Source organism: Leiobunum rupestre, chromosome 3 (genome assembly GCF_980474605.1).
Source record: "Leiobunum rupestre chromosome 3, qqLeiRupe1.1.hap1, whole genome shotgun sequence".
NCBI classification, from domain to species: domain Eukaryota; kingdom Metazoa; phylum Arthropoda; class Arachnida; order Opiliones; family Sclerosomatidae; genus Leiobunum; species Leiobunum rupestre.
In genome coordinates, this window is record NC_143386.1 from 9812192 (window position 1) to 10100549 (window position 288358).

A 288358-nucleotide genomic window follows, 5' to 3' on the forward strand; every position below is an offset into this window, starting at 1 on the left:
ACTCCGCCCAAAAAACCACGTGCGGCACGCGCTAAAGGTTAAAACCGTTTCTAGTTCAAGCGCGCGCTGCACGCGGATTTTAGGGCGGAGTTATTCTGAAACCGATTGAATCATGACCCAAGCTATGCCTTTTGTTCAACGTTCTTATACATATATACGTTCTTGGTATTACGTATAAGCTGAATGGTTTGATTTTCTCTCAAAATATAGGCTGTGTTCGAATTGTAATCACTTCACAAAACAGTGTGCAGAATTGGTTATATGCCTTTACAGTGTATTCTGGTTGTATAGGTTTCATAAAAGAAGCATTTGTTAGACATAAATATACAGTTTTATTATACAGTAACGTTAGAAGTTAATTTCTGGTAACGTAGCGATAATTTATTACTTCCATAGCTTCTATCACAATAACGAGTATAGCAATTTGGATAAATCTCTATTAAAATACCGGCTCTATTGACATACAAGGCCTACTTGGGAATGGTGTACTGAGACAGGGATTTCAGAAGGAAATGACACTGATAAGACTGGAGCGGCGACTCCCGAGTTGAAGGTCATTGGGAACGAAGGTCAAATTATCGTAACCGACCGTGGCCCAACTGGACACGCTACCGCAACGGCTAGTCTTGAGTCCTCCGCTGGATTCCTGGCTAATCTCTATCGAGCCTTTTAAGCTGCGGCTGTCGCAACCGCTTCCGGTGTCCAAGATTCTGATCGACTCGTCGCGAGAGATTTGATTGGTGGTGGACGGGGAGGGACTGGTGGCGCCATCGTCCGAGTGACTGCGGTTTCCAAACCCGTCGGAGCCGGAAGAGGCCCAGGAGGAACTCGATCTACTTCGGAAGAAGGAACGCAAGCTAATCAAGGAGGTTGAGACGGACCATCGCGTTCCGTGACTACTGGTCGCTTCCTTTTCCGCTTCTACTTCCGGTAGGATTTCGGACATTCGTCTGACCGCTTCTTCCAGTATACGCGTAGATCTATCAACCTGCAATGATATCAAAGCCTTCTTTATTACCCCAGGGTTCACCAAGTTTGGCGATCTTAAAGATCACCTTTTTGAAGGTCAAGATGACCATTCTCAAGGTCATATAAAAACGTGAAAGCCCATAATTTTGTGGTTTGCATAAAATTAACACCATATAAAATAACTACGTGCGAGACTGAAAAACATGCTCTTTAGAACGTCTACATTATCGGAAACATAAATTGAAAAATGAAAATAAAAACAAGATACTGTCACATACAACAAGTTTCTCGAACCTCCTCGTTGTCGCGGCTGCAGTGGCTGGGATGGTCGAAGTCCTCCTGGGCCAACTGCAAAACGGTAATTTCCGGCGTCTTGTCTTCGTCTTCGGGTTTCACTTCCGGATATGGCCGGAAGTCGAGAGTTCCGTTTTTAAATTCGCCGTCATTCCGCTGCCTGTTTACCGCTTCCGATTCCGAAGCGGCCCGCCCCGCCTTCATCGACACGCCCAGCCTGCATGCACCGACTTCCGGTTTGCGGCGCGTCATTCCACCCGGAAGTGGACCTTCGTAAGGAACGGAAGCCGATCGACCCAGCAACTTGGCGCATTGTGAATCTTGAGGCACCACCTAAATTAAACAGAGATATCAAGAAATATGAAGGTTTACCAACAAACAAAACGAGACTAGGCCACGAAACCTTTTGACCTACAATGTCATCTTCCATCTACAAAAGGCTTCGTCAAGAATGTATTTACTTATGCTTAGGAATAATGATGCTAGGTGGTTTCTTTTCGTTTGATAAAATTAGCGAATTAGTAGATTAGTCCATTATAAAAAGGGATAAAAAAGCTAAACCCTAAACAAATTTGAAGAAAATTTAAAAACTTTCATAACTCGTATAATGGAAACTTTACACTTTTAGGGTATGTAAAAAGTGTTTCCTTTTAACTAGGTTACATAGTAACGCTTAGCAAAAACATGACGTACTATTTGCAGGTGTAAAGTGTCCATTATAAGATGTCGTGGAATAAATAACAAGTACCAGATTTGAAAATGAGGCCAGTTCGTGGTCACTGACTACTAAAACCAATGCTGGCACCTCCGATTTATATGAGAAATGTTTATAGAAAATTTCCAAATATACTTTATATAACATCTAATTTTTTCTTTCAGTTCTACTTTTTATAATTTCATAATTTTCATCCCCCATTTCCCTCTTCCACGGGTCAGTGATCCTTACGAAAAATAGACAAATATTTGCAAGTACCTCCACCTAACAGCCCTGTTTTAAATTTGAATGTGCCCTTTCAAAATTCTCTCTGTAAAACAGCTCAACGTTTCGCACTAAAAACATTTAAATCTGCTACTTCTGAAGAATATTTATTTAAGAATGGCTGCATTCAACAACCAAAAATCTTAAAATACTTCTGATTGCGTTACCGTTCCAATTTCTTATCGTGACGTAAGAGGTTGTTGATCGCCAGAATGTTTAAATATAATTAATCAAAATGGCGGCTAACCAAAATTATCTACGTCTCAAAAACCATACGTTTATATAGGTTAATTTGATACCCTTCCAATACCTATCGTGACTTAACAACTGATAGAAGCAAAAATCGTTGAATAACCACAAAGGTTTTTCTGGTACGTAATCGGACGTAAAGCAAAGGATTCTTGAACGTACAACCACGGCCAACTTTGATCACGCGCTGTTCGCGCTACAGCGGCCAGCCCATTCGTTGAAGTTTCTATGTTAATCTATGAGCAAAATATATTTGTATCGTTTGAGCACCCCTAGCGGAATATTATTTTTAGAATAGTTTTTGCATTGAAGCCAATATAAAAACGAGCGTGGCGCTGAACTCCTACAGGTTATAGTACAGTTTATAGGGGGGAAATCCTCGCTCACGGAATTTCGACGAATGGGTTAGCCGCTGTAGCGCGAGAGATCAAAGTTGGCAGTGGTACAACTAAAGCCAATTACATCCAAAAGTCGTCTCATTTATTTCTCAGGTGTTCAAACAGATGGTGCTATTTGTTCTATATCTCAAAGCGAGTGTTGCCAGAAGTTTATAATTTATCTCTAACGAGAGAAGTATCCATTTAGGCCATAAAAATGGAACATGTACCTTCGGCCTAAGCCGGCTCGAGGCAGATTCCGTTGGGAGTGAATTTCCCATCAAACCATGTATACACTGCATCTTAAGTCACTATTTATCACATACGTATTACACTTTTCCTAGGTAAAAGGTCCAAATAACAGGAATATCTACTAAGTAATAAATTAGCCTAGCTGATTATTATTATTATTATTATTTAGTTTCCACGGTATCCTTTTAATAGCGCAAGTACTATAAGAATTTTCGAATTTTTGGGTACACACTTACGAGTGATTAAGTTACGTATGGTATTAGCATTTAGTTTGAACATGGATATAATAAACCACAATATATAAGTGCACTGGTGGCGGAATAAGGGAGTACAGGGGTTCATTGTAGCCTCCTAGATTTCAGAGGGGGTACAATCAATGTATTTGAACCTCCCCAAATTGTTGATTTTATAAAATGTCTTTACGCTTGCTCAACTTGTTCAAATGTTGCCCTGGAATAGTTCAGCCAATGCCTAAGAATGAGTTCATAAACTCTTTAGTGGGAGAGAAAACGGATCCACAGCTGAAGCGGGGAGGCAACATTTCAACAATATGGCCAAGGTTATTTTATAAAAAGATCTATTGCGTTTCCAAAAATTTAATAAAACACATTTTGGACTATAATTTTCCAAATCCTCAGAAATAATAATTATACTATACGTAATATAATTATATAAATTTAGAAAGTGATTTAATTAAATACTGATTTAGACAAATTTAGAAAAACTGTTTGTCAGACCGGTGCTCCAAGTAGAGCTTAGGGCCGATTTTCTTGCTCGCTGGTAGCGGATAAAAATCATAAAAATTCGCATCCGCCACTCGCAAGCGTGAAAATAAAGCTAAAATATCTGTTTGAAACAGATCGACGCGGAAAGTGAACAAGTGTGTAGCGGAGGCGGATTTTGTCGATTTTTACCCGCTACCAGCGAGCATGAAAATGGGGCTTTAAAGCCCAAGATTTTTGCTTTGGTAGCCCAGCAAATATTTCTCATTCGCCGCCACTGTACAAGTGGGAACTCGACTGTAGCGAGCTCAAAAAATCCTTCGATATATTAGTGAAAGGGAGATGATAATATTATGCGCAGACATCGCGGAAACGGAAATGTTCCTGATGCTGCAACAGAAACATACACACCAAAAGATTCTTTCGCAGATTAAACTCCCACGCCAAAATCCCCGAGCTCGCGACTCCTATAAAATAGGTTTCCCCGCCTTGCTCGGAAGATCGATCAGAAAGAGAGACTTCTCGCTGAGAGGGTGGAAGGGTTCTTTCCGACGTTTCTCCACCTTTTTGGGGAAGAAGAACGCTGTCCCCCGTTGAAAATAAAAAGTAAGCTGAGAGCTAGAAAAGAATCTGATAGCTTCACCACAAGGAGAACGCAGCTAGCCTTTAAACACGCTAACGAAGGGTTGTGTACGAATTTCATTGGACGAGCGTCACGAGCCTTTACGCTGAACGTTTTACGGGCGGGGGGAAGACAATTTCCGAATTTTCCCCTTCCGACGGCAGCTGGCGCTAAAGCGTCTAGCCAATGAAAAACGTACGCGAGAAAATCCACGACTTTTGACGGGTTGCGTTCTCCTTGCGTGGGGTGCTGTGTTTGTTGCTCCTAGCTTCAGCTACTTCCCTTTTAATCTAAAAGTCAAGATGCCCCGACTTCGGTCTTATCTAAATTTCCTTCTTGGGGAAAATCATCTTTTTCGAGGAGGTACGATTGTTGGCGGAGATTTGAAGGTCATTATAAAGAGGCTCTTGGGATGTCAGGGGAAGATCTTACTACAAAGCAATCTCTGCGTAGACGCTTTCGAGCCAACCAACAAGACAATTGAAATAAATATTCGTAACATCATAAATAAATAATATACTCTTACGAAATAAGTATTCTTTGCACTTTTATTGGTAACTAGCTGGGGTGCCTGGTATTTCCCGGGAATAGAGGTCGGCGTTTGTTTAAAAATTTACCGTTTATTTGGATAATATCCATAAACAAAAATTTTCCAACAAATAATCAGTTATTTTTGGATAAACGGTTAACCGCAATTTTTATGATTAATTGAAATTTTTCCAGTTAATTTATCTGTTACGCCGATCTCTACCCGGGAAAGTACACTTATTCGTATAACCAAGGAAACAGCGCCAGTGACGAAACTCCGAAAATAGAACGCTGCGATAACTCTCTCCACGCATGGCACCGTACCCAATATAACCAACTGGTTAATGACAATATTAACCAATTATACGTGGACTACATAATAATTTGCCTAGTGTCTATAGAAGAGACTTTGAAAAAAAATTGCAATAATTTAAGATTTTTTTCGTGTGCATGCCTAATGAACTAAGAAACTCGATCTTTTGGCTAAGATCAAAGTGTAGTATCTTGTATGATATACCAAATTTTTAAATAAATTCAATTAATTAAAGTTGTTTTGCCAACCGAAACCGTCGAAAACCACAGTCAGGGGCTACGTTCAGCAGCAGTCAACGAAAAAAAACCCAATGGATTTGATATTTTCCACTGATGAGCTTTTTCGTCATAATGACGTCGTAAGTTGCTGAACGCTTTTATTCAGTCATCGGTGTTTTTTAAAATGCCGTAGCTTTTATAATAGTTTTACGTCAGTAATGACGTCAGTCATCAGAAAAACCGACTCTTGCAGCCGATGACTTCGGTGAGTAACCGATGACTATCGTGACGTCAAAACCGGAAACGCGACAAAGCGTACAGTAGGAAACCGATGTCACCGATTAGTAATCGGAGAGTCCGATGACAGCTGCTGAACGTACCCAGGGTACCATGAGATAGTATACCAAATGTGGTCGACCTAAGTTGAAAACTGTAGATTCCTATAGCGGACAACATTTATACAAACACTCATTTTTATATATTAGATGTTGTTGATTTGAAATATTTACCTCCCCAAGTTCGCATTATTTATTTCAAAATATGTCTCGGAAGAAATACATTATTTAGATTTTACATTGATAAAATATGGGGTACAAATAAGTGGTGTAACTTTCACATTTTACACCTTTGGAGTAAATAAAATAATCTTTATGTACTTCGCGTAATCTGAGCATACTAAGCGTAATCTTCCGTAATCTTGCTGTAATCTTGGAGTACTTCGGGTAAAACCTGAAGTACTCCCTGATTTTGCAATCGGTGTACAGACAAACCCTTAATGATGCTACGTACGCTTCCGCAGTTTGAAAACTGCCTTAAAGGGAAATTGTCACCAAAACCAAAATTTACGAGGTTTTTTAACAGAATGATTGAAAATATATTAATAATTATGTCCCTGAAATTTTATAGTTATTGGAAAAGTATTTAAAAAATTACGCTACTTTTTCCGCAACCTACATCAAACGGCTCCAAAAATTTCAAAAATCGCGGTTGAAGTAGAACCGTTGAACCTACGTGCAGCGCCAAAAGAATGAAGCGGCAAAAATTAGAGAAAGTGCGGCGTGTAAGGTATTTTAAAAACACGATAAACTACAATCTACGAGTATAACTCGGTTGAAAAGCCAAGGCGAATGTCGTAGCAGACAACAGTTTCGACCGAAAAACGATAAAGCCCGGGCAAATAATATTTCGTTCACGAGATTGCGCTGCAGGTAGGTTCAACCAAGCGGTTCTGAGATTCTCGAGTAGGGGAGATAAAACACAAAATTTGGTTGCTAATAATAAATAAAATACTGGAAATATTAACATTTAAAGGTGGGGTGGCGGAGTGGCTAGCACTTTCGCCTCGCAGCAAGAGCAGCCGGGTTCGATCCCAGCTTGTGGCACTGGGTGAAAACTTGGAATAACTCTTTCTGCGTTGAGTTTGCAAGTTCTCTCCCCACTGGTTTAAGGGGTTTGCCCCCGAGATCTTCGGTTTCCCCTTCCATAAAAACTTGTTAAGGTTAACGGTAATAGTTAGTGTAGGGAGCTGTTGGCATGCAGGGCTTGCCACTACCCTCCTACGCGTTGTAACTCGACCACCTAAATTAAAGGCTTTAAAAGTCGCCCGATGACTTAGGCCTAAGGCGGTGCCTTGGGTATTAGCCTAGCTGATTACTATTCTTATTAAACATGAAATTTATGTACTTCTGACAACAGTTATTTTTTCCATATATCTGAAGAATTTCTAATAAAAGAACCACTAGCGCCATCTATCAAGTACGCGCAATTTCGCGACTCAACTCGAAATCTGGTAGAGCACGAATAACAAGATGTGTATTTACCTGCATGATAGTCCTTATAAGTTTAGGAGTGCTTGGTCTTCTGTCGCTGCAGATGACGGGTTGGACGTGGATGGAGCTCTTCTTGACCTTGGAAGCGTCCGCTCTGGCTTTGTTGTTCAGAATCAGAGCCCTGCGAATGAAACCAACAGAAGCGGCGTGGTAAGCCATTGTTTCGAAAGATGAAATATGATGACGCTCGAAACTATTCGTATGTCTCGCTGCAGCTACGGGCCAATTTCGATCGCTATTCAAGAAGTTGGCAGTATCTTCTGAAGGCGAATGGGTTTAAAAAAGTCGTAACTTCAAAAATCAAGTTTCCGGAAAATTATCTTTTAAATATTTAAAAGCGGTAATAAACAATTTCCAATCACTTTAAAAAATAATATTATAATAGGAAAAGGTCGAATTACTCATTTTTAAATTTAAAAAAACATTATCGCAATTTGGCATACATGTTTATTAAATTAACTTACTTTTTCCAATCAAATAATAGCGTAACGGCCAATAACTATAAAATTAATCTACTTTTAATATCGTAACTTGAAATCACTATAAACTTAATCTACTTTTAATATCTAACTTGAAATCACTATAAACTTAATCTACTTTTAATATCGTAACTTGAAATCACTATAAAATTAATCTACTTTTAATATCGTAACTTGAAATCACTATACAATTAACCAATTTTTAATATCGAAAATGGAAATTACTATTCAATTATTCTACTATTAATATCGTAACTTAAAATTTCAATAAAGTTAATCTACTTTTCGTAACTTGAAATTTCTATAAAGTTAATCTACTTTTAATATCGTAACTTGAAATTTCTATAAAGTTAATCTACTTTTAATATCGTAACTTGAAATTACTATACAGTTAATCTACTATGAATATCATAACTTGAAATTACTATAAAATCAGCTTTTTCAAACATCTTTAAAGAAAATATAAGTAACGATAATTTTAAAACCGAAATATTTTCTAAAAAAACCCAATTACAATATTTTTGTTCCTATACATCGCAAAATCAATTGTCCGCATGATAAAATAAAATGAATTACTAGAAAAATAATGGGATCATCGTAAATACGAATATAATAAAACCAATCGACGTTCAAATCAAATAAAATTTATTAAAAAAATAAATTAAAAATATAGTGAGCTTTTGACCAACAGATTTTTAACTATGTATTTAAAATAAATAAATTTTATTTTGCATTTTATACTAGAAAGGACGCCCCTTCTTTTGACAGAGTAACGGTTCAAGATAGAGTTACGACGTTTTCAAACTCAGGTATACCAATGTATAAACGGTACATCAGCTGCAGCTCCGCAAAACGTTTCTAAATATAACCTTTTGTTCAACAGATTAATTTTAGCTCTCCGTGCAATATTTCCTCGTTCCGCGTACTTCAGACGTCTCTTACTTATAACTATATCCAGACCGTTTTTTCGGGGCTATATTAATGGAGAAACGGCCCTGTTTTGTCGGAACAAAATAAATTGAGGTGGAAAAATGAAGTCGACGCCGTTTTCTTAAACTTATACGGTGAATAATGTAGTTCGATTTGTGAATAATATGACTTTTTCGATGCTAAAAGAGTCTGGAAAAAAAAAGATGGCCAGTGAAAAGTCCATTTATAACAATATATTTACAATGAATAAAAGCATAGACCGTATTTTTTGTAGAGTTCAAGTTTATTATCTTATAAGTCAGTTGGCTCGTGCGCAGGACACCTGCGCGAAGCGTGAAGCGTAGAGAAATGAAACGAAATGGGATGTTTTTGATCTACAAATTCTTACAAATTTATCATACCAAGATTGTATTCGTGTGAGCAGATAATATGTGGGCAAAATCAAGAAAACCACGCCCCTCTGCAGTATCTTGCGTAATATTTCCCACTTTCTCCCGGTACGGAGGGAAGACACTCTGTGGTGATTCCCCTGAAGAAAAACCACGCCCCTCTGCAGTATCTTGCGTAATATTTCCCACTTTCTTACGGTAAGGAGGGAAGACACTCTGTGGTGATTCCCCTGAAGAAAAACCACGCCCCTCTGCAGTATCTTGCGTAATATTTCCCACTTTCTCCCGGTAAGGAGGGAAGACACTCTGTGGTGATTCCCCTGAAGAAAAACCACGCCCCTCTGCAGTATCTTGCGTAATATTTCCCACTTTCTCCCGGTACGGAGGGAAGACACTCTGTGGTGATTCCCCTGAAGAAAAACCACGCCCCTCTGCAGTATCTTGCGTAATATTTCCCACTTTCTCCCGGTACGGAGGGAAGACACTCTGTGGTGATTCCCCTGAAGAAAAACCACGCCCCTCTGCAGTATCTTGCGTAATATTTCCCACTTTCTCCCGGTACGGAGGGAAGACACTCTGTGGTGATTCCCCTGAAGAAAAACCACGCCCCTCTGCAGTATCTTGCGTAATATTTCCCACTTTCTCCCGGTAAGGAGGGAAGACACTCTGTGGTGATTCCCCTGAAGAAAAACCACGCCCCTCTGCAGTATCTTGCGTAATATTTCCCACTTTCTCCCGGTAAGGAGGGAAGACACTCTGTGGTGATTCCCCTGAAGAAAAACCACGCCCCTCTGCAGTATCTTGCGTAATATTTCCCACTTTCTCCCGGTACGGAGGGAAGACACTCTGTGGTGATTCCCCTGAAGAAAAACCACGCCCCTCTGCAGTATCTTGCGTAATATTTCCCACTTTCTCCCGGTACGGAGGGAAGACACTCTGTGGTGATTCCCCTGAAGAAAAACCACGCCCCTCTGCAGTATCTTGCGTAATATTTCCCACTTTCTCCCGGTAAGGAGGGAAGACACTCTGTGGTGATTCCCCTGAAAAAAAACCACGCCCCTCTGCAGTATCTTGCGTAATATTTCCCACTTTCTCCCGGTACGGAGGGAAGACACTCTGTGGTGATTCCCCTGAAGAAAAACCACGCCCCTCTGCAGTATCTTGCGTAATATTTCCCACTTTCTCCCGGTACGGAGGGAAGACACTCTGTGGTGATTCCCCTGAAGAAAAACCACGCCCCTCTGCAGTATCTTGCGTAATATTTCCCACTTTCTCCCGGTAAGGAGGGAAGACACTCTGTGGTGATTCCCCTGAAGAAAAACCACGCCCCTCTGCAGTATCTTGCGTAATATTTCCCACTTTCTCCCGGTAAGGAGGGAAGACACTCTGTGGTGATTCCCCTGAAGAAAAACCACGCCCCTCTGCAGTACCTTGCGTAATATTTCCCACTTTCTCCCGGTACGGAGGGAAGACACTCTGTGGTGATTCCCCTGAAGAAAAACCACGCCCCTCTGCAGTATCTTGCGTAATATTTCCCACTTTCTCCCGGTACGGAGGGAAGACACTCTGTGGTGATTCCCCTGAAGAAAAACCACGCCCCTCTGCAGTATCTTGCGTAATATTTCCCACTTTCTCCCGGTAAGGAGGGAAGACACTCTGTGGTGATTCCCCTGAAGAAAAACCACGCCCCTCTGCAGTATCTTGCGTAATATTTCCCACTTTCTCCCGGTACGGAGGGAAGACACTCTGTGGTGATTCCCCTGAAGAAAAACCACGCCCCTCTGCAGTATCTTGCGTAATATTTCCCACTTTCTCCCGGTACGGAGGGAAGACACTCTGTGGTGATTCCCTGAAGAAAAACCACGCCCCTCTGTCTTCCTTCGTGTAAATTTTTTTGGTAAGAGGGATGACCCCAGTACGTTCACTGGATCTCTCTCTCTGCGTGTAGGCGGATAATATCTTTCGGGTATCATGATAACAGATGCTATAGCTGCATACACACATTCTCTATTAGCCAATATACATTCTTGATCTCATATTTTCGAGGCCATAAAAGATCCAGAGTACCGAATTGGTTTATTTATCGACGTTCAAATCAGCGAAATTAACAAAAAAAAGAAGGCAGTAAACAATATTTCGTGGAGAAGTAGCAACTATACGCTGCTCAACTTTAATCCAAAGTACCCTGATAATTTGTCTTCGGCCGCCATTTCTTCCTTAACTGGCGCCGGGCCAAATGGCTGCCATTAACGAAAGGGCACGAGGGAGAGCGGTCGGGTTGGCGCTCGTCAAAAACACTTAATCAAAAGGCGCTGACGATCATTACGGGGGCTTTAGCCCCTAACACTCTGATAACCCCCTTCCCCCGAGGAGAGGGGCAGCCGTGGAAGGAGTACAGTCTGCGCGTGGGAAGCGCGATTGGAACCACTGCCTGCAGCGAGAGCGTATCGCGAATGAAGAAAATAAGCCCAACACCTATTAGCGAGTGCTACAGTTTCTGCGCGTTGGTTTCTTTCGGTTCAGTCTGTTAATTTGAGGTTTGATGTCCAACTTGGGATATACCGGCGTAATTGAGAGGTTAAGCAGACGACGCTATCTAAACGGGAACGTCTAGAGGTGGTTCTTTCGCTCGAAATTGTACTATTCGCTTGTTCTGGAACAAAAGATGTACACCATTTACACTAAATGAAACTATTCGCTTGTTCTGGAACAAAAGGTGTACACCTTTTACACTAAATGGTACTTTTCGCTTGTTCTGAACAAAAGGTGAACATCTTTTATACTAAATTAAACTATTCGCTTGTTCTGAACACAAGGTTTTCATATATTACACTAAATGACACTATTCGCTTGTTCTGGAACAAAAGATGTACTCCATTTACACTAAATGAAACTATTCGCTTGTTCTGGAACAAAAGGTGTACACCTTTTACACGAAATGGTACTTTTCGCTTGTTCTGAACAAAAGGTGAACATCTTTTATACTAAATTAAACTATTCGCTTGTTCTGAACACAAGGTTTTCATATATTACACTAAATGACACTATTCGCTTGTTCTGGAACAAAAGATGTACACCATTTACACTAAATGAAACTATTCGCTTGTTCTGGAACAAAATGTGTACACCTTTTACACTAAATGGTACTTTTCGCTTGTTCTGAACAAAAGGTGAACATCTTTTATACTAAATTAAACTATTCGCTTGTTTTGAGCAAAAGGTGTAGATGTTTTACACTAAATTAAACTATTCACTTGTTCTGAGCAAAAGGCGTACATCTTTTACACTAAATTAAACTATTCGCTTGTTCTGAGCAAAAGGTGTACATCTTTTACACTAAATTAAACTATTCGCTTGTTCTGAGCAAAAGGCGTACATCTTTTACACTAAATTAAACTATTCGCTTGTTCTGAGCAAAAGGTGTACATCTTTTACACTAAATTAAACTATTCGCTTGTTCTGGAACAAAAGGTGTACATCTTTTACACTAAATTAAACTATTCGCTTGTTCTGAGCAAAAGGCGTACATCTTTTACACTAAATTAAACTATTCGCTTGTTCTGAGCAAAAGGTGTACATCTTTTACACTAAATTAAACTATTCGCTTGTTCTGGAACAAAAGGTGTACACCTTTTACACTAAATGGTACTATTCGCTTGTTCTGAGCAAAAGGCGTACATCTTTTACACTAAATTAAACTATTCGCTTGTTCTGAGCAAAAGGTGTACATCTTTTACACTAAATTAAACTATTCGCTTGTTCTGGAACAAAAGGTGTACACCTTTTACACTAAATGGTACTATTCGCTTGTTCTGAGCAAAAGGCGTACATCTTTTACACTAAATTAAACTATTCGCTTGTTCTGAGCAAAAGGTGTACATCTTTTACACTAAATTAAACTATGTGCTTGTTTTGATGGTGATAATTACTCTACACCGTGAACTATTCGTCACGGTGACGCTTTTTACTCTTGAAAATCTGAAGTAAAGAGAGTAAACTGATAATATCGTCTGGTTATCAAGAATTATTTACTTAAATGGCCACAGCAGCCATTTATGGAACACGTTTTTTCCCCGACCTTAAAATTGTTTCCAACACAGAATCGAAGTAAAATCACGTCATAGGGTTACTCTTCTTTACCCTACTCTGAAATACCAGAATGTAGCGAATAGTATCCACTTTAGGATACCACCGGGAACTCTAAACGTTTCGCTCGGAACTCTCAATTTCGCGGTAATGCGTTCCCTTAACCTCGCAAATTACCCACTCCGAAAAGTCTAAGACTAAGTGATCTACGGAATTAATAAATTTAAACACATGTTTAGTTAAAGTAAAACTGACTACAAAGACCGTGATAAATGCGTTTTTAATTTATTTATATTAACGAGCGGAACTTCGACCCAAAGTAGAAAAGCTTATTCAGGTCGTTATTTTCAGACCGGGTAATCTTTTAAATTCCCGTCACCCAGCAATCTGTTTTCAAACTGTATCTGATACATTATTCCAAGTTACCGATTTGAACTGATCAAAAATCTGGGGAAAGCCAATTAAAATAATCGGTAATTATAATATTGAAAGTAATTGAATCGGGAGATATGTAAAATCAGCTCACCTTTTCGTGGGCTCACAATGAATTCAAATTAGTTTCGAGCTTAAACTATCTGCCATTTTGATCCGTATCAACTGATCTGATAATATTTCAACGTAAATGCAGATTATCTGATATCTGAACTATTTTCATTACTACGTCATTCAGAATGGGTTGTATTATATCCATAAATTTTGCTATATTTTTATCTTTATATTCCACTCGTACAGGTGAAAAATATGTTTAAATAATGCCTCTGAATCTATAATGTTTTAAATGATATCCAATTGTGTAATTGAAACATAACGAAATACTCTAACTTGGTGAAAATTATATTTTATGTATATCCAAAAACACTGATGATTTCGGTTTTTTGTTGTTCTAAATTTCATGTTTGCTAGTGATTTTCACGACCAAAGAGCGTTGTTTAGCAAAAAGCAAGTCTAATTCAATATTTAATAAAGTAACTTTCTTAATTTGTATAATTATATGAATATATTATTTTATTATGTATAATCAAGAATGTATTTATTTATATTTAGGAAGAATGATTATGTTGCGACAATCGACGGGCACGTTGAACGCCTTTCCCCCGTTTCGCGCGGGGGGAAAGACAAAACGTCACCGGCGTTTGATTACCATCGCGTTAGGTGACGTAAATTTTAAGCAGCCAATGAAATTCCGGGACTATTCGTTTTATTTTAAGCGGAGGAGCGTACTGGGGGGACCAACGGGTGGATTGAGAGAAAGGCTAAAAACCGTCTCGACATAGACATTCTCCCTAGGTATAAATAAATACATTCTTGGTATAATGTAATTATTTTTTCTGAGGGTTTAGAAAATAATTATAGGGCAATTTGGGGGGTATAAATACATTGATTGTACCCCCGCCTGAAATCTAGGAGGGTACAATGTACACTCTGTTAAATAAGTCTTCGGCCGTTGGGATTTTATCACTTATTTGCGATTATCTCAAAAACTATGAATGATAGCAAGTTGAAACCAATTTTATTTTTAATATTTTACTAATATCTTTCATACCTATGTTTTGATTCAGGTTTAGCATTTCCATATCCGCCGGAAACGACAAATATCGTTTTTGACAACTTTTTTAATAATGATGTTACGCCCCCCCTGAAACCTGCATTTTGGGATTCAGAAGGGTCGATTCATATTTAGAAAGTGCCATTGTTATCCGGCTACGTCAAACGACTGCTAAGATATGGCCTATTGAAAATTCTAAAATGCTCGAGGTGACCGAGAAATAATATCTTATTGTTGAGCAGGGTTGGCAAGTTTTAAACAAAATGTTTAAAACAAGTGTTTAAAACACGTTTAAAACAAATATTTTAAACAAACACCAATTTGTTTTAAACGTTTTAAACTATCTATTTTAAACATGTTTTTTGTAAGGTAAATTTTCATGGTTTTTTTTTTGTAAGATTTTGGTTATTCAATAGAAAAAACCATTCCAAGGCTCTAAGAAAGGTAAATTGTATTGATAACGGGTAGTTTGATTTTAAGATTCTCTGAAAAGAGCGACTGAAAGGGCTCGATATGATTTCATAAATTTCCTACCAGTGCAAAAATCCTACGAACACATGGAATTTTGTCTTTTTGTTTCAATAGAATGTATATAGCTGCCCCCTAAAAGTAGGGTTGCTGTTTAGTCGGGCTGTGCCGGTACAAGAAACACGGCCGGTCTGGACAGATCGGGTTAAAACCGACTAGGCGGCACTCCTAGATAATAATTAAGGGATTTCGGTCGATTTTTTTGAAATTTTATTATGTGATGGAAGTTTTAAGATTATAGAGGTATCTAAGTTCTTATTTTTTATAACATTGTTTATTTGTGATGATTTATGACTGCAGACGTGCACATTTCAATAAACCAAAACTAAAAACAAAGTGTGGATAACTAGCTATTTTCCCTTTTCTTAGTACTATGCGACCGAAAATTCCAGGATGATAGCTATTAAAAACCCTACTACAGGTGAGTTTATTAATAATACCATAAGTGGCATAATTACCCTAAGTGTGCCAATATGCGCCTTTCCCACAGAAAATCTTCAATTACAGCTTGTTCTAAACAGACGAAAGAAACGTAGGACTCGCGAATTCCGTTCAATACCCTATATGGTATTTTTAATGCTTGCGCCAGACATCGCTTCGCAAACACATTACGTAAATTTCGTCACTGGAAAAAATGACGTCATTTACGTCACTTTCGTTAAACAAGGTATCATTGAAAAATTCATCTTATTGACACACTTAGGTTAATTATGCCACTTATGATAATACGTTTAATGATACGTAATATTTCTTTAAATGAGTTTACTCGTGAGTCTGATTCATAAGTATAATGAATAGTTTAAAACGTGTTTTAAACATAGTTTTTTATTGTTCATTATTGTGTTTTTTATTGTTTGATTTAAAAACAGTTAAAAACAATGAATCTTGTTTAAAACAATAAAAAACATTGTTTTTGTTCTTTTTGAAAAAAACAAGGATTTTGCCAACCCTGTTGTTGAGGAAAACACCACTTTCGTCGTTTCATTGCGGGTAACACAATAAGCAAATATATATATTTTTAACGTGTTGTTGGAACGCTGTGGTTATATGCCGGATTAATAATATTGATTAATGAGGCATTTTAGAATTTTCCGAATCGACCCTTCTGAATCCAAAAATGCAGGTTTCAGGGGCGTAACATCATTATTAAAAAAGTTGTCAAAAACGATATTTCGCGTTTCCGGCGGATATGGAAATGCTACACATGAATCAAGAAAGAAAGATATTAGTAAAATATTAAAAATAAAATTGGTTTCAACTTGCTATCATTCATAGTTTTTGAGATAATCGCAAATAAGTGCCAAAATCCCAACGGCCGAAGACTTATTTAACAGAGTGTACACCTGTACCCCCTATTCCGCCGCCACTGAATCGTGCCCTTTTAAACGATAACCCTTTTGTACGAAGTTGGAGAACACTCAATCCTAAATAAAACGCCAGATAGAAAAATATAAAGTATAACTGTAGATGGCGCTGCTTCGCCGAATAAAACGAAATGCGCGAAAGAGAGTTTTAGCTTCGCTCCGACGATGGCGCCCCTAAAATGATTAATTCCCGCGTAGAGCCAGTCTCCTCTATCTCGACAGACTCTTCTCACCCCATCTACCGGCGGAGCGCTAAGGAGAAGATGCACTTCGGGGGCGCAAGTAAAAAGAGGGAAATGATATTCTTTGGACACGGATCGCTGCGAGAAGCATCGAAAATAGTGCCGCCCAGACTCGACGGCGCCAACACCTCAAACCTCCCATTCGCAGACCCCTATTACCCCCCCCCCTTCTCTATTCTGGCTCAACAAGTTCGGCTAGTCGCTATAGAGACAATCGTGTCCTTGTCAAGAAGCCATAAACTTCAGCTACTGAGGACAAACTAGTAGTTTCAGAGTCGTACCGACCCGGGTTCAGGGGCTACATTTTGAATCGGGCGCCAGGCTGTCTTTCATGTAGGGGGGGGGGGGGCAGGAACACTTCTATCTTTAAAATATCAAAACTATCATAACTAATCATAATTTTAATTTATATGTTTGTATTGTCTTGGTCACAACTACGTATAGGCTTTGCCTCAGTGGTTGCCAGCAAAGTTGTTTATTGCAAAATAAATATTATTATTATTATATTTTTTTTAAGTGTTGTAAGACGGAAACCTTTCCCGGAAAATGACCGAGGCCTTTTTTCCGGAAAATTAATTTAACAAAAATTATTTCGTAGTTTCGCAATATCCAGATGGCGCTGCATGCGGATTTTCATTCTGGAAAGAATAATACAATCGCCGAAAGCGATTTTGGCCTCAAATTTCAAAAAAGTACCTTCAGAAAAGTATAGAAATTCGTAATCAGCTCAATAATAGGCGAAACTATAAAGTCCAGGGGGACTGAAAAGATGGTAGTCACGTGACTTTGTGGAGAACTGTAGCGCCATCTATCTTAAGAAATACGAACTATTATTCATTTTATTTTGCTAATAGCGGTTTAAACTTTGATCGATTCATCTAAATTATCTATTTATTATTATTACTTAAAACATTTTGTAATAGGAAAGTGTAAGTTAATTAGCTGTCTGCAGTATTTGGAAGGAATATTTTTTTCTTTACCGTCACACGGCCAACTATGAACACGATATACGGAATCGAAGTTGGCTGTGAAATGGTAGTCACGTGATTTTGTTTTCCCATTTTAACAAGTTGGTTAAGAACAAATTTACTTTATAGTTTCGCCTATTCAAATTGTATAAAGATTTTTAGAGCTTCCTTTAACAGGAGTAAAATAAATCTCATTTGGAAGTTCCAGTTTTGCCGTTATCGAAAAATTAAAAAAAAATTATCTATTTAATTCTTAGGTCACACCAGAAGTATATGATATACTCTCACGAGAAAAGTATGCATCTCCCTTTAGTACTAAGTTTTCAAAATGCGTTTTGGAAGAAACAATTGTTATGGTGAAATTCGTCCTATATGGCTTTTCTTTAAATTAGTTCCTAATCTGGTGAGCCTTGATGCTTTGTACGCTTCCATGAATTGCTTTGAAAATAACTTCCTTTGAAAACTATTTCACGCTCCATTTTTAATTAAGGCCTAGAGCGCCATCTCTTGAAAGGAATACCAAACATTATTCATTATTGTATATTAATTAATTATGATAAATGTTTTTATAAATATGTAGCATTTTGTAAAATTAATATATAGACTTAATTACATTTCATTACTATTATTTAGTGGATGTTGGTTTCTATATAAAATATAATATTTAATAATTAATAATTAATAGCATAAAATCATTCATTTCAGATTAGACATTCTCGTTATAGCATAGTCTATATAAAGTAGCGAAAATTTGTTATTTGTGGAAATTTAAATTATGAATACTTTCGATTTTGGTCGATAGATGGCGGCATTTGAGTATAACACAAATAAACAATTTGGTAGAACCAAGAATGTATTTATAGGGAAACTGAATATGCTTAGACAACCTGCTTGCATCATGGTCAAATTGGCCCCCTTGCACGAGACAGGGGAAGGAAAAACGTCACAGGTGTGGGCTTCAATCGCGTCGGAAGTCGTCCGTTTTAGGGAACCAATGAGATTTGATTGGAATTTGAGGGGAGGAGTTTACTGTTAGAGCGTGAGGTAGTTTGCGAATCGCGCTAAAAATGGTCTCAACATAGTCATTCGTAGAACCATAAGTAACATAATAACATAAGTATTACACTTCCTAGTCACCCAATGCAAATTTTTTAATGATAGTCTGTTTCGCCAATGACAACGTAAACGATTACGTACCAACGGACCGACAACTCTCCGCGAACTACTAGTATTTGGAGGATGCCCTTGTCTAGGTTAACGGTAATAGTTAGTGTAGGGAGCTGTTGGCTCGATCTCGTGGCATGCAGGGCTTGCCACCACCCTCCTACGCATTGTAACCCGGCCACCTGAATTAAGGGCTTCAAAAGTCGCATGATGACTTAGGCCTAAGGTGGTGCCTTGGGTATTAGCCTAGCTGATTATTATTATTATTAATCCTTTTCGATGGACCAGCCAAGGCCTATTGAAATGCTTTCAATGGTGCAAATAACGCTTACTTTTGGGAAACAATGATGAATTATTGAATCGGAAGATAAAAGTAACTATTATAAACACTGGCTCTATTTCAGAAGTTAGTATTTTTCGAATTTCAAACCTAAACGCGTGTACGCTCGTATTTCTTGCCATCAAACTAAACAACTATTTTGCTAACGGAAACAGTAGGAAGGGACGAGTTCCCTGTTCGGAAACTTCCTATTTCGCAATCACTCCACGACAGACTATCATTAACCGAAAAAAAACTGAGCCAGTTCCAAGTTCACCCTTACGTAAATCGGTTATTGTAATAGAGAGGTTAGGCAGATCACTCTAGAAGTTTGAACAACAACGTCTGGAGTAACGTGACCCTTTTAGACGTTTAATCTTTCCCGTTTGTACTTCGTAGTCGAATACTTAATATATATTTATAGTGTTTAAATAAAAATACTGATAATCATAATTTTCCAACTCCACAAATAGAGACAGAGTTAAGAAGACTAATTATTTATCTAGCAGCGTACTTGTTAAAAGCGTAAATACTTGTTTGCATTGAAATACTCCTAGGCCTTGTACAATTAAGACGAATTTGGCGAAATAAGTACGAGTACACAAAAAGATAAATTCGCGGTACACACGGGCACACGAAGAAACAAATAATGATGTTACGTCATCACTCATACCATAAGTAACATAATAACAATAAGTATGACAATTAACGAGATTTACAATCAAACTGATTTTTATAGTTATTGCGTAATCAAGATGTTTTCTCAGCACAGAGCCCTCTAGTGTCTACGCTATGCGAGACTTCCGCTCAGCCAAAATATCTGTTTTCCGATAGATAGGCGGAATATTAGGCTAAAATGATAAAAATTAAAAAAGATTTTCTCGGCGCCACGAGCTCATGTTTTTTTTATCACGCGTGATTCGCACGCGCGCTTCTAAACAAAGCCGAAGCCCCTCGCGACTCCAGAACGTGCTCTCCGATATTAGGCTTAAATTTTTATCAAAAAGTAGTCACCCAAAACGGTAAGTCGCGAGTCCAAGTCACAGCTTGAAGAGAGTATTAGTGCCGAAAAAAAGTTGGGTTAGAATTTAGTATTAAAGCAATAGGAAGTGTCATACTTATTATTATTGTTATTATGTTACTTATGCTCATACCCATACATAACGCAGGTTTTAGTATAGTTCAAACGACGTTTTTAATTCATCGTGTACCCTGGGTTGGCGAAAGGTGTGCAATTTGTTAAAATTTGATTGCAAACGTACTTGATTGCGTTAGCCGGTGAACCGTTTGTCCCGACGTTATTGTTAAAACTTCGAGAGCGCCTTGCTTAACCTCTCTCAGGGTGACCAGGGAAAAGCTTTGAAAATTTTATAGGAAAAATAAGAATTTTAGGGGCGAATTATAGGAAAATACAGGAAACTAAATAGGCGAATTATAGGAAAATATAGGAATCTAAATAGGCTAAATATAAAATAGGCGAATTATAGGAAACTAAATAGGTTAAGAAAAATATGGGAAAAATAATAAGGTAATTATTGCATAACGGTATACTTTGACTCGAATCACTTAGAATATTGATAATGTTTTGTACACTGCTTTCTTGCATTATTGGATCACTTCGCGGATATGCAAAGCTCGTATATTTCAAAATTTTGTTCGAAAATGGCAGAATTTACAGTAGATGATGACACGTACAAAAAAGTTCTTTCATTTTCAAAAGACCGTGAAATTATAGGAAAATAGGTAAGAATAAAGGAAATTATAGGGAGGCATTAAAAAATATAGGAAATATAGGAAATCTGGTCACCCTGCTCTCTATTATGAGACAGCAACGGCGTTTAGCTAGAAAGGAGTACTTTCGTAAGGGGAATTAGACTCTCGTGAGAGTGTAGGACAAAAAAGGAAAAAATTGGTGGATGCATTGACGTAGAGATCGTTTGATTCGCGACTGACTTCCGGCGTGATTCTCGGGGCCGAAGCCCCTTTAAACGACGCTTCAGATTTGTGGATCAGTGCTCGAAATCGCTTTTTTTATTCAAGTCGTAAAAACCGTATAGAGCGATATCAGTTGAATTGAAACGGGCATTTGGGATCTGTTTACTCCCAAAAGCACGTTGCGCCGTTGAAGAGAGACTAGATTCACGCGTGCTCCGGGACAAATTATCCTAATTCGACGCACTCTTATAAAGCTTTAAACCGAGGTTCTCGTGTTACTGCGTAAGTAATATGACCCTGCGCAATCATTTTAAATTATCGCTCCATAAACGGAGGTCGTTTAAGCCCAGATGACACCGTTAAAAGATTTGCAAAATGCAAAGTAATTTGAATATCGAATGGTCAAAGAGGAACGCTTATATAATTCACCCCCGAAAGCTAGTTCTAACTCCCAAACCAAAAATTGATCCTGGAATTCGAAATATTCAATAGCTGGTATTCGAGATAAATTTAGACAGTTCGGCGGCCATTGGTCAAGGGTAGTGTTGTAAGTCTGAAAATGACCGAGGCCTTTTTTTCCGGAAAATATTCCGTATTTTTCCGAGATTAGTCTAATATATTATATGCAAATTTAAATAAAGCGGCATTTTCGCCTCATTTTTTCGAATCTAAAAGTAAAACTAAACCTCTATACTAGCTTTAAACTGATTAACTATGTAACACTATTAATCTTTTATAGTATGTTTACGGTTATTAAACATTTTATATCGATAAAAAGATAAAAACATTAAAACCCCTTAAAAAGTAATTTATGTTTCAATTTCTTATTTTTTCCGATTTGCGGAAAATTTCCCGCATTATTTTTTTCCGGAAAATTAACAACACTATACTCTCAAAGGATTGGAGTAATGGGGGAAATAACAATGGCTTTTGATCCCAGCTGGTGGCTCTGGGTGAAAACTCCTTCCGCGTTGAGTTCGCAAGTACTTTCCCCACGGATTTAAAGAGGTTTTCCCCCGAGTTCGTCAATTTTCCCTTTCCATAAAAACTTGTTGAGGTTAATGGTATAAGCATAAGTTAATGATACCTCTAAGTAGACAAATAAGCCCTTTCAAGGTGGAATCTTTGTCCAGAAAATGTGATGTCAAATCTTGTCTCTCCGATTCCCGCGAAAATGAAAGTTTTGAAAAATATCTCGGACCCAGCGCCGCTGTGCGGTTGAGAATGAAACTATACTCTTAAACGCACCTCCGCAATCGACCGCCATTACCTTACAGTCTACGGGGAGGGTGATGAAAAAACCGGTTTTGGGGGATGAAATTTCTGTGGTAGAGGGCTTGCTCGATGGTTGTCTGTACGATAATGGCGGCGCCCAGTAAACGTTTCTAAAAAGAGTGTAGCAAAAAAACGTTCTAAGGGAATACCGAAATTTATCTCTTTTGGGGAAGTTCAAGCTAGCCTTGCACCCAACGGGATTAAAGAAACGTCAGCTTCGGCAGTTCCAAGTCTATGTTAAGGCTACTTTGATACGCAGTACGGAGAGACATAGGTCAATTTGGACAAGCATATCCGCCATAGGCAGCATAGCCATTTGTCTACTTAGAGGTATCATTAACTTATGGTATAAGTAAGTGTTGGCTCGCGTGGCATGAAGGGCTTGAAACCACCCTCCTACGCATCGTAACCGGGTCACCTGAATTAATGGCTTTAAAAGTCGCTTGGTGACTTAGGCCTAAGGTGGTGCCTTGGGTAATATATAGCCTAGCTGATTATTATTATTATTATTAAGTCTATAAGTGAAGCGAGGAAAAACTCCTCCTGTGTTGAGATTGTAAGTTATCTACCCATTGATTAAAAGGTTTTTACATCGGGTTCTTAATTTTACCCTTTCCATAAACTCGTGTTGCGGATAACGATATTAGTAATAATACATTCAGGTATGCAATGTGCAACTCCAAACTAGTGTAAAAGTTATGCGAAGGCATGAAAGACATCAACGATTAAAAGTACACTATAAAGCAAATTTATTGTTAAAATATTTTAACAATAAATTTGCTTTATAGTGTACTTTTAATCGTTGATGTCTTTCATTCCTTCGCCTACATTCAGGTACTTAAATATTTGTAAGTGCCGATATTCTAATATCCACCCTCACATACCTTGTGACGAAAGTTCGTTTGCTTTCACACAGACGATTGCCATCTGTCATTAAAAAGCAGACGAAGTTACACTACGAAGTATGCGATGGTGGTACCAGACACTAATGCTAGACCGATGGGGTAGTTCACTTATATGATTAAGTTGGCACCCTTGATCGATTAAATGGAATAAATCATGATTAAGCTTACTAAGTGGAATAAATCATGGTTAAGCTAATTAAATGGAATAGACCATGATTAAGCTGATTAAATGGAATAAACCATGATTAAGATTATTAAATCACGATCAAATCGAGTTAGTGATTAAGCCGATTAAAATGATTAAATCACGATCAAATCGAGTTAGTGATTAAGCCGATTAAAATGATTAAATCACGATCAAATCGAGTTAGTGATTAAGCCGATTAAAATGATTAAATCACGATCAAATCGAGTTAGTGATTAAGCCGATTAAAATGATTAAATCACGATCAAATCGAGTTAGTGATTAAGCCGATTAAAATGATTAAATCACGATCAAATCGAGTTAGTGATTAAGCCGATTAAAATGATTAAATCACGATCAAATCGAGTTAGTGATTAAGCCGATTAAAATGATTAAATCACGATCAAATCGAGTTAGTGATTAAGCCGATTAAAATGATTAAATCACGATCAAATCGAGTTAGTGATTAAGCCGATTAAAATGATTAAATCACGATCAAATCGAGTTAGTGATTAAGCCGATTAAAATGATTAAATCACGATCAAATCGAGTTAGTGATTAAGCCGATTAAAATGATTAAATCACGATCAAATCGAGTTAGTGATTAAGCCGATTAAAATGATTAAATCACGATCAAATCGAGTTAGTGATTAAGCCGATTAAAATGATTAAATCACGATCAAATCGAGTTAGTGATTAAGCCGATTAAAATGATTAAATCACGATCAAATCGAGTTAGTGATTAAGCCGATTAAAATGATTAAATCACGATCAAATCGAGTTAGTGATTAAGCCGATTAAAATGATTAAATCACGATCAAATCGAGTTAGTGATTAAGCCGATTAAAATGATTAAATCACGATCAAATCGAGTTAGTGATTAAGCCGATTAAAATGATTAAATCACGATCAAATCGAGTTAGTGATTAAGCCGATTAAAATGATTAAATCACGATCAAATCGAGTTAGTGATTAAGCCGATTAAAATGATTAAATCACGATCAAATCGAGTTAGTGATTAAGCCGATTAAAATGATTAAATCACGATCAAATCGAGTTAGTGATTAAGCCGATTAAAATGATTAAATCACGATCAAATCGAGTTAGTGATTAAGCCGATTAAAATGATTAAATCACGATCAAATCGAGTTAGTGATTAAGCCGATTAAAATGATTAAATCACGATCAAATCGAGTTAGTGATTAAGCCGATTAAAATGATTAAATCACGATCAAATCGAGTTAGTGATTAAGCCGATTAAAATGATTAAATCACGATCAAATCGAGTTAGTTATTAAGCCGATTAAAATGATTAAATCACGATCAAATCGAGTTAGTGATTAAGCCGATTAAAATGATTAAATCACGATCAAATCGAGTTAGTGATTAAGCCGATTAAAATGATTAAATCACGATCAAATCGAGTTAGTGATTAAGCCGATTAAAATGATTAAATCACGATCAAATCGAGTTAGTGATTAAGCCGATTAAAATGATTAAATCACGATCAAATCGAGTTAGTGATTAAGCCGATTAAAATGATTAAATCACGATCAAATCGAGTTAGTGATTAAGCCGATTAAAATGATTAAATCACGATCAAATCGAGTTAGTGATTAAGCCGATTAAAATGATTAAATCACGATCAAATCGAGTTAGTGATTAAGCCGATTAAAATGATTAAATCACGATCAAATCGAGTTAGTGATTAAGCCGATTAAAATGATTAAATCACGATCAAATCGAGTTAGTGATTAAGCCGATTAAAATGATTAAATCACGATCAAATCGAGTTAGTGATTAAGCCGATTAAAATGATTAAATCACGATCAAATCGAGTTAGTGATTAAGCCGATTAAAATGATTAAATCACGATCAAATCGAGTTAGTGATTAAGCCGATTAAAATGATTAAATCACGATCAAATCGAGTTAGTGATTAAGCCGATTAAAATGATTAAATCACGATCAAATCGAGTTAGTGATTAAGCCGATTAAAATGATTAAATCACGATCAAATCGAGTTAGTGATTAAGCCGATTAAAATGATTAAATCACGATCAAATCGAGTTAGTGATTAAGCCGATTAAAATGATTAAATCACGATCAAATCGAGTTAGTGATTAAGCCGATTAAAATGATTAAATCACGATCAAATCGAGTTAGTGATTAAGCCGATTAAAATGATTAAATCACGATCAAATCGAGTTAGTGATTAAGCCGATTAAAATGATTAAATCACGATCAAATCGAGTTAGTGATTAAGCCGATTAAAATGATTAAATCACGATCAAATCGAGTTAGTGATTAAGCCGATTAAAATGATTAAATTGAGTTAGTGATTAAGCCGATTAAAACGATTAAATCATGATCAAATCGAGTTAGTGATTAAGCCGATTAAAACGATTAAATCATGATCAAATCGAGTTAGTGATTAAGCCGATTAAAATGATTAAATCACGATCAAATCGAGTTAGTGATTAAGCCGATTAAAATGATTAAATCACGATCAAATCGAGTTAGTGATTAAGCCGATTAAAATGATTAAATCACGATCAAATCGAGTTAGTGATTAAGCCGATTAAAATGATTAAATCACGATCAAATCGAGTTAGTGATTAAGCCGATTAAAATGATTAAATCACGATCAAATCGAGTTAGTGATTAAGCCGATTAAAATGATTAAATCACGATCAAATCGAGTTAGTGATTAAGCCGATTAAAATGATTAAATCACGATCAAATCGAGTTAGTTATTAAGCCGATTAAAATGATTAAATCACGATCAAATCGAGTTAGTGATTAAGCCGATTAAAATGATTAAATCACGATCAAATCGAGTTAGTGATTAAGCCGATTAAAATGATTAAATCACGATCAAATCGAGTTAGTGATTAAGCCGATTAAAATGATTAAATCACGATCAAATCGAGTTAGTGATTAAGCCGATTAAAATGATTAAATCACGATCAAATCGAGTTAGTGATTAAGCCGATTAAAATGATTAAATCACGATCAAATCGAGTTAGTGATTAAGCCGATTAAAATGATTAAATCACGATCAAATCGAGTTAGTGATTAAGCCGATTAAAATGATTAAATCACGATCAAATCGAGTTAGTTATTAAGCCGATTAAAATGATTAAATCACGATCAAATCGAGTTAGTGATTAAGCCGATTAAAATGATTAAATCACGATCAAATCGAGTTAGTTATTAAGCCGATTAAAATGATTAAATCACGATCAAATCGAGTTAGTGATTAAGCCGATTAAAATGATTAAATTGAGTTAGTGATTAAGCCGATTAAAACGATTAAATCATGATCAAATCGAGTTAGTGATTAAGCCGATTAAAATGATTAAATCATGATCAAATCGAGTTAGTGATTAAGCCGATTAAAATGATTAAATCATGATCAAATCGAGTTAGTGATTAAGCCGATTAAAATGATTAAATCACGATTAAGCTGATTAAATCGATTAAATCACGATTAAGCTGATTAAATCGATTAAATCACGATTAAGCTGATTAAATCGATTAAATCACGATTAAGATGATTAAATCGATTAAATCACGATTAAGATGATTAAATCACGATCAAGCTGATTAAATCACGATTAAGATGATTAAATCACGATCAAGCTGATTAAATCGATTAATCACGATTAAGCTTAGTAGATCATGATTAAACAGATAAACTTGTGAATAAATCAATATTAAAAAGATTAATTCAAGATTAAATCAAGATGAAAAGATTAAATCAAGATTAAAAAGATTAAAAGATTAAATTTCGACTAAATCGGATTAAAAATTTAATCTCGATTAACACGATCAAGTATGCACCCGAAAGAGGAGTGATCTACCCCTCGTGCTAGACTCTCATTCTTATGACGTGAATGTGTTCTTGTTCATGGATAGTGTAGGAAGCTGTTTGTTCACTTGGCATGAAGAGCTTGCCACCATCCTACGCAGTGGCGTTGTCAGGGTTTCACCATGGGGCGCTAAAGCCACAGTTTAATCATTTCCTTGGTCCTAGAAATTCTTAGGAGTTTCGAGGGAATAAAATTAAAGGTACAAAATAAAACAATTTTAAAACTGAAAACCATATTATATTTCCAAATATTTTTACACAATTAAATTAAATAATTTTAAACTTCTTCACAATTATTATTTTTGGAATCTAAGATTTGCTGTGAAGGCAACCCTAGCGACGCCACTGCTTCTACGCATTGTAACCCGGCCACCAGTAATAATAGTAATACAATCATTACTGATTTAGGCCCAAATAGCACCTTGGGTATTAGTCTATCTGCTTGTTAAATTATTTTCCATAAGAGCGTTGGTGATTCGAATATAATTACTGACAGCCATTTGTGGAATGACATAGCATTGACGTCATACCCAAAAAGAAACGCCCCTCTGACGATAAAAATACGCAACTCGCTGACTATGACGACCTGTCAAAGAACCCTTACTAGGCCTAACGAATTAGGCCACCAAAAATGTGTGATTATTCTTGAAATGGCTCTAACAAGGAGACTACCCGAGGTGTTTATCTCCAATAGACCTCCGTGTAACTTGAAAATCCCAAAAAGGGTAGACAAGAATGGGCTTTCGTTTTGCCATGGCAACCGAAAATGTTTTTGAAAATTAAAAACCTGATTTTTGCTACGGAAATTGACCCATATTTCAACAAATTTACCCAAACTTACCCAATTTACGTATATAAACCCAAATTTACGTATATAAACCCACATTTACCCATTTAATGTGCTTTACCACAATTTACCCAAATTTAAGTTTATTTACCCAATTTACACATTTTCTGAATTCTGTTTCTAATTAATTAAATTATTAATAATTTCCGTTTAGAAAATCAGGTTTTAAGTTGTCAAAAACATTTTCGGTTTCCATGTCCAAATGCAAGCCCATTCTTGTCCACCCTTTAGGGAATTTTCAAGTTATACGAAGGTGTACTTACCACCCGAGTTTGAACGAAATCGGAGATATGACACATAATTATAAACTTACGCTATAGTGATTACGACATCACGAGACTAGTGTCACAACCCGCTATAAATTTCCAATCGCGCTAGGCTATCAATAAAGCAATAAGACTGACTTGGCTTTCCTTTTGAGGATGGCCTCGGCTTCGGGATAGGTCTTGAGGGCCTCCCAGAGGTCATCTTTGGACAGAAGGAACAAATTGGAATATCCCTTGGAGCGGACATCGGCCGTCCGTCTCGTGTAGCCCTCCAGTCCCAAGAGACTGATCTCGCCGAAGACGCTGCCCTCCTTGAGAGTCGCCAACACGACGTCGTTATTTTCGCCACCTAGAACTTCCACCTGGCCGTTGTTCACGATGTACATCTCTTTTCCAATCTCCCCCTATTCGACGACAAAATAGGATGACCTAATCTATACTCGTTAAGACTCGGTCCCGACGGGGGTGCCGAGGCCACCTTTCTGCCCGCGGGACATTAGCGACTTATCTCACCTTTCGGCAGATGTAACCTTGAGGCAGGAAGAGGACGGGTTTGATCTTATGCACTAAGTCTCGCAGGAAGGAGCGGTCGCAATCTTTGAAGATTTGAACCTTGGCCAGCGTGTTGTAATGGACGCTGATGGCCACGTCCGTTTTCATTTTCAACGGCAAAGAGTCCAAAATCGTAGATTCGCCTGCAACGAACGAGGGGACTCGATTCAACTTATGGAATTCTATTAAAGGGGCTTGACACTTCGTCTACGTTGACCATAAACTGTTACTCAACTACCGGGGACAAACTAGGTTCTTTGTTGGAGGAATGTCTACCAGATTACCTAGATGGATATAAATAAGATCATGGTTTTGTTCATAGAACGTACAAAGATCACCTTACTACGATGTGGCTGTCAACTAGGAGCAACAAACACAAGGAGAACGCAGCTAGCCTTTAAACACGCTAACGCAGTGTTGTGTACAAATTTCATTGGACGAACCTTTACGCTGAACGTTTTACGGAAAGGGGGAAGACAATTTCGGAATTTTCCCCTTCCAACGGCAGCAGGCGCTAAAGCGTCTAACCAATGGAAAATGTACACAAGAAAATGCACGACTTTTGTATTCTCCTTGTGTAGGGGTGCTGTGTTTGTTGTTCCTAGTTGTCAAGAAGGCAGGGCTTAAATAATCGATTTTAATGACGCTCTCCAAATGGCCAAACAATAGCCAATAAGAACTTGATCTAACTGCAGTATCATCGGCAAGAGCCGCTATCTTCGCATACACGTGCTATAATTTCCGGTTCGCGTTATTGACCATGACCTGGGGTGGCTCGTAATGTCCTGCCCCTGCGACAAACTGACGATGCGAAGGGTATATATGAATGAATTCATTTTAAACCAAAAACGGTTTTTGGTTTAAAATTTCAAAATAATGTCTTTTAAAAACGAAGCTAGTGTTTACAATAGTCAATTTTATGTTCAGATTGAATAATTTGTCTTTATTTCCTGTCATCAAGACTTAGTTTTACTTTTAAAAGTGTGACAATTTTCAAAAGGCCTTGTCCTCAAATGGAAATAAGGTGTACATAGGTGTATTAATATTATTTTGGAACATAATGGGATAATAATAATAATAATCAGCTAGGCTAATACCCAAGGCACCACCTTAGGCCCAAGTCAACAGGTGGTTGGGTTAAGCCCCTCATTACACGCGAGCCCACAGCGTCGACAAGTTTTTATGTAAAGAGGAAACCGAAGAACTCGTGGGAAAACCCCCTTTAACCAGTAGACAGATAACTTAAGGATGTCTATTATTATAATTATTTTCATTTATTAACTCTATTAAACCAAGAATGTATTTATTTATACTCAGGGAGAATGAATATGTCGAGATTATTTTTAGCGTTTCTCCAATTCCACCCGTTGGGCCCTCCGGTATGCTCCTCCGCTTTAATAAAATCAAATAATACTGCAATCTCATTGGTTCTTGAAAATTACGTTTTTCGACGAGATTACCGCTGCTACGAGGACGCAAAACAATAAGACCGCCTCCTTACCCCCCCCCCCCCTTAGCGTGACGGGGTTAGGGCCTCAACTTGTCCGTCGATAGTCTTGACATATTCATTCTCCCTGAGTATAAATAAATACATTCGTGATTAAACCAATAGAAACAAAGCTTAAATCATATGTAAAAAGTGGCAATAAATAACACAATTTTTACATTAAACCACAGATAAAAATTTACAAACTTCAACGTCCTGTCCTAACAATAATTTTTCTATAGAACGCCTTTACACCAATGACCGGATAAATCATAGCTTGACTAATAACAGACAACTTTCCGCTAATTATTACAAATCTATGGAACTCCCAGGTAAGGATGTCCACACTTTGGTAAATTATTAAAATAATTTATCAATCGATTATAAAATTGACCATTATAAACGCTCGTTTTTAAAGGCAATAATCGAGGGGGTAATCACTTAAGTAATCAGCTATAAAAATCGTAGGTAATCACAGTAAATTGCTTAAAAAATCACTGGAAATCACCGAGAAATTGTAAGAAATATCATTATCAAAATTGAGTTTCCAGGGTATTGGTTTGTATTTAACATGGTAGCGATTTTACCAAAACCTCTGATTACCTACTGACAAACTCGATGGTCTGAGTTTCGTCCAAATTCTGTAAACTCTACAGAAAAATTATTTTAGAAATTTTTCAATTAACTTGAAAATCCTGAAATTTTAGCGAAAATCTCAAAATCAGCCTAAATCAACAGAAAAATCGTGCTCTGTGATCTCAAAATCAGTTTCTGACTCCTGAAATAACTTTGAGATTCAAAATCCCGTAAGCAACCTTTGTCTATATAGAACCCCTTGGACAAACTTATTAACAATAAATATGAATTTTCCCTTGACTAATTTTTCATTGGGCAGTTCACATGAGTGTCAGTTTGCCAACTTACTGAAGGTTTTCTGCTGTTCCCACGTGTGATTCAACCAGAGGCGGACCCTCCTTTGAAGGTCATCTGGAAGGTCGAGATTCCTCAAGTAGCGGACGCTCTGGTCCATCAGTTGTCTGTATTGATTTTTGCTCTGAGTCGCCGTAGCCACTATGTCCCTGATCTGCAAATGACCATATTATCGACCCCGTTCTAAAAAATGTATTTTACACTTCGGCGTCACAAAGGTCAAAATACCTGTCCAATCAAAAACGCGAAGACGAAAACGCCCATCAACCAACTGGCCGTCATAAATACGTATTCGAATTCGTTCTCAGGTTTCGAATTTCGCCCGATGGAAGTCGCTGTTTTCGTGGCGAAGTAAAAACAACGAATGTACCTACGATCGATTTCAGTAGATATATTATTTAATCAAATAATAATAATATTTTTCATTCAATTTAAACGGAGGTTTATTATAGCTCTGTTACGAGAGAAGTATTAAAATTAAACATGTACCTTCGTAGGCTCCAGGCACTATACAATGGGAGCTAATTTCCCGCTAAATCGCGGAAGGGTACACCGCATCACGCCTGAAAAATTGACAGCGTGTATTACTCCGCCTAAAATTTTATATTTTATATTTTATTTATATAAAATCATATAATGCCTGGTAACAGAAAATAATATACGTATATACACTTGGAATGTCAAAGGATTCATTAAAGTGAAGAGAAGCACATTGTGAAAAAACTAAATTAAAAGAGACTTAAAACGGTTTAAAATTCACAATTTATTTAAAAAATCCAACGTTTCGGAGGAACTTTTCCTCCTTCTTCGGGGATTTTTACAATTCATTTTTAAATAAATAAATTGTGAATTTTAAAACCGTTTTAAGTATTTTTTAATTTAATTTTAATTCTCCGAAACCGGTTATAGAAAAGGGCGGGGCTTAATCCACGTCGAATGTAAGACGTCAAGCGTTATTTCAAATTTATTACCTGGCTGCCGTCGCTAAGACTGTGACAACAGACTTACCAGAAAAATAATTTAAGAAACCCCCACTAGAATATTTTGGAGAATTTATAACGTATTTATCTAGTTTCGCGTATAAACACGTATTTATATGATTAAAAAAGGCACAGAAGGTAAATGAACTTCTATTCGAGAATGTCTACTGGGAGTCGAGCCTAGCTTAGCACCTCAAGAGCGAAATCTCGACTGTAAACCGCGCCCGTTTCATCACGGTCAACCATAGTCTTCCTTAGACATTGCAAGTAGATTTAGCCCAGCACTATTTTTTTAGCAAAACATTTTTTTTTGACAGATACTTATCTAGTAACAGTTTCTTATAGACTTCTGATTGAACTTACGCGTTCCCGTTTCCGTCGAACACCCATTTGTTGAGTCCGATACCTTCCCAGCTTGACATGGCGTAGTAGGCGCACGAATTCGCGTGTATTAAGAACATCATGTACAATAACGTATGGATGATCCTGAAAAGCAAAACTGATATTTCACCTTTAAAACATAATAATAAAGTAAAATTTGAATTCGCTCTTACTTTGTTGTTAAAAGTTTTAAACGACCAATTTATCTTTTTCATAATGGTTGTAAAAACAAATTCACGATATTTCAGGGGGGGGGGGACAAACACAGGAGTGGTTGGTCCCCTAGTAGAAAATTTAGAAGTGAACATTGTCCCCTTGTCCCCCTGGTTACAACCCCGCTGGACGCACCCACGCGGAAGCAAAGCGGACCTTGCACAACAAAGCCTATCACTTCTACACGTTGTTCTTACTAGTGTGTTTGTGCCATTAGCCACAAGGTCATTTGCAGGTGATAGCTTAAAGCAAGTGTCGGCTTGACGTGCAGTAGCTCTTTATCTCAGCATATGTCTCTAGCATCGAAATCAAAACAAGATGCTGAAGCTACATTTTGACCCAAAAGGCGGGACATCAAAGTACCCCTCGCGTTGATTAGCTGGTTTGTAAATTTTACAATATCTTAAATTATAGTAATTTTTTACAATATATTTTATATGGGGTATATAATTTAGGTTAAAGTGCACTAAGTAGAGTCATAAGTTAATGATACCTCTAAGTACACAAATGGCTATGCTGCCTATGGCGGAAATGCTTGTCCAAATCGACCTATGTCTCTCCGTACTGCGTATCAAAGTAGCCTCAACATACACTTGGAACTGCCGAAGCTTACGTTTCTTTAATCCTGTTTGGTGCAAGGCTAGCTTGAACTTCCCCAAAAGAGGAAAATTTCGATATTCCCTTAGAAAATTCGTTCCCCCCGCAGAGGCAGAAAAACGTTTTTTTTGCTATTGGTTTATTTATCTCATGTGACTGAAATTATAACGAATGAACTCTCTCCCTCTCCCTCTCCCCCTCCACCCCGCTAAGGCACCCCCACTAAGGTACGACTAGTAAAAGTAGCCCCTCCCAATATAGTTTCATTCTCGACCGCACAGCGGCGCTAGGTCAGAGATATTTTTCAAATCTTTCATTTTCGCGGGAATCGGAGGGACAAGATTTGACATAACATTTTCTGGACAAAGATTCCTCCTTGAAAGGGCTTATTTGTGTACTTAGAGGTATCATTAACTTATGGTAGAGTATAAGTGGTCTTATTATAATACTCAACAATGGCTCTCTGACGACGTTATTGTTTCGCTATTTTGAAGTTTAGCTTCCTTTGCCATTAATAGATGGCACCACGCTCTCCAGTAAAGTCGTTTTTGCGAAGACCCGGATAGATTCATGGACCTTCTCTAATAATAAGGGCCTTATCATTATGCAGGTGGCAATGATAGAGCCGACAGTTGCTTTAAATCAGGTGACAAGCCCTTCATGTCAGACGAGTCATCAGCTCTCCACACTTACTAATAACGTTAACCTCAACAAGTTTTTAGAAGCTGATAAACTAGACTAAAGTATAATAATAATAATAATAATAATAATCAGCTAGGCTAATACCCAAGGCACCACCTTAGGCCTAAGTCATCAAGCGACTTTTGAAGCCATTAATTCAGGTGGCCGGGTTACAGTGCGTAGGAGGGTGGTGGCAAGCCCTGCATGCCACGAGATCGAGCCAACAGCTCCCTACACTAACTATTACCGTTAACCTCGACAAGTTTTTATGGAAGGGGAAACCGAAGAACTCGGGGGAAAACCCCTTAAACCAGTGGGGAGAGAACTTGCAACAGCTAGTTCATTCTAAAACCTTTTTCAGACAGTGCTTATAAAGCCAAGTAAACCAGCTTTTAATATTTTTCATACATATTTCACTTAACTGTGGTTTAATAAATATAGTCCAAGCTCTGGTAAGCATCATCTGAAAACGGTATATACCGGTATATTTTATTAATTAATTAAATAATTAATAATATATTTCCTTGAAAAATCAGTGGGAGCCTAACCATTTAAATATAGAATTTACACTCCATATTTTCGCGATGTAATAAGCGAGTTTCAATAACCGCACCGCCATCTATTGGCTTTAAAAGTAACTATTAGGATGGTACTTGTCACAATAAAGACAAGCCTGAGGTCCAAGTCAGCTTTTTCGTCAAACCGCGCTTGTCAAATATTATTGAAACTCACTTATTGACGTATTTCATTGACGTTTTCTGTAAAATATCTTTTGAAAAATCATTGGGAGCCAGCGTAGATTCACGTTTCAAAGAAATAACCTTAGCAATATACTCAAATGCACACTTAATCTCGTAAGAGGTATTTTATATACTTCTGGGTATACTTAATTATTTGAGCGTAGTACCTTATAACAAAAGGAGTTTTAGCCACGGCGTCAACACGTTGAAAAAATTCCCAAAACGTTTGTATCTGTTACGTAAAGTTATAAATGTTTTCTTAATTGAGATTAATTTTAATTCTACAAATAATACCTACTTTTAAAAGTCTGGGTAATCTCAGTAGAGGATTTATACCCGCGACAAGATACAGTAAATCCAATGGAAGCAGGGATAACAGATCAAACTGTAATAATACATTTTTTAAATATGTTTACCCTAATATAACAAAGCGGACAAGAACTGACTTTAAAAGTATTTTGTTGAATATAATGTTTTCTAGTTTTCGCTATTTCTTCCTGTAAATAATTTTAAACGTTAATATTAAAATTATAATAATAATTTTATTAGAATTGTAATTACCATCCAGAGCCCATTTTGTAAGAATCTGATTCGGACTTTGATTAAAATCATGTCCTGGAAAATAAAATTTACTTTAATTAATCCTTATTATGTTATTTAAATAAATCTAAGGGCTGGTTTTCAATAGGTTAAAAAGGCCGCGACGGTGAGCGTTGAGGCGAAAAATTTCCGTTAAGGTTAGTTTTCACTAGGACAAAAACGCTATGACGATGAACGTTGACGCAAAAAATCCCCGTTAGGCCTAATGCAATTGACGGATTTTGAAATGACTTTTTAGCGCGCGACACTACAGATACATGTCTTGGGCATACAGCCTTCTTTGCGTGCTTTTTTGACCATAACATGAATAAATGAATTTTAAAAGCCGTCAATTATTTTGCGTCAACGGTCACCATCGCGAAGTTTTCGGCCTAGTGAAAACTAGCCTTCGAATTGGACAAGTTGTTTATTTCATTCGTCCGAATCGGTAGCATCACTTGTCCGAATTCTGTCGCTAAATTAGTATTTCTTATTGCTTTTATTTTGGTCCGGATTTTTTTAGTGCAAGAATTGAAAATAAAAAACTACATTGTAAATATCGTTGTTTGTTCAAGTTGTTTTTTCTTAATTGCTGCTATATCTATATATTGTATATTTTACGTCATATTCGTATTAATATCGATCAATGTTGTGGATATTTTAGGTTAGGTTAGGTTAGGTTAGGTTAGGTTAGGTTCACGTTAATGTTACTATTTTCTTATATTAACAATTTAAAAAAAAACAATTCCTAATGTTCGAAAAAACGGACAAACGATTATTCGAACAAATGAAATTCGCCAGTAAAGTTAACATAAATTGAACGACTAAATCACCAACAAAAGTTGTGATAAATTTTTCGGGCAAATGAAATACGATTTCGGACATACGATCCTGTTTTCCGGCATTCGGACCAATGATCATTCGGTCATTTGTACCACCGTTCGGACGAATGAAATTCGAACAAATGTACCCAAATCTAATTTTCAAGTATGTTCTATGCCATGAGTGAGTAATGATGAAAGCTTGATTTTCTCAGCCTACGAGGAGTTTTGATCTAGTGAAAACAAGCCTTTAGGCCTAAAGGCTGGCTCACACGGGCGGTGTTTTCCTGGTTTTCTCTATTTTCTCGTTTTACCACCTTTTCCTGTTGTTCTGGCAGGAAAACGAATGTACACGTGGACATAATTTGCCGGGTTTTACCGCTGCCAGCGCTACCGGTAAACGAGAAAATACAGAAAATCAAGACGATTCTTTGAGTTCTTACAGAAATCCATACCTCTACTTGGAATGCTTATTCTGCCCTATCGCGTATATTTATCATTAAGTTGGGAATATTAATCTAGAGGTCCAATCAAAACATCGGGTTTCAGTATTTCGCGAAACAAGTTTTTAAAAAAGAAGAATACTGCCGTCTGCTCCCAAATGACGAGAAAACTTTATCATTCTACCAGTGGCGCCGTCTATCTCGCAATGGTTCGTTCAAATAAGACGCGTTTTCCGGCAATTTTTTTTTCAAAAATAATGGATGGCGCCACGGGTCATATGATAACGTTTTCTCGTCATTTGGGAGCAGACGGCACATTCGTAATTTTCAAAAACTTGTTTCGCGGGGAGCAGATTTGACTGGATCTCTAGATTAATATTCCCAACTCAATGATAGTAAGATCACTCTGACGGCTTTGGCCCCGCCAACGAGAGAAAAAATCTCCTCTGCGCGCGCTCCCCTCGCACGTAGTTGTTTCTTAAGTTAACATAGTGACGTCAAAAAAAACCATCAGCCACATCGAGGCGAAAATCTGCCGCGATAAGCATTCCAAGTAGAGGTATGGATTCTTGGTTCTTACCAATAGATAGACTAGATCGCAAAAGTAGTCAGCTGCCATGAAATAAGGTCGGGTCTCCTCGGTTTCGTAGGGAAAGACAGCTCTCAATAGAATGAACCAAGAGTTGTACAAGTAACACAGCACGACCAAGAAAAGCCAGGCGATGTAGAATCGACTCTGAGGGTCAATGATCTGCGAATAATTCGTAATGACCGTTACATCTTGGATTAACAATAGTAGTGCCTACCTGGATATATCACTTGGAAAAAATCTGACCAGCAAATGACTTTTGCGACAGCAGCGCCGCTTCGGCGAAGTGAACGGAGAATTTCCGAAACTCCCGTAACACTTAGCCTTCTACAATGCAGAACCCGTAACAAACACTTAGCAAATGCACGCGGAACGATAGAGTGATATATCCAGGTAGGAACTGCTATTGGTAATACCAAGAATGTATTGAAGTTACTAAGAATATTGGACTACAGGATTCTGATTCCCATCCTCGCAGCCTTTGTAGCTTAAATTCGTCTGCTTTCCCATTCAAGTTTGCTATATGGTATGACCTTGAATGCGCCTTAAATGCAAACGAACTTTCTCCACAAAAGTTATGAGGATGGTACCAGGGGTTAATGCTATGCTGAAATATTCTTAGTAACTTCAATACATTCTTGTTAATACAAGGTTATATTCAACTAGCAATTCGTGTCATTTTTCTACTGGCGTACCTTGGGACATAGAGGAAGCTTCAAAGGACCAACTCTGACGAAGGTACATCCGTTGTCGTCATCATCGTATTCGCCGTAAGAACCGGGATGGATCAGAGATTCGAGACGTGGCCGACCATCTGGTTTGTCTTCCTCGGAGTCTGGCGGTGGTGCTACGCGAACGAAACTGACGTCAGTTAATCTTAACCTTGAGATGACCTTACCGCTTGGTCAACTTACACGGGGATGGTGTGGGTGGCTGAGCAATCCTGCTTTTGACACTCTGAGCGCGATTGGCAAAGGCCTCTACCAAGGCTTGAATCTTGCGCGCCACGAGTGATCCTCGCCCTCCCACCGTCACCCTAAACGGAACGATGTTAATTGGACTTCCTCTATCGTCGGTACCATTAGTGGATCATTCTCTCTAAGTAGACAAAACGTTATGCTACCTATGACTAGAGTCTTTGTCGGGGTCGGTCTGGCAGCCCTTTATAACTAGGGATGCACCGATATGGGTACAGCCGATATATCGGCCGATTTTATCGGCCTAGGATAGCCGATATATCGGCCGATATTAACAAAGTTACCTATCACAATATTATGCTTTTTTGTTTACTCTCGTAACCACCTGTTAAAAAATGATATGATCTAAGGCTTTTGGAGTCTAAAAACCACTTATGATTCCTGACCGTTTTGGACGTGAATAATTATTTCCTACAACAGCGATCAAAAAGAAACACCAGACAATGTTTTTCTAATACCAGAAATATCGGCTAATATCGGCCTCGCTTAAGCCGATATTGGCCGATACCGATATTTGCAAAATTAGCCGATATATCGGCCGATATATCGGTTACCGATATATCGGTGCATCCCTATTTATAACCGCCCTATACTGTGCATCACCTCAACTTCACTCTGAATTTATACTGCCGAATGTAACGTTTCTTACATCTCTTATGGTACGTTTCACGTCTGAAATTGCTCGAGAGCCCAAGATAGATAAATTTTGGGGGTTGGCTCATCGAAATTCTCCCCCAAAAAACCTGTACCATATTTGTTCAAGGTCAGTTTCAGATCCAAGGGTAGAGTTTTGTTCAATAAACGCCCCTTTAGTTGCCGTCTTGACCACTCGGTGGCGCCTCCGCCGAAATATTTTCAAACTTTTTCTCTTTGGAGTTTGCTCTCTATACAAGCTCTGACGTCACGAAACCAGACTAAGATACCCGACCGAGACCCGGATTTGTGTACTTAGAGAGAATGATCCACTTATGTCGGTACCTTGTCCAAAGACGTACCAGGAGTCGGTGTCTCGCGGAGGAGCGTCAATGAGCTCGGCGTTCAGGGAGTCCGGGGTGTTGGCGACTGACGGGGGCAAGTGGACGCTGATGGTTGGGACCTTGGGAGGGGGACCACGGAAGAAGAGTCCCGAAACTTTCTTGGATTGACCACTGGACGCCGACTTCTCCGGTAATGATTTCTTCGAAGCGGCGTGGAAACCTGGATCCAAGAGAAAACTTTGAAAATTCGTAGCTCGCACGTGGGCGTGACCTATTTTCGTTGCCATAGTAACGAGTTTTGGTTAGCCATGAGATTAGAACGCGGTTATTATTTTCTCATAGTTAATTTGGTCACGTGGTGTTTGCCTCGTGATTTGTGACGTGATAAAATGTCATGGTGGCCGTTTTAAGGCGGAACTTAGCTATGACGTATGCCAATGACGCGACAGCGCAATAGGGTGTATTCTCGTGACGTCATCATAACTGTAGTGGAAGGCTAGTGTCACCCCCCTTTCCCCCATGACTATCTACCTTAGTGCAATGGCCGCCATCGTCTCGTAAATACCACCTATAACATCTATCTCGATTATACAAAGTGATAACGTCTTACAAATAAACATTTTGAGGTAATACTTACTTTATAACATATCTCTCCGTTGAGCGCGAAATTCCCGATAAATCTTATTATTTAAAGATGTGAAATGTAAAAATTACACGTCGTAGGGATAATAAACCATATTTTCCTGGGGAAATATAGAGTGCTTTCGACTGATACCTAGGAATATAATACTGCGTACCTGGAACCGAAATTTGTATTCCCCCATCACGGACTCACTGTTTTAGCTTCCGCAACGCGAGAGCTATACAATTTCGGACATACGAGCGTAGCGCCATCGTAACAATAGGCGGAATTTTTTGTCTCTATAAATTTTCCCTACTTTTCATTCTATTCACAAGGATTTTTTGTACAAGTTGAAACACGAATATTCTACCTGGATTCCACGAAACTAATTTCGGAGATGTTTATTTAATTTGAAAACAAAATAAATACATCTTTGACGCGATTTCAAAACCGGCACGCATTTCTAACCAAGTCCCAACGAATAAACGGACGAAATTTTGACTACGGTGTCCGCTAGGTGTCTCTAGTATCTTATGTCCGAATTCCCCACATTGCCAGGCCCATGAATCCCATATTTCCCCTCCAGTATTTCCATCGATACGATTTTGAAAACTTGTGTTAATAGTGGCCGCCATGACAGTTACCGTTTTTTATCAATAGGCAAATTACATTGGGGTCGTCGTGAGTTTAGAATTGAAAGCACTCTATAGAGTAGTTTCAGCTCGTAGCTTTGGCTATGGCTGCCATTTTGTGAGGGATATTTTCTCTATGTGCCACGTGATACAGAAATCACTGTATAGGGAGATAAATACTTATGTCGTATGAGATATTTGATATAAACCTCTGATTCTCGTTAGGAGCGGTACATTCGTGATTTGATGACGGTGAATTCGCCAAATCCGAGTCACCCCTTCGAAGGTACCTAAACGCGTACTTCTCTCATAAACGAGATATAATAAACTTGTGGCCATAGCCAAGAGCAACAAAGTCATTATCGATAACACACTGACGGCATTCCTCAGCCAACAAGAAGCAACGTGATAATCTAAGAAACTCTAGGCGAGTTGATAACTACAGTTCCTCACGAACAAATCGATACGTTCGGGTCGCTTAAAAAGTCTCTAGATCTACTAAGTACGCGGCTAAAGGCCTCGGGGCAGATTTATTGATGACTGCGAGAGGCGAGTCGTTGTCGGATGAAGACATGAAGTTTAGGGAAAATAAGAGAGAAGCTTACCGAAGAATCTCAAGATCCGAATCCGAAAAAGCTGCACTGTAGACGCGGCGTAGCTGGCGTGAAGGCCCCCTGTCTGGCTGCACATTTCGGGGTTGACCCTGCGAATGACACCGAGTTTCAATCGAGGAGGGTCATCGCGACCATTCGCCGAAATAGAGCGCCGCGTTTTCTGGATCTCTCTCCGGCCGCTTTTCCGAGAAGGCCTCGGCGCTTAGTTGAGGGTGACGGAGAAGAAGGGGGGATGCATTTCCCCTTCCTTCCCTCCCCTTTTTTCCTCTCCAGCATCCCTAACAGCTGAGCTTCTCCGGACTAGATTGTCTCTCTGACTCTCTAGGGCATGTGGTTTAAGAATACATTGCACGCTTAGACCAAAACGGTCATTTTTATTTTCTACTGGTTTATTATGGTAAGCTCTTCGTAAAGTAGCCTCACTTCGGTTCATTATTTCAGTTTAAACGTTTGGGAGCTCTATTTCAAAGTAACAAGTGGATTAGCGGGCTCCACAGCGAGAGGAGCCTCGATCCCAGCTTGTGGCACTGGGTGAAAACTCGGAACGACTCCTGTGTTGAATTTGTAAGTTATCTCCCCACTGGTTAAAGGGGTTTTCCCCGAGTTCTTTGGTTTCCCCTTTCCAGAAAAACTTATGGAGGTTAACGGTAATTGTTAGTCTAGGGAGCTGTTGGCTCGCGTGGCATGCAGGGCTTGCCACCACCCTCATACGCATTGTAACCCGGCCACTTGAATTAATGGCTTTAAAAGTGGCTTTGGTATTAACCAGTGAGAGTTGATTTGATTGTGTTTAAGGGAAAGATGCTTATGGTTTGAAACACTCCGTTCCCGTGTTATACCTCCGAAAGACCCTTGTTAAATGGGTCTGGGTCCGATGGCCCGAAGACCAACCGATCGAATGGAGGTCCAACGGACCGAAGTCCATCCAATCGAAGGAAAGCACTAACCGACCAAAAATTAAAAAAATTCCTTTTTTATGAGTTAATTGCAGAAGGTTTCAACGGACCAAAATACATATTTTTAAAAAGCTGAAAAAAAATCACTTTCGTGGACTAAGTACACTTTAAAAAAAACTACTTTTAAAAAGTATATATTAAGGAGTTCATAATTATCGTTATCTGCAGAAAAATAAATATCAAAACAAGAACATGCAAAGCAGACCACCTTGAAAGGGCAAAAACTATACACCCCACAAGAAATTGAACGCGCCTTTCCTTTCGAATAGTAATTAAGAATAGAAATTTAATGCAATAATTTTGCTTTGGGCCCATTCGACCGAAATCCTATTCGTTGGAAAACGATTTAACATTGAGTTCCAATCGATCGTAAATACAACAATTGTGCGGTTTACAGCCCAATTTTGCACCTTTATATATATTTTTTAATACATCGAATTAAGGTTTTTTTTTATAGATATATATAAGTCACCGACGTATCCAACGGTGCCTAGGCGCCTTCGGCGCGCGTATATAACCTAACCTAACCTAATCCGAACTAATCTAATCTAAAACGTTTTTCGCGTACCCTGCTATATCTCGGGGCAGAAGTAAAAAACAAAACAGTAAACTTGAATGGTAAAAAAGTTATTTTAATTTTTATTTAACGATAAACAACTTTTCGGTCTGTTGAAACATTTTCCCTTTTGTTGCTATAAAAAACGTATGTTAAATTTCGATCGGTTGGTCTTCGGCCCATCGGACCTACGCCGTTAAATGCTCTTCCTCTTATTATCCCCCCCCCCCCGACAGAATTTTACTCGGGTCAAAACGTCACAAGAAGGAAACGGCTACCGCCATCTAGTAGTTTTCAGTATCACTTCTGAATTTTGAAAAATGTAGCAGACGGTTCTGTCTCAGTTTATACAACGGTCAACCAGAAACAAAATCGACATCCAGTTCTTTTTCTCCCTTTTTAAGTTGAGAAATGAATATCATTTCATAAGTTAATGAAGAAAATTTCCTTTTCTATTTTCTTCAAATTAAGAAGGACAATTCTTGCTAATTTAAATCCGAAAAACAAAACTTTACGCGCCACAACATGTTAGCCACACTAACTAGTTTTATGTTCATTCCCCCCTTTTCTCATCCCCGTTTGACCCTATTTTTCCGTTAGTTCTTAACTCTACCGCCAGAGCGCACATTTAACAATCCATGGGGATAGGTAGAAACGCCTAGGAGAATGGAAATACTGGAGGGGAAATATGGGATTCATAGGCCTGGCAATGTGGGGAATTCGGACATAAGATACTAGAGACACCTAGCGGACACCGTAGTCAAAATTTCGTCCGCTTGTTCGTTGGGACTTGTTTAGAAATGCGTGCCGGTTTTGAAATCGCGTCAAAGATTTATTTATTTTGTTTTCAAATTAAATAAACATCTCCGAAATTAGTTTCGTAGAATACTAATTGAATATTCGTGTTTCAACTTGTACAAAAAATCCTTGTGAATAGAATGAAAAGTAGGCAAAATTTATAGAGTAAAAAAATTCCGCCTATTTTTACGATGGCGCTACGCTCGTATGTCCGAAACTGTATAGCTCTCGCGTTGCGGAAGCTAAAACAGTGAGTCCGTGATGGGGGAATACAAATTTCGGTTCCAGGTACGCAGTATTATATTCCTAGGAAACGCTAAAAACTGTCTCAACATCTCAACAACGTATATCATTTATTACAATTAAGTTTAGAAGAATTTAAGAATCTTATAAGAATACAATTTTAATTTATATTACGCTTTAATCTTAGTGGCGAGGGTAGTAAATAATCTATGGAATGTATAATATACAGGGTGTTTCAAAAGATTATGCAAAAATTTGAAGGAGTTGTAGGGGGAGAGTTGAGAAGTATGCCGGTTTTTTCCCATTTTCCAACGATGAGTTAAAAGAGTGCCAGAGAGCTTCAAAGTGTGGTCTACTAGCCCCTGGAAGTAGGCTGCAAAAAGCGCCAAACCAAGTAGCAGGGAATGCGAACATGAAGGTTCGGGTTCGTGTGATAGGTAAAACAGGACTTTGTAAACAAATCGAGGTAACCAGCGTAAAAAAGTAGACTTGAACAGTATTTAAAGTCCCTGCTGCTTGGTGTTGCCTACTTCCAGGGGCTAGTGGGCCACACTTTGATATACACACCCTGTATATCTAGGTAGAGTAATTTAAAGATAGTATAAAATAGCGTACTTTTATCAAAATACGCGTTCACAAAATACAAGCCTTCACATTTTTGAGATCGAAGAATATTCCAGTTTCCATTGAGGGTATTGACCTTAACTAACGCTACCATAAATCTATAACATTTACCGTAAGTATGAAACTTCCGATTCTTCACAAAATGGGTAAAATATTTTCCAAAGAGGAAAACGTATAAAAAGATATTACGAAGCCAATGTTTCTAGGTAGCGTCATATAATTTGAACTCACCAACATCGTCGTCATGTTCGAAAGCCAGATTAACAGCTCCTTTCTTCTCGATACGGTCACTTTTAGCGGTCAGTAAGGCGTTGACCAGCTCGTCGCTAAATTCGGGAGATTGAATTCCGTGTTCTTCGTAAGGCGTTCTGATCCACGACAGGTTCGCAATGGGCAAAATACCGACCAGCTCCTGCTAACGACAACAAAAACTACTTTTCAATTATGCCCGGATAATTATCTCTAATTGAATTACCCGCAGCCCGAATGAAAAAAACAACAAATACAACGGTCTCTCTCTATGGTAATATACCCGCATAACCAAAACAATACAAGCTTACGTCATCCTCATAAGATACGTGATCAGGTATATTTGGATGTCTGGTTAGAAAACTTTTGAAATAGCTTTTAGTAGCGTTCTCATCCATGGACTTAGACCTGCTGGGTACGCGTCGTTCTAAAAGCTCAACCGCGTTCAACCTGCAAGGCGCGGACATGGCGTCCAAGGACGAACTCGAAGATTATATCCTGAGAAGCTCACACAGGTGATAGAGAGAAGGTGAAAGTGGTCGGTTTGTTCTTTAATACAGACTCAAAGTTCCCACCCGGGGGGAGGAAACGAAAAGGGCTAGGGGGAAGTAACTATTGAAAAAGAGAGAGTCGTTGAAGAGATAGCTCTCTTGTTGGTCGGCTTCGTTTCCATGGATACCACTGTTCCGCCTAGAGCTCTAATCATGGCTATATTTAGCGTGATTATGACATCAAGGCACGAAGATACGTACCCTCGCTACCCGCTTCCATCCCTTTTCTTAAAATTGAGGGTCGGCTTTCTTCAAAGAGAAAGCGCCGCGACATCCATTAGAACGCAGAGACAGATAATCGATAGATATTTTGTTGCCATGGTGACGTCCTTATTTAAAAAACGAGCTTAAGCCACTTTTCGCCATGTTGCATGCACGAAACTGAAACAACGGGTAACCTATTTGTAAAAGGTTACAGATGGTTAAAAATGAAAACAATAAAACGAACTTTTTGAAGTTGGTCATAATATTTCTACATTAAATTTGTCTAGTATTGTTAAGCCCAGTTCACACTATACAATTAATTGGGCCACTTAATTGAAACCAACTAATTGTAAGCAAGAAAATTGTACAGTGTGAACAGAAAAAGTAGGAACAATGGTTACAATTTTTCTGTTCACACTATTCAATTTTCTTGATAACAATTTGTTGGTTTCAATTAAGTGGCCCAATTAATTGTATAGTGTGAAATGGGCTTGAGTCGGAAAATTTTCCGCGAAAATGACCGAGGCCTTTTTTCCGGAAAATTTTCCGTATTTTTAAAAAAATAAAAATAAAAAAGTTATCAGTCCATGATTAGTCTAATATATTATTTGCAAATTTAAATAAACCGGCATTTTCGCCTCATTTTTTCGAATGTAAAAGTAAAACTAAACCTATAGACTAATTTAATCTGAATAACAATGTAACACTATTAATGTTTTGTAGTATGTTGTTTACTGCTATTAGACATTTTATATCGATAAAAAGTTAAAAATATTAAAAACCCTTAAAAATTATGTTTGAATTTTTTTATTTTTCCGATTTGCGAAACATTTTCTGGAAAGTTTTCGGCATTTTATTTTTCCGGAAAATTAACAACACTAAGTTTGTCACAAAAAATAGAAAAAATTACGCTTATTTCTGCAAAATATTGTTAAATTATCGGGCCTAAGGTGGTGTCTTGCGTATTAGCTTAACTGATTATTATTATTATTATCATAAGTAACATAGTAAACATAAGTATGACACTTCCTATTCACCCAATGCAAATAATTTTTTTATGATAGTCTGTTTTGCCAATGACAACTCTCCGTGAACTGCTAACAGTATTTTTGGAGGAAGCCTGGAAAGTCTCCGACGGTCCACCGGCAGCCTTTTTGACGGACAAGCCAAGGCCTATTGATAATTGAAATGCTTTCAAAAGTGTAAATAACGCTTACTTTTGGAAAATAATGATGCATTATTGAATCGGAAGATAAAAATAACTATTATACACACTGGCTCCATTTCGGAAGTTAGTCTATTTCGAATTTCAAACCCTAACGCGTGTACGCTCGTATTTCTCGCCATCAAACTAACCAACTATTTTGCCAACGGAAAGAGTAGGAACTAGGAAGGGACGAGTTTCCTGCTCGGAAACTTCCTATTTCGCAATCACTCCACGATAGGCTATTATTAACCGAATTCGTTCTGTGTCATACTTATGTTTATTATGTTCCTTATGTTATTATTAATATCATTATTAAATTGACTATTATAAATAACTTGGTTTACAAAGGTAATTTTTTATATTTGAAATCCAAAAGCTTTTTTTTTGATATTTGAAATCCAAAAGATATTTCATTGATATTTATCAACACGAACGTAACAGGTAGATTTGTACACGGCGCTTGTGTCGGTAATTTGCCCCACTCCCATTACCATGGTAACGCTGGATCTAGCGAATTTCAACACTGTTTGTAACCTTGATAATGGTTTTAGGTGGTTCCATAGAAAAAAGACTTGTGCTTTATTAGAAATAAGCCTTAGCTGCTACTACTATCGAAAGCTAGACGACCTTTGTGAGTGAAAGCTTTTAACTTCAGGTAAAGTGGATTTCTAGCGATACATACAGCCGCTTTGTTGGGCCGGAATACAGTCGAATCCGCTAGGTGGCGTTTGGAACACGTATCTATAATGTTTTTCGCGTTGAGGTACATACAATTTAATCTATCTTAACACAATATTTTCAGATTCAAATTCCCTGACTATTCCCTGATCATTTTAAGAGATTTTCCCTGACTTTTTAAAACCAAAATTAAACAATGTATATTTTACTTTTATCAGAAGTTTATAAATTGAAATTAACCTATATTTCAGTACAAAAGTATTATATCAACGTTAAAAAAATAGCAAAACTTATTTAAAGGAACTAAATAATAATCATAGAATTTGGCAGATAAAATTATCTTCAATGTCAATATAAAATGGAATTCCCAGACTTTTTTAAAATTCTTTAAATTCTTTGACCTTTCCCTGACTTTTTAGGCCCATTTTTAAATTCAGTGACTTTTTCGTGTTTTCAATATTATCCGCTCCGTCGCTGATTAGTGGTTTGTCTATAAATGTATTTGTTTATTTGTGCGCTTTCTATAATATGCTCTTCAACTTTCAACTTGAAAATGTCTTCTACCCCTACCAGTGACAAAAAAAGATTTCAAAATCGTGAAAAGGTTTAAAAAAATTCTGAAGCTAATAAGTATGCTCAGAAAAGTTCACAATTGCGTATTAAATACTTTAAAAAAAATTAATGTTAGAACAATTTCAGACTCCCTTTAGTTATTCAATGATATATCAGCTATAACGGAAAGTTATTATTGACAATTTACAAGTAGTATTAGCTCCTTTATTCGAAAACGCTACCTTTATTTACATGGATTGTATAGTTCATAAGTTTATAATATATATTATTAGATAATAATAGGCCAAAAGATAATGAATAGTTGTACAGAAAATACAAAACGATAAACTTGACAGACTATAAATCACTCTGTATCTGCCCTGGCTCTGATGGTTCCCCCATAGGGCTGTAGCTAGGCCAAAAGTTAATGAATAATAATAATAATGGTAGTTTATTGTACAGAAAATACAAAGCGATAAACTTGACCGAATATAAATAACTCGGTAGCGCCTCTGTATCTGCCATAGCTCTGATAGTTCCCCCATAGGGTTGTGGGAGTACTCGAACATCATCGAATACTAGGCCTTTTTTGAGGTCGAGTACTGGACCTCGAATAAGTCGATTACCGAGTACCAAAAAATTGCACATTCCGGTACCCGATTACTCGAATAAGCTGTTCTCTAAACTCGTCGAGTATTTGCTTTTTCTATCATCGTTGCTTCAAAGTTCTAAGAACGTTTTTTACAACTTTTTGGGGGCAATAAAAAGTTGTGGAAACTGTGGTTCTTTTAAATTAAAGGAATATATTTCAGCATTGAAAGTTACTTTTTACTCCATTTAAAATTAATTTCATAATTTCTTGAATAAAACCAGCTTCTAATCAAGTACTCGATAACCCAACTCGTTAAAAATATAACTCGAGGTTTTTTTTAGTTACTCGACTCGAATAATCAAGTACTCGATTAATCAACTCTACTTCAATATTACTCGACTCGAAAACTCGATGAAAAAAATTTGATACTCGATAACCGACTCGATTGCCTAAAATTGTTGATGCCACATCTTTCTGTGGCTAAGAAAAATAAAAAATAAATATTTGGAACACCTGTAGATCAAATATAGGATTTGGCGGGTACCCGGCCAGCCGGTAGTACAAATTGTCCTAAGAACTAGAACATGGTCAAAATCAGTTATGTCTAAAAGGTTAAGGCGGTAACTTAGATAAATTTTTAATAAAAAGTTAAAAATCAGCGTTACATGTTTCGGCTAAAAGGCGTGTACGCCGCCGCATGGAAGAATAAGTAAAGGAAGAGAAATGGGAGCGCGCTTCTCACCCCATCCTAAAGGTTCACACCCACAGACGGGAGCGTTTCGGGGGAAAGAAAACGAGGTTCTCGGGGTAAAATATTTGAGACGTTGCTTTGAGCTACATCATTTGGCGCCCTCTTTACATATGGAGAAAAATTATTACTGGATTTCGAATTGAAATATTAATCCGTTCGGGAAATCATAACAATTGTGTTTAACTTCTGTTTTAGCTTTTTTATATTTGAGTGAGCTATTATGGATTATAATGATCATAACTATCACAAAATTAGAAACATAACATTTTTATATACTTAATTCTTAAGGAACCGTTGGCGTTTCGATTTTCAAATTCCAGATGCTTTCGAAAACTTATTTTTAAAACGTATAGAGGGCGCGATGGCAGTAGGCTTGTGACGTGATATTATTTACCCCAATGCGGCCCCCATAGTTTTCTACCCACCCCATTCCCCCGTTTGTGGGAGTTGGCCTGGATACTTGTTTCTAGCTTTCCGCGTGAATTGTCTTCCTTTACTTATTCTTCCATGGCCGCCGTTATAATCCAACGCTAAACTTTTTATTAAAAAATTTATAGTGTACCGGCATGGAAGAAGAAAGCTAAGGAATAGCATGGACTAATTAATGTATACATTAATTAGTCCATGGGAATAGTATCGAAGTTCTACCCACGGTTTGATGCCAACTCCCACAAACGGGTGAATGGGGTGGGTTGAAAATATGGGAATCGCATCGAGGTAAAATTGACACGTGACAGCTTTATCGCACCATGATGCGGCCATCTAGATAACTAAAATATTTTTGGCCGTTGCGGTTGCGCGCTTTAATTTCTTAGCCATAATATATCCACAATGGCAAGGTTTTAACTGTTTTTTTTTCTGATGATTTTAATTTTAATTTAGCTGTAAAAATATTGTTGTTATTTTTGTATTGGTTTGCTATTGAAATTGTATTTACGAGGAGTTTTGGTTTATAGAGAGATCGGCGCGTGTATATATTTGTAGAACGAGGTTAAGTTTTGAGCGCGTGCAATTTGGGTTTTGAAAAGAGGCGGCAGTTAAATTTTGAAGTTTTGTTGAGTGTTGGGACAAGATTATAGTTTTAGAGGGTGAAATGTTTTAAACTTATTTATACCCGTACCCGAGCAATTATTTTACATAGCTATAAAGTTTATAAAATGGGAAGGTATTGTGCGAGGGGCTGATCACTACGCGTAATCGGTGTACAGAGCCATACCTTTGACTGTACTAAAGGGATTACGCGTAATCTTTGAAGTCCCTGCCTTTGGCAATGCTAATCTAAGCGTAATCCGGTGTACAGACTTTCTAAGAGTGGTTAGCCCCTCGGTATTGTGTTTATACAACCTGTAAATGCTACGATAAATCAAATGAATAGCGAGTCAATCCTGTGCCAAAATATTTGACCACGATACCCCCTTTTTCACCCCTCTAATTCTACCACCTGGGGTGGAGGAGTTCTCGCATGGGGTGTAAATCGCGCGCCTCATTTCTATTCCTTAGCTTTCTTCGTAATCGTGGTAAAGTTTTTTCCTTTTACTATTCGAATCATACACTAGTTTGGAGATTATATCGTCGTATTGCTCTATATATTTAGAAATTTTAATCAGCTATGAATGGTAAATTTTAAATAGAAAATATTTTGGTTTTTATTTAAAGTATAAAAATTTGAACAATAATATACGTTTTGCTTTGAAAAATTTCCATAGACTGCACCCTTACCAAAATTATGTTTCGAAAATAAAACCTTAAAAAAGACTTATTCAAAGCCCATAATAACAGAAATACATGAACCGAAATTATCAGCGAACAAATTTTTCTCGGGCGGCAATTTCCCCGTGTGACAGGGGAGGGTTAAATAGGGAGGCCTTGTTAATTTTCCGCCTCCCGCGACTACAGAGAAAATTTCGAATGCACCACGGGTAACTAGACCGCCATCTAGTGAGGCTAAGATAAATTATTTCATCGAAGAAAATCGTGAGCAACTCAGCAACGTGGTCTGCAAACCTAGGCTTAGCCGTGTTTTGTTTTTGATAGAGGTCAGTGGAACTGTGGAACGCGGTAGCTGCAGCTAAAAGTAAATAAATTTAAACCTTTTTAACTATTCTTACCAGACCATTTATGTATGAAAGAACAGAGAAATACTTAAGTTTTATTAGAATTAGAAAATATACAAATTACTTAATGGAGCTACTTAAGATATATGAAACCCAGATAAAAATATTTAGGCCTGCAGTAGTAAAGAATATGGGAAGACCAAAGAAACAGAAGGCTACGGAAGAAGAAGAAACTGAAATAAACCACGAGAAAAGAGCTAGTAGAAATAAGAAATAAAAATGATGATTTCGTTTACGAGTAAGGCTACATTTACGTTGCTATTCAGTTTTATATTTCAAATAAAACAAGTACAATTATTTTAACAAAATAATACAAATATTTATTGTTTATAATTCTTAACGTAGTCAAGTTAGTGTAGTTTTTATTAGTCGTTAACTGGGCTTCATTAATTAATAACAACTGATTACGATGATATTTGTTTGAACTATTCTTTCCTTGGACGTTGCTTCTTCCATTGACACTTCTAATTTTTCCCCAGCAGCATATTTCATTTATTTGTTTTTCGAGAAAGTTTCGCTCGGCCGTCGCCAGGTAGCGTATTCAAACCTTCGCCGCGGAGGTGGGGAGGTTCGCTTTTCGAGGAGGGGAAGATGACACGCGGCCACTAAGGTGGGGGAAAACGGGGAACTTGCCTCCCGTGTTAGAGGAATAGGACGCTGATAATTTCGGTTCATGTATTTCTGATAATAAATCATGAATAAGTCTCCCACAGTCCAAAACTCAGACTAAAAATATACTTAAATCTAGATACAATCAAGTTTTATTTACGTTTCTTTAAGCTAGCCTTAAAGAAGACTCGTTTTTAGCTCTATTTAAGATCTTGCTATGAGACCTAATTTAGATTTGTTTTTTGCGATTTGTTTGAGACTTGATTTAAACCCCTTTTTCCGTGATTTCTGGGAAATTTGATTTAAACCCAGATTTTTTATTTGTAGGGACCCAATTTAGTCCCGCGTTTTACTATTTGTGGGAGACTTAATTTAAACTTGTTTTTTTGCGATTTGTTTGAGACTTGACTTAAACACTATTTCCGTGATATCTAGGAGATTCGGTTTAAACCCATATTTTTTAATTTTTAGGAAACTCAATTTAGACATGATTTTTGCGATTTGAAAGACACTGCATTAAAATTCGCTTTCTGTAGGAGCCTCAATTAAGACCTGTATTTTACTATTTGTAGGAGACTCTATTTATACCTGCGTTTTACTATTTGTAGGAGACTCGACTAAACGAAGTCTTAAATAACCCTTATTCTAATCTAATATTGTAACCTCTAAGCAACTCTCAATTAAGTCTCTTTCAAGTCCTTAAAAATGGGTCTCCCCATATGAGACTAAAGTGAAGTCTTAAATAACTCTTATTCTAATCTAATATTGTAACCCACAATCAACTCTCAATTAAGCTTCTCTCAAGTCTCCAGAATTGGGTCTTCCAAAATGAGACTATAATGAGTTTCATCTAAATATATATTAATAAAACTCTTTTAGTGAGACTAAAATAGATTTTATTTAGGACCCAAAATTCGGGTCTCAGTTTTTTATGCTTACATAATACTTAAAAATCCTTGATCCTTCATTGAGACTAATTAGCGACTAAAGTAAGACTCACATTTTGGTAAGGGTGGTAAAGAAATATTCTTCCTTTTCTTATTTTGAAAAAAGGGACTAGGAATGCGTCTGGAGAAACGGGCGCACTATATATAGTGCGCCGATATATATAAAGTTATCTGCTAAAGGAGCAGCACGGAGGAATACTAGCTGCAGACGCCGCGACAGACGATATTTTACAAAATTTACAACAACGCGTAAAAGGCGTTCAACAACATTTGACAACGGAGTCAATGTAAACGTAAAACGGTATCCAACCGTTGAGCGTTACTGAACGCAGCCAGAAACGTAATAACTTTGAAGCAGTGTTGCCAGACTTTGGGAAATTTCCCATATTGTGGGAATTTTTGGGGTCCATTTTGATTATCAATAGAATGCTCAAAATTATCTAAAGCAGTGTATTTTCGTGAATCTTGGGATTTTAATATGAAGGAGGCGCCTCGTAATACTACAATCAATCAATACATAGGTCTAACAACCAAAATGTTTAAAAATGTTTAAATCAATAAAATATAGTTTTAAAGAGTTCCTATTCCAAACTTTTTTAAAATAAGGGCATGGTTTCCCATTGTTTTTGTTGGGGGCGGGGCTAAATAGGGGTGTGGGAATTCGTGGGAAATTTACTATCCAGCAATGGGAATTTCAACTTTCAAACATTGGCAACACTGCTTTGAAGGGGCTTGGTTTACAGCTGATATTTTCGCTCGCGACGGCGGCTAGCCAATGATTTTGAAAATACGCGACGTAGTTTAACCCCCGCCCAACTATGATTTATAAACCCGTTTTTGTGGCCAAAACTCTAGATGGCACATAGAAAAATTATTTTTATAAAATTACTTTCTTTCTAAAATTGGAAATTTTTATACGCCACCTAGCGGACAAGTTAGCCTTGTGTTACTTTTTGAGCAAATCAAGCATCGAAATCAGTTATGAATTAGTTCTATATCTTATATAAAACATTTCATTGCATTATGTCATTTACTTTTGAAGTTATCGAACAAAAACCACTGAAAAATGCACCAAATCCGAAATTTTCGTTTGTGTTTAACTTGAGAACAAGTGATTTTAATATGATATTTTGAAAAAAACTTTGCGATTTTTGTCGCAGTAGCGGCAATTAGTTTTAATTTTCAGTAAAGCAATATAGCCAGAAATTGGGCTATTTTTGGGATAGAAACTAAAATAGTTGGCAAAAAGTTGAAGCATAAAAATTAAGAACCGTATTGTCGTAAATACGGATAAGTGACCAACAATTTTCTCTTACATCATTGTTAAAAAGATATATGTGAACTCACGACGAAACTACTAAGATGTTAAACTAAACTTAAAAGTAAGTTCCTGTCGGAATGTTTATATCATTTATCTTATAACCATAAAAAACTTTTACAAAATTAAAATTTGATTTTAATACATTTGAAATTAAAAAACCAAGCACAATTTACCTTTTTGAATTTTTAACATGTTCTACTTCATCATATCAACTGTATTATAAATTGGTTAGATTTTTAACTATTTGTATACATCAACTGGACGCGCGTGTTAGTTTTCTAGGCCAAAAAATAAACATAATTGGTAAAAGACTAAGTGAAACGAAAAGTATGGATCATCAGGAGTCAAAATCCAGTCAACCAATTAAAAAGTCCGATTTATTTAATATATTTAAATCAAAAACAAATTGATGGAAAAGTACTAAGTGTAATTTCTGGAGCGAAATCTCAGCAATCCCGTTCGATATGCGGTGCAACCCCAACAAAATGTAATTTATTAAACAGTTCAATTTTGGAATTAGTCCGCTTCATGCATGGATTCGTTTTTTTTTAGTTTTGCCTTCATTTTGGATAACGTAACATGGAAGGTTTAAAAACCTGGCGAATAAAAGGTGGCGCAAACGATCCAATTTTTATTCAGAGAAAACGTACGATCCCATCTTTAATGTGGGAAAAGCTGTCCTGCGCAGCTTCAAGTAGACTATCCAAAACCAGGTGGTGCTGGGATAAGCAATGACGGAATTACGGCAAGAAGAGCCTTTTCGCCAGAGAACCAAGAAATGTTTTCAGACATACGAACATCGGAAAATGGCTAGTTGAAATGGTACACGTAATTCTTTGCGTCATATCATCATCTTTCCCAATTGACCCTTCGAAATTTGGAATATGCTGCGGCCAACTTGCCAAAAGATATATTGGTTTTACTGTGCGCAAGATACTTATTCGCGGTGTGAGGGTGAAGAAATTATAAAGACATCCGCTTTACCAGTAGGAATGTTGAGCGAGCAAGCTGGCGAATCTAGGAACAAAGTATATCGAAATGATAGAGAATGCCACGCTCGAAAAACTAGTAGAAAGGATAATTTAAGCGATGTATTCGGTGGAGCTCTTGATTCGTTGGATCCAATTGTTTCAGATTATTCTAGTGTTGTAAGTCGGAAAATTTTCCGCGGAAAATGACCGAGGCCTTTTTTCCGGAAAATTTTCCGTATTTTTCCGAAAAATATTAAAAACGTTTTCATTCCATGATTTGTCTAATATATTGTTTGCAAATTTAAATAAAGCGGCATTTTCACCTCATTTTTTCTAATCTAAAAGTAAAACTAAACCTATAGACTAGTTTAAACTGGTTGAAATGTAACACTATTAATGTTTTGTAGTATGTTTACTGATATTAGTCATTTTAAATCGATAAAAAGTTTAAAACATTAAAAACCCTTGAAAAGTAATTTATGTTTAATTTTTTTATTTTTCCGATTTGCGGAAAATTTTCCGCAATTCAGAAAAATGTCCGGAAAATTTTCTGGAAATTTTTCCGCATTTTATTTTTCCGGAAAATTAACAACCCTAGATTATTCCATAAAAAAGAGACTACAGAAACGTCACTCTTTAAATTTTACTAAAGATGCTATTAATCTACTTCTTGAACCATTACTACCGAACCAACCAGATTCATTGGTATTTTCTGGAAATCCGTCAGAAGAAGAAGAAATCGAGGATAACGATTTTGTAACATGTTTAGATGATCCCAGAAAGGATAATGAATAAGTAAACTATTATGTATCAAATTGATGCCATTTTGTATTTTTTTGGATAACTTCTTTATTTTGTCAAATTTTATTAAAAACCAAAATTTTAAAGTCTACATTTATTTAAAATATAAGGAACTTAAAGTCATATAAATTGAATTTTGTATCCATGGTTAAAAATTGATAATAAAATTAAAATAACACGTCGTTTTTTTCCCAATAATTAATATTTTTCTTTGTTTTTAAGTTTAAGTTCCTTAAAATAAAATTAAAATAACACAACTGATACTTCATAGCTTTAAAAATATTATTTTAAACCTAGTGCTTGACAAGGGGTCACGTACCCGAAAGCTCGCAATTTTAACGTTTATAATATTAAAATAATGTTTTTAAAGCTATGAAGTATCAGTTGTGTTATTTTAATTTTATTTTAAGGAACTTAAACTTAAAAACAAAGAAAAATATTAATTATTGGGAAAAAAACGACGGGAACTTACTTTTGAGTTTATTTAACATCTTAGTATATAGTTTCGTCGCGAGTTCACATATATCTTTTTAACAATGTTGTAAGTGAAAATTGTTGGTCATTTATCCGTATTTAGGACAATATGGTTCTTAATTTTTATGCTTCAACTTTTCGCCAACTATTGTAGTTTCAAGCCCAAAAATAGCCCAATTTCTGGCTATATTTGTGCTATTTACCACAAATTGTGTTACTGAAAATTAAAACCAATTGCCGCTACTGCGTCAAAAATCACAACGTTTTTTCAAAATATTATAGTAATATCACTTGTTTTCTATCAATTGATTTAAAAAACCGAATCGAAATTAGCCTGGGGGTTCGCAAGTTACACCCAAACGAAAATGGCGGATTTGGTGCATTTTTCAGTTGTTTTTGTTCGATAACTTCAAAAGTAAATGACATAATGCAATGAAATGTTCTATATAAGATATGGAACTATTTCATAACTGATTTCTATGCTTGATTTGCTCAAAAAGGTAACACAAGGCTAACTTGTCCGCTAGGTGGCGTATAAAAATAATTTTAGATTTAAAAAATTTATAATTTTAGAAAGAAACAAATTGTATAAAAATAATTTTTCTATGTGCCATCTAGGGTTTTGGCCACAAAAACGGGTTTATAAATCATAGTGGGGCGGGGCTTAAACTACGTCGCGTATTTTCAAAATCATTGGCTAGCCGCCGTCGCGAACGAAAATATCAGCTGTAAACAGCCTTGGAAATAACGCTGGTCAGGTGGTCAAAGACCAGTTAATTAATTGCTCAGACCAGTTTATTTATTCAAAATTTGGGGGGTCACTGGTCACCGTGTCCAATTAATTCGAAATAATAACAAAAAACAGAAGGTGACCAGTTTAATAATTCCAAATAATAGGAGATGACCTATTAATTCAAGGTTTATATCAATTTTGATTTCCCTATTCACTGGATTACTATGTACAGCGACTCCGCACGTCGAGTTTAATGTAGAGTCCCTTCGCTCGCATCCCTCGAACTAGTCGAACTGTCTAACCCCCCTCTGGCCTCAAACCCTCAATCCTCTAGTCTCGCTTTCCCCCGAGTACGGTAGGCTACCTGGCAACACGGTAACGGACCGGGGACTCTGGAGTTACGGGGCCTAGAGAAAAAGAGATAATACGGTAAATTACGAGGGTCTTCAAGGCTATGGCAGTTGTCTTAAGTGATATAGTACTATATTGTACTCTCGCCAGTTGAATTTTCTCACATAGGTAGCTTTTAGTTCTTTGATTAAAAAGAGATGGCGATAGAGTCTATCGCGACTCATGCTACGAGCTATTCCAATCTCACTTCAATCTTTATTGCGAAAGTCAAACCTTAGAGTAAAAGTATATGTGGAAAGGAATGAACTATATGCCCCAAAGTGTTAGAAATCAGTCACTCCAGGGGGCTGAAAATCCTCTCTCCGCTACCTTTGGCTGTACGGCATAATTAGAGAAACCTCCGCTACTCTCATTGCCGCTACTATCCAATGGAAAAAGTTGAAAGAAAATAAGTAGTCCCGAACTCGACGCTAACACCAATTTTGAGCTTGCGAGAGTGCGTTTAAGAGCAAATACTGGCATAAAAAGCGGGCGAATCGTCCTTAGGGTTGCTGACTTCCACAGCGTGTTCCAAAGGGTTCCTGAAGCTAACTTGTCAAGTTCCTGTTAAAATCATAGCTTTGCTTAGCCTAATAGATTGATACAGTGCTTCGTCAAAACGTTTCATGTTCATAAAATAGATTTAAAATCATTTAAGTCTAGATATACTTCAAATGTTATATTTTTCATTTTATAACTGTTTCGTTGTCAAAGTTCCGCAAATAGAGAGGCTCAGCTACCAATTTGGTAGCCTGAAGCTCCCTTCAAACCTTCTACTGGACTTTGATTAATCTCTGTGTCCCTGATTACCCTGAGATTTGTGGGTGGTATAAATATTGCCTCGCAAGAAGAGGTGGCCGATGGCAGCACTGACAAGCAGGGCCGTGCAGAGGTATCCTGGGGCCCGAGGCAAACTTACTCGCGGGCCCCTTCGATTTGCACCACCCCCCCCTTGAGCCCTGAAAACTTCTCCCAAGTTATCTTGATTTGCACCCCCCCTTGAGCTTCTTCGATGGGCCCTACAGCTACGGGCCCCCCTCGGGGGCCCTTTTCACCCGGGCCCCGGGGATTTTGCCCCCCCCCCTCTGCACGGCCCTGCTGACAAGGAGACTACCCGAGGTGTAAAACACCGATTTTGTTCAAACTGAGGGGTTAAGTAGGCCTGCCCTTAATGAATCATGAAAATTCCCAAAAGGAAAAGTTTCAACGAGCATTAGTTTTGCCATGGCAACCGAAAATGTTTTTTGACAACACAAAATGGAAAATTAGTGTTGAAAGTGGAAACTCAACTGATATTGATTCATATTTTAGAGCTTTCCATTTTTCTTTCATGTCCTTGCTTCGACTTACTGTTTAAGAAATCGTGAGATTTATTACATGGGTATTACGTCGAAGATATGCCCTCCATTTTCTATGTTCAAATTCATTTCATAGGCATGGTTGTTGCTTCGCGATCATTACTTTGTACTAAACTAAAAGAATACCACTGTTGCTAGAAACTATGGATAATGTACCTACCGAAACAAGCCGCAACTACCGCAAAACTCATCGAGGAAACGAGGCAGCTAACAATCATCGCTTTTCTTCTGCCCACGAATTTGATCACGGTAGCGCTAATAATTGCTTGAGCGAACTTGGACACTCCCATAAGGCGCATATTCAAGTGGAAATTCCCTTTAAATTGAGTGAACGAGATCATGAAACCCAAACCGATAAATGATCTTGAGAATCTAAAAATAATTGCAGTTGTAACACAATTAATTCGATGGTTCCGTCGGTGTGACGGTAAGCCTGTGTTGACAGATAGAAAGCTAATACAAATGAAAGGTGTATGCAATACATGCTCAAACATTTGGATAAGTTCGTGGTCGTATGCAGTGTTCAGGGTCACCCAGAGCGGGCCCGGGCCCTGGTAAAATATAAGTTCCGGGTCCTAAGAGATCCATAACTACTAGATATAGCTAAACTATACTAAAAGCATACCGTGTCTAAGAATACAATTAGTGGAAATTATTCTGCGTAGACTTAACTACAAAACGTATAAACCATATATCAATATTATAATTAACCATATATTTTACGCTTCTACTCATATAAATGTTACAATGTATGAATGTATGTATACGTACCCAATGAGCGTTAGTGAAAATCCCATAATTCTTATTTTTGGATTCTTCATTAACGAGCAAAACGTTGGCTTAATGTTTGATTTGAATTCCTTTCAAATGATACGTTATTTTAGACAAATAAATAAATAATGGTATTCAACTTAGCTGAAATAAAGAAGTAAAGGGAGCTTGTACAGTTTTTAGACGCAAAAATTTATTGCAAAGAGTACGGAAAAGAACACCACACTGACTAACAACTTGTAATATCGCCAAGGCTTTTAGGACGGGAGAGTGGAATTTACCACAGGAGGCTCTCCGACCCCAAAAGGGTTCTCAGAGACTTTGAGCTAAAATAGACCCCTAGTACGTGGCTCAAAGTAGAAACTAATTAATAATATTATCGTATGCTACCTAGTGCTATAACGTCGGTACTTAGAAGTGTTGGTTACACGAAATTTGAAGGTTATCTGAGATTGGGTTCTTTAGAAAGAGCATATTTCTGTATGTAGGAGCACAGAAATATTAATAAAAGTCGGTTGTACGGCTAATATAACTCGGAAAAGAAAATTTTTGGAAATTTTTCGAGATTTTTCATTTGAAAGAATCGAAATATTTTACTTAGAAGCCACTTTTCACACAAAGCACGCGCATCCCAATCCTGGTCTGTTAAATTGTAATTTCAAGTTTTCAAAAATGTTAGAAAACTGATGGCAGTAAAATTTCAAATCGTTATTGCTCACTCAGCGAAATCTCCCCTCCAATATATTACGATAAGAGTTTTCCCTAAGTTTACACAGCTAGAGAGTTCTTCTTTGAACGAATAATTTTGAAGACCGTAGACCAATAGATAAAATAACTTCGTATATAGATAGGAAACTTCAATGGGGCAAACCTGACATCTAGTGAGTGACTGCGCCAGTTAGCTGTGTTCTCAAGAACGTAGAACGTATTGAGGAATTTGAGGTCGGAGTTTTGGGAACAAACGTAATTTGCAAGTGAAATGTCTTCAAATATACTAGAAATAGCGTTTAATACAAACTTGAAATCTTTACTAAATGCTATTTCTTTAGTGCTATTTTTTTAAATTTGCTCTCAGTTCAAGGAAAAAGTACTTTTAATACATATAGCTCCCTTAAGCCTTTGCAATTGGGATTGCGTTACACCAAGGTTCTAGTACGGACTTCGAGTAGTGCGAACTTCACAAAATAATATTATTCGGGTGCCGCCACCAGATGTCGGCCAAAATTCTGGCGTCACTTCTACAACATGAAGTTTCCTATCTATATACGAAGTTATTTTATCTATGCCGTAGACTCAGTGTATTTTTCCGTCACTTTACAATATTACGTTTATTGTTGTAACCAAAGCTATCTCGACCTTCGCGTAAAGAGTACTATTATTAGAACATAGCGCCGATTTGATTCGGGTCGGCGGCGGCGTTTCGCGAAAATTACTAGCGGCGCCACGGCGTGCCAATTTTTCAAAAGTCCTCGGCGGCGTTAATTTTTTCGGCGGCGGCGGTGGCGCGAACGGACAAAAATTTCTCCCCCCCCCCTTTTGAAAATTTGGAAAAAAAAAATTCAAAAATGTTGTTGAAAAAAAATTAGGTTAGGTAGAAAATCTCAAAAAATATTCGGCGGCGAGATCAAAATTTATCGTGGCGGCGTCAGCGATGCGGCGAAAAGTAAATGACCCGGCTCTAACCATCACGTTATCAGGACAGACCGAGATATCACCATTGTTTCAGCAGATAATAAAATTGTGGTTCGAACCACGATAGTTTCAGAAAGCTTTCAAGCCTTAAAGCAAGTGTTGGCGTGAAGTCGCGCTTTTTTCAACAGATATCGCTAGTATCGAAATCAAAACAAGATGCTTAAGCTACATTTTCATCCAAAAGGCGGCACATAAATATACCCCTCACGGTGATTAGCTCGTTTGTAAATTTTACAATAACTTAAATTACAGTAATTTTTAACTATATATTTTATATGGGATATATAATTTAGGCTAAAGTCTACTAAGTTCTAATTATACTACTCAACAATGGTTCTCTGACGACGTTATTGTTTCGCTATTATGAAGTTTAGCTTCCTTTATCATTAATAGATGGCAGCACGCTCTCTAGTAAAGTCGTTTTTGCGAAGAACAGGATAGATTCATTGCCATCTCTAATAACAAGAGGCCCTATCATAATGCAGGTGGCAATGATAGAACCGACAGTTGCTTTAAAGGGAGTATGAACTAATCGAAAAATCGTCTGCTAACGCGGCATTCGACTGGTTTTTAACGTAACTAGCGCCAATAATCCCTAGCTTCTGTTAAACTTGGTGACCGAAATTTGAAATTCGTGGATCCACTATAGCCATGGAAGTCCATGCACGATAAGGGATAAACATGCCAATCTGGACGTTAGTTTCGTTATTTCCCATCAACGGAGAATGGCGCTGCAGACAAAAATTCATTAATCGAGTATTCCTCCGTTCTATCATGGAGTTTCTAAGTTTGGGAGGGGGTACGGGTTCCCTCCGCCTTATGAGCCTTGGTGAGCGGCCGTGAGCCCCTTGGAAATGAAACCTATATTGATTATATTTACAGATATTATACCTCATCAATTTTCTCCCGTAGGCTGGACATTGTTTGTTGCACGTTCTGTATTTCTGTTGTTAACTTTGGTCGCGTATTTTAAAACTTCCTGAGCTTTTTCATATTTTCGTGCGGAAAGTAACCAACGCAAAGATTCTGGGAGATATCTGAAACGGCATATGTAAAGACTACAGTGAATTGACTTGAAATGTATACTTGTATTTCATAACTGTGCCAGTTAGCTAAAGCAAGTGGCAACTCTGCGAAAAAGTAAAAAAAAAAAAGATTTACAAAAATGCTTCTAGGTGGCAGCACCTTCCGGAGACTTAAAGTGAAAAGCGAGTTGTCTGTCATCTATTGGCTTCGTGAAACCACCTGTTTAATAAGTTAATAATCACGTGATTCTGAAAAGCCAATTAACGCGAGAAGCTCCCAATTTGTCACACTTTTTAGGCTAACTACTTACTCAACTTATTTTGATTAATACGCTAACGACATCTAGTGTGAGTGAAAGCAACTAGACAGGAGCCGCTACTTGCTTTAAAATAATAACTGATGAGTGAACTGACATAGCTCACGAGTCATTTATGACTTAGCCTCTTACTTACAAATTTATATCACAATTTTTCTACTCCCCATAAAATCAATTCAATTCGATAGAATTGATGTCAAACACAAAAAATAGACAACTTTAAACCAATTATCACACGTTCGACTTACACACAGTTCCCTAAAGAATCCTTGAGCGGAATACCATAAAAGATTAACTGATAACCTTCGATCAATAATAACAATACATACATATACAAGTAGTGAGGATTAAGGTTTATAATCATTTCAGGGAAGCATTAATGTGTAGGCCCCTGCTTTTGGTGGGCCCTAGGCTTCAGCCTAGTCAGCCTTATTTTTTTTGACATCCACACATCGGTGTCGACCCAAGGCCTTAGACACCAAAACACAATAACTGATTAATCAGGGCGAGATATGTGTAACGGCCACGCCAACGGGGGGATACGTGGGGACGGAAGTATTCCGACCACCCGTTGGGGGATTGGTGGTCGTCCTCACACAGCCATCCACAAACTCTGCCTCCCAGACGCTTGGGATTACCACTTATTTATTTACCACCGATCTAATTTTCAGAGATATTGCGCAATCAAGGTTTAGTTTTCAGCACGGAGTCCCCTAGTGTCAAAATACGCCTAAGGCGAAATATACTACTACAAAGGACGATAATATACTACTCAGTTCCGTTAAAAGTCCAATTCGTAGCTGGGCGATAGTGTCAGTGTATAAAAAAGGTTCGGTAAGAAAATTTGCATTAAAACCATACGAAGTGTCACACTTATATTTTTTATTTTACTTATGATCATTGTACTGGTCATTCTACAAATTACTCTCAGTACAACTTTTATGAGATAGGAAAGTAACATTTTTATGTAGAACATAAAATTAAATTATTGATGCTTACCTTATTTGTAAGTACAACAATATACAGGATGCGGGTAGAGTGGAAACCAAAGTGAAATATTTCCAATCCACGATAAGCCACGAACATCCGGAAAGGAAAATCATGGCAATACCATTGGTTATCATTTCGATATTGGCAAGATATCGATATCTCGGACTGACAAATTCCAAGACTGTTGAAACAAGTTTTTTATTACAATAATCAAGGCACTACCTTAGGCCCAAGTCAACGAGCAACTTTTAATGCCTTTAATTCAAGTGGCCAGGTTGTAATGCGTAGGAGGGTGGTGGCAAGCCCTTCATGCCATACTAGCCCACACTTACTATTACCGTTAACCTATACAAGTTTTTATGGAAAGGGAAAATCGAGGAAACCCCTTTAAACCCGTGGGGAAATAACTTGCAAACTCAAGTTACTCAACGGAAAAAAAACGTCGGCACCGCAACGCCATCTAGAACGGTTTCGGTCGTGAATATAAATGTATTTTTTTTTATAAATGATTTTTAGTCATTTTGAGCCCACTCCTTTTTTTATTAAACACGGTGACCTGTATAAAACCAAATTTCCACGCTTAATTTTCGAGCTCGATCTTGGCATTTTGTAAATCACAGAGGGGCAACACTGCTCAACGCAGAAGGAGCACTTCCGAGTTTTCACCCAGAGCCAGGCTTGGAAATAAGGTTAATTTCTAAACTGGTCTATTTGACCAGTGACTCCCAACTCTTGAATTATTTAAGTGGTCACGTAGACCAGTTGGTTAATAATACGGTAGATAATTTTGAATTAATAAACTGGACACTGGACCAGTGAACCCCTAGCGTTTGAATAAAAAACTGGTCCGAGCAATTAATAAACTGGTCTTTGACCCAGTGACCACCGCTTATTTTCAAGCATGCCCCATATTTGGCCATGCCCAGAGCCACCAGCCGGGATCAAACCCGGAACTCTTGCTGCGAGGCGAAAAAGCTAACCACCAATGAATTAATTAATTTATTTAAATTATTTTAAATGTGCACAGTGGTGTTCATGACTTACAATACATGGATGCTACGGTGTTAACCAAGACGTAGCCTATCCCAATAACAAATATCGACAGGCAGAACATGATAAACGACACGGAAGCCGATTTCAAGGTGTTCCCGATAAGAGATAAGCAGGTGCCAAGGATGAGAGATTTGAGCCTTCCCGCTCTAAAACATTTATTAAAAATATTTAGGTTTCATTAATTTTAATGGTTAGCTATTTTACACCGTATTAACTTCGCGTCTCTAAAGTTATCGTAGAGAAAATTATGTTTTACGTTTTGACTACCCTGTTTAAGAGTTAATAATTTTTTCAATCAAGATTATAATATATTTAATAGTGATAATTAACTTTATTGTTTTTATTGAAATATATTTTGAGTGGTTACGAATAATCATGTCATATCGGGAAGCATAAAACTACTTGATTATAAACTCTTAACCCTTCAAGGGCATATACACCTCGTTTACATGGACCAAGTACTATACTGAGGACAAGATTGCTGTTTGTTGGCAGCATGACTACCAGCTTACGTTGATAAATAAAAGTGAATACGAGTTTCTGGTTTCAAATTTCAAAGTAAGTACCTTCAAATACACCCATTTTAAGAGTCCAATTCAAATTTTCTTTATTATTCGATACTTGCTCGTAGCGTTGAAGGCACTATAAATGGCGTTTTCTAGTAAGCGCTCTTCCAATCCACGGTAGAAATCTAAAACAAAATTCCACATGTTCTTTTTAAAGGGAATATAACCTCAGGTATTTGTTATGGAACACAAACGTTTGCAGCTCTGGTCGCTCTTGCCTTTGGCTTTAGAAATGTTTGGCGCCACTGTACTGGATAATTTACAAACATGAAGGGGTCTTCCGTAAATATTGCTTTGCAGGTTATATTCCCTTTAACGCACATTTTATTTATAATTTTCCAGGTAAATCTACTTACCTCTTGCGCTACAGAAAACCGATTTGGACTGAAATAGATGAAATTCTGACAATCCTCACTCACTCTGGTAGAATTCCATTCGGAATGGTTAGTGGTGGTAACACTGCATTGGGGACTGGTTTGGTTGCTCCGTAACTCACCAGTGGACACATTTACCAAAAAGGAATTGTCGCAACTAAACAAAGGACTTCTCGATATGAAATGGTAATTAACTATAAAATAGAAGCAACTACGAATTGCTTAAATGTGTTTACTAAAAGAATTCTCTTCTGTAATTTCCCAAACTCTCCAATAACATCAGTTACGTCCATCGTATACGCTACGTCGCATTCGTCTACGGACGAAAGGTTTGATAATTAGGAAAACTAACGCTGCAAAGTTTCATTTGCTATAACAAATGTAGGGATAATGGGATATACCTATACCAAAAGTGGATATAAAACAGAAAGTCTGGGAGGACCCGGTAGCCCTGTTCCATCAAAAATGAGGATCCCCCAAGCATGCCCCTAGTTTGTGCCTACCCCCTTTGGCGGAGCATTACAAATGGCACTTTACTCGCATGTACCTGCGTAAATCGGCTTATATATTATAGTTCTTCTTCAGTTCCTTAGCCACCTGATTATATAGTCTTTGGGCTGGATTTGGTGCGTCTGCTCTTTGTGAAAATTCACATGTTTGGCAAGGCTTAGGTAGATAATTGATAAAAACGTTTTTGTTTTATTTGAATAGGGTGTGCGGCTTAAAGTGTTTAACGAATTTAAAAACAATCAAACTTTAAAAGAACTACTAGAAGATATGTGCTCTCAACACGAGTTGTTACATTCGCATTACTCTGAGGATAGTGGCTTTCTGTACGCATGGAACAATTGGGTATACAATTTAGTACTTAATGAAGAAGGAATTGACCCAGTTATAATTTGTGACCCAATATATACAAATGAACTCTCCAATCTCAGTTTGCGATTCTGCATTATTACCTTGGTTATTACTATCATTGATTAAATAACCTTATAAGGTTATTTAATCCATGTTACTATACTAAAATTTGTCTACATCCCTATCTACTGGAATTTTAGTTAAGCCTTGGTTTAAATCTTCACTGGTTTGTATAGTACGAATTGAATACAAATCTTTTATAAATAAATTACACTGACTAAATTTACTTTTCGGCTTTAAAGCTAACTCTTCTGGTGTATATTTCTTACGAGCTTGAGCCACAGTGACTCTTGAACTTAACAGAGGCAAATTTTTTGAATATGGAATAAATTAACCAACGAGACAACGTCTTCGGGAGATTTACCAAGGAGAATATGCTTCTTGGTTTTACCGCTAGGTTAGCTAGCATCGCCCATCTGAACTATTTCCTCTGACCGTGACGTCATGAGACATAGGCCAAACGTAACAGAGTCGTTCCTGATTGGCTCAATCATTGTATAGGGGAAACAGCTCCTCATTTTTGAAGGAAACCACTGGGAAAGCTAACGAACCCTTTTCCTCCCAGACTTTCTGTTTTATATCCACTTTTGCCTATACTCATAATACATGTATAACAGCCGCTTTTTCAGACGGAAACCTAAAATACGTCGAACAGGACGTACAGTACCGCCTAGAACAAAGTTCACTAAGCGAAGCGGGGTCTGGCAGCAGCCCTAGCTCATGTTTCCCCCGGGCCCCCCATAAGCGCCACTCACTTAGTGAACTTTGTTCTAGGCGGTACTGTAATTAATGAAGTGTGTCGTAAAAACCTTTCGTCGTTCATCGATAACTTTTTACCGTTCATAGATAACTTTTCAATGGTTATAGCATGGACTAATTCCCAAATTTGTTACGGTAATTATTATTATCATAATATAATATTATTCATAAATATAAATGATTGTACCAAGGCTTAATAGTTGTTTACCTTTTTTGATGATGAATAATTTCCGAGATAATTTCGAATCTATCTTAGAATCGGAGGTGGAAAAAATATCATTTAACTATACCAATTATACTAAAATAATAATTATAATTGTAGTTATTTAACGTGATAACATGGATGGTTATGAGAGACGTTTGGGGTTTCCTTTGTAAACAACAATCTGAAAATTCAAATCACAACCGCTAAAACCGTTAAAAATCTGTTTCCTGTTTATGACGTTTTAATCACCAGGATAAAAAATATTTGCCTGGCAACGATGCTGAACGCGTTAACACTTTTTTTTTGGGGTCTTTACAGGGAAATGTTATAGATCTGGGCCGTCCCTGTTGTTAATTAGTCCATGGTTATAGCATGGACAGTAAATTAAGAGGACAGGTTTTCGATACCCTTCCACAGTGCATTTTATTTCTCCCCGCGTATCAATCAGCTCGAGAGACTCCGAGGGAGTCTTGCAAGGTCGTTTCATAGAGAAAGAAGGAAGGGGAGAGATATTTAGAAAGGGGGCGGCGTAAACTCGACGGTAAAGGGAAGCTCGTACATTAACGCGCATCGCCGTTGCGCATCGTCATAATATGTGAGAATTTGAAACTTTGACACACAGTGAAAGCTTGGATTAACAATAGTAGTGCCTACCTGGATATATCACTCTAGCGTTCCGCGTGCATTTCCCAAGTGTTTGTTACGGGTTCTGCCTTGTAAAAGGCTTCGTGTTATGGGAATTTCGGATTTTCTCCGTTAACTTCGCCAAAGCGGCGCTGCTGTCGCAAAAGTCATTTACTTGTCAGGATTTTTCCAAGTCATATATCCAGGTAGGCACTACTATTGTTAATCCAAGGTGAAAGAGACAGCTTTGGTTTTGCCATGTGCTTATAGGTAGTGAGTTTTTAATTAAAATGGTTTACCACACAAAGTGCTGATATAAAAATTGCAATAGCAACACTAGATATACTAGTCAAGAAATTTAAATTATGCCATATAAAATTATAACTACTTTTAGTTCTATATTAAATTTTTACCGATTCTACCGAACTTTGGTAAGCCTTTGCCAAAAAACGTAAACGAAGTAACGAACAGAGAAAGCTCTCTCTTGACTATGTCGTAGTTGCGCACAACGATGCGCGTTATTGTACAAGATTCCGTCGGTAACCATGGTAGCCATATGACGCGAAGAGCCACTTCGTGAAAAGGGAAAATACATTGAAATTCGCCTTCACCATCTCTCCCCTTCCTTCTTTCTCTATGCTTGGAGACATTCCCACATTTTAGACCTATCGACGCTGTCATAAGCTTTCCTCAGATCCAGGAAAGCAATTTCCAGGCATAGAGCCATTTTCATGGTCAATTCAATTAATTGCATGATGACAAACAAATGATCGCCTATTTTTTTATTTTTTTTTGGCATCTACACATCGGTATCGACCCAAGGCCTTAGACACCAGCACACAATAACTGATTAATCAGGGCTAGATATGTGTAACGGCCACGCCAACGGGGGGATACGTGGGGACACCCGTGGCGGAAGTATTCTCACCACCCGTTGGGGGATTGGTGGTCGACCTCACACGGCCATCCACAAACTCTGCCTCCCGGACGCCTGGGATTACAGGAGTGAGCCACTACTCCCGGCAATGATCGCCTATTAGTCTCTTTCACGGGCAACTTTGACACCCGCGCACAGCGGCCAAAATTCCGTGAACAATTCCCGCGGCGTTCAGCGCCACGCTCGTTTTATATTGGCTTCAATGCAAGAACTATTCTGAAAATAATTTTCCACTAGGAGCGTTCAGAGCCGAGAGATATTTTGGTTCGTAGGTTAACTTAGAAACCAAAGACTATATAAATATTCTTTGGTGGAATCTGCAACGAATGGGTTGGCTGGTATTGCGCGATTGTCAAAGTTGGCTGTGTCTCTTTTAATTGACATTGAGTTGGGAATATTAATCTAGAGATCCAATCAAATCTGCTCCCCACGAAACAAGTTTTTGAAAATTACGAATGTACCGTCACCTCTGAAATGACGAGAAAACATTATCATATGACCCGTGGTGCCATCCATTATTTAAAAAAAAAATATTTTGGCCGGAAAACGCGTCTTTTTTTTCCAAAAATAATAAACTTTATTTTGGTGCACATTGAGAGATAGACGGCGCCACGGGTAGAATGATAAAGTTTTCTCGTCATTTGGGAGCAGACGGCAGTATTCTTAGTTTTTAAAAACTTGTTTCGCGAAATACTGAAATCCGACGTTTTGATTGGACCTCTAGATTAATATTCCCATTTCCCAACTCAATGATTCAGAAGTCCAAAGATTTGTTGTCTGATTTTCATTCTGCATGAAATTTTATATTTTCTCATGATATTTTTTATTTTGGGTTGTTAGACAGAAAAGTTGGAAACCATTGGTTCTGGTTTTCGAAATTTGATATTATCTTTTAAATTCTTTTTTCGCTTTCTTATTTGTATTATTTTTAAAATGACCATCCCTGGTTTGAATATGCTCGAACATGTTCCACATCAAACGGGTTACCTAATAATCAACGAAGAAGGCGGTGTTAATGCTGTGAGTTAAATGAGAAAATTTAGAAATAGGTGTACCCAGATATTAATTAAATCCCCCAGCCTGATGGAAGGCTTGGAAGAAAACATTCAGTTTACATCTATAATATACGAATCTCCACAATATTTCTTTTAGTCTGGAGGTGATTTGGAAAATGATGAACAGCGTGCTGGTGTAATACTTAATATTGTAAGAATGGCCGAAAAAAATGACCTAATGACTTGTGAACCAAATGAAAAGTTTAAGCGATTATCAAGTATGTTTATTATTACAAAATACCAATTTAAAGAAATATTGAGTAAGGCGTTAACCTAACCTAATATTTCCATAGTTAACTATGATGATCATCTGTATGCTGTAACAGTTTTCAACAAGAAAATACACGTCGTTAAAAAGAAATACATTCCAGCAGATCCAGTTATGGCCTGATTATATTAAAAGCAATATTAATGCTCATTTCATTTATTTGTAATTATAAAATATTAAATTAATCACGTTTATATTTTGTTGTATAATAAATATTTAAGCCTTTGCTTTTATCATTTTTGTCTCGAGTCAGGTCACATGTCCACTATCCTTGACCTTTCGTAGGGGGGAGGCGGAGGGCAAAGTGTAGCGGTAGAAAAAACGTAAACAAACCCATGTCATACTTAAGATCGTTTAAGCGTTAATTTCGTCACCAAGGTTTGTATTTAACTGGTAAAATTAATCTTAACTTATATAAAACACATTTGATAACCGCTAAGTAAAATGAGTATTAAAATGCACGAAGCGCTGGAACCATTAGAATGGTTAATAGGGAAGTGGCATTCAACTGAAGCCAAGGCGTTTTATCCAACAATGACCGATGTCAATTATGTGGAACAAATTGAATTTTCACAAGTGGGTCAACCTCTACTAAATTATAAGTAAATAATAATTGATAATCGTTTTCCAGATGTCAATTTTTAAAATTTAAATATTAACTTTGTAGCGCTTCTACTAGACACGCTGAAAAAGGCAATTTAATGCACCTTGAAAAGGGCTTTTTAAGAGTGCAAATTGGCTCAAATAAATTGGCTTTTATGGTAGCTCACAACTTCGGTAACTAATTTAGATTCACCCATTAATCTGTGTAACCAAAAATAAATTAGTATCTATTATTTAGGTGTAAGCGAATTATCTGAAGGGGAAGTTGTGGAAACAAAGAAGATCACTTTAACAAGCACCAACGTATCTAGAATGTCATTTAGCAAAGACCCAGCAGTTATTAAAGTTTGTATTTTAGATACATTTTGGAAGAAATATTTCAATAATACCCAATCTTCTTTAGATTGAACGTGTTTTGGAGCTTACAGATGAAGATACGCTTACCAGTGTTATTTCAATGGAAACTGAAGCTCAACCTTTGCAAGAACACCTTCGAGCTACGTACAAAAGGGTTAAAAGGGAATAGGAAGTTTTGCCACCATATAATGAAAATTAAGCCTTTAAAAATAAGGGAGTTAAGGTTGTACACTAGACCTAAAAATCCCGTTAAATTTATCAACCCCTTTTTTAAGATTTTTATAACTATGTGGTACTATCTATGAAGAGCAATATTTATATGAGCGACGGGCTATTTTGTAATTGAACTTTATAAGGTGAATGTAGCATAGTAATTAAGTAGGGTTCAGTTGTAGAGGAAGAGAAGCAATGATAGAAAACTGATCGGGTTTTCTCATTTGTTTAATCATTCAGAACAATCTAGTATACTCAATTAGCTGTTGGGGGTTTATGCCAGTTTCGAATACATCTTTTATTTATACAGTTTTAAAAAACGTTCATTGTGCCTTTTTTTAAATCACGAGCTTTTTTCCCCTTTTCTATTTTGCGATAATACATTTAACACTTCCAGATCTTGGGAGTTTTTAAACGTACAACATTTACCAATTATCACACTATTTTTAAACACCCGCGTCTTTGAGTCATCTCTTTTAAACCTTGTGATAAATCGGAAAAATAAATTTTTGATTCTTCTGGGCAAAAAGAAATTATTTTCACAGGGCAAGCATTTAGGTATTTTTCACAATAAACAACCCCCGAACTTCAGATGCCTCGGTATAATTGTGCCTTCACTTTATTTTACGTCCTATTCAGACCATGAGCAAATTGTTAAACTTTGAATGTTTACAAGTGTTAAAATTTATCAAATTTTCATTATGATAAGCCAAAACTACAATTAGTTGCACTTTGAACCCTATAAGTGTGTTTTTGAGGATTAAAGTGGCATAAATTAAGAGTCTCAATATAACAAGGACCCAAACATTTTGGTTACTTTTAATAAAATTATTTGAAGCTAAAAACTACGCTTAAATTGTACTTGAAAAATAACCAGTGTTTCATAGTTTTGGCTTATTATACTTTATATATTCATATTTCAATGAAAATTTTGTACTCTAATATTTAACTATGTCAACAGCCTTTTTCCCTATTTTATTATAGATTTTTTAGTTTGATCCGAATATTTAATAACCGAAGAAATGGTTTTTTTTATTCTATCTTATGTAATAGTAAACATTTCTTTTATTAAATTCTGAATTTGGTTTAACTGTTTTAGTATTACGTAGAAATTTGTATTTATTATTTGTTTATATTTGAAGAAAACTCAAGTCTTGGATGGGGAATTTGCGAAGTTTTAATTTCCTATAAAACTATTATTCCTCGATAATTTTAGGTTGCTTTAGAAAGAGAAGGGAATAGAAATAAGGCATTCACACCAATTCATTTTCGCATTGTGCTTAATTTCTCTAAATGAAAAAGATTTGCAAAAACATAGGCTAAATATAAGTTATTAGAGCCAAGTTACGTTTCGATGCGAATAAAATCCAAGTGAAATTGTTAAATTAAAATTTATAAGGCATAATGGCGTAAAAATATAAAAAAAAATCTTTGGCACTAAAAAGGAATCTATAAACAAATTAAACAATTAAAAATAAAATGCATTGTGTTATTGCTGAGCACTATAACGCTTAAGTTTTCTTTTTCACATTCCAACCAAAAAATATGGGAAAAATTTGTGATAGTTACTAAGAATCATGATTATCGCAATTTCACAAACAATACCCTGACTATTTAAAAAATCATAACTTATATTCGGTATCATAGCTATTCATTTTCACTTATTAAAAAAAAAATTAATAAATTAAGAATTTAAGTAAAATTAAAATATTCTAAATTGTTCAAAAAACTCGTTTACACAATGGACGATTTTCAATGAAACGAGTGCATAGCCCTTATTTGTTTTAAAAACTAGAATTAAGGAACGTGTCTCCCCACATAAAGAGTCCACTCATTTTTAAATACATAGCTGGCAGCCTTTTCCCCCCCGCAGCGCGCACTTTGTTTTTTATATAATAGAAATATAATCATCCATTCTATGAATATAAATTCATCACTTTTTTGGTTTGTTAATTGTTTTAGAAGACACATCTTGCACTTTTTAGCCGCACTTCTCCCCCGTAATGATTGCCATTTATTATACACTGTATATTTTCTTAGTCATCGAATGGTTCGCGGTATTCTCGCGTTTAATTATTATTATCGCTAAGGGTGGGGCATAGAAGAAGAAATCACTTTTTTATTTAATATTAGTTATGCGCTTTAGCTGCTTCTTTAGCAGCGACAATCAACGGATGGAGGCTGGCCAATGGTCTCGATAGTTTCAGAAACGGATGCTGTTAGAGAAAAAAAGGGATTAATATAAGTATGTGGAAATATATCCTCCAGAAAATAAGAAAACTTACTTTGAGTAATTCTGAAGATGCGTGACGTTTGTCAACATCAACCTCTAGGCACTTGTCAAGAAAGTCTTGGAAGACTGGAGACAATTTTTCCTTCTCTTTAATCTCTGGTTTGCCATTTGTAGCAATCAAGTATAACGCCTGAGCCCGGAAAAATACAAAATTAGCGTAGTAAAAAAGGAAATATTGTCCATTATCAGTCTTACCCTGAGTGGATTTTCATTAAGATAAGGTGGTTCGCCCTCAATCATTTCTATAGCCATGATGCCTAAAGACCAAATATCAACTTTTGGTCCATACTGCTTCCTGGTTACAACTTCGGGGGCCATCCAATAAGGGGTTCCTACCATCGTAGTTCTTTTGTTCTGCTCGGGAGATATTTGAGCGCAGAAACCAAAATCAGCTGAAAAACAATGGTCAATAACAATCAGAAAACGAACTTATAAATAAAGCGAATGTTCACGTACTTAATTTAACACTTCCATCCATTCCTAGCAAAATATTATCACTTTTTATATCCCTATGAATCACATGATTTAAATGTAGGAACTCGAGAGCTTGAAGAACCTAGAAACAAGTGAATTATTTATTATATTATTATATCGAGTTGAGACTCAAGTCCTGGAGGATTGTACTAACGAGTCTCAAGTCTAATTTGCAAGTACTCATTCGAGTCCTTAAGAACCAGTTCGAGTCTTAATTTTCTGGTTGTGTCCAATTCGAGTCTTAACCATTTGGAACCACTTCTAACTTCTTAGAGTGTCATAGTAGTTTAAGTAAACTAAAAGTCTTAACTTCTTAAGACTATTGTAAGAAACTAAAGCCGTGTCACCAACACAAAGGAAAGTCCTCTCTTCACTGTAGAGTGCAGAAATCAAAACCAAAACTAAAACTAAAATCGGAAAAGATGCCGGCTTGGCAAACCAACCATAAAAAATGAAAACAACTACCATAGCTCAAAAAATAAAGGCCTTCGTGGAATATTTATTAACTCTAGTCCACTTCGAGTAATTTTTAAGCCTTGGCAAAGGACTCGGGTACTCGCACAGGCCTTGTGTTAAACAGAAAATATTTTTAATACCTCTCTACAAACAGCTGCTATCTGCCCTTCGTCCATACAAGTTTCAGTTACTACATCAGTCAATGATCCACCCGCTAAGTACTCCATTACAACCTAATAATTATAAACCAAATATTTTTACTAGGAATATGCTTATGGTTACTTTTCAAAATATAGTTTCGTTTATGGAATTTTTTTAAACACTTTTCGGTTTCAAACTTCTAAGTATTTCAGTTTCTAATCGATTAATCATTTATTTATAGTACTAAATGATTAACTGTTGACAAATCCTTAGATGTTTATTTCCAAAAGAGGATAAAAACGTTAAAAATTACCCAAAGCTCTTCACCGACTAGGTAGCTGTCTAAATAATTTACAACATTTGGATGTTTGTTTTCCCGCATCACTAGAATCTCATTAATAATCAACTCTTTCTTTGGCTGTTGTGATAAATTCATTTGTTTGATAGCCACTTCCATGCCCGTTGCGGTTTCTATCGCTGTATATACAGTTCCAGATGCCCTGCAATATAAAAAATCAAAGATAAATAAAAAACATAAAAGCTAGTAAAACAAAGTTTTTGCTACGCACCCTTGCCCTATTTTATCTATTTTGGTATATTTTCTATTAGGATCACCAACCGAGACTATATTGCGCAATTTCTCCATAATTTCTTCATCAGTCATTTTCTTCTTCTTCGCCTTGTTAACTGTCGTATTGTTATTGTTGGCGATATCACGTTTATCCAAGCCAGGTGCTCCATTCTTAACTTCATCCTCAATTGGTTTGGTATACTGCAGCAAAAATTTATTAAATCCAACAATTCAAAAGCCCTTATTTTAGACATATGGTAAATTTACAATAGATTTAGTTTTATCCGGTCTCGCAGCAATAGGAGGTGGTGGTCCACTACTTTCTTCATCTTCTTCCTCCTCCTCCTCCTCTTCGGGTGTTGAAGGTGGTGTTGGTTCAGGCTTGGGCTGTCAAATAGTACGAATATATTTTTCAAATAAAGTCACATTTAATGTTAAGTAGCAAAATAGTATATTACCAATAAAGTTGGAGCAACAACAGTTGTATTACAGGTTGATACGTATTTTTCAGCTAAATAGCTTGGTCTAGGTGATGGATCTACTAAGGAAAAGCCAAAATAAACTAGAATTAAATCAAAGCCAAAATCTTATATGGTGAGACACCAGAAGTATATGATATATCTCTTAGAAACATGTAACTGCACAAGCTCCCTTTAATTAGAACTATTTAATGAGGAAAATATTGTAGATAAATTAATATACCATGTAATTTTTACATAAACATTGGTTATCAGAGTAATACACGAAGAAATATTATGTCGGGTTGCGATTTAAGCGAACTTTCTGGAGTTCCACAGTAAAATTGCCCCCATAAAAACAATTAAAAAGTCTACAGTTCAATGTATACTTCTCTCAAAAGAAATGATTATAATACTTCTGGTGATATATATAAATCTTGTAACAAAAAATATAAAATAACTAAAACAAGTTGCTACTTTTACCATAACAAAATCAAAATATAAAAGATTGGAAAGTTCTAAAGGAAAATATTTTTGATAGCAAAACTAGAAATTATAAATTTTTCTTGGACTAAGGATGTCAAACAGTGTTAAGAGGTGAAATTTCTTTTTTTTTATTTAAAAAAATGAAAGATCAAACTAAGTTATGCCACCAATTGGAAACGTGGAAAAGACTGAAGATGTTTTGATGCTTTGAACAAACCAATAGGATGTACTTTTTTTAATTTTAACTTTAGAATCTAAAAGGACTCACTGTCGAACGCAATTCTTTAAGGGCTTCTTGATTTGTTTAGAAACTGGTAACATTTAAAGCAAAATTAGCAAAAAAGTCTTTCGATTTAAGCCACGCCTACCATATCTAAAAACCAAGATCAACGAGTTCGTTTAGATTCTAGCACTACTGTATATGCAACATATAAGAAATTAGGAACGAAACATTGGAAAAACAACTGACATAGAAAAGAAAACAAAACTTAGATGGCTGAAAATACATGAAGGATGGAACAAGATGATTTTTCTAGGGATATAATAAGGGGTTGGAGAACCTAACAGAGTACATACTTTGTTGCCAAAGGCTGACAAGATCGGCTATAAAAAGCAGCCAGAAGTAGAGTGAAAGAGAAAATGAAAGGGAGAAAAAAAAAGAGAAACGAAAGAATTAAACTATATACCAACTTTGGTCATCAAAAACTTTCATTTTAGTTTCAAAATGAAACTGATAAAAAGCGCAAAGTATCATACCAATGAAAATAAATTAAGTGATTTGAGATTAAAGGATCACTTGGTCTAAAAGTCAATATAAAAAAACCTCAAGTGGTTTAAACGTTAAAGGCCAAGGAAACTTTGCTAATGGAATTGAATGGAGAGGATGCAAAGCAAGGTAACTTGATGCCTCTTTCTACAGGCTTTGTCAATTAATTCATTAGTTAAGACAACAACTTTGCATCATCCCTAGATCTTTCCGACAGTTTTGTTGCACTTTAATATAATAAATAAACTTTTTTTAACATCTTAGGCTAAAGTTAAGTATTTAACCTGAAAGCTGCAGGTATGTAACACTTGAGACAATAAGATGTTAATAATTGATGCTTAATACTAAAGAAAGATATACTGACCAAGTGCTTTGTTCATAGTCATATATTTGGATTCCTGATTTTCTTTCGTGGAGGCATCGTACCAATTTAGTACATCTAAGACTGCTTGGGGATTCTTCTTTTGCTCCAGTTTGGTGATATTGGAGTTTTGCAATAATTTTGCCCATGATTCCGGCATTCCCTAAATTCAAAGAATGAAGACATTAAAAAAACGTTCCAAATTAATCCACTGTAGTATTAACTTACAGTAAATTCACCAGTAAGAGAATCAAAACCAACATGAACAGTATGCTCAAAATTTGTTGGAGGGGATATAATAGGTTTTTCCATTTCCTTCCTATCTTTCTTTGTACCTAATTTTCATTTAAATGAAATTAACCACTAATTCATAGTATAAGAGTGTAAAGTCAATGAATGTACTTTTCGAAGGTTTCAGTTTTGTTTTCCTTTTTTCTTCTCCCTCTGGTTCTTTAGGAAGAGGACGCATATCAACAGGTAAGGTGGATTCCCTATAAGCTGCATTGTCATGTCTAGTACTAGTTAGCCTGACTGGAGGAGCGGGTGGTTTGTCATCATTATTGTCAGCCATCTTTTACAAAGATATGTGGTTTCCGTCTATAACTCAAAAGATATTAAATTATTAAATTAACATGATGTGTTTTGTGTAATTCTGATTAGTTATTATCGTCGTTGTTATTTGAATATTAGATCTGTTTTAATAAGGTGATAATGCCTTTAACAGATATATCTCCAAAATAATCCAGAAATTAAATAATTAACATGACTAGCCAAGGCTCAAAACGCTCGATAGCGTTATTTAAGCATTTTACCATAAAGCATTAGAGCATTATGCAATAAAAGTACAAGGCTTAAATTAAAAAGATGGGTGTATTATCCGGTGTTTTTATTTCGTCGAAAATTAAATGAAGAAAAGTATTGTATACCGTTATTCCTGCGGTTAAGGCGATATCACTTTCCAAAATATTTGAACAACATATTTATTCATTAAATTGGAGTTAAAAATAATAATAAAGCTAAAAGAACATAAAAGCTTTCTATCCACGGTTCCACGAAGAGATAAAAAAAAACGTCAACCATTCTTCAAACTTGGAGGAGAAAACTTAAACTGATTTGCAAAATTGCATGGCTATATAAAATAGGGTATTGGATAGATCCACTATGCAATGAGGGGTTCAAGAACCGACAAATAGCAGACAATTGGTATTTTTGGTGGTATTTTGTTTAAACCGCCATCTGACAATTGAACTAACGTCCTTTGTCAATGGAAAATTACGATCGCTTCGATTTCGGGGAAGTTATAAACTAGGAGCAACAAACACAAGGAGAACGCAGCTAGCCTTTAAACCAGTGTTTCCACTCTGCGGTTGAGATTTTCGCCTATTTTAGAGGCAATTTTACCAGTTTTCGCCGGTTATATAGTCGATTTTCGCCGCCGTTTTCGCCACGATGTCCCCCATAGTTTTACCTTAATTTCCTTTATTGTTACTGCATATATTTCTTATCTTTATTTCTAATCTTAGATTTAGGCAATATATTTATTTTTTTACAAAAGTAAACTATTTGTTTTTTAAATAAAAAAAACATTTTAGATAAAGTTTATCTCTGCCAAAAAATTGAATGAGTTGCCATTATGGGCACAGTAGGGGGACTACAGAGACGATGATTATTAAGTTTTTATGACTGAAAATATTATCGCCGCAAATTTCGCCGTTTTCAACGGTTTTCGCCTTTTCGCCGGTTTTAAAATTTCTGGTGCTCACCAAGACAGTTTTCGCCGAAAACGCCCCTTTTCGCCGCAAAGTGGAAACACTGCTTTAAACACACTAACGAAGGGTTGTGTACGAATTTCATTGGACGAGCGTCACGAGCCTTTACGATGAACGTTTTACGGGCGGTGAGGATTTTCCCCTTCCGACGTCAGCAGGCGCTAAGCCGTCTAGCCAATGAAAAACGTACACAAGAAAATCCACGACTTTTGACGGGTTGCGTTCTCCTTGTGTGGGGTGTTGTGTTTGTTGCTCCTAGCATATGTAACATAATTACTCATAAGTATGCCACTGTACCTTTATTCCATTCAAAAATCTTCACTAACGGTTTGTTTCACCACGAACCAGTAAAAAGGTGGACTACGTTAGATTGTAACCTTTTTATTCATTTTGGGAGTCACACTATTGGCTAGTAACATATTTATTTAAGCCAATGGAAAACCTCGAAATTGAGAAGGAAATTTTTGCGTCGGAATTTTAGTCAGCCCAATGTATCTTTATTGAAATTTATAAACTCGCTCGGTTTGTTTGGATAAATTTAAATTATGAGTAATTTAGAAAAATAAAAGTTGGGGAAAATGACCAATAAGTGATCGCTTTCCGAAAATGGAACAATTCGTCGAAGTGGGATATTCCACCAGCGTTTTTAAAACCCATATCAAGCCTAGAAAAGTTAGGCCTAGGCTCAAAATAATCTGCAAAGACTCCAACCTTGTAGATGCGCCAGAAAAGCTCAACCTGAATGTCAACAATTTTTTCCAATAAACTTGCTTCTTTTATTTGACAATTTTAGAACGTGAGTCTCCGAGAATTTCATTAATTTGCAAATTAATTACAGTTCATTTTAGCTCCTAAGCCTTGGTTGTTCAAACCGGTTTTTTACTAAAATAATGGCCGTCGGTTTATCAGACGTAAAGCTAATTATACGACGGCATTATCCGCATTTGAGATTCGATGACGTTAAATATTACGTAGGGTACGGATGACGCAATATCTGTGAAACAAACCGTTAGTGAAGAAATAGAGCTAGTGGCATACTTATGAGTAATTATTTTACATATGCTCCTAGTTATAAAGATTTGGGGAATGATAAACAGTTGTGACGGAAGACAAGAAATGGTATTTGTATGGCATATTTTGCTAGTGATTTTTACAATGAGTATTATAAAGATTTGGGGAATGATAAACAGTTGTGACGGAAGGCAAGAAATGGTATTTGTATGGCATATTTTGCTAGTGATTTTTACAACAATAAAGTAGGGTTTAGCAAATAGCAAGTCTAATAGCCGCTGAAATCACGGACCGTGTATCTCTCCGAGAGTCCGAGGTAGCGCCTATGATCTATTGTCTGCTACAGACAAATTAAAAAGTCATAAGAACGTTTTTTCTTAAATAAACTTATCAAAATATAAACAAACGATGGAAAAATTATACTAAAATGCAAGTATCAATATTTATAAAGTCAAATTTTCTAATAACGATGAGGATAAATTTATAGCGTCTGCTTTAGCCGCTACCTATCTAGGTTTCAATGGCGAATCAAAGGGGGCCTACCCGGCGTAGTTATCGCGAATAAAGTAAAATTTATGAATAACGATAATGAAAAACTAATGGCGTCAGCTTAGTGGGGTGGCGGAGTGGTTAGCACTTTCGCCTCGCAGCAAGAGGGGCCGGGTTCGATCCCAGCTTGTCGCACTGGGTGAAAACTCGGAACAACTCCTTCTGCGTTGAGTTTGCAAGTTCTCTCCCCACTGATTTAAGGGGTTTTCCCCCGAGTTCTCCGGTTTCCCCTTCCATAAAAACTTGTTGAGGTTAACGGTAATAGTGAGTGTAGGGAGCTATTGGCTCAATCTCGTGGCATGCAGGGCTTGCCACCACCCTCCTACGCATTGTAACCCGGCCACCTGAATTAATGGCTTCAAAAGTCGCATGATGACTTAGGCCTAAGGTGGTGCCTTGGGTATTAGCCTAGCTGATTATTATTAGCAGCCACCTATCTAGGTTTCGATGGCGAACCAAACGATAGTTCGGTCGTGAATAATTAAATAAAATTAGCACGAAAACAACAAATGGTTGATTCCTTTTAATTTTCCATCGCTAGATGGAGTTTTATAGGCAATCCCCAAGAAAATAGCAGTCTACTGCTAGCTGTATCTAAATGAAATCTGAAGAAAAATTGTCACACTGGATTGGACGATAATCATTGAACACGAATGAGTCATTTCAAAGAAACAGGATTGGTTACGCGGGGTAGCAATGACCGAGTCAATTTTGCACTTAAAGTTTTATTATTTGCTTAGGAAAATAAAGTAAATAAAGTAGTTTCCTAAAATATAGTTCCACGCTATCTTTATATCTTTCGCCATTATCATGATTTTATTTAAATGAATGGCGACTGTCACAAATAAAGTTTTTACCCTACTTTACTGTCGTTGCCTACAATAACAATATTATGAATATTAATACTTTTAGGGGGCGCTGCTGGATAATAAGGCGGAATAATTTTTAGAGTCAAATGACGAAAAGTACGAAACTTTATACGAAGTTCGTTTCTTACACGATTATAAAATAATTGTAAAATGGTTATAAATTTAGTGACATAATATTTTATGGTAACTTATTTCTTTTAAACATTAAAAAATACAATTTTACAAACGTAACAGTGGCATTTTTATTTATCTACCTTGTTTACGTAAGCCTTGGTCATGGAAATCGTCTAAAATTGAATGGTGGGTAAACTTATGACAAAACAGATTTTTTTGATAAAATTAAAGTACCCTTGACATGATTGTAAGTTAGTGATTATGTATTTTATTCTTATATTTTGGCACCTCTGAGCTTTATGTTAAAGGTTTTTTCCAGAGCACAGATGTTTTGAATACCAAACGTCACTATTTTCCATGAACAAAAATTATGACTTCGTTAGTTAGAAATGCTCGTACTGATTACAATTTAGATACCCGAATTCGTAGGCGTCATGTACCTTTATTTAATCAACAGGTATGTCATTTTAAAAGTTATTTTCTAAGAGTTATCATAAGTAATTCCATAATTATATTAATTTCAGAGGAGATTGCGACATTTGAAGTGTTTAGTAGCTCGTAACATTACACCAAATCAAAATATGGAAATTACTCCTGGTGGAGTATTTTTCACTTTACATCAATGCCCTACCTCAGATGGTACGTTTTTGTTTTATTACTCAGTCTATGGTTTTAATATCTTATCTTTTAGCATTCTACACAAGTGAAGTAGCTGAAGATTTTATGAATCCTGCTTGGAGAATGTTTGAATCTTCAAGTTTTCCTGAAGAAATTAACACTTCTAGCTGCTGTATCCTTGTTTATTGTTGCAGAATTATACCTGTCTCCCTTAATCTATCCTTAACCAAATACTCTTAAAGGTATTGCAGCTAAAGTATGGTTCCAATTTCATAACCGAAGTCCGTTATGCGTCATTGAGTGGTTGGTTTATTTTAGTGGATTGGTATTTCTTGGAGAACAAGTACGCATTCATAATTTTCTCGGGTTTTGTGAAATATTTAAACATTAAGACTTTTTCTTTACTTTGAAGATACCCAAAGAAGGAAAGAAATTTCATCCAAATACTCTATTATTTGGTACTGCTGAAGGCTTCTATGGAAGTCCTGATTGTTTACAAGTAAATATTAATGATTGACATAATGTTTTACTAAACATTGGCTCCAGTATTATGCTTTTATTACCCTATGTTGCTAGGTTCCAAGTATGATCGAAGAACCAGAGTATTCTGTCAGAGAGTCAATTCCCGCAGACCCTCTGTCTATTAGAGTATCGTACTCTGTAAACACTGTCCATAGAATACAAACAGTTCAGCGAGCAATCAAACAAACCCAAGCCACAGTTCGCAGAACACGCGCATCCATTCAAGAGAAAATGAAAATATCTAATCACATTCGCGAGTGCCAAGTTGAGAGGGAACGGCTGAGAATGAACATTGCCATGCTTAGAACTGAGTTACAGAAACACTCTTCCAGCATTCAGAAGCAAACTGCCAATAAAGTCAGTTTAGGGAATAATGTTAAAACCCTAAGTGAGTTAATCTAGTGTTAAAATAACATAATTTGTTTTTAATTTTATCTTGTTTATTTTCAATAGCAACTGATCAGTATTCCAAAGCGGAACAGTTGTCCAAAGAAAAAGCCATGTTGATTGAGAGGAGACGAGCTTATTATGAAATGTGTGAAACCCTCTTAAAAACATCTGCTCAGTTAAATTTGCGCAGAAAACAGTTGATATCTGAGCTTTTTTGTATTTATCCTATTGTTGAGGTATATTTCTATTATTATTCTTTAAATTCCACAATTTTAAAGGCATAACTTTTTTTTGTTGTCTAAAGTTTCCGGACAAAAAGGGCTTCAGTATTTGCGGAGTTCATTTACCACATTCTGAAGACTTTGGTGGTACTATAAAAACATAGCACAGAATAGTTTTCAGTGTTTTAATTTTATTTATGATCGCAGGTCGTGATGAGACAATGATAGCGATTGCATTGGGTTACGTAACGCATCTAGTCCTTATGATTTCGCACTTTCTAAATGTTCCTCTACGATATCCTTTGAATCACTTTGGCTCCCGATCGTCAACTTTGGACTTGATACTTGATAAAATTGCTGACAAGGATAGAGAGTGTGTATTACTGGATATCTCACTTGCGCATTTGAGTATCAAAAATTACAGCGCGCTTTGACTTATTTTTAGGTTTCCTTTGTTTTCAAGGGGAAGAGATCGTATGCATTTCTTCTATGGGGTCTATCTTTTAAACAAAAATATTGCCCAGTTACGACAATATTGCGCACTTGGTACTTCTGACTTGAGACAGACATTGGCTAACCTTTACAGTCTCATTGAGCTCCGGCTTAGTATTAAAAAGTAAGTTCAATTCTGTTTAAATAAATAAACTTTTGGCTATGTATTTGGTGAGTGTTGTACAAGTCAAAACCAAGTGGAAAGTGATACAGAAAAGTCATACTCACTCCCTCTGTAGCCTGGGTGTAGCCAATAGTTTCTGCTAATAGAAAATGCACCTTTTATGTTTAGTGAACAATATGGAAGTCATTCATACGCCAGTGTCTTCCAAAATTCGACGTCAACTCAGAGTACACCACCGTTGCAAGTACAAATTAAAAGCAACTTGTCACAAGCCCTAGACATCCCCCAAAATGGAATATCTTCCGATAATATATCCCTAGACAACAAAAGCACTTTATTGGGTTTAACAATTCAAAATCACGCGGAAATGGTAGCAAATTTGGAGAGAGAGATGGCAACTATGACACCCACTCCGACGCATCAAGGCAATGGAAACGCTTGCGGGCAGTCTGGAGTGAAATCACTCGTGACGGGCAAAGACAATGGAAATTTGAGCAGCTCTCTTGATAAGGGCTTAAATGAAATACGTATTTTGCAAATGAAGATTGCGAAAGCTGAGAATCTTGAAGAGGAACAGTTTAAAGATTCAAAAATAAACTCTCGCGCCGGTTCTTTTGCTTTTCAAGGAGGAAATCAACATGCCAGCGTGCCTGATTTGTCTGCGTTGATGAGTGTATCCAACGAGGTAATTGATAGTCTTAAAATTGTTCCTGAAACTTCTACTTTCAACCCGTCACTAAATATAAGAAGCGCCGATAGTGTCAAAGACTCTGATGATGAACTTTTAGATTGTCATAGCTAGTTCCACTCGAGTCTTTTACCAAATCGTCTTTCACGGAGCTGTAATTTATGCCTATTCTTTTTAAGGCCAATATTTTTTCCACTTTTAAGAAGTCTATTTGATATACGCTATATATTACTTATAATGGTGCTCATTCGTAATTTTGCTCGCTAAGTCACATTTTTCTTTCTGGAATAAGTAAAATAATATTAGCTTGTTACTGGTAATAAGGCAAAGTAATTTTGCATTAAAATAAGATGGTTACTTGGCCTAGAAGAAAAGTATGGATTTATAAACTTACTTACTTATTAGAAAGACTGACAAATGTAAATATATTCTGCTGAAATTTTAGACGAAAAGATATTACAATATATTTTCTTTGCTTGACCCCTTGCCTGTGAATATTGGTGTTGAATAATTGGAATAGAAAGTTTTATAAGTTGATAGTTCATTCCTTAAGTCACGTTAGCTGGTTCATAATTTTTAAATTTGTACGTGTTTGTCTTTCTAATGAGTATCAAGTTTTCTAAATCTTAACTTTTTTTTATATCTCTCGCACGTCCAATTGCAAAACTCTTTTTCTGAGGTACATTAAATTATTAATTCCCTAAATTCTGTCAAATTAAAAAAAATGCTGTAGCGTAGTACTATGTAGAATGATATTGCTTTGTTAAATATAGTTAAATCCAGGCTGTGATAAAAAAATTCCTTAGATATATATACACCCTAATTTGATTTTTTTAAACCAAATGAAATGTTGGAAGGGACATATCGTAATTAATAGATAGGAAAAATAGCTTCTGTGAAGCTACAAAAAAGTCTTTAGCATATATTGGGTGACTGTGTCCCTAGAAGTGTACATTGAGGTTATCAGCGATTTATTTTGACTAAAAAAATTTAATAATATAGATTCAAGAGAGAAACGCAAACAAAAAGGTTTTGCTATAGCCAAATGTAAGCTACGCCCTTTCAGAATTGGGCCCTGCTCGAATGTGTGCATTGGGATCCTCCCTTTAGTTTCTTCTCATTAGAAAATAATGAACCCGAAACATAACCTAGATTTGAAGAGAATACGTAATATATTTTCACTTTTGTAAACTATATCGGTAAATAGTGTAAATATTTAATGGGTGTGTCACATTTAGAATTTGTGATAATTTTATGGCTTATGACCAATTTAGCTACTGCTACACCAAATCATTTTGGATGATGGTAAATAAATTATAAAAGTTCCACCTTGTTATACAGTAGATCATGAAATAATTTACGGTACCATAAAAAGAAAATTCATTATAAAATGACTCTAAAAAATACCATATTTTAAAAAAAAAACTTTAGGGTGATGTGAAATAAATCACTTGGATCACATATTCCATATAAAAAATTTCCACATGAAGTTTTTCTTATAGTATTAACAAAATATCTTAAAGCAAATGTCGACTTGACGTGTACTAACTCTTTTTTCAACAGATGTCGCTAGCGTCGACATCAAAACAAGATGCTTAAGCTACATTTTCAATTAAAAGGCGGAACGTAAAAGTACCCCTCTCGTTGATTGGCTCGTTTTTAAATTTGACAATAGCTTAAATTATAGTAATTTTTTGCAATATATATTTATATGGGGTTTATAATGTTGGTTAAAGTCCGCTAAGTAGAGTATAAGTTGTCTAATTATAATACTCTTCAATGGCTTTCTGACTACGTTATCGTTTCGCTATTTTGAATTTTAGCTTCCTGCGCCATTTATAGATGGCACCACGCTCTCCAAAAAAGTAGTTTCGAACAATCGACTCTAGAGTAATGGCAGTGCTACGTCACACGACGTCACCCATGCTTTTTCCTACTCATAAAAATTCGCGCCCATAATGGTTACTACTCTATATTCATTGCCATCTCTAATAACAATGGCCTTATCATAATACAGGTGGCAATAATAGAGCCGACAGTTGCTTTAAGTGATAAATATCCATCCTAGACCTCAAAAAATCTAGGTACAGAAATGTACCTTCATGGTCAAAATGTATAGCATATAAAATGAATATATTCATAAGTAACATAACAGAAATGAGTATGACACTTCCTATTTTTTTTTTTTTGACACTGACATTCTCGCCAAGCTCTGACTTGGATTTTCACTCGAACTGAGTAGCATATATTTCGTCTTAGACATATTTAGAAACTAGGGGGCTCTGTGCTGAGAACTAAACCTAGATTGCTCAATAGCTCTGAAAATCATTTCAGTTATAATTGTTATACTTATTGTTATTATGTTACCTATGATACATTCTATAGATATTTAGTATAGAGAGAATAGTATTTTAAGACATATGAACTTCTAGTAATAATTAAAAAAACGGTAAGCTTACAAATTTATTTCAAGAAAACTCTATACTACGAAATAGTTGTAACTTTATTATTTAGGCTACATTTAGGTGGCCTCTTGCCAAGCAAAAATATTCCACAGTATGTTAATTTACATCCCACAGAAAACAAAAAAACATGCGACTAGTTGGTTTTTAAGGGTTTTTTAGTTCAATATTTTAGTTTTTTTATTAATATATAAGGTGGCAGTGGTACCATTTTTTTATCTCACGTTAAAAATGGTTGAAGTAATGCTAAGTCAACCACTTTTGGCAGTGCCTCAATTTGGATATTTTTTGGGGTTGGGAAACTGAAACGTTAAAAAAATTATAAATGAAGGAGAAATTAGGAAAATGAAGAGTTTATCTTTAAGGAAAATACAATTTTTTACTGCTAGAAATTATTTCTCATTTTGAGTATTAGCATTTAGCTTTTCGTTTAATTATGTACAAGCCGAGTTATAAGGAATTTTCAATTTGGCTGACATTTTAACTAGGCTGGAAACTTTTATAAAACGAATGGACATAAAAATCAAAACGTTCAGTCTTTTGTAGCAAGGTGACTTAGAGAAACAAAAACTTATGAGGAATTAATAAAATAGTTTAAAAAGTAAAACATAAACCAAAGAAACTATAGTGTGTATTTTAAATTCTACGCTTGGGAAAGGTGGTTGGCTCAAAGTTTTATAGCAAAAAGTAGAATGGTTTATGTGATATATATATATAAGATTAAAAAAACTTTGGCAGCATTTTCTCGCAAATAACAAACAATAAGGCATTATTTTTTCGCTACAGTAAATGTTGAAGCTGTGTTGCACTTTTTGGAGCTTTCTTTAAGAGTCTTCCACATTGAGATTTTTTTCTCTTTTAATAATATTTTAATATTATTATTATAGTTTATTTCCTAATTAATTTTTTCATAATTTGTTTTGTTAATTTGCGGCTAATTGTAACCCAGGTTGGTATTTTTAATGCAAACCGAACATCGGCTGACTCTCTTACGTTGAGTACCTGCTTTTAGGGTTTGGCTAACCGGCCGATCGAATTGGTTCTCTTGTTCTATTGTCGTTAGCCAGAAGCTGAATTTGTTAGCGAAATAATGACACGTGCCTCGGGCACCATTGCACTCGATGAATGGCGTTGAACGGAAATCTTCCAAGCAACTGCCAGGACTTGATAACGATTGGCCGCCGCCTTCGGCACCCGCTGCGGTGTGCTGTCGTGTCAAACAAAAAGGAGGATGAATCGTAACTTTGATAAGGCGCTTGTTTAAAGGGCCACGCCAGCGTTTGAGTTTTCCCGGGGCTGGTAAACCCAGTGCCGAATTATGGACTAGGACTACTAGGCACAGGAACAGCTATCACGAGCTGGTAAACCCCAGACTACGATTGGTCGGAACAGCTATGACTAGCTGGTAAACCCCAGACTACGATTGGTCGGAACAGATATCACTAGCTGGTAAACCCCAGACTACGATTGGTCGGAACAGCTATGACTAGCTGGTAAACCCCAGACTTCGATTGGTCGGAAGTTCGGAACAGCTATCACGAGGTAAGGTAGTGGAGGAGCGATTCGATTTTTTTCATAAACTGGTGCGACCCTTTAAGAGGCACTTACCATGGCGAAACTGTAGCCAATCCAAAGTGAGGACCACCCTCTTGGACATTCTGGGATGGCTAGCGTTTGGCTGTGAAGAGCGATGACGTTCGCGGGCGCTTCGCATACGACGCATCGACTGATGTATTCCCTAATAGTAGCTTCACCCACTGGCATCATAGGAATAGGAGAGTTGGTCGATAGCCAGTAGGATTTGTCGTTTCGACTCGCGTAGTTACACACACTATTAAAATCGCAAAATAGGAATGGCATGGTGCTGAATCGCTTCAGGCAAGAGCCGGCGAAACCTATTAAGCGGGGAATGAGTTGTTATCATTTTAGAAATCACGGTAACGAGTTGACTTACCAAGATCTTGATTGTGGGATTTTTCATTGCCTTCTATATATAGCAAACTGTAGCCGTCCCATAACTTTGGCATTCCATTAGGACATTCTGGTACGTCCGATGACTGACTATGCTTAACCATTAAAATACCCATCAGGTAGTCTCCGCCAGGTAGACCAGGAGGACCAGCTGGGCCTGGATTTCCTCGGAGGCCCGGGAAACCTGGCGTCCCTGTTAAGCCTGGCTGACCGGAGTCTCCTTTAATTCCCGGTGGCCCGTTTAATCCTGGTAATCCTGGGGGACCGGGTCTTCCTGGGTCACCCTTCGCGCCTAATATACCAATAGTTAATCTCTTCAAATGTCGTTCGTTTCTTAAAAAAATGTTACCTGGGAAACCAGGGGGGCCGTCTAAGCCTCGCGGTCCGACTGGTCCCGGAGGCCCTGTTAATCCTGGTGGTCCTTGAATTCCTTTAGGTCCTATTGTTAAATTAGCCGGTCCTGGCTCTCCCTTAGGCCCTGGAGCCCCAGGATAACCTTAAAACAAGATCATTTGAAGCCTTACAATAAGGTGTACCCTAATACGTTTTAGTTAAAATAAATACCATCTCGTCCACTGAGACCCGGTAATCCCGCCGGCCCAATGTCTCCTTTAGGTCCTGGCCTTCCGTCAATTCCGGGGAATCCACCGTCACCCTTATCTCCTTTGAACCCTGGGACACCTGGTAGGCCTTCTCTGCCTGGTTTTCCTTGAGCTCCTGGGGCCCCGGGGGGGCCGTTTAAGCCAGGAAATCCTCTTTCGCCTTTAGCCCCAGGGATTCCTGGGAATCCGTCATTTCCTTTCGGACCCGGTGCTCCGTCTAAACCAGAAGGGCCTGGCAGTCCAGGGAAACCCGCGTCACCTTTAGGGCCTGGAAATCCCGGTGGTCCTGAATCACCTGGCAAGCCTCTGGTCCCGGTTACGCCTGGGATACCAGCGATGCCTAATGATGAAAAAAACGTATTCGTGTAGCATCAAAGAGTGTTACTTTTTATGGGTGCAAAAGATATACCTTTTTCTCCGGGTAGACCTGGAAAGCCGTCTTTGCCCATTCTTCCAGGAAATCCGTCGTTACCTTTTTCGCCCAAGCCCGGCAAACCATCTAGACCAGGGGGTCCAGAAATTCCCGGCTCGCCTTGAATAGAGGGAAGGAAAATCAGTTACGTTTAGTTTCTCTTTTCTCAATGCCATTTCGATCGCGAAAAAGCGGGGAAAAAAATTTCTGCAGAATGTTTCAGTTATATAGTTAAAGAAAATGAGAGTACCCCGAGCTCCTGGTAAACCGTCCAATCCTGAAGTCCCTGGCAGCCCGTCTAAACCTCGGTCGCCTTTCATTCCAGGGAACCCTGGTATCCCGTCGTTTCCGCGTTCCCCCTTGGGTCCAACCAGCCCTGGCGCTCCTGGGTATCCACTTTCGCCTGGAAGTCCTCTTTCCCCGAGGATCCCCGGAAGTCCTGGGAATCCCGAGTCGCCTTTTAATCCTTTGGTCCCGTCAAATCCTTGTGGGCCGGGTTGTCCTGTTATTCCACGGTCACCTTTCTGACCTGGGAAACCCGGGGGTCCTGAAAGACCTGGTTCCCCTTTTAGCCCTGGAAATCCGGATGCACCAGGAAGCCCCGGCTCTCCTGACGCTCCTGGGAATCCGTCCTTTCCTTTAAGCCCGTTTAATCCGGGTGCTCCAGGAAGTCCCTTAGTTAAGAATAGCATTTGTTAAAACGTAAAACCTTTTTCTTGCATACAAATTACTCACTCTTTCGCCCTTTTGACCTGGGAATCCTGGTAGACCAGAATTGCCCTTTTCTCCTGGGAAACCAGGTGAGCCCGGTATGCCCTCGCGACCCGGATCTCCTCGCTCACCTGATTGACCTGGTTGTCCAATACCTGGTAATCCCGCGTCACCTTTCATTCCAGGAAAACCGTCAAAACCTTTACGTGAAATTTCATTAATATTAGTTATATTTTTAGGGAGCAACAATTATTTATATTTAACTATTTACCTTTCGGACCCGGTGCTCCTGGAGAGCCTCTGAGTCCTGGAAAGCCCGGTTCTCCTTTTAAACCTCTTGCAGATGCAGCCCCGGGTTCTCCCTTCGCTCCCGGAAATCCTGGTAGACCCGAGCTTCCTTTCAGTCCAGGAGGCCCTCGAGGCCCTTCTAACCCTGGTAAACCGTCGAATCCTCTATCGCCTTTCATCCCCGGAAGTCCCGGGGGCCCGTCGAGCCCCTTGCTACCTGGTATTCCCGGAAAACCTGGAGTGCCTCGGTCGCCGCGTTCACCTGAATTATAAAATACAAGGAATATTTAATAAAATAATCCAAAGGGTAAATGTTGATTAATTTTAATTTCCTTGCCTTTTTCTCCGGGCCTGCCTTCAATTCCGTCTAATCCAGGCGAGCCGGACCTTCCCGGGGGCCCGTCAAATCCATTGGCCCCGGGAATTCCTGGCAGGCCTCTATCCCCTTTGAACCCTGGCAAACCTGGTAACCCATTTAGTCCAGGTTCGCCCTTGAATCCAATAGCGCCTGTAGGGAAAAAATAATCAATATTCATTAATAAAAAAATGATTACATATATTCTAGTTTTAACGTTATAATAGTTTCCACCCACCATTTGAAAGCCTTAACTATTAAAATATAGCAGCGTGAAAGTAAAGCCGAACGATTGGTTTAAAATTGAGTTTACTCAAAATTGGCTTTATTTTTATTACCTGGTATTCCGTCTCTACCCGGTGGTCCTGGTGGCCCTCTGGCGCCTGGTATGCCTTCTTTCGGTGTGTCACCTTTGTCTCCTTTTCCTCCAGGATATCCATTTGGTCCGTCCAATCCTCGGTCACCTTTTATGCCTGGGAATCCGGCTGGGCCCATATCACCCTTGGGTCCCGGGTAACCCGGTAAGCCAGGGTCGCCTTTCGGGCCTGGGAAACCCGGAACCCCTGAGGGACCAGGCAGTCCTATTCCTGGCAGCCCAGATTCTCCCTTTTCTCCTACGAGAAACATGACAAGCAGAGTGAGATATTACTTAATCTACTACCTAGAATCTCTTTGCGTCGAATTAAATGTTACCTCTGAAACCTGGCAGTCCCGGATTTCCCGGCTCCCCAGCAAGACCTGGTTCACCTGGGAAGCCCAAAGGCCCAACATCACCCTTGTCACCTCTAGGTCCAGGCAAACCTAATTAATGATATCATTCCTTTCACGTTTCCATTTTGTTTTCAAAGATACCACTTTGGTTTAGCCGATTAATGAATACCTCTAGGACCCGGCGGCCCGGGTACCCCATTGTCGCCCGGCTCTCCCTTGCTTCCTGGAAGACCATCGTAACCGGATCTACCTAACGAGCCTGGCATGCCTTGTAGTCCGTCGAAACCGGGAGAACCTTGAGGGCCAGGTGGTCCTGGTGGTCCTGGATACGTTATATTTTCTGGTGGTACGTGACCTATTTTTGATAGCTCAGTTAGTGGAGCCCAACTTTATTTATAAGAGACAGCGTTGACTTAACCTGGAGGTCCTTTTGGTCCCCGATCTCCTTTAAGACCTGGCATCCCTGATCGGCCTGGTTCTCCTTTCGGTCCAGGGTACCCTGGTCTTCCTATTCCTGGCTCACCCTTAGTGCCTGCTGGTCCAGCCGGTCCGACTGGGCCTGGACGACCCGCGCTGCCTGGAAAACCTCTATCACCCTGCATAGTAAAAAGTGAAATTTAAAAGGGGACGTCATCATCGTCGTTAACTTCAAGAAACTCACAATGTTACCCTTAGGCCCTGGGGCACCCAAAGATCCTGGTGGACCAGGTATCCCTGGGGCACCGTCAAATCCTGGATTTCCAGGAAGACCCGATAGACCTGGGTCGCCCTTTGGACCTGAAAAACACGAATTGGTATACTTTAGAAGAAATGTCCGAATTGTAATTGAAAGGTTAGTAGTTTTGTAGTATTCGTACCTGGATTTCCTATAACAACGTCCGGAATTGCAATGAAAGGCTCGCCTTTCTCGCCTCTTGGTCCGTCTCGTCCGGGCAAACCGGATGGCCCCTGAGCATTATAAAGGAGGTTAGAGAAAATTAAATTAAATAAATTTAACTCTGATTGTTACCTCCGAACCTGGTGGCCCTGGAATTCCAGGTAGACCATCGTCTCCTCTTTCACCTGGTATTCCCGGAATTCCGCTGTCACCTTTGGATCCTTGGAAACCAGCCAACCCATCCAAGCCTCTGTCACCCTTTTCGCCTTTCGTTCCCGGTAAACAAGTACTGCAACTACCACCAATGTCACCTATTTTCAAAACGCGTGTTAACAATATTTATCACCAAAGTCATTGTTTGGTTAATTTTCCGTACCTTTCGGCCCTCTGGGTCCGGGATAACCCGGTTTTCCAGGAATACCGTCGAAACCTTTATCTCCTTTCGCGCCAGATCGTCCGGGAATTCCGGGGATTCCGTCCAAAGAATCGCCGGGAATGCCTCTTTCTCCAGGCAGACCCCGGTCTCCCTTTTCGCCGTTGAAACCGTTCAGACCGTTCCTTCCGTCCATGCCCTTGGGGCCGGCAATTGACACTCCGGGTGTTCCTCTTGGGCCAGGCTCTCCTTTCGGTCCCGGTGCGCCGGGAAATCCCGGTTCTCCTGGAAGTCCCGACAGCCCTCCCAAGCCTTCGTCTCCCTTATCGCCTTTCAAGCCAGGTGGTCCTTCCCTTCCTGGTGGTCCTTGTATTCCGGGCCCTCCTTGTGGACCTGGTGGCCCTCGAGCACCTGCTTCGCCTAATTTTTAAAAGATATCATAATTTGGGTCCATAAGTATCATTACTGTTGTAACAACAATTACTGTAATTATTATTACCTGATAAACCATCTTGTCCCGAATAACCTGGCAGACCTGGAGATCCTTGAGGACCAACGGGGCCAGGTGGCCCGGCTCTACCTTCCGATCCCTACAGTCATTTTTTTTATTATAATCTTAGCCGAGAAAAAAGTTTAAGTTTTAGTTCATACTCCTGGCGGCCCCGGTGGACCCGTAAATCCTCGTGGTCCAGTCGGCCCCGGTGTTCCTGGGTCGCCTTTAGAACCAGGTCGTCCGTCTAATCCAGCTAAACCATCTTCTCCTTGGTCCCCTTTGAAACCTGGTGCTCCAACCGGTCCAGGGTATCCGTCTTTGCCCTTATCAACAAGTATTACACTTTCGGTTGTAAATTAATAACTTAAATAGTTAATTATTACTCGAGGCCCTGGTGGTCCCGGAAGCCCCTTTTCTCCTTTCATTCCAAAATCACCCGGAGGGCCCTAAGGTAAACGAAAAAATCATCTTAGTACAGTTTTTTTTAAAGATGTTTTAAGCATCATGGACTTACCACAACACCCGGTCGACCATCGAAACCACGGTCTCCTCGTTCCCCGTTATCACCCTGTTCAGTTAAGCTCAGTTTAGTTTAAGATTGATGAGTTACCAATAAGATACTTCTTTTTACCTTCTCGCCTTGTGGCCCGGCTGGACCAGGAACGTATATGACTGACGTCTCGCCTTTTTGGATTAACGAGTGTCCATTGCAAGGTCCGGGAGGCCCAGGTCTGCCAGGAAACCCTTTTTCGCCCTATTTTATTTCAGAAACGTCCATTGACAGAAATGTACAAAACGAACAATGTTTTAACTTACAGGTTCTCCGGAGGAACCTTCGATTCCGACGCCCATGTTGCCTTTAGGGCCCGGATAACCACGTTCTCCTTTAGGGCCCTACAAAAAACAATGTTAATGTTTGTTCGTTTAAAAATCTTTCAACCTCGGTGTAACGTATACTTACTGGAGGGCCTCTGGGTCCGTCGTCTCCCCGAATACCCGGTCTTCCGTCGACACCAGGTGGACCCTTCAACCAATTCTCACGTTAACAACGAAAGTAATATAAATCACCTCCGATTTCAAACCTTACCGACAAGCCTGAAGCCCCATCACGCCCTGGTTCTCCCTAAAATCAACGAAAACGTATAGAGAATGTTATCGAATAATAAATAACATTTTCATTACTTTTTGTCCCTTTGATCCGGGTGGTCCGATAGCTGGCTCGCCCTTCTCCCCTTTGAAACCAGGTACACCCGGGTAACCGGCTTCTCCCGCATTTCCCGGTAAACCCGAAACCCCTGGTAGTCCCTAGCGAAATTTAAAACGACGGCGTTAAATATTGAACCCGCGAAAAGAAAACTAATAGCGTTTTCCATTTGACTGCTCTCGAGCGCTCTAGATTGCTCTGACCAGCATTTTATGTTCCATTTGCGTGCTCGGATCGGCTCCGATCAAGTTTCGCGTGTTCCGAGATCGCCCAAAACTGATTTGCCGATTTCGACAGATCAACGGATTGAGATCGAGATCGGAGCAAATTTTGGTCGTTCCTTTTAGGTTTTTTTTGGAAAAATGGCAATACAAGACGCGAAAATTCAAATTACTAGCAGACAAAATACATCAAAGAGTGGGATTATGTCCGTGGAATGTTCCATTTTCAGTTTTACTCTAGTCGATTGGGGTAAGATCTATGACGTCAGAGACAGATTCGGAGCGAATCTCGAGCAATCAAATGGAAAACGCTATAACACTGATATCTTACGTCGGTGCCATTACATCCGTCGAGACCCGGAGGTCCTCTTGATCCCGTGGATCCGGGTAGTCCCTAGAACGTGATAAAATATTAGTTCCTCGTGTTTCGCGCTCTACGAACTAAATTGAACACTTGCCGGAATGCCGTTGATGCCGGGGAAACCTGGCATCCCCATTTTGCCTCTGTCTCCTTTCAGTCCTCGAGGTCCGTACGGCCCTGGTTCGCCTTTACCACCAATTTCGCCGGATAGTCCTTCTGGCCCGGGAAAGCCTCTTAGTCCTTGTTCGCCTTGAGGTCCTTGTACCCCAGGAGGACCCTGTCAAACAGACGCGATTGTGGTATTTGGTAAATGAGTGTATTGTTTTTAACTGCTGATACTCACTCTGTTCCCTTTCTCGCCTATGCATTTACATCCACTTTCCGTACAACCGGCGCATACTACCGGGCTACCGTAGTCTGGGTATCCGCCACTCCTGTTATTTGGACGTCTTTGGTCAAATCCGCGATCTCTGTCTCTACCGCCGTAGTTTCCTCCGTAGTTGGGTGCGTAATTTCTCTCCCTAGGATCCCTCACCTCCCTGGAATCGGTATCTCCTCTAGGTTCAAATTCTCTCGACTGATACCGGAAAAAAAATACACTTGATTAAAATGTTATTAATGTGATAATGTATGTGAAATATTATTTCATTAGAGTTGTAAAAAAATTACTATTTTAATTAAAATATTTTCCCACTTAAAAATTGATTTTAAAGTAACACCGTGACGTATATAAAAATATTATGGCTACCCTGTTTTAAAAGATTTTACCACTAAGGACTACAGACATAAAACTGCAAATTTTTATACGTAAATGAAAATTATGATTTGACTCTGCCAGCTTGAGTGCAAAGTCCGTAAGTTGTGAGATAATATTTCTTTATGGGTGTTCTTATTTGAAAATTGCGCCTTTAAAGGGAATATAACCCGCAAAGCAATCTTTATGGAAGACCCCTACAATTTTTCAAATTTCCCGTACAGTGGCGCCAAACATTTCTAAAGCCAAAGGCAAGAGCGGCTAGAGCTGCAAATGTTGGTGTTCCACACCAAATACCTGAGGTTATATTCCCTTTAAAAAGCGGAAGAGGACTAATACCATATATTGACCGATTAAAAAATTAAGTTTTTGCGCGTGACAGTACGTTTACATTGTGAGGTATAAGTTAGTATAACATGCTCATTTGACCTAAGTGATTTTTTTAAACCAATGGTTTTTTAATAATTTGTTTTTTTTTAATTAAGTAAAAATTATTCCAAAATGTTTGTACATTTTCTTACCGAATTGATAACATTTCTAAAAAATTTAAAAGGTGACCACATTACCTATACTTTCAATACCTTCCTATAAATTTCTTAGGTTTTCTCATGTAGTATATAACCCGAAAACATCATGTTGTCGTGTACCCTTTATCCTATATTTTACTTTATTTTATCTGTTTTTCGATAATAATCCTTATTTATGCTTATGGTTTTTCCTATATTTTCCTTTAATTCGTTTGAAGATTTCCTATTTTTTCTATAAAATTTTCGAGGCATTTTCCTGGTCACCCTGCATTTATAAAAAATCAAAAACAAAACTAAAACTAAAACTTTGCTCTGGACACGTGAGACTTGTTATAATACCTCGAATAATAATAATCATATTAATTTTTAGTTGATTTGTAATAGTTATGCACGGTTAAACAAAAGCGAAAAATATATTAAAAGTAAAATAAAGCAGTGTTTAAAAAAACCTGATTTAAACCAAAAAAACCTGGTAAAATCCAAAAAAAAAACAGAAATTCGTGCTAGAATCTATCCGCCAAATGCATTCAATATAGATTTTTCTAATAATATTTGTGAAATACTAACACTTATTACTTAAATTATAGACTTATGGCTTATATCCCCACCAACTTTCCACCATGTTTTTGTCCATGACCATACCAACTAATTTTAAATAACAAACTATCAGAAGGTGCAGTAACGTTAATTATATTTTCCCAGCAGAGTTAATAATTGTTTGTTATTTAATTTGAAACAAATGCACTATTAAAAATAATTAAGCTTTTGAGTAATTTGTAGATGGGACCACCTACACCGTGGAATAAATTATAAATATGGTGTCTGTTTATTTTGCAAAAAAAAAAATATTGTAGTATCGAAATTTTAAAATTGTAGTATTCTAGTATATGGCGATAGCTCCATTTTAAAAATTTCAATTTATTGTCAAAGGTGTTTTTTGTCGGTTTCCATTTGTTGAATCTGGAGAACTAGCTCTTTTAAACGTAAATTTTGAATTTTAATCAAATAAAAATTTAAATTTCAAAGTAAGGAAAAAAGCGGAACTAATCAAATACGAAATAAAGAAAGATGTAAAGTGTAGCCCTCGGCGTATCTAATTTCGAAGAATGAAGATTAGAGGGCGCGAGCGGTAATTTTGTCTCCGTCGTGGGTCCTCCCTTACCATCTTTTCGGGCGTTACATATATAAATAATTATATTTTGCTAGTTCGAGGCTTGGTGGAACGGGGTTGGTCCATTTACCCTCGCATCCCCATTTTTTGGCCCTTAAATACAACCTAAATGAATACTAACTGCCCTTAGGTTACCAAGAAATTATCCGTATGGAAATGATAGGAGTCGAATCGTTCAAATATAAGGAATGAAATGAGGATGAGATCTAACGTATAATTTGCGCTATATTTACATCGTTCTGATTTGCATTTTTCCACAATTTTTCTACCGCAGTTAATGTTAATTGGTGTGAATGACAGGCGAATGCGTTCAATTTCTGTTAGTTTGAAGAGTTATTCTACATTTTGTTCCTTCAATTAGTTCCTACGGCTAGCAGAGTTGTGCCATAGACCAATAAAAGATTCTCCAGGACAGCAATCCCGTGCCTTACGCCGTACTAATATTGTCGTCCCCGCAATGTAACCCTCCACTTGGGGTGGGGAAGGAGATGAACCGGAATTGGATACAATATCCGGCTGGTTTTTCCGGTCGGTATTCGTCGGTTTCAAAATTATCTAAAAATCTGTGACGTAAGTTGTACCCAAGGGAGACGTAGTTCTACGCTTTCACCATTTTTTCAAAAGGTGGCGCTAATAGACGAGAGTTACGTTGAGAAGACGCGTTTTGAAAAGGATAGCTGTCCTGGAGAATCTTTTATTTGTCTATGGTTGTACACGTTCGCGGTTAAGTTATTTTCACGACTTTCTGAAACTGTTTCATTAATAGTTCAATAATGAATCCAAGGATGGCGCCACGTTTCCGGGCTGAAACCTTAGTCACATAAGCCGTGGTTCAATAAAGCAAGTGTCGATTCCGACTCGTTTCGAATGTCGCTCAATAGATGTCGCCAAAAATAAAATCGAAACAAGTTAGTCAATCCACAATAGGTCTTAGAACGCTTATCGCGGCAGATTTTCGTCTCGATGTGTCTGACGGTTTTTTTGACGTCACTATGTTAACTTAACAAACAACTTCGTGAGAGGGGAGCGCACGCAGAGGGGAGGTATTTTACCATACGCGATACGGCAAGATAAGCATTCCAAGTAGAGGTATGAATTCCTGGTATTGCGCTATAGTAGCTTTTAATTAGTTTCTATATAAACCAATAGATGGAAGCACATGCTAGGAGCGTATTTTTTAACGTACTTTTTTATTTTTCTGAAAGAGACAAGACTTACTTTAAAAGCATCGTAACTCTAACTTGAATGTAGCCAAAGTTACAATGTTTTCAAACTGCAAGTAATGAATTATATCAAAAGCGACATAAGACCCAAAAGTGTGTCAGTACGGGATAATGTTTAGCGAGACCTTGTCGCGAAGTAAAAAGAGGGAATGGGAGAGGGGATTGAAAATACGTCATCCAAATTTGAAATTTCCTCCACTTCAGCGCCGCCGAGTGAGGCGTTTTAGAACGTATGTCTACGGGAGAATACATCGAAGAGATAAAATTGCGCCAGACCATAGACTAAATATACAGTTGCTAGTACTATTCGAACTAGTAGGTTATGTAGTCTATTGTGAGACTAGCTCTCAGTAAATATTTTAACGGACGCAAAGGTACAGTTGACACACTTTTGGGTCTTATGTCGCTTTTGATTATATATTTTCAGTTAAGGTAGAGACAAGTAGCGGCTAAGGTGAGAAACTCTGGATATTTATTTGCTAAACAGTAGCTTTGTGTTTTATCAAGAAGTAACTAAGAACAATGTACGATAATACAAACATGGATTAAATAACCTTTAATTCACGCTGCCAGCTAGGAGCAACAAACACAGCACCCCACACAAAGAGAACGCAACCCGTCAAAAGTCGTGGATTTTCTTGCGTACAGTTTTCATTGGCTAGACACTTTAGCGCCTGCCGCCGTCGGATAATTCTGTAATTGTCTTCCGCCCCGCCCGTAAAATGTTCAGCGTAAAGGCTCGTCCAATGAAATTCATACACAACACTGCGTTAACGTGTTCAAAGGCTAGCTGCGTTCTCCTTGTGTTTGTTGCTCCTAGCTGCCATGATCTTATACTTCTCAGAATGGAAACGCCTTAAATCTGTGTCTGCAGCGCCATCTGAAAAACGCCAAAGTGGGATATTTTTCCACCGCTCTGATTGAAAATTCAAAAATGGGTAGATAACTATTAATTTTTTTTATAATTATAATTTATAATTATAAAAATAGTAACAATAAATAATAATAATAAATTATAATTTATAGACTCCATTTTCCATGACGATATGAAAATGTAGGCACTAGAGAGCGACAGTCAATTCTCCGAGTTTGAGAAGTATAACTTCATGGTGGCAGCTAGGAGCAGCAAAAACAGCACCCACGCATGGAGAACGCATTTTATTTTGTACAATTTTCATTGGTTAGACGCTTCAGCGCCTGCTGCCTCCGGAAGGGGAAAATTCGCCAATTGTCTTACCTTTTTCGTAAAACGCTCAGCGTAAAGGCTCGTCCAATGAAATTTGTACACAACACTGCGTTAGCGTGTTTAAAGGCTAGCTGCGTTCTCCTTGTGTTGGTTGCTCCTAGGTTTCAGTATTCAATATTTTCATAATTCTTAGTTACTTCTATGGGTTTTTGATATTATAAAGTCAAAAATTTTGCAGATTATGAACACCTCGTATTAGCCGCTACGTGGCTATATGTAAACTGAAAAAAATATCATTTTAAAATCCGAGTTTAGATCTCGTAAAATTGCCTACTCTTTAAATATTTACGTTATCTGAATTTTCTCTAAAGGTAAACAAACCGTGGAATTTTATTTTTGTCATCAACCCCCGAAACACGTTCTTTCGCTGAGCTTCCAGATCTCTTTGGTGTTTGGGGGAACTTTATGGGTGAAAGGGGGCAAAGGAAGGGGATGCTAATGCTCAATTTGCCAGATCCCGAAGTGGTTCCTTCCATCATTCCGAATAGAAAGAGAGACGTTGGGATCTTGAGCTTCACTTTCCTCTTCCTGTTTCTGATGCCGCACTGGGGGATTCTATACATTCATTGCCATCCTCTGAGCAAATGTTCCCCCGTGCGTGTTAAGTAAAAAAGCACTTGGCGCGGGTGCCAAATATTTCCCGTTCCTTTGATCTTGTCGATTCACTTTCGTCTTCCCCTGTTTAACGCTTTCAGCTTTTATAATACTTTTAATTACGCGTTGTATTTTTAGGTTGTAACGGTTAAATTACATTTTGTGCCGTATTTGTAGTGATTATTCAGGGTGTTTCAAAAGTTTATGCAAACATTTTAAGGAGTTGTTGGGGGTTCTTTACGGAGGTAATCCCCAAAACGGTTGTAATCGTCCGTAAAGAACGCGTTGGATATTAAAAATTGTTTTACAGCACGACTCCTTACATTTTCTCCACGTTTTTTACTGCATCAATATTTACTTAATTTCTTGTTGGTATTTAAAATAAAATAACAATATACAGGGTGTTTCAAAAGGTTATGCAAACATTTTAGGAGTTGTAGGGTGTGAGTTGAGAAGTATGCCTGTTTTTCCCCATTTTCCTACGATGAGTTAAAAGAGCGCCAGAGAGCTTCAAAGTGTGGCCTACTAGCCCCTGGAAGTTGGCTGCATCAAGCGTAAACCCAAGCAGCAGTGACTTTAAATACTGTTCAAGTTTACTTTTTTACGCTGGTTACCTCGCTTTGTTTACAGAGTCCTTTTTTACCTATTACACGAACCCCAACCTTAATGTTCGCATTTCCCTGCTGCTTGGTTTCAAATATCACTAAGACATTAATTGAATAATTTAACTGATGGAGTAAAGATATGGAGTCGTGCGGTGAAATAATTTTTAACCTTCACCAGTATTAGCGATTACCACCTTAACTAACCACTAAGCAGAGCTGATAATATCAAAGCTATCGGAGGACGCGGCCAATTTTGCAACCCTTTGGCTTGGGAGGGGGGGGGGGTGTTATGGTATAGCGGGAGATTGGGGTTTGACAAAAAGGGGGTAAATATTGTTTTTTCCGGCGAATTAAGTCACTGGCTGGTTTTGACGTCATCGCGCGTGGAAATGGACCCGGTGTCGACCCCTTTTCTGTCAGCCCCCGTTAACCAGCTAGCATTACACTGACGCCTTAGAATACGACTCCTTATTTCTTCTCCGTGGTAAAACGCGTTCTTTTAATCTACCCTAAGTCTAGTACAGTGTGTTGCTCTGATTAGCCAATGCGATGCATATTTTTACGACTGATAACCCTTACGGAATGCCAAGATGTAAGCAACTTCGTTTGTGGAATTATATTATATTTTTAGCTTAGTCTGTAAACAATTCGTCTAAGGCCTATCTCCTTTAGGCCTAAAATTACATTTTCAAAACGTAAAGTGGCGTGAATTCAAGTAATTGATAAACAAAATTAAGCGCGTAGTAATTTATAATCATTTGAGTTTTCGGGTAAACGCCAGCTTAGAAAAGAAACGTTTAAATTAATCATAAATTTTAAAATTGAGTAAACAAATAATTTTCATTATTATTTCGGTTGTCCAAATCAGGTCTTACAATTGTTATAAAGGGCCAAGGAGTATCTAGGAAACGGGTTTCTAAGTGTCGGTGATGATAAAAGGAATGCTAAATATTTGGTTTTTAACGTCGCCGACTGCAATTCTACGCTTAAATTTTAATAAACTAGTATTTTATTCAAAGCGAAGGTTCCTTAAATTGAGTTGCTTCTAACCCGGTTTTAAATGAAGTCAGAATCATCTTCAAATAGGCGTGGCAGTTGAAAAGCGCTCTTTATGAGATAAATATTTGTAAAGTGTAATTGTGAAAACGTCAAAGTACTATCAGAAGTGTATTATGTCTCTTTTACCAGATAAGTTTCCATCTAGGTTGTAACTACGTAAGCTTGAGGTGGTTTTCAATGGATATGATTTTCCCACCAAACCGATTATAGCGTACCATTACGTCTGTTTTTGATAAATCAATAGTCAGTAGCCCTCCACCAATATTAATAACTAATAATTTATTTTATGATAACCATGTAAATTTACTGTTTATTAATAAACTAAATTATTACGCAAAATATTTGGTTTGAGTCTATTTGATCGATTCCCAAATGATCGAACGGGTCCCATTTGATCGAATTTCCATTTGATCGAAAGCTACTGTAGGGTAAAACTACTAGTTTTTGGGAGTAAATCGAAAAGGCAACATCTAGTCAGAATGAGATACAGTAGACTCTATGAATAATAATTATTTATTTAAACTGTACTAAAGAAAAATAACCATAGTACTTCTCCATAATAAGAAACTAAAACAAACAACAGAAATATGCATATTCAAATTTAATAAATTAATTAACCTAATTTTTAGCAGTAGAAGGGCCGTGAACGTGGTCAGACCCCTCGTATACAACGGTGCATACGGGCCTACGGCGCGCGTACATCAACCTAACCTAACCTAACCTAACCTGACCCTATTTATATATATCAAAAACAACGGGCCGTTATCGTCGATGTCATAAAAAATTCCATCATATAGTGTATAAAGTAAAAATTTCTTCATCTTTGTGGCTTAATACAGTTAAAGCAATGAATTATTCCATCATTATTCCTTCTGCACTTAAGCAATGAATTATTCCTTCGGCACTTCATATTGACATTCGGTAAAATAAAAACATACCAACTGGTACTATAAATACTTTTGAATTCGATCAAATAGTATTCGATCATTTGAAGGTTCGATCTTATGAAACAAATGACAAATGGGATTCGATCAATTGCAACGTATAATGATCGACTGTCGATCACGTATTTTTCGATCAAATGGATCAACACCAAATATTTTGAATATTTTTGAGAAATAATTTTTTTTTTCGAAGACTGGACTATTTAATTGTAATTTTTGTTTAGATTAAATGAATAATATTTATTTACTTCGTTTAATTTAAAGCCATATAATTACGTCACTTAAATAACCGTTATACTTCCAATAGATCTCTTTCACCTGACGTCACGCTAACTCGTCAATATACACATCCACAATTGAAGATAATCAAAATGTCCACCACCCATTACGGACAGACACGAACTCCGCGATCAATAATCGTCTAAAAAGGGGTCGTTGTAATTCACCGAAGAATGTAACTTTAAATAATTTCGAGGCCATCAGGTGATGGTGGTGGTCGGTGGAGTCATTCTGTCATCGAAAATCAACGTAGGCGTTAGCTCGAGTCGAATTTTGCGCAAAGTGTCCCCACCCACGGCCCCAACAGCCTCCCTTTTTGCATATCCTGTCTCGCGGTTTTACCCTTTGAAATTTTAACTACAAGTTGTTTCGACGGAGGTAGGCCTATTAGACTTTCATTACACGCGCCACTGTATTATGCCAAAAACTATTATTTTCCCCTGACGTAATGTTACCGAAATTTCCGTCTCATCCCTACGTTGGACGATAGTCAGTTTCGCTAAAGTCGCGAAGTCTGCGCTGTTTTGTTAATGGTTTATTTAAGTTGGGTCCGTTCCAAATCGAAAACAGTTGGTCGCGTTTTATTTTAAGAATATGGAAAAGCGATAACTTCCGGTTCCAGTTGTAATAAAAAATGTTGCGAAAACAACGGAAAAATCGAAGCATAAGTTAGCATCCCACGTGACGTTTGGAAATTCGTGATTTTCTGGGGATCATCCCAAAAGGGGGAAATTTTTACAAGGTTTTTGTTAGTGTCGAACTAATTAGTATTCTAATCGTATTGTTTTGCTTTTTGAGATTGTTTCGTGGGCTGCCATTTGTTTGGGAGACTGCACGCTTTTTAGCCGAGTAATTATTTTAATGGGCTAATTAGTTTGTTCCTATTGTCAGTTTACGGAATAATTTCATTCTAAATATGTCCAGTTTTTTGGTTTTAAACATAATTATAAATAAAAATAATAATTTTTTTAAATTTCTTAGTTTCCAGATAATTTCGCACCTGGTTGTTTATTTTCTATAAATTAATTTAAGATTTTTTTAAATATATTTTTCATGTTTATTTCATTTCATTTTAAAAAGGAAAGTGAAAAAGAAGTTAATACAATAATAAATAAATTAGTAAATTAAAAATAACACTTGATGAATGTATCGCATTGTGACCATGAAAATGACCCAAATTATAAGCATTGTCGGCTATTTTTCAATATATTTAATATTATCCTCTATAAACACCGTTGATTTTAAAATTTTAAAGCTTTAAAAGAAGTCACGTATAACTGTTTTAATTGAAAAATGGTAGTGTTGTAAGTCGGAAAATTCTCCGTATTTTTCCGAAAAAAATAAAAAACAATTAATACCATGATAAGTCTAATATATTAATTAAATAAAGCGGAATTTTCACCTCATTTTCTCGAATCTAAAAGTAAAACTAAACCTCAAGACTAGTTTAAACTGATTAACAATGTAAGACTATTAATGTTTTGTAATATGTTTACTGTTATTAGACATTTTATATCGGTAAAAAGATAAAAACATTAAAAACCTTTAAAAAGTAATTTATTTTTAAATTTTTTATTTTAACGATTTGCGGAAAATTTTCCACAATTCGGAAAAATAAAAAAACTTAAAAATTGAAACATATATTACTTTTGAACGGTTTTTTTATTTTAGACTAGTTTAGAGGTTTAGTTTTACTTTTGGATTCGACAAAATGAGGCGAAAATGCCGCGAAATTTAAATTTGCGAACAGTATTATGCTAATCATGAAATTAAAACTTATTTTCGTTTTTTCGAAAAAATACGGAAAATAAAATAAAATTAGTAGAAAATAGCACCTCGAGCTTGCGAAGGTACATGTTTCATATTCATAGCCTAAATGGATACTACTTAAGTAAGTAATATATTATGAGCTTTTGCTATTACCGTTACTACGTCCTATAGTGCGAGCAGTTCAATAAAAACCAAATTTTAATGACATGTCAACTGAATGTTTCTTAACAAAATACTCCACTTTGAGTTGTAATATAAATACGCTTCAGGCCTTCTTAAAAACTTGATTACGTTTTACAGAATACCTTTTCTAAGTCTATGATAATGTCGAACGTAAATTTAAAGCTGAAAGATTTTTTAACCTTATAAGGAGCCGAAACTACTTTGATAGATGGCGACACTGCGTCGCGAATTATGGAAATATCAGCTGTCTCTCTTCCCAACAGAAAAAAAAAAGGAATCATAGACGAAGAAAGGAAAATAAATTTCATAATACAATGCAAAGGGGCGGCTAACTGTCAAAAAAGACAAGTTGTTCTTCCTCCCCCTGCCCTTTTTGCATCCCCCTTCTCCTTAATATAAGTAAGCTCCAATTTATCTGTCCTAGAAGATCGTCTGTCAAGAACTCAAAAAGGCAATACGTTAGCTTTTTTTGGGTTGTATTTTTGAATGCGATTTAGATCGAATCAGCTTATATTTAAATTTTGATTTGAAGTTGTTATATAATATTGACAACAAATTTTTAATTTAAATGCAATATTATAAACGCTTATTCGATTTTAATTTAATTTTAATTGGAGGGGGGGGATAATGTAAAAAGTACCCCGTTGAAAGTAAATGTAAAGTCGGCTTTTCCCTGAGCAACCGAATGTTGCGTGTTGAACACTTCTACAGGCGTATTTAGACTATTTTTGATCTACTATATTTTAAATTATAAATTGTTAATTTAAATTTAGCCTAAAGACAGTGCTATATCCACTCTATATAACTAATTTAATTAAAAATAATTTATTTAGTTAAAAATATTTCCTAATTAAATTAATTGTTAGAAGTACTTCCCTGGTTTGTATAATTGGAATAATTAAGAAAATACTAAATTTTATTAAAAAATAATTCATATATTTCAATATTATTTTGAGTAAAATTATATGGGTATAATTACTTTCTTGGTTTGTATAGTTTAGAGAGTTGATAATATATATAATTTTATTAAAAATAATTCATATATTTCAATATTAGTAAGTCAAATTATATGGGTATAATTACTTTCTTGGTTTGTATAGTTAACAAAATACAAAATTTTATTAAAAATAATTTATATATTTCAATATTATTTTGAGTCAAATTATATGGGTTTAATTACTTTCTTGGTTTGTATAGTTTTGAAATGTAAAATCCTCCGGCCAAGCCCGAAAAAGTATTACTATCTCCAGTAGTAACGGCTCTCTTTGGGGCCCGTCTTTTATATTTTCCCGGGGCCCGGTCCCGCTCTTTCTAATTGGGAAAACTATTAATATGACAACCCCCTGAAGCAACGCCACTGCCTATTAGCCATTATACGATAAATAAAATATAAATTTCATGACGTCACTAAAACGCTTTTAATCTTTTAGGGCGTGTGGGGTCGCTAGTGTTTCAAGGAGTTAGAAAGCGACTAATCATAACATTTCCGTTGAAGTAATCCCGCTTTCAGCAGATTCCCCATCTCAACGTCTTTTAGCAGGCTGCCGTCTTCGTTTCACCTCCCTCCCAACCGCCCCAAAGTTCGTAACCTCGGCAGCGGCGGCAGCTATTAGAAAAGTTCCAAATTTAGACGCTAGAAGGCGGTAGGGCTGCGTCGCATCTGTGTCTCCTAATTCGGCTACCGGGAACTCTCCCCTCCTCTATCGCCGCAGTCATAAGTGCCCTTCTAACCTGTCATTCCCGGGTGGCTTCTAGTCAGGATGCGTCCCCGGCTTCGGCGTCGCTGTCACCTTAAGGTGGTTCCGTGTAGCGACTGCTGGCAGGCAATTTCCGAGTATTTAAAGGTTCGGGGAGGTACTGCCGACTCTCGTAAAACTTTGCCACGCTTTACGACTTCGAGACACGATGGAGAAAGTGAAATTTTATATCGGAGACCACCTTTCCTTCCGCTATGTCTCGCCCGGGGGCGGGTCGATCGTTGGAATTATATATTCCTTGAGCGTAAACTTAAATTTGTTTCAATAGTGGTAGCACGCGTATTCGAGTGAGATATCTTTATGGGAGAATACATAAATTTGTAATTCGTTTAAAGTTTCAATCGTTTTATGTTTTTAAACGATTTGATATAAATTTAATGACTTACGAATCGTGTTATATCGGAGATCTTTTCAAACAAGTCGGTAATTGGGAGAGATATGGGTGCTGCACCTCAAAATGGGTAAACTAATTAATTGGGGCGAATGGAAATTTGAAGCAATTTGATTTATTTACAGTGGCGCATTATCGATAAATCTGATTAGGCTGAAACCTAAGGGCTCACCCAGAGCAGGGGCCCATCAGTGCCGGATTAAGGACTAGGCCTACTAGGCACTGCCCTATGGGCCCCACCCAACGGAATGCCCCCACCACTGATTAAATCAATGGATTTTCTTCGGAACTTGCGAGTTTACGTTTTCATGGTTTCCTTACATAGGGCCCCACCAAAATCTGCCTAGGGCCCCACCTTCAATTAATCCGGTACTGGGGCCCATGCATCACCAAGGGGAGAGGGGTCCAAAGAAGTTCGAAGACTAGGGGCCCTGCCATGGGTTAGTACGGCACTGTTTATTTATATAATAGCAGAAGTAACGTAAGAACCATAAGTATGACAGTAGTGTTATTTTTCTCCACAATAGTGCCCCAACTTCGAGTGATTCGTAGCTGGCACGTGGGTGTGGCCTATTTTCGTTGCCATGGTAGCGAGTTTTGGTCGGCCATGACAGTAGAACGCCAATGGTGGTCACGTGATTATTTTATCGCAGTTAATATGGTCACGTGGTGTTTGCCTCGGGATTTGTGTCTTGAACTGTGACGTAGTCAAATGTCATGGCGGCCTTTTTAAGGCGGAGCTAAGCTATGACGTATGCCTATGACCCGATGTGGGACTTAATGTAAAAAGTTAGTTGTGGGCAGCTTGGGCATGGGTTACATTTTGACCTAGTGACCCCAAAACAATATCGAAATCGGAAAACTAACGTCAATAAAATAATTAATTATTGAATCGTAACATAAAATTGCATTATTATGATTAGTATTATATTTCTTAAATAATGAATTATATACTAATATTAAAACATAATATTCATAATAATAATAACTAATAATATTTTAATTATTATTATGAACCTCCAAAGAATAAAAAATTTTTAGGATATTTATTTGTTAATGGCGAAGAAATGGTTATGACTTCAATGTGACTTATGATAACTGATAAAGTAAACCAAAATTTCTTAAAATTGGTTTTTTTAAATGACAATTTTTAAAAATAAACTTAATTAGATCACACGATAATTTTTAAAACACACAATAAACATGATAACATAAGTATGTAACTTATTACTAATACTAATTTTCTGATCGAACCTTTTTTCTATACTATCTATTTCTAGCCAAAACCGGGTTACCGAACATTAGATCTTTGACACTGCCGAGAAACTAAACCTCGATTACGCGATAGATCTGATATGATAATGAGTGACAATTTTTTATAACTGTCTTACTTATGGTTCGTACGTTACTTATGATAATAAATAAATTATTTTTATCAGCTTTAAGTGTTTTTCTAATAACTAGGAAAATGATAATAATATTTAATAGTTAATTTCACAAATTTTCACAGATTCGCGGCTATTTTGACACAAAACGTGCAATTTATTGATAAATAAGTTACAGCAATATATCAAAGCTATAAAAGCCGCTAGTACTTGAACCCCAAGTGGGGGTTGGAGAGTTCAAACCACTAGACCCTCGTCAAAAGCCCTCAATAGAGTTCATCCTTTCTAATAATCCGTATCAAATTTGACCCCTGATGTCACTCCCTCTTATTATACAACCACAACAAAGCCACAACCCCAAAATCACCTAACGTCACCACCAAACGGAGACATCTTTGACCCTACACGGTAGTGGCAATAGCAGGTAACGCGGCCGCGAAATATTTCAATTCATTTCTTCCCATTGAAAGAAAATATGAGAAACCGTTTTCGTCGGTCGAAGCGTGGCATTTGGCCGAAAATCTGGGCTACATTTTTGGGAAGAATTTTGCCATTTCGCGCCCAGACGAAAGATTGATCATTCGCCGTCTCTTCCTCGGGATATTTTTCATTCTCAGGCCAATGGAAAATTCTCCGACATTAAATCATTCCTAATAAATGGAATGTCACCATCGAGACGGGATCTAGAATGGACCGGGGGGCGAAGAGGTGTCACTTTTAGGAGATGAAGATTCCACTGTGTTTTGATTTCATTTTTTGGCCCCCTTTTCCAAAAGCTGCAGCCTTTTGTTCCAATTAGGTAAATTGGAATTTCTCTTTGGAACCGAAGAGGAGGGTTATATAACCCTCTGATCTTGGTCCTTGGCGGGATTCAATTAATGATAGCCCCGTTCTTTTATATAAACCAGACGACCCTCCCTTTGTCGGTCGCCATGGAAAACGTCCGAGCTACGAAGAATAAATTCCAATAAATCACTCGGAAGAATGTGTGGCGTAAAAATCCTTTCCAGTTATAATATAAGAACGTCACTTTTGCGTCGTGATAGACGGGGAAGCCCGCATTTAGGCGAGTTAGAAAGAGCTTCCTATTTTCCCTCTTGGGTTATTTATGTGGTTGTTGCGGTGGTGGTTGCTTATGCGCTGTTGTTTCAAGTCTGTCTCTCTTAATTAAGATTGCCTCGCCCGTGTTTTACGGGAACTGTGCCAAAGTTAGACGTGGAATAGATTAATTAGAAAGGTAATTTAGATGGTTTTAGGTGATAAAGTTGTTATTGATTGTTAAATTTATTAAATTTAAATTAAAGGAGAATGTACGGAATTCTATTAAGGAATAACTGAATCACATTGAGATTTTTTTTTTTATTATTACGCAGGAATTAATACAATTAAAAGTTTCTTTTTAAAACAAGGAATACCTCTGCATATTGTTCCATACCAGAGTGACTGAGAAAAATCATGTCGTATCCCGTCAATAATGTGAACCAAATCGAGTCATTCTTAAATTTTGATGTCGGAGGACCGAGGCCTGATTATTCGTGGCCTCGGTAGTCCAATGGTAGTGGCGTTGGGACGGTAGGCAGCACCGTAACCAGGATTTGATTTCAGGGGGGGGGGGGGGGGGCACGCAATGGAAACAAATAGAAAAAATAAAAAATTGTACATACAACCATACGGCTCAGGGTGGGCACGGCCCGACCCCCCCCCCCCCTGGTTACGGCCCTGACGGTAGGTTCGATTCCTGCCCGGGGTGATATGATTTTTCTCAGTCACTCTGGTATGGAACAATATGCAGAGGTATTCCTTGGTTTATAAAGAAACTTCTAATAACTGAATCAATTAGCTCTATAACGTCGAATACAGTAGTTAGAAGGTTTTACGTGATAACGGTGTTGTTAATTGTTAAATTTATTAAATAAAAATAAAAATATAGGTGTTGAAGAATGTACGGAATTCGATAAAACCGTAATTAAATCGAATAACAGTTCAATGACGAATTCCTTTCAATGCTCTTAAATGTTTTGCCTGAATTAGAAAATTGAACACTAATGGCATGTAAGACCTTAAAATGCAATTAAACGCTATATTTTATGTACGGGAAAAGTATCCATATAGGCCATTAATTAAAATAAAATTAAAAACCACGAAATAATGTCTAATATAAATTTTTAAAATGTTAGTACACATTTATACCTACGCAATTATATCGTTATTTTTTATTTAATTTTTGACTGGGATAATTTACTAAGGGGTTGCTCAAATGTCACGTCCTAATATGACACCGAACCTAAATTTAGAAATTATTATACTTAAAGTTGCAATTTAACTCTGTTTTTTTATTTATTAGTCCAATTTTTTACGTATAGTCAAACCAATAAATTAAATAATTTTAAAATAAATTTATTCATTTTAAGATTTTTGTTATGTGGCTATGATATTGTAACGGAAAATGTAAAATAAATAATTACTTTTATAATTCAGGAGTTACCATAGAAACGCAAGAGCGTGTTCGCGAGGTACGAGCTAAACAATAGATTGTCGAATTAAGAAACGCGCGAGAAATTCCGGTCGTTTTCAAACTCCGTTTTCCATCGGTAAAAATTATGACGCGTTTTCCGACACGGATTGGGAAGTGACGTAATGAACGTCATATCCGCTGAACAAGGTTTCATAAAAGAAAATACTTTTATGGCATACGTATTAGTGGTTAGGTTATCAGAATTGAAAATATAAAAATTCCACTTTATTTACACAATACACTTAAAATGTAGAAATTCTACAATGAGACAACTAGCTTCGCGTTTCTGCAATAGGTTTTGTCACGTGATAAAGGGTTTGAAACTATTGGGTTTATTGACGTTTTTTAAGAATTTCTAAAGATTCACGTACATTTAATTTGACATAATTATCTAGCATTGAAATATTTTTTACATTATGGAAATCAATATTATGTCCCGGGTTTTTTAAATGATGTTGTTGATGTTCATTGATAATTAAATTTCGTTTAGTTTGTCCGATATACGTTTGATCACATGAACAAGAAATTTGATAAATACCATATTTATGTGTTAAAGGTATTTTTTTATTTTTGAGACCCTAAAATATTTAGTTTTTTTTTATAGGTTTAAAAACTGGTTTGATTTTTGCCTAGCTAAATATATTGCCTATTTTTTCAGAAACACCATTAATAAACGGGATGACCACAATTTATTTAAGTTTAAATTCATTGATAAAATTAGTTTGTTTTTGGATAAAGTTGAATTTTTAGTTTTTAAATCCTGAGTATATACACAAGTCGCCTTTCAAACAACTGTATTATGGTAATATCAGGAAACTATATAGGTATACACTTGGAATGTCTAAGGAAGATTTTTACGGCCGTGATGAAGCTCGTAGAAACGGGCGTGTCTTAAAACGGGAAAACTCACGGGAAAAACTCTCGCGCCTCGCTATACCTGAAATTAGGTATCACTACACTTCTTTCGCGAAGAACATTATAATTAGTTTAAAATATTAAGTACGATAACAAATTGAGGTTTTTAAATCCATTGTTTTATAAGTAGAGGTCGGGGATGGTTAACTTTTATTCAATAGATATAGCTCTCAAAATTATTCGTAAAACGTTTTGATCAAGTAATTTATATTTCTGTATTATCCGATTAATTTTTTGATAAATTTGTAAAATTATTCGGAAAAACGACGTTTTTTTCGATAAAAAGCTCAAATTTTACGAATAATACATGTTTTTTAATCATTTTCCGAAATATTAACCGGTAAATTTCTTTGTTTACATTTTTTTCCCGAAAAAAATCAATTTAAACATGCTGGATAATGATTAACCGTTACCGACCTCTATTTATAAGCCTATTTTGCGCGGGAAGATCGCCTATTTGTTACCATGACGACGCATTCTTTTCGCGTCAAACCTCGAGCCAATGAATTAGAAATGTCGTGTTACGTCTTACACTTGACGTAGTTAAGCCCCGCCTTTTTCTCGACGCGCTTTCGTATCACCGTCCCAATGGAACCTTAGACATTCCAAGTGTATTGAGAATTTATTATTTATAATTACGCAGGAATTAATATATATAGAAGTTGCATTTCAAATCAAGGAATACCTCTGCGTATTGTTCCATACCAGAGTGACTGAGAAAAATCATTTTTCTCAGTCACTCTGGTATGGAACAATACGCAGAGGTATTCCTTGATTTGAAATGCAACTTCTATATATATTAATTCCTGCGTAATTATAAATAATAAATTCTCAATGTTATGACTACAGGCTATCAAGGTCCTGTTATAAATTAGTTGACGTAAAATGCTACGGCACCGTCAACAACGGGTTAAATGTATCCCGTCAATAATGTGAACCAGATCGAGTCATTCTTAAATTGGATGTCCGAGGCCTGATTATTCGTGGCCTCGGTAGTCCAATGGTAGTGGCGTTGGGACGGTAACCCAAAGGTCGTAGGTTCGATTCCTGCCCGAGGTGAAATGATTTTTCTCAGTCACTCTGGTATGGAACAATACGCAGAGGTATTCCTTGATTTGAAATGAAACTTCTATATATTCCAAGTCCATACGAAAAACCTAAGCAGTATAGGCAGATTACCATATACGTCTTAAGCTAAAACGGAGCTTTTGTAGATGCAAATTCAACTATAAATGTGAACTATACGATAGACATCGTATTAACTGATGGAAAATGGAGGGATTTTCGAATGGTCAATTTGTTATTGGTGGATGGCTTCGGGTTTCTCTTGGCTGATCAAATTGATTGCCGATATTTGGGCCACACAGATCGAAAGAGCTTTAATCCTACGCGCCCGTCGGATTAACAGGCTTGCAAATAACTACAAAGGGCGAGTATAAATGTGACCCCCACCCCCTGTGAACCCCCGGTCAACCCGACAGCCAATAGAAACCGATAATTCTCCAGAGCATTGACCCGAGGCTTAAAATTTCTGTTATTACTCACTTAATTAGACTTACGTATAATCTCCCGCTATCTGTTTAAGTATAAACTTTGTTGCAATCCGATAATTTTCCACACTGAATTCGTTTTAAATTTCTATAAACATAAACTAGATTCTTATCGAGGATTTTTAAGTACAACTGGGGAATTATCGTTTCTGGATCGTATCATAGGTGTCACCACCTACCCAACGAAAATTTAGGATTCAGAATAATAACCACGTACCGATAATATACACAAAATCACTGTTATAGCTCAAAAAAGTATAAATTGATATGCGGAAATAGGATAAATTTCACATGATGCCACCGAGCAGATGCCACTGAGTTTACAATTGCATTTTAAAAGTTTTAATCTCGAATATCTACGTCACGATGCAATTCCGGTGATGGGCACCACTCATCTCATTTCAGAGGTTTTTGTAACTTTGAGCGAAATTGAGCGGAAATCACGAGCGCCTATTCCGGCTCTCAAAAATGAGCGCAAATTCACGAGCGCCTAATCCGGCCTTCAAAATTGAGCGCATTTTCACGAGCACCTATTCGATCCGGCTCTCAAAATTGAGCAGAAATTCACGAGCGCTTATTCCAGCTCTCAAAATTGAGTGAAAATTCACGAGCGCCTATTCCGGCTCTCAAAAATGAGCGGCTACTCATGAGTGTCTATTCCGGCTCTCAAAATTTAGCGCAAATTCACTAGCGCTTACTAGAGAGGGTGAGCGTTTAACACGCGAGAGACCACGAGTGGTATGCGAGCTGAGCGGTTCGCTAACGGAAGTGCCCGTGACTGCAGTTCCTAAGTATATCTAATATCTTTCAAAATCTCATTCAAATCGATTAACTTTCACTATATCCTCAATGATGACGAAACATTTATCCATTTGAGTTGGTGACCATAAAGAGAGGTTAAGCCTTCTCTCGAAAACGTGAACGGGGGAGCTTGTATGAGTGTAGATATCTTTTCTGTGTACAATCTACACTATTCAAAGTTTCTCCGTTGACGATATCGATGGATGTTTTTATTTAAACATCATGGTCGAATTAGTTGCAAGGAGCTTACACCTAACGTGATGTTGTGTACAAATTTCATTGGACGAGCCTTTACGCTGAACGTTTTACGGAAAGGGGGGAGACAATTTCGGTATTTTTCCCTTCTGACGGCAGCAGGCGCTAAAGCGTCTAACCAATGAAAATTGTACGCGAGAAAATGCACGACTTTTGACGGGTTGCGTTCTCCTTGTGTGTGGTGTTGTGTTTGTTGCTCCTAGCTGCCTATGAATCCATACCTTTACTGGGAATGCTTATCCTGCCGCATCGCGTATGGTAAAATCCTCTGACGGCTTTGGCACCGCCTATGAGAGATAAAATCCCCTCTGCGCGCGCTCCCCTCTCACGTTGTTGTTTGTTAAGTTAACATAGTGACGTCAAAAAAAACCATCAGCCACATCGAGGCGAAAATTTGCCGCGATAAGCATTCCAAGTAGAGGTATGGAACCCTGCATTTGGCTACTAAAATAAATGCTCTGACTACTAAAATTAATCGAAATCTGGGGGCTCACTAGTCAATTTGACTGGTGAAAAATTTACCTAAATATTCAAAAATAATGGCGAATATGGCGTTTCATAAATTCATCATTCATCAATCCCATTTTATTTAAAAAATTGTGATCGGCCAAAGTCATGTAACTCGGGATATAATAAATTCCTATTTTATTTCTGACGGGTAAAGCAAAATGTTGGCGGTCTGGTCCTTCTTGTTTTTATACCCCAATTTTTGCCCCCACTAGTCAGTGACTACTAAAATAAATTAAGATAAGAGGCTGACTACTAAAAACAAATATCCTGATGTCCAACCCTGGTTGCGTTCTCCTTGTGGGGGGTTCTGTGTTTGTTCAGCGTTACCATACGTACTATATACTATAGTATATTTCAATCGCGTGCTATATAGTATGGTTTTTGTGATAATTTTACTATATTTCCGATATTTGGGCGAAACTAAAGAAATTTTAGAAAGTTCCAGTCTGTTATATTACTCCTATAGTAGGCTAAGTTATATTATACTCCTTGGTTTGTACCTTATTCTTATACTCTCAAATACGGCCAACTAATCAAGCGTGTTGTAGGAACCAAATAGGTCGTGGAACTTGGAAGTGGGTGACTGTCTGAGATCCACGGACCACTATCAAGTGGTACCACTCTATAGCGAGTAGTCAAAGTTGGCCATACTTGTGTACTATAATTTTCTAGAAAATTCGATAATTTTGGGTCTTCGATTCTTTAATTTCGGTTTTGGGAGCCGGAAACACCGTGTTTGTTGCTTCGAGCATGACGAAGATTTCAAGCAACGCTAGGAATTATCTCAACAAAGTAAAAAAAAAATAATGCTTGGATCCAATCAAGTAAATAAATCGATGAGTGTCTTAAGCGCTCGGCTAATTTATGAAGAGCAACATCAAGTATAAAATTGGTACTGTTGTTATACTGTGTACACTTTAGAAGTGTGTTGCGTGTATACCTTTAGTCCATAGGGCTGACGGGACTGTTTCCGTAAATTAGATTTTGAGTTTCCCCGAGTAAACTGTTTCTCTTGTAAACAACCATCTCTCCTCTCGATAAGACAAATGTTGTCGCGAGCGCGCTCCTCCGGGGGACTGGGCGCTGCGGGGTCGCGCGGGTCACGGGGAGAAATCGAAGCGGGGAATTTCTCGGTTAATTTAACTTGGAAGAGGAAATAAACGCGTGTCGAGCGCGGATTGGCCAGACTCAAAGTTTGTGGACGATATTAATTTCCACTTCGATTCGGGAAATCCTCGCGAAGATTTGGCAGACGGGACATTTGCGGAGGGTGACTCGGGGTGACTGCTGCCGGCAGAGGAGTGATTACAATCCCCTGCGTGACTAAACGACGGAGCTCGTTCGCACTGACATCTAGCGGAGAATGAGGGTATCGGGGATACTCTTCGTACATTATATTACTCTTCAGATTCTATAAATCTTTATGCTTCTATGGCTGGTTTTTGAAAAACAAACGATAATTTACAGTGATTTCTTACGTTTTTTAGGTGATTTCCACCTATTTTTTGGCTTGTTTCGGTAATTTCCACCTATTTCTTGGAATGTTATAGCGATTTCCTCCTATTCCTTAGAATGTTTCGATGATTTCCACCTATTTCTTAGAATGTTTCGATGATTTCCACCTATTTCTTAGAATGTTTCGGTGATTTACACCTATTTCTCTGATTGTTTTTGCGATTTCCTCCTATTTCTTAAAATGTTTCGATGATTTCCACCTATTTCTAAGAATGTTTTAGTGATTTACTCCTATTCCTTAGAATGTTTCGATGATTTCCACCTATTTCTTAGAATGTTTCGATGATTTCCACCTATTTCTTAGAATGTTTCGGTGATTTACACCTATTTCTGGGATTGTTTTTGCGATTTCCTCCTATTTCTTAAAATGTTTCGATGATTTCCACCTATTTCTAAGAATGTTTTAGCGATTTCCTCCTATTCCTTAGAATGTTTCGATGATTTCCACCTATTTCTTAGAATGTTTCGATGATTTCCACCTATTTCTTAGAATGTTTCGGTGATTTACACCTATTTCTGGGATTGTTTTTGCGATTTCCTCCTATTTTTTAAAATGTTTCGATGATTTCCACCTATTTCTTAGAATGTTTCGATGATTTCCACCTATTTCTTAGAATGTTTCGATGATTTCCACCTATTTCTTAGAATGTTTCGATGATTTCCACCTATTTCTTAGAATGTTTCGATGATTTCCACCTATTTCTTAGAATGTTTCGATGATTTCCACCTATTTCTGGGATTGTTTTTGCGATTTCCTCCTATTTCTTAAAATGTTTCGATGATTTCCACCTATTTCTAAAAATGTTTTAGCGATTTCCTCCTATTCCTTAGAATGTTTCGATGATTTCCACCTATTTCTTAGAATGTTTCGATGATTTCCACCTATTTATTAAAATGTTTCGATGAATTTCACTTATTGCTAAGAATGTTTCGGCGATTTCCACCTATTTCTTAGAATGTTTCGGTGATTTACACCTATTTCTTGGAATGTTTCGATGATTTCCACCTATTTCTTGGAATATTTCGTGGATTTCCAGATATGTCTTGGAATTTTTCAACCAATTCCAAGTGAATTATCACCATTTTTAGATGATTTCCACGGAATTCCCTCAGGTTGTCTGTGATTGTTCAACGATTTATCACAATATTTCGGTGATGACCATCGATTTCTAACCATTTATCGGCGATTTCTACTGACTTAATTTCTATAATAACCTACCGTGTGCGGCACACCTGATTAGTCTAATGACAACCCCCCTCAAGGAGCAAATTAGTCGATGGCAAGTGGAAGTGACAGTCTTACTAATAGCTAAATATTTTGATTTGAAATTGGGGGGAGGGGGGTGGGACAAATAGCGATTTGCATATGCGAACGAGCCGAGAACGGGCGCTCACGTCTCGGGAAAGTATTAAACGCGCCCTGTCTCTCAGCTGGAGGGCCCTTACGTCTTAGGACACAAATATACTCTCCTCATCTAGCTCCCCCGCGTAAGCCAGGGACTAGGTACAGTCCGCGTCTGTCCCGCGAGGAAAGCCCTTTCCGGTGAGGTGGCGTCCGATCTATTATAAGCGAGCCACAGCATCGGCTTGGTATGCGCGGTTGGAGGGTTCCTCTTGTTACCCCATCATCTCCATCCATCCCGAAGAGCTCCGCTCTCGAAGTACTCTATAAGTCTTCGAGACGAGAAGAAGTTTTTACCAAATAATCCCCTTTTCTAAAGGATCTGTTCTTGGAGGTTTTTTTGCGTCATCGGGGTCCTCCTGAGGGTCCCGGACGGACGGACTGGCTTTTATTACTAAGCGCTCACCTCTCAATCATTCGGAACCATTCTTTCAATCTCTCTGTTGCCTTCTTGTATTCCTTCTCTTCTGGACGTCGCCGAGAACAGGGTTTCAACCATTTGAATCGAGATTTAAATCAAACGATCATTGCCTTCAAAATTAATGCTTTAAATCGAACTATGTTTTTAAAATCACTGCTTTAAATCGAACTATGTTTTTAAAATCACTGCTTTAAATCGAACTATGTTTTTAAAATCACTGCTTTAAATCGAACTATGTTTTTAAAATCACTGCTTTAAATCGAACTATGTTTTTAAAATCACTGCTTTAAATCGAACTATGTTTTTAAAATCACTGCTTTAAATCGAACTATGTTTTTAAAATCACTGCTTTAAATCGAACTATGTTTTTAAAATCACAGCTTTAAATCGAACTATGTTTTTAAAATCACTGCTTTAAATCGAATTGTTTTTTAACTCACTGCTTTAAATCTTTATCAATTTTTTAAATAATTGTTTTAAATCAAATGATTTAACAAAACCTAACTATTTTTAAATAATTGTATTAAATCAAATGATTTAACAAAACCTAACTATTTTTAAATAATTGTATTAAATCAAACGATTAAAAAATTATAGCGTTAAATTGAACGATTTAATCAAAGGATTTAAAAAAGCATTGCTTTAAGTCAAATAATTTAACAAAATCATTGTTGTAAGTCAAACGATTTAACTAAATAATTGCTTTAAATCAAACGATTTAACAAAATAATTGCTTAAAGTCAAACAATTTAACTAATTACATTTAATTCTGATTAATTTAAATTTTTGTTTACATTACCAATACATCTAAATTATTAATTACTTTTCGAAGGAGATGCACAAAATTTTTAAATATCAATTAAATATAAACAACATTAAAAATCCGATTTAATTTAAGTAAATCGATTTTCTTATATTTTAAATTAATATAAAAAATAATACAGTTACTATATACAGTATATTACGTAATGGCTAAGGCGTAAAAATGTTGCAAATTAACAATTTAAATGTTGGTTTTAAGAATGGTGAAGATAATTATTAAATTTTGCAAAGAAGAGTTTCAACTTGCGCGAACGGTTTATCATTTTATTCTTACGTGGATTATTTTTTTTTCCAAAAATTCTTAATTTCAAAACGGAACGCAATTTTATATTGGTCAATAAACTTTTGACGTATCCGTGCACGAAGTGCGAAAAGGCTAATGTGTGCCATGATGTATGGCTGTTGACCACGCCTCCTGGTGGTGGTATACGGAAACTAGTGGGTGCTGCTCACCTGAGGTCAACTTTGCTAATTTACATTATTCTTAGGGTATTTTTAAAACATACCCCCCACCTTAAATTTAAAATTCTTAGCTTAGAAATTTCACCCATTTATAAAAATTAAAATATATTTTCGTAAAACCTAGATAAAAATTCAAGCAATTCAATTCAATGACTCTACAACTGGTTTTCTTAACTTCCGGAACGAAATTTGCTTGGAAAGCAATAAGCTCCTATAATTCATAAAACACAAGCAAATAATTTGTTAGAATAAATAAACAAATAATTTCTTAAAATAAACAAGCAAATTATTTCTTAAAATAAACAAGCAAATTATTTCTTAGAATAATCAAGCAAATAATTTCTTAAAATACACAAGCAAATAATTTCTTAGAATACACAAGAAAATAATTTATCAGAATAAACAAGCAAATATAAAAAAATTAAATAATTTGTGAGAATAAACAAACAAATAATTGGTGAGAATAAACAAACAAATAATTGGTGATAATAAACAAACAAATAATTTGTGAGAATAAACAAACAAATAATTTGTGAGAATAAACAAACAAATAATTTGTGAGAATAAACAAACAAATAATTTGTGAGAATAAACAAACAAATAATTTGTGAGAATAAACAAACAAATAGTTTCTTAAAATAAACTATCAAATTTATTGGAATAAACAAGCAAATAATTTCTTAGAATAAACAAGCCAATTATTTCTTAGAATAAACAAGCAAATAATTTCTTAGAATTAACGAGCAAATAATTTCTTAGAATAAACAAGCAAATAATTTCTTAGAATTAACGAGCATATAATTGGTTAAAATAAACAAAATTAATAAATTTAATGAAAATGTTCAATTAAAAAAACAATCCAACAGCATTTATTTAGAATATCGTTATTAAATTAAAATAATTTCTTATGAAATAAACCACCAGAAAACATTTCCAGCTGACAGACAAGCGTAGCAACGGCATAAACCCGCCCGTTATCATCGTCGGGGGAAATCATTTCTCAGATGTAACACATTTGGCCTAGAAAGATTGGGGGAAAGGCGTCGAGATCTCTTACGGGTAGAAAGCTACTATCTCGTACGTATTGGATTACGTAATCTTTTTTTCCATTCGCGAATTTTAGGAGCCAATATAATATATAAAGTCGAAGAAAAAAATCAAAAACTCCTACGATATCTTCGCCAAACTTTCTCGAGTCGCTATCGGTCGCTAAGGGGTTTTCTTAGATCCAGTATACCCTCTCGCGTCTTTCTGCATATTAACTTTACCCTTTCGCCAAGTCTTATGTCTTTCTATCGCGTTTAACTCTTCGACGAACTTTGTAAAGTCAGCTCAAAAAGTTTTAAAAAGTCGACTGGATTTTTTCCCCAACTTAGAGGGAAACGCAGTGAATCACTATGAGCCGAGGCGAAAATCAGATTGTCAAAACCTCCCAGCGGACTTGCCAAAACAAATAATTTTGACGAGCCGGAAATTTTGGTACGGCCGATGCCCACGTTCAAAAATAATGCCTTCTCTGCGCCGAGGTATTTCGGATTGGAATTACAACGACAGAGTGTGAAAAATCGTAATTTGAGGAACGTAAAATTTTCGAATATTTTTAGGATAAATTATTTCGCCCTGTACACCAGTTTTTTTGGGTTATTATTATTTGATATCATAAAACGAGGTTCTAGCTTACCTAATTATTATTTGATATCATAAAACAAGGTTCTAGCGTCTCAATTATTATTTGATATCATAAAACGAGGTTCTAGCCTCTCAAGTATTATTGGATATCATAAAACGAGGCTCAAGCTAACAAAATTATTATTTGATATCATAAAACGAGGTTCCAGCCTCTCAATTTTTATTTGATATCACAAAACAAGGCTCTAGCCCATCAATTCTTATTTGATGTCATAAATCAAGGTTCTAGCTAATCTAATTATTATTTAATATGATAAAACGAGGCTTTAGCCCCTCAATTATTACTTGATTTCATAAAACGAGGTTCCAGCCCCTCAATTATTATTTTATATCATAAAACAAGGTTCCAGCCTCTAAATTATTATTTGATATCATAAAGCAAGGTTCTAGTCCCTCAATTATTATTTGATATCATAAAACGAGGTTCTAGCCTCTAAATTATTATTTGATATCATAAAGCAAGGTTCTAGTCCCTCAATTATTATTTGATATCATAAAACAAGGTTCCAGCCCCTCAATTATTATTGAATATCATTAAAGGAGGCTCTAGCCCTTCAAATATTATTTGATATAATAAAACGAGATTCTAGCCCCTCAATTATTATTTGATATTATAAATCGAGGTTCTAGTCTCCCAATTATTATTGAATATCATAAAACGAGGTTCTATCCCTTCAAACATTATTTGATATCATAAAACGAGGTTCTAGCCCCTCAATTATTATTTGATATCATAAAACAAGGTTTCAGTCTCTCAATTATTATTTAATAATTAATTATGAATATCATAAAACGAGGTTATAGCTAACTAAATTATTATTTGGTATCTTAAAACGAGATTCCAGAACCTCAATTATTATTGGATATCATAAAACGAGGTTCTAGCCCCTCAATTATTATTATTTGATATCATAAAACGAGGTTCTAGCCCCTCAATTATTATTTGCTATCATAACATGAAGTTCTAACCCTTCAGTTGTGGTTTCATCTAGAGATACAGAAGCTTATTTGATCTATTTTTGACTGGAAGAAATTGTCCGCGTGTTAAAAGTTTTAGTAAAACAGTGGTAGACTATGGAACAGCCTAGGGGAAAAAATAAGGCCTGTTTAAGAACCGTTTATCATCAAAAATGTCTGAATGGCATGTTGAATGGAAGACCGAGTGGTGGGGGTTTTTTAGTACGTGTATTTAGCGGCAGACGGCGTGGGAGTCGCCCCTGCTTTTCGCCAATGGGCGTGGTTTTTCGGTATTGGTTTTCAAATTAGGCTGGCTTCAATGGCGGATGGGGTTAGAGGAAGAACACCACTTTTGTAGTCGCAGCCGCTGCCACCGAGGGCGCCCTCGTCGCCACCCCTTTCCCCCGAGAAAAACAAACACGCTGGAAAAGAGAAATTGAAAAGATGACTTTAAAAGGATGCGCCCGACAAAAGTGAAGAGCAGTCAAAGCACGAAAAATATACATACGCGTCTTTCGAACACGTTTATTCTTCCATAAAAAGGTCGTTCTCTAAGCCTTGGTTGCGCGTTATTTATCGAGATAGTTTTCTTTGAAGTTTAGTTTTATGTTTGAAGTTTCTTGAATCCTTAAAAATTTGTAAGAGTATTAGCGTTTCATCCCATTGTAGCCGGAAATAATTGTGTCCGCAGGGCGAATTATTCGCAAACTTTAAAAGAGTATTTATTATTTTTAATTTAAAATTATGAAATTTTAATAACGGATAGATCGATTCAAAAATCCTAAGAGGGAAACACACCTTTGGGAAGTCATTAGAGGTTCGATTTTAATGCTTTAAATTTAGACTAGATGGCGGTAATTTACACTTTTTGGTGGTAAGTAAAAAAATATTGATTTATTACAAAATAGAACTACTTTTAATATTATACACTCTTTTTAGAAACGTTTACTGGGCGCCGCCATTATCGTACAGACAACCAACAAGCCAGCCCTCTACCGCAGAAATTTCATCCCCCCAAAACCGGTTTTTCATCACCCTCCCCGTAGACTGTAAGGTAATGGCGGTCGATTGGGAAGGCGCGTTTAAGGGTCTATATTAAGCGAGTTTTATGTAAAAATGTAAATTAAAATACAGGAAAAATTGGGCTTAAAAAATTAAACACGAAAAAATTAGGTGGTATTCGCTAATTTATCGTTTTTACAGTTGAGACTGCTGGTGACATCTATTATGACCTCGAGTATTTAAAAATCGTCCTCTAATGGTGTTATCCTGAAATCTGGGTGAAAATCAGTTCCAAAATCTCAAAATCATCTTAAAAACCAGAAATTAACACGAAAATCGTACTCTGAAATTAGTCTTTATGAAATCATTGTACACAAAATTTGCAAAAGTTCCACCCCCTCGAAAAATATTTAAAAATTTTCTTCGGTTGACTGACAAATAGGGGTTATTTATTAGCCGGAAAAGCGATTCGTCTCGGGGTTTTGGGCGGAAGGCTGAGTCCGGTAACAGTCGGAAAGTTTCAACTGGCAGCGCGCGATAACGCCTGGAATGGCTATTCCAGTAAACTGTAAACATAGTCGGAATGGGCTACACCCGCCGCATTAGTAATATCTATGACCCCTCAGCCGGCCTAGTGCGTTGTTGATCTGGTAGCCCTTGGGTTCCTGGTCAATGTTTGAACGCCCCCTTTTTAACCGCGCCACGCGGAGGACCCACGTTGAAGCTTTTCAACGCGGTTTTCACCAACATAACACGAAAGGAAAAATAACGTTTTCACATTCCCAAACTTTCAATTTTTGTACAGGACAAATTGACTTGATATTTTTTATATAAAATGTATTAATACAATTCTGTTAGTTTTGATTTCCTGTACCACAATTTGTCGGTTAACAAGGGAATAATAATTTTTTGGATAATTGGTTTTGTCGTGATAACTATAACCCTAGATCTCTCCAAAACGGTTAAAATTGTTGTAATACATTAATTCCTAAACCTTTCTTTGCTGTACAACGTTTGTTGTAATTCTGTTACATAATTTTTGAAAGAATTAAATTAAACCTTTAATGTAGAAAGGCACCTCTAAAATGTTTTGTTGTGTACAAAATAGGTGATTTGGTTTAAAAAAAATATTTTTCGGAATTTAATCATATGATTCTTTGTCGTATGGCCAAGATCAAAGTGTATTATATTTTCGTATCAGCTGTTAATCGCATCTTACAACGTTAAAATTGAATCAATCTATACGATATAAGACAGTTTAAGCTACCCGTCCCAAACGCGAACGGGGGAACTTGTAAGAGTGCAGATTATACATAATAAAGCTACGTCTCCACTCCTACAAGTTCCCCCGTTCACGTTTACGACGGGTGGCTTAACCCTACTGTTTACTCGCTTTACTTTGTGTGGTAGATTCAACTAGATTCTAGTAGTAATTAATTGATTTAATGAATAATTATGATCTGAAATACGTCGTACGATATTGTATTAATTTTATTTTGTATTTAGAAATTTCACAGATGTCACTATAACTAATATTAATTTTTGAGCACCTAGATAAAGCTTAAATTAATTTTAATTTTGGGCAACCTAGATGGCACTTAAATTAATTTTTAACTCTTGCGTAATAGATGGCGCTTAAATAAATTATTAACTCTTGCGTAATAGATGGCGCTTAAATAAATTTTTAACTCTTGCGTAATAGATGGCGCTTAAATAAATTTTTAACTCTTGCGTAATAGATGGCGCTTAAATAAATTTTATTTTTTCCGCACCTGGATGGCTCCAAAATTCATTTTAATTTCAGCGCACCTAAGTGGATTTTAAATTAATTCTAATTCTGGCGCACCTAGATGAACTTTAAATTAATTTTAAAACTCTGACAATGAGATATCAGGATTTTGAATCGTATAGTTCTCAAATATGTCGTTGGTAACCATTGGACTAGAGTGAATTCTCGATTGTTTTTAGACGTTACAAATGACTTCCTGTATATCTGACTACTTTTGAGTGGCCTGTTGTACGTGCTAATGACGCCAAATACTACAAAAGTTTATTGACTTGCAAAAACCACCTTTCTTAACGTGAGTTAACAAAAATTTCATTTTGAAAATTGGCGCGGTTAGAAGAGAGAGCAATGCTATTTTAATTCATGCGCTAGCACGTACCCGAGTCTCCGTATTAAAAAAGAAATGAAAAAATGAAATAAAATATAGACCATTGCTGGGATAGCAACGCCGCCTTTGCGTGGTTTCTTCTTCTTTAATTTCTAGTACACTGGGTAATATGTGTGGGCCCAAAATCTAGGTGAAATGAATGAAAGTTGTGGCCCGAGTAAATACCCTCGACTTTGGGGAAGATTGCTACCCCCCCCTTTCTGATACCCACACGTTGCGAAGTCTAAAGAAATTTTTTTTCACTTTTAAAAAAAAATCAGTTTCCCAACCTAGACAAACCCTACCCACTGTTTGTGTATAAAAAAATATGAAAAATGTGGTTCTCGTGTTTTTTACGTCTTCAAAAACCAAACTTATTTTGTGGTTAATTTTTTTTAGAAATTGTTAACACTGATAATTTGAAAGACCATCATTTTTCAGTACAAGTATTTAAATATTTTTTCTATGGGCTTTTTTAAAAGAATTTTTATAGGGTTATTTTAAATGAAGTTTTATATAGACTACTTTAAATGAATTTTTATAGGGTTATTTTAAATGAAGTTTTATATAGACTACTTTAAATGAATTTTTATAGGGTTATTTTAAATGAAGTTTTATATAGACTACTTTAAATGAATTTTATAAAGATTATTTTAAATTAATTTTTCTATAGACTACTTTAAATGAATTTTTATAGGGTTATTTTAAATTAATTTTTTCTATAGACTATTTTAAATTAATTTTTCTACTGACTATTTTAAATTAATTTTTCTATAGACTATTTTAAATTAATTTTTCTACTGATATTTTAAATTAATTTTTCTATAGACTATATTTTAAATTATTTTTTCTATAGACTATTTCAAATTAATTTTTCTACTGACTATTTTAAATTATTTTTTCTATAGACTTTTTTAAATTAATTTTTCTATAGGCTATTTCAAATGAATATCTCTATGGACTATAGAGTTTATACTTATTTGAAATGAACTTTTATATACAATATTGGAAATGAAGTTTTATATACAATATTGGAAATGAAGTTTTATATACAATATTGGAAATGAAGTGTTATATACAATATTTGAAATGTATATTTCCATTGGTTATTTTAAATGAATATTTCTATAAACTATTTTAAATTAATTTTTCTATTGACTATTTTAAACGAAGTCGTTACTAATTTGCAAATACTTTACTATATCTACTGCTAAAACTAAAGGTAATGTATTCGAAAGCCTAAATATCGTCTTTTAACACTCGCTATAATTTGAATTTAATCCAACATAGAATAATGATCTTCAGACTCTTTTTAAATGCGCTAATAAATTTGTACAAATGAAATAAATTCAGTGTGAAAGTATCGCTATCTTTCAACTTTAATAGCGAGGATATTTTTAATACCGAGTGAAAGAGTTAAATATATTTCGGCCACTTTTTATCCGATCTTGTTTACAAGAGCCATATTTTATCGGTACAAGAAGTCCCTTTCTCAGGAACGGACGTTTGAAAATTCTACCTTTTGAAAAACGGCGACTACGTGATGCGTGTTCGCTTTGTCGAATGCGGCGGCGGCGGACGAAAGGAATTCTTCGGGGGTCACATTTTTTGTCTCGGGGCCAGCCGAAACTTTCATCGAGTCTATAGTGTACGCTTTTCTTACCGTAAATAAAAGGGGCATTTGGGGGTAATAAATCGACGGGCCCCGAAGTGGACCGCCAGCCAACACGATACAAGCTCGCCACCGCGTATTTATATTGTCCGGCGCTTACGCCGCCACCTACATTCGTTAAACCGAACAATGGGCGAGAAAAGAGCAGTTATAATGTTTTAATATTAATTTATTTTAGTTCATTTAATTTTAAAATTCATTATCGATTAACTAATTAAATATTGATTGATTAACGAATTTAGTATTATTTTAATTCTCAATTAAATATTTCAATATTAATTTAATTATCAATTAACTATTTTAATATTAATTTAAGTCTCAATTAAATATGTTAATATTAATTTAGTTCTCAATCAACTATTTTAATATTAATTTGATTTTGAATTTAACATTAATTTGATTTTTAATTTATATTAATTTGATTTTTAATTTATATTAATTTGATTATTAATTTAATAATAATATTAATTTAATAATAATATTAATTTAATAATAATATAATATATTATAATAGTAATTTAATGTCAGACTTGTAGAGGTTAACGGTAATAGTTAGTGTAGGGAGCTGTTGGCTCGCGTGGCATGTAGGGCTTGCCACCTCCCTCCTACGCATTGTAACCCGGCCACCTGTTTAAAGGCATTATAAGTCGCTAGATGACTTGGGCCTTAGGTGGTGCCTTGGGTATTAGACTAGCTGATTATTATTATTTATTATTATTATTAATATAATAATAATTTAATGGTAATTTAAAATTTTTATACTAATTTGATTCTTAATAATAATTTATTGTTAATTTAAAAATAATTTAATAATAATATTATTCTGAATTTAATATAAATATTAATATAATAATAACAATAATATAATATTAATATTATACTAGTACAATATTATAATTAATTTAATAATGATTTAATTCTTAATTTAATAAACATTTATTTCTTAATTTTACTATAATATAAATTTAATTCATAACTTTAAATTAATATAAATTTAATTAAGAACTTTAAATTAACATAAATTTATTTCATAACTTTAAATTAACATAAATTTATTTCAAAACTTTAAATTAATATAAATTTAATTCATTACTTTAAATTAATTTAAATTTAATTCCGAAATTTTGAATAATATTAATTTAATCCATAACTTTAAAATAATATGAATTTAATGCATAACTTTAAATTTATATTAATTTAATTCTCAAATAACGCTTTTAAGTTTAACCTCCAGCCCCACTAGATAGAGGGCTCCATATTCCTAGAACATACAGCAACGAAGTCCTTTTAACTACCCTCTCTATACACTGGGAGCCAATGCGCAGATATCCATGAAAAGATCAACCTTTTATAACCGAATCGAAATTTATGATATCTGTCTGTTTATCGGAGTATGGCTCCTGCGGCATCTATAGATGGCGCCGGCCTAAAAAAGAAGAAGCCAGACTAAAATGTACGAACGTGATCGTGGTATGTCGACACGCTAATCCCCCCAAGAAACCTATTGAATCCGGACGCGATGGTTCGGTCGGAGTTTGTCAATTTCGTCCCGTTTTCCGCTTACAAAAATTAGAGACCTCTTAAATTTGATTAATTTTCATTACTCGAACATTCAGTTATAACAATAGATTTTAATTTAAATTGACTAGTTCCGACGCGTTCTTCGCGGATAACCCTTTAAATTAAAACAAATAATAGATAGTATCAAAAGTATATAATATTTAAAAAAAATTCGAAAATGGTTTTGAAAGAAAAAATAAAGTTACATAGAAAAACTCAAAAAAAATTTCGGCGGCGGGATCAAAATTTAACGGCGGCGAAAATTAATAGACTCGGCGACGGCGACGTTGGATCGGCGGCGCTAGGCTCTCATATAAACGTTGATTTTTAAAAAAGGTTTGGGAAGAAAAAATAGTGTGAAGGTTGAGTCACCCTCTTGAAAGGTGTAGACGTAGCTTCATTATAAACAATCTTATTTGTATTATTATAATAATGATTATTGCCCCGAAATTAGTCTAAGCGTTCTCCCTACACGTTTCGTAATACCTTGCTTAATCTCGATATTATAATTTTTTTTGTCTTCATTCTGAAATTCCCCATTGACAGCTTATTGCCACCAAATTAGTCTAGATGTTCTCCCTACACGTTTGGTAATACCTTGCTTAATCTCGATATTATCTTTCTTGGGTCTTCATTCTGAAATTCCCCATTGACAGCTTATTGCCACAAAATTAGTCTAGACGTTCTCCCTCACGGTTCGTAATACCTTGCTTAATCTCAATATTATCCTTTTTTTGTCTTCATTCTGAAATTCCCCATTTACAGCTTATTGTCACGAAATTATTCTAGGCGTTTTCCCTCACGGTTCGTAATACCTTGCTTAATCTCAATATTATCCTTTTTTGTCTTCATTCTGAAATTCCCCATTTACAGCTTATTGTCACGAAATTATTCTAGGCGTTTTCCCTCACGGTTCGTAATACCTTGCTTAATCTCAATATTATCCTTTTTTGTCTTCATTCTGAAATTCCCCATTTACAGCTTATTGTCACGAAATTATTCTAGGCGTTTTCCCTCACGGTTCGTAATACCTTGCTTAATCTCAATATTATCCTTTTTTGTCTTCATTCTGAAATTCCCCATTTACAGCTTATTGTCACGAAATTATTCTAGGCGTTTTCCCTACACGTTTCGTAAAACCGGGCTTAGTCTTGATATTATCCATTCTTAGTCTTCATTCTTGTTGAAATTCTGATTAGCGGTATGGTCCAATTTGGCGTTGCTGGGGATATTTTTCTTCCGTCTGACGCGTCGGCATTTGTTGGCAGCTGGCGTTGTTTTAGTTTTATGACGCGGCGCAACTTTGGAGAGGCAAAGTTCGGGGCCATCCAGGAAGACGTCGGGAGTGTTGTCGACCCTCGCCGCGTAAACATTGCCAGGAGGGGGGCGGGATTTCGGGGTGAAAGGGGGGACCAACAGTTGTTTTGGCAAATATCCCGAGCTTCCGAAAACACTGACACTGAATACACCCTGAATTATACGTAACACGACTTAAGCCTATCACTGAATAATTTCCTTTATTGTTGAACCATTACCTCAGTATGGATAACTTTTTCTAATGGGGCTTATGAGCCTCTTAAGCTTAAACCCAGTTTAGGTCGGTTTGATAGACAGTTTTGACCGCCGACGATAATTCTTGGTTTATACGTGCGAAATCTCTTCACCCCGGTTCTCTTATAGCCAAGGTTTATTCAAATTATGACCAGAATTTTGAAAATACTAAAATGTCTATCAAAACAATTAGTTAATCATGATTAAAGTAATATTATTAGACATTATTTAGAATTTTATTCCCATTATTTTGGAAAATACGAGCAATTTTACTTTCCCCGCCTTGTCGTTTTGAAAGCGATTCTAAGCGAACCGATTTGGACTAGTTTCTTCTCGAACCAACACGAAGCGATTTCTCAGGCTGGTTTTGAAAACTAGTTATCTAAAACGAAGAGATTTAAGGGGGTAAGTGTGAACCTGGTTTTATAGAAGTATTATCCATATAGTGTTTATGTTATACGCTCGAAAAACACGGCTTTTTCAGAGAAAAATTAAATTAATATTTACCTTGGCTAGAAATACAGAATAAATACAAATTGAGGTTAAGGATTTAGTGAGAAGTGTATACTGCTATTTTTATCAGCTTGAAACACGCTGCTTTTCAAAATATCTTTTTAAATATTATTGTAAAAAATTAAAATTTTCTTTAGCTTGAAATATAGTCCAATGACAAATTAGGACTTATTGTAGACAAAAGTATATAAGATACTCCTACGAGATACTGCAAATTTTATTAGCTTGAAACACGCGGTTTTTCAAAAGATTTTTGAAATATTAGACTACGAAATTAAAATTTTCTTTAGCTTGAAATATTATCCAAATATAAATTAAGATATAGTATTGACAGAAGTATATTACATAATCCTACGATAAAAGTGTTCATATCTCTATTATGCTAACTATAAGTGTTATTTGCTTGAAACTTGTCTCTTACAATTGTTAGTAGGCTCTTACTGATTTTTAAAAATATGATTTAAAAGAAAAAATTGTGGTAAGTAAATTACATATAATAGTGACTTTCATAATAAAAATAGAGTTTTATATAAGTTTTATAATATATCTCCATATTCTAATTTTTTTTATATTCAGGCGGAGTTATACAAGCCGTGAATTTTTCACCGTAATGCGGTGTCCCCCATAGAAAACGGAATGTGAACTTGCCAAAGGTGGATACTTATCTCGTAATATAAATTATATACTTCTGATACGAGGTACCTCGTTATTAGACAAGATTTATGTAAATATTGTCGTAAATTCTTTGTCTTTTTTATGTTTGCGTTGATTGTGTGCTGAGTTTGCACACGGTAGTTAAAACTTGAAAGGTCGTAAATTTCATTTTGACTAGATACGTGATTTTGCTTTTAACGCTATCATTATTCCCAGCGTCTTTTCCTTGATGGTCTCTCTCTGATCTCCAAATATCATTATTTTATACCAATGAAGATTGCTGGGCGCTTATTTAAATTGGTCAATTTATGTGGCGCGATTTTCGGCTATTTCGGCACCACCATCATTAACTGCGGAATATTTCTGTCACGTTCGTTCCAAATCAAAGTTGTCAATACTTGAGCTTCTTTCACTAAATAGCTATCGAAATCAAAATATTCATTTATCCTATTCCAATAAGTACCTTTACCCAAAAATCTATATTTCAGAGAGAAGATTATAAAAATTACACATCTGTAAATTATTTTGAATTAAATTTAAACCTCTTTATGGCCTATATAAATTTTCTATAAGTATATTTTATGTATGGGTTTATATCAATTTTCCACAAAGATCTATTGGTTTATTATAAGTAACAATAAGTATGTCAATTTACAAAAATGGTCACCGAACTGATTGTACAATCAATTTTTAGTTCAGCAGTCAGTGGCGTAGCCAGGATTTTGTTTCGGGGGGGGGGGGCACACCATTGAAAAAAATTTATATAAATAAAAATATTTGTACGTACGACCCCTGTGCCCCCCCCTGGCTACGCCACTGTCAGCAGTACAGAGAGCTAAGTTACTTTAACTCTGTCCATTTAGTACTAAGTTACTTTAACTCTGTCCATTTAGTACTAAGTTACTTTAACTCTGTCCATTTAGTACTAAGTTACTTTAACTCTGTCCAATTAGTACTAAGTTACTTTAACTCTGTCCAATTAGTACTAAGTTACTTTAACTCTGTCCAGTTAGGACTAAGTTACTTTAAATCTGTACAATTAGTACGAAGTTACTTTAACTCTGTCCAAATTAGTACTAAGTTTTTTAACTCTGTCCAATTAGTACTAAGTTACTTTAACTCTGTCCGGTTAGTACTAAGTTACTTATTGTCAATCCAGTTAGTACTATGGTACTATCCAAATAGTACCCTTACTAAAAACATTGAAAATACTGTAAAAATAAAGCATTTGTAAATAATTTGAAGTAACTGTAAACCTATTTTGTTTTCTACAGATACACATTATCTATTGTCAATGATCCACTATATCTATTGTCAACTTGATGTTCGACCGTGAATTATGTAAAAATAACACAGTGGGGAAACGGTTTTCGGTGTATAATTGGTCTCCTGGCTCGCAGCGGAATGGGAAAGTCACGCTGACGGCCCCCCTGGAGCAGCCCCTGTGTACGGAGGGGTCTGCCTGATGGTGTGTGTCTCGAGAGGTCAAGGGTCCGGGGATATTTCGGAAGTGGAATGCGGCTCCTGCCGATGCCCTTTTTGAGAAAGCGCCCTATTACGTATTCCAAACCCGGGGCGGGCATGGACCGGGGGTAAGGGACAGGTCCCGCGTGTAGCCGTAGCCGCGTCCCTGATTTCATAGAACAACCGTTCATTATCGTTTTCTCACACCGTCACTTCGAGAAAGTTCTCTTATCTGCCCCCCCCCCCGTTGTCACCCCCTCCTTCTTCCTTCTGGAAAACTGCCCTCTGGTGATTATTTGTTGCAACTATTAATGGATCTTTTAGTTTACGTAACCGTGATCGAACCATGAGGCGCAAATTTTATTTCTTTAATCGTGATTCTCGGAATTCTGGCGCGCGGTTATCTTCGTACAGACGCGAATTTTATGCCCGATCGTGTACTCCCGCCACTTGAGAATTGATAATGCCTAATATTAAATATTACCTATAGATGGCGTGACTTGCCCTTATTTTCCGCTGTGGCTTTTTTTAATTTTAAAAGGGAGCTAAGGATTTATTTGGCCTACATTTATTCATTCACGGTTTGGACAACTGATATTCTTATCGTTTGTTCACAATCTTTACAGCTAGTTTTAAGGCAAAGTCGCTAGCTGACTTGGGCCCGAGGTGTGGCCTTGGGTATTAGCTTAGCTGATTATTATTATTATTATTTAATTAAATTTCTCGTTAATCAGTCAGAGTTTTAGGCGATAATAAACGATTTATATAGCAAATCAATTAGACAGGGTAGGACTTTACAGAAACGGACCTTATATGGATAAGCGTGAAAAATCCGTGGGAATTATTTGATAGTTATAAATTGGTGTAAGTGCTACGTCACGCAACGTCACCTTTGCTTTATCTGATGGAGAAAAAAACTAGACTAAAATGGCGGCTATGGTCAAAGCTGTCGAGTAATAATAATAATTTTATAATAATATAATAATAAAGCTCCCAACACTTACTATTATTATATTAGTCTATAGTTGCTAAGGAATTAAATGGTTGGTTAAACAATTAAATAGTTTTATCAATATTATCAGAAGTTAATAATATAGCTCATAAGACAGAAGTATTTAGCCCATTAAAATAAAACATGTACGTTCGCAATGGGCACCCAAAATTTACGTTTAAAATAGTTTAAAAAAATATTTTTACCTCGCGCTATTTTTTCTACTAAAATGTCTTGAAAAATCAACGGGAGCTAACGAAGGTACATGTTTAAAACGATTAACATCAGCATTATATGGTAATGGATACTTCTCTCCTAAGTGATACCTTATCAACTTCTGATATTATCTGATTCATTTACATTTCGTATTGGAAATTATGCAAAGTATTCAGTTTCTCTTATAGTTTCAGTTCCCCTTTATTGACTCCCTAGCCGAAGTTATCGGAGTAATAACGGCATGACGTCACCGACACATTTACATAAAACGATATTATCGATATCTATCGGAATTAGAATTCGCGGCCTAATTAATTATTCCCTTTGAATTGATCAGTAGAACCGCCCATATCGAGACTATTTTCGTAGTCTATCGCGTTTCTTCCCCGAAGTTGAGAGGAGCCGACGGGGGAGGAGGAGGAGGAGGAGAGATGGAGAAAGACCAAACTAGTCGATCAGCAACGTGCATCTCCTCCGCTCTCTCTCCGAACGCCAACCCGTCCGATGCGAACGCGACCTTCTCCCTGAAACCCTTGCAATTGATTTCCCACACGTATATTCTCCAATGGGAAAAAATGATTTCGACTCACCCCTTGAGCGGATACTGTTGCTATCGTTGAAATCAGCAGTATTAACGTTATTACAATGAGACTGAAAAGAAAAAAGTTCAGAAAATTTTAGCACAGTTCTGCTATTTCCATTTAAATTCTAATCATAAAAATCGACGCTCGTGAATTTAAATTAAATTAAAAACTACGAAATTGTGGCATTAAAAATGTTTGATAAAGTAAAAAATTTTACTAACAATATATAAAGTTAAAATTTTTATGAGCAATAAAAATGTTTGATAAAGATAAAATTTTTATTGCCAATATAAATGTTTATTAAAGCAAAATTTTGATGAAATATTTATTCCACAATTTCGCGGTGTTCACTTTAATTTTACATTGATATTGTTGCTGTAAAACTAATGTTTAAAAAAGTAACGGTCCAACTTACTCGCTAGAATAGGAAGATCCGGTGGTCATCTTCATCCTGAGCCTCCTTCTGGCCGGTCCATCGCGACCGGACGGACTCCACATTGGCCTTTTGTTTTTATGGTCTTTCAAATTTGTAACCGTAGTCTTAAAAGAGAACCACACACACGCGATTTTCTTCTCAAAACAGCCGAGTCCGTCTACCAACGTTCATTTAACTCTTTTCGTATTTTTCCCTTAAATTTTTAAGGAATTAAAAATTGTGGAAAAGTAACACGCCAGGCCCCTTTGGCAGGGCTCTACCCCGTTTTGACCATATCGTCCCTATCTTTTGGGGTGGCCAATTCCGCGACAAAGCCTGTCGGAAAAGCTGGAAGTGAAGGGGTGGCTAGAATTGCCAAAAAATAAAACTGTAAAAAAGTAGTAATACTTTAGGGCGGCGAAGTCAGCGTGCGGTCGCGGGTGTCGGTCCCGCGCTGGAATCCTTGCTCTCGCCGGCGTTGTCCGAAAGTTCCCTCGCCTCGCCTTCACTCGCGCTCTCTCCACGGAGAAGCGAGAATAAAGATATTGCCCGAATTATCCCGGCTTCGCATCCCTCTGACGGCGGAGTCGTTTCCCCGACGGCGGAGGCGTACAAGTCACGTGAGCGTCTCTCAGGACGCCCCCCTTTCGCGATCGGCGTGGCGGAGGAACTACTTTCTTTCCTTTCCGCTTCGTGTATAAAGACTTTTCTGGACAGCATCCCCCCCCCCCGCTCTCTTCCGCTTTCATCTTTTTGGCCGCGTATACAAAATTGTATCCACCATAAACACCCATCAAATGGATGGTTGTGCCTACTTTCCACAGTGGCCCTAGGCCTTCTAAAAGCTCACTTTTATATTTGTGGTTTTTCAAAGGAATAGACATTTAAAAAGAACGTATTTGGTTTTTAAGGCAAATGCCTTGGGGATATTTTCCTATGAATATAAATAAAAGTTTTGTTCAAAAATTCTAACTTCCTTTGAACGTTTTTGAAATATGATATTTTTATGGAAATCGGAAGTAAAAACTTAATATTCTTCGAGGGGAAAAATAAGAATTTCAATTCCAAAATCAGTTCTGATATCTCGAAGTCATATATCTAAATCTTTAAAAATATAAATTTAAAATCTCATCATCCTATATCCATCATGAGTATCAGATCTTAAAATATCTAAATATCTAAAAAACAAGTTTTAAATCTTATCATCCTAACCATCATGAGTATAAGATCTTAAAATATCTAAATATCTAAAAAACAAGTTTTAAATCTTATCATCCTAGCCATCATGAGTATCAGATCTAAAAATATCTAAATCTCTAAAAGAACAAGTTTTAAATATCATCATCCTAGCCATCATGAGTATGAGATCTAAAAATATGTAAATCTCTAAATAAACAAGTTTTAAATCTCACCACCCTAGCCATCATGAGTATCAGATCTAAAAATATCTAAATCTCTAAAAATACAAGTTTTAAATCTCATCATCCTAGCCATCATGAGTATCAGATCTAAAAATATCTAAATCTCTAAAAATGCAAGTTTTAAATCTCACCACCCTAGCCATCATGAGTATCAGATCTAAAAATATCTAAATCTCTAAAAAAACATTTTTATACCCATAAATACATATTAAATTTTAAATCTTATCATCCTAGCCATCATGAGTATCAGATCTAAAAAAACAGTTTATATCCAAATAATCTGAACATTTAGATCAGGATTTTTGGATCTTAAAATCCATATTAAATTTTAAATTTCATCATCCTAGCCATCATGAGTATTAGATCGAAAATATCTAAATCTCTATAAAACTAGTTTTATGTCCTAAAATCCTGAACTAAATCATCCTCTAATATCTTTAAATCCATATTAAAATCTTTAAACCAGTCCAGTTGTAATTCCTAGTAGGAACTACTATTATTTATCCAAGGTGTGGCCAATATTTTTTCTTATACGACTATACATTTCGTACGTCCTGGCAATAATTATCTTTATTGGAGCGCAAGTTCATTTACTAAAATTACCCTTTACAAACAAAAATGCATTAAAAACCAATTAAATATTGTACGCGTTTCAATACACAATTTTAATTACTTTTGTATACAAATAAATTCTTTTTTTCCTTTCGAATTCTGTGGGATATTTTGTCGAATTCGTCTCGTGTGGGTGTAGAGTTTCCTTCCCCCTCGCGTTCCGAAGAGACGTCGAGAATCGGGGGACTATTTTATCTCTCCGAGTGGCGGAAGAGTACGCCGGAGAAAAGGCGTCGTTCGGTTTTCCGTCCTGCGAGAGGAGAAAAGTTGGCTTCTTCCAAAACCAGCGAAGGCCCAAAAGCGGCTTCGGCGTTTCGGGCTATGGCGAGTTCTTGCCGCGGGACGGGCCGATAACTTCCCCACGAGACCGGCTACGAAGGTGGACATCGAACAAAACAACGCTACCGCCACTGGAACGGACAAGAAACTGACCGATAATTTTCCCACTTAAATTGTTAGTTGTCGACCAAAAATCGGCCGAGTTTATAAAGAGGTTTAAAATTTCATGTTTGGGTCGGTCGTGGGCCCTACGCGAGAACTGTGGACCTGACCGCGATGTTTTTGAAAGATTTTTTGCTGTGCATCGTCTGCTCCTTTGCGTTGCTTCGAGCTGCGGATTCCGCGGTGAGTGTTCAAGCGCCTTATTACATTGTATCATTTTTTGCGTCTCGTTGAAATTAGGCCTACGAACGCGTATTTCTAACCCGCTGATTTTTGCGTCTAACGGTAACTATGCCTATTTTATTTAATAATTAAGTCATTATTATTATTATTATTATTATTTATTTAGCTTCCCATAACTATTTTTTAAACTGTGAATGATTAATAGCGTTAATTTCTTTTAATTGTAATTCTTAAAATTGTACCGGTTGAAAAAGAAACTTTCCGGAACGTTTCTCGAATCTAGCGCGTCTTCGGTTAGGGTTGTTCCGTCTACGATAGTGGAGAGAGTAATCGATCAGCGCGCGCCGTCCGTCCCGCGGGAACGTTCTCCCACTCCGAACTGGAACCGTCTCGGAAAAGTTGCCTTCCAGGGGTATACTTTTAGATTGAACCGGAGAATTTTTGTCAGATTCCGAAATTCGAATTTATGATATATTTGGTCATTTTTACAGATTGTGGAATCGAAGGGTACTATTTTTGGGGGGTGAGTAGAGGGAATATAGACCGTTTTCTGAATGAATATGCTATTTGGAAAGGGTCGAATTCGAAGATATATCCTTATATATTTTTGCGAAGTAGCTAAAACCTTGTTTATCTCGCATTTACATTTGCTGGAACGTTGAAATATTACCTATTCTGTCTCGAAAGAACGCGCTTGGGCTTAAACTTTTGATATTTTCAGCTCTCTATGCATTTATATATATTATATATATATGCAATTGACTATATTATCCGCGTAGCATTATATGGGAGCGTATTTTCATAACAGGTTTTATTTTCTGTATCCCCCGCTTTTAAAAGAAGCCGAACAAAAAAAAAACAGGCCACAAATAATGCGCGAAATTTACGATTGGGCTCTTCCTATCTTCTTAAACGAGACGAAACAAGGCGTCGCGTTTTGATGAACTCTATCAAGACCCTTCCCTACTTAATTTGACACATTGTGGGGAAGATTCAGGACCGTGCAGAGGGGGAGGGGGACCGGGATGGTAATATCCCGGGGTCCGGTGGAAATGGGCTTGCTTTTTAGGGGCCGGGTATCATAGGGGCCCATAGCCTTGCCCTTCACCAGCAGCCCCTTGGATATTTCAGTTAGAAGGGCCCGCGAAAATTCCCAGGGCCCGGTGGAAATGGGCCCATAAGCATGATTTTTAGGGCCCGGTACCATAAGGGCCCATAGCCTCGCCCTTCACCAGTAGCCCCCTTGGAAATTTCAGTTAGAGGGGCCAGCAAAATATCTCCGGGGTCCGGTGGAAATTGGCCCATAAGCATGATTTTTAGGGGCCCGGTACCATAAAGCAGCCCCCTTGAAAATTTCATTTAGAAGGGCCCGCGATTCATTCATTTCCTCCCGGGGCCCGAAATGTCTCTGCACGACTTTGCGAAGATTTGAAAGTGTTGTGTATTTTAGGAAATTATGACTGGTTAATTTATTTAAAAATTAAATCTAGAGTGCATTCAGGTACCAAAGATGCATTCTTGCCGAAGCTTTACTAAGTATTCATCTTTTTGGAGAGGTTGCGCCATCTATGCGCAAGATTTGAAACTATTAGTCGAAATTTGCTAGCTCTTGCTCTATTTACTTAATAGTTTGATTAAGAGCCTTTTAAGTTAGTATTGAGAAACCTAACTAATTTTGCCGCTGAGTTTTCGATTGCTAAACGCAAAGCTTCCACTAATTTGACGAAAATCCAGTAAATTAAGATTATCGCGCTGGTCGCTAGGGGGCTCTATACTAACTGAAAAGGCAAATGAATCTTATAAAGACAGCAACGCGTGGACTAAAACTAATTTGCTGACTTGTTTTTTAAGATTTGTGAAATTGCAATTCATGACGTGGTGTTAAAGGAATAGAAAATCGTTCATGTATTGAATTTTACCCGCTATACGCTTATTCTCCACGGGCCCCGATATATTTCCGGGGCCCCTGGCAGGACGGGGCCCCGGGTTTCGACGATTCTCATTAGTTTATCCTTGAAAAGGGCTAACATCTCTTGTGAGGCCCACCATTATTGTTTTTTTTAGCCCGGGCCCGTTATTTTTTTTATTACCGAGTATACACCCATCTCCAAAGTATAGTTGCGAAACTGTATAATTTTCTCTAGTAATAACTGCTCTCTTTGGGGCCTGGAATATTAGATTTCTCAGGGCCCGGGCCCGTGCAACTTTTGAGTACCGAGTATACAACCATCTCCAAAGTATAGCCGCGAAACTGTATAATTTTCTCTAGTAATAACTGCTCTCTTTGGGGCCTGGAATATTAGATTTATCAGGGCCCGGGCCCGTGCAACTTTTGAGTACCGAGTATACAACCATCTCCAAAGTATAGCCGCGAAACTGTATAATTTTCTCTAGTAATAACTGCTCTCTTTGGGGCCTGGAATATTAGATTTCTCAGGGCCCGGGCCCGTGCAACTTTTGAGTACCGAGTATACAACCATCTCCAAAGTATAGCCGCGAAACTGTATAATTTTCTCTAGTAATAACTGCTCTCTTTGGGGCCTGGAATATTAGATTTCTCAGGGCCCGGGCCCGTGCAACTTTTGAGTACCGAGTATACAACCATCTCCAAAGTATAGCCGCGAAACTGTATAATTTTCTCTAGTAATAACTGCTCTCTTGTTTGTTTTGTCAGGGCCCGGGGCCGCTTTCGACGGCCCTGAAGTTATCTAATATACCCCTTAAATTATGTCAGGTATGTGGAAAAACAACACATCCATAAGACGCCCATGCGGTGCTGTTCCGAAAGAAACCGCGAAAACATTTTTCGACATGCTGCAAAGCATTATTCACGGGGCAAATGACTTTATCGGGCCCTCGTTCGTAGTAGCTCCCCCCCTTCCCTTTCTCTATTTCTCCCTTTGGTGGGAAATGCCTATAGGGCGCGATTTGCACCGCGAAATCATCTTCCGAGTGATTTTTCACGACACCCCACCCTTCTCCAACACCAGCCGAAAGATGCTGGTACCGCAAGTTTCACTTTTCAAAAAGTTTGCTCACTTTTTTAATAAAATAAGGCGGAAAAAAAACCGCGGGGTTAAAAAGAAAGATAATTTTGAATTTCCTCTTTAAAGGGAATGATTACCTCACAGACACGCTCACGCCCACCTGATTCTAGCGCCCCCTTTTGAGCTTTTACGACGATCCCCTCCCATTCGTTTAATTCTCCATCAGTTCCCTTTTTCGCGCTAGTTTAGGTCACGGTGTCTTTCCTAGATGGCGCTATTGAGATGCACCTGCTCCTTGGAAACGCGATATATTATATTCGGAATCAACCTTACCTGTTAGCGCGAATGAAGGCTAGATGAACCTTCGTATTTCTTCGCCTTATGTTGTAGGTAATATGTTTCCCCCCGCGATAGACGATCCGAGCCTCTCTATTCGATTATTTCTTGAGCTTTGACACGTTTTTTTGGTCGGATTAGAGGTTAATTATTAAGAAATTTGGCTCAAATATTTTGGAATTTGCTGGTTAATAGACAGTTTTAACACCGCATTCAAATTTTGGATTGAAAACTTTGGAAACAAATTGAGATCTAGACGTTAGAATTTTAAATAGCAGACAACGTTTGGGCTGCGTTCAGTAAAACACAAGGGATAAAATTTTGTAAAATAATGCCTGCCCCGTGTGCGGAAAGGCTTAACTAAAATATCCACTGAAACAAATAATTTATATCAAATTTTGTAAATTTTCTTCATTAATTTATGCAGTTTATCATAAGTAACATAACAACAATAAGGATGTCACTTCTTATTGTTTTAATGATACTTTTCTGACCGAAACATATTTAGACACTAGGGGGCTCTGTGCTGAACTAAACTTTGATTACGCATTAGCTCTGAAAATCAGTTCGGTGATAATTTCTGTTAATTGTCATACATATGGAAATTATGTTACTTACGGTAATAATATAACTATCAGTCAACTGCTAAAATGAACTCAACGAATTTATTTTGTAACCGAATAATTTATATAATATAAAAATTAAAAAAATTTGCAATTTTAGATTAAAAGGTCAGAGAAAATCTCAAAAGCAAATTAATTTGCTTATTAGCCAGAAATTTTCAAACGATAGTTTTAAATACGACATTTTAGTTTTATGGAGTAAATTTAACAATACATAATTCCAAAATATTTAGAATTACAAATCTTTTTAGTTTTCCATTTTTCATATATTTATATTAAATGAATTAATTCTAAATCTATTATTCAATTTTCATTTATTTCCAGCCTGAAGTAAATCTTGATTAAATTACTTAATCTAATTTTCACGTAAATTTCCTTTTTGTCAATAATGGTAAATAAATCTTATTGAAATTTCGTGATTTATATTTTTATAATGAATAATATCAGAACAAAAGTTTTAATTTAATAAAAATACCTAATCTAACTTTCCATCTTTTGTCAAAAATGGTACAAAAATCATATTGAAATTTCGTGATTTATATTTCTATAATGAAAAATATCAGAACATAAGTTTTAATTTAATAAAAAAATACCTAATCTAACTTTCCATCTGTTGTCAAAAATGGTACAAAAATCATATTTAAATTTCGTAATTTATGTTTCTATCATAAATAATATCAGAACAGAAGTTTTAATTTAATAAAAAATACCTAATCTAACTTTCCATCTGTTGTCAAAAATGGTACAAAAATCATATTTAAATTTCGTGATTTATATTTCTATAATGAATAATATCAGAACAGAATATTTAATTTAATAAAAAATACCTAATCTAACTTTCCATCTGATGTCAAAAATGGTACAAAAATCATATTACAATTTCGTAATTTATGTTTCTATCATAAATAATACCAGAACAGAAGTTTTAATTTAATAAAAATACCTAATCTAACTTTCCATCTTTTGTCAAAATGGTACAAAAATCATATTGAAATTTCGTGATTTATATTTCTATATTGAAAAATATCAGAACGGAATATTTAATTTAATAAAAAATACCTAATCTAACTTTCCATCTTTTGTCAAAAATGGTACAAAAATCATATTTAAATTTCGTAATTTATGTTTCTATCATAAATAATATCAGAACAGAAGTTTTAATTTAATAAAAAATACCTAATCTAACTTTCCATCTGTTGTCAAAAATGGTACAAAAATCATATTGAAATTTCGTGATTTATATTTCTATATTGAAAAATATCAGAACGGAATATTTAATTTAATAAAAAATACCTAATCTAACTTTCCATCTTTTGTCAAAAATGATACAAAAATCATATTTAAATTTCGTAATTTATGTTTCTATCATAAATAATATCAGAACAGAAGTTTTAATTTAATAAAAAATACCTAATCTAACTTTCCATCTGTTGTCAAAAATGGTACAAAAATCATATTGAAATTTCGTGATTTATATTTCTATATTGAAAAATATCAGAACGGAATATTTAATTTAATAAAAAATACCTAATCTAACTTTCCATCTTTTGTCAAAAATGATACAAAAATCATATTTAAATTTCGTAATTTATGTTTCTATCATAAATAATATCAGAACAGAAGTTTTAATTTAATAAAAAATACCTAATCTAACTTTCCATCTGTTGTCAAAAATGGTACAAAAATGATATCGAAATTTCGTGATTTATATTTCTATAATGAATAATATCAGAACAGAATATTTAATTTAATAAAATACCTAATCTAATTTTCCATAAAGCTTAATAAAAATTCCACCATTTGTATTTATATAATGAATCACGTCAGTACTGCTCGAGCTCTTAATTCGCGTTTAATTTAATTAATGTCCGCTCTAAAAGAGCAGGAATTCGTGGAGAATCGGTTAAGGACCAACGATGAACCCAATTCCTTTAAGCACGAAGCGGACAAAACTGTAAAGAGCCCGTTACAGAAGTAGAAAAATTATGAAGAGGCTTTGAAGGAAGAATTCCAAAAAGGCTTGGCAATTTTTTTCGAGCCGTGGTAGATATTTTTTGTTGACGTTGAGCGTGAAACTGAGCAGTTACGATTTGAGGGACATTTTTAGGTCCTCTTTCCCGAAGTGCCCCCTTCGCTTGACGCTCATTTTTTGGCCCTTCTGGATTGCAGTACGCTATAAGGCCTAACAATACCGCCTTTCAACTCCACTGTCAACTGACGTCGTTCTCCGATTATATACATATATCGTGACTTGGAAGTTAAGAGAGGTTAAGCGAAGAAATTTAAACTTGAAATTCGAAATGCCTCGTCAGCACTGCCAACTTGGCTTGACGTATACGTTTGCAATGCATTATGGAAGCTCGGTCTTTTCCGTTTCGTAACGTCGAGTGCTTAATCTCTAATATCTTTCGGCCTCTTTAGATTTCGTAGTACAAGGACAAAAATGATATTTAACTGAGTGTTTCTCGTCCCGTTTAAGGACATTTATTAATTAGAAATTGAGAGTGAGTCTTAGCTGTAGTTTGGCTACCGCGTAACGTGCGCGTCTAGATAGGGCTAAATGTTTTACCGTGTACAGACCTTTTTAAAATGGCTTAAAGGGAAACCAAAATTTAAGCAGGTCGATTTTAATATTTATGTTTATGCTAGATTGCCCCTATTTCACCTTTTTAGTGGAAAGGAAATAACAACTTACTGATTTATTACCAAAATGTTTTACACTTTTTTAAACAATGTTTTATGAAAAAACAATAAATTCTTTTGTAACATAAGACAAATTCAGTATGTAAAATTACAATTAGATGGACCAGGGTGAGAGGTCGGACATAAACCAAAAATGTGTACGGGATCCGATTTTGAAATCCGGGATTTCACGCTGGATTTCAAAATTCAAGATTTCTTGTTGGATTTCGGATATCTTAACTTTCGACCCGGGTTTCGAGACTTCTTGTTGGATTCCGGATTTCTTACCTTTTTTCCCGGATTTCGAGATTTATCGTCGTATTTCGAGATTTCATGAATTTTAGTCGGATTTCAGGATTTCGGATTTTTTTACTTTTGTCCCGGATTTCGGGATTTCAAAATTTTTTGTTGGATTTCGGATTTCATGGCTTTTGTCCCGGATCTCGGAATATATCGTCTGATTTCTCAATTTCCCGCTGGGTTTCAATATTTCACGTCGGATTTCGGGATTTCTCGTCGAATTTCGCGATATTGAAATTTCTCGATTTCTTATCGGATATCTAGATTTCAAGATTTTGCATCGGATTTCTGGATTTCTTGCCAGATTTTGAATAAATCCAGACTGGATTTCGAATTCTTGGAAAGCATACCGGATTCTTTGAATATCCGTCCCCTCGAACCAGGATGGAGATAATAAATCAAAATACTCATATTACACCTATTACACCACCATTTGATGCCTCAAAAATAAACAATTAAAAACCCGTTACTCAATTACGATTAAATTAACTGCTATTGGTAAGGGATTTTCCAAACCAATAATGTCCCCCTTAACGTATCCATTCGATGACGTCCCCACAATGACGGCTGGGAGGGGGGGGTAAAGCAAGCTCATTACAAATTGCATTACGTCCCAACCATTAGCAAACAAAGGAAACCGATCCTAGACGGACCCACGGGAGGGGGGTGGGGTAGATCCATACCCTATCCCCCCTTCACGCGGAAAGTAGACAATAGAAAATGGCGAGAATAGTCCTTTCAACCAGTAGACAGGGTCTCCGACCATTGCGTCAAAAATTCCGGCACAAACGGAAAGTGGGAGCAGAAGTGAACCTAGCCGCGGCCCTCCCCCGTAGGAAGGAGGAACGACCAAAAAAAATACCAAACCCCAAAAACCATCCATTGATGGTTTTGGAAAAGCCGAACTATCCGCCCAGCTCGTCCCCTTCTTGTGACTTGACAGCGTTCACGAAACTATCTACACCCGTATTTATCCATTTCAGAAGAAGGTCGAGTAAAGTCGTCCCCCTTTGTACGTGCACAAGTGTCTACGAAATCTGCCCCCGCGATGTCAGCTGTCCCGTTCCGCCCAGCCATTAGGCCGGGAAGCCGCTTTTAAAGGAGCCGTAATAGAGGAGGAGCGCTGTAGGATAAAATCCACGAAATTCATTTTGCGTGTGTGTCTTCCGTCTGGGGCTTTCGCCTCCCCCCTAATAGTGGCAATTTGTTCGAGACTAAAAGCGTCGATTTGGCATCTCTGTTTCTACCCCGCGTCATTTGCTATTTTATTCAAAGGCGTTTCAGTCGGGTCTTCCCTTCGAGATCTCGCTGTCAGATGAAGGGGCTGTTTTGGAGCTTGCTCCGGCTTTGAATTGATACGATTCTATTAAGTTGATACCCTCCGTCGCCTCTCTTTGTACTTGTACTTTGAATGGTTTCTTTTCCGGTTCTCGTTGCGAAGTTTCGCGCCACTTTCTCGACTCTCTTTGGCCGTGTCCTCTTCTTTTCAATTTATTGAATTTAAACCCCCAAAACAAGCTGTGGGAATCCACGCTCGTTTGTTAGTACGCCTTGTACGGAACTGGGCCTTTTTTGTTGGTCGCGTCGATTGAGACGATTTATCCTTTCCTCGACAAAATGGATCCGGTTTGGGCGTGTACTCGCTGTCTTTGACAAATTTTCCTACCAGCTACTGTCTGGATTTTATAATAACTTCGGGGCGGTTGGAATACCCGAAATGAATGGGCCCTTAATGGATCGAATTAACATCGAAAAAATTCAATTTGGATTTTTTCTACAGTAATTTGTAGTTTTAGTACCAGATTTAGTATTTTTACTACCGTACTTTGTAGTTTTAGTACCAGATTTAGTATTTTTACTACCGTACTTTGTAGTTTTAGTACCAGATTTAGTATTTTTACTACCGTACTTTGTAGTTTTAGTACCAGATTTAGTATTTTTCCTACCGTACTTTGTAGTTTTAGTACCAGATTTAGTATTTTTCCTACCGTACTTTGTAGTTTTAGTACCGGATTTAGTATTTTTCCTACCGTACTTTGTAGTTTTAGTACCGGATTTAGTATTTTTCCTACCGTACTTTGTAGTTTTAGTACCAGATTTAGTATTTTTCCTACCGTACTTTGTAGTTTTAGTACCAGATTTAGTATTTTTCCTACCGTACTTTGTAGTTTTAGTACCAGATTTAGTATTTTTCCTACCGTACTTTGTAGTTTTAGTACCAGATTTAGTATTTTTCCTACAGTACTTTGTAGTTTTAGTACCAGATTTAGTATTTTTCCTACCGTACTTTGTAGTTTTAGTACCGGATTTAGTATTTTTCCTACCGTACTTTGTAGTTTTAGTACCGGATTTAGTATTTTTCCTACCGTACTTTGTAGTTTTAGTACCAGATTTAGTATTTTTACTACCGTACTTTGTAGTTTTAGTACCGGATTTAGTATTTTTACTACCGTTCTTCGTAGTGTTAGTACCAGATTTAGTATTTTTACTACCGTACTTTGTAGTTTTAGTACCAGATTTAGTATTTTTCCTACCGTACTTTGTAGTTTTAGTACCAGATTTAGTATTTTTCCTACCGTACTTTGTAGTTTTAGTACCAGATTTAGTATTTTTCCTACCGTACTTTGTAGTTTTAGTACCGGATTTAGTATTTTTACTACCGTTCTTCGTAGTTTTAGTACCAGATTTAGTATTTTTCCTACCGTACTTTGTAGTTTTAGTACCGGATTTAGTATTTTTCCTACCGTACTTTGTAGTTTTAGTACCAGATTTAGTATTTTTCCTACCGTACTTTGTAGTTTTAGTACCAGATTTAGTATTTTTCCTACCGTACTTTGTAGTTTTAGTACCGGATTTAGTATTTTTACTACCGTTCTTCGTAGTTTTAGTACCAGATTTAGTATTTTTCCTACCGTACTTTGTAGTTTTAGTACCGGATTTAGTATTTTTCCTACCGTACTTTGTAGTTTTAGTACCAGATTTAGTATTTTTCCTACCGTACTTTGTAGTTTTACAACTAAAATTAGTATTTTCACTGCCGTAATTTGTAGCTTTACAACCCAAATTAGTATTTTTCCTACCATAATTTGTAGTTTTACAACCAAAATGAGTATCTGCCATATTTTGTAGTTTTACAACCATAATTAGTGTTTTCTCCACCATAATTTGTAGATTTACAATCGAAATTAGTATTATTACTACCATAATTTGTAGTTTTACAACCGAAATTAGTATTTTTCCTACCGTATTTCTTAGCTTCATCGACATTATAATCCTCGAGATTTGTTACCAAATTAGTAGTTTTTTCAAAGTATTTTTGTAATTGAAATATTAGAATTATAATCTTTAAAAATTTTGTTTTATACCAATTTGGGGATATCCTACCATAATCACTTTCAACGTATCATATCGAATGACTAACTAACCATTTAGTAGTTTTTAAAGGTAGTAGCCAAGGCCTCGATTTATAAACCACGCCCAACGTAGGGGTGCCATCTGTGGAGGGTGGAATCATTATTTGAATGGCTCACTAATGGATCGACTACGATAAAAGGAATTCAACTAAGCTTTTGCATTTACCCTCGGACAACCAATTTACAAGTATACATGAAAATCTCTTCTAGACCTTTAAATAATTAAAGGATTTTAAATTAGACAATTAATTAGGTATTAACGTAAAATGAACTCTTAAGAGCTTAAAGACTCCATCTCTAGCTTAAATACTTACTCAAGTTAAAATTCACAGACAAGATTTTAAGCGCTATTGCCTACAGGTAAGCTATTTTAATGCTAAAGATGTCGTCTGGTTCTTATAAATAATAATAAACTAGGTTAATACCCAAGGCACCACCTTAGAGCTAAGTCATCATGCGACTTTTAAAACCATTAATTCAGGTGGCCGGGTTACAATGTTAACCTCAGTAAGAATTAGGCGTGTTCATATTTTCCCGCGGTTTTTACATAATTTAAAATTTATACGTTACAGACTGTAGGCGCCATCTGTTAAAACCTCGGGTATTTATAAATCACCCTCTAATGGCGTTACCACTGCGAAAGTATCTTATACTTTGACAAACGCGATAATTATTCTATTTAATAAAATGTGATGCCCTGAGACCGATACCACAGGATTGTCTATGGTTGCTGTTTACTATTACGATAGAGGTCGGCGTTTGGATAAAAATTAACCGTTTATTTGGATAATATCCATAAACAAAAATTATCCAACAAATAATCAGTTATTTTTGGCTTTATCCCATATTAAATCGTTCTATCCATGGATAATATCCACGGTTAACCGCAATTTTTATGATTAATTGAAATTTTGCCAGTTAATTTATCTGTTACGCCGATCTCTAGTTTACGATACCAAATCTGATAGAGTTTTAAAATCAAATGTATATTGGTCTATAATTATAATGCATTTAAATTACTTATTTTTTTCGCAACTTTCAAAAACCTCCCTGCTACTCCCATTTAATTAATTTCTAGATTTTTTCTTACACAATAATGTTATTTAGCCATAAAAGTAAAGTTGGAACTGAAAATTTCCAAAAAGTACTTTTAAACGCAAATTTCGTCGAACTTTAAAATTCACTTTCACATTTTTTTTACTCAAAAAACTTTCTAGTTTCAATTGAAAATTTGAATTCCTAATTGACTTTCAGAGTGTACCTGGCTAATGCTAATGCGAGGAGGGGGCTGTAGGGAGGGAGGGTTACCTTTTAGGATCTTCCAAGCGCACGGTAGATAAAAACTTCTTAATAAGGTTTTGCCCTCATTTTCCACGTCCTTATCTCTTCTGCCCTCACCCCTTTAAAGCTTTTTTCCGTTGACTTTTAAAACTCGATGGATTCCTTTTTAGCTCCTTCTTCCCCCTTTTTAAACCTTCTTGTCTGAGCAAATGGGCGCTCTCCTCTCATTTTGAGCTATTTTGAGCCCATAAATATCGTTTTGAAAGAGAGCGAAAGTGAGTGGAGTTCCAATTTCACTGCTCCTTTAATAGCTAAAATAGAAGAGCTCTGATCTCACTGCTCATAACAATACGAGCTATGCTTTCACCGCTCAAATAAGAACTAACATAAATGAAAGCCGATTTCCACCTCTTTAAAAAGGTCGAAAATATATGAACGCTAATTTCCACCTCTTTAAAAAGGTCGAAAATAGATAAGCATCGATTTACGCCTCTTAAAAAAGGTCGAAAATAGATGAATGCCGATTTCCGCCTCTTAAAAAAGGTCGAAAATAGATGAACGCCGATTTCCGCCTCTTAAAAAAGGTCGAAAATAGATGAACGCCGATTTCCGCCTCTTAAAAAAGGTCGAAAATAGATGAACGCCGATTTCCGCCTCTTAAAAAAGGTCGAAAATAGATGAACGCCGATTTCCGCCTCTTAAAAAAGGTCGAAAATAGATGAGCGTCGATTTCACCGCTCAAATAAGCACGGAAAGAGAGAAGCTCCAATTTCGGCACTAAAAAATGAGCGAGCGCGAGCTGAGCGTCCCTTTAAAAAGAATGCCCATCGCGGCTTGTGTGACAGAGCGGGCGTTCTTTGTTCCCTCTTAAGTTGAAACCCGTCGCAATCGATGGTGTCATTAAGCATCTTTCATTTGTCCGTCTCGCTAAAAAAGAAAATACTCGACACGTTAGTCGATAAATCCAATTTTCTTTTTATTCCCTCGCTCTCTTTAAGAAAAGTTTACGGAAAGAACACTGGGTCTACCTGCTGCGTTCCCGATTCGTACCGGCCGCTCACGGGATCTGTTACGTCACGATAAGAACGCCGCGCTAGGTTACACGATGAACCGCCGTAAATCAATCATTTCCTTCCTCCTACGGTAATTGCTAGTTTTTCCTACAGTAATTTGTATTTTTCCTACAATCATTTGTATTTTTCCTACAATCATTTGTATTTTCCCCACAATCATTTGTATTTTTCCTACAATCATTTGTATTTCTCCCACAATTATTTGTATTTTTCCTACAGTAATTTGTATTTTTCCTACAATCATTTGTATTTTTCCTACAATCATTTGTATTTTTCCCACAATTATTTGTATTTTTCCTACAGTAATTTGTATTTTTCTACAATCATTTGTATTTTTCCTACAGTCATTTGTATTTTTCCTACAATCATTTGTATTTTTCCCACAGTTATTTGTATTTTTCCTACAGTAATTTTTATTTTTCCTACAATCATTTGTATTTTCCCACAGTTATTTGTATTTTTCCTATAGTCATTTGTATTTTTCCTACAGTTATTTGTATTTCTCCTACAGGTATTTGTATTTATACTACAGTTATTTGTATTTTTCCTACAGTTATTTGTATTTTTAGTACAATAATTTCTATTTTTCTAAAACCAGAATTAGTATTTTTTTAAACCAGAATGAGTATTTTCTTAAATTAATTTGAATTTTTAAATCAGAATTAGTATTTTTCTACAGTAATTTGTATTTTTACAACCATAAATTGTATTCCTAACCCTGATAATTTTTAAATCAGAATTAGTATTTTTCTACAGTAATTTGTATTTTTACAACCATAAATTGTATTCCTAACCCTGATAATTTTTAAAAATTGTTAAGTTGTTGCAGTTCTATGTGTAAATTTAAATGAGTAGGATTAAAAATAAAACTTCGTTATATTTACACATATTAAAATTTTTATTATTAAAAACCCTAGTTAAGCCTAGGTTTAAAAATAAGTGTTTTAATTTTTGTAAATATAACGAAGTTTTATTTTTATGCATACTTTTTTAACCGTGATAAGTAATTTTCCTAAAGTAATTTGTATTTTTAAAACCAGAAATCTTATTTTTCCTCTAGTAATTTTTCGTTTCGCAACCATAATTTCTTTTTATTTTCAATAATTTGTAAGTTTTACTACCAGAGTTGGTATTTGCCTACTATTTAAAAGCAAGTCGTTAATACTAACTTGGGGTTTTCTTAACCATAATCATCATCGACTTACCATTATACTTATCAACATACCATTGCCAACAAAAAATTATCCATTATAATTTCCAAAAAAAATCTTCAAATTTAAAAGGCAGTAGCCAAAGCCCCGATTTATAAACCACGCCCAACGTACGGGGCGCCATCTCTCGCCTACCGTTACGAAATAAGCCCTTTCCCGTAATAATCTTACAGCAATCCATAGCAAATTAGGCGATGCCTTTAACTCGAGTTAGTTAGAAAAATGATAAGCCCCGGCCATCTTTGAAATTTTGACTAATGTTTCTTAAGATAGATCCTGACACCGGCGGCGCTAGTGGAGAGGAGTTAGAGGACCCCGGATGTTGGCTACGCGTGTCTTAACGTAGATAAATTTGATCATTATTCACGCATTGTTCGAAGCAAAGCGACCGTTCCGGAATTAAAACTTCGTAAAGGCTAATCGGTGGCTCGGCCCCGCATATAACGACAGGCCGCCATCTATCGTCAAAATTCCCCTTTCTCTAGATTCTTAAAAGACGTTAAAGGCTTGTTTTTGCATGATTTTATCGACGTTTTTCGTACGAACGCCGTCATATGTCAAGCCCGCAGTCTTTAGTCCACGCCATTCTATTAACGATTGAGAACGTATAAAAAGATTCTTGAAATTGCTGAATGAGAAAAAATATTAGTAGGATATTTTTTACTGGCCTATTTTATAGCTCTGAAAGATATTTATACGGAGCTGAATACCTTAAGATAACCAGCTCTTTCCCTATAGCTTTTAGGAAATTTATTCTTTGCTTCAGAGCGTTGAGCACGAATGGAGGATGGTGCCCAATTTCTCAAGAGAGAAACTAATTTTTATTCTTTTGTTCTCCTTTGTGTTTGTTTTTCCTTGCAGCATCGATTTTCGGGAGATTTACCGCTTTGGGGGCACTTCTAACTCCGAGGCGCACCTATTACCCCCAAGAAAAGTCTTTTTTTCTTTTCTTTTACGCTTGCCTAGTCCGTTGGGAATCTTTTGTGTGTGTTGAGAAAATGTTTGCCTACAAATCGACTAATTATTGTCATTAGTTGGAATTACTTAGTCATTCTTTAAAGGTGTTGTTACTTAAAGTTTGTCGTTGCTACTTCAATGTATTATTTTATCTATGGGTACCTTAAGGATATTTTAATTGTTATTGTAAGCGGCTTTCTAAGCCGTTACGAAATTGTGTAATTTGGGCAAATTAAGTTCGGTTACGTCATAAGTATATGTATCTATTCAGAGAAGTGTCCACCTTCCTCGAGGGGTTGGAGGTTTACAGAGATCTCGTACCAGAGGCGTGCAGACCCGGGTTCAGGGGGTACATTTTGAACCGGGCGCCAAGCTGTACTTCTTGTAGGGGGAGCCAAAAACACTACTATCTTTCAAATATATTTTTTTTGTATATAGGGGGCGGCATTTTGAAAATTTAGAACTGGGTGCCATATACCCTCGGTACGCCTCTGTCCCGTATACATTCCAAGAAATCCGAAGTTCAGCCTGGATTTCTTCAAAATCTCGAAATCCGGGAAAAAATCCCGAAATCCGACGATAAATTGAAATATTGCATAATCGCGAAATCCGAAGTGAAATCCTGAAATACAACGAGAAATCCAGAAATCCCGAAATCTATAAAAAATCCCGAAATATATCTAGAAATCCCGAAATCTATCGAGAAATCCCGAAATCCAACTAGAAATCGAGAAATCCCGAAATCTATCGAGAAATCCCGAAATCTATCGAGAAATCCCGAAATCCAACGAGAAATCGAGAAATCCCGAAATCTATCGAGAAATCCCGAAATGCAACGAGAAATCGAGAAATCCCGAAATCTATCTAGAAATCCCGAAATATATCGATAAATCCCGAAATCTATCGAGAAATCCCGAAATCCAACGAGAAATCGAAAAATCCCGAAATCTGACGAGAAATTGAAATATTGCATAATCGCGAAATCCGAAGTGAAATCCTGAAATCCAACGAGAAATCCAGAAATCCCGAAATCTATTAAAAAATCCCGAAATATATCGAGAAATCCCGAAATCTATCGAGAAATCCCGAAATCCAACGAGAAATCGAGAAATCCCGAAATCTATCGAGAAATCCCGAAATCCAACGACAAATCGAGAAATCCCGAAATCTATCTAGAAATCCCGAAATATATCGATAAATCCCGAAATCTATCGAGAAATCCCGAAATCCAACGAGAAATCGAGAAATCCCATACCCATTTTTGGTGAATGTCCGGCCCCTCGATCTTCCTATACAGTAACTGCTAATATTAGTTGCTTGAAACATGTACCTTTGTAGGCTCCCGATGATTTTTCAAAATGCGCTACGGAATAAAAATAGTGCAGTTCGAATACATTATGAAGTTACTTCAAGTATGCATGTTGAGACGAATTTAGTCATAAAAAATGAAATCAATTCGGCATCTGATTGGTTCCCTATAACTGAGGCGATTGAAGCTCACGTCGGTGAGGTTTTTCCGTCCCCCACATAAATTGTTCCCCCGGGCATAAATTCGAAAGTGGCTGTATAAATATTAAAAATAATTGAATTATGATTAAAATCTAAACTTGATTATTCACACAGTGATCTGCCATTTGAGTCGAAGTAATACTAGCAGTAATAGTCAAGGGGGGTCTCGACCAAGAAGATGTTTGTAACAATATCTGTACTAGTTAAAATTGATAACGTCACCCAGATGAGCCTCCGTTGATTTTCAATACGATCTCATCTGGCTGACGTCACGATTTTACCTAGCGACGCAAAAGCCGTAATATTTTGATAAAAAAACCATGCCATCGAGGCAACCTTATAGTTACCTTTGTTACGAACCTCGGGTAATAGCATATGTAACATAATTACTCATAAATATGCCTCTGTATAACATTTCCGTATAAAAAATTTCAATGAGACTTTGTTTAACACGGAACATACAATAAGTGGACCCACAAATGCAAAAATTCTTATCATCATTGTTACCATGGCAACAAAACACGTGATCGCGTGGTACGAGCTAAATTATGGATTGTTTAAGTTAGAAACGCGCGATAAATACTTCACTTATTTTCATTTCCCAGCACTAAAGCTGAAGACACGTTTTTCGTCACGAAGTCGGAAATGACGTGATTTGCATCATATCCCGGAAACGAGGTTTCATTAAAGAAAATTCTTTTATGGCATACTTATGAGAATTATGTTACATATGGTAATAGTAAGCGGGAAAATCCATTGCAAACTGCGAAGGTATACGTTTCGTTTTTCTAACCTAGATGGACACTTATCTCTTAACATATATATTATATACTTCTGGTGCTAAGTATCTCTAATACGTTTTACTAAAACCATGAAGGAAAGATAAGGACTCTCTGCCTTTGAAGTATTAAAGGTGGTTTTGGAATTACGATTCTATCGCCACCTGGCCGTCATATGGTACAATCATTAGCGTTCAGCGCGGGAAATTGAAAATTGAAAATTTAATTTATATATTTACTGAATTTTGTTGATCTTTCGGGCAGTTGAAAAAGAGATCCCTTTTTTAATTTCCCTTGAACAGCTGGAATCACCGTAGAAACGATTTTATTTTGGTCTTCGGCCATGCTTCAGTCATGGAACAAATTAATGCTGCTAGGGACGGTTTACAGCCACATATTTTACATTAGTTCCTCTGAAGACCGTTTGTTGACAACCCCACCTTTTTTTTTGCTGCCGACCAAAATTTGGTGATTCAAAAAGGAAACTGTTACGATCTTAACGCCACCTACAATTGCGTTTGGTAACTTCTATATGGGAACGAGTCCAAATTCGTCTGCTATGCGAAGCTGCGCTTTGTATATCCGTTTTATTTTAAAAAACCTAACGCTAAGCCTTAACAAAGACAAATAAGCAGACTACATTTTACGTCCCACCCCCCCCCCCTTCAAAAATTGAATCACTTTTCCGGGGATGCGCCGAAAGCTCGCTAGGGCGCGTTGTCAACGATTTTTTTTTAAATTTGCTATCTTATGAACCGTCCCTAGCGTTAGTTGGTTCCATGCTTCAGTCATCATGCGATATAAACCTAAACCTATGTCACGAAAAAAAAATGAGCGGTGCCATATTTGTTACCGTACGATGGTTAGAGGCTCTGCAGTCAGCAGGGCTACCAGGCAATTATGAAAAAAGGCCGGAGTTGGCTCTCCTTATAGTTACTTCATGCTAAAACGTCATATTTAATTACTGTGTCCATCAAAAATCACACTTTCATACGTTTTAGCAAATATTTAGTATGTACACGAGTTAGATTGTCATCATGGCCACCTACCGGGGCTTTCGTCAGTCGCGCATAAACAAGGCGCCATTTGTAGCAGACGATAATTCCCCAGGCAAACTTTATACTGTACGTTCTACAATTATATATAATTAACCAACATCCCAGGTAATTACATGTCAACTAAGATATTTCCAATTTAATGTAGATACTGTCCAATTCCCGAATCGAGTAACCACTCCCACCACGCGGGGCGCCATCTAACGACAATTCCGCGAAATGTTCGAAATTACGAATCTCGACGGAAAAGTCCAAATAAATTGTAATTTAATTGTCGTGAGAAGTTAATTCGACGTTAATTTATTTTACCCCCGTAATTAAACTGCCCCGCGTATTCAACCAAACGGAAAGCGGCCGCTAATTTATCAACGCTCGGTTCCAGTAAGTAGTGGCAGCTCTATCGAAGCTATTCGTTTTATATTCCAAGAACGCCGCGTTTACTGCCAATATTGACTGAGTCGTAGTTATAAATGCTAATGTAGAGGGCGTACATGTATAATCGAGAATGGCAGCGTTAATTCTGGCCGGGCCTCTTTCCGCGTTACCAGAAGTATATTATATCTCACTTAAGATATAAGTGTATAAATGAAATGTGTATCTACGCATGTTCGAGGAAAATTACGAAATCGTAATCGCATCACGGCCGGGTGGTCCAACATTCGTACAAATAAAATATTTTTTTAAATCAACTTGAAAATCTTGAAATCTGGGCGAAATTCCGTTTCAAAATCTCACAACCAGCCTATAAAACCATAAATCAACACGGAAAATCGTGCTCTGAAATTCCAAAATCAGTTTCTGATTTCTGAAATCCCTTTGAAATTCAAAATCCCGTTCGAAAAATTTTAATTATCCTGAAGTCAAGGGCCAAGTCTAGAAGCTCCCATTTAATAAAAATAAAAAACAGTTATTGATTTATATCTAGTATATTAAATATAAATAATGGACATATTTAAAAAAAACAGTTTAAAATAATAATAAAAATTTAGTAATGAGTCTAGTGAAATAACACGATAGGATTCGTATTTCGAACTTATTTCAAATGTAACGTATCTCGACTTACTGGGCTTTTGTTCTTAGGTAGCGTCCATCTAACGATTTAACATGTAAAAATTGCGCAATTCGGAAGATTAACATATTTGTGAACCTTATTTTTCATTTGTAATAAGATGAATTTTGCCTACAGAAAAAGTATTTTGAAAAATGGTCAAATAACTTTAGCAGGATGCATACTTATCTACTAAGAGATATATTATGTACTTCTGGTATGAAAGAAATATCAAGTAGTCGGTTATCGGCTCATCGGAACCTTGGGGGAGCAAAAACAGCGTCCATCTGGGAAGCTCAAGAAACGAAAAATGTCACATCGAGTTATCACGTGATATGACAGCGCGATAAATTCGTTGACAAAAACCTAAATTAAAACCGTGATATAGTGCATCCGAAAGCTGTAATTCGGAATTCGCGCGTCCCCCCGCGCGTAATGAGAATTTCATCTATTGGCTTTAAGGAATGTAATTCGATCTGTTTACACTAGTTAATTTCACGACCCCGAGTTTCTCCTTCATAATGATAATGCACGCACTCACGAAGGATTTATGTTTATCGTGGTCGTGTTCGGAATTGGCAGTTACTGCTATCTTGATTAAGTAGACCATTATTGTATTTTAAAAATATGTGCTTTTAATTCTATTTTTCTAAAAAGATAAGCAATTGTTGCTGTAAAACTTTTTTTTTCTAAAAAATAGTTTTTAAACTAATAATTATATAAACCAATCTTCTAGTCGTCTTCTAAACTAATTTTCTAAAAAAAACCCTCTATGCTTCTGAGCCAAATTTCTTGTTCTAAACTAACTTTCTATAATCTATTGTTTTTAAACTATATTAACTATCGTATACTAAACAAATTTTCTAAAAGCTATATTTTTCTAAATGAAATTGGTACTTTAAATCAATTTTCTAATAGATCTAGTCTTCTACGGAAAATTGTTACTCTAAACTAATTTTCCAAAAATTAGTTTATAAACGAATATTCTCTAAACTCGATCTATTCTTTTAAATTTGAAAAATATATCTAAGATTAATTATACACTAATTTTCTAAAAAATTAGTATAAAATTAATATTTTATAAGAAAATCCTATTTTAGAGTTCTAAAACAAATATTTTCAAAAATAAGGGCTTCTCTATTAAGATTCTATATGAAAATCCTATACAATAGTTCTAAAAAAATATTCTTAAAAATAAGAGCCTAATTTTTAAAATTCTATAAGAAAATGAGAAAATCCTTTACTGTAGTTAAAAAAAAATATTCTTAAAAATAAGGGGTTATCTATTAAGATTCTGTGTAAAACCCTGTATCGTCTACAAATTCCATTTCACTTGAAACCCACGCGCCGCAGACGTGGGATCCCATCACGGTCAATTTGGAGATGGACCAAACCCAAACCGCGCTTGTCTAAGCGAGACGTCCCCTAATTACTCAGGACGCGGTCAGCTGTTTTGATAAGTTACCATTCCTGGGACTCCACCCTCTTTCTTTCAGTACCCGTAATTACTTTTTATAGTTCCTAAAAAAAAAGTTAAAAGACTGTATGATATCGTATGGGACATCCTGAAATATGGGTTACTGGCGAAGCGCTTATAGACGACATACGTTGACGACATTAACTTCTAATTATATCCCTGCAACGGTAATTAAAATGTAGCAGTCTGAGCCATCAGCGGACAAATTGAATTTGATCAAAGATGGAGACTAGATTTTTTATCCCTTTTAATTGTCAGGGACGAAATTTGGCCAGTCATTTTTTATTGTTTGGTTCGTTCGCTAGATGGGGTAGTTTTATCGCTCGGAGGCTAAAGGCTAGTTCCCACTTGGCGAATTTTCGAGGCGAATAAAATTTTCGCGTAATGAAAAAAGACGCGTTTTTTCGGTCGCTGGGGAAGCGCTTCTCACTTTAGCGCGAAAATTTAAAAACGCTGAAAACAACTCGTGCGGGTTTTTAGTAATGTTTTAGGCCTAACATAAAACATCAGTTCAAAATGAACCAAATGGATGTTCCTGTTGATAATTTCAATAAATAAACGATTCTATTACTTCAGTATCTTGGTCAAGTTAGCTGAGCCGCTTTTCTAAAGACCTAGGCTTAATAAGTGACGGACGGGAACGGAAGAGATCGAGGGAACGCGTTTTCTGATTGGCTGAAGCTTTTTATCGCCAAGGTGTGGACGTCAAAAAATAGAACATTCGCTAGATACCGCGGAAACGCGACTTTAGCGGCGAATTTGAAAAAAATCGCAAATTGTATTCGCGAGCGTCAATTTTCAGCGCGAAAATTGTTTTTTTCGCTAAGTGGGAACTAGGCTTGAAAGGAAACGTTTCGGATTATGATGAATGAAATTCCGCGGAATGAATCGTCTATGCTGGATAATGAACGGGAAATTAATCTTTCGGAAAAAACACGATTTTCTCTCGACGAAATGAGAGAAGTTTTACTTTTCCATTTCCTTTTCTGTCCGTTAATTGCATTTTTCTGGTAATTTAATTTCTGTTGGTTTTTATTTCGTTGAGTTTGTTATTGGAGAGAGTTGGGACTCGGACGAAATCGTATCCTAGAAATAGTTTTTTGATTTCTCTTTCCGAGGAAATACTTTGTTTTTGTTGGCTTTTTTTTCTCCGAGTTACAGTCGTTTGGGTTGAGTTTGCCGGAAAATGTCATTGGTTTAGAAAATGGTAAGATCTCGTTATGAAGGTTTTGGGTTTTACGATGTTTTTCCGTACTCCGAATTACGAGAAATAGGAAAAATTTACTAAGTATTTTTGGATGATTTGATATTTTTCCATCAGCATATTTTATTTTTGAAATAGAATTATAATTTCTCTAAGCGCGAAATTCACGTAAATACAAAGTTCCGCATTGCCCCTTGCACCAGTCTCGCGTTTCTCTGTAACAAACGGGTGAATTGTAAGTTTAGGAAGATTAATGTAAATGCGAAAGCTTCATAGATGCTCCGTATATAGACCAAGAAATGTTTACATTGTATAAATATATATATATATATATATTAGGGTGTCTAAAAAAATGCAAATATCGAAAGGTTTTGGTGCACATTGATTTTCTTGTTCATTTTGGTGGGAAAATGGCCCAGGAAAATTTTTCCCTAAATTCATTAATATTTAGGACTGCTTCAACGAGCTAAAGTTTTACCATTATAAACAAACCCATTTATTTATATATATATATATATATATATATATATATATATATATATATATATATATATATATATATATATATATATATATATATACATATATATATATATATAAATGTAATATTTATATATAATATATATATATATATATATATATATATTATATATGTAAATATATTATAATATACTAAGCCATATAATTCTTATCATAAAATATCTGTTAGTTTCGATAAATTCCCGTACTTAGTTTTTGGAAGTTGGCATCAAGCTAGGTATTTTTTGCTCTATTGCCCTATCTGACCACAGACCACCTATCCTAAGAGGGACATTGTATCGCTGATAATAATTTTAATTTTGGTATATCTCGAATGTCATGCGGGTATTTTAAGAGCCAAATCACGGCAAGTAGAGGCAGTTTTAAAGGTGCAAAGAGGAGCATATGCGGTAAAAAAATATGTATTGTAGAAGCTGGCTCGGGCACGAAATTTTATTTAAATATCGTAAAATAAAGAATTTTCACGCTTTATTTTTCTGTTTGCTGTACAAAAAAAGGCGGCATTACTTTAAGACACCTTATTTACGAGGTCGATGTGAGTCCTTCTTGGGTTAGGTGGTCTGTGATCTGACAAAGCAACCGTTTTCGTCTGTCTATTACGTTTCAAAAACAAAATACTGAGAAAACCAATAAGGTAATCCAATAAAGAGCAATTTGGAATCAAACTTGGTCCAGTCCAGACCCTGTACCTCCAAAAAAGAATTGAGAGACCAAAAATCAGGAGCGTAGTAGGTCAGAACGTGCGGAGCATTTGGAGGACACTCCAAGCTCGGATAAAAGCTGATAAACCCCGGCTCCAAAACTCACTTGATTTATTTTCTTAATAATTTAAACGCTTCAATACGCTCCTATACGGGAGCGTGGCGCCCCCTTTCGCCGCGCCGGGAAAATATAAAAATAAGTCCTCCAAAGCGAGATCAATAGCGCAGTTTTCCGGCTCCATCGCTAGAAAAATAAATCTCAAAGTGAAAAGAATTGTTTGTTAGGACTGCGCCCTATACGCCACTTTCCGACTCGACCACGATCCGCGTTTGAAATAACGCGGTAGCCCGCCTTTCATCGCGCTGACAACTACTTCGGTTATTAATTATACGTTAGAACAGAATGTCTTGACACTAGCATCCATCATTTTCTCGTGTATTTCCGACCGCATTCTCAGTTTCGGTCTACGGACGAGTGACTTCGTTATTATTGATGACCTAACAGAGTAACCGCGATGGTTTTTCGCCAAGAAGGGGGGTCAATCCCTCCCCTCGTCAAAAGGCACGTGGCTAATATCTCTTCTAGTAGATGCCAGTAGAACCTTCGAGGTAAACCGTTAGAAACGCGTACGGGTACGCCAAAAGTAATTAAATTACCGCGTTGATCCTTAACTCTAGACGTACGAGTACGGGGACGTTTCGTAGTAGCTTAACGTCTCTCTCGGAATACCCGAAAAGGTGACATTGCCAGGATAGGAATGTTGGGGTGCAATTTTCTCTCTTCTTCTTGATTTAATTTAGTTAGGCTTAACTTCATATTTTTTTTAGCCGGCGGGTCGCCTTATAACTGTTTCTTTTTCTGTGTAAGGCGGGGATATTTTTGATTTGTTTATACAGTAAACATTATAACCTCGAAATGTGGGTCGCTGGGACTTTCTTGGTAAGCGATTAAAGACAGAGATGTCCCTTATTTCGAGGTTCCTTTTCCTCAGATTTGCTGGAATTCCGACACGAAGTGCAGGGTGGGGGAATGCCTAGCTCGGCAGCGACAGGAGCTGGGTTCGATCCCGGATCGGAACAACTTCTGGGTTGAGTTTGCTAGTTTTCTTCCCACTGCTTACTGGGTTTTTTCCCCACGAATTCTACAATTTCCCCTTTCCATAAAAACGGGTGAGGAATAGCGGTAATAGTAAAACCACTTTCACTTTAGCCGCGTTCACAGACCCTTTGGAACCGTTTTAAAACGGTTTCGAAAGTATAAATTGTAAAATTTTGCTGTCGAATGTATTTATCGTATGGCTGTTAATTAGGGCTGTGCGAGTACATCATCGAGTACTCGGCCTTTTTTGAGGTCGAGTACTCGAACTCGACCTCGAATAAGTAATTGAAGAATACTCATCGATTACCGAATACCAAAAAATTTAATATTCTGGTACCCGATTACTCGAATAAGCTGCTCTCTAAACTCGTCGAGTATTTGTTTTTCTATTTTCGTTGCTACAAAGTTCGAAGAGGGGTTTTTATACCTTTTTGGGGGGCAATAAACGGTAACTACATAGTTGTGGAAACTGAGGTACATTTAAATTAAAGGAATATTTTTCAGCATTGAAAGCTACTCCGTTTAAATTTAATTTCATAATTACTTGAATAAAACCAGCTCCTTAGCAAGTACTCGATAACCCGACTCGTTAAAAATATTACTCAATTTTTTTTTAGTTACTCGACTCGAATAAGAGAAAGTTTCCCCTTAATCAAGTACTCGCGTACTCGACTCGACTTCAATATTACTCGACTCGAATACTCGATGAAAAAATATTTGATACTCGATAACCGACTCGATTGCCTAAAACCACTACTCGCACAGCCCTACTGTTAATACAGTTGACACCGAAAATGTTCAATTTAAGCTTTCAAAACCGTTTAAAAACGGTTGCAAAGTGTCTAGTGTGAAAGCGGCTACTTTGAATTTATATCAATTCAAACCGATTCAAACCGTTTTCTACTGCTTACATGTTAACGTGGCTTAAGTGTAGGGAGCTGTTGGCTCCCATGGCATGGAGGGCTCATGGTCACCACCCTCATGTGGTCAGAAATTTATATACCGGTGCTCCAAGAATACCGGTCTCATCAGAATGCCCTACGCCAGCGTCCATAAGCCCGGATGGTCACCATCCTCAATATGACTTTACCACCTGAAGTAATTAAATTTGTGGCGTAATAACTACCACCTAGACCCCTAGGCTATAAAGTTTTATTAAAACTTCACCTCTTTTAGGGCCAATTACCTTATGGCAAGTCCCGGAACCCTACGCCTATAAGCCTACTCAGTATATTGGTTACTTGAAGTCCTACCTAATTGGTTAATCTAATCCTAGAGGCACCCTAGCTGATTTGGGTATTATCAAAGCTAATTATTATTATTAGGAATTTCAAAATTTGGATGCATCGTTACAAAATTTAAACACTTTTAGACTATATTAAACTTTTAATATTTAATGAAATATTTTTTTATTTGTTTACCATTTATTTATTTATCTGAGACGGTTTTAGATCTCAGATAAGACGTTGTTATAAATAATTTGAATTAGTTCCGTATTTTTTAAATTAAAACGTTGTTTACTTTCATTTACTTTCATGCAAATTAGTCCGAAAATGACTGTTTCTCCAAATCGTATTAACTGTACCCAGCGCGTCCGGCTAGCACTCCAACGTCAAGTAATGCGGAATTTAAAGTGTATATATCAATCTGTGGCGCGTTGTGTGTGAGAGAGAGAGAGAGAGACATTGAGGGTTTGGGTCGGTAATTAGCCGTCTCCAGCGAGTCGCCAGTCATTTCCCATAAACAGAGATGATTTTTTGGGCGCCCGGTTTAACGACCTTCGGAAACAGACTTGTATCCAAATGATGCCGTTTTCTTAATAGGAATGTCGTATAATTTTTATATATTTTTTCCATTTCTCAAAAATTATCACTTCCCGCTTTTTAGGGCACTCTTAATCAGTGAAAGAACGTAATTCGATCTGTGGCCGGAAGTGGAAACGTTTCCTCTTCAATGACTGGGGGAATTTATGGTGGCTCGCCTTCGACCTTCTCGCTGCCAACAGCGTTGTCACGCGCTGGATTATCTCGACATCCCATATTTATCCCCCAAATCTACGTATTATTCCCACTCGGAGCGCGTAATTCGAAGCCCATATTTCATTAGATAAACTTTCCCGATTTTCATTGATTTCGTGGTTTTTTTGGGTCTAATTTCACTATTTTTTGTCGGGGTTGTCACCCTGATATTTTTGCCACATGGAACGTTTACACCTGTATTGAATAACATTTTTGCAATTTTTCGTTAAAATCGAATAGAACTTTGCTAGAAAGTATTTAAAATACCGAAAAAAAAACTACTAAATAAACACTCACATTCTCAGTGAGATTTAAGGAAAATTGAGCACGTTTTTCGACGGAGCGAACGGTAATTAGGTTTCTGGCAATGTTCTAGGCCAGTGGTTTTAAAAGTCTATTTTCCGCCGAACCCTTGGCCTTCAAAAATTGGTTCCGTGGACTTTATATTCTGATAGCAAATATATATTAATAAAGAAATGAATTATTATTTATATAATAATATTTATAATTATTTGTAAACGAAAATGCAGTATTATCAATTTATTAATCAAAACATCACAAATATGAAGTATAATAGCATTAGCTACGACCATATAATCTCCAAACTAGTGCATGATTCGAATAGTAAAAGGAAAAAACTTGGCCACGATTACCGGTACACTATAACATTTTTAATAAAAAGTTAAAAATCAGTGTTACATGTTTCGGCTAAAAGGCGTTGTTTAGCGTTTGATAACGGCGACGTACACGCCTTTTAGCCGAAACATGTTACACTGATTTTTAACTTTTTATAAATTTTTTATAGTGTACCGGTAAGCATTAGCAGAATTAAATTTTTTTTATTTGGGTCAATGACATTTAGCACCTACCACCAAAGAAATGATCATTTAGAATTGGTGGATTTTAAAATTCATTCAAATAGTCAGATCAGGTTGATCCGTTATATTCCCCTCACCCAGCAATCTGATCACAGATTTTATCTGATTCATTCTCCAAGTAATCGATCTGATCACGCATTGTGTTTGATTCATTATCCCAAATAACCGATCTGATCACTCATTGTATCAGATTCATTATCCCAAATAACCGATCCGATCACCAATTGTATCTGATTCATTATATAAGTAACCGATCCGATCACACACTGTGTCTGATTCGCTACATAAGTAACCGATCCGATCACCAATTGTATCTGATTCATTATCCAAGTAACCGATCTGATCACGCATTGTATCTGATTCATTGTCCCAAATAACCCATCCGATCACACATTCATTTAATAATAATAATAATCAGCTAGGCTAATACCCAAGGCACCACCTTAGGCCTAAGTCATCATGCGACTTTTGAAGCCATTAATTCAGGTGGCCGGGTTACAATGCGTAGGAGGGTGGTGGCAAGCCCTGCATGCCACGCGTTCGAGCCAACAGCTCCCTACACTAACTATTACCGCTAACCTCAACAAGCTTTGTGGAAGGGGAAACCGAAGATCTCGGGGAAAACCCCTTAAACCAGTGTAACCGATTATAAATAACCGATTCGATCACACATTGAATCTAATTCATGATCCCAAATAACCGGTCCGATCACAAATTGCATCGGATTCATTATCCCAAGTAACCGATCCGATCACATATTGAACCTAATTCATTATCCCAAATAACCGGTTCGATCACATATTGCATCGGATTCATTATCCCAAGTAACCGATCCGATCACATATTGAACCTAATTCATTATCCCAAATAACCGGTTCGATCACATATTGCATCGGATTCATTATCTCAAGTAACCGATCCGATCACATATTGAACCTAATTCATTATCCCAAATAACCGGTTCGATCGCATATTGCATCGGATTCATTATCCTAAGTAACCTATCCGATCACACATTCTATAACCGATCTAATAACTCATTGTATCTGATGCATTATAAAAGTAACCGATTTTAACTGATTTTCAGTCATTCTCCTTACGTTGAAATAAATACTTTATTTATTTCAACTTAAGGAGAATGACTACTATGTAAAATTACTTAATAATTTATTTATTGTACATTTTAAACGTATTTTCGTGTGAGTATACAATTTGCCGAAAACTAAGCAATGATACTCACGGATCGGCAAAACATCTAAATAAAAATAAATACATTATTGTTTCAAGTATATAAATATATATTTTCCTGATAATATACATTATAAAGTTTCGTAACTTATAGTTCCTTAACTTCCTTAAAGAGGATCAAAGCAAATGTGCCAAAGGGGGGAGGGAAGGATTTTATAGGCCTTACGCCCGTTAATAGCGTAGAGAATGAGCTTAGCGAGTTGGCTAATGATGTCGACGGGGTAAAAACTTTTTATCCTTTTTGCAGTCGATAATGCTTTGTTTGAAACTTAGTTCCGTCGAGTCGGGCCTCGGGCAACTAGTGTTATTCGATTGGATTAGGCTTGAACGCAGAAAGCGCCTATATCACGGAGACTGCGAATACTTTCGTTCGGCTTTGGCGTAATGGACGGCGAATTTAGCAACGGCAGGAAGACATTCCGCACGACCTAAGCCTTTGCCTGATCGAATTTGGATATACGATGTGGCATTAAGCAAAGAGCCGCTCCAAACCCTCCTCGTAGTTTCACCCTGGGGAAATGTCTTTTCCCAAGTCGACGCGAAAATTCGTCTAGACCCCCCAAAAACTACACCGGGATAGTCTGGTACCAAGCTGCGGATTTCGGGGTTCTTTCAGGGTTTCCAGCTGATTTTCGTTCAAAATAGCCGCTTTAGGCGCAGAGATTAAGGTTAAATGACTCTATTTAGTAACATGGGATAATTACTCGTATAAACTTTGTACACCTGATTAGCGATTTTTGAAAAATATTCTGGGATTATCCGTGAGTTCTAGTGATTTTTTACAATTTATCTTGTGATTTCCAGTGATTTTTTAAATCGGTGGTTTTTAGTGATTTATCACAATATTTTCTGTGATTTTCACTGATTTATCACAATATTTTCTGTGATTTTCACTGATTTATCACAATATTTTCTGTGATTTTCACTGATTTATCACAATATTTTCTGTGATTTTCACTGATTTATCACAATATTTTCTGTGATTTTCACTGATTTCTCACAATATTTTCTGTGATTTTCACTGATTTCTCCCAATTACTATGTGATTTCATTGATTTATCACAATTTATTCCGTGATTTCAAGCGAATGTTTACAATATTTTCTGTGATTTTCAATGATTCATCACAAATTGTTTTCGTGATTACCGCTGTGGTGTCTAAATTTCACGGCTAATTGTCTGAAGTGATTTTTTTGATTATTTACGACTTGTACAATTTAAAATCTACTCATAAGCATTTTACACCTAAAATTCGGTAATTTGTGTTCCGACTTTTAAAACCACACTACATATTTCATGCCCAATTAATTGGTCAAACTGACCACTCTTTAAATCTTTAATAGCTTATGTAACCTGACAAAATTTCCAATAAATCGTTTAGAGGTTTTCATTTTTGGTAAAATTTGAACATTTCCGCTGGAACTTCAAAGAAATGAAGCGAATAGATCTTTTTCAATTTCGCGAGTTTTTTTCGGTTTTTTTAAGTTCATGGCGACGTAGTCCTGTGAAATCCGTTGATATTGATTCTAACCATCGACCAGCAAATAGTAAAATATAGAATTTTCCCCTAAAAATCACTCCCCGAAAAATCCCCCGGCGAAATCTTTACCATCTTTATTGGTCCCCTTTAAGTTCTTCTTCCCCGTGAATCACATTCGCTCTTTATTTTCTTTTTATCGGTGTATCGCGAAGAAAGCTCTTCCGCAAATGAATAAAGAACTTAGCAGCAGCTTGGAATATACGATGTTTTTGCTATCTACGGTGGCGGACTGTACATTATCTATTCCCGTCGGGGCTAGCTTCTCCGCCGTACATCAAAGTCTGTTTTCCACGTTTTCAACGAAAATCGGATCCAAATTGGATTTTTTCCGTCGGACTCCGAAGAACTTTTCTCGAGGAAATTAGATTTATTTCTCTGGGACCAGGAGCGCGCTGTTTAGGGCTTACTTTGATGCGTATTTGTAGGTACGAGGAAAGGTAAAGTTTGTTGGTCGTTTGAATCTATAGGTATTTTTATTCGGGTTGACTTTTATTTAATATTGGGCCAATGTATTGGGATATATAGTATGTGGAAAGGATATTATAGGCTTTTTGGATGTTATCTGCTTATCGACTGAATTTACTAAGATTCCCCATCGGGCGTATCACCAAGTGTTAGGCTATAATGGCAATTTTATTTTTGTTCATGGCGAAATTGAAGTTATTTCTGAAGCCGTGTTATATTGACAGTAAACAATTGTCATAGTTTGCATCCCTACGTGGTACGTCATCAATGACGCATTTCCAATTACATTTATATGCACCAAGAATAAATATATAAATACAATGCCGCCATTTTGATGGTGTAGATTTCTTTTTAATACGAGAGGGTTAACAGTTTCGATTAGAGTTGTTAATTTTCCGGAAAAATTTAATGCGGAAAATTTTCGACAAATTGAAAAATTCAAAAATTTGAAACATGCATTACTTTTTAAGGGTTAATTTCCCACAAATCGGAAAAATAAAAAATTTAAACATGCATTACTTTTTAAGGGTTAATTTTCCACAAATCGGAAAAATAAAAAAATTGAATAATATATTACTTTTTAAGGGTTTTTATTGGTTTAGTTTTACTTTTTGATTCGAAAAAATTAGTCGAAAAGGACGTGAAATTTAAATTGGCGAAAATTAATAGGCTAATCATGGAATGAAAACTTTTTTTATTTTTTCGGAAAACTACGGAAATTTTCCGGAAAATTTTCCGACTTACAACTCTAGTTTAATAGTCTGTTTGTGGATTTTAATTATTTTCAAATGATTAATAATTTAGTTTCACGTTAAAATAATAATAATAATAATCAGCTAGGCTAATACCCTTGACACCACCTTAGGCCTAAGTCACCAACTACTTTTAAAGCCATTAATCCAGGTGGCCGGGTTACAATGTGAAGGAGGATTGTGTCAAGCCCTGCATGTCACGTGAGCCAACAACTCCCTACAATAACTATTACTGTTAACCTCTGCAAGTTTTAATGGAAGGGGAAACTGAAGAGATCGGGGGAAAACCCCTTAAACCAGTGGGGAGGGAACTTGCAAACTTAACGTTGAAGGAGTTGTTCCGACTTTTCACACAGTGCAACAAGTTGGGATCGAACCCGGCTCCTCTTGTTAATTGCCTGGTAAAAAATAAGCCTTTCTATAAAGTCATTACGCTTGCCAAACTTGTTTTAATGTATCGCTTTCGTCACGAGATACGTAGGAGTTCATTTCAGTTTTGAAGGTTATATCTTTATACAAAGGGCGACTCGTCGAACTTTAATTCGTGTCTTGTTCAACTTGTTAAAATGTTCCACGCGCTCTTTAATATTTTAGCGTACAAGGCTCGTGCATTTTTATTTCATTGCAGGGAGCGCGCGCGAAATCGCTCGAGCCCGCTTACGCTAAAATATCAAGACGCGCGTGTAACTTTTTAACGAGTTGAATAAGACATAAATAGAGTTTATGCTAGCGTCTATTGGCTATCATAGTGTAACGTCCCTTCTACGTCACGAGTGACGCGCAAGATACATCTAAACAAGAACGCCAATGTTACTTTATAGAAAAGCCTATTGCTCGAGTAGTTCAATTAAAAAAGGGAGACCGAAAATTGTCATTTGTTATTATGCTACTTATGATGGTAATGATACATTTTATTTAAAAAACATTTAAATAAATTTTAAAATAAAATGTATTAACGCCATGAAGTATTGGAAAGTTATTTTAATCCTAGTTTCAACGATTGGATATGGAACCTTACTAACAGGTTTTCGACCTTTCCCCAGCTCTCTGAGTAAAAAGCTACTAAAATTAAAACACCATTTTAAAAATTAACATAATGTCTTTACGTATTCTGACGTTGGTAACCTAATTTGGTAATCGGAGTTAATCATGCAAGGTTTTAAATTTTGGAATCTGCCATCTAGCGCTCAAAAAAAATCAGACCGTCTATATATAGCTTAAATCAAGCGCGCTGTGTTGGCGTCGCCGGACTGACGACGTCAGGAAATCTTTGGGTCGTTTCAGACGAAGCTCAAACTCCGTCTATGTAAGCGTAACCAATTTCAATCAAAGAAAATATTTGTACGTAATATTTTAAACTTTGAAACCTGGATGGTGGGACTCCTAAGAAAGGGGGGGGGGGGCGGATACGGTGATATATATATATATATATATATATATATATCTGTGGAATTCCCAATGTCGATAATGGGCGAGTCAATATTCGTAATATTCTTTTGGACTGTCCTGGCCGTAAAAACCGATATTCGATGGACTCGCTCGATTTTCCGTTTGGGTTCATTTCTAACTCGGGCGCGAAGAGAGCGCCCTCCGCCGGAAGAAAGAACCATTAGAAACAGCCCCCCTTTTCACCCATTAAAGAAAAAATTTCCAGGAACTTCACGTCTCTCTTTGGCAGCGCAAGACGTCGTTCAAATGTAAATTATATTTTTAAGACGATACGGATCATAAAAGATTTTTCCTCGACGTTTTTTTCTCTTTCTCTGAAATGGAATTATGACTATCGATAGCTTATTCTTTTTTGGCCAGTGACTCAGTCGACTTAAATGATGAGTAAGCCCTTTTTAGAAATCACAGAGCCACCTAGCTGGCAACGCGAGAAGTCGAGGGCTAGATTATTCTGCTAAAGGTCTTCTAATAATCAAGATTGAAAATTTTATCGTGATATAATCATTTTTAATCAACGAATAAGGATTTACTCTTATTATTTAGGCAATTAAAAAGCTAGTAGTTCGAGGCAAATGATGTCAGATTATCAAAATAATTCATCTTTAAAGGCCGTGTAAACCAAACATAAGGAAATTTATTAATATTTGTACAGCTTTCAACATTTCCAAAAAAGATCCAATCATTATATTTTAATGTACTTTTCTTATTTCAAAGATATGAATTATTTAAAAGTTTTGGTTTTAGGCTCTTATTCGTCTCTGGTTGAACATAATTTTAATAAATCCTAAAAAGTCAATACATCTCGAAGCTGAGGAAACTTCTACTCCATCTAGTGTCAGACGCCAGTACTAAACATCCGCTAAAACGTTTAATGCACTTTTTTATTTCGTAGATATGAATTATTTAAAAGTTGTGGTTTTACTCGCGTACATAATCTTCTTCGTCCCCGATCGGACAGAAACTTTATTTCATCCTAAAAAGTCAATACAGCACGAAGTTAAGGGAGCTCCTACCCCATCTAGTGTCCGACGCGAGTACTAAACATCCGCTAAAACGTTTAATGCACTTTTTTATTTAATAATTATTTAAAAGTTGTTGTTTTACGAGCTTACAGGTTCGTATTCGTCTCTGATCGGACATAATTCTAATTCATCCTATAAAGTCAATTGAGCGTGAAGCTCAGTGAACTCTTACCCCATCTAGTGTCCGACGCCAGTACTAAAAATTCGCTAAAAAGTTTCTCTGACATTGTATAAAATATATACATTCAGGGGAAAATATATCTCTTGGTTTCACTTTTTGTTGGAAACGTTCAATTTGTTTAAACGGCATAAAGGAATTTCGTACTTTGACAGGATTAAAAAGACGTAAAATTCCTCAACTGATACCATCTTAATTGATAACGGCGCCAGAATATAAAGCGCGAACGAAACGGTTTTTTCTAACTTGGCTACAGATTGTTGGCAATCCAATCTTCGTGCGAACGGCGGACGTTTTCAATCTAGAACCCTTTTTTCCTTAGTTAGATCTCACAGCGGCCACATATCTGCAGTCCAATGTTTATACTTAAGACGTCAACCTAACTAGACTCTACAGTCGAACCCCGAGTGTTTGGGTACGGTCGGCGTATCACGAAACGTGTCGTTCCATTTAAACGTTGATATGTCCCTATAGGGTTATAATGTCATTTCTTTCAAACGTGTGGGAGTCATTCTAGCTTCGTTTCGCCCGCGACGTCTAGAGATATGTCATTTATTGCCACATATTTCTATACCGGAAAAAAATAAATAAGAAAAGTTGCTTACGGGAAAGATGATGTAATTCCAATGTCCGTTATTTTTATTTCATTTATTTATGTTTAAGACGCTTTTGTGGAAATGTTTATCGCTGATTATAATAATAATAATTTTTATTATGGGATATGTCACGATTTAAATGGATTCGCCGCGTGGGGTTGTTTTATATTAACGAGAATTTGATGTCGATATGCGACCTCTTGTTTTTTTTTTGGTTTATTTTCCGGGCTTCCGCGGTGGTGGATGTAATAATTACGTCATTGATATCTTGGCAGGGGTTCCCGGACTCGGAAATTGAACGAAATTCTGGATCGTGTATGTTGTCTCGGTCCTAAACGTGTGGTTCTTTAGCGGAGGGGTTTGCGTCGCGTGGGATTGACAGCTTGATTGCAAACTCCTTTTAATTGGCAAGCACTTCCAATAACGACACGAGCACTTTAGACGACGATGGATACAGATTAACAAATGCGTTCATTGGTCAGTCAAAGATCTCGCAAATTTGGAATTCATTCAATTCTATTGCGCTTAAAGGTCCACGAGATCGTTTGAAAAATTCTGGTCGAATTTCAGGTAGCTCCTCCCCTTCCGTCACGTGACTCAAGTGTACATTCCCGCTTCGAGAAAGACTTGATTATGTAGCTGCATCCCCAACATTCCGATGATTATGTAGCCCTATAAAGGGCGTGGAAGATTCTGCTCAACAAGCTCCGTGACCCCGAATTTGGCGATTTACCTAAGCGCCACAGATGGACTTCATTTGAACTAGATACTTTCCCTTTTTCTGCCCTTTAAATCATACAATGCAACAATAGCTCACAAAGTACACACAGCGTGGTTCTATTTGTAATTTTTTTTAACATTCCTCTAAAAATATTGTAAAATAAATTAACTATTTATTAAATTGATTAATTATTTACTAAATAAATAAATGAATAAATTAAATAAATTAAATATTAAATCAATATTTTATAAATTCATTAAACACATGTATTACTTGGTTATTAAATAAATTAATTTTAAATGAAATAAATAAAAAATATGAAATTTATTAATTAATAATTATTATTAATATATATTAAATAAATAAAAAAATTACACATTCATTAAATTAAAACATTATACATTTAATAAATTAAAAAAATATATATTAAATAAATATTGAATAAATTAAAAAATATGTAATAAATAAATATTAAATAAATTAAAAAAGATGTATTAAATAAATATTAAATAAATTAAAAATATATATTTAATAAATTCAAAAATTCAAAAATTACACATTCAATAAATTAAAACATTATACATATAACAAATTAAAAAATATGTATTAAATACATATTAAATAAATTAAAAAATATATTTAATAAATTCAAAAATTATGTATTAAATAAATAAAAAATGTATATATTAAATAAATTAAAAAACATTTAAATCAATTATTTAAAAATTAAGTTAATTAAATTAAATTAAAAAATATTAAATAAATTAAAAAAATATTAAATAAATTTAAAAAAATATTAAATAAATTTAACAATACTAAATAAATTAAACAATATCAAATAAATTAAGCAATAATAATTAAATGAATTATTTAGTAAGTCAATTGATTAATAATGAAATAAATTTATTATTTAGTAAATAAATTGATTAAGTATCAAATTAATGAATCCATCTTACATGATCGTAATTAATCATTTTACAAAGTTGACTGATGATTCTTCGAAAATAGCCAGTTAAAACCGAAACGCATTCAATTTTATTTTAGTGAACGTTTTCCGGGGTCAATTTGTGGTTCGATTTTATCTTTAATTAAGAGATATGTATATATTTTGGGTCCCTTTCCAAGGCCTCCAATAAAGCATCAAGTATGCCAACGGGGGGGGGGAGCATTTCTTCGTTAAAGCAATCAACCCAAAGGGGGGGAGGAAGGTCAGAGGGAGAGGGAGCGAAATATCTCATTATCTGGAGAGATTAATTCAAATGAGACACATCCTCGCGACTCTAATTCATTACGACGAAATGCAATCGCCATATAATGTTTTCGACAACTCGGTAAACTTCTTAGATAAAGAAGTTGGGTCGGCTTCCTTTGAAGTTCGTAGGAAAAGTTTCCTGGGCCCACTAGGCTCTTCATTTCGGGCCTACGACTACGCCGGCCTCGATAATGCCCAAGATTTGCTTTTTTTTCTTCTTATAATAGCGTTTTCGTCGATCCGATAATTTTCGCGGATTTGACACTGTCCAGAGTAATTTCGACGCTCGCTCTTTCCTCTCGGCTTCTTTCGGGTGGAGCTTATGCTTTCGGACCGGTTGTTTTAGTTGTAGTAGGCCTAATTAAATAGTATCCAACTGATGCTGCGTCTGGATCAATAGTTTCGTTTTACCGAGGGGTCGGACATTGGCCAAAAAGGGTACGGGATTTCACTCTGGATTACAAGATTTCTTGTTGGGTCTCGGAATTCTTAACTTTTGTCCCGCATTTCGGGATTTCTCGTCGGATTTTGTGATTCGTCGTCGAATTTCGAGATCTCTTAACTTTTGAACCGGGTTTCGAGATTTCGGGATTTATTGATTTTTCGCTGGATTTCGTATTTTGGGATTTATCGTCGAATTTCTTCACTTTTGTCCCGCATTTCAGGACTTCTCGTCGGATTTCGGGATTTCTCGATTTATTATCGGATTTCTGGATTTCTTGCCGGATTTCGAGATTTCCCGTCTGATTTCTGGATTTCTTGCCGGATTTCGAGATTTCGCGTCGGATTTCTGGATTTCTGGCCGGATTTCGAGATTTCGCGTCGGATTTCTGGATTTCTGGCCGGATTTCGCGTCGGATTTCTGGATTTCTTGCAAAGTCTCCGGATTTTGAAGAAATCCAGGCTGGATTTCTTTGAATGTCCGACCCCTCGAGTTTTCACTATTTGCACATTAATTAGCAACATAATAATTTGAATTGTGAGAGTTGGGGCTACGGTAAGGTATGTCTGAGACACGTAACGGAAGGGAAGGAATTAACTGAAATTCGGCCCGAGTTTTTCGAAAGCTCCTATGGATCTTTAAATTTAAAATAACGTATTTATAAGGGCTTACCTGGATTATATTAAATGTGGAAATTTAACGATGTGCTATTAATATAGCCACATATATCGACTAACAGGGTGTATGACTTTGTCTTCAATCTTTTTGTAATTTATAAGGAATGATTGAAAGTAGATTTCCGGTAACAAATGCTTAATTAATTATGATTTAAATTCAGCTATATTTTGAAGAAAGTATTTTTGAATATCAATGGAAGAGTGTTACAATGATAAAATTCAGCAAATCTATTACCCGGGGCAACACCAAGATATAAAATCAGACTTTTAATACCATTATTAAAAGGTGGACGAGTTACAATGCGTGGCGTAGTTACTACCTACGCCTACGTATGTACGTTAAGTGGTAGTATGATGTGGTGTTTTGCCTGGTAATCTGTGACGTAACATAATGTCATGGCGGCCGTTTCGAGGCGGGGCGTAGTGACGTGAATGTGAAGTGATAATTTAGTGTCGCGGCCAGCTTGTTGTCTTATTTCGTTCTTTCGGTCTGGCTAAGAGTGGTGGTGGACTCGGGGAATCTTGGATGTTGTTGGCCTCGCCAATTCCCTGATAATTGGACTGCCAAGCGCGAACCGTCTCCTTCACTTTTGCTTCTCGCGCTGGTCCCAAGAAGAGGATGTCTCCAGTCCTTCATTTCTCCTCCAACTCGATACAACACTTTATAATTAAGTTCGATCGGCTCCGTTCTAACTAGAGAGTGAAATTCTCCGCTTCGTCGGCTCATTATTCTTCATTCGACGATAAACTCTAAACTGGCAGAGATAATCGCTTTAAAACGTACTAGAGATCCGAATTAAGCCAGTCCTGATTTATGGAGAGCCCCATGCCTCTCGCCTCTCTTCATTAAGTGTACGCTAATCTTAAGACTACACGGACTAAGTGTCACTAAAACCGTTTATTTAGACGTTAATTCGGAGTGCTACGAAATGTCCGTCTGTTTGAGGAGAGTAATATGTTTGGCCGGAAATTCGGGACGTGCTCTAAATCGAGAAGTTGCCTTTTAACACGCGCTACGACTTGTTTTTTTTTAACGAACCTATCGATAGTTACTCTTCTGATAAATCTGGTTTCAGATATGTTGAGTTCGGTGATCCGCCATAAGTGTGGAACGTTAAGTTATTCCACTAAGTTAGGTCTGCTATGGATTAGCTGATTACCCCGAGGGGCAGCTCACCCCAATGATTATTAGAACACCCTCGTATTATTAAATCATGATTAGATTTTAAATTAATTGAGCTGCCCCTCGGATTACCACAAGGAGAAAAAAATGTTAGCTATAGTGTTGTAAGTCGGGAAACTTTCAGCATAAAATTTTCCGGAAAATGACCGAGGTCTTTTTCCGGAAAATTTTCCGGATTTTTCCGAAAAAATAAAAAAAATATTAATTCCATGATTAATCTAATATTGTTTGCAAATATAAATGAAGCGGCATTTTCGCCTCATTTTTTCGAATCTGAAAGTAAAACTAAACCTCTAGACTAGCTTTAAACTGATTAACCTTAGACCAAGAAACACAGGGACGTCGCACGGTAGATATTTCGCGCCCAAAGCTTCGTTGCGGCTGCCTATTTCCTATTTATCTCGCGCTGTGTGTCGCTGGTAGCGAAGGTGAGTCAATTTTATTGGCTATTTGAGTCACGTGCACAGCCCTACAATCTGTCAGCACGTGGCCTGCAACAGCGTGGCTCCAAAAAAAAACCAAATTTCTGGTATGTTTTTTACAATATTAAAAAAATATAAAATAATTTAAAAATATGTAACTCTTAGCTGATTATTTTTTCAAGTTCTTTAAAAAAACGTTATTTTTATCTCTCATGGATGGCGCCAATTGACTATCTGTATCACTTAACCTCCCTCTCCCTACCACAGCCGCAACAAAGTCCCGCCGGAAAATAAAGCGTTGGCTATGCTATGAGCGAGACGTCCCTGTGTTTCTTGGTCTAAGGTAACACTATTATTGTTTTGTAGTATGTTCACTGTTATTAGACATTTTATATCGATAAAAAGTTAATAACATTAAAAAAAATTAAAAAGTTATTTATGTTTCAATTTTTTATTTTTACGATTTGCGGAAAAGTTTCTGTAAGTTTTCCGCAATTTATTTTTCCGGAAAATTAACAACACTAGTTAGCTATGTGTTCCAAGTGTGGAATTAATAACGAACTTGAGGTACATGTCGTAGCCAGAACTTTAGTTCGAGGGAACTGGGTGGCACCATTGCCTAAAAACATTTATTTAAATTGTCTCGGGGGGAGGGGCATATACCACTGTGCACCCCTGGCTAGATAAAATAGATAAAATAGTTTTTTCAACTACAGAGTACCTCAATTTGCAAGTTTGATATTTTTTATTATGGAATTTAATTTAAAAATATCAACAATTTTAGAGAGAAATAAACTAAAACCTTTTTTCGTTGTATACACTTAGATAAATTTCTTCGATTAAGAGCATTTTCTTCTGAATCACTACTTTACAAGCCCACAGAATCGTTTGAATTTTGAGGATGGGGCTACAATATTCACGTTTTTGGAAGCGGTAAGGTATGGCTGAGTCACGTGACGAAAGAGGAGGATCTATCAGAAATTCGACCCGAATTTTTCAAACGATTCTGTGGACCTTTAAGGAGAGTATGAAGTTCTATATTTATGATATATCGACGAATTTGACATTTCTGCTTTCAGGTTTAACAGAAGCTAGGGATAATTGGCGCTAGTTACGTTTGAAACAAGTCGTTGCTGACGATTTTTCCATTTAGTCGCAGTGGCGGACTGCACCTAGGAGACCTTGGGAGGTCCCAAATTAACGGGCAGGAGGGTGTAAGCTAAGGCCTTATGAAACCCCGCCTTTAAAATACGAGGAGACTGAGGCTCTGTAATTAATCACATTTACAGGGGAGTACCCGAGGTGTGTTTTGCCGATTTTGTTCAAAGTCGGCCGTAATGTAGACCTATATAAGGTATGTAAAATAATGTAATTTCCCAAAAGGAGACGTTGCACTACACATTCGATTTGCCATGGCAACCGAAAATGTTTTTAACCACTTAAAACAAAAAAATCTTAATTTTAAAAAGCAGTGTTTCACAGAAATATTTTTAAAAATTTCAAATTTAATTTTTTTTTAAACCGCGAAATGGGTAATTAAAATTCAAATTTTTTAAAAAATCCCATGCTTTTTTAAATGGATTTTTTTGTTTTAAGTGGTAAAAACATTTTAGGTTGCCATGGCAAATCGAATAGGTAGTGCAACGTTCTTTTTTGCTAAATATCATACCTCATATAGGTCTACATTACGCCCGACTTGGAAAAAATTTGGCAATAAACACCTCGGGTACTCCCCTTGTTAGTAAAATGGGAATCCCTCACTGCCGATGGCAAGTGGTCACATTTGGTCAAATGGAAACCAATATTTTTGGTCACAGTCCGCTACTGATTTAGTTCAAAAATAGATATTTTTCGATAAACCGCAAAAAGTGTTCAATTTCAAGTGAATAATTAACAACGACTAATTTGTTCAATATCGCAGTGCGAACAAATCTCTCGTATAGTTAGGCTTGTATATGTTCGGAGAAGGAAATGTTCGCTTGTCCGAAACAAGGAAGAGTCAGAAATGTCTTCTTTTGTCGGGGCCCAAGACAGACGATGGCTCTCTCTTAGACTCCCGGACTTCCCCTGTACGGACAGATTAAAGCCATCTTCAAATTATTTAATTCGATTCAATTCGTTTCAATACGGTTCACCACTGAGCCGCGTATTCTTCCCCAAAATTTAATTACGAGAAAATCCTGTTAGTGTCCAACGCCCGGCCGTAAACATGTACCGAATGAAATTAGCCCGTTTTAAAATGGTACTAAAATTAACAAATTCGGTCCATTGCTCCTAAAATTCTAGCTGGCGTTTATTTTAAGGAAAGTCCCTGTTGGATTAATATATGGAACCTAAGTTAAGTTATGGTTATAATAAAGATGATATATGACAGATGAAATTGCAAGCTGGTGGCTCTATTCGTAAATTCGCCGAGGGTGTGTTCCCATTGTTCTCCATTTTTGACCTACACTCTTTCGGGTGCCTTATGAATCGGTGATACGTAGTAGTAGTGGCTGTAGACCAAGGGCCACGTTAGCTGTTTTCCAGACCCTAGGCAAATACTTCTAACCGGTCTCCAAATTATTTTTTCCCTAAAATAATTGTAAATAAGCGACCTTTAAAATTCGAATCCTTGAAAAGTGTAAACCCTAGGGAAAATGCTTCTAATCAGGCCCCAAATGTAGCATTTTATTTATTTCCTTCAAATAACTGTACATAAACCGATCCTAAGAATCCGCGCCCTTGGAAAGTGCGGGCCCAAGGGCAAATTCTTCTAATCAGGCCCCAAATGTAGCATTTTATTTCTTACCTTTAGAATCTGGGCCCTTGGAAAGGGCAGGCCCTAGGCAAATGCTTCTAACCGGCCCCAAATGTAACTTTTATTTTTTCCTTAAAATAACAGTACATAAACCAATCTTTAGAATCCGGGCCCTTGGAAAATGCGGGCCCTAGGGCAAATGCTTCTAATCAGGCCCCAAATGTAACATTTTATTTTCCCCTTAAAATAACTGTACAGAATCCGGGCCCTCGCAAAGGGCCGGCCCCGAGCAATTGCCTATTTTGCCTAGTCAGTAACTCAGCCGTATGAAGACCCAAACTCCGTTTTCATCGAAGAGTGGGTGTTTAATTCCACGCTCGTAATAGTAATGGCGAACTTGTTGGATAAGGTTCCTGCTTGGGAATTAAATAGTGTATAAAAAGCGCGGGACTGATGGGACCCCCTTCTACCCAGTCTTTTTATCCGTAGCGGATGAGAAGCTAAACGCCATGTATAACAAAAGACCACCCACAAATCTTGACTACCCTCTTTTTGGTGCGTTTTTATTTCGGCGTCCAAATAAGCCGGCTTCGTTGGCGTACATATATTAGTTACAGTAGCTTAATATTCGCGCGGCTGACATTGTGTGTCATTTGCGATGTTTTCTTCTAGTCGTTATAAACTGAATTTTAAGTTGGGGTAATTATTTTTTCCACTTCTTTCTGTTTTTCTTTTTCCGTCGAGGGATCGTCAACTTTGTTCAGATTAGTTTTAAAGGAAGCTTACGCGTTTTTTACCTTTTGTCTGTCAGTTGATTTTATTTCTAATTAGACGTAACTTTATTTTTAAAAGTATAACATTTTATCTTTAAATATAACAATGTGGTGTTAGTACCATCAAGATCGATTTGATTTACTCTTAATTCAGTTTCGCTTAGTAGAAATAAATTAATTGTTGGTATTATAGACTTTATAATTTAGGGTTTAATAATTGTCATGGGAATATGAAAACAATATCGGTGGTCACACGATTTGGTTACTTTATGTTGTATGGTTAAAGTATTTGAGCGCGCGCTTCTTTTTTCATTTTCAACGCGCGTGCACAATCGCGCGAGCCACAATCTACTTATATCAAGGGCGCGCGCCCATAAAATTAACTCTCTTGTACATGTATTTGTCGAAATTATATTTCAGAATAACCTATTTCGAATATATTTATTTCCGAAAAAATGTAACTAAGAAATTGAACTAGCTATTGGAACGACTAATTGCCTTACCTGTCAGAGGGACACGGTTAAATTAACTACTGACAAAGGTGTCAGTGGTTGTGTAATCGTGTTCGACAGTTTGGGTTAGAGTTGTTAATTTTCCGGAAAAATAAAAAATTGAAACAAAATACTTTTTAAGGGTTTTTAATGTTTTTTTACCTTTTATCGATATAAAATGTCTAATAACAGTAAACATTTATGTTGTTAATTTTCCGGAAAAATAAAATGCGGAAAAATTTTCCGAATTGCGGAAAATGTTCTGCAAATCGGAAAAATAAAAAATTAAAACAAATTAATTTTAAAGTGTTTTTATTTTTTTTACCTTTTTATCGATATAAAATGTCTAATATCAGTAAACATACTAAAAAACATTGTTAATCAGTTTAAAGCTAGTCTATAGGTTTAGTTTTACTTTTAGATTCGAAAAAATGAGGTGAAAATGGCGCTTTATTTAAATTTGCAAACAATGTTTTAGACTATTCATGCAATGATAACTTTTTTTATTTTTTTCGGAAAAACACGGAAAACGTTCCCGAAAAAAAGACTCGGTCATTTTCCGGAAAAATTCCGCGGAAAATTTCCCGACTGACAACACTAGTTTGGGTGGTTGTTGGTTGAGTTCCCGTTGATGGTTGAAAGTAATTAGTCTCGTATATTATAGACGCTAAAAGAAATTATTCACTCCAAAATAAAAACCGTCAAAAGGAAGGGTTTTTAAATTAAAAACGCGTGAATGTCGATGATATCGCCAATTTTTTCGGCGCACGTGTAATTATTTATTCTGATAATAAAATAGAATCACGTGGTCTTAGCAATATTTATCCGCATTTGTCTTAGCCAATAAGATTATCCCTTCCGAGCAAGCACGCGCCAATTTACACAATATAACCGTTGAATTTTTTCAAATCAATTTCTTTTAAGATCTATTGACCAACAAGTACTTTTTTTGTAGTTAAGTACTTGAATAACAGTTTTTTACGTCGAGTTTTGAACCAGGAGGTCCAAAAATCGACGTAAAAACTAGCGTAATTGGAGTACTACGCTTTTAGAACAGCAGCGATAAAATGTTTTAAATAAGAACGACGTAACAGGAAAGAGCGACCTTGAGTGGAAACCCTCAAAAAATCTTATTAACATTTAAAAAGCGCTGGCCACTTTCGAATAAATATAACCAGGACATAAATCCAAGTCTTAATTTATACATGAAAGTAGCGTACTTCCTTTTGCTAATGCGTCTACGAGAGAGAGAGAGAGCGAAGTCAATGTGAACGAACCACGAACTTCTCAGAGTTCTCGAGTGTTTCATAAATGCCCCTTTTTTTAACAAAACTCCGTCAGCTTGAAAAATATAATCTGAGCAATAAAAATCCGGGTAGACTCCGATTAGGGCAGTTTTCGAAAGAGCTCGAGCCGCCTGGTCATTCACACTCTGGGATTATTTTATGAAAGGGGGGGAGGAACGGGGGGAAGAGAATACAGTTGAGCGGACATTTTTTTTCATTCTTTGAAAGGAAAGCAGAAAATATGTTTTTCTTTCCCTTCGTGACAAAATTCTTTCCTTTGAAACAAGTGACTCTCTTTATGGCAGAAAGGGATTATTTAATGTAATCCCCCTTTCTTTCGGCATTTTTGAGGCCCGTTTGTCGCGCCCCGTTGCCTCTTGACATCGGAGAAATATCAAAATTGGGATTTCCCTAATTGCATCTTGACCCCTGTCCGCGTAATAGAGCCGCAGCCGCTGATATGCAGATAATATTATTTTCCTGATTTGTTTAGTTTATGTCTCGAGTGTTTTAAAAATAAGCCTTTTCCAAGGTTGTACGTAATCTATTTCTCTGTTTTAAAACGAATACTTTTGTGTGGTGGTTTTTTTAAAATATTTGTTATAAGTTTAGTCTATTCGCTGTCTGCCTGTCAGTCGTTATTAACTTAAAACACTTCTCAACGTCGTTGGTGCGGAGTTACTCTTGAAGTTGACGCATTTCAACGAGTTTTATTTTTCTTTTAAATTTGAGGGTTTATATTTTAAAATAATTACGATGACCCCGTATAAAAAGTCATTATATCATATTTGACGGTTTTCAGCATTTATTTTATTTTTTATTTTAAATTATATGGATTATATTTGAAAATATTAAATGTTGATAATAATTTCCCATTTTGGAAAATAAATCTTCATTTACGTTGACGGGTTTCTTTAATTTCCAATTTAAATTATATTAAGTATTTTTTTAAAATAATTGTTACACCCCACAAAAATAGTTATTATAATTTAACAGTTACTGTAATAAATATCATTTTAATTGACTGTTTATAACGAATTTAATTTTTATTTTAAATTAAATTAAATTAAATATTTTTGAAAATAATTATTAAACCCAACAAAAATAGTAGGTATAATTTCACATTTTGTGCAACAAATCTCCTTTTAAATCGACGATGTTAGAGTATTTAATTTATATTTTAAATTATATTAAGTATTTTGGAAAATAACTATTAAACCCCCCCAAAACAAAAATAGTAGTTATAATTTAACAATTTGTGCAACAAATATCCTTTTAATTTTACTATTATCAATTTTATTTTAAATTAGATTTAGTCTTTTTCAAAATAGTTACTAAAACCCCAAAAATATTGACAATAATTTGGTATTTTAGCCCACAAATTAGCCCAAAAACTGGACGGCTATTTATAGGGTAATATCGTGGAACACCTTGTTTCGATTTGACGCCCTAACATAAAATGTCAAAATAGTGCAAAACTTTTCTATCGAACGTGTCAAAGCGGCGCTATTAAAGTCTAAATAACAACCTTTAATCTCTACGGCAAGATGCTGTAAGGATCTTCCCTTGAGCGTAGATGCAAAATTTGGATGGGACAACTTGGACGGGGGAGAGGAGTGGATACCGGATTGAAATATATTCTAGCCCGGTGGTCCGCCAAGATACGACGTTTGTTTTTTGGCTACACGCGATATTCCCTTTTTTGGCTTCCATTTTTCAAAAGCGTCAAGTCGACGTATTTAAATTGTTTATTTTGTTCAATTAAATTGATTTCGAAGTTCTTTATCGTTATCGTGTGATTATTTTTAATCACTTCCTTGGGAACTCTTCAAATTTTTGACGAAGGACATCTCATTCGGTTCAACCCCATTTTAAAGCAACTGTCGGCTCTATCATTGCCACCTGCATAATGATAAGGCCCTTGTTATTAGAGATGGCAATGAATCTATCTGGTGTTTCGCAAAAACGACTTGACTGGAGAGCGTGGTGCCATCTATTAATGGTAAAGGAAGCTAAACTTCAAAATAGCGAAACAATAACGTCATCAGAGAGCCGTTGTGGAGTATTATACTTGTTAGTGGACTTTTAACCTAAATTACATATCACATATAAAATATGTTGTAAAAAATTACTATAATTTAGGATATTGTAAAATTTACAAACGAGCTAATCAACGCGAGGGGTACTTTTATGTCCGCCTTTTGGGTCAAAATGTTTTGATTTTGATGCTAGCGACATCTGTTGAAATAAAGAGCTACTGCACGTCGAGCCGACACTTGCTTTAAATCATTGGCCGAATTTCGTAATCGACCGTTTTATCCACTCATACTGAAGTATATAAATATGTAGGTAATGTCTCTATACATATGCTAATTTAATTAACTACTAGCTAGTGCATCCGGTATTTCCCGGGGTACTATGTCTGTTTGTATAATTTAAGTTAAAGTGCCAGTAGTGGAAATAGAACGCTGCAATAAGTGTCTCCACGCATAGCATTGTACCCAATATAACCAACTAGTTATTGACAATATTAACAATGTGTACGTTGGATACATCATAATTTGCCTTTTATTATACGGCCTAGCGTCTATGGAAGAAGGCTTTTTAAAACAATTGCAATAATTTAAGCTTTTTTCGCGTGTATGCCTAAAGTACTAAGAAACTTAGTGTTTTGGCTAAGGTCAAAGTGTAGTATCTAGCTGGGGTATCCGGTATTTCCCGGAGAAATATGCCAATTTGTATAACCTAATTATTAAATCAATTCAATTAATTAAAGTTGTTTCGGCGACCGAAACCGTCGAAAAAAACAGTTAGGGTACCACGAGATAGTATATACCAAATGTGGTCGACCTAAGTTGAAAACTTTAGATTCCTATAGCGGACACACAAACATTCATCTTTATCTATTAGATTGTTTATTTTTTTTCTATCCAAATTGAAATAACATCACGCGTGATAATTTTATCACAACTTTAAATATTTCCGATTTCAAAATAATCATTGCGAAGATCGGGAGTAAAATAGGTCACTGTAGAAGTGTGCAATCAAACTCCGTTAATTTGTCATCGTAACATATGCTATTGATTGCGATACGGTACAAAATTTACGTTTAAAGATAGGCAAAAATGTCTGAATTAAGTAAAAGGCATTACAATATACATAATATTACGGATATGTATGTGGTAAAATACATTGATATCAGTTTGTTTAGCTCACCATTGTTTTAAGAGCAAAGGCACCGGTAGTTCAAGAAGCAGTTAATTTACAAGGTTTCAGACTTACTGTTACATACTCTTACTATGCTCAAAATACTACATTTTATGTGTAATCAGTAATCTTGGACTAATTAACTAAATGGACGTTTGGTGCCTCTGAAGATTTGGGTACATTTGTTCGAATTTCATTCGTCCGAACGATGGTACAAATGTTCGAATGATCATTTGTCCGGATGCCGGAAAACAGGATCGAATGTCCGAAAACGTATTTCATTTGCCCGAAAAATTTATCACAACTTTTGTTGGTGATTTAGTCGTTCAATTTATGTTAACTTTACTGGCGAATTTCATTTGTTCGAATAATCGTTTGTCCGTTTTTTGAACATAAGGAATTGTTTTTTTTTTAAATATTGTTAATATAAGAAAATAGTAACATTAACGTGAACCTTACCTAACCTAAAATATCCACGACATTCAACGCAATTCCCACTTACTATATCGGCCAAGGGTCATTCCATGTGAAATCGACCAACGTCCCCACGGCACTATCTCCGATTTTATTGAAACTCCATACACAATTAAAATGAACATATTTAGGAAGAAATCCAAAGTTTTAGGTCCACACTCTTGTAACTTTTGGAGAAATGGTCTTTTGAAATTTGTTAGTGCACGCAACTTTTTTTTGCGCCGTTTTAAAGTGCGATGTTTGAGCCTTTATAATTAATTAATATAAAGGAGTACATTTATGAAAAAAATTGTAACATTTAAAGACTTGTTGGAAATTCGCTTAAAAATATTAGTTTTGTACTGTGGGATATATATAATTTTTAAAAAAATGTCAAAGTCGGCGTAATTTTCACCGAAACTGCAAAATGAGATAAGCTAAAAGGTCAAGATTTTCAAATTGTTTCTTTACGGTTACTATAAAACTTTGAATATTTTTGCTAAAGGATGCCTTTCACCGGAAAATACATTAATATTCACGATCTCAGTAAAACTTTTCCAATTTAACCTCCTTCAATATAGACGTTTTTACCAAAAACGTGAAAACATGGTAATACGTTTAGTGTTTTATAGACTGTTGGGAAACTAAAAATCACATAAAATCTTATACCAATAAAAAGGCAAGATTTCTATCTACAACATGTAAAAATAAAAATGTTGACTATTAAGGTTTTTCTGGTCCAAATTTAAACGTCAACTTTGACCGTTTCTCAGATATTTATTTGTTGCTTTTGTACAAAGATACTATTTTGTCATAGTCTAATTTTTTTAGAACGTTTTTTTTACAGTCTGAAGTCGTTTGCGGAGCAAGAATTGCTAATATGTTCTGTGACGGTATCCAACATACATCCATTCTGCGTGGAAAGCCCTTTCCGTTTCATGCAGTTTACCGAGGCATCTTTCTGCTCTTCTGATCGTTCGATAACGTTTCCTACGTAACGTACCACTCTTCATCATAGGTACAAGCAATGAAAACCCCTGGTATGCAATCTTCCCATGATGTTAGTTGAAAGACGACTGGAAGAAATAATACAAATTTTGTACCAAAATTAACGGCAGATACTCTTTTGATATTAATCTCGTTCTCAGACTGTGGTATAAAAGCGTGATGTGATCGCGTTCCCGGAATAGACTTAATACCAATGTGCCTTTCGTTGAGGCCGAACTCTGTCACATGGTTGGCAACGTCTACTTTGGAAAGGTACCCAAAATCAATGATTTTTATGTTCAAACAACACCAAAGGAACCTTTCTTTACGTGTTTGATATTGAGACTTGTTTAACACCGCTCGTAAACTGGCTTTAACTACTAATCGTTTTACTGTACCACCGATACCGTCACAAGGGCTTTTACCGTGTGAGGTGGCGAAGAACTCTGATACGAGGCTTTTGAATCATTTCAATTTGTGTATAATATCTAACTGCTTGACACACGATGCTAATACCGTTCACGCATTTTTGTGGAAAATGTTAGAAAAGGTTCAAATTAAGTTTCCGAATATCACGAAAATATTTTACTTCAGTGATGGCGCCGCGATCCAGTATAAGAATTATAAGAACTTAGCTAATTTAAGCGCTCACGAAAATGACTTCAATATAAAGGCAGAGTGGCATTTCTTCGCCACCTCACACGGTAAAAGCCCTTGTGACGGTATCGGTGGTACAGTAAAACGATTAGTAGTTAAAGCCAGTTTACGAGCGGTGTTAAACAAGTCTCAATATCAAACACGTAAAGAAAGGTTCCTTTGGTGTTGTTTGAACATAAAAATCATTGATTTTGGGTACCTTTCCAAAGTAGACGTTGCCAACCATGTGACAGAGTTCGGCCTCAACGAAAGGCACATTGGTATTAAGTCTATTCCGGGAACGCGATCACATCACGCTTTTATACCACAGTCTGAGAACGAGATTAATATCAAAAGAGTATCTGCCGATAATTTTGGTACAAAATTTGTATTATTTCTTCCAGTCGTCTTTCAACTAACATCATGGGAAGATTGCATACCAGGGGTTTTCATTGCTTGTACCTATGATGAAGAGTGGTACGTTACGTAGGAAACGTTATCGAACGATCAGAAGAGCAGAAAGATGTCTCGGTAAACTGCATGAAACGGAAAGGGCTTTCCACGCAGAATGGATGTATGTTGGATACCGTCACAGAACATATTAGCAATTCTTGCTCCGCAAACGACTTCAGACTGTAAAAAATACGTTCTAAAAAAATTAGACTATGACAAAATAGTATCTTTGTACAAAAGCAACAAATAAATATCTGAGAAACGGTCAAAGTTGACGTTTAAATTTGGACCAGAAAAACCTTAATAGTCAACATTTTTATTTTTACATGTTGTAGATAGAAATCTTGCCTTTTTATTGGTATCAGATTTTATGTGATTTTTAGTTTCCCAACAGTCTATATAGCACTAAACGTATTACCATGTTTTCACGTTTTTGGTAAAAACGTCTATATTGAAGAAGGTTAAATTGGAAAAGTTTTACTGAGATCCTGAATATTAATGTATTTTCCGGTGAAAGGCATCCTTTAGCAAAAATATTCAAAGTTTTATAGTAACCGTAAAGAAACAATTTGAAAATCTTGACCTTTTAGCTTATCTCATTTTGCAGTTTCGGTGAAAATTACGCCGACTTTGACATTTTTTTAAAAATTATATATATCCCACAGTACAAAACTAATATTTTTAAGCGAATTTCCAACAAGTCTTTAAATGTTACAATTTTTTCATAAATGTACTCCTTTATATTAATTAATTATAAAGGCTCAAACATCGCACTTTAAAACGGCGCAAAAAAAAGTTGCGTGCACTAACAAATTTCAAAAGACCATTTCTCCAAAAGTTATTAAAGTTTGGACCTAAAACTTTGGATTTCTTCCTAAATATGTTCATTTTAATTGTGTATGGAGTTTCAATAAAATCGGAGATAGTGCCGTGGGGACGTTGGTCGATTTCACATGGAATGACCCCCAAAGGAAAAAATTTTAATTCTTGCACAAAAAAAAATTCGGACAAGAAAAACAGCAATAAGAAATACTTAAAAAAAAAAACAATTCGGTGGCGGCGTAGGCGGCGCGCCGAAAAGTAAATGTCCCGGCGGCGGCGTTTCGATGGCAGACAAAATATCGGCGACGGCGGCGTTGGATCGGCGGCGCTGGGCTCTAGTTATGGATTACGTCATCCGGGTTTTTTCCCTGACCTTTCAAATTAACGAATCGACGATTTCTTGGCCTAGTTTTTCGCTGTGCTTTGATTAATTTAGTTTAGGTTAAGGTTAGATGAAGGTTAAGTTAGGCTAATTAGGATACTATAATACTCTTATCCCAAACGTTGTATTTTTAAATAAATTATATTAGACAAGTTAAACCAATTCTTGTAGCGGTTCTACACGCCTACAAGTTTCCCCGTTCAAGTTTTCGAATTCTAACTTAACCCGTGTTTGGATTCATTTGATTAGATTAGGCTAAATTAGTTTACTATAATACTATTCTCCTAAATGTTTATGAATTTAAAAAGCCTTTTTCGTCAATAATCATTTTATAATGCATTTATAAATTGGTTTCGATTTGTTTTTTTTTCAAATCGTGTAATATTATCCAAGGTCAACTTGATTACGTTGTTTATGGATTCCATTCTGTATGACCTCCTTTTAAAGCCGCGTTCACACTAAACACTTTGGAAACGGTTTGGAAAGATCAAATCAGTCACGTTCACAATAGAGACTTTGAGAACCGTTTTCGATCGTTTTGAGAAATCAAAATTAATTTTGAAAAGTATAATTCCATTTTTCCAACGATTGAAGTGGCTGAAAAAAAATTTCAAGTTGACCCTTTATAATAACAAGGAAACAAAAATAAAATTTTGTAATATGAATCGTGTACCCGTGTGTAGGTGCTGGTTTGCTCAGATTGTTAGTAGTTATTTTAGTTTAAAGAGTGTAATTTAATATGTTTTACAATATTTTAGGAAATACTACTGAAATTAAATACTATTTTAAATAATTATAAGTAAAATATACTGCAATTCCAAAATTCTTAGTAATTTTTATGTAACGAGATGGCGTTGGGAGCCCAAAATGAATGACAAGATAGTTAATTCGAGGAATTTAAGTAATGTAAATTATTTGATATAAAAAGCAGAGAAAATGTTCAAACTGAAAGTAAAATAAAAATGAAAAAATCTAATACAAAATATTTGAGCAAACGAGGTTCGAACTCACGCCCGATAGCTACAAACGTGCGTTCTTAACTATTACACCAGCCTCTTCGCTGTAGTTTTGGTTCAAAAAGGAGAATACGTATTTATATAAAAGCCGTGAAACAATTTGCCGTTGTATAGCGCTCTTGATGATCTACACTTTCCCCCGCTTGGCTACGTTTTCTCGCGTCCCCAATCATACCCGATCCCACACACACACACATGAACGATACCAGCCTATAATAACTCGTACACGATTCATAATAATCAGCTAGGCTAATACCCAAGGCACCACCTTAGGCCTAAGTCATCAAGCGACTTTTAAAGCCATTAATTCAGGTGGCCGGGTTAGAATGCGGAGGAGGGGGGTGGAAAGCCCTGCATGCCACGCGATCGAGCCAACAGCTCCCTACACTAACTATTACCGTTAACCCCTTAAACCAGTGGGGAGAGAACTTGCAAACTCAACGCGGAAGGAGTGGTTCCGAGTTTCCATCCAGTGCCACAATCTGGGAGTGAACCCGGCTTTTCTTACCACTCCGCCACCCCTTCCAAAACGGTCGAAAACGGTTCTACAAGGCTAGTGTGAACCACGTTATTGTAAAATTTTGGTGTCGAATGTATTTATCGTATACCTTTCAAAAGTGTCTAGTGTAAACCCGGCCTAATTATCAGTCTCAAAATTAGGTCAAATAGTAGTGTAAACATTTTAAACCAATTAAGAACTTCAACGCTAGCCCATGTACGGTAAAGAACCCTTTCCAAAGCCATTATATTTTCCATAATAAAGCGCAATTAAGCGTATACCCACACTTTTCAGCAACAACACCGAAATAACTCGTTACGCTCCAAGCCGCCCCACCCCCACCCCCCTTCGGATATATCAGGATTTTAAAGGCGATGGCGTCACGAAACGCCTCACATTTGGGCGAAAGGAGAGGGGCCAGTGTGTTGCGAGGGACATTCTTTTCGGGTTTAATCTCGCTCTAATGAACATTAAATAGCGGATAAAACCTACAGCCAAGAAGAAGAAAAAGTGAAAATGTCGTCTCTGCATGCTTCGAGTACGGGATTAGGTGGGCGCGGAGAACCATATGTTGAAGTGTCCCACTGAATTAGAAATAAGGCTTTTTTTCGTACTTGCTCTGCCCACACGAGACGGCGAAATGTCTAACTTTAGCGCCCGATTGAAAGTTTTGTCCCGCGCACGAGCTATGTATTAGGAAGCGTATGCATTCGCACTTGACGTAGTCGTTAAATGTAGTCGTTTAATGAGAGGGGGACGGAAAAACGTCAGCGGCGTGGGCTTCAATGGCGTCGGAACCAATGATATACCGAGTTGATTTGATTTTTTAAGGGGGAGGATTTTACTGTTTTAGCGTGAGGGGATTGTGAGAAACGCTACAAATCGATTTAACGTTTTCACACGGTTTCGTAAAATCAAATTGAACGTTTTCCGTGTCAATAGTGTTAATAGGCATACGATAAATACAAATTGTAAAATTTTTGGGGACGAATAATCTTTCGAAACAGTTTTAAAACGTTCCCAAAGCGTCTAGTGCGAACGCGGCTACAGTCACTCTGCCTGAACGCTGCTCAACCAAAGAACCCTACCAGAATTTTTTCAAATCATAATCTGAAATAAATTTAATCCTTTAATTGCAATTATTTTTAATATTAATAATATTTTTTTCATATGGTTAAATTTACGAATTAACTTCCACCCATATTCCTAAACATTTAAAGCATTTGGTAAACCGTTAAGGTGGAACTATATCAATTCCGTGGACATCTTGTTTACCATGCCCTTCTAAACTTTTACAGCATCTGTAATTTTTGCCTTGAACAAACTAAGCTATAGATTACAATGTAGGATTGCTACTTAATTGTGGGCCTGTGTAATGTGTTTTATTTTCCGTTGTTAAAACGCTTGTTGCTATCCGAAAAGGATTTTTCTGGCTAGTGTAGGCGTACCACTCTCCGAAAACCACTCGCCCCCGTTTCATTGTCCAAAATTAACCATTACGTTTGACGCTCCTGGAATGATCAATTTCAAATGTCGTTTATAAAACGGTTTCAATGTTTTCACTCTTAATAGTTTCTGGAGTTTTCGACGTTGACGTTTTGAATTTAAATCACGATTTAAAGAATCATCGTCAGAGCTAGACGCCTATTGAAGAGTTCAACATCTTCAAATAGAATTGAATGAGCCCACTTTAATTGGCATTTGATTTATGCGAATATTTGAACGTGGGAATTTATCAGATTGCGTTGTGGGTCGAGCTTCGTTTAAATTCTAAAAAATCTCTTCGTTTTATTCTTGTCTCGAATTTTATAAATAAATATTGAATTTCTTTGGTCAAATGCACTTTCTTTCAAAGGCTTAGAGATCGAGGGTTCCGACATTGTAGCCCGGCCACCTGAATTAATAGCATTAAAAGTAGCTCGATGTCTTAAACCTAAGGTGGTGCTGATTATTATTATCATTATTACATTCCGCACATTCCAGAGAAAAAATGATTTTATAAATCTTGAAATCAACTTGAACATCCCGAAATCCGGGCGATCATCAATTCGAAAATCTCGAAATCATCCTAAAAAGCCAGAAATCAACGCGAAAAACGTGTTCTGAAATCTCAAAATCAGTTTCTGATTTCTGAAATAAAGTTGAGATTCAAAATCCCGTACGCAAAATTTGCAGGTGTTGGACCCCTCGTTAGAGACACAACGCTAGAATGAAAATGCCTTCGAATTTAGGACTTCAAACATGACCTTATCATAAAAAATGTGCGGCGCATTCCTGATAACTCATAAATAAAAGAAAATATACTACTGTATTAAAAGCGTAACACATTCGTGACAACCCATAAATAGAAGAAAATATAATCAGGGTTAACTTAGTACACAACATAATTATTGGATAATTAGAAACCACATCAATTTTTTGGATCCCATACTTAAAAACTACGTCAGCTTTTGGAATAATTTAGTTAAAAAATATGTAATATTTTTAACATTGGTGCTGATTTAGTTTCTATTTTCGAAAAATGTGAATCCTATTTGATCCACCCCTGATTATTTTTCAGCCCTGTTAAAAGGATATATATCTAAATGCAATTTTTGAATTTTTAAATAAAGGCAAAATATCTAAATGCAATTTTTGAATTTTTAAATAAAGGCAAAATATCTAAATGCAATTTTTGAATTATCAAATAAAGGCAAAATATCTAAATTAAATTTGGAATTAATATATTAGAAGAATAAATACAAAAATAAATGACAAAAAATTAATTAAATAATTAAATAAAAGACAAATGGATAATGCAATTATTAAATTATTTTGTTCGAAAACCGAATAATAAAATATTTGAATTAAGTTCAAATTAAAAACCAAATATCGAAGGCAATATTTGAATTATATTATTAGAAGACAGAACAAAAAAAGACGTCTATTTAAAATAAGTGCCAATAGAAAACACATTTTGAATTATTTTATTAGAAAACCAAATAAGAATTTAAAAAAGGGGGTTTTAATACGACCTTCGCGCGTTATCAATTTAATACAACATTTTATCTCCGAAGCGTAGCTACATAAATGAAATAATAGTGAGGCCCAAGCTCTCCCGTTTTAATTCTCGTAAATATAATATTAGCGCCAATTAGAGTGACATTCCACGTGTTAAGTAATATTAAGCTCCCTAACCCCGTCCGTCTGCCGAGCGCGGTTATTTATCTTCGCTTCGAAGCGAGTGGAAGCGGGGGGAAATAGGCCTAATGAATTTCTCCGCTAAAGACAATAAGACAGTTGACATTGTCCGACAGTCGAGATAAAAAGGAAAAAGAGTAAAAGTTCTATCCGGCGTCGGCAGAGGGGGCGCGCGACGTAGGGAAGACGAATTAGAGAAGGCAATGAGCGGGCAATTAACACCCCCTAGCGAGCAAAAATGGAAGGATATTTTTCCTCTTCCGCGTTCTCTAACGAGCGCATTCATTAGCCTTGGCGCGTAGGCCGGACAATTAAAGAAATTCATCTGTAGAGAGGTTTATTTTATTAGCTTTTAGCTTGAGTTCTGTCGTCGGTTTAAAGTTCGCAGCCCATATTTGGAATACTCCGCGAAAGTACACTTTTTTACGAGCATTTTTTTACGCGGCATCAGCTGCTTCTCTGTTTTCCTATTTCCCCCATCGCGTATAAATAGATGCGATGAATAACGTAATAGAATTTAGTATGACATTTATTGTTTTAAGGCTAACGAATATTTTTAAGGACACTGATACTCTAGTCAGCTCCGACTCTTGAACTTTCAACCGAACTGAGTAGTATATTATCGACCCTGGAAGTAGTGTTTCTTCTTTGGACATATTTGGACGCTAGAGGGCTCTGTTCTGAGCAAAAACTTGATCACGTTATAACTCTGAAAATCAGTTCGATTTTAACCGATTTTGTTTAAATTCGGGGATCAGTAGACCTTTATGTAACTTTAAATTTCCCAAAGGAAAAGTTTCGACTGGCTTCAGTTTTGCCATGGCAACCAAAAATGTTTTTGATTACTTCAAATCTATTTTTCCCTATCGAAATTAACTTGGAGAAATCACTGATTTTTAGGGCCCTTTGAAAAAGTTTTATATATTAAAAAAATAAATTATGCTTAAAAATGTACATTCTGTAAATTCAGGTTAATTTGGGTAAAATTTGGTCAATTTACTTGCATTTACCTAATTTACACATTTTACTAATATATACCGAAATGTACATGCACATAGCCGTTTTTACCCATTTTAAATAATATAACTAGTGTTGTTAATTTTCTGGAAAAATAAAATGCGGAAAATTTTCCTAAAATCGGAAAAATAAAAAATTGAAACATAAATTATTTTTTATGGGTTTTAATGTTTTTAACTTTTTATCGATATAATGTCTAATATCAGAAAACATACTCCAAAACATTAATAGTGATACATTGTTAATCAGATTAAACTAGTCTAGAGGTTTAGTTTTGTTTTAAGTTTCGAAAAAATGAATATGACGCTTTATTTCAATTTGCGAACAATATATTAGACTAAACATGGAATGAAACCCTTTTTATTTTTTTCGGAAAAATACGGAAAATTTTCCAGAAAAAAGGCTCTCGGTCATTTTCCGAAATTTTTCCGACTAACAACACTAAATAAAAACCAAATATACTTTTATTTCCCCAATTTGCCTATTTTTCACAAATTTACCCGCATTTACCAAAATTAACCTCAATTTTTATATTTAAATTTTTTTCAAAACCATTAAATCTGCGATTTATTTGTGTTATTTTCCATTGGGAAATGTAGCTTTTAAGTTATCAAAAAAAATTTTGTTGCCATGGCAAAACTAAAGCCCGTCGAAATTTCAAGTTACATAAAGGTTTACTTATCCCCAGAATTTGAACAAAATCGGTGAAAACCACCTCGGAATGCTCCTTGTAAGTTGAGGCAATCCGTGAGCACCATTGTCTATTTTTTCCGCCACTAGAGGGGGAAGGAAAAACGTCACCAGCGTGTTCTACAATCGCGTAGGAAAACGTCAGTATTAGTACCAGGGTGACCATTCTTCCTTTATTTTATAATTTTTCCTATATTTCAATGTTTTCCTTTATTTTCCTATAATTTAACCTTTTTCTTATATTTTCCTATAATTAGACATTATTTTGTATTTCGCGCTGTTTTTTCGTATTTCCCGCGTGCCTAGTTCGCTTTTCGTAATACAGATGGCGCTCAATGTACTGAAACCCTTTGATAAAATGTCAAGGTTTTTAAAAATCTTTTGCATGCTGATAAAATGTAAAAATATCTCCAAAGAACTGCACTGATTGGAGTTAAGAATATCGTCGTCGGCTTAAAAGAAGTTCCTTTTATATTAAAACAAATTTCAATTTTATTTATGCACATTTTTCCGACTGTTGAATTTCCTATATTGCTATAAATATTTTGGGGTTTTGCAGTGGTCAGCCTGTATTACAGACCCAATGAGATCCGGCCTGATTGTGACTCTTAAGGGGAGGAGCTTGCTATAGATAGTGGTAGACAGGGAGTCTATTTTGAAGATTATTTCACGTACTTAAAAGTCCTATTTTGACGAGCACCCTTTTTTCTTTTGTTTACAATTTACATAATTTAGAAAAGATTAATGGTTTACTAGGTAATTACGCCTTGGAAAAAATATGAGGGGTGTGTTTTGTTTTATTTTTGAATATTTTAATCTTGAATTTTATAATTATCCGGATTTTAGATTTAATCGCTAATTTTTACATAAAGTAGGAAAATTTCTGCGGTAATGATTGTAGTTTTACGAAAACGGAAAAAGCACGTATAAGAACGATTTTGATACATTTACGAATCTAAACCTTTCTTCGCGAGTTCATGTTTCTTGTGAAGTAATTTACAATTTGTAACTTCAACTTCCGGGTGTTTTGACAGCTGAGGCCGTATTCATTCGTAAAACATTTTTTTAACCTGATTACTAGGGTTCCAATTTCGGTTATTTATAGTGATATCTTACAAAGTTGCTGCGATTTCCCATGATTTATTACAAAGATTCCACGATTTCCAGCGATTTCTTACAATGTTTCCAGGATTTCTTGTGATTTTTTACAATTTTCTGCGATTTCTAGTGATTTCTTACAATTTTCTGCTATTTCAAGTGATTTTAATTATTACAATGTTTCCACGATTTCAAGTGATCTCTCATAATTTTCAGCGATTTCCAGTTATTTCCTTCATTTTTTTTACTGTCCACATTTTCCTGTGCTTTTTCTTAATTTTTCTATGATTTACTGTGATTTCTTATAATTTTTTCTATGATTTACTGTGATTTCTTATAATTTTTCTATGATTTACTATGATTTCTTATAATTTTTCTATGATTTACTGTGATTTCTTATAATTTTTCTATGATTTACTGTGATTTCTTATAATTTTTCTATGATTTACTGTGATTTCTTATAATTTTTCTATGATTTACTGTAATTTCTTATAATTTTTCTATGATTTACTGTGATTTCTTACAAATTTTCTGCGATTTCCAGTGATTTATTTAAAAAAAATTGGGATTTACAGTGATTTATTAAAAAATTTCTGCGATTTAGAGTGATCTATTACAAACTTTCCACGATTTCTAGTGATTTCTTACAATTTTCTGCGATTTCCAGTGATTTATTACAAAGTTTCCACGATTTCCAGTGCTTTCTTGTAATGTTTCCACGAGTTCAAGTGATTTATTACAATATTCAGCGATTTCTAGTTATTTCCTTAATTTTTTTACTGGCCACATTTTCCTGTTATTTCCAGTGATCCAGTGATTACTCATAATTTTTCTATGATTTGTTACAACTTCGTACGATTATTTGATTATTTCCAGTGATTTTTATAATTTTTCTATGACTTACGGGGATTTCACACGATTATTTACGAATTCCAGTGGTATCTTGCATTGTTTCTGCGACCTTTCTTCGATATCTAGTTACTCTTTACAATGTTTTTGCAAATTCCGCTGATTTTCTGAAATGAACTCCTACGATTACTTCATAACTTACGTGTCTACCCTTTTCTTTGACAACAGTTGGCAAGTGATCTTTAAGGGGGAAGAATATAGTAAAAGCCTCTTTTTCGTTCAAGCTAAACGTTTCTGTTTTAACAATTGCATAATTGAATTATATTTTTTTTATTAGGCTGAACCTTCCTCTAGTGCTTAAAATAATTTTGATAATTCTAATATTAATAGTTAACGAGATATAAGGTTCTAACTAAAGGGTAGTTTGGGTACTTGCCCAACTCGTTTAGCTCCGGGGGTCCGAATTAAAACGCATTAACTTAATAACTTTTAAATTTAAAATTGAAAAAATATTTTAGTCACTAAAAAAGAGGCTGTTTTACACTGAAATATTAATTTTATAAGTTAAAATACAAAATTAAAAGAGTTCAGCTTGAAATAGCGCGAAAGTAGACAATTGTCACTGTAGTCTTCCCCCTTAAGAATCGTCTACGTAGCAAAACAATCCTTATCACCTTCGCCTTGGTGAAAGAGGACTGTTCAATTTTGGAGACCTTCTCAATAAATAGATGCTTTCTCCCCTCCTTACTCGAAACGTCTCCAGGCTCTCGATTTTTTTCTTGTTGACTTTTTTAGTTCTTTGAACTCTCCGGGCGACGGCGCATTTAAAATGCTAATTCCGTTCCCCTCCGTATTCTCCTTTTTCCATTTTTGCCAACGAGAAAGTGTCACCGCGCGCGAAAAGGCTAAAAGCTGCGACTTGAAGTGTTTCTAAATGAGCTTGCATAATTTCTCCCTTAAGACAAAATCCGGCTACCATAAACTTCAATGACTAAGCCTCGGGTTGAGAGAGGGAAAAAAACGCATTAATTTTTCAATCATTCCATCCAGTTCCATTAAATCAGCGTGAAATTAAATGTCTCTCCGATATCCCCGCCGTTCCCCGCTGGGCTTCGTTGCCGGATTATTCAAATTTATCCCCTTTTTTTTCGTTTAGTTTGCTGTCTGGTACCCAGTTCATCCACTAAGGATGAAGGTTACTTTATTAGTAGATGGTGTAGGTTCGTAAGGAAACGATATTCAAATTCCACGCGTTATCGGATTTTGTGTTAGTAGGTGAAAAGTGACAGTTCAAACGCAATACGCGGTGAAGTAGAAATGCTACTAGTTTGACTAGACCAACCACTCCTGTGTTTGTCCCCCCCCCCCCTGAAATATCGTGAATTTATTTTTACAACCATTATGAAAAAGATAAATTGGTCGTTTAAAACTTTTAACAACAAAGTAAGAACGAATTCAAATTTTACTTTCGATTTTTGGTCAAATTGAAGTAAAATTTCCAAAATATTTGTCTACTTTTATATCGTTGAACGTCGCGCTCGCTTCGCTCTCTCGGCATGTGAGGCAAAGTACCACACAAACTCAAAAACGATTCTAGGCCCCTGGGTGCGTCAATGGTATTTTTAAAAACCATATTACCAAATAAAATATTTTCAGTTTAATTGGAAAGTGTGTAGTAATTAGTCACCAGATGAAAAGTAAAATATATTATATTTTATTTGCGTTTAAGGGGGGCGGGGGCGCCAAATTAATCGAAAACGTTCCTACCCTCCTGAACTACCCTGTATTTTTTTTGAGAAAGACGATCAGACCAAAACCAATTGTAAACCCCTGTATTTGACCCCAACCCAACCTTTGACCGAATTATTTATAGTCCAGTCGCCATACGAAGGCTCAAGCGGCAATTTTGGAAAGCATCAACGACAACAATTCTTATTGAAAAGTGCGCTTTATGAATTCCGGGCTTTGTCGGCTATAAAACCTATTTTGTTACCGAATACGGTAACCATGGCAACGACGGGGATCGCTTTCTCCCGTCCATCCATCCCGTCGACGTCGTAGGTGAAAATCCAATCGGAAAATCTCTGCTTCTATAAAAGGAATCAATCTGGAAATTCCATCTGCGAATGACACCGCCTTAAAACCACCCTCCCCTCAGCGATGTCTTTTGTTTAGTACAATAAGCTGTTGAAAAAAAAACCCCCGCTCTTCTTTTTTTATAACCATACCCCCCTTATTCTCATTTTGAATAAGTTGGAAATAAATAAAAGTAAAATTTGGTGGTTCTCTCTTCGTATTGGTTCTCGAGATGGAAACTATCTCGATTCCTGACGCGAGTCTTGACAGTTATATCATTTCTTCTTTTCCCCGACTTTCATCGTTCGTATCTCGCCAGGGGGCACTCTTTGTAGGATCAAAGCGAAAACAGCGCCCCCTCGCGTTTGATGGAACGTGTGCCGTTCAATTAACGTTGTTCGCGCCGTCTGCCGCCAATTTACTTGTCATAAAAAGGGGACTGCGCGAGTTCTGACGCCTTGGAGCACGTACGAATCGCGATAACCTTTGATATAATATTTTCTGCAGGGAGGAATCCGTTTGTCGCGGGTTCAATCGTTGAAAATATATTTCACTTCGTATATGGATGGAGTGTTCTTTATATTTATTAAATGCTCCTTTAAAAGGAATTTGGAGCGTTTCCAGTTTGTCTGTAAAAATCTAAAATTACCAAAAAATCATGATTCCTCAAAAATGACAATGCGCGTGTGCGGAAGAGGCTGCTATCGAAGTATTAAACTATTGATTTGGGTACATTTGTTCGAATTTCATTCGTCCGAACGGTGGTACAAATGTTCGAATGAGCATTTGTCCGAATGCCGGAAAACAGAATCGTATGTCCGAAAACGTATTTCATTTGCCCGAAAAATTTATCACAACTTTTGTTGGTGATTTAGTCGTTCAATTTATGTTAACTTTACTGGCGAATTTCATTTGTTCGAATAATTGTTTGTCGGTTTTTTCGAACATTAGGAATTGGTTGTTTTTTTTTAATATTGTTAATATAAGAAAATAGTAACATTAACGTGAACCTAACCTAACCTAATATGAAGTAAAATATACAATATACAGATAAAGCAGCAATTAAGAAAAAACAACTTGAACAAACAACGATATTTACAATGTAGTTTTTTATTTTTTATTCTTGCCGAAAAAAATCCGGACCAAAAAAAGAGCAATAAGAAATACTAATTTAGTGACAGAATTCGGACGAATGAAACAAACAAGTTATCCAATTCGAACAATTGAATTTTTTTTCCGGCGGTTCGGACGAATGAAATTCGAACCTTTGTTCCACCGTTCGGACGATTGAAATTCGAACAAGTGTACCTACCCCAAACTATCGATAGTATGGAACCAATTCAAAATCATGGCGGTCTGTAATGCCGACGTTAGTGATTTTAATGAAATGCTTCGACACGCGGCCGATGGTGCCAATTTAAGCATTGAGCACCAAAAATAAACATATATTTGTCGTCCGCTTAAGCATTTAGTTTATAATTTGACTCAAATTATATAGCGTAACATACTGCCACTACTGAAAATTTAACTTATATTATCTATAGTTTGATCATGGGCCAATAATCGCCCCTTCTCCGCATTGCCATTTTTGACGGATCTAGATTTTATTTGTCATTTTGGATTTTTACAGAATAGAATTCCTGGAATGCGACGATTTTATTCTATTTACGAGGGTTATTTTTATTTGTTCCATCGAAAATGGAATTTATTTTTCTATTCGTGTAGCTATAAAACTGATTCAAATAAGAATATTTTCGTATTAAGTTTTATATTTATTTTACTTTGAAAAGACGGTATTTTTTGTTTTTTTTTATCGTTGCTAAAAATTTCTTTTTAGACGGAAAATGAAGTTATAAAATAGATTAAAATAAGAATATTTTCGTATTAAGTTTAACGAAAAATAAATATTTATTTTGCTTCGAAAAGACAAAATCTCTTATTTTTTAAGTGTATCGAAAAATAAATATTTATTTTGCTTTGAATAAACGAAATTTCTTATTATTTACCTTCAACTAAACATTATCAGTTTTAATAAGACGAAAAATGTAGCTATAAAATTATTTAAAATTACAATATTTACGTATTAAATTCATTGTAAGATAAATATCTATTTTGCTTTGAATAGACCAAATTTCAAATTTTTTAACTTTGGCTAAAAATTATCAGTTCTATTTAGACGGAAAATGTTGCTATAAAATTGATTAAAATGACAATTTTTACGCATTAAATTCATTGAAATATAAATATCTATTTTGCTTTGAATAGACGAAATTTCATTTTTTTTGCCTTTGGTTAAAAATTATCATTTTTATTTTGACGGAAAATTGACTGAAACAAGAATATTTTCATATTAAATTTACTGAAAGATAAATATCTATATTGCTTTGAATAAACAGTATTTCTTATTTTTATCTTTTCCTAAAATTATCAGTTCTATTTAGACGGAAAATGTAGTTAAAAAATTTATTAAAATAAGAATATTTGCATATTAAATTTATTGAAAGAAAAATATTTATTTTCCTTCGAAAAGACTTATCTTATTTATTGATCATAATAATAATAATTATTTGGTAATCGGAAAATATATTTCATTAAAATAAGAATACTTTCGTATTAAGTTGCTCGTAAGAAAAATATTTATTTAGCTTTGAAAACATGGTATTTCTTAATAATATTATTTTAGACGAAACAATGTGGCCAACTTTTCCGCTTAAAAAAACAAAGACACACGATTAATTGAAAATGGTCCTTCCAAGCGAAAACAATAGTTCGACCAATGTCAATAATGTTCGTGGACGAACGGTCTCTAATGAATCATTTCTTCTCCATCGGGCAGCCATCTCCTCTTGGTCCTCCTGCATCCTGCTCTTGGTCCTCCTGCATCCTCCTCATCCGCTCTTGGCCTTCCATCCGCACCCCATCTTCCGTCTTCTTCCAGCCAAAAATCCAATTTCTTCTGGTTCCTTTAACCACCCCCAAACACTGCCGCGCGCGCTAACTTCTTCTTTCGATGGCCCCCCACCCCCGGGGGTTCCAACGTCCGTCTCCGCCAACTTCGCTGTCTCCGCAAAACATCTATACAAATATGAGCGAACGCTTAAGAGATCGATGCATCCAGTTCCGTTTCATTTTCTTAGCCAAACAACAGACGCTCGATGTAATATCAAAAGTTCCGGAAATATTTTCTCGCCATTCCAACTCGAATAACAGAACGTGCTATTTTTAGATACCGGAAACTTGTTTATTTTTACTTCCTTATTTCAATTTTCTTTTGTTATTGGGCTATATCGTAAGTAGCGTAATAACGATAAGTATGACATTTAACAGAAATTATCTCTGAACTGATTCCGTTAGGCTATTAAGCTAGGCTAATACCCAAGGCACCACCTTAGGCCTAAGTCATCAACTAACTTTTAAAGCCAATTATTCAGGTGGCTGGGTTACAATACAATGCGAAATTTAGATTTATATCTCAGCACAGAGCCCCCTAGTGTCTAAATATGCTTAAGTCGAAATAAATTACTACAAAGGACGATAACACGCTACTCAGTTCGAGTGCGAGTCCAGGTCGGAGCTTGGCGAGAGTGTCAGTGTCGAAAAAAGGTTCGGTTAGGAAATTAGCATTAAAACAATAGGTAGTGCCATACTTTTATTTATTGTTTTACTTATGGCTATATGTATCGTTGAAATTTTTCATCTATTTGCTTTCTAGTGTATGACTTAATGCATTTTGTTTGGTAAGTTATTTAAGTTTATCATAAGTAACGTAATTACCATAAGTATCAGTTTTGTTTGCTATAAAAATGGTTGAGCGAAAGTTTCAAGTTGATTTTCTTTTTTTCTTATTGCTTAAGAAAAGTAAAAATTTTAACTCTTTGCATCTGATAGCACCAGTGATTTGTATACCGCGTAAAGTATAACGTGATTAGAGGTCGGCGGAACGAATAAATTAACCGGCAAAATTTTGATTAACCATAAAAAGTTGAGTTAATTGTTTTTTTATGAACATTTTATACGAATAAACAACGATTTAACATGCAAAAATAATCGATTTTTTTCGTATATTTTTTGTATAAGTTGCGGTTATGAATAAAAATAAATAATTGGATTATTTCTTATTCCAACGCCGATCTCTAAACGTGATACATAAATACAATAGACTATTTAGATACAAAAGAAATATACAAGTTTTTTGTAGGAATTAGCTTCTTCGTGGTGTTATATCTATATTTTCTTCCCCCTTACGTACTTAGAATTAATTATGTTATTTATTATTTATTTAAAAATAAGGTCTAATGATTATTATTTAAGTATCAATAATTCTGGATTTTAATTGTTAGAAGTGACCTTACTATACATAATAATTTATAATTAACGATCATATAGTTGACGTAATCACCCTTTTTCAAGTACCATATAAAAAGCTTTTGTAGTTCTTCGTAGACAAAGTTATAGCGTCTTCTATCGATACTAGCGAGTTAGTCTGCCAATATATAAACGGGTTAGGGTAGGGTTCGTCATATTTACTAGGAAACGCCTATTGTATCGAGATCGCTTTGTTGGGTTCGCGGCGTGATTAAGTAAATGCCGGGGTGTTTATGTAAGTCCAATTCGCCGGTTCCAGATGCGGACGTTCTTAGTGTTCCGACTCGCTATAAGCTCAGTTCCATTTGCTGCACTTTCCGAAAGCAATTTACTCCCCTGCTCCAAGCGGATTCCCATCCCTCCCTCCCTGCCTCTTGGGCTTCCGGGTTATCGTTTTTCTGTTGCCTATTTTAGGAAATGCGTTTCCTCCCATCCTCCGACTACGTGCCTCTTCCTCTCTCTCTCTCTGTTCACAAAGAGACGAAGCTTCGACTTCGAAACCTGGAGCTACTTCCATCTATCGGACGAAAAAAGAAATATTTTTTCCCCGTTCGTGTTATTCAATAGTGAAGGGAACTTACTATTTAGTCTCATTCATTAGGTAGCTCCAGTGCCGGATTAAGGACTAGGCCTACTTTAGGCATTAGGCATTGGCCTATGGGCCCCCACCAACAGAAGGCCCCCACCACTGATGAAATCAATGGATTTTTCACTGATTCGGTTTAAGAGAAAAACATAGGTAGAGGTCGGGGATGGTTAACTTTTATTCAATAGATAAAGCTCTCAAAATTATTCGTAAAAAGTTTTGATCAAGAAATTTATATTTCTTTATTATCCGATTAATATTTTGATAAATTTGTAAAATTAATCGGAAAAACGACGCTTTTTTCGATAAAAAGCTCAAATTTTACGAATAATACATGTTTTTTAATCATTTTATTAAATATTAACCGGTAAATTTCTTTGTTTACATTTTTCCCCGAAAACAAAATATTTCAACAATCAACATGAATAATGATTAACCGTCCCCGACCTCTAAACATAGGCTTGTTACTTTATTATTTGAAAAATCATAATTATCGTGAAATAAGCTCAACTTCGGGACACGCGAGTTTTGCGTTATCTTATCTTCCTCATTAGTTAAGGCATTCGTATATTACTACGAACAATCCCTGTAGGGCCTAGTTTAGTCGGTAGTTCTGCCGTATTTAGATGGTTCTAAAATTGAGTACTACCCAAAATTTTCAGTCTGGATGTTTTCTTTTGGGTAGTGGTTAAATTGTTTGGAAAAATGAATTTTAGCAAAAGGGACAAAATTACCAATCTTATCCTAATAGGTGTTTCTATAAAATAAAACAATAAAAATCAGAAATATAAAATGGTTTTATTAGCGTCATGAGCGAAAGTGCTTTATATACACGTGAGGTTTTCACGCGGGTTTCAGATTCCGATGGTTCTCGCGACTGCAGCGCGTGCTGTATACCGTCAAGAGCTACAGCTAAGTGACGTAGGCCAAACATTGTCACATGACCTCCCGTATTTTATAGAAACACCTATGTTTCTTAATTTTGGGTTGTTTTAAAAAAATCTTAAAATAGGCACTGGAACAATAAACATGACACTTAAAATTATTCTTAAGAGGGCTTACCATTCACAGATGACTCATAAAAATGGTTGAGTGGTTAACTATTTCGTCTTTGAAGCTATAGCAACTGGGTTGAAACCTGGGTACAACTCCTTTCGTGTTGAGTTTGCAAGTGTTCTCCCCACTTGTTAAGGGGGAAGACTACTGTGGCCATTGTATACTTTCACGCTATTTCAAGCTGAACTCTTTTAATTTTGTATTTTAACTTATAAAATTAATATTTCAGTGTAAAACAGCCTCTTTTTTAGTGACTAAAATATTTTTGTCAATTTTAAATTTTAAAATAATTAAGCTATTACGTTTTAACAAGTTGGGCAAGGTGCCCAAACTACCCTTTAGTTAGGACCTTATATCTCGTTAACTATTAATATTAGAATTATCAAAATTATTTTAAGCACTAGAGGAAGGTTCAGCCTAATAAGAAAAACATAATTCAATTATTTAATTGTTGAAACAGAAACGTTCAGCTTGAACGAAAAAGAGGTTTTTACTGTATTCTTCCCCCTTAAAGGGGGTTTTCCCGAGACCTACGGTTTCCCTTTCCGTAAAAACTTGTTGGGGTTAGCGGTAATATCGAGTGTCGGGAGCTGTTGGCTCGCGTGACATGAAGGGCTTTCGGACACCTGAATTAAAGGTATTAAAAGTCGCTAGGTGCTTAGGGCCTGAGTGGTGCCTTTTAGGGCCTGAGTGGTGCCTTGGGTATTAGCAGAGCCTAAGTTATTAATTTGATAATATAAAAAATTGGGCAGAACCAAATTGGACTTTGATCGAAATTTAGAACGAATTTTTTAAATTTTTATCGACTTATACTGAATAAAATTCTTCTTTATTTCGATTTGATAAAATTTGGACTTTGGGCCAAGCCATTTTCGTGATGGAAATTATAGCATAGTTTAGACACTAGGTGGTTCTGTGCTGAATTAAATCATGATTGGACATGCAATACATCTGAGAATCAGTTCGGTGATAAATTTTCCTGATTTTCATACTTATTGGTATTATGTTACTTATGTTTAAATGACGCCGATGTTATTTCGTTTTCTTACTTACGAAGGTTTTCGATTGTGCAAAATTGTAAGCATTACTTCCAGCTAGGAGCAACAAACACAAGGAGAACGCAGCTAGCCTTTAAACACGCTAACGCAGTGTTGTGTACCAGTTTCATTGGACGAACCTTTACGCTGAACGTCTTACGGGAGGGGGGGAAGACAATTTGATAATTTTCCCCTTCCGACGGCAGCAGGCGCTATAGCGTCTAGCCAATGAAAAATGTACGCAAGAAAATCCACGACTTTTGACGGGTTACGTTCTCCTTGTGTGGGGTGCTGTGTTTGTTGTTCCTAGCTTCCAGTAAGTAACAAGGGAAAAGTCGTATAGTTATAAAATAGAGTGCTAGCAGTTGATGCGTTTTTTAAAAGTTAGTGACGTCACAGCCGTAGCTTCCGTAATGGTTGTCATGTAAACTCGCGTTTTTTCTCAATAGACGTTTAACATTGGTGACGTCGCAGGGTTTCAAGCTGCTGGCACTCTATAGTTCTATAATTTTTGAAAAAAGTCAGGGAATTTAAATTTACGTGGAAATTTTGATCTGTAAAAAAATTAAGTTTGTAAAATGTTCTTTAGTTAAAACTTAGCCTAAAGAATTACCTTTATACAAAAAACATATTCTGAATTAAATTCATTAACCTCCGATAAAAAAATTAAATTGACTAATTTTAGCTTTAAAAAGGCAAAAGAAAATCTTTAAAAATGGTAAGGAATAAATCAGGAAATTTAAATCCGAAAACATCGTGGCAACCCTGTTATCGCATTTTCGAAGCCTGAGTAGCGTTCAATACATTTATTTTTGATGAAACCTTTTATGAAATATTTGAATATTCATACCCGCGTTAACTTGGGAATTATTAATACCATCAAAAATTTGGACCTTAAAAATCCCCCTTTGAAATACTCCCTTAGGACCGACAAGCGTTTTTCAATGAATAAATTTTGCACATAAAAAAACTAGCCAAGGTAGATAAGTACTTCTGCCTGAAGCGATACGATTTCTCTTCCCAGTACATCTCCATTTATTAAAAGAACCATTTTTTATATTTATTTCAAAACACGATAAAGCCCCCTTACACCCCCCGGTTTTTGAGTCATCTGTACGTTTTATTTCTTTTTAAAATCCATTTTTGGCTCGTTATCACTATTTTTCATTGTGTTTTTCGACTCGTCCCCCCACGCACCTGCAAGAGCGGGATTTTACTTCGGTTTGCCGATAAGCCAGTCACTCTCTCCATCTATCGGAAAATCGGGAAAGCCATTTTTGTTTTGTGTGTTTTTTTTGCGTGTGCGTCATTTTCTGTCCGCTAGATGGAGTGGGGAGCTTTAGCCGTGCGTCTGTTACTAATGGCGCTAATGGCTTCTTCAAAAAGCTATTATTGATGCGTCTTTTCCTTTTCCGGTGGTGGGCTTTATCGCCATCCGAAGTGGTACAGTAAATATTGCCCCCCCCCCCCCCCAAAACTGCCCCCCTGGGATTTGTTTCCGCGTCGTTTCCTTAAATGCTGCTCTTTCCTTTTGTTTATATTTCTGCGGTGGAAAAATGATTACTGTAGAGGGTTATAATTATTATTATTTGGCCATACAAGTGATTTTAGTCTTTCCAAAACTAATTGCGGTTTTTAAATGCCGAATGTCTGTGTGAAACGCTTATTATAGCTTGGCAGACTTGTTTTCTTTTGAGCTATTCGCGAATTGTTGTTTTTCAACACTTGTATTTTTGCCCTTCTTATTCGTGTAGTTCCGGTTAGATTGTTTTGAAATTTGTCGGTCCCGGTAACGTAGTTTCGATTTCATTGTTTGGAAATTAGACGCTTTTGTTTGGGTAGTGACGTTTGGAATATTTTGAAAATTTCGGTTTTCGATTCAATGGTTTTCAAATGAAAGTGCTTCCCGTTAGTTGGTTGGAAATTAAGGCTTCCGGATAGATGGTTTTGAAAATAAGCGTTTCAGTTTACATGTTTTAAAATTAGGTGCTAATCTGCTTAGAGGACTTTCAAATTTGAGCTGCTTTGATTAGGTTCTAATTAGGTTTGGTGGTTTTGAGATGTGGCACTAAAACGTTTAATGTATTTGAAATGAGGCACTAATCCGGCTAGATTCTTTTGAAATTAGGCTCTAATCCGGCTAGATTCTTTTGAAATTGGGATTTAATCCAGTTAGATGCTTTTAAAATGAGGCTCTAATCCAGCTAGATTCTTTTGAAATTGGGATCTAATCCAGTTAGATGCTTTTAAAATGAGGCTCTAATCCAGCTAGATTCTTTTGAAATTGGGATCTAATCCAGTTAGATGCTTTTAAAATGAGGCTCTAATCCAGTTAGATGCTTTTAAAATGAGGCACTAATCCGGCTAGATTCTTTTGAAATTAGGCTCTAGTCCGGCTAGATTCTTTTGAAATTAGGATCTAATCCGGCTAGATTCTTTTGAAATTAGGATCTAATCCAGTTAGATGCTTTTGAAATGAGGCTCTAATCCGGCTAGATTCTTTTGAAATTAGGATCTAATCCAGTTAGATGCTTTTGAAATGAGGCTCTAATCCGGTTAGATGTTTTTGAAATGAAGCTCTAATCCGGTTAGATGCTTTTAAAATGAGGCTCTAGTCCAGTTAGATGCTTTTAAAATGAGGCTCTAATCCAGTTAGATGCTTTTGAAATGAAGCTCTAATCCGGTTAGATGCTTTTGAAATGAGGCTCTAATCCGGTTAGATGTTTTTGAAATGAAGCTCTAATCCGGTTAGATGCTTTTGAAATGAGGCTCTAATCCAGTTAGATGTTTTTAAAATGAGGCTCTAATCCAGTTAGATGCTTTTAAAATGAGGCTCTAATCCAGTTAGATGTTTTTGAAATTCGGCACTAATCCGTTTAATTTAGAATTTTTGATCTTCTTACTGCCTGAAGAAATTATTTTTATACCTACCGTAGACTAAACAAGAATTATGACGAAGAAATGTGGTTCCTTATTCGCCTGTCTGTCTTCACTCGGCGCTCTCTTCAACTAGTTAGTTTTCACAGGTGGTTCCTTCCCGCGACATTTTCTAAGTTTATCCTCGCTTTAAAACTTTCCTTCGGGATTCTTTGTTTATTTGCTAAAGACATTTTTCTGCGCATCGTCAAAAATGCTTCGCTTTTGAAACGCTTTTCAAAGCTAACAAATCCAGGTTTTCTTTTTTTTTTGCCCGTTAACGTTTCTTCTCCTTCTACGTTAAACTGTTACAAATTCGGATCTTGTATAAATAAATTTTCTTTCGATATCCCACATAAACTCTAGATTTCTAAAGCTTCAGAAAATGTTACAAACTCTAAAACTATTTGTATGTACTTCTAACAATGTAAGTTATCCTAAATTATGGCGTGCAAATCTTCTCTGAAACATCATTCTAACACAACCATAACTTTTAAAGATGCTGTAATTTCAATGGATAACAATCGACAACGATCGACAACCATTGAAATTTTAATGGATAACGATCGACCACCAATGTAATTTTAATGCATAACGATCGACAACAAATGTAATGACAATGGATAACGATCGATAACGATCGACAACCAATGAAATTTTAATGGATAACGATCGACCACCAATGTAATTTTAATGCATAACGATCGACAACAAATGTAATTTCAATGGATAACGATCGATAACGATCGACAACCATTGAAATTTTAATGGATAGCGACCGACAACAAATGTAATTTAAATGGATAACGATCGATAACGATCGACAACCATTGAAATTTTAATGGATAACGATCGACCACCAATGTAATTTTAATGCATAACGATCGACAACAAATATAATTTCAATGGATAACGATCGATAACGATCGACAACCATTGAAATTTTAATGGATAACGATCGACCACCAATGTAATTTTAATGCATAACGATCGACAACAAATGTAATTTCAATGGATAACGATCGACAACCATTGAAATTTTAATGGATAACGATCGATCACCAATGTAATTTTAATTCATAACGATCAACAACAAATGTAATTTCAATGGATAACGATCGATAACGATCGACAACCATTGAAATTTTAATGGATAACGATCGACCACCAATGTAATTTTAATGCATAACGATCGACAACAAATGTAATTTCAATGGATAACGATCGATAACGATCGACAACCATTGAAATTGTAATGGATAACGATCGACCACCAATGTAATTTTAATGCATAACGATCGACAACAAATATAATTTTAATGGAAAACGATCGATAATGATCGACAACCAATGCAATTTTAATGAAGAACGATCGATAATGATCGACAACCAATGCAATTTTAATGAATAACGATCGATAACAAATGTAATTTTAGTTAATAACGATCTACAGCAACTGCAATTTTAATGGATAATGATCGATAACAATGGATAACGATAATAATAATAAAAACATTTGTTTCACCTAACAGAAACAAATATTTTTGAAAATAATGAAATAAATAAAATTAACATTTTAAACAGTATCAAGTTCAAAAATTTTTTAAAACATAAATTAAACTAAGAATTTTGAAGTATCCAATATGTTTCCATAAAATAAAAAATAATTAAAAAATTAACAGTACTTCATTGGCACGCGTGTTTCGCACGTTGACTTCAAATTCCAAGATCTTTATCGATTCATCATCAATAACTTTACAGCTATAGTGACGTAAAAAACATTTACACTTGACCTCCCGTATTTTATAGAAACACATATTAGTGAAGAACAATTACAAGACTAACGATCGAAATTGTTGAATTGAATATCGGTTGACATTCTCTCTGATGTCAGCCATCGATTCTCTTATGCAATTTCAATGAATCGAACGTTATCGCTAACGAAATGGTTAGAATAAGGTCCCTCAAAAATATATAATAAGCCTTGGGAAATAAAATACCATAAGCTACGGTAGGCTTACCCGCAGTACACGCTGACTTTTCAAACAGTTGCCTTCCAGGGGCTCTATGCAAATTAATTTTCCCACGCATTTGTTTCAATTTTTAAGTACTTTTATAGGAATCTTATATTTCACTTTATCTTATTCTATTTAATTACGTTTAAGTTTAAATATAATATGAATTGCTATTATAAATAAATGGGAAAATATCATCTCAATCTGGTGTTGTCATGGCTATATGTTTAAATGTTGGCCAAATAAATAATAAACGGGAAATTACTGTTAAATATCAGCTCAATCTGGAGTTTGACATTGTTTGGGCTTAGTCATAAATGCATTAACCTCAATAGGTCTAGCCTACGCTAATGAGATTTATTAATTACCCTCGTGACCAATCCGAAATCGGTTTCCCACCACTTCAGTTTTAACGCAGTCATCCCAATAATAAAGTCCTAAAGATGGCTATTACTATTCTTAGTAATAAATAAAATTTTAATCGTGATCAAAAATAACGTTTGTGATAGGTTAATAATTAATTTTCTAGCGAAACGCAACTTTGAAAATTCGCAGATGAAATAGTTGAAATTTCAACGCGGGTGCTTTCGGTGGAGGCAGATGGTAATCTTTCAGTTTTTCACTCTGGTTCCACATTCCTCTTTATTACGCACTCTTAAACTTTCCCTTCTTCAAGGACCAAAATTAAATTAAAAATGTCCTTATCTACCATCATTGGTGTAATCAAAGATTTCTCCGCGCGCCCTTTTGAAGACGAAAGCCGCTCTCTGAAAAATGATACCAAATAAAAATCAGAAGGCTTAGAAACAGCGCCGGGGAAAGCGCAGGATGGGGTACAATCTGTCAGGGACGAAGCTATCAACGGGTTCTCGTTTTGATTATTGACGCGGTTAACGAAGATATAAATCGACTCTTTTGATATTCTACGCGGTTTGTTTATACGACCCAAATATAGCAGTATTCCGCGGTCTTCGCGAGTCCTACGTCACCCGATGCTTTGACTTCCTAACGCTTTTCATTTCCTAGCTTAGAAAAAGAAATGAACACCTACACTAATGAGGCGTGGATGAAGACTTATTTCGTGGAACAACCAGCAAAGGTCATTTTCTCAAATTAAGAGCGCGATTAATCAGAAATTCGGCGGGACACTTTCCATTCGTAAAGAACCCCAGACATAAATGATCGAATATTGAAAGTTTTCTAAGGCGAACGAGAAGATTTAAATGGGGCGTATTCTAAACCGAAAATCGTCTGCTAGTACACGTTACAACTTGATTTTAATTATTGCCAGCTACAAAGGGACCTTTCATATAGCAAAGGGACCTATAAAATAGCATAGGGATGTTTCAAATAGCAAAGGGTCGTTTTAACTCGCAAAGGGACGTTTTAAATAGCAAAGGGACCTTTCAAATAGCAAAGGGACCTTTCAAATAGCAAAGGGACGTTTCAAATAGCAAATGGACCTTTCAACTCACAAAGGGACCTTTCAAATAGCAAAGGGACGTTTCAACTCTCAAAGGGACCTTTCAAATAGCAAAGGGACCTTTCAACTCGCAAAGGGACCTTTCGAATAGCAAATGGACGTTTCAACTCGCAAAGGGACCTTTCAAATAGCAAACTAAACTTTAAATAGAAAATACACTTTTCAAATAGCAAAGTGATCTTTGAAATAGCAATGGAACTTTGCAATAACAAAGCTTGGTACCTTTCAAGTAGCAAAATAAACTTGAAATAGCAAATACACTTTTCATATAGCAAATACACTTTTCAAATAGCAAACTAAACTTTCCAAATAGCAAATACACTTTTCACATAGCAAACTAAACTTTTCAAATAGCAAATTCACTTTTCAAATAACAAAGAGATCTTTGAAACAGCAATGGAACTTTGCAATAGCTTGGTACCTTTCAACTCGCAACGGGATTTTTCAAATAACAAACTAAACTTTAAATAGCAAAGGAACTTTTCATATAGTAAGAGTACATTTCAACTAGCAAATGGAACTGGAAATTCGCGAAGGAAGATTTCAAACCGCAAAGAGGTCTTTCAAATATCAAAGGCATCTTTCAAATATCATCGGAACTTTTCAAATATCAAAAAGCCCTTAAATCTTAAAGGAATTGCGTGCAAAGACTAAAAAATAAAAACACGAAAAAAAAACATTCGAACAACAAATGACCATTTTGTCAACTTCATCAAAGAAAAATTATTTTGATTCTCAATTTTTAATCATTATTCTAAACGTTTGCCCCGCCTTCACGTACACGTTTAAGAGTACCAACTAAACCTCTATGAATTCCCTAATTAAATTAAACCGTGAGAATGACCAGTTTTTTTTGGCAAACTCCACTTAATAATTAATCGACGAACGGTTTACGGCGTAGAATGTACAAAGCTTAAACGCCATTAATTTAATTAAGACGAAAAAATGCGAAGCGGAAATCTTTAAAGAGCAAAGGCACCGTTGTTTTTCAGTTTCTCCACTTCGTGGAAAGAGGCCGCTAGTTTCGTAATGACTCAATAAAAGCAATCCGCCCGTAGAAGAAAAAAAAATGAACACACTCAGCGCCTCTCTCGAGGCCCCTATCCAACTACCGGCGCCGATTAAAACGCATTTTTCTAGAATTAAGTCAGCTAAAAAAAAAACAGCGTTAACGCAAAAAGCCATAACCCTAAATTTGAGGGAAACCACCTTTTTGATTAATTACGAAAATTGGCCCCCTATTGTTTCCTTACGACCAAGGCTTACCGAAAAAAGTGCCTTTTGCGTAAATTTATTAACGGGAACTAACAAGAGCTTAAGACTTTTATTATTAAATTTACGATTAGGGAAGATGTTAAATTAGGCTTAAGATATTTATTAAATTAAAGGAGGTTTTTTTTATTATAAGCGTTAGACTCGGTGAAATATATGGGCTAATTTCTCAACTTCATTTGATACTTTCAAGTCGTTCTGTGTTTTATTTGTAAAAGTGTTTTATGACTCTCACCACATTATTTTTTCTTGACGCGATTGGCGTTGGTGTTTCGCAGAAACAGATATCCGCATTTCCTTATGGTCGTTGGATCGAGTTTCATATGTTTCTCGCGGCTTTTTTCGTTAGCGGAACTATTTGGATTTTAACGACACTTTGAAACCTTAAACGTTTATTACATAACGATTTTATTATATTTAATACTAGCGTTATTTTTTACTTCTCACAATTCGTGTCTGGTTTGCTTTTCAGAGATTTTAAAAATGTTCACAGTTTAAAAATAAGGCGAGGTGAGAAGAAGAAATTGTGATGACGAAAAACATGAAAATTATCTCTAATTTCATTTAATTGCTCTTGTTTCACTTAAAAATTAAATTAGGGTTAATGTTCATGTTTTCATCGTCACTATTTCTTCAATAACTTAAAAAGTTCGAATCCGATTTGCAAAATGGAACTAGATTGGGCGTAAAACATTTCTAAATCCAAAGGCAAGAGCGGATAGAGCTGAAAACTTTGGTGTTCCACAACAAATACCGGAGGTTATATTCCCTTTAAAGATGCAAAATATAAAATTTTATGGGCTAATTTCTTAACTTAATTTGATACTTTCAAACGAAATTTAAAAAGTGCACAAGAGTTTTCATTTAAAACAAGAATGGAACAGAGTGAATGATTAGTTTTTCCAAATTTAAGGCGGAATATAGTCAATAATTCTAAGAAGCCTTATTTATTTTAAATTTAAAACTAAAACTAAAGTGAAGATGATTAAAATATGTACGTGACTAAAATCGGGCTGAAGCTTTTTTTCGCGAAGGGAATTAATTCCTCGACTGTTTATTCAACCCCGGAGTTTGTAATGGCTTTTTGAATAACAAGTCCCCTAGTGTATATTTAAGCTTTTTAAATAAACACCGTCTAATCAGTCGTTGATGTTTCCTACTCAATGATAGGCTTTCGCCTTTTCCGAGGCTGACTGACTATTTTAAGAGGGCTGTACTAATGAAGGGGTTTTTTTTCTTTCTTACAGGCCTGTAAAGGATGCGTGACTCAGAATTGCATCTGTCCAGGAGACCAGGGCCCTCCAGTGAGTACAGCTTCTCCCTCTTTACGTCTTAAGTGGCTCGTGCCATAAATAAGTACCAAAGTAAATATTAACCTCTTGGCATAAGGCCACTCTTTTGTACAATTTGCCGTCATGTTTTTTAAACAACCGCAATGGCGCGCACCGAGAACTTATTTCAACCAGAAATTCCTCCTCGACTCGGGCCTGCTTTTATTAAAGCAACTTCCGAAATGAGGCAGATCGTGAATGAAATCATCCCCGGTACTTAAATAATAAGTCCCCCACTCGCCGAAGAAAAACCAAAATCCTCTTAATTGACTCCTGTTTAGTGTATTACTCGCGCCCTTTATTTACAAAATGCTCCGCCCGAGAATCGTATTCTTGATAAGGCTATAGACCAATTGCTTACCGAGGGGCAAAATAAACTCGCTAACGAATGTGTTTTTATCTTATGGATCTAATTTTGATGGACCATTAGATTTTTCAACTTTATCTACGTGGTCCATTTCCGTTTGTGTCGTCGTCCGTGGCCAACGCAAAAGCTAACCCTACTCTAAACAGACAGTTTACTAATTAGTATTAGGTTTCAAACAAAACGATAATTTTCGTGGTCACTTTTTACTGTTACACATTAGTTGAAACTGGTCGGTAAAATGACCCATAGATTTCTATCGACACGAATGAAACCACGGTCAAACTTAACCTTAAAGCCCAGCCTAAGACAAATTGTACGGCAGTTTTGAACCGAATAAATGAACAGTCGTTGACTACTTTTGGTACCGTATAATCGTTATTAGGTGGTTTCTTTTCGTCTGTTCTCGGACTAAAAGTGTACTCTTTTTACCCTAAGACGTTTTATTCGGCTGTTCCGGGGATGAGAATTATTCTGCCCCATAAACTATTCGCTTGTTCCGGAATATTAATGCTACTCTTTTTACTTCTTCTGAAAAAGGGTGTAAAGGAGTAAATTGGATTTTGTTGTCTGCTAGCCAGAATTTACCGGCTAAAAAGGCCAAAGGCAGCCATTTTGTAAAAACGTTTTTACTCCGACTCGAACTATTCGCCACTGCACAGAATCGGAGTAAAATGACGTCATAGCTTTACCCTTCTTGCCCTACTCCGAAATCTCGGAACAAGTGAAAAGAAACCACCTAGAATAAGTATAATCATAAATGTATTCCAATCTTCGCAGGGTTTCCCTGGCATAACGGGGTTACAGGGCCCACCCGGAGTCCCTGGTGATATCGGACCCGAAGGTCCTACTGGTCAATATGGCGAAAAGGGCAAGATTGGCGAGGAAGGTGGTTACGGACCCAAGGGGATTCGGGTAAGACATAGCTCGTTGCTTTCGGAGTGAAGGTTCTAATCACTTGGCAATTACAGGGAGAATCGGGAGTGCCCGGTTTCACCGGAATCGCTGGAATTCCCGTAAGTTTCAAATGTTTCCATGGACAGGAATGTATTTTAAATCAAATAATTTCAATATAGGGACTTCCCGGAATGGATGGCGCGCTCGGAGAGCAAGGGTACCAAGGCTGCAACGGAAGTGACGTGAGTTGGTCGCTTTTATCTCCACTCTGAGTGATTTTAACAATGTACAATTTCAGGGACGACCAGGTATCGCGGGCACCCCTGGGTATCCCGGTCCCAGGGGACCTCCCGGGTTACCAGGAAATTTTGGACCAAGGGTGAGTTTACAAATGAGTTCTTCCTTCAAATGAGCTCGTCGAAATGACGCTTTCCATTTTATCGACAGGGTGATCCGGGTGAAGGCGGAATCAACTCGATAGGTACCGTCGGTGACCTCGGCGACTCGGGACGAGAGGGGCTGCCTGGCCTTCAAGGGAATCCGGGTTTTCCAGGGGAAAAGGGTTATTACGGATATACTGGCCTTCAAGGGTTTATAGGTCCACAAGGCGACCCTGGCGACGCTGGTATTCCGGGAGACGCCGTCCGAGGTCCCAAGGGGCGAAAGGTAGGTTTTTATCGATTATTACGGTTTAGAATGATCGGTTTCCGATTAACGAACGTTTGTTTTTCATAGGGTTCCTTAGGGCCAGAGGGAGATACTGGACCACCAGGTCAGCCGGGAAAGTCCGAAGAACAAGTCAAACCTCCGATCGAGACGGATGGGCCTAAAGTAACGCTTGCAAATTATACTCGTTGGTCAGATATCCGGACTATAATCTGTTTTCCGTCATTAGGGTGTGAAAGGCGAAAAAGGTTTCCGTGGTTTCGATGGCCGAGACGGTGACAGGGTAATGCTTTTTACTTTTGACTCCTGACTGTTTGATGATTTAATGGAAACGCGATTTAATATAGGGACTGAAAGGTATTTTTGGACCAAAAGGTGACAAAGGCGACAGGGGTGATGAAGGACCGAGGGTAATTCTATAATTTCTTCGAATATTCTGAATAGTAAAGAAACTGAGAAGCGGTCTTCATTTGATTAGGGTAAACGTGGCAAAGACGGTTACGCCGGTGCCGCGGGTGAAAAAGCTCAGAAAGGCGAGCCAGGTTACAACGGACTCAATGGTCAAGATGGATTTAAGGGACTTCGAGGAGAAGATGGAAGACCCGGTCAACAAGGAACCCAAGGATCTCAAGTAAAGTTTAAGGAACAACTTTTGCTAGGATAAAAACTAATAGCGGCTACTCTCTGTATTTAATAGGGTCCTTTAGGTATTACCGTACCCGTTGGAGAAGCTGTACCGGGACCCAGAGGACCTCAGGGGACGCCAGGAGAGCGTGGTTATCCAGGCCCTGATGGCCTCAAAGGCGCTAGAGGGGCTGGTGGCTATCGAGGGCACCCAGGGGCCCCAGGACCTCCCGGTCTCGAAGGACCACCCGGAAAAATTGGCTTAAGTTTTAAAGGAGAGCCTGGCGAAGATGGTAAGTCGCGTCCAACGATATGATTCAAGGGTATCCGCGTGATCTAACCGAAGCCTATTTTAGGTTTTCCCGGAATGGACGGAACCAGAGGATTGCCCGGGCCTCAAGGATTTCAAGGAATTACCGGTGATAAAGGACTACCCGGTTTGACAGTAGAAGGGCCACTGGGTACATCGGGAAGAGACGGTGTCGATGGGTTCCCAGGTCTACCAGGTCCAAGAGGCGACCCGGGATATCCCGGTAAGTTTCTTAAGACTTTTTCGCGTAAAACGAACGTTTTCTAATCCCAAAATATTTCCAGGCGAAAAAGGTTCTTCCGGTATAGCCGTCCGAAAATCTGGTCCGCCTGGTAATCCGGGCCTTCCTGGATACCCCGGGGAACCTGGAATTCCCGGGGCTCCCGGGCCGGACGGCATATTTGGAGATAAGGGTATCAGGGGTGACGACTGCGGCTACTGCCCACCGGGATTATCAGGCACGAAAGGAGCACCCGGTGACGAAGGAAGAACGGGTTTGTAAAAATGACATTTGGAGTTGACGCCTAAACGATACGATTTAACCTATTTTTATTATATTAAAGGGCCCCCGGGTCCCCCAGGGTTTACGGGGCCACCGGGATACAGCGGCAGGAAAGGAGAGAAGGGTTTGGAGGGCAGACCTGGAGCCAAAGGCATTCTGGTAAGGGATTATTTACTGTTTGTTTCACGATCTTCATGTTCACAAAACCCTTTCGCTTTCTCAGGGAAGGCCAGGCGCGAGTGGCGTCGAAGGAAGATTCGGTGCCAAAGGAGAAATGGGCGACTTGATCATCATGAAAGGCGGACGTCCGCCGCCGCTTGGCGACAAGGGCGAGAGTGGCAGAGACGGATTCAACGGGCCACCGGGAGTTCCGGGAGTTAGAGGCAGACCCGGATCCCCAGGATTTCAAGGCTTACCAGGACCAAAGGGTGAACGAGTATGTTATCAACGCGCCAACTACGAGCGAGACGTTCCGTTTTTATTAACGAAATCGCGTTTCATTTTGAATAGGGTGATTTTGGTGAGCCGGGTCAGCCTGGGTTTGACGGTTTACCGGGCCCTCGAGGACCAGTTGGCCCGAAAGGAGCTACAGGTGAAATTCTTTTCGCCCCTGCTGGTCCAAAAGGCTACCCTGGCGACGATGGATACTCCGGCCGAGACGGTCTTAGTGGAGATATGGGTAAACTTAGTTATTTTTTATACGAAATTAGTGATTAGAGACGGTTATGCACGATTATGGATTTACTTGTTAAAGTTATTATATAACTTACCCTTAGATTTACTATACCGATAGTTGAGAAAGTTGGTACTCAGATTATAATGTATTTCAGGCGAGCCTGGAGATTTCTTCGACGTTGGCAAGTTAAATCTGAAAGGATTGGTAGGACCACCGGGTCCTCGAGGTTTTCCTGGTGTGAACGGACGTCCCGGCGACCAGGGTCCCGAAGGACCCCCAGGATCTGATGGCCTTCCAGGGCTAAGGGGAGGCAAGGGCGAAGGAGGCCGACCCGGATATTCCTTGAGAGGTGATCCAGGCTACAAAGGATACCCTGGTATTCCAGGAGATAGAGGAGGGCCTGGTTCCAGAGGGTCGCGAGGACGAAGAGGCTCGGATGGAATTTCTGGCATACCTGGGGAAAAAGTAATAACTTCAACTGATCATTCAATGTTTTCGAGAAATAGGACCATTTTTTTGTAGGGTACTCCTGGCGAAAACGGCATTTCATCGGTCGGTAATCCGGGTCGACCCGGAACTCCAGGAAGTAAGGGAGTGCCGGGCGATTCGGGATATCCAGGAGGACAAGGACAACCAGGGGACGCTGGCTTGCCGGGTTTTTCGGGAGAACCAGGTGAATATAAGGTAACGATAAACGTTATAACCTCATTTTTAAATAAAAATATTTTTTTAGGCGACAATGGTTTCGCGGGTCTTCCCGGTTACCGAGGCCGTAAGGGTGAGCCGGGAGAGTTGGTAATAGGTTACACTGGCCCCGTAGGCTATCCAGGTTTGCCTGGAAAAGAAGGTAAGTAGGGCGAAGCTTTATCCAAAAGACGAATGTTTGAAAAATGTCATTTTTCTAGGAATTCCCGGTAACCAGGGCCCGGACGGTGCATTTGGTTTTGACGGGGAACCGGGTTACAAAGGGGAGCCTGGCGACAGTGGATTCAGTGGTGCCCCTGGTCTCACGGGCTTAGCGGGACAAGATGGAACACCGGGCGGACCAGGCAGGGCGGGAATTCCGGGTTTTCCAGGTTGGCACCAGCGCTGTGTTTTCTAAACAGATAAAATTTTGATTCTAAATTTGATTATATAATTAATGCAGGCATCAAAGGAAACCTCGGTGATGTTGGATTTGATGGGAATCCGGGCTTACCTGGCGTCCCAGGACAAGTGGGACTCGTTGGATATCCTGGTTCGAGAGTTTTCACACCAGAACATTAATAAGATTGAATTTAATTTTCTTTAACTATAATGATAGGTGAAAAGGGCGATAGAGGTCTAGATGGTTTGCCAGGTCAATATGGTCAAAGCGGTTATTCCGGTGAGCCCGGCGAAAACGGATATCCCGGACCTAAAGGCGCTCAGGGTGATCCCTCACCAACCGGACTCCCTGGCGAAAGAGGAGACGATGGCCTTCCTGGTAATTTAAATTTCCAACAAATAATTTGCAATATCTACATGCGTTTATGTCTTTCCAGGATTCCCAGGTGAACCGGGTCTTGCAGGACCACCTGGCTTAAACGGCTTCAAGGGCGACAAGGGTAACGATGGCTTCAGCTACGGTGCGCCGTCCGGTATAAAGGGTCAACCTGGTTTACCAGGTCTGACTGGAATGAGTGGATTTCCAGGAGATAAAGGACTGCCGGGGGATTACGGACAAAATGGTAAAGATGTTCTACGTAGTTGAAGGCCATTAAAGAAACGTATTTAACGTTTTGTTTAGGTATCAATGGACCAACTGGAGACCTGGGTTACGATGGTTTTCCCGGTCTTCCTGGAATTGATGGGATGCCTGGTTTTCAAGGTCGAAAGGGTGAATCCGGTTTCCCCGGGCTTCCAGGTGTTTCTGGTGAAAAAGTAATTAGAACTTAATTTCACATACTAAAAGCATTTGGATTTTTGGTTAGAAATTATGAGTAATTTCATTAGGGTGACTTTGGATTTCCCGGATTTCCGGGTCTTAATGGCAATCCCGGCGACGCTGGATTAGGGGGCACTCCCGGCTTAAACGGAATGCCGGGCATAAAAGGAGATGTTGGAAATTCTGGACAGCCAGGCACACCAGGGCTATCAGGCTCCAAAGGGGAACGAGGAAATCCTGGCGGACCTGGATACGCGGGACCCTTGGGTCGTAAAGGAGAATCAGGATTTGCAGGCTTCCCAGGATTGAAGGGAGAACCGGGAGAATCGGGTTTCTCTGGACGTTCCGGATCACCGGGAAGGGCGGGAGCCAAGGGTATTCCCGGCCCGATTGGGTACCCTGGCCTCGAAGGCAGGCCTGGATCAGGTAATTCACGCCTACAAATCATTAGTCATCACGAAATTTTACACCCAATGTTTAATTGAAGGAATCAAAGGTGAGCCGGGGTCTTCGGGTCTGCCAGGTTTGGATGGGCTACCCGGATATCCGGGTCCTAAAGGAGAATCCGGAAATCCGGGTTTGAATGGCTACCCTGGACCGAAAGGATATCCCGGTTTCAGCACTGATGGACCGAAAGGCGAAGTTGGAGCACCTGGTCGACCGGGACTAAGTGGTAAATGTTATTTCTCGAATTCCTACTTGCTAAGCGTCTTTAACAATGATCGCATCTTTTCAGGATCTTACGGGCTTCCTGGCTTACGCGGCCAAGATGGTCTACCAGGAATGTCAGGATTGCCAGGCTTACAGGGCGATGAGGGTAGCCCTGGTTACACCACACCCGGCTTACCTGGACCTGATGGCTCTCCTGTAAGTTTATTACCACAAAACAAACCAGTTATGTATCGTGGTTCTTGGGGCTCTTAATCAAAGATACCTGGTATCCTCCCAAACTGAAGAATTCTATGCGGAACTCAACCTTTACATTTGGCACACGAGTGCGTAAAAATTGTTCCTTTTTCTATAACAGGGTTTTGACGGAATGCCCGGTTTTCCCGGACTGAAAGGCGACAGAGGAAACGATGGCCAGCCAGGGTTTACCGGCCTTAAGGGCGAAATCGGTGACCAAGGCCCAGACGGCTACCCTGGGTCTACGGGAATGCCCGGTTTTCCAGGTCTTAAAGGCACTCGCGGTGATCCTTCACCCCAACCTAGTACACTATTTCCGGGACCAACTGGAGACCCAGGCTATCCGGGGCCGGTGGGACCTGTCGGTAGAAGAGGCTCTATGGGAAGTTCTGGTCAAGATGGTTTTGCCGGTCTACCCGGTGATCCTGGATTCGAAGGTGGACCTGGCTACAACGGTGGTTCAGGACCTAAAGGACAATACGGGGATAGAGGGCTGGATGGAATGGAAGGTTTGCCGGGCGCGAATGGATACCCCGGTGAACCGGGACCGGCGGGTCGACCCGGTGCCCCTGCCCCTTCTAGAGGCTACTTCTTCACCAGACACAGCCAACAGGTCAGCATACCGGACTGTCCTGCTGGGGCTATTCCAATGTGGACGGGTTACTCTCTCCTATACATTCAAGGAAACGAAAGATCTCACGGCCAGGATTTAGGTACGAGTCTTTGTTTCGTTTCGAAGTAGACGCGTTCCGTTGGTTTCATCGCCATTCCTTTTCAGGAAGTCCCGGTAGTTGCCTTAGAAGATTCAGTACGATGCCCTTCATGTTTTGCAACTTGAATAACGTTTGCAACCTGGCCTCTAGGAACGATTTCAGTTACTGGCTCAGTACCCCCGAGCCCATGCCGCGTTCTATGACGCCCATTGTCGGCAGGGATATTGAGAAATACGTCAGTCGTTGCGTGGTTTGCGAGGCGTCCACTCAGGTACTTTCCACGGAGGTTCACCTTGAAATACGAAGTTGTCTTAAGTAACGCCTCTCGTCTTTATTAAAGGTGATAGCGATGCACAGCCAAAGTATGGAAATTCCTGATTGTCCGAATGGATGGACTGGCGTTTGGATTGGATATAGCTTTTTCATGGTAAGTTTTCAAATTATTTAAAAATTTTACTTTAAATGTGCGTTTTGAAAAATAACTTTAACTCGGCGTTGGGTGCAAGGCATGGACGTGCAGGGGGGGGGGGGTGTAGGGGGTTAGGCTTGAGCTTTATATTAGGGCCCCTCTGGCCTAGCTATCTTTAACCTTGTCTCGGGCCCCTACCTTTTGTTAAAGTTTCGAACCTCAGACTTGAGCTTTATTAGGGCCCCTCTGGCCTAGCTATTTTTAACCTTGTCTCGGGCCACTACCTTTTGTAAAAGTTCCGAGCCCCAGACTTCAGCTTTATTAGGGCCCCTCTGACCTTTCGATCTTTAGCCCGGTCTCGAACGCCCTACATTTCACAAGTTCCGGAACTCAGGCTTGAGATTTAGCTTTGACTTTGTTTCCTTAAGCCTAGTATTGGGCACCTACCATTTGCTAAGATCCGGAACCTTAGGCCTATTGGTTTATTCGTCATTGCCTTAAAGCGTGTCGTTTAAGTATTTGAGAGCATGGGAATGTGGAATATTTCGTGTGTTTATCCTGCCATCAGTCAAAGACAGAATAATAATCGCTAATTTCGTCCAAAGAACACCGATGCCGGCTCTGAAGGTAGCGGACAGCCCCTGTCTTCTCCAGGCTCCTGTTTGGAGGATTTCAGGCCAAACCCTTTCATCGAATGCCAAGGTCACGGAAGGTGCAACCTCTTTACGACGGCTTACAGTTTCTGGCTGGCGACCATCGAGCGAAACAGACAATTTAACACTCCGATCCCGCAAACGCTCAAAGCGGGTGAACTAAGAAGTCGCGTCTCCAGGTGCCAAGTCTGCATGAGGAGACCCACGGCTCCACCCCCGGGAAGGACTGGCCGTTAACCGCGGTTCACGCTTAATAAAACACGCCCCCATTTATTCGATAGGTGAAATTATTTTTTAAAAGTTACACTAACATCCAGTACCAACCCTCTGCGGAACCAATCCAGCCAACTGCAGTGCCCCCTATAGGTTTACTCAGACTCGAACCATCTACTACACACACGTGCGCGTTTCAATTTTTGCTTCAAGCTTCTCGGTTTATTGGGCGCGGACAACCCTGATCACGCGCATTGTACAGAACTGTATTTTTAGTAGATAATCTACTATAGTAGGGCTTTTAGAGTAATAATTCCACAATAATTTGTATCAAAACTACTACCGGTACCGTAGTCGATATTTTTCCAAAATGCCGAAGTAAACGCGGAAATTTATGATGGATCAAAAAAGTGCCAAAGTTTAGAAATTAATGAGGTTTGAATGCTTTAGTTAATTTGTTCATTTCGAAAGTTTTAAATTATTACAAGCCTAATTTTCCTTTTCATTTCCCCGTGTTTACACTAAATACCAACTCCAAAAATTAATTCGCTTTTGTGATAACGTCCTCTACAATTTTATTATAGCTAGTCTTACATTAAAACGATATTCTGTCAATTTGTTTAAAACTATTTTGTCACTTTTGTGTAATGTTTTACAAAAACGTTTCCTGAAATGGAAATTTATTATAATAAAAGTTAAAAGAAAAGTATAAAATTCCTAATTGACACCGTTATCGTAATACGTTCACCACCTTGGAAGACTCTCAGACCACTTACATCAAACTGGACGCCCCACATTCGTCACATTAACACAGTGAATTCATTTTGGTGGCGCCATCACTTGTCTGTAAATGTGGTCTATTAAGGTGCCTTTTAAATATTATAAATATTAATAATAATTCGTTGAATATTTCATATTTTAATTAAATGTGATTTTAATAAGAACCTGCAAAGCTCTTATTCGTTATAATTTGTAAAATAAGCTTATATTAGTTGACAATAGATGTCGCCTAACATGGCTTTTAAAACATACGCGTTTCTACTTTCTACGAGGGTAATTTCTTTATGACAGCATACTATTATAGACCATAACAGTTGTTGAACGGTTTCTGCTTCTTCAGGTTGTGACGTCACGATAGGTATCGAAATGGTTTTTCTGATACGTTTAATAAACGTTCCTCGCACACGCGGAAGATTTCTGGTAGCCGCCCTTTTGATTGATTCACTTTGAAACGTCTTTCAAACGTTTTGGGGTACGTTCAGTAACCTTCAACAAATTCAACGTTGCACGATTTAGAAACCGGTTTCTTACTGAACGATTTTTTTCTATTTTCGGTATGACGTTGAGCAGGTTTATTTGATTAAAAATATGGCGGCGAACCAAGGTTTGCAAATCGAGCAAATGGACCTGGCGGGGTATTCAATAATGCAAGAGCAGGTACATCAACAGACGCTATTCTTTCAGACTATTCAGCAGACTAAAATTATATCAACCACGGTTTGAGATCTTCGAAAATGCGTTCAGTAGCTTTTGACGTCACGTTACAATCGACAGGCAACGGCTCCGATTGCGTTTCTAGTCTGGAGGCCTATTCTACGGAAATCGGTCAGCGAGCGATAAATTTTTTGTCGACGGACTGAGCGACCACTCCTTAACTACAATCGTTCGTAATTTTGGAAATGGGTATTCTACTCCTCTTATTCGGCGATGTAGTTACTAGATCAGTCGTTCAATGGTATGAACGACGGAGATTTTAAACCAAAAATTCCTCCTATGAATTTAGCCAATCACGACGTCCGTTGCAAAGGGTTTTGCAATCAGCTGCTGCCGGTCAGCTGGGGGAAAAACCAAAACAGCACACTCTGCGTCACACGTGGTTATTGTTGGCTTCATATTGTCGTGTTTTAGGGTTAATTTCATAATTTAAATTAAAATGGCAACTAACAGTGGGAAACGGCCGGGGAAAATATCGGATATACAAAGAGAAATAATGGTGAATTATATGAGTAGTAATCCGGAGTTTTTATCATCAAAACAATCGCAAACGTTCACAAACAAAAAAAGGCTTAATGTGGGAAAAATTAGCTAACATGCTAAACAGTGATGGAAGTGGTCCACAAAAAAAGTGTCATTTAATTCGAAAGTTTGTGATTCATCTCTTATAACTCTTTGTCTTCTAATATCTCGACGACCTAACCTATCAGCTATTTCAGCTAATCTTAATATTTGCAATTCGATTACTGCTTCCGCCATTTTATTGAGAATATTGGTCGGTGAGATCTTAACTACACCATCAGACCATGTCGTTCACTGAACGATAAATTCTGGTAGTTACCTAACGAGAAAAAAATTTAACGACGGAGTAGAATTCCATTTTTATCTTTTAGCGACAAATTTTTTTTAAACGACTTTTTTTTGTCGTTCAAAAGCCTAACGAGTCGAGTAGAATAGGCCTCCTGATATACCTTACTGGTGTTCAACGATTTACGTCACGATAAAAAAACATGAAAGTTCACGCAATCAGAAGCTTCAGGTTATTTTACGATTTTGGATGTTGAACACAGACTGTTTCAAATCAAATCTGGGGACAACGAGTCGTTGTCAAACTTCCGCCGAGTAGGGAAGCGTACGGAACAACTGATATTTAAGGTGTTTAGTGGAAACCAACGTCCAAATTGCTCTCAGCGTTAGCATCTATTGCTGACCCGGAACTTCTGTGATTCATGATACATGGTTTAACGTTCACTTTATTTTACTCTTAACCACAACTGCCTAACCGACTTTCTTATAAATTATGATTACAGTAAAGGTTTTTAAATCGAATTTAAACAGAGCCGGTCCAATGTCGTAAAGGTAATTGATTTCGTTACCTTTCATAGAGGGCTTTTCTTTAAACGCGGATCAAATAAACGATAGATCCTGGACAAACCAGAAAGGTTTAAAATGAACGCGTTGCTTATTTAATCCGCACGTGTATGTTTTATCTATAAAAAAGATACGCTTTGCGATTAGAGAAAGTTCGAAGAAGTAGTTACATATTTGCATGTGCACGTTACATCTCTTTCAAATAGAATAATAATTTGTGGACCATTTTCAATCCCTAAAGAGTCAATTGCGGTTTCCATTAAGTTTCTTGCGGTTTTCCATTTCTGAAGGTGATAAGATTTTCCCGAGCAAGTTTGTTGATTTTAAATAATACCATTCGTATTATATAAAAAAAATAATTCAGATACGAAGGATACACCAAAGCCGTGCTTTGAAACAGCATCCTTGGCATACGTTTCTATTTACACCACTGAGAAAATTAAATATGAAAGTTAATAGTTCGAAAATATTTATAAATTTGTGAAGTCTTTTCTATGTATTGTTAAGCTAAATTTAGCTTTCAGCTTCAATAAAAACCTCCTCGACTTTCTTGACTTCTTTAGAGAAAATGCTGTGAGGCCCAGCACCTCACATTTTAACCGCGTGGAAGTCGAACATCGTGGAATATGTCCGCCATTTTTAATCGTATAGAACTCAGAAACTACAGAACTAAATGAGGTTTTGTTCTCATTCTACTTGTAGTCCCTAGCGTCTCAATTTCTTACTACGTCAAAAGTCAAAATTTATTTGAAATATAACTTTATACCAGCATCAATTACATCGGGTACCCAATAAATCACAATCATAAATCTCACAGATGAAAGTCAAGTCAGTAATATCGCGAAACAATCATAGCACTGATGTCAAATATTAATCAACCAGATGAGAGTAAGAAAAGTTAGGACACTAAATTAGCTAAATAATGTGAGCAACCTTAGGCAGAAATTAACTTCATAACATGCTGATGACAATAATAAGTCAACCAAATGAGAAATAAAATGTCTTGACGGCTATTTCGTTCAAGAATATTTGAAATTTTAAGTAACCGATTAATATTCTATTCTTTGATAACCAACCCGAATTGAATATTATTATTGTTGCTTAATTTTTTTCTTAACCCAATTTCTTTAGTTGCAAAAAGTTACGAAAAACGAATGAAATTAATCGTAGTAATTGAAGATCGACGGTAGTCGTTTAGTTCTTGTTAAGAACTACAACGTGTTCCTTAGGTAATCTTAGCCTTAACGAATGTTAATCCTCTTCCTCGCGAGCCTAACGTGCCACAGAATTGCCACAATATCTAAGCCGAAGACGACTCGTGTACCTTCTGCAGAGTCGAGCGTATGAACATGTTGCTGCGGATAGCCCAAAAAAAATTATTATGGGGAATAAAATTGAAATTTAGTTTAAAAATGAATTTTAAAGTCACTTTTTCTACCAATTTAGACAAAATAATTTAAGTTCGCACCTTGAATAAAAAACTAAGGGGCTTTACGGAAGTGAAACAACAGATTTTTCACTTCAACACTGATTAAATAAATTGTTTTATCATAGATAAACGTTAATGCTTGCTGAACTAACAGAGATCGCAACGATTTTTCACCGTAATTACATTATATGACTTCTTGTCTACCCATAGTGAAAAGATCTGCGAAATTGACTCGCAACGTTTGGAGTTAAAGCCATTCAAAGATAGCTGATTTTGTGCATTTTTAGATAGTTTTCGTTTCGTATCTTTATTTATACGTAAAACATCGCCATCCAAATAATACTACATGATATGAATAGCTTCATCTATCCAACGTAAAAGTCAAAATTGTCCAAAACGCAATAGGAAGCTAACTTGGCCGCTAGGGGTCGCATGAATAAAATATTTAGATTTGACAAATCCAGGTATTCTGAATAAACGAAATGTGTACAAATATTTATTATATGCACTCTCAGGAATTTTGGCCAAAAAATCAGGCTTTTGGAACACTGCTATGTTATAAAACATACATTGGGGAGCACCGCTAGATGGGGTACTTTTATTGTTTTGGCAAAGCACGTCACGTATCAAAATACACATTTATTTAACCAATACAGGAACGCGAACGTTTAAATGTTTTAGTTTAAATATACATTGCTTCTCTTCTTTTATATCATTGATTTTCACAAGACTGGTAAGTGAATTAGTTAGCTTTTATTTAGGAAGCTCACGTGAAAGGGAATTTCTGATTTGGGTGCAAAAGCAACAGAAATATGCCTCGAAACGCCCAGAAATATAAAGCCGAATTGTTCTAAAAATGGGAGTTCCATACTATCTGTGTCCTTCTTTCAAAAAATGGCAAGTGGTTTCAAGATGCGTTGAATCTGGTATCATAACTAAAGGAACTGTTGAAAGCGTTTTAGAAGGTCGTCAGTACAACAGAGGTATAAGACTTCACAAGCTAGTTCCTAAAGCTCTTATAAGTTCAGCTTGGGAGGAAGATCGCCCAGAATTAGCTGAATCGGCAGAAATACTATAAGCGAATTTTGGTGGCGTTGTGAATGACCTGAAACAAGAGACACTTCAAGATCTCTTAAGAAAAGAACCGTTCAAAAAAGTTCTTATTTTTTTTAAGAATATCTCGATAACATGCGTATAATGGAAGAAAAGGAAATTTAGCAGCATTTTGGATGTCGTAAATTGATATGGTCCGAATTCTTTTGGACTTGCTGAGAGCTTCGAGAGAAGGCAATTGGGTCATAAGTTATTAAATGGCATGGGCAGAATTTTGCGACCACGGAGGTCACTGGCCAGGCGATATGTATTTTCTGACTCATGGACTATGTACCTTACATACTCAGGGGCGCTTACAATGAAAGCTCCAACTGTAATTCCAATTTCCAATTGCAATTTATTTTTTAAAACTCATTTAAACATTACATTAGTTATACTAGGGGAGGGGGTATTCTACAATACTGTGAAAGGACACCGCACACAGTCCATGGAAAATGGTCTTTCGGGCAATTTTTCTGAAATTTGGATATGATGTACTTTAGAAAATGCTGATTAAAAGTGTTGCTGGGCCGAAAGCTCAAAAACCTATATTTTCGTCACCATTGCCATGTCAATGTCGTTAACTCGCAAGAAGCCCCATTGCCCCAACCATCGCAGCTTCGGGGACTGAGAATAAGGTAAAATTATTACGCGGACGGAGAATACGATAAATCAACCTACTGAGATTAGTTAGAGAAAGAGAGGAACAAATGAGCACACGAGGACGGAAAATATGTTAAAGGGATTAATTGAGGGTATTAAGAAAACAATAAAAATTAGAGCACGCGTGGAGGGATGACATGGTAAAAGGATTGCGGAGTGGGGAGAATATGGTAAATGGATTTGCGTTGAGGGGAAATATGGCAAAATGGTTAATAGAGAAGATTAAGAAAATAAGTTTTAAAATAAGCCCTTAGCGTTCCATATTGGGACAAAACAATTCTGTAAATGGATAAACCTTAAGTGCAGTTTGGAACTAAAATCAGTTTTAAGACGCTTCGCTAAAAAATAAATGTTTTCATATCTTTTCGCGTTCCATTTCGTTTTTTTGTGTGGTTTAATCATAGATATAAGAATAGTATATAAAGGTCTAGATAAATTTCAGGGCGTCTAAGCCTAACATAAAATACGGAATTGACACCTAGCAGACACCGAGGAAGGCACGTGACCAAGAGCGCGAGCTCTCTTAGCATTTTAGTACTAAGTGCTTGACCTTTCCACAGGCCGTAGTCTTTAGACACCATCTGTTGGTGACTTTTAGTATAATTTTTAAGCAGGAGACAATGGCTCTCGCGACGATAGCACGAGCTTTCTTACCGATAGATAGCGCCTTATAAGGATAGCCTGCAGAAATTACGCGTTTCTGCTAGCTGTCACCTCCGTATTAACTCCCTTTGAAATATTTTATCTAGACCTTTATATACATTTCCTATATCTATGGGTTTAATCGTGTCCATTTTAGTTATATATGCACTTTTCGTGTCCCATGTCGGTTTTTTTACACCCATATTTTTAATATAGGTTTATAACACTGATCTTATCCAATATTGGTTTTGTTACACATATTTTTTGTTTTGGGTTAAATTGTTATAACTTTAAAAATAATAATAATAATACTATTAATATTGAAAATATTAGACGTACCATTATGTGCTCACCATTATCAAACGAATTAATACAGATATATCCAGTCAGAAGTTAGGGAACAAGAAGAAGCTAAGATGGTTCCTAGCCATTTCAAACGCGAAACAGTTGAAAACGTATTACAGGAAGATATGTTATATTAATTGAAAGAGTTCAAAAAGAAAAAGCCAGTGGAGAAGCTATACAAGGAAAAGCACTATAAAAGAAAAGGCAAACACACTTGTTGTAAATAAAAAACGTCTGGTCTATTTCTTATTAGCTATTGATAGGTAAATAAAAGATAAAGCTACGACCTAAATAAATAGGGACATTTAATGTATCATTTTAATCCATTGTTATTATTCATCGACTCGAGTAATAAAGACTCTTATAAATATAACTCAAATGTTATTACTTTCCGTAATACATCACAACACTGAAGAATTCCTGTCAATAGAAACCTCAAACTTATTCACGTTAAAATAATAGAATAAATCCAAAATATAATACTAATACTAATAATAATAATATTTATTATAAAAACTTTATTTATAGTAATGAACATGAAAATAATGGTTATATTATGAATAATAATAAAAACATAAAAATAATGGTAATAATGCTAATTTTAAAACTAGACTATATTTCTGGACGCATATACCTGACTTAACCCGATTGCCTAAACTAATTTGATATTACTTGACCCCAACATTGGATTCTCTAACTGGACGCGAATATCTGACTAGATTGAGACACCATTATTCCACATATTTTGCTTCCGTATCTTTTCACTTTCTAAGCAAAGTCCAATAGAAATCGGGACCCATGTTTTATTTGTCAATCAGTTTTGAACTTTCAGCAAATGGCCAGAATTGATGGCGATAATAATGCACATAAATGTGACATCGAATTTTCAAGAAGCGGAGGTTCAGGATCGCCAGTGGCTGAAGCAACGGACCGAACTCGGTCGATATTAAACGAAATCACATAAATCACGAACGACCCATCATGGTTAAAGCTTACTGCTCTTACCCAAACTGCAAGTGAAACGTGCTTGACATGTAATGCTCGTAACGATATTGCCAAACTTTCGATTGACTGTAGAATACAAGTCTACATTAAAAGATATATTTATATACCGGAGCACGGTAAATGTTGCCAAATACATTTAGGTATAAATGGAAACCTCTTAGGACATTTGCTCCCAGGTTTACGTTTTTTCAACCGTCCTTTTGTTGTCAAGGGAGAGCAGCTTCAACCTTCCATGAATACGCTTCGAGTTGATGCGAATAGATCTAATACACGACAATATGATAATGAAGAATCCAAGCATTAATTTCAGGCAATTTTTGCCATTTTGAAAGAGAAATTTCCTGATATGCTCGCTATGTGCGATGATGTAGAAAGTGATAAGAAAAGGCATGTGACTAAAAACCATCTGCTAATATTTCTTTGCAAAATGAAACAAGGACTTTCTGACGAATTTTTGAGAATTATTTTCAATTATTCCAGTAGGAAAAACACAAGCCTTGCCATCGCAACTGTACGAAAGTCGTTAATGCAAAGATTTGTACCACAAAATGTGGGTTTCCAGGCCATCACTAGAGATCAGTATATCATTACTCCTTTTACAAACGAACTATACAACCCAGACCTAGAAATTTCTAAAGCGATTGTCCATATCGATGGAACCTACTGCAATATTCCAAAAAGTAGCAACTTAAGGGTTTTGCGGCAATAGTATTGCGTACATCTGATAAAGCCGGTTTTGATCGCTGCTCCAGATGGGTATATACTTTATGTTCAAGGATCTTATTTTTGGGATTCGAAGAATAACGATGCAAGAATACTTCGCAATGAGTTCGATAAAGACTTATCAGAAATAAGAGATTGGTTTGAAAAGGACGATATCTTTATTGTGGACAGAGGGTACCGAGACGCAATTCCTTTGCTTGAAGAATTAGGAATTAAAATGCCAGCACTTTTACGTAGTCATGAAAAACAGATAAATACTGAAGAAGCTATGAATATAATACTGCGTACCTGGAACAGAAATTTGTAATCCCCCCTCACGGACTCGCTGTTTTAGCTTCGGCAACGCGAGAGCTATACAATTTCGGACATACGAGCGTAGCGCCACCGTAAAAATAAATTTTGCCTACTTTTCATTCTATTCACAAGGATTTTTTGTACAAGTTGAAACTCGATTATTCTACCTGGATTCTACGAAAATATTTTCGGAGATGTTTATTTAATTTGAAGACAAAATAATTAAATCTTTAACACGATTTTAAAACCGGCACGCATTTCTAACCAAGTCCCAACGAACACGCGGACGAGAATTTGACTACGGTGTCCGCTAGGTGTCTCTAGTACCTTACGTCCGAATTCCCCACATTGCCAGGCCTATGAATCCCATATTTCCCCTCCAGTATTTCCATCATCCTAGGAAGAAGTCAACCTTTTGCGTTTAGTTACACTTACTAGATGGATTGTAGAAGCCCGAAATAGTCATATAAAATCGAAATTCAAATTTTCGAAAACGCTACCAATTCCATATGTCGTAAACGTAGGGGATTTTTCAAGCCCGAGTCAAAGACCAAGAATTGCAGAAGAGAAATGGACAGTGGGTTCAACTTAGAGACAATCACGCCCAAGGATTTCCCCGATTACCATTACAGTACTTAAGAGACCTCACTCTGGGAATTTATTTTGAAACTCGCGCCATCATTTATACCGGACAAGCTGCGTTGCGAAAACACTGAGATGTTTGAATTTGACGAAATGGTAACTGAACCAGGTTTTACAAGACTTCATTTACATTCCCGTTTGCAGAATAGTAAAATGTATCAACTGTTTGTAGCTTTAGATTTAACGACGAAGACCACGGAGAAGATGACGACGGAGAAGATGACGACGAAGACGAACAAATCGGGTATTACTGTACTTGTAAGTCACGTGCTAGAACCCTTGGGACTTGTGCACACGTGTCCAGTAATTTATGGTTTTTAGGTAATCCACGGTATGAATATGTTAAATATCCTTCGATTACCCGGCTTCAAACTACTCAAGATGCAGAAAATCGTGCAATCCCTTTCTCTAACTAATCTCAGTAGGTTCCTTTATCGTATTCTCCGTCCGCACAATCCTTTTACCTTATTTTCAGTCCCCGAAGCTGCGATGGTTGGGGCAAAGGGGCTTCTTGCAAGTTAACGACAGTGACAAGACAAGGGTGAAGAAAAATATTGATGTTTGAGCATTCGGCCCAGCAACACTTTTAATCAGCATTTTGTCAAGTACATCATATCCAAAGTTCAGAAAAATTGGCCGAAAAACCATTTTCCATAGACTGCGTGTGGTGTCCTTTCTTTCAAAAAATCACTAACGTGGAAGAAAAAAAATATTTTCTCGTACAATACTAGGAAAGAAAGCATATTATGAACCAATTATAATAGTTAAGTGGAAACGTTTTTTTCAATTGTTGAATTTGTACTTGATTTTATATTTTAAACTGCTGAACGCCTGAAGCTATGTTGGTAAATACATTTATGGACACCAAGTTAAATCTTTCGATTAGCTAGACACTACAATATAAATTTAAAGGAATTTTGTTCTGAGAAACTCGTTAAATAGACGAGTAAGCCTACCCAGGGGTATGAGCTAGTAGACCTACATAAAAACGTTTTATTTCTGTTTTTTTTTTACTGAAAAACAGAATTTCTAAGCTTGGTACTAGTTCCAGGATCGTTTTCGACAGTGATAAGAACCTAAAGTAATTGTTTAAATGCTCTTAGACAAAGCAATTTACTAAAAGGTAAGACGATTCATATCGAATAACATATTTAAATCAAAAACTAGTTGAATCAAATTGGTGTAGGTACCTGTTCCTCAAGGTCTTCTAGTACGTTTTGAACTACCTCACGAGTTATTCCTGGTTGAATTTGTCCGACGGCAAATGTGCGTCGATCCGGTAACGCTATTTGAGGGATCTGTACTCGGTGCAATCTTTGGGTTTCTACACTATTTCCCTGAGCTCACCCGTGCATGGCCGCGTACTCAGAACTAGTAAAATTACAGGGCCTTATTTTGTTCTTTTAAATGCACCCTACCTTTAGTAGTAAAAAACCAATAGGTGTTTCTATAAAATATATCAATAAAAAAATTAAGAGCAAAAAACGTTGTGGTTTTGTTAGTGTACTTTTTCCTTCCGCCTAGTGTTAATGGTCAGGCTTTACGCAAATCAAACTGTATCAGTACCATTCCGTGTCTTCAACAGTTTCCTTAATACTCGTATTTCGCTCTTGTGTGATCTCCAAAATAAGAAGCACTATCCCAGCATCCATCGGGGAAAATACTTTTGAAAAGTTACTCTTTGGTTGATAAGAGTTAGGGCACTGATTAAGTTAACGGACGGGGTGATTCAGTTACTTTACAGGACGGTTAGTATTATGGGGGAATTAATACTTAGTTTGTTATACGGTGGTCATTTGAATAAAAAAAGACGTTCTGAAATCATAAATTTTTGAAAATACCCCACATTTTTAAGTTGTACCTCTAAGCGTTATAGTTATTATCCTTTTTATAGCTACTGCTTAAATCGGGAAAGTTAGTATTCTTATGAACTTTTATGTGCGGATTTCAAAACCATTAACGGAAACTGTATATTTACCAGTTTTTCAAAAATTAGGTTCTTTTAAAAAAAATTAAAACCACGGTGGTCAATTTTAGAGGCAAATTTTGGAAAAGGACATATTTTGATTTTAAAGATTTTGCATTTTCTGCTAACTTTGCTAAAAAGAGTTCTTCCGCTTTACTATATGTTTGTGATATCAGCGATTTAAGGCCTGCAAAAATAAAGATATGGGTTTCACCAAAACCACATATTCAAGAGAAAAAACTATATTTTTAGTAATGGATACCAAACACGGCATTTCTATAAAGCTTGAGGCGCTCCTTCACGGAATACAATCTCCTTAATCGCCTACTTAAAAAAGGTTTTAAGACTTTCCGTCACACTCCTGAATTTTTGAAAGAGAACGTGAATCATTTGTCCGAAAAACTCACGCCTGTATTAGAGCCGGTGGTTGTCATTTCTAACAATTATTGTAATAATTGTAAATTTTTGTTCCTCTACGCGTCTTGTGGAATTTCTTGCGTTCTTTTCCGGGCATAAGGCGGTTGTACTTGTTAGATTTTTCGTAGCCGTCTATTTGCAGCCTCGACCGTCCGTCTTAAGGAATCTGTTCCTGGTACAATCTTTGAGCTTCAAGACCATTTCCTTGAAACCATTACATATGTAAATTGAAAAATGAGCCATTTAGATACAGACCTAATGAATTTATTCCTTTAGGAGATTTTCGGCATTTGTATCTTTAATTTTGATTATTAAAAGCAATTGTGAAGACAAATGGTTTTTTAACTTTATTTGGAAGGGTATCAATGCTTTGAATTCGCATTAATCCCTTGTCAGACTTATCCTACTTCTTAAAGCACAAAAATTTACTTTGGCAACTTTTTAAAAAAATTTATCGCTTCACTGATAAAAAAAAACTTATCATTTTAAGATAACCATTTGCTTAAGAGAAGGACTATTAGAACCATTCGCTAGCAAACACTATAGCGGTGCCACCTAGCTAAACAGTGTGGAACTATTTTTCGGTAATACGAAAAAACGGCAGCCTGTGGCCTTGTGTAATTAATTAAATAGGCTCACATGACATAAAATGAAACAATTAATGACAAATTTAATCGACTTTTTGTTAATTTTCTTTTAATATTTAAATGTGGTTGTGAAAACGTTCAAAGTAAACGGCCTTTAATAATTAAAGCGATTTTTGAAAGTGGAGTAGAGATTTTCAAACGGCGTGATTACATTTGACGTAAAATTGAAGTGAACTATAATGTATTTAATATAGTTCAAAGAAAAAATCAACATTTGAATACAAGGTAATGAAATTGTACAGCTATAAAACCGTTAAGGTAATTGAAACAAATAGTCCGCTAGCGAGGAGCCTGCCCGGGGAAAGTGTTTAGTAACGAAGCCGCGTTGCCTCTTTGGACGGCTATTGCAATGCGTTGAAGTAGGTACTGTACCGAGCGCGTCTCGCCAGTCACTTCGCGAATTCGTCGGCCGATGGAGTGAACCATATATATATATTTTAATCTCATATGACCCGTACCGACGTATTAGATTTGTTTCCAAAATTTGTTTCGGTCTTCTAAAATTTCAAGTTTCGGTCTTTTCTTGGGCTTAGATTCGATCACTTTCAGATAATGACAAATAGCTGTAGTAGCACCTTCCACTAATAAAATGCCAAAGGCAACCAAGCATCCGAATGCATAAAACATTAAAAGTTGCTTAATGTCAACAAAGGTAATTTTCAAAGTATCCTTTGGTGGTCGCTTCCACTTCATAATATCCAAAATGTACTTCCTGATGCCTGAAGTATCTTGCAAAATACTGTTTTCAATAAACCAAAAGAATCCTGAAATATAAACAGAATAATTGTAAATCCGACATGAAACTATTTCAATAAAATCAAAATACTTCAATCTTAATTTTACCGAAATTGATTAGGCTGTTTTGAAACTAAAGCATTTTCAATAGAGGTCACTTTTTAAAGTCTATTTTCGTAACCCGAAACCTCTCGTAGAACATTGTTAATGTTAATCTAGTAATTAACCCTTCAGGTCAACTTTTAAATAAAAGAATTACCTTTTCGATATTCCTCTGGCATTAAACCTCTGTTTTTTATTACCTTTGTGCCATTTCTTAAAATCCATATTAAATTTATCCACATGTGGCAATTCTCAATGAGTAAATAGTTCATTACTTAAGCCGAAAAACATCCCTAAACATTTATGAGCTGATTATCAGTAAATATCTCGCTAACCCCAATAGTGAGAGTTACGCGAGTGTCCGGGACAAAAATAACTTGTTAGTGGGATTTATGCAAATTCACATTAATTATCCTCGTCTTATTCCAAAGGATAGTAAACCCTGTTACAAGAGGCTCAAATTTATACGGAACGGCCCCTAGATTCTCCAATTCTTCAGCCATAGGTTCCGTCATGAGCCTTTCTGAATTAAATTCTACGTTTCATAAACCAAAACAACAAAATAACTCTTGGCCTTGTATATTATAAATCGTGGTGAAAATAATGGTTTAACTTATGAAATTGGGTGCGTTGACCACATAAATCTATGTATTTGTACCCCGCCGTTCCGCATTGCACTACGGCGGCCTACGAGACTAAACAGGCCGGGACAGAAAGTGCGCTTGCGAAACAACGTTCGGCCAGTGAGACAACCACCAAGACTGGCTCACATATAGCAAACAAACGCCCTCATCATCGCCCAACAGAAGGAGACACCGTGGGCTGCCCGAGACCCTCGCTCACCTAGCTGAGGACTAGAGTGACATTCTTCCACTGCAAACAACTACTACCCTCCTTAGTAGTCTATAGAATGCCGAGTATGGACCACCCCTGAGGTTCCAGTGACCCAACGCCCAGAACACAGAGCGCCCCAAGGATTCCAGTGACCTAGAAAGCCGGGTATGGACCATCCCCAAGATCCCCGAGACCCAGAACGCCGGGTGTGGAGCCCCCAAGGACTCCAGTGACCCCATTCAACCACTAGATAGGGACAGTGGGTGCGTTGACCACAATCAAAACGCTTCAATGGAGGTTCAAATCTATAAACAGGCCTAAACCCGGCTCCTGCTAGCCTGAAAACCAAAACCACACAATAAGCCTTGGCCTTATATATTGGTAATCGTGGTGAAAATAATTGGTTACCTTATAAAATCGCGTGCGTTGACCGCTGGTCTAAAGAATAGATGTACAGTAGAATAACTGATCAAAACATAAATATAAATTAGTTACCCGAATTTATTTATGAAGAAGAGTGTCATAAGAAACATTTGGCGAAAAATAGCGAAACGCAGTGGCTCTGAGCGTGCGCCTAAATTCCCTCTCTCATTGGTTGGTGTTTTAAAGTAGAAAGAGGCTTCTCATTGGACGCTCGTACAGCGGCGGAATACGCCAATTTCCGAGAACTTTTTAGGGTCGACGCTTTAGGCCCGAATTTCTCAGTGTTTATTTTTTTTAAACGGATTTAAAATGTTTTAAAGAATGAAATATTTAAATAGGCTTAATTTTAGAAGGGGAATCGAATAAGAGTAATTTATTTATCGATGTTGTATATGCAATTTAAGCTTAGATTAAATGCAAAGAGACTTAAAACGGTTTTAAAATTCACAATTTATTTATTTAAAAAATCCTACGTTTCGGATTAAATGCTATTTATTAATGTCATAAATGCCCACTCTGGATGATCAAACATAACCCTATACGCTCCCCATAAATTTGAAGAGGATGGTTTTAAAACGTTTATATTTAGAAAATTGTCAGTAAAAATTTTTAAATCTACATTACCCCAAATTTAAAGTTTGCAATCTTCTTAGTATATTTCTAAATGTTCAACGAGAGGTTTCGGGTTACGAAAATAGTTTTTAAAAAGTGACCTCTATTAAAAAGGCTTTAGTTTCAAAACAGCCTAATCAATTTCGGTAAAATTTTTATTTTATTGAAATAGTTTTTATTTAAACAAAATGGATTTTAAGTTTTTTAACGAATGAAACATTTAAATAGGTTTAGTTTTAGATGGGAAATCGAATAAGAGTAAGTTATTTATCGTTTTCAGCATCCCTTTAAGTGTTTTCATAAGTGGATCATTCTCTCTAAGTATACAAATTCTGGGTCTCGGTCGTTTATCTTAGTCTGGGTTTCGTGACTTCAGAGCTTGTATAGAGAGCAAACTCCAAAGAGAAAAATTTTGAAAATATTTCGGCGGAGGCGCCACCGAGTGGTCAAGACGGCAACTAAAGGGGCGTTTATTACACAAAACTCTACCCTTGGATCTAAAACTGACCTTGAACAAATATGGTACAGGTTTTTTGGGGGAGAAATTCCATGAGCCAACCCCCAAAATTTCTCTCTCTCGGGCCCTCGAGACACGTTTCAGACGTGAAATGTACCATAAGAGATGTAAGAAACGTTACATTCGGCAGTATAAATTCAGAGTGAAGTTGAGGTGATACACAGTATTGCGCGGTTGTAAAGGGCTGCCAGACCGACCCCGACAAAGACTCTAGTCATAGGTAACATAGCGTTTTGTCTTCTTAGAGAGAATGATCCACTTATGGTGTTTTCAAGGTATAGAAAGCAAGATTGAAATTTTTTCAATATTATTAAATCTGATTTGGACGAAATTAAAAATAAGAGAAGAGATACGTACGTTTGCTGTAAAAGTTCAAATCTTTTTGATTTGGAAAAAGCAATTGAAGCTGGATATACATGGTACGATGGTTCCAATGGAGGAGAAAAGTAATACTTTTCGATGTACCGATACGTTTCCCAACGAACCGACAGAAGTCTCTCCAGCATCCTGAATTCAATATCTTTGTCGGTGCAAATTAGTGCACCATTCGTGTATGAAATATTTTCCACGTAGTCTTTGAAGATGAAATCAATCATACTAACGCTTGCACCTTTATCCGACTCAATCATTTCGTTCACGTTTTTGAAAGTTCGAGAAAATTGGGCCTGATAAAAAATTTATTTTCGTAAAAAAACCTTTGAATTAAATACAGAACATTACGCGTTTAATCGTGGTGTTATGAGAACTCTTGCGGTTTTGCAAGTTAAATTCCTTTGGCTATTGAATATGGTACACTGATAAAGGCTTAGTGTGGTACATAAAGAAGGAAGCTCAAAGAGAAAAGGTTTTATTGAGAGGCCATTTAGCCTATAATTTTAGCTTTCAAGATTAAGAGATGCTTCGTGGAAGATTAATTATTATTATTATTCCATAATTCAATTCCATTCCATTTGATTACCTGTAAAACAACATGTTCATACACTTTTTATAGAATTACATCAATGGTCTTGCGGTTACAATATTTGGGATAGCTTTTACAATTTTCGGTTGGCTTACATAATTGGGTTTATTGGGTATATACCGGGTGTTGGAAATTGCTCTGACTGGGCATTTTTTCCAGAAACTGCGAAATTTTCAGGGTATTATTTCTTTCAATCCTCAATTTCAGAAAAATTTGAAAACATTTCGGGTTTTTGTAAAAAATACCTTTTCACAGGTAGGTGCTAGAAAAAACGTTTCAATGAGATAGTTGTAGAGTGCTATCGAAAATGTTCAAAGAAATTGGTTTCATTGGAAAAGAACACTTTTTCACGAAGATATGAGTTGATGAAAAAAAACAAGCTGTCCGCAGGGGCCAATTGCCTTCGCATTTTTGTACGTAAATGAAAGAAATGTCTCAAAAATTTAATTGAACATTTTATTCGAATAAACAAAAGAATTTTACAAGTGACGTTTTATGATACCTCCGTTTGCCGCGATACATTTTGGGCACGATGAAGCATGTTTTGATACGAGTGTCTGATCATATCAGAAGTGACAAGTTCGAAGTCTGCAACCCGCCCAAACATTCAGTCGGAGTTGTTGTTGATGATGGTGAGGAAAACAGCAGTGAGGATTTTCGTCACACCACATGTGGGTGTTTTGATGGTTGAAAGGCCCATCTCTCCCAAAGGAACACTCGTCGGTCACCAGCATTTGATTGATGAAATTTGGGTTCTCATCAGACATGGTTATTAGCATCAAATTAGAAATCAAATCTACGTTCCATACCTCCTTCGTGCAGAGCTTGGTGGAGGGTCGCTCGATACGGATGGAAGTTGTGATTGTGAAGAGTGGTCCACACGTAGTTCGTCGATAATCCGAGATCGTCGCGTGCACCTCTGACACTTGCTCGAGTATACGCAACAAAATAGGCTAGAATGGTGTCTTCCATGTTGATGTTTTGACGACCTGGTCAACAAAATCTGGGATTAACGTTTCCGTAAGTCTGAAAGTCACGAAAAGCTCCAAGAACGGTGTTGTGGCTTGGCCTTTTATCTGGATATCGAACGGTGAACAATTCACTAACCCTATGCGCGTTACGATTGGCTTCACCATAAAATAACTCCACCATAAATGCACGCTGATCACGAGAATAATTTAGTGGCATGTTGATTAGACTCAATAAACGTTAGAGAATAGTTGAAAACCAAAATATTTCACATAAAATACTAATTGAAAACTTGACCTTTGTGCGTAGTTGGCCCACTGATACGTTTTTAAGCCTACTGTAGGCCTAAATTGGCGTTTTGGTAAATTACAATTTTTTAATTAAGGAATTTAATCTTTTAACGTGATTTCTTTCATTTACGTACAAAAATGCGAAGGCTATTGGTCCCTATGGACAGCTTGTGGTTTTTCATCAACTCATATCTGCGTGAAAAAGTGTTCTTTTCAAATGAAACGTTTTTTGAGATCTTGTGAGGGGTTAAGGTCCTTTGTTTCAGGGATATACAACAGATTTGTATTACGTGTGTTTTTTAGCGGTATTCTTAGATTTATGACATTACAGTCAATGCGGGAGTTCATGATATTATAAATTAGCATTACCTCTTGATAACTTATTCCGTTCATAATGGGAGTTAGATTACACATTTCTAGGATTGACTTATATCTATAGTTCGTGATTGGGTAGAAGTTATAAGAGTAAAGTTGGGCGAACATCTTTTGGAATCCCTCGACTAGGTTTCTTAGGTATGTATGTGTCATACAGTCAAACGCCTTACTGAAATCTAAAAATATAGCATTCACTTGACCCTTATTCTTGACTTTCGGCACCAGGTCGTTCATGAACGAAATTAGATTTGTCGCGGTGGACTTAACGCTACCAAAACCATGTTGCTTTACAGATAGGAAGTGCTTAAACGAATTGTTCAGGTAAGTGTGGAAAGATGGATTCGAAGATTTTGTAGGAGATACTGAGAAGAGAAATAGGACGATATTTAAAAATGATTTTATTAAAATAAAATGATTGGGAGCTTTCGGACCGTAGTCCTTCGTCAGCCGCTGACGAAGGACTATGGTCCGAAAGCTCCCAATCATTTTATTTTAATAAAATCATTTTTAAATTTCCATGAAGTAGCAGTACTTTTTATTATAAATCATCACAACAAATTGTAAATAGAACCATGGAACAGAATTTTAAAATTCAAGAAAATAGGACGATAATTTTCAACCGCGCCTTTTTACCCCTTTTTGAAGACGGGCACTACTACCGATGTCTTCCAGTGGGTTGAAAACTTTCCCAATTCCAAGGAAACCTAAATATATTTAATAGCAGCGGGATGAATATAACATTGCAGTCTTTAATGATTACAGCCGGTATCGGGTCCGCACCTGTAGTCTTTTTCACGTTGAGTTTTTTGATGGCCGTTCGAAAGTCTTCTTCTTTGAACCTTAGTTGACAAAAGGAGTCAATTTTTCTTAAAACAAAGTCGTCGTTGCAATTATAGGTGCCGTCATCAGCGGAAAGACTGGATAAATAATTGCGAAATCCCGTGGCGATTTCGGTCGGATCTGTTATAAAGTTACCTTTTACTTCCAAGATAAGCTCCTTATCCTTAGTTTTAACACGTTCATTGACGTATGTCCAGAGCTTATTAGGATTAGATTTGATTTCATCTACTATACAATTTTCGTGGATCGCTTTGTCCTGCGCAAGTAGTAGCTTGCTCTACGTCCGATGAGATTTAAAGAGAGCAAGGTCGTTCGGGTTACTTTTGCATCGAAACTCCTTATGGTAGTTTAGCTTCCGGGAGAGAAAGAGTTTGAGTTCCTTGGAGAACCACTTTGGGTATTTTGATTTTTAACTCGTTTTAACCAGCCTTTTAGGGATATGTTGGTGGATTGCGAGATTGACTTTAGTTTCGACAAAGGCCACGGCAAGATCAACATTGTTGATGGACTCGAGTGGATACCAGTCGGCATTTCTTAAGTTTATTTAAAGGTTAAGATAGTCACCTTTTTTTAAATCTAGGTAGAAGTCTTCGCTGACAGTGGAATTTGCAGTGTTTGATGAGCCCTTTCGTGGCTTTATAGTTTCGTTTGGAGATCCTAGGGCATATGATACGCGGATACGAGGGTGATACACGTCTATCTTTCAAAATTCTGCAGTGTCGATGTTCACCGTGACATAGGCGCTGTTTGTTAACACAAGGTCAAGAACTTTGCCGCACTTATTTCGGTGAGTGTTGTACTGCGTAAGATTAAGTTTGACCACTAAATCCAGTAGTGCTTCCGCTCTTAGCTTGACTCTGGAATTGCAAAAATTAGTGTTTAAATTGACCCAGTCGGTTCCTGGCATGTTGAAGTCTCCAAGGATGATTACGTGACGGTAATAGTTTTTGAAGAACTTCGGTGTAATAATTAAGAATGGGGTCAATTGGCCTCGTCTGGGTGAAGTAGTGGTTCCCTATTAAAAGTTTATTTACCTTGGAGATAATAACCTCCACCCATACCACTTCCGTGGTGAGTTCTAAATCTTCCCTACGGAAGGATTTAAAATGATCTATAAAAACGATATTTTAGTCTCGCGTTTATTTGAAAATTAATTTTTCTTTCCTCTTACGCAGATAAGTACAAGTTAATAATAATAATAATCAGCCTGGCTAATACCCAAGGCACCACCTTAGGCCTAAGTCATCAAGCGACTTTTCAAGCCATTAAACTTCAAACTACCTCTTTTCTATTAAAGCTATTTTCGCTTTCATTGGCGTGCCTAAGGGAGCGAAACCACATTTACTTCATTTTACAACCGCAGTGTGCCTCCACTGTCAATTTAAAAAACTTGAAGGCAAGTTGATAACTTCACCTACTTTTTGCGAAATACGTTTGTGTGCAGTGCTACGTAATGTGATCAATTTCGAAATGTTCTTCTTCAACAAATCCTCGAAAGACTCCACTCCGTCGTAAACAGCTGTCGAGAATTCCGATTTCAATTTACTCGTTAATTCGAAGTACATTATTGTTACGGCAACGAGCCAAGCCGCTGTCAAAATTCTCATCGATAAGTTTTTTGCAACTTTATTATAAGCTAGAAATTAATTGAATTCAATGTCTACAAAACATTTCATTTGACGCTTAATATAGAGCTTTAGGGGACATGATACGAGAACTAGATGGCCAGGTTTACAAATGAAAAATTAGCAACTTACGCTCGTAGAAAAACAAAATAATTGACTCCCACAGAAACCCACAAAATCGGTTGAAGCAATTTGTCGATGAAAGCTTTATTCCTTTCTTATCGATAGTTGAGGACAGCGTCATGAAAAATGCCAGTGTTAAAAGTGAAATGACCAAGAGGATCTGGAACTAAATACGTGAAGACTTGGTCAAGTAATTCACAATATTATATCTGGGCAATTTTGCTTAGCAAATTTACGGTTGAGAAAAATTGCACTATTTATTTAAAAATCTTGATTTAAGTTTTTCTATACATTTGTTACATATATGACAGAGAAAGAGAGAGTCAAAATTTCGGACTCAAACCACAAAATCCATGGATAACAAGCTCATCGAAGTAACAGCAATTCTATTTGGCTTCGATGTAACTATGTAAGTCGACACAGCAGATATTGGATGTGAAATTATACAGGAATTGGCAGTCCTATTTTCAGCAAATCCAGCAAGAGAAAAAGGTATATAGATTAAATCAAATTTCTGAAAAGATACCAAAACAGAGGAATGTAAGTTAATTAAGAATTGCGAAATTGAGTTTTTCATGTTATAGACGAGAAGATTCTGGTGTTTATATATAGAATATCAACTTTGAATTTCCGAAAATATAAGTTACTTAATGTGGAATTGAGTTATTTCATAATTAATACGCAGAGTGAATGCCACACGCAAATATTAAACCAAGCTAAAGCAACCACTGTTTAAAATCTCAGTTGGTTAACTTTTGATTTGGTTGATAGATTTACCTTATTTATTTTGCGAATGAAAATATAACTCACCGGTTTAAGGTCGTCGTTTAATTTCAGCATGGCTATTTCTCTCAAACTCATCGGCACATACGTCATGCTAAAATTTATCAAATAAAGCCAATGGAAGACACAGGTTCTCAGAATCAAAATTGTTTGATTCTTAAGTTATATTGTGGAGCCTTGTAAATATATCTTCACTATGTTTGCTGATTGATTGAACTGCTTTCAATTTCAGAAATGGCTGAAGGAAAAATGATCTTGTTTAAGAATGCTGCGTTGCCCCTTGGACCAGATACCGAGCCAGTGTAAGGCGAGTTAGGGAAATATAGCATTTTCGTGCGAACATGGTCACTCTCCACTCGATTTTGTCCTCTTAATGCGCGCCGGCTTTTTTCTCTTGGGTTCGTTTCGAACCTTTTCGTTCGTACGGGAATACTGTATATCCTAAAACTAACAATATATCCTCCACCAAAACAGCATCTGTGCACAAGGTTAACTCACAAAAAAAAACACGTATTACCATAAGAGACGTAAAAACATAAGAATGTGATGTAGTCAATATCGGCCATCGTCAGTTGGTTGCAAAACGATTGAAATTCAATATTAGTTTTTTGAATGAGTACATGTAGTAGATTAAATTTGTAACCACTAATTTAAACAAAGGCACATAGTAAATTCTAAAATAATTGGCGTTAAAACTGTTCAATATAGTCAGTTTTTTAGTAACTTATCATTAGTTTAGAGCGGTAAGCCTTTTTCTGTTAAGCCTTGTCTGCTCCAAAAACCAGTAATATCTCACGAAAAGTTTCCAGATTTCAGCCACGTTTAAACGATATGTACTGCGAAAGAATATTTGCCAAAAAATTTCAATGCTTTTACTTTTTACGTTACTTATGATGATACCCATTTGAGCTTTCTCAGTGTACGCTTACTATGTATATTCCAATATTAATTGACGGAGACTCTCCCATGCTGAGAATTAGTGCAATATTAGAAATTAATATTATTTTTGATGTCTGAAAAATTAAAAAAATGCAAATGTAAAAATGTATTTAGTTATAAGTATAACTAGAAGCCAAATTTTTAACAAATGTTTCAGGAAATTGCATAAAACATTTTCAAGTGGAAAATGAATACTTTTAACATTTATTATTTAATTAGGATTTTTAGTTCCAAGTTGGGAAATTTGATATTTGAAACTGTTGAAGAGGAATGATTGAAGTGATTTTTGTGCTCGTAGCTCGGCCACCTATTGTGTTCATATACTTCGCCGAGAAACACAATTTTTTTTCGTTACAACGACATCACATTGATATTAGCTACGAGCTCAAGTCCGGCGAATCGGGACACTTGACTTTTGAAAGAAATTCGAAATAAGAACATTAAAGCGTTTTACAATAAGTCGACTTACTATCTCATTTTCAATATTAGTCTCTGGTATATTTTCTTAAAAAGTGTTTTTATTCTAAATATAAAATAAAAGTTTTTAGAAACAATTAATAGCTACATTAATAAGAGTTGCCCATTATAACGATTAAACGTTTTTTACAGCTGTTTTTGTTTTCATCTTTTAACATACTATTCCGATTGGCCAAGTCGGAATGTTGACTTTTAGCCGTGCCTTGCATATTATGATTAAACACTGAAATTTGAATTTGCGTTAGTTAGAGTTTGGGTAAGGGTGTGATAACGCGTTTTAATGTCGTGGTCTTCTGTGACTTTTGTTGAGAAAATGAAATGTTTATATGTACTTTTGCTGAATATTATTGAGTCAATATTGCTACGCTAGTTCTCAACACGCATTCCCTTTTATATTATTAAAACTCCGCAATTCTCTATTTTCCATTAAAATGTAAGTATAGTTACTGCTCTTTAATCGATGGTTGGAAAAGTGTGTTTGTGCTCGTTGCGAGAAGATTATTCAAAATGGAATTAATCAATAAATGAGCCATGGTGGACGCTAAGCAATTATCGAGAGTTGCCGTTTTTGTGTGTGTATTTAACCTGTTAAATTATATACATTCAATAACTTAATTATGACTTTTCTCTTTATAATTTAACATCCAATAGAGCATAAATATTTTTGAATAAATGATCTATAAAAAGTCTAAACGGTGACGGTAGGAACATTTTCCAAAATCACTGCTGATAAGAATGGCGGACATAGTAAGGGCAAATTGCAGTAAAAGCGGCGCATATGATTTGACACGAAACAAGAAAAGTTATTTAATCTTTGTTTCGTTGCGTGATAGTTTTTCATTATTTTGTCTAGAGTTGGTACGGCTTAGATTAATAAGGCCTTTTCAAAGGCATTCGTGTCGTGGGACCAGAATCCAATGCCTGGGCTTACGTTTACTATAACAATCAATATTGCTACGTTATTAACACGCATTGTCTATTATTTGAAAATATATTACACTTGCTTACTCAATTTTCCATCGAATAGGCCGATTCAGAGAGGCTGTGAGTGAAAATTCCCTATCACTCTCTCCTCCCTTGTCCTACGTCTCCATCTCTCCCAAGCTTAAAGGAAAACGACGTTATAGCGCAGGCGAAAGTGTGTCTTCGAAGGACAGGGGACGGGAATTTCTACCTACTGACTTTCAGAAATTATTTATTAAAATAAGAGTAACCGTTAATAAATCAAAAATGAAGTCAACCATGCCTATTGCCTATTGTCATTGTGATAATTGAAAAAAAAGTTAATTGATTCCATATATCGCAAACTTAAACATTCGCCAAAGTTCGCCGAACGCGAAAGTAGCGTATTAAGAAAAATAAGCTCTCTTGTTGAATTTTTTTCACTTTAAACACTACTCCCTAATATACACAATCAAGAAAACGAATAACTCTTATTTATATCTACGATACAACTATCGGACTACGATACCAATGTTTTTTTAGATAAAAATAGTTGTTAGAATAAAATTGAAAGCAAGTGGCGGCTCCAAAGACGAGAGCTTGAATAGCGAAGACGCGTACTCCGTTAGACGAGCTGCAGGGAACGTCATCTTTCGAAGCATTCAAGTACCTAGCACTTGCTTTAACTTTCTTTATCAAAAATAATAGCTAATCAAAGCAAACCTTACAATAATAGTTCGCAAGTAATTTTTGTTTAGACAGATTTTGCTTTCATTTATATTTTGAGTTCATTAGAAACTTTGAACAAAATCTTTAAAAATATCAAAGGTCCGGAAACACAACGGTGGAATCAGAGCCTGAAGGCTGGCTGTAACCTTTTATCGTAAAAGTAAAATTGGATGCGTGATCAACGTTAATTATTCGGTACAAGTACGGTCTTTTAAAATGACTTATTATAAATTTAAACAACCTATAATGCAGTTAAATAGCTCAATAGCAGCGACATTGTAGTTCTCCTGCAGAAACTTTAAACTTTCTTTTTGTTTACATTGCAGCCACAACATAATTATTTTGGAATCGCATTAACTCCCTATTACAGCGCCACTACAATAACGTCGTAGCCTCACTACAGTTATTTTGGAATCGCATTAAAGCCCTATTACAGCACCAATACAATATCTTCAAAGCCTCAATTCAGTTATTTTGGAATCGCATTACAGCCATATTACAGCACCAATACAATATCTTTATAGCATCAATTCAGTTATTTTGGAATCGCATTAAAGCCCTATTACCGAACCACTACAATAACCTTGTAGCCCCACTATAGTTATTTTGGAATCACATTAAAGCCCTATTACAGCATCAATACAATATCTTTATAGCACCAATTCAGTTATTTTGGAATCGCATTAAAGCCCTAATACAGCACCACTACAATATCTTCAAAGCACCAATTCAGTTATTTTGGAATCGCATTAAAGCCCTATTACAGCACCAATACAATAACTTCAAAGCCTCAATTCAGTTATTTTGAAATCGCATTAAAGCCATATTACAGCACCAATACAATATCTTTATAGCATCAATTCAGTTATTTTGGAATCGCCTTAAAGCCCTATTACAGCACCACTACAATAACCTAGTAGCCCCACTATAGTTATTTTGGAATCACATTAAAGCCCTATTACAGCACCAATACAATATCTTTATAGCACCAATTAAGTTATTTTGGAATCGCATTAAAGCCCTATTACAGCACCAATACAATATCTTCAAAGCCTCAATTCAGTTATTTTGAAATCGCATTAAAGCCATATTACAGCACCAATACAATATCTTCATAGCATCAATTCAGTTATTTTGGAATCGCCTTAAAGCCCTATTACAGCACCACTACAATAACCTTGTAGCCCCACTATAGTTATTTTGGAATCACATTAAAGCCCTATTACAGCACCAATACAATATCTTTATAGCACCAATTCAGTTATTTTGGAATCGCATTAAAGCCCTAATACAGCACCACTACAATATCTTCAAAGCACCAATTCAGTTATTTTGGAATCGCATTAAAGCCCTATTACAGCACCAATACAATATCTTCAAAGCCTCAATTCAGTTATTTTGAAATCGCATTAAAGCCATATTACAGCACCAAAACAACATCTTCATAGCATCAATTCAGTTATTTTGGAATCGCCTTAAAGCCCTATTACAGCACCACTACAATAACCTTGTAGCCCCACTATAGTTATTTTGGAATCACATTAAAGCCCTATTACAGCACCAATACAATATCTTTATAGCACCAATTCAATTATTTTGGAATCGCATTAAAGCCCTAATACAGCACCACTACAATATCTTCAAAGCACCAATTCAGTTATTTTGGAATCGCATTAAAGCCCTATTACAGCACCAATACAATACCTTCAAAGCCTCAATTCAGTTATTTTGAAATCGCATTAAAGCCGTATTACAGCACCAATACAATATCTTCATAGCATCAATTCAGTTATTTTGGAATCGCCTTAAAGCCCTATTACAGCACCACTACAATAACCTTGTAGCCCCACTATAGTTATTTTGGAATCACATTAAAATCCCTATTACAGCACCAATACAATATCTTTATAGCACCAATTCAGTTATTTTGGAATCGCATTAAAGCCCTAATACAGCACCACTACAATATCTTCAAAGCACCAATTCAGTTATTTTGGAATCGCATTAAAGCCCTATTAGAGCACCAATACAATATCTTCAAAGCCTCAATTCAGTTATTTTGAAATCGCATTAAAGCCATATTACAGCACCAATACAATATCTTCATAGCATCAAATCAGTTATTTTGGAATCGCCTTAAAGCCCTATTACAGCACCACTACAATAACCTTGTAGCCCCACTATAGTTATTTTGGAATCACATTAAAGCCCTATTACAGCACCAATACAATATCTTTATAACACCAATTCAGTTATTTTGGAATCGCATTAAAGCCCTAATACAGCACCACTACAATATCTTCAAAGCACCAATTCAGTTATTTTGGAATCGCATTAAAGCCCTATTACAGCACCAATACAATATCTTCATAGCATCAATTCAGTTATTTTGGAATCGCCTTAAAGCCCTATTACAGCACCACTACAATAACCTTGTAGCCCCACTATAGTTATTTTGGAATCACATTAAAATCCCTATTACAGCACCAATACAATATCTTTATAGCACCAATTCAGTTATTTTGGAATCGCATTAAAGCCCTAATACAGCACCACTACAATATCTTCAAAGCACCAATTCAGTTATTTTGGAATCGCATTAAAGCCCTATTAGAGCACCAATACAATATCTTCAAAGCCTCAATTCAGTTATTTTGAAATCGCATTAAAGCCATATTACAGCACCAATACAATATCTTCATAGCATCAAATCAGTTATTTTGGAATCGCCTTAAAGCCCTATTACAGCACCACTACAATAACCTTGTAGCCCCACTATAGTTATTTTGGAATCACATTAAAGCCCTATTACAGCACCAATACAATATCTTTATAACACCAATTCAGTTATTTTGGAATCGCATTAAAGCCCTAATACAGCACCACTACAATATCTTCAAAGCACCAATTCAGTTATTTTGGAATCGCATTAAAGCCCTATTACAGCACCAATACAATATCTTCAAAGAACAAATTCAGTTATTTTGGAATCGCATTAAAGCCCTATTACAGCACCAATACAATATCTTCATTCATCAATTCAGTTATTTTGGAATCGCATTAAAGCCCTATTACAGCACCAATACAATATCTTCATAGCACCAATTCAGTTATTTTGGAATCGCATTAAAGCCCTATTACAGCACCAATACAATATCTTCATAGCACCAATTCAGTTATTTTGGAATCGCATTAAAGCCCTATTACAGCACCAATACAATATCTTCAAAGCATCAATTCAGTTATTTTGGAATCGCATTAAAGCCCTATTACAGCACCAATACAATATCTTCATAGCACCAATTCATTTATTTTGGAATCGCATTAAAGCCCTATTACAGCACCAATACAATATCTTCAAAGCATCAATTCAGTTATTTGGGAATCGCATTAAACCCCTATTACAGCATCAATACAATATCTTCACAGCATCAATTCAGTTATTTTGGAATCGCCTTAAAGCCCTATTTCAGCACCACTACAATAACCTTGTAGCCCCACTATAGTTATTTTGGAATCACATTAAAGCCCTATTACAGTATCCAATACAATATCTTTATAGCACCAATTCAGTTATTTTGGAATCGCATTAAAGCCCTAATACAGCACCACTACAATATCTTCAAAGCACCAATTCAGTTATTTTGGAATCGCATTAAAGCCCTATTACAGCACCAATACAATATCTTCAAAAAACAAATTCAGTTATTTTGGAATCGCATTAAAGCCCTATTACAGCACCAATACAATATCTTCAAAGAACAAATTCAGTTATTTTGAAATCGCATTAAAGCCATATTACAGCACCAAAACAATATCTTCATAGCATCAATTCAGTTATTTTGGAATCGCCTTAAAGCCCTATTACAGCACCACTACAATAACCTTGTAGCCCCACTATAGTTATTTTGGAATCACATTAAAGCCCTATTACAGCACCAATACAATATCTTTATAGCACCAATTCAATTATTTTGGAATCGCATTAAAGCCCTAATACAGCACCACTACAATATCTTCAAAGCACCAATTCAGTTATTTTGGAATCGCATTAAAGCCCTATTACAGCACCAATACAATACCTTCAAAGCCTCAATTCAGTTATTTTGAAATCGCATTAAAGCCGTATTACAGCACCAATACAATATCTTCATAGCACCAATTCAGTTATTTTGGAATCGCATTAAAGCCCTATTACAGCACCAATACAATATCTTCATAGCACCAATTCAGTTATTTTGGAATCGCATTAAAGCCCTATTACAGCACCAATACAATATCTTCAAAGCATCAATTCAGTTATTTTGGAATCGCATTAAAGCCCTATTACAGCACCAATACAATATCTTCATAGCACCAATTCAGTTATTTTGGAATCGCATTAAAGCCCTATTACAGCACCAATACAATATCTTCAAAGCATCAATTCAGTTATTTGGGAATCGCATTAAACCCCTATTACAGCATCAATACAATATCTTCACAGCATCAATTCAGTTATTTTGGAATCGCCTTAAAGCCCTATTTCAGCACCACTACAATAACCTTGTAGCCCCACTATAGTTATTTTGGAATCACATTAAAGCCCTATTACCGTATCCTATACAATATCATTATAGCACCAATTCAGTTATTTTGGAATCGCATTAAAGCCCTAATACAGCACCACTACAATATCTTCAAAGCACCAATTCAGTTATTTTGGAATCGCATTAAAGCCCTATTACAGCACGAATACAATATCTTCAAAGAACAAATTCAGTTATTTTGGAATCGCATTAAAGCCCTATTACAGCACCAATACAATATCTTCATTCATCAATTCAGTTATTTTGGAATCGCATTAAAGCCCTATTACAGCACCAATACAATATCTTCATAGCACAAATTCAGTTATTTTGGAATCGCATTAAAGCCCTATTACAGCACCAATACAATATCTTCATAGCACCAATTCAGTTATTTTGGAATCGCATTAAAGCCCTATTACAGCACCAATACAATATCTTCATAGCATCAATTCAGTTATTTTGGAATCGCATTAAAGCCCTATTACAGCAACAATACAATATCTTCAAAGCATCAATTCAGTTATTTGGGAATCGCATTAAACCCCTATTACAGCACCAATACAATATCTTCACAGAATCAATTCAGTTATTTTGGAATCGCATTAAAGCCCTATTACAGCACCAATACCATATCTTCATAGCACCAATTCAGTTATTTTGGAAACGCATTAAAGCCCTATTACAGCACCAATACAATATCTTCAAAGCACAAATTCAGTTATTTTGGAATCGCATTAAAGCCCTATTACCGCACCAATACAATTTCTTCATAGCACCGATTCAGTTATTTTGGAATCGCGTTAAAGCCCTATTACAGCACCAATACAATATCTTCACAGCATCAATTCAGCTATTTTGGAATCGCATTAAAGCCATATTACAGCACCAATACAATATCTTCATTCATCAATTCAGTTATTTTGGAATTGCATTAAAGCCCTATTACAGCACCACTACAATAACCTTGTAGCCCCACTATAGTTATTTTGGAATCACATTAAAGCCCTATTACAGCACCAATACAATTTCTTCATAGCATCAATTCAGTTATTTTGGAATCGCATTAAAGCCCTATTACAGCACCAATACAATATCTTCATAGCACCAATTCAGTTATTTTGGAATCGCATTAAAGCCCTATTACAGCACCAATACAATATCTTCATAGCACCAATTCAGTTATTTTGGAATCGCATTAAAACCCTAATACAGCACCACTACAATATCTTCAAAGCACCAATTCAGTTATTTTGGAATCGCATTAAAGCCCTATTACAGCACCAATACAATATCTTCAAAGCCTCAATTCAGTTATTTTGAAATCGCATTTAAGCCATATTACAGCACCAATACAATATCTTCATAGCATCAATTCAGTTATTTTGGAATCGCCTTAAAGCCCTATTACAGCACCACTACAATAACCTTCTAGCCCCACTATAGTTATTTTGGAATCACATTAAAATCCCTATTACAGCACCAATACAATATCTTTATAGCACCAATTCGGTTATTTTGGAATCGCATTAAAGCCCTAATACAGCACCACTACAATATGTTCAAAGCACCAATTCAGTTATTTTGGAATCGCATTAAAGCCCTATTACAGCACCAATACAATATCTTCAAAGCCTCAATTCAGTTATTTTGAAATCGCATTAAAGCCATATTACAGCACCAATACAATATCTTCATAGCATCAATTCAGTTATTTTGGAATCGCCTTAAAGCCCTATTACAGCACCACTACAATAACCTTGTAGCCCCACTATAGTTATTTTGGAATCACATTAAAGCCCTATTACAGCACCAATACAATATTTTTATAGCACCAATTCAGTTATTTTGGAATCGCATTAAAGCCCTAATACAGCACCACTACAATATCTTCAAAGCACCAATTCAGTTATTTTGGAATCGCATTAAAGCTATATTACAGCACCAGTACAATATCTTCAAAGAACAAATTCAGTTATTTTGGAATCGCATTAAAGCCCTATTACAGCACCAATACAATATCTTCATTCATCAATTCAGTTATTTTGGAATCGCATTAAAGCCCTATTACAGCACCAATACAATATCTTCATAGCACCAATTCAGTTATTTTGGAATCGCATTAAAGCCCTATTACAGCACCAATACAATATCTTCATAGCACCAATTCAGTTATTTTGGAATCGCATTAAAGCCCTATTACAGCACCAATACAATATCTTCATAGCATCAATTCGGTTATTTTGGAATCGCATTAAAGCCCTATTACAGCACCAATACAATATCTTCAAAGCATCAATTCAGTTATTTTGGAATTGCATTAAAGCCCTATTACAGCACCAATACAATATCTTCATAGCACCAATTCAGTTATTTTGGAATCGCATTAAAGCCCTATTACAGCACCAATACAATATCTTCAAAGCATCAATTCAGTTATTTGGGAATCGCATTAAACCCCTATTACAGCACCAATACAATATCTTCACAGCATCAATTCAGTTATTTTGGAATCGCATTAAAGCCCTATTACAGCACCAATACAATATCTTCATAGCATCAATTCGGTTATTTTGGAATCGCATTAAAGCCCTATTACAGCACCAATACAATATCTTCAAAGCATCAATTCAGTTATTTTGGAATTGCATTAAAGCCCTATTACAGCACCAATACAATATCTTCATAGCACCAATTCAGTTATTTTGGAATCGCATTAAAGCCCTATTACAGCACCAATACAATATCTTCAAAGCATCAATTCAGTTATTTGGGAATCGCATTAAACCCCTATTACAGCACCAATACAATATCTTCACAGCATCAATTCAGTTATTTTGGAATCGCCTTAAAGCCCTATTACAGCACCACTACAATAACCTTGTAGCCCCACTATAGTTATTTTGGAATCACATTAAAGCCCTATTACAGTATCCAATACAATATCTTTATAGCACCAATTCAGTTATTTTGGAATCGCATTAAAGCCCTAATACAGCACCACTACAATATCTTCAAAGCACCAATTCAGTTATTTTGGAATTGCATTAGAGCCCTATTACAGCACCAATACAATATCTTCAAAGCCTCAATTCAGTTATTTTGAAATCGCATTAAAGCCATATTACAGCACCAATACAATATCTTCATAGCATCAATTCAGTTATTTTGGAATCGCCTTAAAGCCCTATTACAGCACCACTACAATAACCTTGTAACCCCACTATAGTTATTTTGGAATCACATTAAAGCCCTATTACAGCACCAATACAATATCTTTATAGCACCAATTCAGTTATTTTGGAATCGCATTAAAGCCCTAATACAGCACCACTACAATATCTTCAAAGCACCAATTCAGTTATTTTGGAATCGCATTAAAGCCCTATTACAGCACCAATACAATATCTTCAAAGAACAAATTCAGTTATTTTGGAATCGCATTAAAGCCCTATTACAGCACCAATACAATATCTTCATTCATCAATTCAGTTATTTTGGAATCGCATTAAAGCCCTATTACAGCACCAATACAATATCTTCATAGCACCAATTCAGTTATTTTGGAATCGCATTAAAGCCCTATTACAGCACCAATACAATATCTTCATAGCATCAATTCAGTTATTTTGGAATCGCATTAAAGCCCTATTACAGCACCAATACAATATCTTCAAAGCATCAATTCAGTTATTTGGGAATCGCATTAAACCCCTATTACAGCACCAATACAATATCTTCACAGAATCAATTCAGTTATTTTGGAATCGCATTAAAGCCCTATTACAGCACCAATACAATATCTTCATAGCATCAATTCGGTTATTTTGGAATCGCATTAAAGCCCTATTACAGCACCAATACAATATCTTCAAAGCATCAATTCAGTTATTTTGGAATTGCATTAAAGCCCTATTACAGCACCAATACAATATCTTCATAGCACCAATTCAGATATTTTGGAATCGCATTAAAGCCCTATTACAGCACCAATACAATATCTTCAAAGCATCAATTCATTTATTTGGGAATCGCATTAAACCCCTATTACAGCACCAATACAATATCTTCACAGCATCAATTCAGTTATTTTGGAATCGCATTAAAGCCCTATTACAGCACCAATACCATATCTTCATAGCACCAATTCAGTTATTTTGGAATCGCCTTAAAGCCCTATTACAGCACCACTACAATAACCTTGTAGCCCCACTATAGTTATTTTGGAATCACATTAAAGCCCTATTACAGTATCCAATACAATATCTTTATAGCACCAATTCAGTTATTTTGGAATCGCATTAAAGCCCTAATACAGCACAACTACAATATCTTCAAAGCACCAATTCAGTTATTTTGGAATTGCATTAAAGCCCTATTACAGCACCAATACAATATCTTCAAAGCCTCAATTCAGTTATTTTGAAATCGCATTAAAGCCATATTACAGCACCAATACAATATCTTCATAGCATCAATTCAGTTATTTTGGAATCGCCTTAAAGCCCTATTACAGCACCACTACAATAACCTTGTAACCCCACTATAGTTATTTTGGAATCACATTAAAGCCCTATTACAGCACCAATACAATATCTTTATAGCACCAATTCAGTTATTTTGGAATCGCATTAAAGCCCTAATACAGCACCACTACAATATCTTCAAAGCACCAATTCAGTTATTTTGGAATCGCATTAAAGCCCTATTACAGCACCAATACAATATCTTCAAAGAACAAATTCAGTTATTTTGGAATCGCATTAAAGCCCTATTACAGCACCAATACAATATCTTCATTCATCAATTCAGTTATTTTGGAATCGCATTAAAGCCCTATTACAGCACCAATACAATATCTTCATAGCACCAATTCAGTTATTTTGGAATCGCATTAAAGCCCTATTACAGCACCAATACAATATCTTCATAGCATCAATTCAGTTATTTTGGAATCGCATTAAAGCCCTATTACAGCACCAATACAATATCTTCAAAGCATCAATTCAGTTATTTGGGAATCGCATTAAACCCCTATTACAGCACCAATACAATATCTTCACAGAATCAATTCAGTTATTTTGGAATCGCATTAAAGCCCTATTACAGCACCAATACCATATCTTCATAGCACCAATTCAGTTATTTTGGAAACGCATTAAAGCCCTATTACAGCACCAATACAATATCTTCAAAGCACAAATTCAGTTATTTTGGAATCGCATTAAAGCCCTATTACCGCACCAATACAATTTCTTCATAGCACCAATTCAGTTATTTTGGAATCGCATTAAAGCCCTAATACAGCACCACTACAATATCTTCAAAGCACCAATTCAGTTATTTTGGAATTGCATTAAAGCCCTATTACAGCACCAATACAATATCTTCAAAGCCTCAATTCAGTTATTTTGAAATCGCATTAAAGCCATAATACAGCACCAATACAATATCTTCATAGCATCAATTCAGTTATTTTGGAATCGCCTTAAAGCCCTATTACAGCACCACTACAATAACCTTGTAACCCCACTATAGTTATTTTGGAATCACATTAAAGCCCTATTACAGCACCAATACAATATCTTTATAGCACCAATTCAGTTATTTTGGAATCGCATTAAAGCCCTAATACAGCACCACTACAATATCTTCAAAGCACCAATTCAGTTATTTTGGAATCGCATTAAAGCCCTATTACAGCACCAATACAATATCTTCAAAGAACAAATTCAGTTATTTTGGAATCGCATTAAAGCCCTATTACAGCACCAATACAATATCTTCATTCATCAATTCAGTTATTTTGGAATCGCATTAAAGCAATATTACAGCACCAATACAATATCTTCATAGCACCAATTCAGTTATTTTGGAATCGCATTAAAGCCCTTTTACAGCACCAATACAATTTCTTCATAGCACCCATTCAGTTATTTTGGAATCGCGTTAAAGCCCTATTACAGCACCAATACAATATCTTCACAGCATCAATTCAGCTATTTTGGAATCGCATTAAAGCCATATTACAGCACCAATACAATATCTTCATTTATCAATTCAGTTATTTTGGAATTGCATTAAAGCCCTATTACAGCACCACTACAATAACCTTGTAGCCCCACTATAGTTATTTTGGAATCACATTAAAGCCCTATTACAGCACCAATACAATTTCTTCATAGCACCAATTCAGTTATTTTGGAATCGCATTAAAGTCCTATTACAGCACCAATACAATATCTTCATAGCACCCATTCAGTTATTTTGGAATCGAATTAAAGCCCTATTACAGCACCAATACAATATCGTCATAGCATCAATTCAGTTATTTTGGAATCTTATTAAAACCCTATTACAGCACCAATACAATATCTTCATAGCACCAATTCATTTATTTTGGAATCGCGTTAAAGCCCTATTACAGCACCAATACAATATCTTCACAGCATCAATTCAGTTATTTTGGAATCGCATTAAAGCCCTAATAAAGCACCAAAACAATATCTTCATAGCACCAATTCAGTTATTTTGGAATCGCATTAAAGCCCAAATAAAGCACCAAAACAATATCTTCATAGCACCAATTCAGTTATTTTGGAATCGCATTAAAGCCCTATTACAGCACCAATACAATATCTTCATTCATCAATTCAGTTATTTTGGAATCGCATTAAAGCCCTATTACAGCACCAATACAATATCTTCATTCATCAATTCAGTTATTTTGGAATCGCATTAAAGCCCTATTACAGCACCAATACAATATCTTCATAGCACAAATTCAGTTATTTTGGAATCGCATTAAAGCCCTATTACAGCACCAATACAATATCTTCATAGCACCAATTCAGTTATTTTGGAATCGCATTAAAGCCCTATTACAGCACCAATACAATATCTTCATAGCATCAATTAAGTTATTTTGGAATCGCATTAAAGCCCTATTACAGCAACAATACAATATCTTCAAAGCATCAATTCAGTTATTTGGGAATCGCATTAAACCCCTATTACAGCACCAATACAATATCTTCACAGAATCAATTCAGTTATTTTGGAATCGCATTAAAGCCCTATTACAGCACCAATACCATATCTTCATAGCACCAATTCAGTTATTTTGGAAACGCATTAAAGCCCTATTACAGCACCAATACAATATCTTCAAAGCACAAATTCAGTTATTTTGGAATCGCATTAAAGCCCTATTACCGCACCAATACAATTTCTTCATAGCACCCATTCAGTTATTTTGGAATCGCGTTAAAGCCCTATTACAGCACCAATACAATATCTTCACAGCATCAATTCAGCTATTTTGGAATCGCATTAAAGCCATATTACAGCACCAATACAATATCTTCATTCATCAATTCAGTTATTTTGGAATTGCATTAAAGCCCTATTACAGCACCACTACAATAACCTTGTAGCCCCACTATAGTTATTTTGGAATCACATTAAAGCCCTATTACAGCACCAATACAATTTCTTCATAGCATCAATTCAGTTATTTTGGAATCGCATTAAAGCCCTATTACAGCACCAATACAATATCTTCATAGCACCAATTCAGTTATTTTGGAATCGCATTAAAGCCCTATTACAGCACCAATACAATATCTTCATAGCACCAATTCAGTTATTTTGGAATCGCATTAAAGCCCTAATACAGCACCACTACAATATCTTCAAAGCACCAATTCAGTTATTTTGGAATCGCATTAAAGCCCTATTACAGCACCAATACAATATCTTCAAAGCCTCAATTCAGTTATTTTGAAATCGCATTAAAGCCATATTACAGCACCAAAACAATATCTTCATAGCATCAATTCAGTTATTTTGGAATCGCCTTAAAGCCCTATTACAGCACCACTACAATAACCTTGTAGCCCCACTATAGTTATTTTGGAATCACATTAAAGCCCTATTACAGCACCAATACAATATCTTTATAGCACCAATTCAGTTATTTTGGAATCGCATTAAAGCCCTAATACAGCACCACTACAATATCTTCAAAGCACCAATTCAGTTATTTTGGAATCGCATTAAAGCCCTATTACAGCACCAATACAATACCTTCAAAGCCTCAATTCAGTTATTTTGGAATCGCATTAAAGCCCTATTACAGCACCAATACCATATCTTCATAGCACCAATTCAGTTATTTTGGAATCGCCTTAAAGCCCTATTACAGCACCACTACAATAACCTTGTAGCCCCACTATAGTTATTTTGGAATCACATTAAAGCCCTATTACAGCACCAATACAATATCTTCATAGCACCAATTCAGTTATTTTGGAATCGCATTAAAGCCCTAATACAGCACCACTACAATATCTTCAAAGCACCAATTCAGTTATTTTGGAATCGCATTAAAGCCCTATTACAGCACCAATACAATACCTTCAAAGCCTCAATTCAGTTATTTTGGAATCGCATTAAAGCCATATTACAGCACCAAAACAATATCTTCATAGCATCAATTCAGTTATTTTGGAATCGCCTTAAAGCCCTATTACAGCACCACTACAATAACCTTGTAGCCCCACTATAGTTATTTTGGAATCACATTAAAGCCCTATTACAGCACCAATACAATATCTTCATAGCACCAATTCAGTTATTTTGGAATCGCATTAAAGCCCTATTACAGCACCAATACAATATCTTCAAAGCATCAATTCAGTTATTTGGGAATCGCATTAAACCCCTATTACAGCACCAATACAATATCTTCACAGCATCAATTCAGTTATTTTGGAATCGCATTAAAGCCCTATTACAGCACCAATACCATATCTTCATAGCACCAATTCAGTTATTTTGGAATCGCCTTAAAGCCCTATTACAGCACCACTACAATAACCTTGTAGCCCCACTATAGTTATTTTGGAATCACATTAAAGCCCTATTACAGTATCCAATACAATATCTTTATAGCACCAATTCAGTTATTTTGGAATCGCATTAAAGCCCTAATACAGCACCACTACAATATCTTCAAAGCACCAATTCAGTTATTTTGGAATTGCATTAAAGCCCTATTACAGCACCAATACAATATCTTCAAAGCCTCAATTCAGTTATTTTGAAATCGCATTAAAGCCATATTACAGCACCAATACAATATCTTCATAGCATCAATTCAGTTATTTTGGAATCGCCTTAAAGCCCTATTACAGCACCACTACAATAACCTTGTAACCCCACTATAGTTATTTTGGAATCACATTAAAGCCCTATTACAGCACCAATACAATATCTTTATAGCACCAATTCAGTTATTTTGGAATCGCATTAAAGCCCTAATACAGCACCACTACAATATCTTCAAAGCACCAATTCAGTTATTTTGGAATCGCATTAAAGCCCTATTACAGCACCAATACAATATCTTCAAAGAACAAATTCAGTTATTTTGGAATCGCATTAAAGCCCTATTACAGCACCAATACAATATCTTCATTCATCAATTCAGTTATTTTGGAATCGCATTAAAGCCCTATTACAGCACCAATACAATATCTTCATAGCACCAATTCAGTTATTTTGGAATCGCATTAAAGCCCTATTACAGCACCAATACAATTTCTTCATAGCATCAATTCAGTTATTTTGGAATCGCATTAAAGCCCTATTACAGCACCAATACAATATCTTCATAGCACCAATTCAGTTATTTTGGAATCGCATTAAAGCCCTATTACAGCACCAATACAATATCTTCATAGCACCAATTCAGTTATTTTGGAATCGCATTAAAGCCCTAATACAGCACCACTACAATATCTTCAAAGCACCAATTCAGTTATTTTGGAATCGCATTAAAGCCCTATTACAGCACCAATACAATATCTTCAAAGCCTCAATTCAGTTATTTTGAAATCGCATTAAAGCCATATTACAGCACCAAAACAATATCTTCATAGCATCAATTCAGTTATTTTGGAATCGCCTTAAAGCCCTATTACAGCACCACTACAATAACCTTGTAGCCCCACTATAGTTATTTTGGAATCACATTAAAGCCCTATTACAGCACCAATACAATATCTTTATAGCACCAATTCAGTTATTTTGGAATCGCATTAAAGCCCTAATACAGCACCACTACAATATCTTCAAAGCACCAATTCAGTTATTTTGGAATCGCATTAAAGCCCTATTACAGCACCAATACAATACCTTCAAAGCCTCAATTCAGTTATTTTGGAATCGCATTAAAGCCCTATTACAGCACCAATACCATATCTTCATAGCACCAATTCAGTTATTTTGGAATCGCCTTAAAGCCCTATTACAGCACCACTACAATAACCTTGTAGCCCCACTATAGTTATTTTGGAATCACATTAAAGCCCTATTACAGCACCAATACAATATCTTCATAGCACCAATTCAGTTATTTTGGAATCGCATTAAAGCCCTAATACAGCACCACTACAATATCTTCAAAGCACCAATTCAGTTATTTTGGAATCGCATTAAAGCCCTATTACAGCACCAATACAATACCTTCAAAGCCTCAATTCAGTTATTTTGGAATCGCATTAAAGCCATATTACAGCACCAAAACAATATCTTCATAGCATCAATTCAGTTATTTTGGAATCGCCTTAAAGCCCTATTACAGCACCACTACAATAACCTTGTAGCCCCACTATAGTTATTTTGGAATCACATTAAAGCCCTATTACAGCACCAATACAATATCTTCATAGCACCAATTCAGTTATTTTGGAATCGCATTAAAGCCCTATTACAGCACCAATACAATATCTTCAAAGCATCAATTCAGTTATTTGGGAATCGCATTAAACCCCTATTACAGCACCAATACAATATCTTCACAGCATCAATTCAGTTATTTTGGAATCGCATTAAAGCCCTATTACAGCACCAATACCATATCTTCATAGCACCAATTCAGTTATTTTGGAATCGCCTTAAAGCCCTATTACAGCACCACTACAATAACCTTGTAGCCCCACTATAGTTATTTTGGAATCACATTAAAGCCCTATTACAGTATCCAATACAATATCTTTATAGCACCAATTCAGTTATTTTGGAATCGCATTAAAGCCCTAATACAGCACCACTACAATATCTTCAAAGCACCAATTCAGTTATTTTGGAATTGCATTAAAGCCCTATTACAGCACCAATACAATATCTTCAAAGCCTCAATTCAGTTATTTTGAAATCGCATTAAAGCCATATTACAGCACCAATACAATATCTTCATAGCATCAATTCAGTTATTTTGGAATCGCCTTAAAGCCCTATTACAGCACCACTACAATAACCTTGTAACCCCACTATAGTTATTTTGGAATCACATTAAAGCCCTATTACAGCACCAATACAATATCTTTATAGCACCAATTCAGTTATTTTGGAATCGCATTAAAGCCCTAATACAGCACCACTACAATATCTTCAAAGCACCAATTCAGTTATTTTGGAATCGCATTAAAGCCCTATTACAGCACCAATACAATATCTTCAAAGAACAAATTCAGTTATTTTGGAATCGCATTAAAGCCCTATTACAGCACCAATACAATATCTTCATTCATCAATTCAGTTATTTTGGAATCGCATTAAAGCCCTATTACAGCACCAATACAATATCTTCATAGCACCAATTCAGTTATTTTGGAATCGCATTAAAGCCCTATTACAGCACCAATACAATATCTTCATAGCATCAATTCAGTTATTTTGGAATCGCATTAAAGCCCTATTACAGCACCAATACAATATCTTCAAAGCATCAATTCAGTTATTTGGGAATCGCATTAAACCCCTATTACAGCACCAATACAATATCTTCACAGAATCAATTCAGTTATTTTGGAATCGCATTAAAGCCCTATTACAGCACCAATACCATATCTTCATAGCACCAATTCAGTTATTTTGGAAACGCATTAAAGCCCTATTACAGCACCAATACAATATCTTCAAAGCACAAATTCAGTTATTTTGGAATCGCATTAAAGCCCTATTACAGCACCAATACAATATCTTCATAGCACCAATTCAGTTATTTTGGAATCGCATTAAAGCCCTATTACAGCACCAATACAATTTCTTCATAGCACCCATTCAGTTATTTTGGAATCGCATTAAAGCCATATTACAGCACCAATACAATATCTTCATAGCACCAATTCAGTTATTTTGGAATCGCATTAAAGCCCTATTACAGCACCAATACAATATCTTCACAGCATCAATTCAGCTATTTTGGAATCGCATTAAAGCCATATTACAGCACCAATACAATATCTTCATTTATCAATTCAGTTATTTTGGAATTGCATTAAAGCCCTATTACAGCACCACTACAATAACCTTGTAGCCCCACTATAGTTATTTTGGAATCACATTAAAGCCCTATTACAGCACCAATACAATTTCTTCATAGCACCAATTCAGTTATTTTGGAATCGCATTAAAGTCCTATTACAGCACCAATACAATATCTTCATAGCACCCATTCAGTTATTTTGGAATCGAATTAAAGCCCTATTACAGCACCAATACAATATCGTCATAGCATCAATTCAGTTATTTTGGAATCTTATTAAAACCCTATTACAGCACCAATACAATATCTTCATAGCACCAATTCATTTATTTTGGAATCGCGTTAAAGCCCTATTACAGCACCAATACAATATCTTCACAGCATCAATTCAGTTATTTTGGAATCGCATTAAAGCCCTAATAAAGCACCAAAACAATATCTTCATAGCACCAATTCAGTTATTTTGGAATCGCATTAAAGCCCAAATAAAGCACCAAAACAATATCTTCATAGCACCAATTCAGTTATTTTGGAATCGCATTAAAGCCCTATTACAGCACCAATACAATATCTTCATTCATCAATTCAGTTATTTTGGAATCGCATTAAAGCCCTATTACAGCACCAATACAATATCTTCATAGCACAAATTCAGTTATTTTGGAATCGCATTAAAGCCCTATTACAGCACCAATACAATATCTTCATAGCACCAATTCAGTTATTTTGGAATCGCATTAAAGCCCTATTACAGCACCAATACAATATCTTCATAGCATCAATTAAGTTATTTTGGAATCGCATTAAAGCCCTATTACAGCAACAATACAATATCTTCAAAGCATCAATTCAGTTATTTGGGAATCGCATTAAACCCCTATTACAGCACCAATACAATATCTTCACAGAATCAATTCAGTTATTTTGGAATCGCATTAAAGCCCTATTACAGCACCAATACCATATCTTCATAGCACCAATTCAGTTATTTTGGAAACGCATTAAAGCCCTATTACAGCACCAATACAATATCTTCAAAGCACAAATTCAGTTATTTTGGAATCGCATTAAAGCCCTATTACCGCACCAATACAATTTCTTCATAGCACCCATTCAGTTATTTTGGAATCGCGTTAAAGCCCTATTACAGCACCAATACAATATCTTCACAGCATCAATTCAGCTATTTTGGAATCGCATTAAAGCCATATTACAGCACCAATACAATATCTTCATTCATCAATTCAGTTATTTTGGAATTGCATTAAAGCCCTATTACAGCACCACTACAATAACCTTGTAGCCCCACTATAGTTATTTTGGAATCACATTAAAGCCCTATTACAGCACCAATACAATTTCTTCATAGCATCAATTCAGTTATTTTGGAATCGCATTAAAGCCCTATTACAGCACCAATACAATATCTTCAAAGCATCAATTCATTTATTTGGGAATCGCATTAAACCCCTATTACAGCACCAATACAATATCTTCACAGCATCAATTCAGTTATTTTGAAATCGCATTAAAGCCCTATTACAGCACCAATACCATATCTTCATAGCACCAATTCAGTTATTTTGGAATCGCATTAAAGCCCTATTACAGCACCAATACAATATCTTCATAGCATCAATTAAGTTATTTTGGAATCGCATTAAAGCCCTATTACAGCAACAATACAATATCTTCAAAGCATCAATTCAGTTATTTGGGAATCGCATTAAACCCCTATTACAGCACCAATACAATATCTTCACAGAATCAATTCAGTTATTTTGGAATCGCATTAAAGCCCTATTACAGCACCAATACCATATCTTCATAGCACCAATTCAGTTATTTTGGAAACGCATTAAAGCCCTATTACAGCACCAATACAATATCTTCAAAGCACAAATTCAGTTATTTTGAAATCGCATTAAAGCCCTATTACCGCACCAATACAATTTCTTCATAGCACCCATTCAGTTATTTTGGAATCGCGTTAAAGCCCTATTACAGCACCAATACAATATCTTCACAGCATCAATTCAGCTATTTTGGAATCGCATTAAAGCCATATTACAGCACCAATACAATATCTTCATTCATCAATTCAGTTATTTTGGAATTGCATTAAAGCCCTATTACAGCACCACTACAATAACCTTGTAGCCCCACTATAGTTATTTTGGAATCACATTAAAGCCCTATTACAGCACCAATACAATTTCTTCATAGCATCAATTCAGTTATTTTGGAATCGCATTAAAGCCCTATTACAGCACCAATACAATATCTTCAAAGCATCAATTCATTTATTTGGGAATCGCATTAAACCCCTATTACAGCACCAATACAATATCTTCACAGCATCAATTCAGTTATTTTGAAATCGCATTAAAGCCCTATTACAGCACCAATACCATATCTTCATAGCACCAATTCAGTTATTTTGGAATCGCCTTAAAGCCCTATTACAGCACCACTACAATAACCTTGTAGCCCCACTATAGTTATTTTGGAATCACATTAAAGCCCTATTACAGTATCCAATACAATATCTTTATAGCACCAATTCAGTTATTTTGGAATCGCATTAAAGCCCTAATACAGCACAACTACAATATCTTCAAAGCACCAATTCAGTTATTTTGGAATTGCATTAAAGCCCTATTACAGCACCAATACAATATCTTCAAAGCCTCAATTCAGTTATTTTGAAATCGCATTAAAGCCATATTACAGCACCAATACAATATCTTCATAGCATCAATTCAGTTATTTTGGAATCGCCTTAAAGCCCTATTACAGCACCACTACAATAACCTTGTAACCCCACTATAGTTATTTTGGAATCACATTAAAGCCCTATTACAGCACCAATACAATATCTTTATAGCACCAATTCAGTTATTTTGGAATCGCATTAAAGCCCTAATACAGCACCACTACAATATCTTCAAAGCACCAATTCAGTTATTTTGGAATCGCATTAAAGCCCTATTACAGCACCAATACAATATCTTCAAAGAACAAATTCAGTTATTTTGGAATCGCATTAAAGCCCTATTACAGCACCAATACAATATCTTCATTCATCAATTCAGTTATTTTGGAATCGCATTAAAGCCCTATTACAGCACCAATACAATATCTTCATAGCACCAATTCAGTTATTTTGGAATCGCATTAAAGCCCTATTACAGCACCAATACAATATCTTCATAGCATCAATTCAGTTATTTTGGAATCGCATTAAAGCCCTATTACAGCACCAATACAATATCTTCAAAGCATCAATTCAGTTATTTGGGAATCGCATTAAACCCCTATTACAGCACCAATACAATATCTTCACAGAATCAATTCAGTTATTTTGGAATCGCATTAAAGCCCTATTACAGCACCAATACCATATCTTCATAGCACCAATTCAGTTATTTTGGAAACGCATTAAAGCCCTATTACAGCACCAATACAATATCTTCAAAGCACAAATTCAGTTATTTTGGAATCGCATTAAAGCCCTATTACCGCACCAATACAATTTCTTCATAGCACCAATTCAGTTATTTTGGAATCGCATTAAAGCCCTAATACAGCACCACTACAATATCTTCAAAGCACCAATTCAGTTATTTTGGAATTGCATTAAAGCCCTATTACAGCACCAATACAATATCTTCAAAGCCTCAATTCAGTTATTTTGAAATCGCATTAAAGCCATAATACAGCACCAATACAATATCTTCATAGCATCAATTCAGTTATTTTGGAATCGCCTTAAAGCCCTATTACAGCACCACTACAATAACCTTGTAACCCCACTATAGTTATTTTGGAATCACATTAAAGCCCTATTACAGCACCAATACAATATCTTTATAGCACCAATTCAGTTATTTTGGAATCGCATTAAAGCCCTAATACAGCACCACTACAATATCTTCAAAGCACCAATTCAGTTATTTTGGAATCGCATTAAAGCCCTATTACAGCACCAATACAATATCTTCAAAGAACAAATTCAGTTATTTTGGAATCGCATTAAAGCCCTATTACAGCACCAATACAATATCTTCATTCATCAATTCAGTTATTTTGGAATCGCATTAAAGCCCTATTACAGCACCAATACAATATCTTCATAGCACCAATTCAGTTATTTTGGAATCGCATTAAAGCCCTATTACAGCACCAATACAATTTCTTCATAGCACCCATTCAGTTATTTTGGAATCGCGTTAAAGCCCTATTACAGCACCAATACAATATCTTCACAGCATCAATTCAGCTATTTTGGAATCGCATTAAAGCCATATTACAGCACCAATACAATATCTTCATTTATCAATTCAGTTATTTTGGAATTGCATTAAAGCCCTATTACAGCACCACTACAATAACCTTGTAGCCCCACTATAGTTATTTTGGAATCACATTAAAGCCCTATTACAGCACCAATACAATTTCTTCATAGCACCAATTCAGTTATTTTGGAATCGCATTAAAGTCCTATTACAGCACCAATACAATATCTTCATAGCACCCATTCAGTTATTTTGGAATCGAATTAAAGCCCTATTACAGCACCAATACAATATCGTCATAGCATCAATTCAGTTATTTTGGAATCTTATTAAAACCCTATTACAGCACCAATACAATATCTTCATAGCACCAATTCATTTATTTTGGAATCGCGTTAAAGCCCTATTACAGCACCAATACAATATCTTCACAGCATCAATTCAGTTATTTTGGAATCGCATTAAAGCCCTAATAAAGCACCAAAACAATATCTTCATAGCACCAATTCAGTTATTTTGGAATCGCATTAAAGCCCAAATAAAGCACCAAAACAATATCTTCATAGCACCAATTCAGTTATTTTGGAATCGCATTAAAGCCCTATTACAGCACCAATACAATATCTTCATTCATCAATTCAGTTATTTTGGAATCGCATTAAAGCCCTATTACAGCACCAATACAATATCTTCATTCATCAATTCAGTTATTTTGGAATCGCATTAAAGCCCTATTACAGCACCAATACAATATCTTCATAGCACAAATTCAGTTATTTTGGAATCGCATTAAAGCCCTATTACAGCACCAATACAATATCTTCATAGCACCAATTCAGTTATTTTGGAATCGCATTAAAGCCCTATTACAGCACCAATACAATATCTTCATAGCATCAATTAAGTTATTTTGGAATCGCATTAAAGCCCTATTACAGCAACAATACAATATCTTCAAAGCATCAATTCAGTTATTTGGGAATCGCATTAAACCCCTATTACAGCACCAATACAATATCTTCACAGAATCAATTCAGTTATTTTGGAATCGCATTAAAGCCCTATTACAGCACCAATACCATATCTTCATAGCACCAATTCAGTTATTTTGGAAACGCATTAAAGCCCTATTACAGCACCAATACAATATCTTCAAAGCACAAATTCAGTTATTTTGGAATCGCATTAAAGCCCTATTACCGCACCAATACAATTTCTTCATAGCACCCATTCAGTTATTTTGGAATCGCGTTAAAGCCCTATTACAGCACCAATACAATATCTTCACAGCATCAATTCAGCTATTTTGGAATCGCATTAAAGCCATATTACAGCACCAATACAATATCTTCATTCATCAATTCAGTTATTTTGGAATTGCATTAAAGCCCTATTACAGCACCACTACAATAACCTTGTAGCCCCACTATAGTTATTTTGGAATCACATTAAAGCCCTATTACAGCACCAATACAATTTCTTCATAGCATCAATTCAGTTATTTTGGAATCGCATTAAAGCCCTATTACAGCACCAATACAATATCTTCATAGCACCAATTCAGTTATTTTGGAATCGCATTAAAGCCCTATTTTAGCACCAATACAATATCTTCATAGCACCAATTCAGTTATTTTGGAATCGCATTAAAGCCCTAATACAGCACCACTACAATATCTTCAAAGCACCAATTCAGTTATTTTGGAATCGCATTAAAGCCCTATTACAGCACCAATACAATATCTTCAAAGCCTCAATTCAGTTATTTTGAAATCGCATTAAAGCCATATTACAGCACCAAAACAATATCTTCATAGCATCAATTCAGTTATTTTGGAATCGCCTTAAAGCCCTATTACAGCACCACTACAATAACCTTGTAGCCCCACTATAGTTATTTTGGAATCACATTAAAGCCCTATTACAGCACCAATACAATATCTTTATAGCACCAATTCAGTTATTTTGGAATCGCATTAAAGCCCTAATACAGCACCACTACAATATCTTCAAAGCACCAATTCAGTTATTTTGGAATCGCATTAAAGCCCTATTACAGCACCAATACAATACCTTCAAAGCCTCAATTCAGTTATTTTGGAATCGCATTAAAGCCCTATTACAGCACCAATACCATATCTTCATAGCACCAATTCAGTTATTTTGGAATCGCCTTAAAGCCCTAATACAGCACCACTACAATAACCTTGTAGCCCCACTATAGTTATTTTGGAATCACATTAAAGCCCTATTACAGCACCAATACAATATCTTCATAGCACCAATTCAGTTATTTTGGAATCGCATTAAAGCCCTAATACAGCACCACTACAATATCTTCAAAGCACCAATTCAGTTATTTTGGAATCGCATTAAAGCCCTATTACAGCACCAATACAATACCTTCAAAGCCTCAATTCAGTTATTTTGGAATCGCATTAAAGCCATATTACAGCACCAAAACAATATCTTCATAGCATCAATTCAGTTATTTTGGAATCGCCTTAAAGCCCTATTACAGCACCACTACAATAACCTTGTAGCCCCACTATAGTTATTTTGGAATCACATTAAAGCCCTATTACAGCACCAATACAATATCTTCATAGCACCAATTCAGTTATTTTGGAATCGCATTAAAGCCCTATTACAGCACCAATACAATATCTTCAAAGCATCAATTCAGTTATTTGGGAATCGCATTAAACCCCTATTACAGCACCAATACAATATCTTCACAGCATCAATTCAGTTATTTTGGAATCGCATTAAAGCCCTATTACAGCACCAATACCATATCTTCATAGCACCAATTCAGTTATTTTGGAATCGCCTTAAAGCCCTATTACAGCACCACTACAATAACCTTGTAGCCCCACTATAGTTATTTTGGAATCACATTAAAGCCCTATTACAGTATCCAATACAATATCTTTATAGCACCAATTCAGTTATTTTGGAATCGCATTAAAGCCCTAATACAGCACCACTACAATATCTTCAAAGCACCAATTCAGTTATTTTGGAATTGCATTAAAGCCCTATTACAGCACCAATACAATATCTTCAAAGCCTCAATTCAGTTATTTTGAAATCGCATTAAAGCCATATTACAGCACCAATACAATATCTTCATAGCATCAATTCAGTTATTTTGGAATCGCCTTAAAGCCCTATTACAGCACCACTACAATAACCTTGTAACCCCACTATAGTTATTTTGGAATCACATTAAAGCCCTATTACAGCACCAATACAATATCTTTATAGCACCAATTCAGTTATTTTGGAATCGCATTAAAGCCCTAATACAGCACCACTACAATATCTTCAAAGCACCAATTCAGTTATTTTGGAATCGCATTAAAGCCCTATTACAGCACCAATACAATATCTTCAAAGAACAAATTCAGTTATTTTGGAATCGCATTAAAGCCCTATTACAGCACCAATACAATATCTTCATTCATCAATTCAGTTATTTTGGAATCGCATTAAAGCCCTATTACAGCTACAATACAACATCTTCATAGCACCAATTCAGTTATTTTGGAATCGCATTAAAGCCCTATTACAGCACCAATACAATATCTTCATAGCATCAATTCAGTTATTTTGGAATCGCATTAAAGCCCTATTACAGCACCAATACAATATCTTCAAAGCATCAATTCAGTTATTTGGGAATCGCATTAAACCCCTATTACAGCACCAATACAATATCTTCACAGAATCAATTCAGTTATTTTGGAATCGCATTAAAGCCCTATTACAGCACCAATACCATATCTTCATAGCACCAATTCAGTTATTTTGGAAACGCATTAAAGCCCTATTACAGCACCAATACAATATCTTCAAAGCACAAATTCAGTTATTTTGGAATCGCATTAAAGCCCTATTACCGCACCAATACAATTTCTTCATAGCACCAATTCAGTTATTTTGGAATCGCATTAAAGCCCTAATACAGCACCACTACAATATCTTCAAAGCACCAATTCAGTTATTTTGGAATTGCATTAAAGCCCTATTACAGCACCAATACAATATCTTCAAATCCTCAATTCAGTTATTTTGAAATCGCATTAAAGCCATAATACAGCACCAATACAATATCTTCATAGCATCAATTCAGTTATTTTGGAATCGCCTTAAAGCCCTATTACAGCACCACTACAATAACCTTGTAACCCCACTATAGTTATTTTGGAATCACATTAAAGCCCTATTACAGCACCAATACAATATCTTTATAGCACCAATTCAGTTATTTTGGAATCGCATTAAAGCCCTAATACAGCACCACTACAATATCTTCAAAGCACCAATTCAGTTATTTTGGAATCGCATTAAAGCCCTATTACAGCACCAATACAATATCTTCAAAGAACAAATTCAGTTACTTTGGAATCGCATTAAAGCCCTATTACAGCACCAATACAATATCTTCATTCATCAATTCAGTTATTTTGGAATCGCATTAAAGCCCTATTACAGCACCAATACAATATCTTCATAGCACCAATTCAGTTATTTTGGAATCGCATTAAAGCCCTATTACAGCACCAATACAATTTCTTCATAGCACCCATTCAGTTATTTTGGAATCGCGTTAAAGCCCTATTACAGCACCAATACAATATCTTCACAGCATCAATTCAGCTATTTTGGAATCGCATTAAAGCCATATTACAGCACCAATACAATATCTTCATTTATCAATTCAGTTATTTTGGAATTGCATTAAAGCCCTATTACAGCACCACTACAATAACCTTGTAGCCCCACTATAGTTATTTTGGAATCACATTAAAGCCCTATTACAGCACCAATACAATTTCTTCATAGCACCAATTCAGTTATTTTGGAATTGCATTAAAGTCCTATTACAGCACCAATACAATATCTTCATAGCACCCATTCAGTTATTTTGGAATCGAATTAAAGCCCTATTACAGCACCAATACAATATCGTCATAGCATCAATTCAGTTATTTTGGAATCTTATTAAAACCCTATTACAGCACCAATACAATATCTTCATAGCACCAATTCATTTATTTTGGAATCGCGTTAAAGCCCTATTACAGCACCAATACAATATCTTCACAGCATCAATTCAGTTATTTTGGAATCGCATTAAAGCCCTAATAAAGCACCAAAACAATATCTTCATAGCACCAATTCAGTTATTTTGGAATCGCATTAAAGCCCAAATAAAGCACCAAAACAATATCTTCATAGCACCAATTCAGTTATTTTGGAATCGCATTAAAGCCCTATTACAGCACCAATACAATATCTTCATTCATCAATTCAGTTATTTTGGAATCGCATTAAAGCCCTATTACAGCACCAATACAATATCTTCATAGCACAAATTCAGTTATTTTGGAATCGCATTAAAGCCCTATTACAGCACCAATACAATATCTTCATAGCACCAATTCAGTTATTTTGCAATCGCATTAAAGCCCTATTACAGCACCAATACAATATCTTCATAGCATCAATTAAGTTATTTTGGAATCGCATTAAAGCCCTATTACAGCAACAATACAATATCTTCAAAGCATCAATTCAGTTATTTGGGAATCGCATTAAACCCCTATTACAGCACCAATACAATATCTTCACAGAATCAATTCAGTTATTTTGGAATCGCATTAAAGCCCTATTACCGCACCAATACAATTTCTTCATAGCACCCATTCAGTTATTTTGGAATCGCGTTAAAGCCCTATTACAGCACCAATACAATATCTTCACAGCATCAATTCAGCTATTTTGGAATCGCATTAAAGCCATATTACAGCACCAATACAATATCTTCATTCATCAATTCAGTTATTTTGGAATTGCATTAAAGCCCTATTACAGCACCACTACAATAACCTTGTAGCCCCACTATAGTTATTTTGGAATCACATTAAAGCCCTATTACAGCACCAATACAATTTCTTCATAGCATCAATTCAGTTATTTTGGAATCGCATTAAAGCCCTATTACAGCACCAATACAATATCTTCATAGCACCAATTCAGTTATTTTGGAATCGCATTAAAGCCCTATTACAGCACCAATACAATATCTTCATAGCACCAATTCAGTTATTTTGGAATCGCATTAAAGCCCTAATACAGCACCACTACAATATCTTCAAAGCACCAATTCAGTTATTTTGGAATCGCATTAAAGCCCTATTACAGCACCAATACAATATCTTCAAAGCCTCAATTCAGTTATTTTGAAATCGCATTAAAGCCATATTACAGCACCAAAACAATATCTTCATGGCATCAATTCAGTTATTTTGGAATCGCCTTAAAGCCCTATTACAGCACCACTACAATAACCTTGTAGCCCCACTATAGTTATTTTGGAATCACATTAAAGCCCTATTACAGCACCAATACAATATCTTTATAGCACCAATTCAGTTATTTTGGAATCGCATTAAAGCCCTAATACAGCACCACTACAATATCTTCAAAGCACCAATTCAGTTATTTTGGAATCGCATTAAAGCCCTATTACAGCACCAATACAATACCTTCAAAGCCTCAATTCAGTTATTTTGAAATCGCATTAAAGCCATATTACAGCACCAATACAATATCTTCATAGCATCAATTCAGTTATTTTGGAATCGCCTTAAAGCCCTATTACAGCACCACTACAATAACCTTGTAGCCCCACTATAGTTATTTTGGAATCACATTAAAATCCCTATTACAGCACCAATACAATATCTTTATAGCACCAATTCAGTTATTTTGGAATCGCATTAAAGCCCTAATACAGCACCACTACAATATCTTCAAAGCACCAATTCAGTTATTTTGGAATCGCATTAAAGCCCTATTACAGCACCAATACAATATCTTCAAAGCCTCAATTCAGTTATTTTGAAATCGCATTAAAGCCATATTACAGCACCAATACAATATCTTCATAGCATCAATTCAGTTATTTTGGAATCGCCTTAAAGCTCTATTACAGCACCACTACAATAACCTTGTAGCCCCACTATAGTTATTTTGGAATCACATTAAAGCCCTATTACAGCACCAATACAATATCTTTATACAACCAATTCAGTTATTTTGGAATCGCATTAAAGCCCTAATACAGCACCACTACAATATCTTCAAAGCACCAATTCAGTTATTTTGGAATCGCATTAAAGCTATATTACAGCACCAGTACAATATCTTCAAAGAACAAATTCAGTTATTTTGGAATCGCATTAAAGCCCTATTACAGCACCAATACAATATCTTCATTCATCTATTCAGTTATTTTGGAATCGCATTAAAGCCCTATTACAGCACCAATACAATATCTTCATAGCACCAATTCAGTTATTTTGGAATCGCATTAAAGCCCTATTACAGCACCAATACAATATCTTCATAGCACCAATTCAGTTATTTTGGAATCGCATTAAAGCCCTATTACAGCACCAATACAATATCTTCATAGCATCAATTCGGTTATTTTGGAATCGCATTAAAGCCCTATTACAGCACCAATACAATATCTTCAAAGCATCAATTCAGTTATTTTGGAATTGCATTTAAGCCCTATTACAGCACCAATACAATATCTTCATAGCACCAATTCAGTTATTTTGGAATCGCATTAAAGCCCTATTACAGCACCAATACAATATCTTCAAAGCATCAATTCAGTTATTTGGGAATCGCATTAAACCCCTATTACAGCACCAATAAAATATCTTCACAGCATCAATTCAGTTATTTTGGAATCGCATTAAAGCCCTATTACAGCACCAATACAATATCTTCAAAGCATCAATTCAGTTATTTGGGAATCGCATTAAACCCCTATTACAGCACCAATACAATATCTTCACAGAATCAATTCAGTTATTTTGGAATCGCATTAAAGCCCTATTACAGCACCAATACCATATCTTCATAGCACCAATTCAGTTATTTAGGAAACGCATTAAAGCCCTATTACAGCACCAATACAATATCTTCAAAGCACAAATTCAGTTATTTTGGAATCGCATTAAAGCCCTATTACCGCACCAATACAATTTCTTCATAGCAACCATTCAGTTATTTTGGAATCGCGTTAAAGCCCTATTACAGCACCAATACAATATCTTCACAGCATCAATTCAGCTATTATGGAATCGCATTAAAGCCATTTTACAGCACCACTACAATAACCTTGTAGCCCCACTATAGTTATTTTGGAATCACATTAAAGCCCTATTACAGCACCAATACAATATCTTTATAGCACCAATTCAGTTATTTTGGAATCGCATTAAAGCCCTAATACAGCACCACTACAATATCTTCAAAGCACCAATTCAGTTATTTTGGAATCGCATTAAAGCCCTATTACAGCACCAATACAATACCTTCAAAGCCTCAATTCAGTTATTTTGAAATCGCATTAAAGCCATATTACAGCACCAATACAATATCTTCATAGCATCAATTCAGTTATTTTGGAATCGCCTTAAAGCCCTATTACAGCACCACTACAATAACCTTGTAGCCCCACTATAGTTATTTTGGAATCACATTAAAATCCCTATTACAGCACCAATACAATATCTTTATAGCACCAATTTAGTTATTTTGGAATCGCATTAAAGCCCTAATACAGCACCACTACAATATCTTCAAAGCACCAATTCAGTTATTTTGGAATCGCATTAAAGCCCTATTACAGCACCAATACAATATCTTCAAAGCCTCAATTCAGTTATTTTGAAATCGCATTAAAGCCATATTACAGCACCAATACAATATCTTCATAGCATCAATTCAGTTATTTTGGAATCGCCTTAAAGCCCTATTACAGCACCACTACAATAACCTTGTAGCCCCACTATAGTTATTTTGGAATCACATTAAAGCCCTATTACAGCATCAATACAATATCTTTATAGCACCAATTCAGTTATTTTGGAATCGCATTAAAGCCCTATTACAGCACCAATACAATATCTTCAAAGAACAAATTCAGTTATTTTGGAATCGCATTAAAGCCCTATTACAGCACCAATACAATATCTTCATTCATCAATTCAGTTATTTTGGAATCGCATTAAAGCCCTATTACAGCACCAATACAATATCTTCATAGCACCAATTCAGTTATTTTGGAATCGCATTAAAGCCCTATTACAGCACCAATACAATTTCTTCATAGCACCCATTCAGTTATTTTGGAATCGCGTTAAAGCCCTATTACAGCACCAATACAATATCTTCACAGCATCAATTCAGCTATTTTGGAATCGCATTAAAGCCATATTACAGCACCAATACAATATCTTCATTTATCAATTCAGTTATTTTGGAATTGCATTAAAGCCCTATTACAGCACCACTACAATAACCTTGTAGCCCCACTATAGTTATTTTGGAATCACATTAAAGCCCTATTACAGCACCAATACAATTTCTTCATAGCACCAATTCAGTTATTTTGGAATCGCATTAAAGTCCTATTACAGCACCAATACAATATCTTCATAGCACCCATTCAGTTATTTTGGAATCGAATTAAAGCCCTATTACAGCACCAATACAATATCGTCATAGCATCAATTCAGTTATTTTGGAATCTTATTAAAACCCTATTACAGCACCAATACAATATCTTCATAGCACCAATTCATTTATTTTGGAATCGCGTTAAAGCCCTATTACAGCACCAATACAATATCTTCACAGCATCAATTCAGTTATTTTGGAATCGCATTAAAGCCCTAATAAAGCACCAAAACAATATCTTCATAGCACCAATTCAGTTATTTTGGAATCGCATTAAAGCCCAAATAAAGCACCAAAACAATATCTTCATAGCACCCATTCAGTTATTTTGGAATCGCCTTAAAGCCCTATTACAGCACCACTACAATAACCTTGTAGCCCCACTATAGTTATTTTGGAATCACATTAAAATCCCTATTACAGCACCAATACAATATCTTTATAGCACCAATTCAGTTATTTTGGAATCGCATTAAAGCCCTAATACAGCACCACTACAATATCTTCAAAGCACCAATTCAGTTATTTTGGAATCGCATTAAAGCCCTATTACAGCACCAATACAATATCTTCAAAGCCTCAATTCAGTTATTTTGAAATCGCATTAAAGCCATATTACAGCACCAATACAATATCTTCATAGCATCAATTCAGTTATTTTGGAATCGCCTTAAAGCCCTATTACAGCACCACTACAATAACCTTGTAGCCCCACTATAGTTATTTTGGAATCACATTAAAGCCCTATTACAGCACCAATACAATATCTTTATAGCACCAATTCAGTTATTTTGGAATCGCATTAAAGCCCTATTACAGCACCAATACAATATCTTCAAAGAACAAATTCAGTTATTTTGGAATCGCATTAAAGCCCTATTACAGCACCAATACAATATCTTCATTCATCAATTCAGTTATTTTGGAATCGCATTAAAGCCCTATTACAGCACCAATACAATATCTTCATAGCACCAATTAAGTTATTTTGGAATCGCATTAAAGCCCTATTACAGCACCAATACAATTTCTTCATAGCACCCATTCAGTTATTTTGGAATCGCGTTAAAGCCCTATTACAGCACCAATACAATATCTTCACAGCATCAATTCAGCTATTTTGGAATCGCATTAAAGCCATATTACAGCACCAATACAATATCTTCATTTATCAATTCAGTTATTTTGGAATTGCATTAAAGCCCTATTACAGCACCACTACAATAACCTTGTAGCCCCACTATAGTTATTTTGGAATCACATTAAAGCCCTATTACAGCACCAATACAATTTCTTCATAGCACCAATTCAGTTATTTTGGAATCGCATTAAAGTCCTATTACAGCACCAATACAATATCTTCATAGCACCCATTCAGTTATTTTGGAATCGAATTAAAGCCCTATTACAGCACCAATACAATATCGTCATAGCATCAATTCAGTTATTTTGGAATCTTATTAAAACCCTATTACAGCACCAATACAATATCTTCATAGCACCAATTCATTTATTTTGGAATCGCGTTAAAGCCCTATTACAGCACCAATACAATATCTTCACAGCATCAATTCAGTTATTTTGGAATCGCATTAAAGCCCTAATAAAGCACCAAAACAATATCTTCATAGCACCAATTCAGTTATTTTGGAATCGCATTAAAGCCCAAATAAAGCACCAAAACAATATCTTCATAGCACCCATTCAGTTATTTTGGAATCGAATTAAAGCCCTATTACAGCACCAATACAATATCGTCATAGCATCAATTCAGTTATTTTGGAATCTTATTAAAACCCTATTACAGCACCAATACAATATCTTCATAGCACCAATTCATTTATTTTGGAATCGCGTTAAAGCCCTATTACAGCACCAATACAATATCTTCACAGCATCAATTCAGTTATTTTGGAATCGCATTAAAGCCCTAATAAAGCACCAAAACAATATCTTCATAGCACCAATTCAGTTATTTTGGAATCGCATTAAAGCCCAAATAAAGCACCAAAACAATATCTTCATAGCACCAATTCAGTTATTTTGGAATCGCATTAAAGCCCTATTACAGCACCAATACAATATCTTCATAGCACCAATTCAGTTATTTTGGAATCGCATTAAAGCCCTATTACAGCACCAATACAATATCTTCATAGCATCAATTCAGTTATTTGGGAATCGCATTAAACCCCTATTACAGCACCAATACAATATCTTCACAGAATCAATTCAGTTATTTTGGAATCGCATTAAAGCCCTATTACAGCACCAATACCATATCTTCATAGCACCAATTCAGTTATTTTGGAAACGCATTAAAGCCCTATTACAGCACCAATACAATATCTTCAAAGCACAAATTCTGTTATTTTGGAATCGCATTAAAGCCCTATTACCGCACCAATACAATTTCTTCATAGCAACCATTCAGTTATTTTGGAATCGCGTTAAAGCCCTATTACAGCACCAATACAATATCTTCACAGCATCAATTCAGCTATTATGGAATCGCATTAAAGCCATATTACAGCACCACTACAATAACCTTGTAGCCCCACTATAGTTATTTTGGAATCACATTAAAGCCCTATTACAGCACCAATACAATATCTTTATAGCACCAATTCAGTTATTTTGGAATCGCATTAAAGCCCTAATACAGCACCACTACAATATCTTCAAAGCACCAATTCAGTTATTTTGGAATCGCATTAAAGCCCTATTACAGCACCAATACAATACCTTCAAAGCCTCAATTCAGTTATTTTGAAATCGCATTAAAGCCATATTACAGCACCAATACAATATCTTCATAGCATCAATTCAGTTATTTTGGAATCGCCTTAAAGCCCTATTACAGCACCACTACAATAACCTTGTAGCCCCACTATAGTTATTTTGGAATCACATTAAAATCCCTATTACAGCACCAATACAATATCTTTATAGCACCAATTCAGTTATTTTGGAATCGCATTAAAGCCCTAATACAGCACCACTACAATATCTTCAAAGCACCAATTCAGTTATTTTGGAATCGCATTAAAGCCCTATTACAGCACCAATACAATATCTTCAAAGCCTCAATTCAGTTATTTTGAAATCGCATTAAAGCCATATTACAGCACCAATACAATATCTTCATAGCATCAATTCAGTTATTTTGGAATCGCCTTAAAGCCCTATTACAGCACCACTACAATAACCTTGTAGCCCCACTATAGTTATTTTGGAATCACATTAAAGCCCTATTACAGCACCAATACAATATCTTTATAGCACCAATTCAGTTATTTTGGAATCGCATTAAAGCCCTAATACAGCACCACTACAATATCTTCAAAGCACCAATTCAGTTATTTTGGAATCGCATTAAAGCTATATTACAGCACCAGTACAATATCTTCAAAGCCTCAATTCAGTTATTTTGAAATCGCATTAAAGCCATATTACAGCACCAATACAATATCTTCATAGCATCAATTCAGTTATTTTGGAATCGCCTTAAAGCCCTATTACAGCACCACTACAATAACCTTGTAGCCCCACTATAGTTATTTTGGAATCACATTAAAGCCCTATTACAGCACCAATACAATATCTTTATAGCACCAATTCAGTTATTTTGGAATCGCATTAAAGCCCTAATACAGCACCACTACAATATCTTCAAAGCACCAATTCAGTTATTTTGGAATCGCATTAAAGCTATATTACAGCACCAGTACAATATCTTCAAAGAACAAATTCAGTTATTTTGGAATCGCATTAAAGCCCTATTACAGCACCAATACAATATCTTCATTCATCTATTCAGTTATTTTGGAATCGCATTAAAGCCCTATTACAGCACCAATACAATATCTTCATAGCACCAATTCAGTTATTTTGGAATCGCATTAAAGCCCTATTACAGCACCAATACAATATCTTCATAGCACCAATTCAGTTATTTTGGAATCGCATTAAAGCCCTATTACAGCACCAATACAATATCTTCATAGCATCAATTCGGTTATTTTGGAATCGCATTAAAGCCCTATTACAGCACCAATACAATATCTTCAAAGCATCAATTCAGTTATTTTGGAATTGCATTAAAGCCCTATTACAGCACCAATACAATATCTTCAAAGCCTCAATTCAGTTATTTTGAAATCGCATTAAAGCCCTATTACAGCACCAATACAATATCTTCATAGCACCAATTCAGTTATTTTGGAATCGCATTAAAGCCCTATTACAGCACCAATACAATATCGTCATAGCATCAATTCAGTTATTTTGGAATCTTATTAAAACCCTATTACAGCACCAATACAATATCTTCATAGCACCAATTCATTTATTTTGGAATCGCGTTAAAGCCCTATTACAGCACCAATACAATATCTTCACAGCATCAATTCAGTTATTTTGGAATCGCATTAAAGCCCTAATAAAGCACCAAAACAATATCTTCATAGCACCAATTCAGTTATTTTGGAATCGCATTAAAGCCCAAATAAAGCACCAAAACAATATCTTCATAGCACCCATTCAGTTATTTTGGAATCGAATTAAAGCCCTATTACAGCACCAATACAATATCGTCATAGCATCAATTCAGTTATTTTGGAATCTTATTAAAACCCTATTACAGCACCAATACAATATCTTCATAGCACCAATTCATTTATTTTGGAATCGCGTTAAAGCCCTATTACAGCACCAATACAATATCTTCACAGCATCAATTCAGTTATTTTGGAATCGCATTAAAGCCCTAATAAAGCACCAAAACAATATCTTCATAGCACCAATTCAGTTATTTTGGAATCGCATTAAAGCCCAAATAAAGCACCAAAACAATATCTTCATAGCACCAATTCAGTTATTTTGGAATCGCATTAAAGCCCTATTACAGCACCAATACAATATCTTCATAGCACCAATTCAGTTATTTTGGAATCGCATTAAAGCCCTATTACAGCACCAATACAATATAATATCTTCATAGCATCAATTCAGTTATTTGGGAATCGCATTAAACCCCTATTACAGCACCAATACAATATCTTCATAGCACCAATTCAGTTATTTTGGAATCGCATTAAAGCCCTATTACAGCACCAATACAATATAATATCTTCATAGCATCAATTCAGTTATTTGGGAATCGCATTAAACCCCTATTACAGCACCAATACAATATCTTCACAGAATCAATTCAGTTATTTTGGAATCGCATTAAAGCCCTATTACAGCACCAATACCATATCTTCATAGCACCAATTCAGTTATTTTGGAAACGCATTAAAGCCCTATTACAGCACCAATACAATATCTTCAAAGCACAAATTCAGTTATTTTGGAATCGCATTAAAGCCCTATTACCGCACCAATACAATTTCTTCATAGCAACCATTCAGTTATTTTGGAATCGCGTTAAAGCCCTATTACAGCACCAATACAATATCTTCACAGCATCAATTCAGCTATTATGGAATCGCATTAAAGCCATATTACAGCACCACTACAATAACCTTGTAGCCCCACTATAGTTATTTTGGAATCACATTAAAGCCCTATTACAGCACCAATACAATTTCTTCATAGCACCAATTCAGTTATTTTGGAATCGCATTAAAGCCCTAATACAGCACCACTACAATATCTTCAAAGCACCAATTCAGTTATTTTGGAATCGCATTAAAGCCCTATTACAGCACCAATACAATATCTTCAAAGAACAAATTCAGTTATTTTGGAATCGCATTAAAGCCCTATTACAGCACCAATACAATATCTTCATTCATCAATTCAGTTATTTTGGAATCGCATTAAAGCCCTATTACAGCACCAATACAATATCTTCATAGCACCAATTCAGTTATTTTGGAATCGCATTAAAGCCCTATTACAGCACCAATACAATTTCTTCATAGCACCCATTCAGTTATTTTGGAATCGCGTTAAAGCCCTATTACAGCACCAATACAATATCTTCACAGCATCAATTCAGCTATTTTGGAATCGCATTAAAGCCCTATTACAGCACCAATACAATATCTTCATTCATCAATTCAGTTATTTTGGAATCGCATTAAAGCCCTATTACAGCACCAATACAATATCTTCATAGCACCAATTCAGTTATTTTGGAATCGCATTAAAGCCATAATACAGCACCAATACAATATCTTCATAGCATCAATTCAGTTATTTTGGAATCGCCTTAAAGCCCTATTACAGCACCACTACAATAACCTTGTAACCTCACTATAGTTATTTTGGAATCACATTAAAGCCCTATTACAGCACCAATACAATATCTTTATAGCACCAATTCAGTTATTTTGGAATCGCATTAAAGCCCTAATACAGCACCACTACAATATCTTCAAAGCACCAATTCAGTTATTTTGGAATCGCATTAAAGCCCTATTACAGCACCAATACAATATCTTCAAAGAACAAATTCAGTTATTTTGGAATCGCATTAAAGCCCTATTACAGCACCAAT

General features: G+C 36.4%; 7 protein-coding genes and 1 non-coding gene across 18 annotated transcripts; 5 read left to right on the top strand and 3 right to left on the bottom strand.

Annotated features, from left to right (window-relative positions):
- Nucleotides 1–393: 393 nt before the first annotated feature.
- CngB (Cyclic nucleotide-gated ion channel subunit B) lies at nucleotides 394–45471 on the bottom strand. 4 transcript variants are annotated; one of them, XM_090169220.1, is made up of 18 exons: nucleotides 45204–45468; nucleotides 44875–45055; nucleotides 39617–39818; nucleotides 38559–38680; nucleotides 38340–38491; nucleotides 37636–37806; nucleotides 35774–35827; nucleotides 35659–35709; nucleotides 35511–35597; nucleotides 35380–35444; nucleotides 32964–33086; nucleotides 31849–31990; nucleotides 31615–31774; nucleotides 29166–29347; nucleotides 28791–29056; nucleotides 7344–7473; nucleotides 1264–1596; nucleotides 394–988 (listed from the first exon to the last, which is right to left on the bottom strand). In XM_090169220.1, exons 1-18 carry the CDS (start codon nucleotides 45357–45359, stop codon nucleotides 503–505), a joined length of 3063 nt encoding a protein of 1020 aa, XP_090025346.1. In that variant the 5' UTR covers nucleotides 45360–45468; the 3' UTR covers nucleotides 394–502. The 4 variants fall into 4 exon arrangements, with proteins under 4 accessions (XP_090025346.1, XP_090025345.1, XP_090025347.1 ...); XM_090169219.1 differs by having other exon boundaries at nucleotides 44875–45058; XM_090169222.1 differs by having other exon boundaries at nucleotides 907–988; nucleotides 1248–1596; nucleotides 44875–45058; nucleotides 45204–45471.
- A 24705-nt stretch (nucleotides 45472–70176) lies between these two features.
- Nucleotides 70177–70883, top strand: Lamtor4 (Late endosomal/lysosomal adaptor, MAPK and MTOR activator 4). The gene is made up of 3 exons (XM_090167786.1): nucleotides 70177–70396; nucleotides 70529–70649; nucleotides 70725–70883. Exons 1-3 carry the CDS (start codon nucleotides 70310–70312, stop codon nucleotides 70820–70822), a joined length of 306 nt encoding a protein of 101 aa, XP_090023912.1. The 5' UTR covers nucleotides 70177–70309; the 3' UTR covers nucleotides 70823–70883.
- A 49-nt stretch (nucleotides 70884–70932) lies between these two features.
- LOC149949440 (peroxynitrite isomerase THAP4-like) lies at nucleotides 70933–73185 on the top strand. The gene is made up of 4 exons (XM_090167785.1): nucleotides 70933–71301; nucleotides 71367–71476; nucleotides 71541–71647; nucleotides 71706–73185. The coding sequence occupies exons 1-4, from the start codon at nucleotides 71144–71146 to the stop codon at nucleotides 71826–71828; spliced, it is 498 nt and encodes a 165-aa protein (XP_090023911.1). The 5' UTR covers nucleotides 70933–71143; the 3' UTR covers nucleotides 71829–73185.
- Pak (serine/threonine-protein kinase PAK 3-like protein) lies at nucleotides 72982–78950 on the bottom strand. 4 transcript variants are annotated; one of them, XM_090167781.1, is made up of 14 exons: nucleotides 78805–78950; nucleotides 78281–78481; nucleotides 78107–78213; nucleotides 77882–78041; nucleotides 77328–77354; nucleotides 76266–76348; nucleotides 76075–76194; nucleotides 75806–76008; nucleotides 75550–75736; nucleotides 75236–75328; nucleotides 74622–74721; nucleotides 74361–74557; nucleotides 74158–74295; nucleotides 72982–74088 (listed from the first exon to the last, which is right to left on the bottom strand). In XM_090167781.1, exons 2-14 carry the CDS (start codon nucleotides 78447–78449, stop codon nucleotides 74002–74004), a joined length of 1671 nt encoding a protein of 556 aa, XP_090023907.1. In that variant the 5' UTR covers nucleotides 78450–78481; nucleotides 78805–78950; the 3' UTR covers nucleotides 72982–74001. The 4 variants fall into 4 exon arrangements, with proteins under 4 accessions (XP_090023907.1, XP_090023908.1, XP_090023910.1 ...); XM_090167782.1 differs by having other exon boundaries at nucleotides 78281–78475; nucleotides 78805–78948; XM_090167784.1 differs by lacking the exon at nucleotides 77328–77354 and having other exon boundaries at nucleotides 76266–76345.
- Nucleotides 78951–82141: 3191 nt separating this feature from the next.
- Nucleotides 82142–86675, top strand: Uvrag (UV-resistance associated gene). 4 transcript variants are annotated; one of them, XM_090167790.1, is made up of 13 exons: nucleotides 82142–82437; nucleotides 82510–82647; nucleotides 82715–82829; nucleotides 82882–82980; nucleotides 83051–83151; nucleotides 83221–83307; nucleotides 83385–83718; nucleotides 83784–83956; nucleotides 84025–84088; nucleotides 84149–84314; nucleotides 84387–84557; nucleotides 84726–85242; nucleotides 86248–86675. In XM_090167790.1, exons 2-13 carry the CDS (start codon nucleotides 82561–82563, stop codon nucleotides 86284–86286), a joined length of 1953 nt encoding a protein of 650 aa, XP_090023916.1. In that variant the 5' UTR covers nucleotides 82142–82437; nucleotides 82510–82560; the 3' UTR covers nucleotides 86287–86675. The 4 variants fall into 4 exon arrangements, with proteins under 4 accessions (XP_090023916.1, XP_090023914.1, XP_090023913.1 ...); XM_090167788.1 differs by having other exon boundaries at nucleotides 82499–82647; nucleotides 84726–86675; XM_090167787.1 differs by having other exon boundaries at nucleotides 84726–86675.
- A 1055-nt stretch (nucleotides 86676–87730) lies between these two features.
- On the bottom strand, nucleotides 87731–137338 carry Col4a1 (Collagen type IV alpha 1). Of its 2 annotated transcripts, none has more exons than XM_090167792.1 (33): nucleotides 137172–137338; nucleotides 136764–137099; nucleotides 136355–136415; nucleotides 96630–96863; nucleotides 96384–96563; nucleotides 96257–96319; nucleotides 95683–95805; nucleotides 95588–95623; nucleotides 95462–95524; nucleotides 95317–95394; nucleotides 95132–95254; nucleotides 95015–95068; nucleotides 94884–94946; nucleotides 94659–94823; nucleotides 94507–94597; nucleotides 94011–94427; nucleotides 93767–93945; nucleotides 93615–93705; nucleotides 93419–93534; nucleotides 93176–93353; nucleotides 92927–93112; nucleotides 92740–92847; nucleotides 92385–92660; nucleotides 92029–92199; nucleotides 91675–91953; nucleotides 91428–91603; nucleotides 90943–91366; nucleotides 90690–90812; nucleotides 90243–90620; nucleotides 90028–90174; nucleotides 89662–89970; nucleotides 89316–89602; nucleotides 87731–88914 (listed from the first exon to the last, which is right to left on the bottom strand). In XM_090167792.1, the coding sequence occupies exons 2-33, from the start codon at nucleotides 136844–136846 to the stop codon at nucleotides 88642–88644; spliced, it is 5535 nt and encodes a 1844-aa protein (XP_090023918.1). In that variant the 5' UTR covers nucleotides 136847–137099; nucleotides 137172–137338; the 3' UTR covers nucleotides 87731–88641. The 2 variants fall into 2 exon arrangements, with proteins under 2 accessions (XP_090023918.1, XP_090023917.1); XM_090167791.1 differs by having other exon boundaries at nucleotides 136764–137111.
- On the top strand, nucleotides 114591–114663 carry TRNAT-GGU (transfer RNA threonine (anticodon GGU)). The gene has a single exon. It is a non-coding gene; the product is annotated as a tRNA-Thr (tRNA).
- Nucleotides 137339–139039: 1701 nt separating the features above from the next.
- Nucleotides 139040–227020, top strand: LOC149949445 (uncharacterized). The gene is made up of 32 exons (XM_090167793.1): nucleotides 139040–139420; nucleotides 217170–217226; nucleotides 218398–218532; nucleotides 218589–218633; nucleotides 218694–218756; nucleotides 218813–218893; nucleotides 218962–219180; nucleotides 219250–219345; nucleotides 219410–219463; nucleotides 219528–219590; nucleotides 219659–219811; nucleotides 219878–220097; nucleotides 220161–220337; nucleotides 220399–220608; nucleotides 220678–220775; nucleotides 220840–221052; nucleotides 221127–221295; nucleotides 221447–221757; nucleotides 221815–221965; nucleotides 222026–222139; nucleotides 222198–222368; nucleotides 222440–222529; nucleotides 222596–222757; nucleotides 222816–223001; nucleotides 223061–223194; nucleotides 223267–223624; nucleotides 223686–223871; nucleotides 223935–224065; nucleotides 224226–224817; nucleotides 224883–225088; nucleotides 225158–225244; nucleotides 225832–227020. The coding sequence occupies exons 1-32, from the start codon at nucleotides 139352–139354 to the stop codon at nucleotides 226114–226116; spliced, it is 5286 nt and encodes a 1761-aa protein (XP_090023919.1). The 5' UTR covers nucleotides 139040–139351; the 3' UTR covers nucleotides 226117–227020.
- The last annotated feature ends 61338 nt before the right edge of the window (nucleotides 227021–288358 follow it).

Excerpts from the sequence above, each read along its gene's own strand:
- CngB (XM_090169219.1), bottom strand. The coding sequence starts at position 45,359 with ATGTCCGCGCCTTGCAGGTTGAACGCGGTTGAGCTTTTAGAACGACGC. Across the intron at positions 45,059-45,203 it reads ACGTATCTTATGAGGATGAC|CAGGAGCTGGTCGGTATTTT; the intron begins GTAAGCTTGTAT and ends TGTTGTCGTTAG. Across the intron at positions 37,807-38,339 it reads AGCTTCCTCTATGTCCCAAG|ATCATTGACCCTCAGAGTCG; the intron begins GTACGCCAGTAG and ends AATTATTCGCAG.
- Lamtor4 (XM_090167786.1), top strand. The coding sequence starts at position 70,310 with ATGACCATCCCTGGTTTGAATATGCTCGAACATGTTCCACATCAAACG. Across the intron at positions 70,397-70,528 it reads AAGAAGGCGGTGTTAATGCT|TCTGGAGGTGATTTGGAAAA; the intron begins GTGAGTTAAATG and ends TATTTCTTTTAG. Across the intron at positions 70,650-70,724 it reads AAAGTTTAAGCGATTATCAA|TTAACTATGATGATCATCTG; the intron begins GTATGTTTATTA and ends ATATTTCCATAG.
- LOC149949440 (XM_090167785.1), top strand. The coding sequence starts at position 71,144 with ATGAGTATTAAAATGCACGAAGCGCTGGAACCATTAGAATGGTTAATA. Across the intron at positions 71,302-71,366 it reads CAACCTCTACTAAATTATAA|CGCTTCTACTAGACACGCTG; the intron begins GTAAATAATAAT and ends TTAACTTTGTAG. Across the intron at positions 71,648-71,705 it reads AAGACCCAGCAGTTATTAAA|ATTGAACGTGTTTTGGAGCT; the intron begins GTTTGTATTTTA and ends AATCTTCTTTAG.
- Pak (XM_090167781.1), bottom strand. The coding sequence starts at position 78,449 with ATGGCTGACAATAATGATGACAAACCACCCGCTCCTCCAGTCAGGCTA. Across the intron at positions 76,349-77,327 it reads TGTCAGCCTTTGGCAACAAA|TAGATCCATCACCTAGACCA; the intron begins GTATGTACTCTG and ends GCTTTTCCTTAG. Across the intron at positions 75,737-75,805 it reads ATAGATAAAATAGGGCAAGG|GGCATCTGGAACTGTATATA; the intron begins GTGCGTAGCAAA and ends TTTATATTGCAG.
- Uvrag (XM_090167788.1), top strand. The coding sequence starts at position 82,561 with ATGACTTCGTTAGTTAGAAATGCTCGTACTGATTACAATTTAGATACC. Across the intron at positions 82,981-83,050 it reads AATTAACACTTCTAGCTGCT|GTATTGCAGCTAAAGTATGG; the intron begins GTATCCTTGTTT and ends ATACTCTTAAAG. Across the intron at positions 84,558-84,725 it reads CTCCGGCTTAGTATTAAAAA|TGAACAATATGGAAGTCATT; the intron begins GTAAGTTCAATT and ends TTTTATGTTTAG.
- Col4a1 (XM_090167792.1), bottom strand. The coding sequence starts at position 136,846 with ATGTGGAGTCCGTCCGGTCGCGATGGACCGGCCAGAAGGAGGCTCAGG. Across the intron at positions 96,864-136,354 it reads CAACAGTATCCGCTCAAGGG|TCGAGAGAATTTGAACCTAG; the intron begins GTGAGTCGAAAT and ends TTCCGGTATCAG. Across the intron at positions 92,848-92,926 it reads CGGGCCGCCGGGTCCTAGAG|GTTTGCCTGGACCTAGAGGT; the intron begins GTATTCATTAAT and ends ATCATTAATTAG.
- LOC149949445 (XM_090167793.1), top strand. The coding sequence starts at position 139,352 with ATGTTTTTGAAAGATTTTTTGCTGTGCATCGTCTGCTCCTTTGCGTTG. Across the intron at positions 224,066-224,225 it reads CTGGACCTGATGGCTCTCCT|GGTTTTGACGGAATGCCCGG; the intron begins GTAAGTTTATTA and ends TTTCTATAACAG. Across the intron at positions 224,818-224,882 it reads ATCTCACGGCCAGGATTTAG|GAAGTCCCGGTAGTTGCCTT; the intron begins GTACGAGTCTTT and ends ATTCCTTTTCAG.